This window comes from Halichoerus grypus, chromosome X (genome assembly GCF_964656455.1).
Source record: "Halichoerus grypus chromosome X, mHalGry1.hap1.1, whole genome shotgun sequence".
Classification (NCBI taxonomy): Eukaryota; Metazoa; Chordata; class Mammalia; order Carnivora; family Phocidae; genus Halichoerus; species Halichoerus grypus.
In genome coordinates, this window is record NC_135727.1 from 67049223 (window position 1) to 67325940 (window position 276718).

The 276718-nt window shown below is 37.7% G+C and overlaps 2 protein-coding genes and 1 pseudogene across 5 annotated transcripts; 2 read left to right on the forward strand and 1 right to left on the reverse strand.

Moving 5' to 3' along the window:
- The first annotated feature begins 5092 nt into the window (after nucleotides 1–5092).
- Nucleotides 5093–7411, forward strand: MAGEE2 (MAGE family member E2). The gene has a single exon (XM_036118043.2). The coding sequence runs from the start codon at nucleotides 5310–5312 to the stop codon at nucleotides 6879–6881; it is 1572 nt and encodes a 523-aa protein (XP_035973936.1). The 5' UTR covers nucleotides 5093–5309; the 3' UTR covers nucleotides 6882–7411.
- Nucleotides 7412–85822: 78411 nt separating this feature from the next.
- ZDHHC15 (zDHHC palmitoyltransferase 15) lies at nucleotides 85823–235220 on the forward strand. Of its 4 annotated transcripts, none has more exons than XR_013444836.1 (13): nucleotides 85823–86178; nucleotides 116792–116818; nucleotides 147403–147497; nucleotides 172160–172280; nucleotides 175126–175195; nucleotides 177708–177740; nucleotides 178487–178607; nucleotides 183221–183353; nucleotides 184958–185084; nucleotides 186791–186894; nucleotides 222343–222424; nucleotides 223926–224000; nucleotides 231023–231075. XR_013444836.1 is itself a non-coding variant. In XM_078065378.1 (12 exons), the coding sequence occupies exons 1-11, from the start codon at nucleotides 86043–86045 to the stop codon at nucleotides 223970–223972; spliced, it is 1014 nt and encodes a 337-aa protein (XP_077921504.1). In that variant the 5' UTR covers nucleotides 85829–86042; the 3' UTR covers nucleotides 223973–224000; nucleotides 230553–230849. The 4 variants fall into 4 exon arrangements, 2 of the variants coding, with proteins under 2 accessions (XP_077921504.1, XP_077921503.1); XR_013444835.1 differs by lacking the exon at nucleotides 231023–231075 and adding an exon at nucleotides 230553–230611; XM_078065378.1 differs by lacking the exons at nucleotides 222343–222424; nucleotides 231023–231075 and adding an exon at nucleotides 230553–230849 and having other exon boundaries at nucleotides 85829–86178.
- LOC144380616 (small nuclear ribonucleoprotein Sm D2 pseudogene) lies at nucleotides 104575–104922 on the reverse strand (annotated as a pseudogene).
- Nucleotides 235221–276718: the final 41498 nt, after the last annotated feature.

Below are 276718 nucleotides of genomic sequence, written 5' to 3' on the forward strand. Positions count from 1 at the left end.
GCCATATATGACAAATACACAGCAAACATCATACTCAATAGGGAAAAACAGAGCTTTTCTTCTAAGGTAAGGAACAAGACAAGGATGTCCACTCTTCACTATTTTTATTCAACATAGTACTGGAAGTCGTAGCCACAGCAATCAGACTAGTAGAAGGAATAAAAGGCATCTACATTGGTAAGGAAGAACTGAAACTTTTACTATTGGCACATGACATGATTCTCTATATAGAAAAACCCTGTAGGCCCCACCAAAAACTGTAAAAGTAATAAATGAATTCAGTAAGGTCATAGGATATAAAATCAATGCATAGAAATCCACTCAATCCACTCATTTCTATACACTAATAATGAAGCAACAGAAAGAGAAATTAAGAAAGCAATTCCATTTACAATTATGGCAAAAATAATAAAATACCTAGGAATAAACTTAATCAAGGTGCTGAAATACTTGTACTCTGAAAACTATAAAACATTGATGAAAGGAATTGAGGTGACACAAACAAATGGAAAGATATTTCATGGCCCCCCCCCAAAAGAAAGATATTCCATGTTCATGGATTGGAAGGAAAATATTGTTAAAATACCCATACTACCCAAATCAATCTATAGATTTAATTCAATCCCTACCAAAAAATACCAACATCATTTTTTAAATTATTATGTTATGTTAATCACCATACATTACATCATTAGTTTTTGATGTAGTGTTCCGTGATTCATTGTTTGCGTATACACATCATTTTTCACAAAGCTAAAATAAAGTATCCTAAAATTTGTATGGAACCACAGAAGATCAAGAACAGCCAAAACAAACTTGAAAAAGAAAAACAAATCTGGAGGTATCACAATTCCAGACTTCAAGTTATCCTACTAAGCTGTAGTAATACAGACAGTATGGTACTTGCACAAAATAGACACACAGAACAGTAGAACAGAATAGAAAACCCTGGGGCACCTGGGTGGCTCAGTTGTTAAGCATCTGCCTTCAGCTCAGGTCATGGTCCCAGGGTCCTGGGATCGAGCCCCGCGTCAGGCTCCCTGTTCTGTGGGAAGCCTGCTTCTCCCTCTCCCGCTCCCCCTGCTTGTGTTCCCTCTCTCTGTGTCTCTCTCTGTCAAATAAATAAATGAAATCTTTAAAAAAATTAAAAATAAAATAAAAAAATAATAATAAAAAAAGAATAGAAAACCCTGAAACAAACACACCTGAAACCATAAAAATCCTAGAAGAGAGCACAGGCAGTAATTTCTCTGACATTGGGCATAGCAACATTTTTCTCGATATGTCTCCTGAGGCAGCGGAAATAAAAGCAAAAATAAACTATTGGGACTGCAGCAAAATAAAAAGCTTCTGCACAGCAAAGGAAACAATCAACAAAACTAAAAGACAACCTACTGAATGGGAAGAAGATATTTGCAAATGACATATCTGATAAAGGGTTAGTATCCAAAATCTATAAAGAACTTATATAACTGAACACCCAAAAACCAAATAATCCAATTAAAAATGGACAGAAGACATGAACATACATTTCTCCAGACATCCAGATGGCCAAAAGACATGTGAAAAGATGTTCATCATCATTTATCATCAAGGAAATGCAAATCAAAACTACAGTGAGATATCATATCACACCTGTCAGAATGGCTAAAATCAAAATCTCAAGAAACAACAGGTGTTGGTGAAGATGTGGAGAAAAAGGAACACTCGTGAACTGTTGGTGGGAATGCAAACTGGTGCAGCCATTGTGGAAAACTGTATGGAGGTTCCCCAAAGAGTTAAAAGTAGAACTACCTCATGATGTAGCAATAGCACTACTGGGTTATTTATCTGAAGAATACAAGAACACTAATTCAAAGGGATACAGGCACCCCTATGTTTATAGCAGCATTATTTACAATTACCAAATTGCTATTTACAATAGCCAAATTACAATAGCTGAATATTATTCAGCTATAAAAAAGAATGAAATATTGTCATTTGCAAGGATGTGGATGGAGCTAGAGAGTATTATGCTAAGCAAAATAAGTCAGTCAGAGAAGGACAAATACCATATGATTTCACTCATATGTGGAACTTGAGAAACAAAACAAATGATGAAAGGGAAAAAACAAGAGACAGACAAATGAAGAAACAGACTCTTACTTATAGAGAACAAACTGATGCTTACCAGAGGGTGGGGGGTGGGGGAATGGATTAAATAGGTAATGGGGTTTAAGGAGTGCACTTGTAATGAGCACCAGGTGATGTATGGAATTGTGGAACCACTATATTGTATACCTGATAATAATATAACACTGTATGGTTAACTAACTGGAATTAAAATAAAAATAAACACAAGAAACAACAAATGTTGGCGAGAATGTGAAGAAAAAAGAACTTGTGCACTGTTGGTGGGAGTACAAACTGGTGCATCTGCTGTAGAAAACAGTATGGAGTTTCCTCAAAAAATTAAAAATAGAACTACCCTATGATCCAGTAATTGCACTACTGGGTATTTAACCCATGAATACAAAACACAAAACACAAAACATATATCAAAAGAATATATGCGCTTCTGTGTTTATTGCAGCATTAATTACAATAGCCAAATTATTGAAGCATTCCAGCAAATGGATAAAGAAGATGTGAGATCGTGTATATATATATATATATATATATATATATATATATACACGTGCACACACACACACACACACACACTGGATTATTATTCGGCCATAAAAAGAATGAAATCTTGCCATTTGCAACTATATGGATGAAGCTAGAAAGTATGATGCTAAACAAAATAAGTCAGAAAAAAAACAAATACCCTGTGATTTCACTCACATGTGGAATTTGAGATATTCACGTTTTTAAATTGCAAAAGGATGTCAGAATATATTGCTAGAAGTCCAGAATAGTGAGTATGGTCCCATCTTTTTCATTCACACTTAGAGTGTAAAATATACCATATGTCACATTCACAGTCACAACTCCTTTATTTTTCATTTAGCAAAAACTAGAACTACTTCAGAGACCAGTAGAATATAAATGGCTGAGACCAAGAGTGTAGCTCAGTGTGACTTGGGAGTAGATTTCATGAATGGAAGTGCTGGGAGATAAAAATGAAGATGGAAATCCAGGTAGGGACCAATTTGTGAAGGACTTGAAATCTGTGGAATTAGATTAGGATGTTATTTCAGAGGTAAAATGCTACCATTCAATGTTGGTTTTTTGTTACTAGATGGAGGGTTAGTAGAAGTTTCACATCATGACAAAATGTGAGTTGGGTTTCAGGAAAATATATATCTGTTTTCTTTTGTGACTGGAGAATAAAAATCCTCTCTGAATCTACACCTTGGCAGCACCTGCCTGGACAAAGAACATGGTGCTCTCCTGGGGGAATGGAAAGACCAGACTGGGGGATCCTATCAGATCCAGTCTCAGTTACACCTTTTTTGCAGCTCAAAGTTGGTGCTGCTTTCCACAAGATTCTCCTAAGATACAATCAGCACACAAACCACACACATCTATCTTGTAAAACATGCATATTCATTTGTATAAACATTGTTCTCTGTAGCCCAGTTTGGCAAAATCCATGGTCCTGAACTGCCTGGTTTGCTACTGTAAGAGAGCATCTGAAATGTAGAAAATGTCAGAGGTAAGTGGCCTCCACATGTGAAGGTAGTGTTCTCTGAAGAAATTCCTGGGCACAGGCTAACTAAATGTAACAGTATTTATTACCATCAAGAACTTAAGGAAGGATTTCAATTGTGACTGCAGATGGCAACTTTATGTAATTTTTTTCTCCTTTCCCAATATTTAACCACATAACTTGATGGCTGAGAGCTAGGATTTAGCCCAATTATTTTGGTAGCACTCCCTGAAAATAAAGCAGCTGACCCCTCTTCCTGGTCAAAGTGCTTTGATTATGCTTCCTCAAACACATGACCAACCTCTAAATAACCAGGCCCTATTCTGGTGTTGCCATTCCCACCTTGTGGGGCCCCAACCAATTCTGTTATACTGCTAAATTAGAAAACAGGAAATCCAATTATTCCTGGCTCACCATCTGCATCCTCATTTCCCACCCATCCTAGTACACTTTGGCTCTAGCCACTTTGGGTAACCAGCTGTAATGCAAACTTATTTTGTACTTTCACATCTCTGGGTCTTTTCTGATGCTGATCCTTCAGCCTAGAATTCCCTTATAGATCCTTTCCATCCTATCCATCACTTAGAGCTCAATTCCTCCTTGAGGCATGTGCCCCAAGTAAGTAATTAATTGCTTACTTCCTTTGTGTTAATATCATATGTTAATTGACCCTACATTAGAGAAACTATTTCTATCTACTTTATATGAGTCATTTTAAATGAATAGGGTTAAACAAACTCTTTGAATGGCAGATGGTGTCAGAGAAAGTACTTACGCTTGAGACTCTGACAGACCTGGGTTCAAGTCCTGTTCTCTTTCATTTGTTGCTGCCTGACTTTGAACAAGTAAATTCATTTCTCTGACCCAGTTTTTTCATCTGTAAAATGAAGAACATTAAGAGTAGCTACCTCATAGCTAGCATTAAGTGTTTTAATATGGGGCAAGTGGAAATACCAGAAACTGCCTGGTACATAGTAAATGCTTGCTTCATAAGGGTTAGTTCTCATTATTATCACCATTATTTGAACCTACCCCAGAATGTAAACTCCATACAGGAAAAGATAATCATATGTTTGTCCTCTGATGTTCCCCTAGTACCCAGCACTGTGCCTGGCGTTTAGTATGTACTCAAAAAATGTCTGCTGAGTGTGTGGATAAATTAATGAATTTGTAAAATAATTCTCATTGTTAGCATCCTCCTCTTCCTCTTTGACTCTTCTATTATCTATTAACGTGGTGCTTTATACCTCACACAAAAACTATCAAGTAGAGGGTCACTGAACATCTCCCATCCCTTGTGCATTTTGCTTTACCTCCGTTTTTTGCCCCCTTTTTTGAATTCTCTGCTCTAACAAGTTTGAATTCAGCAGTAACCACTTCAGCCTAGCCCTGCTGGCAGAGGTAGTGCGCAGGAGTGGGGGGCTGTAAGTGGGGCGTGGCCACCATGTCGCAGAACCAGACTGCGCCTGCGTAGGCTGCGGCAAAGCTAAGCACTGAGAGGCTAGCGGTCATTGCTCACTGGTGTTTGGGTAGAAAGATCACTCCTCTCACCAGCTCTCACTCCTGATCCCGGGTCTCTGGCTTAGGACTTACGCCGAGGCGCCGACATTCCTACCATCCTCTCTCTGACAGATTGCTGACCTCCCGGTTCCTGCTCCTGACTCCTGGAACCATGTCTCTGGTAAGCCAGAATGCGCGCCGCGGAAGCACAGAGACCACTGCAGATTACAGCGACGGCCAGGGTGAGATGCAGGCTAGTAACGCCTCCGGGTCCCTGATCTCCATGCTAGTTCCCCAGGCCCTCCAGGGCCCTCATGCGCCAATCAACCCCCAGGGTGCCAGCGTTTCCCAGGCTGCGCAGGACCCGAACGACCTCGAGGTCCTAATCGAAGAGCAGTCCCAACGTTTGGGGGCGCTCAGGGTCCACGACCCTCTGGAAGACAGGTCGATTGCTTTGGTGAATTTCATGCGAATGAAAAGCCAAACCGAGGGTTCTATCCAGCAGGCAGAGATGCTGGAGTTTCTCAGAGAATACTCAGATCAGTTCCCTGAGATCCTCAGACGAGCCTCAGCCCACCTGGATCAGGTCTTTGGGTTGAACCTGAGGGTTCTTGATCCCCAGGCTGACATTTACAACCTAATCAGCAAACGGGGTTTCCAGACCACTGATCGGATAGCAGAATCCCTGGATGTGCCAAAGGCAGGTCTCCTGGCCTTGGTCCTAGGCCACATCCTCCTGAATGGTAACCGGGCAAGAGAGGCATCCATTTGGGACCTGCTGTTAAAGGTTGATTTGTTGGGTGATCCCCAGAGGATCAACAACCTTTTTGGGAACACAAGGAACCTGCTCATTACTGACTTTGTGCGCATGCGGTTCTTGGAGTACTGGCCAGTGTATGGCACTAATCCCCTCGAATTTGAGTTCTTGTGGGGCTCTAGAGCCCATAGGGAAATCACAAAGATGGAAGCCCTGAAGTTTGTGGCAGAGGCCCATGATGAAGAACCCTGGAGCTGGCCAGAAGAATATAACAAGGCCCTGGAAGCTGACAAAGCCAAAGAAAGAAGACAGGCTGCTGGCTTGGAATTCTGGTCAGAGGACACTATGAATGATAAGGCCAATGATTTGGTCCAGTTGGCCATTAATGTCACTGAGGAGTTGCTGCCTATACATCAGGATGAGCTACTGGCTCACACTGGCAAAGAATTTGAGGAAGTGTTCCCAAATATCCTCAGTCGAGCTACTCTAATCCTTGATCTGTTCTATGGGTTCTCTCTGATTGAGGTTGATACCAGTGAGCACATCTACCTCCTTGTCCAGCAACCGGAATCAGAAGAAGAGCAAATGATGCTAGACAGCCTGGGGAGACCCACTCAAGAATATGTGATGCCGATTTTGGGTTTGATCTTCCTGATGGGCAACCGTGTCAAAGAGGCCAACATCTGGAACATGCTTCGAAGATTTGGTGTGGATGTAGGAAGAAAGCATGCCATCACCTGCAAGCTTATGAGACAGCGCTACTTGGAATGCAGGCCACTGTCCTACTCTAACCCAGTTGAGTATGAGCTTCTGTGGGGTCCTCGAGCTCACCTGGAAACCACCAAAATGAAAGCCTTGGAGTATATGGCCAGGCTCTATAGAAAGCGACCACAGGACTGGCCAGAGCAATATAGGGAGGCTGTTGAAGATGAGGAAGCCAGAGCCAGATCTGAGGCAACTGCCATGTTCTTCTTTGGCCCCATGTGAAATCTAGGGAAATGTATCACTTTAGTTGTATGGCATCAGTTAAAGGGGCCCTGGGGAAATGGGCACTGGGGCCCCAAATCAGAAGTCAGTCGGGGCTGGGGTGGAAAGTACACATTGTGCTTGCTATTTGTGTTCTATTCCTAATAGTATTTCCTCCCTTATAATGTATCCTTGAATTAGGTTTGTGATCAATGTTTATAAATGAAATTGCTCATTTGCCATCCCTGTCTTATTTTAATATAAAAGCTCAGAGTGTTGTGTAAAATGTATTGGTAATACTTACATCTTTCTATGATGTGGAGAATATAAAGTTGTTCTTTAACTGTTTGAAATAATTAGTAAAATGGTGTGGTGCAAAAGTTAAGTAAAAATAGTAACAACACACACAACAAAAACAAACACAAAATCACTTATCTGTGGATGCCTTCTTTGTGTCTATTCTTGTGTAAGGAAAAAAAAAAGCTGGCCTTTACCTGTATTTGCTTTGCTCTTCCAAAATGTAGTGAAAAATAAAAGTATAATGAATTAGACCCCATGCTTAAGCACTCTTTTATTCAATAAATATTTATTAAGCACCTGCCATGCTCTGTGCTGGGAATATAAAGGTGAAGAAGATCCAGTTGAACCCTGGGCTTAAGGGGGAGGGGCCATGGAAGTAAACCAGAAATTGTTTTATGGCTGCTGCAAGATGTATAATAAGGATAAGCTTATGAGTGCTAGGAGAGGCCACAGGGGTAACTTCCAGCTAAACTGTAGGTGCTGGGATGGGACGGTGGAGAAGGTAATGGGGCACAAGAAGGGCTAGGGGAGGGGCAGGGGGTGTCAAGCAAAGGATTAGTGGGGGAGTGGACGAGGTGGTGGTAGGGAATAATGAGGTGGTATGGAGGGCTGAGGACAAGTTGTCTTTTAGTGACTTCTAAGACCTGAGGTTGGGGTGGGCGAGGGAGGGATTGTTTATGAAGTCAGGAGCAATATGTAAAACACCTTTGGCGGGATTCACAGACACTGTTCAGTTCAAAGGGAAAGTGGGAGAGGGAAGCCTGTGGCAGAGATAAGGAAGACCCATATTTTCGAGAGCGGGTCTTGGTAATCAATAATGGTTCTCCTGAAGGTAGCTGGTCTTGGATCTTTGGTCAGACCGAACAATCTACCTGGAGCTCTGCCCACCAACCTTTGCCCAGTGCAGTTTATTTCTGCACCTAAGCTGTTAAGGTGAGTGAGTATTTTGGCTCTCTTCATCCTGATCCTTCACGCAGCTTCTAACCCTGCTCACGGCTCTCCCTAAGCTTTCCCTAGAAAGCCTGCAAATAACAATTTCTATAAGGGAGCCCTGGCTCAGTAGTGGATGCTATAGGGAAAGTCACCTATGACGCAGGGGTGGGGGAAGTCCTACCATTGGTGTTGGTTTTATGTTTCCTCACCCCCTGGCACCCGTAAGCGTTCTGTCCCTTCATCCATTTAATCACTAAGGGTTACCCACAAACTGCCACCTCCTAACAAATGAGAGAAGATTCTCCTCACATTTTGGTCAGCCTCAGGAAGAGAATGGCACAACCATTTTGCCGGGGGAGGGGATGAGAAGAAGGGAGATATACCGTTTTTGGTCCCAAATCCCGCTGCCTGCAGAAGTCAAATTAGAGCTGCCTGCTTGAGAAAGCCATTGCGCATGCGCACTCCGCGGTTGCCCGGGAGATACAACCCCCACCTTGTCTCAGTGATCTCCCCTACCATAGCATTCCGGGAAAAACCGAACACTAAGGGCAGGATTTCCAGTAATGAGAAAATGCGTAGCTAGAGAGCCTGAGCTAAAGGGGTTCTGGAAAATGGGATGGGGGGTGGAGTTGTGAGGCAAGAGAGTATCTAACTCAAAATCTGGGATCTTGAAGTAGGGTCCTGCCTACGTGCTGAGAGCCTCTCTTTCTTTAGCCTCCTTGAACCTTTAATCTGTACATGCTTGTGGGGCGGGGGAGAGGGGCAAGCAGATTAACATGCCAAGTTTTTCTTGCTCTGATTTTTTGGATGGTGCAGTTTTGGGATCCTCGAGAACATCAGCTTTTCTGGGGGTACCAGTAGAGAGAAACTGAGGGGAAGGTGTAGTATCCACACTGACAATAGTGTAAACCTGCCAACTTCTTTAGTACTAAATTTGTGCTAGGTACTGTGCTGGGTTCTTCACCTCCTTTAGCTCTAATCTTTCCAACAGTTCTCCAAGAAGCATTTTAATAGCCTCATTTGACACTGTAGGAAACTGAGGCTTAAATAATATGCCCAAGGTCACACAGCCAGTCAATGAATGTTGGGATTGGAGTCTAAGGCTGCCTTTGGCTATGGTTCACCCTCATTCCAGTACACTACATCATAGGCCCCCTCCAGCTTGTGCTATGTTTTCACTCGAATTTATTGATTCTCAAGAAATCTAAGGAAGGGCTGCATGATATGATAGGAGGGGCAAGACGATAGCCGTCTGGAGGAGGATGAAACTGAGGCTGAAATTTTCCAGGCTCTTAACTTGTTCCATCACTCAGGCTCCATGAGAGCTGTCTAGGTGTATAAAGTGCATTTTTGTCTAATCTCCCTACTCTGTCCTATGAGTCTTCCCCAATTTGCCCTCTTCCTGCAGGCTTCCAGCCTTATCTGCTGGCTTTCACCCAGAGAAACTCAAACATCACCATTTCTGGACCTCTAGAAATGTTTGGCATTGTGTTTTGTAATCCTGAAAGAACAATGACCTGACAGAGTTCATGCTTTGCCAGGGGGAGCTCAGGATGCAAAAACAGAAGTGGGAAATAGCCCGTGTCAAAGATGCCACATGTAGTTTCTCATAAGTGACAAAGCTGAGACTTGTATGGAGCACATGCCCATGGTGAGGGAAAGGTTGTAGTCTCTCTGTGGCTACAGCCATTCCTTTGAAGGCTATGAGAGGTCTGGGTACTCTCCTTTTTACACACACCAAATAAGAATTAGCACCCCCTAGGATAAATGGTGATGGAAGTGGGTGTCTGGTAAACAAGACTTACAAAGGATGCTGCATGAATTGATTCAATGTACAATCACTGTTAAGCTTTTAAACACTGAACCAAATATCCTTTTTATCTGTGTGAATTAATTTGGAAAATGGTACAGTCTGAGTTCATTTGCAGACTCTTTGGGCCATCAATACCACAAGTATTGAACTTTTGGCCAAGTTAGGACTTGCAGAATTGGTGTTGGTTAGATATGGGCTCATAATCCTATATATACAATACCATTCAGATTCCCCTTTGATCCTTCCTGGAAAGAAAACTTTGAGAATACATTCGCTTTCAGTTGCTGAGGCCCAGGAGTGTCCTCTTCTGGAGAAGATGGGTGGTTAGGGAAGACTTTTCCTGCCTTCTTTCTGTCAGTTTCTGTACACACATTTAAGCCATCACAAATGAGCATTACAATTCAAGGAAAAACTGAGCTGGACTGGCACATGTGGACTTCAAGGCAATTCTCCCAGCCCTAGGATTGCTGCCCATAGACCCTCTGATACCAGCAATCTAGACCAGCCTGTAAGTACCCTTTAGGTTCAGACAAGGACCTCACAGTCTCCTCCTACCTTTCTAGTGGGGATTTCCAGACAGTGAGATTTCTCACTCTACATAGTTTCTTTTCCCCCTCAATGAGTACTTGGCAATGTCTTAAGGAATTCTCTGCAGACATGGTTTGAGGCTAGTTGTAAAGAAAGCTGGAAAAGAATTATCAGAGTGGGCCCTAGCTCTCTCAGACATTTCTGTTCTAGGCCTCATATGAATACAATAAGCATATGATAAGGAGGGGGCAGTATATCAGAATGATTATGAACCCTGGATCTGGACAATGATGGCTCTCTCACTTCCTGGCTGTGTGTGACCTTGGGCAAGTTAATCAACATCCCTATCTAAACTACTTAAAGCTATTTTCAAGAAATTGACAGAAAAGCCCAGGGTCACACACTTACTTACTATTTGATGATGTCAGAACTATAACCCAGGTCAATTGTATCTTAGTCTAGTGATATTTCAATTCCTCACACTGCTTTTAAGACTACTTGTCAACACCTTGGTAGGTGAGTTCAAATGAATACAGATTTCTTAGAATTACTAGTATTTGGGTTTTTTTAAATAATTATTTCAGATGAATATTAGCCCCAGGTAGTTATGAATTATAAAGTTTAGCTGCATTAATAACATATTCTTTGCAAACACCCATCCACAAGACACTTTTCTAGGGGCTTCTGTGTGATCTCTTTAAACAGGTCTCAGTGACTATTAGGAATCACCTGCTTTACATGCCACTGAGGGAGTCCCAAACAGTGAGGATTACTTCTCAGATAAAAGGGCAGGGTTAGAGGTGCCTGGGTGGCTCAGTTGGTTAAGTGTCTGCCTTCAGCTCAGGTCATGATCCCAGGGTCCTGGAATGGAGCCCCATATCGGGCTCCCTGCTAAGCAAGGAGCCTGCTTCTCCCTCTCCCTCTGCTGCTCCCCCTGCTTGTGCTCTTTGTTTCTCTCTCTCTCTCAAATAAATAAAATCTTTTTTTTTTTTTTTTAAAAAGGCAGGGTTAGGAAGGGAGTTGGGAGCTCAATCCTAATGTCTGAGCAGCCTTATTTCTTATTTTATTTCTTATTTTTTATTTGAGTATTTGATATGCAATGTTACATTAGTTTCAGGTATAGAACTTAGTAATTTGACAAGTTTATACATTATACTATGTTCACCACAAGTGTAGCTACCATCTGTCTTGTTACATCCCTATTACAATATCATTGACCATATTCCTTAGGTTGTGCCTTTTACTCCCATGACTTACTCATTCCATAACTGGAGGCTTGTATCTTCTTCATCCAATTTGTCCAACCCCTCCCTCTTTCCACTCTAGCAACCATCAGTTTGTTCTCTGTATTTATAGGTGTGATTCTGCTTTTTGTTTGTTTATTCATTTTTTTGAGATTCCACTTGTGAGTAGTATCTGCCTTTCTCAGTATGACTTACTTCACTTAGCATGATACCCTTTAGGTCCATCCATGTTGTCTCAAATGGCACAATATCATCCTTTTAATGGCTATGTAATATTTCATTATATATATATATTCTTTATACCTTCCTCTACTGATGGGCACTTAGGTTACTTCCATATCTTGGCTGTTGTAAACAATGCTGCAATAAACATAGGAGTACATATGTCTTTTCGAATTAGTGTTTTTGTTTTCTTTGGGTAAATACCCAGTAGTGAAATTATTAGATCATACAGTATTTCTATTTTTATTAACCTATATGTATTATTTGTTTCAGAGGTACAGGTCTGTGATTCAATAGTCTGACACAATTCACAGCACTCACCATAGCACATACCCTCCCAGGGTCCATCACCCAGCCCCCCCATCCCTCCCACCCCCCTCCACTCCAACAACCCTCAGTTTGTTTCCTGAGATTAAGAGTCTCTTACGGTGGGGCACCTGGGTGGCTCAGTCGTTAAGTGGCTGCCTTCAGCTCAGGTCATGATCCCAGAGTCCTGGGATCGAGCCCCACATCGGGCTCCCTGCTCAGCGGGAAGCCTGCTTCTCCCTCTCCCACTCCCCCTGCTTGTGTTCCTGCTCTCGCTGTCTCTGTCTCTGTCAAATAAATAAATAAAATCTTTAAAAAAAAAAAAGAGTCTCTTACGGTTTGTCTTTTTAATTTTTTGACAAATCTCCATATTGTTTTCCACAGCGGCTATACTAATTTACATTTCTACCAATAGTGCACAAGGGTTCATTTTTCTCCACATCCTCACCAACACTTGTTATTTCTTGTCACTTTGATTTTAGCCATTCTTACTGTTGTAAGGTGATATGTAACTGTGGTTTTGATTTGCATCTCCCTGATGATGAGTGATGTTGAGCATCTTTTCAAGTGTCTGTTGGCCATTTGTCTTCTATGGAAAAATGTCTATTCAGTTTCTCTGCCCACTTTTTAATCGGCTTGTTTGTTTCTTTAGGTGTTGATAAGTTCTTTATGTATTTTGGATATTAACACCTTATTGGATAAATCATTTGCAAATATCTTCTCCCATTCAGTAGGTTGTCTTTTTGTTTAGTTGATGATTTCCTTCATTGTGAAAGTTTTTTTTAAATTTTGATGTAGTCCCAATAATTTATTTCTGCTTTTGTTTCCCTTGCCTTAGGAGACATATCTAGAAAAATGTTTCTATGGCCAATGTCAGAGAAATTACTGCCTGTGCTCTCTTCTAAGATTTTTATGGTTTCAGGTCTCATGCTTAGGTCTTTAGTTCATTTTGAGTTTATTTTTGTGGATGGTGTTAGAAAGTGGTCCAGTTTCATTCTTTTACATGTAGCTGTCCAGTTTTCCCAGCACCATTCATTGAAGAGACTATCTTTTCCCCATTGTATATTCTTGCCTCCTTTGTCATAGATTGATTGACCATATAATCATGGGTTTATTTCTGGGTTCCCTATTCTATTCTATTGACCTGTAGTCTATTTTTGTGCCAGTAGCATACTGTTTTGATTACTACAGCTTTGTATATCTTGAAATCTGGAATTGTGATACCTCCACTTTGTTCTTTCTCAGGATTACTTTGACTATTTAGGGTCTTCTGTGGTTCCATACAAATTTTAGGATTATTTGTTATAATTTTGTGAAAATGCTGTTGGTATTTTGATAGGGATTGCATTGAATCTGTAGATTGCTTTGGGTAATGTGGACATTTTAACAATATTAATTCTTCCAACCCATGAGCATGGAATATCTTTCCATTTGTTTGTGTCATCTTTAATTTATTTCATCAGTGTTTTATAGTGTTCAGAGTACAGGTCTTGCACCTCTTAGGTATCTTATATTCTTTTGTGGTGAAATTGTAAATGGTGTTGTTTTTAAAATTTTTTTTCTTTCTGAGCAGCCTTATTTCAAACTGCCTTTCTCCTTAGAGCATTTGGTTTGGCATGGGCTGGCCAGGGTAGGGTCTCTGTCCTCTGAACGTCCACTTGCCTCAAAATACATAAGAGAAGTAGCATGGAGAAAAGGAAAACACAAGAATGGTCATTGCTTCTGAAGCTGCCCTCTGTTCTCAAGCCTTTAACCTGCTTGGACCACAGCTCAGACAAACTTCCCCACCAGTGAGAGTGGTGGCAACAGGGTGCCTTGGGATGGCCCCAGTGTGGTTTGGTTTTGTTCTGCAAGACAAAAAGGATTGTTGTTCTAGAAGATGTTCATTATTCCAGACAGTGAGGGAGACCCCCTGAGATCCAGCTGTAGAGAACTACTTGCACACAGGACTGCTCTCCTTTCTCTGGATTGGGGGATGGGAGGAGTGCAAGACCTAGGATGGAAGAAATAAGGAGAGGGAGTTTTGGCACAACTGCTAAACTTTTATATCATGTCTCCTCACACAACTATGGGCATGGACATGTTCATAGTTCCTAACAGGATAGGCCAGTAGACAGACATGCTGAGTGAACAGAAGTAAAAGACCAGCTATGACAGGGAACAAACTGGCCCTTGAGATCAATGGCAGCACCCAAGCCTCTTGTTTGCATGGCCTTCACTGCCAAACCTACCCACAAGGAGTCAGACCCAGTTCAGCCCAAACCAAAAGCTGTCCTGGCCTCTGAGATTCATCTACACTGAAGGAGTCCTTGGAAGTCAGGCTTGTTAAAAGGCCACTTGCCCAGTTCAGTTTATTATTTTTATTTTTAAATATTTTATTTATTTATTAAAGAGAGAGAGAGCACAAGCGGGGGGAGAGGGGGCAGAGGGAAAGGGAGGACCAGACTCCCCACCAAGCAGGGAGCCTGATGCGTGGCTTGATCCCAGGACCCTGAGATCATGATCTGAGCCAAAGGCAGAGGCTTAACTGACTGAGCCACCCAGGTGCCCCTGCCCAGTTCAGTTTAACAAGCAATTGCTGAACTCCTGTTATATGCTGGCCTAGTTATAGTAGACACTGGGGCACAGAGATGAATCAAATGTGGCCCACACCTTATCTATATTCTAATTCTCTATTCAGCTTTGAGTCTGTACAACTATATAACTAATCTATTAAGGTTTTATTCCAATGCATAACTTTTTCATTTCTAGAATTTCTAATTGTTTCTTTTTCAAATAAACCTTACTTTTTTCAAAATAAGGATGCTGTTCTTTTCTTATGGATTCCAGTCCCTTTTTCATCTCCTTAAACATTTTAATCAGTTTTATTTTAAAATCTTCTAATATTTGACTACTATTTTTTTTTTCATTAATTCTGCCATTTGTTGGGTTTGCTCAGTATCTAATGGTGGTGAGTTTTCTTTTTTTAAGTTTTTTTTTTTTAGGATTTTATTTATTTATTTGACAGGGAGAGAGAGAGCGAGCACAAGCAGGGGGAGCGGCAGGCAGAGGGAGAAGCAGGCTGCTTGCTGAGCAGGGAGCCCGATGTGGGACTCGATCTGGCCCTGGGATCATGACCTGAGCCGAAGGCAGACACTTAATGACTGAGCCACCCAGGCGTCCTGGTGGTGAGTTTTCATATGTGCTTTATAACTCATGTCTGTGTGCTAATCTTTAGTAGGCATTACCTTCTAAGAGACTCTCAGGCTGTCTCTGCTGCCAATCTCTCCCACTTGGGGAGAAAGGACGAAGTTACACGCAGTCTGGTACAGCTGTTCCACTGCAGTCCTTCAAGCACAGACACAATATCTTTCTGAGCTTGGAGGCTCTTTGAGTATCCTCTGAAGAGAATACCTCCTGCTCCATGGAAGTCTTCTCCTATACATGTCTTTAAGATATTTATCCAAATCTTTGCTGCCTTTTATGATTCAGTGCTCTTATAATTTACTCCTTTTATAAATCTTTAGTGTCATTCCAATGGGATTTGGGAAAGAAAGGGAAAAGAGAGATGTAATTCTTGACCATCTTGACCAGAACACAGCATTTATTTTAATAGGTAAAAGTTGAAGTCAACTTAAATTCTCACAGCATATACTTTAGTTTTACTTTTTTTTTTTTAATTTTATTATGTTAGTCACCATACAATACATCATTAGTTTTTGATGTGGTGATCCACGATCCATTGTTTTTGTATAACACCCAGTGCTCCATGCAGTATGTGCCCTCCTTAATACCCACCACCGGGCTAACCCATCCCCCCACTCCCCCCCTTAAACCCCCAGTTTGTTTCTCAGAGTCCATAGTCTCTCATGGTTCATCTCTAGCTCTGATGCCCCCCCCTTCATTTTTCCCTTCCTTCTCCCAATGTCCTCCATGCTATTCCTTATGTTCCACAAATAAGTGAAACCATATAATTGACTTTCTCTGCTTGACTTATTTCACTTAGCATAATCTCCTCCAGTCCCATCCATGTTGATGTAAAAGTTGAGTATTCATCCTTTCTGATGGCTGAGTAATATTCCATTGTATATATGGACCACATCTTCTTTATCCATTCATCTGTTGAAGGGTATCTCGGCTCTTTCCACAGTTTGGCTATTGCGGACATTACTGCTATGAACATTGGGGTGCATATAGCCCTTCTTTTCACTAGTTAATAGAATTAGGGTCCCTCCTTTCAATGGAACAGTATAAAATATTTGGGAATGATGGAGTAGAAGACTATTAAAGAATGACAAATGATATTCCATACATATTGTTAACTACAAAATGAAAGCTATGAAATAATATAGAGTCAATATTGTCTTTATGTGCAAATATTGGAAACATATTTTTTAAAATTATGAATAGTGATGTGGTAGACAAAATAACAGTCCCTCAAAGATGTCCATGTCATGATCCCTGAAACTAGTGAATTAGTTACTTTACATGGCAAAAGGGACTTTTCAGATATGATTGGATTAAGGATGTTGAGATAGGGAGATTAGAGATTATCCTGGATTATCCAGATGGACCCAATGTAATCACAATAGTCTTTATAAAAGGGTGGCAGGAAGATCAGAATTAGTGGTAGGGGGTGTGACAAAGGAAGCAAGAGATTGAAGTGACGTGAGGAAAAGGTCATGAACCAAGATATGCAGACAGCCTCTAGAAGCTGAAAAATGCAAGGAAATGGATTCTCCCCTCAGAGCCTTGAGAAAGAATTAACCTTGTTGAGACCTTGACTTCAGTCCAGTGAGACTAATTTTGGGCTTCTAACCTCCAGAATTATAAAATAATACTACTACCAAGTTTGTAGTAATTTGTTACAGAAGCAATAGGAAATTAATACAAGTGTTTACCATAAGGTAGAGAAATTTAGAGTAATTTAAATTTCTACTTTGCTTGAAAAAAATTAACATTTGAATAAATAAGATACAATGTTTAAAGCAGCTGAATCTGTCAATAACAATAAGACTCTGGTTGTCAGCTTATGACCGTAGAAAATAAAAGTATTGTAATATCCATGGTAGGAGAATGCAGAAGGAAAAAAAATGCATGTACTTACATGTCTCTAGAAATATAAATTAGTAGTGGGTTATATAATTTTCTTAAAAATTTTTAAGAAATGATTATGTCATAGTATATTGTAGTTCCATTTTTAAGAATGAATTTCGAGAAACTATTTTTGGATGTGAATTTATATTTGGCTTGGAGGATTATTTCAGACTTATCTAAATGAGGAAAAATGCCAACTAAAACCAACTAAAAACACCAACTAAATCTTCAATAAAATTGATTGGTAAGGGAAATAAAAGTCTGTTTATGTAATAGAATGGCATACAGACATTAGAAATGATGATATACAGTAATGGTTAATGGCAAGCAAATTACTTTAGGAGACAATATTAACAGTATAACTTAATTTCTATGGAATGAAAAAGGACTATTTCTCCAGCCACATTTTAATTTTATTCATCTTTGGTTAGTAGTTTTGCAGGTACTATTTTTGCATATATTATAATACACATTTCTTAATTTTCCACAGTGAAATTACATTTGTTCTAATGAATTGAAGAAAACACCAAAGGCATACTGTGATGACCTCTTTCTTTTTTAAAGTGAAAAAAATAATTTTAATGCTTGAATGTGGGTTGAGTTGAGTTGAGAAAATCTCTTATGCTGTGTGTAGGAGCACAGATAAAAAAAAGCTCCTTTATGGAGAGTCTTTTGGCAGCAAAATAACACTTTTGAAGGTTTTCTCAGGAAATAATCCAGCAGATAAATATAGATTTGGCTATATGGAGTCCATAAAAATATTGATTGAACAGGCTAAAACTTGATTTAAAACCAAAAATTAGTTACAGAAAATGGGATTTTTTTCATTAAATTGAATGGAATCCTGTCACTGAACAGGAAGAAACAGAAAAAATATTTCAAGGCACATAAATGTTGAAGATGTGTCATTTTATCATAAAAAGCAAATATTTGGTAAGGTTGTACTTTTGTAAACATAGGCATATAAACATAAAATTTATACAATGAAATAGAATATTCTCAAATTAAGCTTTTTTCGCATCTATGTTACATGGAATTCTGGTTATTTTTATATCTTCTTATATCATTGTTTATTATTTATGTACAACAAAATACTGGTTCATGTATAACAATATTTTTTAAAGCCTGAACAAAACAATAAGAACCAAATAGTTTTAGTCAATTTTGTGAGCACAGGCCCAATGTAATTAAAGACACACATTGGAGGCATTCATTTGGGCACTGTATCATGGGACCCTATATTAGAGCAACTTCAATGAAAGCCATTTGGCAACATTTCATTCAAAGCTCTGAAATACACAAGCACTTAAGTGTCACTTAATCTCATGAAATCTTTGTCTCATAATTAATTTTGGCTATCAGCACAGATTTAAATACAAGGATGTTCTATTCACCACCACTTATTTAAAATGACAATCTGAATCATACCGAATACTCAACAATAATAGAAAGGGTTGAGAAAGTAGGATTTGTTCATGAGAATTTAAGGTATTACAAACATTGCAAATGATGTCCTAGAAGAATATTTGAAAATGTGGGAAATTGCAAAATGTAGTTTTTAAACATTTTGTTTTGAAATAATTACCAATTCACAAGAAGTTGCAAAGGTAGTTCAGAGAGATTCTGTGTACACTGTACCCAATACTTTCCCATGATTACTGCTATATAGTACAATATCAAAACCAGGAAACTGACAATGATATAATGTATGTGTATAGTTCTATGTCATTTTACACATGTAACCACCACCACACACAAGATATATAACTATCCCATCCCCCAAAATGTTTTCTTGCCTTTATAATCACACCCACACTTGACTCCACACACACTCCTGCCATCCCTTACCCCTAACAGCCACTGATTTGTTTTCCATCTCTATAATTTTTCATATCAAGAATGTTATATAAATGGAATCATATAGCATGCAACTTTTTCAGATTGGCTTTTTAACTTAGAATAATACCCATGAGATCTACCCAAGTTGGTGCATGTATCAATAGTCTGTCCCTTTTTACTGCTGTGTAGTATTCCATGCTGTGAATGTGCCACAGTTTGTTTAATCATTCACCTATTAGGGTTGTTTCCAGGATTTCACTATTACAAATAAAACTGATATGAAAAAACTGAATAAAATTCCCTCGATTCTTAATTTTCTGGGAGTTTTTATCATGAATGGCTTTTGAATTTTGTCAAATGCTTTTTTCTGCATTTGATCATACGATTTTTTTCTCTTTATCCTGTTAACATGGTGGATTACAGGGGCGCCTGGGTGGCTCAGTCAGTTCAGTGTCTGCCTTCAGCTCAGGTCATGATCTCAGGGTCCTGGGATGGAGCCTCGTGTTAGTCTCCCTGCTCAGCAAGGAGTCTGCTTCTCCCTCTCCCTCTGCCCTTCCCTCGCCCAAATCGTGCTCTCTCAAATAAATAAAATCTTTTAAAAATATAGATTAAATTGATTGATTTTCAAATATTGAACCAGCCTTACATCTATGGGATAAACTCCACTTAGTCATGGTGTATAATTTTTGTGTGTGTATATATATATATAGCTTAATTCTATTTGCTGATATATTGTTAACAATTTTTCATCTACATTCATAAGTGATATTGGTGTGCTATATCCTCTTTTTACAGTTTGTATGTTTGGGATTTGGTGTCATGGCAATACTGAATTTGTTAGAAAGAACTGGGAAGTGGTCCCTCATTTTTTCTGGAAGAGACTGTGTAAAATTGGTATTAATTCCTATTCAAATATTTGGAAAAATTCTCCAGTGGTGCATTTTAGGCCTGGAGTTTTTTTTTTTTTTGAGGAGGGAGGATTTTTTAACAACAAATTCAACTACTTTAATACTGATAGGGCTATTCAGAGTACCTACCTTTTACTGGGTGAGTTGTAGTAGTTTCTGCTTTTTGTTTTTTCCTAAGTTGTAAAATTTGTGTATGTAGATTTGTTCATAGTGTTCCCTTGTTACCTTTTGACATCTGCAGGGTGTGTAGTGATACTCATTATTCCATTCCTGATATAAGTAATTTGTGTTTCCTAACTTTTTTTTAATTCATTAGTCTTGCTAGAGTTTTATTAAATTCATTCATTTTCTCAAAGAACCAACTTTTTATGTTTTTTTCTATACTGATTTTCTCTTTTCAACCTTGGATTCTTTTGAAGCATGTTTTTAACCTCTAGATGTTTAGATTTCCTCTTTTCTTTCTGTTGTTGATATCTACTTTGCTTTTCTGTGTTTAGAAACACACTCTGGGGACGCCTGGGTGGCTCAGTTGGTTGGGCGTCTGCCTTCGGCTCAGGTCATGATCCCAGGGTCCTGGGATCAAGTCCCGCATCGGGCTCCTTGCTCAGCAGGGAGCCTGCTTCTCCCTCTGCTTGCGCTCTCTCTCTCTGACAAATGAATAAATAAAAAAATCTTTAAAAAAAAAAAAAGAAACACACTCTGTATTATTTCAATATTGAAAATTTGTTGAGGTTTGTTATATGGCCCAGGACATGGTCTATTTCATTATATGTTCTGCGGGCATTTGAAAAGTGTATTCTGTTCTTGTTGGGTAGAGTGTTGTATAAATGTCAACTAGATCCTATTGACTCATAGTGTTGTTGAGTTTTTCTATATCCTTGGTGAATTTCTAATTGTTTTATGAATTATTTAGAGGAGTCTTGCAGCTATCAACTGTAATTGGAGCTCTGTCTATTTCTCCTTTTAGTTCTATCAGTTTTTGCTTCATACATTTTGCAGTTATTGTTTGATACATACATACTAGGACTTATATGTCTTCCAGGTTAATTTATTCTTTTATTTTGTAATTCTCTTCTCTGTCCTTGAAAATTTTCCTTGCTCTGAATCTGCTTTATCTGATATTGATATAGCCACTCCTGCTTTTTCTTGATCATGTTGCATACCTTTTCCCATCCTATTTCTTTCAGCATACCTGTATCATTATATTTGAAATGAGACTTTATAAATAGCATATAGTTGGGCAATGAGTTTATTTTTATTTTTTTTAAAGATTTTATTTATGTGAGAGAGAGCATGAGAGAGAGAGAGAGTGCTCGCGCATGTGCAGGGAGGAGGGGCAGAGGGAGAGGGAGAAGCAGACTCCCCAGTGAGCAGGGAGCCTGATGTGGGACTCGATTCCAGGACCCTGGGATCATGACCTGGGCCAAAGGTAGACACTGAACCAACTGAGCCACCCAGGCGCCCTGGGCAATGATTTTTAATCCACTCTACCAATCTCTTTTAGATGGTATACATAAAACATTTACATTTAATATAATTTTTGATATATAAAATTTTTTTTATTTTTTGTTTTCTGTTTGTTCTTGTTTTTTATCTCTCCATTTTCTTTATCCTACCTTCCTATGGGTTACTTGAATATTTTTTCAAATTCCATTTTGATTTCTCTATAATGTTTTTCAGTTTACCTCATTGTACAGTTTTCTTAGTGGTCTCTAGGTATTATAGTACGTATACATACATAATGTATCAAAGTCTACTAGTATCAAATTTTTTTTACCAGTTTAAATGAAGTGTAGAGGGGCGCCTGGGTGGCTCAGTCATTAGGCGTCTGCCTTCGGCTCGGGTCATGATCCCAGGGTCCTGGGATCGAGCCCCGCATCGGACTCCCTGCTCAGCAGGAAGCCTGCTTCTCCCTCTCCCACTCCCCCTGCTTGTGTTCCCTCTCTCGCTGTGTCTCTCTCTGTCAAATAAATAAATCTTTTAAAAAAAAATAAATGAAGTGTAGAAAACTTACTTCCCTCTACATCCTTTTACTCCCCATTTGTATATGTTTTTTTATAAATATTTCCATTATATACATTGAAAACTACATCAGACAATGTTATAATTCTTGCTTTTACCTCAAACATAATTTAGAAAACTCAAGAGGAGAGGACAGTCTATTATATTTACCCATATATATTTTTCAATCCATTGTACACAGTCTGCTTTGGTGGGGAGGGAGATGAGACTGCAGGTTTTTTTTTTTTCTTTTTCTGTGTTGGGCTAGAGTGACTCCTGTCTAAAAGTTGTCTGTCTTGCTAAGTTGCCATTTTCCTCATACTTTGACTAGAGAGAGTAGGCTTTATTTGGACTTTTTATGTTTCTGCTCACTGGAATTTCTAGGTTTCTGACATGAAAAATAGGGATGTGTATTGCAAAAAACAAACACAGGGACCTCACCATTATGTTGTTCCTCAGGTACTAGGGTCTCTCCCATGTCTGCCTTATTTTCTGACTTCACAGGATCTTTTTATGATAGTTTAATATGTAATGCCCAGGGTTTTAAGCTAAACTTAGGACCAGAAATAGGGAAACATAAGTATATTCCATCTTCCCAGGAGCAGAAATCTCTGTACAATATAATTGTTAAGAAGTGTGAGTGAATAAATGACTAAAGAAAAAGACAATGATGGTAAATCTAAAAAGCTTGTGGAGGATGACTCTACTTCTTTGAATGTTATATATATCATAAATTACTTATGCACATGTGGATGTATACATACATACATACACATAAATACACACAGAGAAAGACTTAGATACACATTTCAATAGTTTTTTCTTAGGGTTCTATGGTTGCAGCTGCTTTTATTTTTCTTCAGTTTAATCATATTTTCTTCTTTTTTGCTTATCTTTACTCACTGATTTTAATCCATGAACCGTAGTATTTGTGAAATGAAAATGTAAACAAGAAAAAAATTTTATGTATTGCATACGTCACTGCATTGAATAAATGTAATAAGTGGTATAATAATGTAGGAATTACTGTGAAGAAATAGGTATTTTCCTCCCTGCCAACATGAATAAAAATCTGTCCCATATTATAGAAGACTACTTACAGTAATGTTTAAAATAGTTGTGACATTAACATTCCATGAGCATCAAATTCCACCTGTAGAAACATTTGTATTGTAATATGATTTCTTAGCACACTGTCTCACAGTAATTATTAGAATTATAATTAATGCTGAGTTACCATGTGTAAGTATTACATTTGAGGTATAACAAGATATCCAAGTGGAAATATTCAGTAGCCACGTGGATATGTGAGCTTGGGACCTCAGAGTCCTACAGTGGATATCCATCAAATGTTGCTCCCATGCCTTGGCCTGTAGGGATACAATGGATTTATGCTGTCATGTTCACATTTTTAGTTGATGATTGAGAAGAATTTGAAATTAGTCAGGTTTATAAATCCTCTGATGTTTGCCTACTTAGGTTTTTCTTCATGTTTGTATCACACATTCTTTATGATCCAGGAACTAACCTCTCTGTGGCATGGCAAGAGCCTTTGAAGTTTCCATAGTCCTCCTCCATTACAAATCCAACCCAACCCAAAACACCCAAGTTATAACGTTGAGTGGTATGCCCAAGTTTTTTGAACATAAATTGGCACAGAATGTTCCAAGAAGTGATATTGCAATGTTTTGTTAACAACTCACTGACTCTGTTTACTTCCTCCTTAATTCAATGAGACTATTTGGTATAAGTTAACAAGAAGATACCAATAAGGGATGGGACTATTACAGAGTAAGTTCATCAGTCTAGAGGAGTAGGTGCTTTTGAAGAACTGTTATCCAATGACACACAAATGCAATCATTTACAGACAACTGCTGTCAATACTTGGGTAAAACTTTTCTTTTTGCAAATATACAAGTTAATTCCCCTCTACTTTCTCTTTCTCTTCCTCCTCCTTCTTTTACATTTCAACCATGAGAGGAGTGCCTGAGTGGCTCAGTCGGTTCAGCATCTGCCTTCAGTTCAGGTCCTGATCTCAGCATCCTGGGATGGAGCCCCAGGTCCAGCTCCCTGCTCAGTGGGGAGTCTGCTTCTCCCTCTCCCTAATGCTCCCTAGTGCCCCTCCCCCCACTCATGCTCGCACACTCTCTCTCTCAAATAAATAAAATCTTCAGAAAAACATTTCAATGATGAGATTACATAAACTGAGTCTGGTATATCCATACAATGTAATAGTAGTCATAAATAAAACAAAAAAATACGAATATACACAACATATGTGAAACTCAAAAACTTTTTGCTAAGTGAAAAAAGACAAACACAAAAGAGGAGATACTGTAGGATACCATTTATATAATGATCTAGAAATAGCAAAAGTAATCTATAGAAACTAATATGTAGAAACAGAAAGACTAGAGTTTGACTGTGAGGGATGGGGGAAGGAGATGGATTGGGAAGAGACATGGGGGTGAGGATAATGTTCTGTGTACTGATAGAGGTTTGGGTTATACAGGTGTATGCAAATGTCAAAACACAGTGAACGGTACAGTTAGGATTTGTGCATTTTGCTTTATGTAAAGAACTTCAACAGGAAAAAAAAAAGAAACCATAAACAAATGTTGAACTCCAGTTAATCATTTGGGTGCTGAATTATCTATGGTTGGAAAGTACAGTTGCTTACAGCTTACTTTAACAGGCATCCAAAAAAATAACAAGAATTGCTAGATAGATAATGGATGGACACAGAGATACAGATGCAATTAAGGAAGGATAGAAAACTGTTTATATTGTAGTTTCTAGGTGGTGGTTACATGGATTTTCACTGTACAACTTGGTTGACTTTTCTGGATGTTTGATGGGCTTTATAACAAAATATTAGGAAAAACTGAATCATACTGAGCATTTGTACCCTACTTTAATCCTCTTCAGTATAACTTGAACATAACTCCATATCATTTATATATCCATATCATTTTATGTATCTTTTCAATGGAGCCATATACTCATTTTATAGGTGTTCTATCAATAAAGTTGCTTTTAGATTATGAATGAACTGGGCTCTGAACCAAGGGCTTTATGACAGTTGTTTGAAGACAGACTGGGACAGACTGCAATGCCAGGTAGGTAAACATAAGGCAGAGTAGGGAATGGACTTTGAATATCAATGTAGTTTATAAAATGGAACTCTGGATCTGTGCTGTCAACGGCTTGTGGGATCCTCATAAAACTCTGCTCACCAGGAGTGAGCCTAGAATTCTTCCAGGCTTCTGATTCCCAACAGGGTCACATGCCAGGTATGGCAGCTAAACTCAGCACTGGGTTACAAATTTCAAAACACTTTGGAACTTTGGAAACTCAAAGTATTTGACTATTAAGGAGTAAAGATTAAGAGGACTATTCTTGGGAATTGTAAAGCACTTCACTGATTAGTGGTTGCCGGTGAACTCCTCCCAATCTGATCTCTTTTTGAAATACCACATTTTCATTGGAAGGTACTGGCAGGAAAATGTGAGAGGGGGGTAGCAAACCCTGGTGGAGAGAAACAGGAGAACAACTTCCTGATGAAATCTCCCTTTGGGTGAACAGTGGCTATATCAAATAGGCCCTGATCATACTCCTGAGTGCCCAAAGACAAAATTTAAAATTTTATGAAATGTGGTAAAAAGCAAATACTTTGTAGTTCCACCTTGACAATTGTTTAGAGGCAGCTATAATGCAATGGGAATCTGGAGGTCCTTTTGTTTGATGTGGACATTCAAACTCAATTATCTGAAATGGAAAGCCACAAGGGAAAGTCTTTATACAGATATGGGGCCTCCAGGACCATTCAGCCTTGAGGACCCACAAATAATAAGAAGGTAAGAGAGGAGGAAGGGACAAAGAATGCTTTTTGGTCCCTCCTGAGTGTTTTGCTCCTTCTATTTTACTGTCAGAGTTCAGCATGACCATCAACATTATACATCATCAGACCACCGGGAGGACAAGGACACACCTGGATTTGTTCACCAGTTCATCCCTGGTCTCTTGCTCAGTGTTGGCCATGTAGAAAGTGCTCCATCAGTTATGCATTGAGTGCATAAACAAATGAACAGATCTCAAGGGCCCATCTAGTGTTAGATGATACAGATTCTTCCCTGGTATTTGACTTAGAAAGCAGTTTACTCTTCAAGGACAGGATTAGTCATTAGTTTAAGTTCAGGAATCATTTTAAGAGTTCTCTATGGAAAAAAAAGAGTTCTCTATGAGTCAGTGAGGCTAAGATGTCTAGGGCTTTGGGAGTGGTAGTGGGCTTTGTTGATAATTGGTTGTGACTAGAATAGGCCCCGGTCACAGGGAGAAGAGCTTTCCCTGCCCAAGTATTTTGCAATTCAGAACATTTTTCTAATGAGGCCTTGCGGTAACAGGATCAGAGGCCTTGAGATATTTTATGCATCTTGAATAATGGTTACTTTGGAATCTAAACTTGGGGATCCAAAGGCCACTCCAGTCTAGAGGACTGAGGCAAATGGATTACTCTCACTTGGATCTCAATTCAAAATTTTAATTTCTAATTCCTTGACAATGTGCCTTATACGCTCATCCATACTGTTTTTTTAATTGGGACATCCAGTTACTTTTTGTCTTTTGTTTGTTTTTAATGCAGCAGTAGGGAAGAAATTAAGACTAAAAAGAGAGTATTATGCAAATGAAGTTGAAAATTTAGATTAAAAAAATAATTATCTAGGAAAATTTAAATCACCAAATTGAATTTGTGAGAGTTAAAAATTCTTAGTATATAAATAGCCAGGGAAGATTTTGAGGGAGTTGTCATGGAGCTACCCATTCTCCTTTTCCACTCTCTCCAGTGATTTAACATTTTCCACAATGGACTCTTTCTCTGTCTTTCACCTCTGCTAGACACTTGCTTCCCCAGAGAAAAGAGAAGGGTATGAGTAGTGATGGAGTGGCTGGCTGCAAATCTGACTCATTACCTTTCTCCTCTACGCTGCTATAGGTGAGTAATGTAAAGGCCTCACTGACCAGAAGCAGCTCTTGGGGCCTACCCTAGTGTGAAGCCTGTTTAAACTGAATGATAAGCACCAGAAGAATCTTGCAAAAGTAGTTTTAAGAGTTGAAATTCAAAGAAATTTGAAGAAACTTTTGTAATCTGATACTCCCTGCCTGGTCCCTTCCCTTTGATTACTAAGTAAGGCTGATTACCACCAGTCTCACACCATAATAAATGCAGCTTTTTCTGCCCATGATCTTGTCCCCGTGCTTTTTAAATAAACTAAGTTACACCATAAATGTCTCAAGAATTCTCTCTTGACCATTGCTCTTGAGGACCCAGCATAACACCCTTCTAAGCTATTTGGCTTCTGGTTGCTATGGCAATGCAGGCAAAAGCTCTGCTCTCTCAGTGAAAATGCGTGGGAGCCTGTGAATGTAGAGGGGGTATTGAAAGAGGAAGAATTTCTTGCAGGTGAGAATAACCTGATACTCTATGGTCTTTGGTGATTAATAGCCTAATGCCACCTTCACTGCCCCCACCTTCACCAAGAAGCAGCAGCAGCACCACCACAAGGCAGAAGAGCCAGACTGTGAACAGGGGGCCGTAAACCAGATTACAAAGGTTTTTTGTTACTGTCATTTCCTAGAAAAATCCACTGGATTAGGAAGTCTTCACTTGCCCACATTCCAAGGTGTTGTCATTGTGCTCTATCTTGTAGTCCTCTGTCTAGTGGGACTGATGGACACAAGCACTACTAGTACATACTATGTGCCAGGTAACTTATTAGGAAGTGAGGATACCCACTGGGGAGGGCATGCTACAGGGGTGGGTTTGGGGACATGGCAGGAGTTAGTCTAACAGCATGAGGTCCGATGTCCAAACCCAGAATTTCATCCTTAATCAGGTATAACCCCTCTTACTCCTGCCTCTCTCCTTCCCCTTCTCTAAAGAATACAGGGAGTAAAGATGATGTTAGGGGTGCAGTATTGGCTGAAGCCCTAAGGAGCTTAGCTGCCCCTTCTCTCCAGGTGAGACACTCTTTGTTTTCATTCCAGCAGTCTTGCTCCGCCTTCAAGTTTTAAGACCTATAAACGGCTTTGAGTGTCAGTGTCCAGATCCTCAATGGCCTAATTGGTCTGGTGGTTCGGCTTCTATGGCAATCCTGACAAGAGTTTTCCTCACCAAATAAAATTAAAAGGGAGCTAGAAAGGTGGGCAGCCAGCCTCAAGGGGGAAGGAAGAATTGTAATTTGAATACTCTAATTACACAAATTGATAGCCTTTTGTCATTAAAAGCCCATAAAAAGAAGCCAGGTCAGCAAGGTCCTTGATTGGGAAAAGGGAGCCTCAAACAGGAAGAAAGAGGATTTTTTCATTAGAGAAACTTCTACAGAGTATTTGGAGGATAAGGAAAGCACCACAAGATTAGGACTCAGGGTGCTCAGTAATTGCTTCTGCCTGTTACTCTGAATTTTACTTAAAAATCCAGAGCCAAATCTCTGTGTTTGCGGCATGTTGTCAGGGAGGTATCAAAAATTACTTTCCTGAGGGGGGAAGAGGCCTGGTTGCCCTTCCCTCTGGCCTGGTAGTTGAGGGGACATGCCATGTTGTCCATACCAGGCCCATGTCTCCCATGGTCTTGAGGTGGGAAATGGTTTTCAGCCCTCACCTACTCAGCTGCTGACTTCTCTGCAGTGAAGACGTACCTTATTTTCCTTCCTGTTGGCCTCTCTCCTCCATCTAATATTCTGGACTCTATAATTAGCTTAGGTGTCTAATGACTCAGTCATGGCTTAACTGGCCTTAGCTTCTGGTTGTTACAGTGTGGCAGCCAGAAGTTCTGCTCACTAGGTTAAAATAAGAGGAAACTGATATGGAAGGAGGACAGCATAAGGAGAGGGCCAGGATTGAAGAATACTGTAATTGCACTAATTTATAACATTTTGTCATTAAAGCCCATAGGTACAGGCCCCCAGGGCCCAAGGCAGAGGGGGCCGAAGGCTTATCAGGGATGATAAAGCATCAAACACAAGAGAAAGAGCTCTTTACTAGACACATTTCCAAGAAGCAATCCAAAGGCTAAGAAAACACTCCATATGCTCAGGGTATGGGTTTTGGAAAGACACAGGCAGATCAGAGGCCTAGGTTCTTATTTGCTGAAGTCTAAGAGTCTTCAATTATCAGAAATGGATGTTCAGGTGGGAAACTGAGGCTCAAAAGTGGAAAGGGATTGGAGCTAAATCACATGCTAGGTAGTGATGAAACTGTGACTGGAGTTCAGGGCTCTTGACAATCATTTCAGAGCCCTCTCTATAACCCTAATCAACTTCCACTTGGAGACCAAGATGGTCAAACCCCTCACTTTACAAACAAAGAGATGAAGTCTAGAGAGGGGAAGCAACCAGGGCCACAGAGTCCCTTTTTTTTTTTTTTCTTATAATATATATTATTTTTATTTTTTTTATTATTAACATATAATGTATTATTTGTTTCCTGGGTACAGGTCTGTGATTCATCAGTCTTACACAATTCACAGCGCTCACCATAGCACATACCCTCCCCAATGTCCATCACCCTGCCACCCTCCTCTACTCCCTTCTGACGTGAGAACACAGATCTCCTGGCTTTTAATGTAGACCAGGTAAATGGTGAGTACTTTAGGAATTAGGACAGGGACAGTAAGAAGAGGTAAGATAACACTTTACAGAAAATTCTACAAGATTTGTGAGTCAGAAGGTGAAAGATTGTTACCTAAGTGATGTGAAGAGATTAGTGCTATTAACAGAGGGAGGGGAAAAAAGGAACAAAGGAAGAAAGGAGAGAAACAAACATCTCCCTAAGATTTTCTTTGGAAATAGTCCCTTTCTTGAGCAGTAGTTGGAAATGATATGCAGAGATAACCTACGGGAGCATGATACTAATTTGCAGGTGTACAAGAGATCCCCATTAGTATACAGATGAGGAAACTAGGGTACCCACAATGAGGAAGTAACATCCTCAAAATCAGACTCTGGGTTGCTGGCAAAGCTGTGAGTAGATCCCAAGATTCACGATACAAAAAATAGGGACTAAGAGAGAAGTGAGTGACACCCTGGCTGTTACTTCCCTCCTTAAGAAAGCCCCCTTCCCTCCCTCTCTTAACACTCCTCTCGGGGCGCCTGGGTGGCTCAGTCATTAAGCATCTGCCTTCTGGCTCAGGTCGTGATCCTAGGGTCCTGGGATTGAGCCCCATATCGGGCTCCCTGCTTGGCGGGAAGCCTGCTTCTCCCTCTCCCACTCCCCCAGCTTGTGTTCCCTCTCTCGCTGTGTCTTTCTCTGTCAAATAAATAAATAAAATCTTTACAAAAAAAAAAAAAAACAAAACACTCCTCTCCTGCTCCAGTGACAGCCTTTTTTAAAAAAATCTTTCAGGTTCCAGGCCTATCCCCCTGGCAGGCAGCCCTGCTCCTTTTGAACACAGAGCAGAGCCAAAATTAAAAATGCAGTTCTGTATACCTCATGAGGCATGCAAACGAGGACCAGACAGATCTAGAAACAACAGACAGACAGGAGTGGGCACAGGGTTGGGCAGGAAGGATCCACTGGACCATAGACAGGAGCTGCCTTCCCCTTGTTCTCTTTAGCACAGTTGAATAATTTACTTTTCTCAACCACAAAATAATCGCCCAGTTTGGTCCTTCCTTTGGAGAGGTCAGTATGTACTGTTTCTGTATCCAGAGGACTTACAAGTCTTGGAGTTTCAGGGATCCAGCTCCATTCCTAGACTTATTGTGGACATGGAAAGGAGAATATACCTGTCAGATTCAATATCTGCATGGCTGCTTAACCAGTACACATTTCAACTGATCGAATTCAAGTGGGATAGGAAGGAAAAGAGAAGTATTTCTGAAGATGAGTTATTATCAATAATTACAATGTGATGTCAATACTGTAAACATCATATTTATCTTGTTTGTGTATTAGTGTGAGCCTGTGTAAGTGTTGGTGTAACTTTTACTGAGGAGTCTCAACAGAATGGAGTATTAATGGGGGAAAACTTCACCAATAGTATACCATACCTCCACCTTACTGTCCCTTTAAAATGCTCGCACAAACTTCATAAATTTCCCGTCTCTTTGGGGCCTTATTTTTATTTTTTTAAAAGATTTTATTTATTTATTTGACAGAGAGAGAGTGTGAGAGAGCACAAGCAGGGGGAGCTGCAGAGGGAGAGGGAAAAGCAGGCTCCCCACTTGGGCAGAGAGACCGACGCGGGGCTCGATCCCAGGACCTGGGATCATGACCTTAGCCAAAGGCAGACGCTTAACCAGCTGAGCCACCCAAACACCCCTGGGGTTTTAAAATATAGTCCAGAACCATAGAATGAAATGGATGAAAAAGTCATGTGAACTGTCCCACAGATAACAATTATGAAACTGGTAAAGAGTATAAGAAAACAAATATTTAAAGGTATGGAAAGCATCAAAAAGCAGGCAGAAGCCAAAGGAAATGGGAAAATATAAGATGGAAAAAGAGTAAGAGTTGAGAATTTATGGCTTTCTTATTGTAGAGTGCTCCCCAACCCCCACAAATACTATGGAGGGAAATGACAGACAGCCTTATCACCCAAGCTGAAGATAAGACAGAATAGAATTTAGGTCTGGATGAGCAGCTGGAAATTTAAGAAGAGGGGAGACCTAAAAGCTAGAGAACCACAAAAGGCATAAGACCTGAAATATGAGTATAAACTCTACTTAAATCCCTGGGTGACCAATAAATATGGGGACTGGTTTACTACAGATGGTCAAACAGATGCATCCTCCATTTCTGGACCTAGGTTCCAGGATCCAAAGGCATAGGCTGTAAGTAAAATGCGTCGTCACATCCATGGGGCTATATATTTCCCAGGTGCCTGTGGATGGGTCTTCTGGCCCCTGGGTTTATTCCTTTCCCTCTTCCATCTAGGGATGCAAGTAGTAGAAGTCTTCACTACACATACTATCAGCTTCCCTAACTGTTAGAGAATGCCAACTAATCCATTCCCCCAAATCCTTGTCTTTGGGACATACATCTCCCAGGTATCCAGGGACAAGAGACCACAGCTCAAACTATGGACTAGAAACAATGTTTTAAGGACAATGAGGAAATCCTCATTATTTCCCAATATACCCTAACTCTCTCTCAGCACCACAGCCTTCCTACAACACCATCCCCACTGGCTATTTATTCACTGCTCTCTTCATATGGATATCATTTTGGTGTCTCTTCAGTCTCAGTTATTCAGCAGGCAAGAGAACCAGCAGAAAAAGGGGTCACCATCACTTGGGATACAGCCTTAGTCTGAGGAGCCTAGCCCATCTAAGTGAAACCTGTGCTCAGATTTCCCCAAGAAGAGTATTTTCATTGAGTGAAATTGCCACTATCAAAGATAAAGGAATCATAGTGTGGCAGTTATGGGTAAACGTCCTTCAGAGGCTGCTTCCCTTCCCCATATCCAGCCTATACATAATTGCCTTTAATACAGTATCCCATCCCTGCTCCAGTCCCTTGATGAAGTAAAGACACATCCAAGTAAAGAGGAAGAAAGACGCGTGGGGAGTGAGTCCTACTCAACACACAACATTCAATGGTTTTGTGTAAGCTGGTCCTGCCCTCAGATCTACACAGACATTTATTTTTTTTTCTGTGTTGATATTTGTTTATTAATTGTAACAAATAGAACAACAGAAGATGACAGTCATAGAGGAAACAGGGTGCAAAGCATAGGAGAACGGTTCATCTAATTTGTTCAATTTTTATGTAAAGTCTAGAGCTATTCTAAAAAAGTTTATTAAAAAAAAATAGAACTTTCTCCCGACTGTCTATTTGAGGTATATGGTTCCTAGGTGAGAGACAGAGTCTTGAATGTTCTCCAACTTTGTTCTTCTTCCTTTGTTTTGCTCATTTTTTATATTTTAATATAAATTTTAGGATGAACTTGCTAACTTACACAAAAATATTACTAGAATTTACACAGGCATTGTCTTGAATAAATAGATCTGTTTGGGGAGAATTAATATCTTAATAATACTGAGTCATCCCATACATAAATATTTTATATCCCCCTATTTATTTAGGGCTTTTCTAAAGACACATTTTCTAAATATATGCTAAAGTTTCTATCAGTAATGTTTTATATTTTTCTTTTTTTTCTCTTTTTTTTTATTATGTTATGACATTTAAAAATTTAGAAGTGAGGGCGCCTGGGTGGCTCAGATGGTTAAGCGTCTGCCTTCGGCTCGGGTCATGATCCCAGGGTCCTGGGATCGAGTCCCGCATCGGGTTCCCTGCTCAGTGCAGAGCCTGCTTCTCCCTCTCCCTCTGCCACTCTCTCTACTTGTGCTCTTCTGTCTATCTCTCTGTCAAATAAATAAATAAAATCTTAAAAAAAAAATTTAGAAGTGAGGGGTCACAGGGATTTACACATTCTCTTTCCTTCACAGTATTTTTTTTTCTTTTTGAAATGATTTAAAATTTTTTTTTCTTTTTTTCTTCAAGTTTTTATTTATATTCCAGTTAACATACAGTGTAATATTAGTTTCAGGTGTAGAATTTAGTGATTCATCACTTACATACAACACCCAGTGCTCATCACTACAAGTGTCCTCCTTAACCCCTCACCCACTTAACTCACAGTATTGTCTTAACTCTTTCCTCCTAACCCTTCCTAAACATTTCCAATCATTCCACAATCCTCTGCATTGAGAAATTAAGCCTGGTGAACTAGGAGCCAGGACACCAAAATTCTACTCCCAATATACTTCTAACCAGTTGCTCAAAGCAATAAACATTTATTATCTCACAGTTTCTGTGGGCCAGGAATTCAGGAGCAGCTTAGTTGCTGGGTGGTTCTAATGCAAAGTCTTTCATGAGATTGCATTCAGGATGTTGGCCAGGGTTGCAGTCATCTGAAGGCTTGACTGGAGTGAACAATGCACCTCTAAGATGATTTATCCACATGGCTATTAGCAGGAGCTCTCAGCATTGTGCCATGTGACCTCACCTTAGGCTACTTGAGTGTCCTCTTGATATGGCATATTGTTTTGCCCAAAGTAAGTCATCTAATTGAGAGACCAATGAAAACAGATTCCTCCATGCCTTTTATGACCTACTCTTGGAAGTGACACAATAGAACTTCTGCTTCTTTCTATCCATTGTAGGCTAGTCACTCACCCTAGCTACACTCAGAATGGAGAATTAGACTGTACCTTTTGAAGAGACTGTCAAACAATCAATGGACATACGTACAGTAACGACTGTATTTCCTTTTGGCTTGTATGGGCCATGGTATTTTCAAAGGAACATGTTAAGGAAACATTTTATCTCCTTGTGTTAATTTTTTTGTCTTTCAGATTATATCTTATCCTTCCTACTCTCCACAGTGACAGCAGGAATACCTTACTGGGTTTATTCGACTTTATTATGCTGGTAGAAGGGGATCAAGTTGGCTTCCTCCTGGTCCCTGGATCATGAATAGACAGCTTTACCCAGTTAAGGTTGATGCAGTTGCATTCCCATGCATCCTGCCTCCACTGTAATGTATGTGACTGATAACCCCATGGACATAACTTTCCGGGCTCTATCTGAAACTGGTGAATCTTCCTATTGATCAAGCCCCACCATGGCTTCACTGCAATGAGCAACTTCTGACACGATCACTGACTCTAGCCCTTTGGACTGTGATAGTTTGACTGTTAACTCAGGCTATCCTTGAGTCTACCCATAGCCCACTCATCTTCCTTCTCTTCCTCTAGCTTTGCATGAATATTTTACAGATGTTTCCCACTCTTTATAAATAAACCCCTCTACATGCCAAAGTATACATCCAGGTATACAGTGTCTATGGAAAATCTGACCTGTCTTCCTGAGACCCCTCCTTATCTACCTATTATCTTGGGTATATACCACATGAAAGAACTGCCATAATCAAGATGCAAGCCAGTTCCACCTTAACTAAAAGATTTGTTGTGCGCTTTGCAGCCTGTCCCTCCTTATGTCCCTAGTCCCAGATAAATGCTGATCTGTTGTTACTATAGGTTGGATAGAAATCTCTAGAATTTTATATAAATGGAAGCACACAGTATCATTCTTGTGCTCTTGCTTCATTCACTCAGTATAATAATTTTGAATATCAACTATGTTATTGAATGCATTAGTACTTCATTCTATTTTGTTGCTGAGCTTTATTCTATTGTATGATAGTCTATGTTTTGTTTTTCTCATTATTGATGGCCCCTTGGATTGTTTCCCATTTTGGGGTCATTGAATCAGGCCATTATGAATATTTGTGTATGTGTCTTTGCATGGACTTATGTTTTCATTTCTCTTGGGAAATACCCAGGGGCAGAATGAATGGGTCATATGGTGTTAAGTATAAGTTCCACTATTCAGAAATCTTACAAACAGCTATCAAAAGTGGTTTTATGGTTTTATGCTCCAACTAGCAGTCTATGAGCATTTTAAAAGCTTCATATCCTCACCAAGAATTGGTATGGTAAACATTTGTTAATTTTAGTTTATGTATGTTAATAATGATGCTAGAGGGATACTTCACATTTTAAACAGTTCAATTCTTAGAGTTTTCCTTCAGTAGTTAACATTTGTTGTCCTAAGACATCCTGGCCTAGGCAAAAGTCACAGAGATACTCTCCTGTTTTCTTTTAGAAGAATTATTATGTTTCTAGTTTTAACATTTAGTTTCATTTTGAATTATTTTTGCATATGAAATGACATAAGGTTTCTTTCTTTTTTATTTTCTTCAGTTGGTTCTAACACTTTTTGTAGAAAGAAACTTAATTCCTCATTGAATTCCCTGGCATCTTGGTCTAAAATGAACTGACCATAATGTGTGGTTCTATTTCTGCAGTCTCTTTTTTGTCCCACTGAGAATTACTCTAACCTTATACCAATATCACTGTCTGGATTACTACACTTTGATTACCCTAGGAAAGAAGGGAGGCAAGGAGAGAGCCAATATATCATTGTAGTGGCCCATACCTCTTATAAGAAAAATGCAGGCAATGGAATGTGAGCATATATAATCCAGTGCAGTAGAATTAGAGATGCATTTGAAATCCATTCCTCTGTGTTTCTGTGTATCCCATAAAACTATTTGTAACCCGCACAGTCCCGCAGCCTGTCAGATGACTAGTTTGCACTCCAAATCCAAAAATATTTGATTGTGAAATCAAAGGGTAGTGAAATCCAGAGCTCATTTTCTCTTTGGTTGTATCCCAGTCAACCTTATCTGTGTACACCAAGATTTGAATTTCATGTAACTGTCATGTGTCATGGAATATTATTCTTTTGGTTTCTTTCAAGCATTTAAAAATGAAAAAATAATCTTAGCTCCCAGGGTGTACAAAAACAGGTGGTGTGCAAGTTTTGGCCCATGGTTGTGGGTTGGTAACCCTTGATCAGAGTTGTCTATACATAGTCCAATAGCACATTCTTTAGATTTCTATAGAAACACTAATAGGGCTCCACTGTAAAATGACAGTGGACCACAGCTGAAAGAGTTGGAAGACACAGACTTTGACAAGGAGTCCTTAAAGTAGTCTAAACACAGCAGGGGAAACAAAAAACAAGGACACAAGAGGAAATTGAAGCCTCTGGTGCCTACAGTTATGGCAAACATTGAATGCAGACTAACTCCTAGCCAGATTAATATAAAACCTCATACTAATGGCCTATTTACCTCAGATCCTATTACTTAATACATCATGTCTGGCTTTCAGGAAAAGGTTACAAAGCATGCCAAAATGCACTCAAAATCAGTCTGAAGAGATAAAGCAAGCTTCAAAACTCAAGACACTGATATAACACAGATTTCAGAATTATCAGACAGGGAATTTAAAATAACTATGATTACAAACATAACACTACAGAAACTCATTGTTCACAAAGAAAGAGAGCAAGAGAAGAAGAAAGCAACAGAAAACTACAAAAACAACCAGAAAACAAATAAAATGGCAATAAGTACATATCTATCAATAATTCCTCTAAATATACATGGCCTAAATGCTCCAACCAAAAGTAATTGGGTGATGGAATGGATAAAAGAACAAGACCCATCTACATACTGCTTACAAGTGACTCATCTCAGACCTAAAGACACATACAGACTGAAAGTGAAGGGATGGAAAAACATTTACCATGAAAATGGAAAGAAACAAAAAGCTAAAATGGCAACACTTATATCAGACAAAATTGACTTTAAAACAAACACTGTAACATGAAACAAAAAAAGGGCATTACATAATGATAAAGGGATCAATCCAACAAGAGGATATAACAGCTGTAAATATCTACACACCCACTGGGGCACCTAAATACATAAAGCAGATATTAATGGTCAAAAAGAGAAATTGATGATAATACAATGGTAGTAGGGGACTTTAACAACCCCCTTACAACAATGAATGTATCATCCAGGCAGAAAATCAATAAGGAAACAATGGCTTTGAATGACACCATAGACCAGATGGACATAACAGATATAGAACCATCTATCCCAAAACAATAGAATACACATTCTTTTCAAGTGCACATGGAACATTCTCCAGAATAGATCCCATGTAAGGCTACAAAACAAGCTTCAATAAATTTAAGAAGACTGAAATCATACCATGCATCTTTTGCAACCACAGTGGTATGAAACTAGAAATCAATCACAAGGAAAAAATGTAAAAAACCCACAAACCACATGATACTGAACAACCAATGGGTCAATGAAGAAATCAAAGAAGAAGTAAAAGAAATACATGGAGACAAATGGAAATAAAAAGCCAATGGTCAAGTCTTTAGGACACAATGAAAGCAATTCTAAGAGGGATATATATAGCAATGCAGGCCTACCTGCAGAAATAAAGTAACTTATTAATGTCTTAAGGGCGCTCATGCAAAAAATAGAGGACATAAAAGAACTTATGGGTAATGTAAGCAGAGAGACAGAACTCTAATACAAATCAAAAGCAATTCTAGAAACTTTAAAAATAGACACTTTAAGGGGCGCCTGGATGGCTCAGTCAGTTAGGTGTCCAACTCTTGATTTCAGCTCAAGTGACGATCTCAGGGTCGTGGATCAAGCCACACATCAGGCTTCATGCTGGGCGTGGAGCCTGCTTAAGATTCTCTCTCCCTCTGCCCCCCCACTCATACAAGTATGCTCTCTCTTTCTCTAAAAAAATAAAATTAACAGGGTGCCTGGGTGGCTCAGTCAGTTAAGCGTCCACCTTTGGCTCAGGTCATGATCCCAGGGTCCTGGGATTGAGTCCCGCATCGGGCTCCCTGCTCAGCGGGGAGTCTACTTCTCCCTCTCCCTCTGTGCGCTCTCTCTCTTTCTCTCAAATAAATAAGTAAAATCTTAAAAAAATAAAATTAAAATAAAAAAATAGATACTTTAGGAGAAATTAAGAGTACTTTTGATGGGATCATCTGTAGATTAGACACAGCCAAGAAAAGAATCAGTGAGCTTGAAGTCAATAGAAACTTCCCAAACTAAAAGGCAAAGAGAAAAAAAAAGCAATGAAAGAAAAAAACAAACAAGAGAGCAGAATGTATTGCAGGATAATATCAAAAGTCATAATATATGCATAATTTGAATACCATAAGAAGAAAGAACAGAGCAGAAGAAATATTTGAATAATGGCAGTATATTATCCAAAATCAATGACAAAAAGCAAACCAGAGACTCAGACGAGTAAGTGGGAAAAATAAACACCTATGCATATCATATTTTAATTACGGAAAACTCAAGGCAAAGAGAAAAATCTTAAAAGAAGCTAGAGGGAAAAAAAATCACCTTCCATGTAAGATAAAAAGGATGAGAATTACGATGGAAAAACTGTCAGTAAACACACAAACAAGAGGAGAGCAGAGTAAAAAATTTAACATTTTAAAAGGAAAAAAACCCCTAGATTCTAGGTCTAGGAAAATTAACCTTCAGAAGTGGGTAAAAATGAAAGCTTTTCAGACAAACAAAAATGAGGAAATCCATTATCAGCAGACATGTTCTGGAATAAGCATGAAAAGAAAATCTTCAGAAGAAAAATGGTACTGGTCAGAAACTTGAATCCATATAAAGACAGGAAGAGTGCCTGAAAAGGAATTAAAAAGTCATGAATAGATTTTATTTTTCTTTTTCATACTTGATAGAAAAAATAACCATGTGTTTGAAGCAATAATAGTAGCACTGTATTAGTGGTTATAACAGAGAGATAAGTAAAATGCATGACAACAATGTTACAAGTAACTGGAGGGAGGGATTCTGCCATCATATTCCTGCACTACACATGAAGTATATATTATTATTTAATGGTGATTTTCATTATTTTAATATGTACATCATAAACTCTAGGATGAGGACTAATTTTTAAAAAAATGCATTAGTGGTATGCCAAGAGGTAATAAAATGGAATTAAATAAAATGCCTTGTTAAAACTAGAGAAGTCAGAAAAAGAGTAGATGTAATGTACAAAGTTACGAATATATTACTCCAACTATATCAATAACACATAACTATGAATAGTTTAAATACACTACTTGAAAGAGATTAAAAGAGATTGTCAAAGTGGATAAAAAAAGTCCAAACTATATGTAGTCTACAAAGTCCAATTTAATTAAAAAGACCTAGAAAGTTTAAAAGTAAAAAATGGAGATGAGACAGAGCAGGGACTGGACTCAGGTCCCCTCAACCTTGACCATAAAATCCAGCATTCTTTGGTTACATCTGAAAGAAAGAAAGAAAGAAAGAAAGAAAGAAAGAAAGAAAGAAAGAAAGAAAGAAAGAAAGAAAGAGAAAGGAAGGAAGGAAGGAAGGAAGGAGGGAAGGAAGGAAGACTAAAATTCTATGCCTCCCAAGTGACAATATTTTGCAGGAATGTGGAAGAAGGATGCTTACTGAAAGGAGCATGCTTCCTACAAAGACTGGCAAAGACTGGACAAAATGGGTCAGCCTCAAGAAGGACCCCAGTGCTTAACTTTCACCAACTTTCCCCCTCATTACAATACTAAAAATCACACTCAGGGGTGGAGATTTAACAGGCAAACGAAATATATGATTATGAAGAAGCATGTTCCCTCAACTGTGCCTGTGCCACCAACTTCCTATATTTCCCCTCCCCTATGTACTTAAATATCACTCATTTCCCACCTCAGCCCCTTTAAAACTTTCCCTGGCCATTGTTCGGAGAGCCAGTCCCACTTTCCAGCTGTGCCTGTGTCTCCCTTCAGCTCGAGCTGTTGCCCCAATAAAGCCTTGCCTGTGTTTGTACATTTTGGGTCCAGCTTTGTTTCTACTTTTGCTGGGTCCAAGGACCTGAGTCTACTAACAGAAAGACATATTATGCTAACACTAATCAAAACAAAGCTGGAATGGCCATATTAATTTCAGACTAAACATATTTCAGACAAGAAAAACTATCAGGGATATTTCTCCAAGAAGATAAAACAATCTTTTTTGTGTATGCACTTAGAATATTAAATTACCTGAGTCTGAAACTGATAGAACTGCAAGTTCTATTGTAGTTAGAGACTTCCATACCCCTCTGTCAGTAATAGATAAATCAAGCAGACAGAAAGTCAATAAGGCAGTTGACCTGAACAGCATGATCACCCAACTTCATCTAATTACATTTGTAGAATGCTCTTTCCCAAAGAACAAGATGCATTTCTTCTTAAGTTCATATGGAACATTTACTAAAATAGACCACATTTTGGGCCAAACCCCCCCCCCCCATCTCTTAACAAATATAAAGAATAGAAACCATATAATGTTCTCAGGCCGTAACGGAATTAAACTGTACATCAGTAACAGAAAGATAGCTAGAAAATCCTCCCCAGTGGTACTTGTTGTGATGAGTACTGGGTGTTATATTTAAGTGATGAATCACTAAATTCTACTCCTGAAAAAAAGTCCTCCCCAGTATTTGGAAATAACACCATACTTCTAAATAATACATGGATCAATGAAGAAGTCTCAAGAAAAATTTAAATCAAAATAGTTTTTCAAAATTTGTGGGATGCAGCAAAACCAGCACTTAGAGAGATATTTATAGCATAAATGCATATATATATTAGAAGACAAGAAATATCTAAAATCAATCACCTAAATTTCCCCCTTAGAAAAAAGGAGAAAAAAAGCAATGTAATCCTAAAGCAAGCAGGAAAAAAAGTAATAAAAATTAAGACAGAAATCAATGAAAGTGAAAACATAAAACAAAGAAAATTAACAAAGCCAAAAGCTAGGTCTTTGAAAAAGCCAGTATGTCTAGCCCTACTAACTATGAATAAAAAAAAGAGAGAAGACACAAAATATTACCAATATGAGATGTGAAAGAGAGGTGAGTACTACTGATTCTCATGGAAATTCAAAGGATCATACAAGAAGAGCATGAACAAATTCATGCCCATGCATTTTATAACTTCAATGAAATGAATTAACTCCTTTAAAAATACAAACTACAAAATATCACACAAGGAGAAACAGATCATCTGAATAAGTTAATCAATAATTAATCACCTTCCCAAAACAAAGCACTGGGCCCAGATGATTTCCCTGGTAACATTTCTCAGTAATTTAAGGAATAATAATAATACTAAAAATTCATAATAACTTCCAGACAGTAGAAGCAGATGAAACACTTCCTAATTCATTCTATGATACCAGTATTAACTCCTCAGATATGAAAATTAAAGACATTACAATAAAGGGAAACTGTAAAACAACTTCTCTCCAAAACATATATGCAAAAATCCTCAATAAAATGTAGGAAGTCAAATAAAACAATCTATTAAAATAATTATACACCATGATCAAGTGACATTTATTCTATGTGTGCAAGACTGGTTCAACATTCAAAAATCAGTAAATGTAATTCAGCATATTAACAGGCTAAAGAAGATCATATAATCATGTCAAACTGAAGCAAAAAACACAGGTGTTTTTGTGTATGGTGTAAGAAAATGGTCCAGTTTCATTCTTTTGCATGTCGCTGTCCAGTTTTGCCAACACCATTTGTTGAAGAGACTGTCTTTTATCCAATGGATATTCTTTCCTGCTTTGTCAAAGATTAATTGACCATATAGTTGTGGGCTTGCTTCTGGATTTTTTATTCTGTTCCATTGATTTGAGTGTCTATTTTTGTGTCAGTACCATACTGTTTTGATTAGTACAGCTCTGTAATATAACTTGAGGTCTGGAATTGTGATGCCTCCAGCTTTGCTTTTCTTTTTCAGAATTGCTCTGGCCATTCAGGGTCTTTTGTGGTTCCATGTAAATCTGAGGATTGTTTGTTCTAGTTCTGTGAAAAATGCCATTGGTATTTTGATAGGGATTGCATTAAATCTGTGGATTGCTTTGGGTAGTATGGACCTTTTAACAATATTTGTGTTATCTTCAATTTATTTCATCAATGTTTTATACTTTTTGGAATACAAGTCTTTCACTTCCTTGGTTAAGTTTATTTCTGGGTATTTTATTATTTTTGATGCAATTATAAATGGGATTGCTTTCTTAATTTCTCTTTCTGTTGCTTCATTATTGGTGTACAGAAATGCATCAGATTTTTGTGTGTTGATTTTATACACTGTAAATTTACTGAATTTGTGTATCAGTTCTTGCAGTTTTTTGGTGCTCTTGAGCCTCAGCCCCCAGGGCAATCCTACAGCAGAAGGGGTCGCAAGCTACAACTCCAAAAGTGCAGGGAGAAATGCCTTTTTCTGAAGCAGGGCTCGATCTCACAACCCTGAGATCATTACCTGAGCTGAAATCAAGAGTTGGATGTTCAACGGATTGAGCTACCCAGGTGACCCTCTTTTTTGTTTTAACTCTCTCTCTGTTCTATGTCACTTCTGGGGTGAAGTGACATAGTCACAGAAGTGGGTAATTTCTATCTGGAGGACAGAAAAGGAGAGCCCAGGAAACCAGAAAGTACTAGAAAGATGGCAAAGAACTTATTCTTGGGAAAGTGCCTCCATAAAGCTGTTTATGAACTTTTCAGATCACCTCCAACTTTCAAATGCTTAGATTTGATCATAATTAGCCTACCAAAGACTTTGAGAATTTTGCTACCTGATAGACCACTGTCCAGGTCCCAGAATAACCACTAGGTAGTACATGTGTGAAACAAATCCAAATAGCACTGCAAAGGTTTAGAAAACTGAACTGACAGTGGAACTACAGCCCACAGAGGGCAGGTTGAAACTTGCAGCTTGACCTAACCAAACTGAGTGCCTGCTAAAACAAACATATTAATATTGTTTATAAGATTTAACCAGATCCAAAGTCTCATGACATAACACTCAAACTGTTCAGAGTAAAACCCCAATTACTTTGACATACACAGAACCACAGATACCTTAACTTTCATGGGAAAAGACAAACAGCTAACAACACAGGGATGACACAGACGCTGGAAATATATGATAAAGACTTAAAGAACTGTCATAAAAAGCATTTGATTGAGCAATTATGAACATACTTGAAACAAAGTTTAATGTAGAAAGTATCAGTAAATAGATAGAAGTGGTAATGAAAACCCAAATAGAAATGCTAGAATGGAAAAATTACAATAATCTAATTAAAAACTCCCTGGAAGGACTGAATAGCATAATTGAGATAAAAGAGAAACAAAGTCAGCAAACTTTGATAAGTTTGATAAGATAAATCAATAGAAATGATCCAATTTGAAAAACAGCATAAACAGTCCCTGAATGCCTCAGGGACCTGTGTGACAATGGCAAAAGATCTAACATACCTATCATTGGAGTCTTAAAAAGAGAGGAGAGAGCATGGCTGAAAAATTAAAAAATAAAGGCTCTAAAGTTTTAAAGTTTGTCAAAAGGCATAAGCCTGCAGATTCAAGATCAGTGAACCCTAAAGAGGTAAACCCAAAGAAACACATTTCCAGACATGTCATAATCAAACTGTTAAAAACTAAAGACAAAAAAGAAATCTTGGAACGGTTAGAAAAAAATGTTTTACCTTAGGTGAATAATGATTCAAATGACTGTGCATTTCTAATCATAAACCATAGAGGCCAGACGGAAGTGGCTTACATTTTTCAACTGCTGAAAGAAAAGAACTTTGAATCCAGAATCCTATATACAGTGAAAATATCCTTTAAGAATGAAGGGGAAGTAAAGACATTTTCAGAAGAAGGACACCAAGAAAATTCATACACAGTAGAAATGCATTTAAAAATTGGTAAACAGTGGAGAAACTAAGATGGCAGCATAGTAGGAGAACCCTAGGCTCATATCATCTCTTAAACACAACAAGATAACTTTCAAATCATTCTGAATACCCAAGAAATCAACCTGAGGACTGACAGAACAAACTCCACAACAAGAGAGTGAGAAGAGGCCACATCAAGGAAGTGTAGAGATGTGGACTCAGTGGGTTTGAAGATACCTAGTTCCGTGCATGACAGCCAACTGATAATCAGGAATTTTATGAGCAGGTTGTTAAATTATTAGTAGCTTGAAATTGGTCATAGTGAGAGTATTCACACCATAAAAATCAGCAAACACTACATGTTAAGAACCTTTTTTTCCCTGGAGTGCCAGTTTGCTAACACACCACTGCCTCGATGTGATCTTGAGGAAAGACAAGGACTAGGCATTTCCATGGAAACTTCAGGAGGCTTAAATTTGTAATCCCATTTCATAGGCTTTGCTTCTGTTGCCTTGGGAGAGATTTGATTCAAGCCTGTTTGGATTACAGCTGACAGATATTCATAGACTAAAACACAATATCCAGGGGGTGCCTGGGTGGCTCAGTTGTTAAGCATCTGCCTTCGGCTCAGGTTATGATCCTAGGGTCCTGGGATAGAGCCCTGCATCAGGCTCCCTGCTCGGCGAGAAGCCTGCTTCTCCCTCTCCCACTCCCCCTGTTTGTGTTCCTGCTCTCGCTATCTCTCTCTCTGTCAAATAAATAAATAAAATCTTTTAAAAAAACAAAAATAAAACACAATATCCAACAAAGGAAATCAATGTCTCACATCTTTTGCACACTTGTCAGATATTTTCCTTCCACACACATTATTAATCCCTATAATGTAGTGATTTCATCTTTGCTTTAAAATGTCTTTAGTATTTAAAATATTTTAAAATAGATATAGATTTATACCTGAAATAAAGATACTTCAAGTCTTCTTATATATTTACTCATATATTTACTATTTGTGGTGTTCTTTTAAGTTCCTGCAGATAAAGACTTGCATCTAGTAATATTTCCCTTTATCTTACAGGATTTCTTTGAGCATTTATTTTAGCCAGGCTTGCTGGAGACACAAATATCTCTCAATTTTTATATCTGAAAATATTTTTACTTTGCCTATTTTTGAAGTTTTTTTTTTTTTTGGTTCACATGGAATTCTAAGTTGACAAGATTTTGCTGTCAACAATTTAAATATATAAGTCCATTGTGTTCCATGCTCCATGGATTCTGCTGCAAAATCAGTGTAAACTTATCATTGTTCCCCTATATATAAGGTATTTTTCCCTCTGGCTGCTATTTAGACTTTATTTTTCAGGAATTTGACGATAATGTGTCTCTGTGTTGTTTTCTAAATACCTTTTTCACTGGATCCTATAACATATTTATTAAAACAGTATTTTCAAATTGGTCTTATAATTCCCTAATTGGGGCCATCTCTTATATAGGTATAATGACTGTTTACTTTTTTGATCATAAGCCACATTTGTTTGATTCTTCATATATCCAGTATTTTAAAAAGGTATGTTAGGTATTTATGTAAAATATAAGTAGAGATAGAAATAAAAAAAAAAAACTTTCACAAAAAGGCATGGCTCTTCTTCTGTCAAGACACAGTATGAGGGGCTGGATTAATCTAATCTGTATTTTAGCTGAACCTGTACTTTTGAGAGCAAGATATGGATACAGAATATTTAAGAAACATTATCAAGCAAGTTGACCTAACTAACATTTATAGAGTACTCCACTACACAAGGCAGATTATACTTATTTTCAAGTGCATATTGACCATTCACCAATACTGACCATATGCCAGGCATAGGATATACTTAATATATATTTAAAAGGATTTAAGGCATATAATGTTTGTTTTTAGATAATAATGGAATTAAATAAGAAATCGATAGCAATGAGATAATTCCCAAATATTTAGAAATTTAGTAAAATACACTGAAATAACAAAGGGTCAAGGAAGAAATGCCAAGGGAAATAAGAAAATATTTCACACTGAATGATAATGAAAACACAACATATCAGAATTTGATGCCACTGTAATTGTTCTTAGAGGAAAAATTATAGCTATCATGCCTATACTAGAAAGGGAAAAATGTTTAAAATCAAAGAACTAGGCTACCACCATAAGAAGGTGGAAAAAAGAACAAATTAGTAGAATGAAAATTTAAGAGTGGAAATCACTTAAATTGAAAATAAACATTACAAAAAAAATCAACAAACTCACAGAAGTAGAGAAAGTTGTCCTCATCAGGCTGTTTCTTACCTATCACAGAAGCCACCAAGAGGACCTGAAATTTTATCATTTTTAGTTATTTCATCCCAGAAGATTCCATATCGGGCCATGGGCCTATCAGTCAGCTTCTGAAACTTAAACACATATTTCAGAGGATAGCTTAGCCACACAGAATTGTCTAATAAGTAAGACTCAAAAAATTTTCTGGAATTGGGCTCTAGCTGCCGTAGAAGAGGGAGTAGTTCCTGCAAAGAAACATTAGAGTAACATACATTGAATTTTTCTCTATGTTTTCTCTTTCTGAATTCTTTCTATTGATGGCTCCAGCATCCATCCAGGCACCTCCTTTTATGCCGATTAAAACCCACCTCCTCAAAACCCAAACATCAGTCAAGTTCTATAAATCTCCTATCAAACAAGTAACCCTCTACTTGGCTAACCACTGTCTGATTTTACTGATTTAATCAGATCATCCCCTTGTCACTTCCTGATGAAGAATGTCCCTATGCTTTCTGCATAAAATCCCAAACCCTCAAAAAATAATTCCAAGCTTTCAGGCCACCAACAGCTTCCTGCCAAACACTGATCTATCCAAACTGCCAACATTCAGGCTGCTTATTTTTCAGTTCTCTCTGAAGAACACATGATCATCACTCTAACTTAAACACTCTCACCTCCATTTGCTTGGTATTTCCTCTTTATTCACCCTTTAGATTCCACTTTAGATTTAATTTCCTCCAAAAAGCCTTCTTTGAACACGTAAATCCATCAGATAAGTTGCCCTCTTTATGTGCTCTCACTACACCTTGTTCCACTAAAACAATATGTGAATTTAGGTAGGCTACCTAACTTCTTAATGTCTCATTTTTTTTGTAGATTCCATGGGAATCTCTATATAGATAATAATGTCATCTGTTACATGATTTATATTTGTCTTTCTAATATTTATGCATTTTACTTCCTTTTATTGCTCATTATATTGGTAGGACCTAGAATACAAAAGAGAATAGAAAGGATATTTCTGCCTTATCCTAATTTTAGTGGAAAGATCTTCAAGTTTTCACCATATTAGGTTTGATATTAGTTGAAGGTTTTTCATGATAACCTTTATTGGGTTGAGAACATTTTCTTATATTTCCAATTTGCTGAGAGTTTTTGTTATGAATGGGTATTGGATATTGTCAAATATTTAATACGCATCAATTGAGATAATCATATGGTTTTCACTTTTAGTTTCTTAATATGGTGAATTATATTATTTATCTAATGTTAAACCAACCTTGGAATTCTGGGATAAACCCCATCTAGTCATGAAGCAATTTCCTTTTTATATATTTCTGGATAGGACTTACTAATATTTGTTAATGATTTTGGTATCTACAATCTTGGGGTATATTGATAAGTACTTTTATTGGTAATATTTTTGGTATTAGGTTAGTGCTGATTTCATAAAACAAGTTAGGGAGGATTATTCTTGGAAAAAATTCATGTAGAATTTTATCTCTTCCTTAAATGTTTGATAGAAATCAGCAGCAAAGGCATCCAGGTTTGTTTTCTTTCTGGGAAACTTACTGTTCATTAATTTCATTTTCTTTAGCTATAGGGCTTTTCAGATTATTTATTGAGTAAGCTTTGATGGTATATGTCTTTCAAAAATTTTTTCTATTTCATCTAAGTTGTATTGAGATAAAGTTAATAATAATCCCTTATTATCTTTCTAATATCATGATTCTATATAGTGATGTCCCATTCTTCATTTCCATTATTAGTGATTTGTGTCTTCATCTTTTTCTTTTTCAGTCTGTTTAGATGTTTATCAATTTTAGTGACCATTACAATAATCTCTGTTTAGCATTAAAGGGTTTCTCTCAATGTCTCAGTTTTTAACCTGTGAAATGGGAATGACAACAACATTACATCATAGTTTTGTGAGGAGTATAAATGAGAAAATCCATGTAAGGCACTTAGAACAGTTCTTGGCACCATATGTAGCATTTAGTAAGTATTTTATTTAATATTATTAGAATGTATAGGTTACTGTGTGTTAAAAATGCTTTTGACTCTCCCTCTCCACAAGTTAATGTCCTTGAAATGAGAAACTGTCTTATATTTAATGACAGTATCTAACACAAAGCTTTTGAATGAGACATATAAATAAGTAATTAATACAATGCTCTTTTGTAGACCACCCTACATTCCCACACTCTATGCATCAGTCTTCCCAAACCACTGAATATGTAATGACAGTCCCTGCCCATGGTCTCTACTCCAGCTTTCCTCCTCACGGTATCTGCAACATATGGGATGATTTTCCCCAGCTTTCCCTACAGTTTATTGTCTGGACCACCTCTCACTCTCCCTGTAGGCACAACAGGTCCTTCTAGTTCATAATAGACAGGACCCAGAGCACATACAATCTAGGGGCCTGGAAGCCTGACAGAGGAATAGGTGATGGGTGCAGGTGGTGAGCCAATAAATAACTGTGAACCACCAAGTCTAGCATGAAGGAGGAAGCCTCAAGAAGAAAAGAAGTTTACCTAATTTACACTCCTTAGGAACCTTGCCACATAAGGTTCCTTATGGAACTTTATGTTCCATATAACATAGAACTAGCCCACACAAAAGTTCTAGCCCACACAAAAGGAATTGTGCTGTGGACACAGAATAGGAAGTTTATAGACAATGGGGAAATCTGAAAGAAGTTTTCAGGGAAAAGGGTGAGAGAAGTAATCAGAAAAAAACAGAGAACACTGAACTCCTTTAAAGTCCTTTAGTTCCCTCATAAACACTTAAAGCTAGAGGAGCTAAGATGGCGGTATAGGAGGAGAACCCTAAGCTCTTCTTGTCCCTCAAACACAACTAAATACCTATTAAATCATTCTGAATACCCCAGAAATCAACCTGAAAACTGACAGAACAAACTCTACCACTAAAGGGAGAGAAGGAGCCACATCAAAGAAGTAGGAGGACAGAGACAGTTTGGGGGAGAAACAGATCACAGGTCCTGCAGAGGGAAGGGAGCCCTGGTGGCAGAGAAAGGCACTAGAGAGAGCAGCACACAGGGGAATACACAAGGAGAAAACTTCCCCAAGGCCATTGGCTGGTAAAATGAGAGGGGCTGATTTTCCTGAGTTCTTGCAACCAGTGGGGCTTAATACTGGAGTTTTAAAGGTTGGCAGGCTGGCTGGGATAGAGCCTAGAGGGCACTGCCCTGCTCCTGGAGAGAAAGCAAGCAGTTCCAGGGGCAGAAAGCATGGAAACAGCTATCTGAAGAACCCCTGGGGCACACAGGGACAAGATTGCTCACTCTTCTGGGAGCGCATCCCTGAGAGGTAGCTTTCACAGAGACACCTCTCCAGGGACAAAGGACTTGGCTGGCAACATTTCCCTCCCCCACCCCTCAGCATAAAAGCAGAGCCAGTCACAGAAAGCAGCTCAGCCCCCCAAACTGGCTGCCTAATTTAATTACACCAAGTCCCACACTCCTGTGCTCTGGCAGACTGCACTTCTTGGTGAGACCTGCCTAAGTCTCAGCATGGCGAGACCCTCCCCCAGAAGACTAGCACAGGCCCCTGGCATGCCACCTCCCTAAAACCTGGAGTTCTAAAAAGTCACCAGCCATGGCTGGGATAGGACCTGGAGGGCACTGTGCTGCTCCTGGAAAGGAAGCAGGCAAACAATGCAGAGGGAGACAGTGTGGAAACAGCAATCTGCAAAATGCCTGGGACACACGGGGGGAGATTATTCGATCTTCTCAGAGTGCTTCACTGAGAGCAGCAGGCAAGGAGACCACTCTCTGGGAACAAAGGAGGTGGCTGGTGCCATTTCACTCCCCTGCCCCTCACCATAAACACAGAACCACCTGCAGTAAACAGCACGTGCCAACACTACCTGCCTAACCAGCTTCCATCACGTCCAACACCCCTGCACTCTGGCAGTACTGCCTTTCTTGGTCAAGTCTGCCTCAGTCCCAGCTTTGGGATCCCCTTCCCTAGAAGACCAGCAGAAACCCATGCCCACACCACATCACCTGACCAGAGAGTTCTGCAGGGCTTCGGTTCTAGTGGAAATAGTATTGAGTCTCATTTAACAAGCAAACTGGAGAACACCTAGTTAAAAACTCACCACATTCTGGCCAAAGACCAAACACTGAGTGGGTTAACCAGGAAATTATAGAAGAAATAAAAAATACATGGAAGCAAATGAAAATGAAAACACAATAGTCCAAAACCTTTGGAACCAGTAAAGGCAATCCTAAGAGGGAAGTATATAGCAATACAGGCCTTCCTCAAGAAGCAAGAAAAGTATCAAACACACAACCTAACCTACACCTAAAGGAGCTGGAAAAGAGGAGCAAATTAAGCCTAAACCAGTAGAAGAAGGGAAATAAGTAAGATTAGAGCAGAAATAAATGATATAGAAATAAAAAAAAAAAAATAGAACAGACCAATGAAACTAGGAGCTGGTTCTTTGAATGAATTAATAAAATTGATAAGCCCCTAACCAGACTTATCAAAAAGAGAAGAGAAAGGACCCAAATAAATAAAATCACCACGTAAGAGGACAGATCACAACCAACACTGTAGAAATACAAACAATTATAAGAGAATATCATGAGCAATTATATGCCAATAAATTAGGCAATCTGGAGGAAATGGAAGCATTCCTAGAAACATATAAACTAGCAAAACTGGAACAGGAAGAAATAGAAAATTTGAACAAACCCATAACCAGCAAAGAAACTGAATCAGTAATCAAAAATCTCCCAGCAGGGGCATCTGAGTGGCAGTCAGTTAAGCGTCTGACTTCGGCTCAGGTCATGATCTCAGTCCTGGGATTGAGCCCCATATTGGGCTCAATCTCTCTAATAAATAAAATCCTTTTAAAAAAATCTCCCAAAAAACAAGAGTGCAGGGCCAGATGGCTTCCCAGGGGAATTCTACCCTGTGAACATTCAGAGAAGAATTCATACCTACTCTTTTCAAGCTGTTACAAAAAATATAAATGCAAGGAAATCTCCCAAGCTCATTCTATGAGGCCAGCATCACCTTGATTCTAAACCAGTAAGACCCCACTAAATATCAGAATTATAAACCAATATCCCTGATGAACATGGATGCAAATATTCTCACCAAGATACTAGCTAATCGACTCCAACAGTAAATTAAAAGGATTAGTCACCATGATCAAGTGGGATTTATTCCTGGGCTGCAGGTGTGGTTCAATATCCACAAATCAATCAGTGTGATACACCACATTAAGAAAGGAAGGATAAAAACCATATGATCCTCTCAATAGATGCAGCAAAAGCATTTGACAAAATACAACATCCTTTCTTGTTAGAAACCCGCAAGAAAGTAGGGAAACAAGGAACATATTTCCATCATAACAGCCATATATGAAAGACCCACAGCTAATATCACCCTCAATGGGGAAAAACTGAGAGCTTTTCCCCTAAGTTCAGGAACATGACAGGGATGTCCACTCTCACCACTGTTGTTCAACATAGTACTGGAAGTCCTAGCCTCAGCAATCAGACAACAAAAAGAAATAAAAGGCATCCAAATTGGCAAGGAAGAAGTCAAACTCACTCTTTGCAGACAAAATGATAGTCTATGTAGAAAACCTGAAAGACTCCACCAAAAAATTGCTGGAACTGATCCATGAATTCAGCAAAGTCATAGAATATAAAATCAATGTACAGAAATCTGTTGCATTTCTATACACCAATAATGAAGGAGCAGAAAGAGACATCAAGGAATTGATCCCATTTACAATTGTACCAAAACCTGTAAGATACCTAGGAATAAACCTATCCAAAGAGGTAAAAGATCTGCACTCTGAAAACTATAGAACACTTATGAAGGAATTTGAAGAGGACACAAAGAAATGGAAAAACATTCCATGCTCATGGGTTAGAAGAGCAAACATTGTTAAAATGTCCATACTACCCAAAGCAATCTACACATTAATGCAATCCCCATCAAAATGCCATCAGGATTTTTCACAGAGCTAGAACAAACAATCCTTAAGTTCGTATGGACCACAAAAGACCCCAAATAGCCAAAGCAATCCTGAAAAAGAAAAACAAAGCTGAAGGCATCATGATTCTGGACTTCAAGTTATATTACAAAGCTGTAGTGATCAAGACAGTACAGTATTGGCACAAAAACAGACACATAGACCAGTGGAACAGAATAGAAAACCCAGAAATGGACCCACAGCTATGTGGTCAACTAATCTTTGACAAAACAGGAAAGAACATCCAATGGAAAAAAGACAGTCTCTTCAACAAACGGTGCTGGGAAAACTGGACAGCAACATGCAGAAGAATGAAACTGGACCAGTTTCTTCCATCATACACAAAAATAAATTCAAAATGGATGAAAGACCAAAATGTAAGACAGGAAACCATCAAAATCCTAGAGGAGAACACAGGCAGGAACCTCTTTGACCTTGGCTGTAGCAACTTCTTACTAGACACATCTCTGGAGGCAAGGGAAACAAAAGCAAAAATAAACTATTGGGACCTCATCAAGACAAAAAGCTCTTGCACAGCGAAGGAAACAACCAACAAAACTAAAAGGCAACTGATGGAATAGGAAAAGATATTCACAAATGACATATTGGATAAAGGGCTAGTATCTAGAATCTATAAAGAACTCATGAAAATCAACACCCCCAAAATAAATAATCCTGTTAAGAAATGGGCAGAAGAACGGAACAGACATTTCTCCAAAGAAGACATACAAATGGCTAACAGACACATGAAAAATTGCTCCATATCACTTGCCATCAGGGAAATACAAATCAAAACCACATTGAGATACAAACTTACATCAGTCAGAATGGCTAAAATTAACAAGACAGGGAACAACAGATATTGGCAAGATGTGGAGAAAGGGCAACACTTTTGCACTGTTGGTGGGAATGCAAACTGGTGCAGCCACACTGGAAAACAGTATGGAGGTTCCTCAAGAAGTTATAAATAGAAGTACCCTACAACCTAACAATTGCACTACTGGGTATTTATCCACAGGATACAAAAATGCTGATTAGAAGGGCCACGTGTACCCCAGTGTTTATAGCAGCACTATCAACAATAGCGAAATTATGGAAAGAGCCCAAATGTCCATCAACTGATGAATGGATAAAGAAGATCTGGTATACACACACACACACACACACACACACACACACACACACACACGAATATTATTCAGCCATGAAAAAAGAATGAAATCTTGCCATTTGCAACAACATGGATGGAGCTAGAGTGTATTACGCTAAGTGAAATAAGTCAGAGAAAGACAAATAGTATATGACTGTACTCATGGGAAATTTAAGAAACCACACAAATGAACATAGGGGAGGGGAAGGAAAAATAAAATAAGATAAAAACAGAGAGGGAGGGGCGCCTGGGTGGCTCAGTCGTTAAGCGTCTGCCTTCAGCTCAGGTCGTGATCCCAGGGTCCTGGGATCGAGCCCCACATCGGGCTCCCTGCTCCACGGGAGGCCTGCTTCTCCCTCTCCCACTCCCCCTGCTTGTGTTCCCTCTCTCGCTGTGTCTCTCTCTGTCAAATAAATAAATAAAATCTTTAAAAAAAAAAAAAAAACAGAGAGGGAGGCAAACCATAACTGACTCTTAACTATAGAGAACAAAGTGAGGGTTCCTGAAGTGGAGGTGGGTGGGGGATGGGCTAAATGGGTGATGGGCATTAGGGAGGGCACTTATCGGGATGAGCATTGGGTATTATATGTAAGTGATGAATCACTAAATTCTACTCATGAAACCAGTACTACACTATATGTTAACTAACTTGAATTTTTAAAAAAATCTGTCGTTTTACTATCAAGTAGCTCTTTAAAAACTTTAGTAAGCATAAAAAAAAAACTTCAGTAAGCATAAAGTAACACAGAGGGCTTATTATTTAATGCAGATTTTTATGCCTAAATCATGCCACCTCAAAACTCTTCTAGCCTCTATCCATTACCCAGTTCCAAAACCGCTTCCACATTTTTAGGTACTTGTTACAGCAGCACCCCACTTCTCAGTACCAGTTTTTGTCTTAATCAGTTCAGGCTGCAATAACAAAAATACCATAGAATAGGTGACTTAAACAACAAAACTTTATTTCTCACAGTTCTGTAGATGGCAAAATACAAGATCAAGGCACTATTTTAACAAAAATACCATAGAATAGGTGACTTAAACAACAAAACTTTATTTCTCACAGTTCTGTAGACGGCAAAATACAAGATCAAGGCACTATTAGATCTGCTTTTTGGTGAGGGTGAGGGTGTGCTTTTTCCTGGTGTGCTAATGGCTATCTTCTCATATTCTCCCATGGCAGAGAGAGCAGAGGGAGACAGCAAGCTCTCTAGTATCCATTATTATAAGGGCATTAATTCATTCATGAGGGTTCCATCCTTATGACATAATTACCTTCCAAAGGCCCTCCCTCTTAATACCATCACATTATGGATTAGGATTTAAACCTATGAACTGTGGGGCGGGAGCTGGGTGGGGTGGGGGGACACACAAAATTCAGTCATTAAATTCCCAATTCCAGAACAAACACATGATAAAGTGACCTTTGTTTAAAATATTGGTATCTTGATCATGATGCCAATAGACTCCTTAAGCAGTATCAAGTCCATTTCTGATTGTGTATGGTAGGCACTTCCTTTGCTCACATGGTCTTTGGCTTTCTCAGTTTCCAGACACCTTCCCTCATTGTGAAGAGCAGAGGGAGTATGGTCTAACAATATGTAAACCCTCACTAGAAGTCCTGGAGGAGGTTTCTGGAATAGGCCTAAGGGTGTAGTAGGGGAGAAAGTGGCCCATGGAAATAAATCTTAGAACAATGGAAGGGTGGCTTTTACCACTTTCTCCCCCTTCTACTGCCCCTCATTCTCTTTCTCCTTCTCCTCCACAACAGTTTCTACTTCTCTAAGACAAACTTCCTTTTCATCAGTCACTGATGCTGGATGCCATCTATCACACTCACTCCACCCCTATCCAATGTTGTCACGCACTGAAACAAAGTTCTCAGACACCAATCTGAGTGGCTGTGCAGGGCTGCCTCTGCAAGGGAGAGCTGAATCCTGCACATAGCTTTTATTTTGTGTTTTGTTTTGTTTTGTTTTGTTATCAGAAAAGCAAGGACAGATGCCTCCAAGCATGGGAAAGGAGTACAAAGGGATGGCAATATCTTGAAGCAGGCTTGCATTTTTCCCTACACATGGGCACGCAGGGAGTCAGTCATGGGATAAGGAGGAGCGGGATGTTTGGGCTAGCAATCACCAGGTGCAGAAAGCGGAGACTGAGGGTCACATTCTTTCATAGCTCCTAACTTATGCCCTGCCCCTGGGGATTGTGGGATCCTGCTCCTACCGGGCCTCTGCATTCAACAGCCTGAGAACAGGAATGCTGCTGATGTTTCAGGTGCTTCCACACTCCTTGGGGCTTATAATATATTTTCTAAGAATAACTCCACATCCAATCCTATACTTTTAACCTCTGGAAGGCAACCCCACTCTGTCCATCCTTTTTCACATGGCTCCTCTCCTGGTGTAAGCCCTTATTAGTGTCAATTAGATTGCTAGGAGAGACTCAAATGACCCGCACATCAGCAGTCTCTCTTCTAATTCATCAGCAAGGTTTTATCATTCCTGGAGTAATCTGTCTAGTGTACAAATATGAACTCTATCTTATTCCACTGTTCCAAATCTCATTCATTCATTTAAGAATTATTTATTAATGTCTATTATGAGCTAGACATTCTTCTGGGCATTTGAGAAAACTGTCTTATTCAACTTCTCCAACATAAACTTAAAGTCCTTTGATTAAACAGATTGGAACCACCAAGGTCTGTCTTTTGCTTGCTTTCTAACCCAAAGACATCCTTACCACATATGTTCCAGCTACAACTGATTCTTGAATCTAACCCACAAAAGGACCTTACAAATTCTTAGATTACTTACTAATCTCCTCCCATTATTACATCATTCAAGATAATGCTCATCATTCAACATCACCTTGAAGCAATCATAGTTTACCAAGTTTGAAATTTTTATCTCCCTCCATCCCATCCCACTATTCTATCACTGAAGTTAATACTTTCATTATAGCACATATCACTCACTGGCTCTATATATATTAAGATCATCTGCACATGTATGGGCTTTACTTTTTAATAGATATCCCCTGGAGGGCAGCAACAGTGCCCCCCCTTTTTTAAAGATTTACTGATTTATTTTAGAGAGAGAGAAAGAGAGAGAGACAGCACAAGTGGGGGAGAGGGGCGGAAGGAAAGGGAGAGAGAGAGAGAGAGAAGCAGACTCCCACTCAGTGTGGAGCCCAACATAGGGCTCGATCTCAACGACCCTGAGATCATGACCTGAGCTGAAATCAAGAGTTGGATGCTTAACCGACTGAGCCACCCAGGCATCCCACAACAGTGCCTTTTTTACCCATGCACTCCCTACAGTACCAAGGATATTGCCTTGCCCAAAATAAGGACTCAAAACATGTTCAGGGACAAGTGGTTAGAAATGGGAAAACAAGATCTGAGAGTCCAGTAGTCCTTCTATGTTGCACATGTTATACATTATACTAGGTATTGGGGTTTAAAGTAGTGTTGTACCAGAGGCAGGGAAAAAGAAGAAAACAATCTTTCTTTCACCAGTGTCCTGAAATCCTCAGCCTCTTTTCCAGATCTGGTTATGGAGCTGAAAGTCCACAGGCTGCTTGCTTGAGCAGATCCAAACTACTCCTGGTTTATCCAGCCCCAAATAAATAAAGGTGCCATGATGATTCCTCATTCTTTAAATTCTGAATGAAGAAGAGGAAAATGAACAAAAAGACAAAAGGGATGAGGGCATTGTGTTTGTTTCACTGATTACATACATACTCACAATTCAGTCCCCTTATCTAGCTAACCTCAAGGTTTACTTTAGGTTAAGAACAAGATTTCTTCTAGCCCCAGGAATAGAGTTAAAATGTGTACCTGGGAAATACAGTCCTATGATAACTATTGCATGATGAACTGTGGTCATCTCCTAGTTGTTGGTGGTGGTGGGATATTAAAAGCCACTGAAGACCAGGATGTCTAGCATCTAGAATGATGGGGCGGGGGGAAGTCAGGGCAGAATGGTCCCTCAGCATCTTTCTTGTCTCCATCCCCATATAGGGCACAGCCATGTTGCCATGGGATTTCAAGAGGAACATACCAGTGCCTACTTCCCTTCATGCTCCTGTTATAAATTACCCAAGAGATTACAAGGTGCATTGACTTCTGTTAATGAAGACTTTTCCTTTGGTGGAAGGATGGCAAAGAACAAATAGGATAAACTGGGGGGGAGGCAAATCAAGAAGAAAGACAGATTACCTCAACAGCTTCTGACCCAAATCTATTCAAAATCTGAAGTTCAAGAAAGACTCAATACATTTGTGTAGTAATAGGCCAAGTCCATGTGAACGAGTTTCTCAAGCATGAAAAAAACACCACTTCTCACTGATCTATTCTTCACTCTGACTGTTTTGTGTTAAATACAGACCACGTGGAAAGAGATAGGGTAGTTAAAACACACCATCTTAAATAAAAGCACCCAGATTCCCTAGGCTTTCCAGTATTACCTATCAGGGAATGAAAAGTCCTAGGCAAACTTTCTGGAAATACTAAAGTAAGAGAATTCACCTTGTCTCAAATAGAAATTTGTAGTTACAGAAAGGGTTTTGTTCCACTCTCTTTCCTCCACCATCTTTATTGTGCACATATCTTATTTCATCCATTATAACATGTACATTTCCCCCCACATTTTAACATCTATTAAATCAGGATGAGTCTTGGGGCACCTGGGTGGCTCAGTTGGTTAATTGTCTAACTCTTGATTTTGGCTCAGGTCATGATCTTGGGGTTGTTAAACCAAATTCTACGTTGGGCTCCTCACTCAGCAGGGAGTCTGCTTGAGATTCTCTCTCTCCCTCTCCTCCTGCCCCTCCCCCATTCTCTTTCTCTCTCTCTCTCTCTCTCTCTCTCTCTCAAATAAATAAATAAGTCTTTAAATCAGGATGAGTCTTATGTTCAATGGCAAGACACAGTTTAATTGGCAGAGTTTTTAATTTCCTGTTACTTCATGAAATAAGGGTGCAATTGATAGCATCTTAGACTGGGTGATAAATGTTATATTGAGTAACTCCTATAGATTCTAAAGACTATATATTAGATATTTCATCTCTAAATACTGACCTATCCTTTTGGTTCCTGGCAGCATTATCTAGATCACACTTTGTCCTCTCCCATATGTAGTCTTGAAATAACTTTCTGTCTGGTTCCTAGCTCTAACTTCTATCTTCAATACCTACAAGAAACTCTATGTATAGAAAGATTTTCCTAGTCTCCTAGCATTTCTCTGTACAGAAACATTACTACCACACACTGTTCTAAGAACTTTATATATGTGAACTCACTTACTCTTAATAAATTACCATTTATTCTCCATTTCAAAGATGATAAAACTAAGGCTCTGAGAGGTTAAGTAGCGTTCCCAAAATGTTATAGCTGCTAAGTGGTGGAGCTTAGATTAAAACCCAGGGAGTCTGGCTCCAAAGCTTGTTTCTCTAATGATTCAAGACTCAAACTCAAACATCTAAAACTGAAATCATTTTCCCCTACATTCAAATCATGCTCGGTTCTCACCTTGTCCTAGAGGCCTCCCCAGATGTCATAGGTTAGAATTAACTCCTCTCTCCCCTCCTCTCTCAGTGAACAATGTCTGCTCATCAGAGACTCCATTCTCAATCCTCCTCTCTCCCTTTCTCCCTTCTCCTTTATTGTAAACCCTGAAGGATATCTCTGTATCTTCTCATAGAAACACTGGGAGCTGCAAACAATTGTGTTCATGGATTTGAATGCATCTCAAATGGATTTTGAGTATCTTAGAGCTCATCTGGTTCTACCTCTTAATAAAGATGAGAAAATTAGAGATCAGACATAGTAAGCAATGTTTCCCAAGCCATTCAGATACTTAATTATAAAGCCACAACTCCTGGTCTAGAAGAATCTTTTCACAACTCTTGTAGAATTATTTCTAACCTACATGTCATTCCAGATTATACCAATGATGGTGTAACAAGATTGACAGGACTCCAGTTCAGGAAAGAAGGAGAAAAGGAAATAGTGAAAACAGAAAAAAAGGAAGTGGGAAGAGCAATCTCACTTGCTACTCCCCTGTACCTTAGAATTTGTGACCTCTTTAGGAACTGTCGAGGCAGGGCCAGAAGCCAGCAGCCTTCTGAGTAACAAGGCCATAAAATCTGTGCTTGAGCATGTGCAACCTGCAACAAACATAATGACATTATTACAACTGGTCATTTACTCTAAGTGTACCATGCTAAAATAATTGGTGACTGAGAGTGAAACAAAGGTCATAGCAGACTTGCCCCATTATACCCTTTTCATGTACACTTTCAGTTTGGTCCCCTGATGCACATGCCATGGCTGTCTGCCATTCCTGGCTCCTTGAGGCTGGTTGCAAAAGATAGTCCAGTCTCCCCCAACAAGGTGTAATGGAGGACTATGTACTTCACGGATACACTCAGTTCATGGAGGGGAGTAAAACCCTGTGGTTGAGAATTATGGTCATCCTCTGGAGGAGAAAGTGTAGTTCTGGGGACTAAGACACACAGCCTTTTATGTAACAGGGGTGGTGCTCTGCATAGCCAGAGCTGGATCCTGACTTGGTATATTTTTTTCTGATTTTACATCTTCATGGGTCTTCAGCAGGAAGGAAGCAAGCCTCTGGGAGATGGCAAGTTGGGGCAGTGCATGAATTCAGTAGTTTCTGCCTATGATTACCCAAAACAAGTGACCCGTGAAATTTCTTAAGGTGTTATTCTTAGTCCATGGTCTTGTATGGTAGAACTTGAGGAAGTTTCTTAAGAGTAGATAATAGTATTTTTATATTTCAGATTTACATGAATTGTTCTCACAAGGAAAAAAAAGACACCATGTCCACATCCTTCACAGCTTCTCTCAATAATCAGACTTCAGCAATGTATTTCTGGTGAGAGTACATCTGGTCACTATATCAATTTTGATAAAAAAGGAAAAACTGAACAATGTGATCTTTGCAATCAGTCCATATCATTTTTTAAATTTTATTATGTTATATCACCATACATTACATCATTATTTTTTGATGTAGTGTTCCATGATTCATTGTTTGCGTATAACACCCAGTGCTCCATTCAGTACGTGCCCCCTTTAATACCCATCACCAGGCTAACCCAACCCCGCAGCCCCCTCCCCTCTAGAACCCTCAGTTTGTTTCTCAGAGTCCATATCATTTTTATCCCTGATCAAGTAAGCTTCACAAATTTCTCTCAGAGTGCAATGCTGCCATGTAAAACAGTAGGGCCAAATGTTGCCTAATACATACAGGCTTGGAAAATCAGCCCTATAGAAATTTTCTAGAAATCTTTCTGCAGCAAGGAATATAGCAGTCATTTCAAATACAAATTAAAGAAATAGGAGGGTATTTTTCTCTCTACCTGTTTTTGTACTGTCTTCCTCTCCCTGTCCTCTTTTTTGCTCAGAATGGAGATTCTCCCTCCCCAACAGACACATGTACACACAGACACACACACACACTTCAACTAAATTCTGGAGAACCTATCTCGACTGGCATCTCTAAAAGCTGATCCCTTTTATCTATTTGCACTAAGCCTTCCCTAGTTCTTTTCTACCCTGTTTTGATAACTTCTTTTCTGGTTCCTGCATCTAGTTTCTTCCTCTCAATGTTCCCAAATGTCTTTATTTAAAATACAGATTTAATCTTGGGGTGCCTGGGTGGCTCAGTCAGTTAAGCATCTGCCTTCGGCTCGGGTCATGATCCCAGGGTCCTGGGATCGAGCCCCATGTCAGGGCTGCTCAGTGGGGAGCCTGCTTCTCTCTCTCCCACTCCCCCTGCTTGTGCTCTCTCTCTCTCTGCCAAATAAATAAATAAAATCTTTAAAAAAAAATACAGATTTAATCTCTTAGTATTTTCCTACGCAAAAATCTCCCATCACTCAGGATGTTCCATCCTACATACCAGGAGTTGGCAAATTTTTTTTTAAGATTTTATTTATTTGACAGAGAGAGACACAGCAAGAGAGGGAACACAAGCAGGGAGAGTGGGAGAGGGAGAAGCAGGCTTCCCGCTGAGCGGCGAGCCTGATGCGGGGCCTGATCCCAGGACCCTGGGACCATGACCTGAGCCGAAGGCAGACACTTAATGACTGAGCCACCCAGGCGCCCCAGCAAATGTTTTTATAAAGGGCCAGATAGCAGGTATTTTAGGTTTTGCCAGCCATATGATCTTTATTGTAATGACTCAATTCTGGCAGTACAAAAGCAGTGATAGACAAAACATGAATGGGCATAGCTGTGTTCCAGTAAAATTTTACCTACAAAAGCAGGTAATAGCTGGATTTGACCTGCTGGCTGTAGTTTGCTTGACCCACTGTTAACATGCACAGCCTCCCTTCAGCAAAATTTGTTCCTTCCTGGGGCTCCCTGATATCTGCCTGTGGTTAAGATAAAACTTCCCTACTCTACGTGCTTGTGAACTGACTCAGAAGGCAGGCCGACTCAATTTATCCCAGTAGTCCCTCAGCCCCACCTACTTTCTGACTCTGAAATATATAAACACAGAGTTGCCTATCAGGATAAACTAGGAGGAAGACTCACCAAGAGTCACCAAATATCTACAATATTTACACCAAAATATCTACAATAGAGGCAGGGAAATGAAGGCTACTAAGAAGAGTTTTTCTACCAAGTGACTGAGGGAACTGATTATAGGACAGTAATATTTTATGATGGGCAAAGGGAAGAAAAATAACAACAATAATAGTTTACACGGAAAGCAGAAATGATTGGAAGGAAGCTGTCAAGGCAGAAAAAGCTGCCAAAGAGGTTTTCTCTTTCTATTCACCTGCTTTTAAGGACCTCTGGCATACTATAACATTCAAGAGCTGGGCCTTAGACTCAGGCTGCCTAAGTTTTGAATATTGGCTCAATCACTTACTTTCTGTGTGAATTACAAGCAGGTCTGTGTCATAATTTTTGCATGTTGAAACAGGGAATGATAATCATACAGTCTCCGAGAGTTTTTGACATGATCAAACTGTATACAAACCACTTAAAACAGGGCCTAGCACATGGTAAGCAGTCAGTAAGAGTTAGCTATTATTATTATGGGAATCTGGGGACAGAGCCAGCATTCACAGATCTGTCAGACTGTAATGAGTCTGCAGACTTTGGAGTGGCTAGTTCTGCCTCAGTGACTGTGACCCAGAACTTCTGTTCGGACACAAGACAGTTTTGTCCACCAAATAGACCCAAAGCCCTGCTGCTCTAAAATTTTATGGAATTAAGCTTTTAGCCACAACACAGGAATAAAAGGGTTCTTTCAAATAAAGAACTCAGTAACAAAACATTTTCTTCTGCCAATCAAATTAGCAGCCAATTCCTACTGATTTTATCACGTCCCAAACCAAGCTTTTTTGTTCTTACTCTCCTTGTCCCACATTTAGGCATTTATCTTTCAGCTAGAATATCTCCTGCTTTCTGTCTCACTCTCTTCAATCTATCCTCCACTCTTTTCAGGGTGATCTTTGTACAAATACAGATTCCAATAATTTTTCACTGCCAAAATTAAAAACTTTCATTCCTCTTCACTACTTGATGAATAAATCCCAAATTCCTCTGTTGGGCATTCAAGGTCTTTTACATTTTGGCTCCATGCTACTGTATTTTAAGTGAATTAGGTCCATACTTCATTAACTCTGCAGTGCAGGGTTAGTATTTTTATATTGAATTTATTTTAAACTTATTTTTAAAATTAAAATAAGGCAAAAAAAATTTTTTTTGATGTACAGGCCAATGAATTTTAACACAGGTATAGACTCATATAACCATTACCATAATCATAATGAAGAAGAGTTAGCCAAAAAAAAATTCCCTCATGCTAATATTTTCTATTCACACACTACTACCACTCTTTATCCCTGGGAACCACTGATCTCTTTTCTTGACACTTTAATTTTGTCTTTTCAAGAACAGCACATAAATAGAATCATACTCTAGGTGACATTTGGAGATTAGATCTTTTTTAACTTAGCATAATGTCTTTGAAAATCATCAAACTTGTATATATTAATAATCTATTCCTGTTTGTTGCTGAGTTGTATTCTGTGGTATAAATATACCACAGTTTGTTTAATCATTCACCTATTGAAGGGCATCTGGGTTCTTTTTAGCCATTATGAATAAAGCCACATGAACATTGCTGTACAATTTGTGTGTGTGTGTGGACAGGAGTTTACATTTCTCTGGGACAAATGCTCAATAATGCAATTGCTGTGTCATATGGTAATTATGTGTTTGATTTTTTAAGAAACTTCCAACTTGTCAAAGAGAAGGTAACTGAAGGCAGTCAAGGGCCAGCTCCCCACACCCTCCAAAAATGAGCCAAGTTCACTCCACAGGAGAAATAGTGAGGATGCTATATGAGGTGCTGGCCGTGGTATAGATAAGACTGTAACAAAAAAAAAGTTTATAGCTTTTTTTCTCAAGCTCATCTACAGTATAAGAAACAGAATAGTGGACCTCCCTCATTGCCCTCCTCCATAAGCTGACTGCCATGGCAAGAAATCTTGCTACCCCAGAAAGTGTGATTTCACCTTGATTATTAGTATTGGGGGGTGTGGCCTGAAAATTGCAAAAAAAAGAGATATTAAGTTCTTCACCTTGTAGGGCTAGGACTGTAGAAAATATAGAGCCTTAGAAGCAAATATTTCCCTCCCGACCCCCATCCCCCTCCATAGGCTATCAAGCTACTTTAGCTGCCTCCATTCCTCCAGGACTAGTGGAGCTTCAGGGGAACACAACTGTGAAAAATGGTCCTAGATAGTGGGTTTTAAGGGCCTATGCTACATATAAATCATTCTGTGACAAGAATTTGAGCCACTTCCAATTATAAATGTTGGACGAATGGGGTTTATGTGGATAAAGTGCCAGAGCAGGGCAGCAGTAGAGTATAGTGATTAAGAGTGTGCGTGATGACAGAAAATGGCTCATATTTATGTAAGAAGAAATCTTAAGAATTGAGTAAAAAAAAATAATAATAGAAAAAGAGATCTGATGTGGTTATCAGAGGTGGAGGGAGAGGGGGAATCGGAGGAAGGTGGACAGAAGGGACAAATTTCCAGTTAAAAGATAAGTACTAGGAATATACTGTACAAATCGATGACTATAGTTAACACTGTATGCTGTATCATATATAGGAAAGTTGTTAAAATTAGAGTAAATCCCAAGAGTTCTCATCACAAGAATTATGTTGTATCTGTATGAGATTATGGATGTTAGCTGAACCTATTGTGATAAACATTTCACAATATATGTAAATCAAACCTTCATATTGAAGGCCTTAAACTTATAGAGTGAATTATGCCAACTATTTCTCAATAAAACTGGAAAAAATATTGAGTGAACAAGACCATCCTCCCCAAAAGACCAAAACCCAAGAGAAAAAATGGGGAAAATACATGAATAGATAATTCACATAAGGGATATAAAAATGGTCCTTAAGCATATGAAAAATGTTCAAACACACTCAAAATTAGAGAAATACAAAGTAAAAATACAGAGACAACATTTCTCACATATCAGACTGGCAAGAATATGATAATGCATTCTGCTGGATGAGACTATGAGGGAATAGGCACTCTTATACATTGATGGTAGGAAGGCAAACTGCTACAACTCTTCTGGTGGTAAATCTGACAATTCTAACAATTCTACATATGTCTTGATTTTTTAAAAAATCACAGCGTGGGGCACCTGGGTGGCTCAGGTCGTGATCTTGGGGTCCTAGGACTGAGCCCTGCATCGGCTCTCTGCTCAGTGGGGAGTCTGCTTCTCTTTCTCAAATAAATAAATAAAATCTTTAAAAATATATAAATAAGTAAAAAATCACAGCTTTATTGAGATATAATTCATACTCCATACAATTCACCTATTTAAAATGTACAATTCAGTTTTTTGGGTTTTTTTTTAGTAAAGTTGTATGACCATACTACAATCAATTTTGGATCATTTTCATCACCCCAAATAGAAACTCCATACACATTAGCAGTCACTCCTCAACTCCCCTCATACCACTCTCCACCTCTAGCCCTACATAATCATTAATATCTAATTTTTGTTTGTAAATAGCAAAGAGGTATATATGAGGATTTAAGATTGAACATTTATAGAAATCATGGGAAGAATGCTGAACTTGCCTAGTTGTGAAATTGAGGATTCAAGATCCATTTACCTAAATTCCCAAGGAAAAGGTAACTCTGACTGATATCTGTATTAAAAGTGAACAACACCATTGATTTAGACCAAGTATAGCCCTACCACCACTAGGCCAAACCTACTTTGAAAATCCTGAAGGAGGAGTTTTTGAACTATGTTGAGTCAAGGTATTCACATGATTCCAGGGAAAATTTCATAAGTTCTATACTGAGAAGCCCTCTAGATAATCAAGGAAATGCAGCAGTTCCTAGGGTTTCTGGATATTATTGATAGTTTCTCCATCATCCTTGCATAATGACTACTTCACTAAATGATTTGTCCAGAAATGGAAAAAGTTATACAGAACAGCCACATTTCAGGAGATGAAAACTCTTTCTTCCATAATATTAGCCTAAATAGATCCATCCATTTACCCTGGCAAACTCCTCCTTTCCCTCTAATTCTCAAAAAAGGCTGGTCATGGATAAAGGCAGCTACCCAATGTGAGAAAAAAGACATGGATACACTACCTTGAAGGATCCCAAAATTTCGTGGAAGTCTTAATCTTATCATCACAATTCAGAACAGTAGGTACCAGAAAAATTGTCTATGCCAAGGAAGGTAGACTCTCTTTTACAAATACTTTAACTTTTCCTTTTCCTAAGACCCTAGAGTCAAAACAGCCACAAATATCAGAGAGGTGGCAGAGGACTCCTGTCCTGCAAGATTATCTGGTCTAGGAATATTCTGGTATCAATGTCAGTTGTAGCACAGCAGATGGGTACTGTGCAGAAAAGAGTTAATGTAGCAGACCTGAGATTGCTATTCTTAGAAAAAGCCTACTTATCAGGTTGGTCCTTGGCTGGCATCTGGTAACTTGGTTTTTGGAGTATTTCCAGTCTACAATTAACTGATTTAGGGTGGCTCACAGTGCCTAGACTATTTGTGCAAGCAATGTGGTTTAAGCCTAAACACCTGCTTTCCTTCTTGGAGTCTGGAATTTTTGTATGTGCTAAAAAGAGAGTGTTTATGTGATTAGACTCCAATAAAAATCTTGGGCACTGAGTCTCTAATGGGTGTTTATAGTAGACAACATTTCACATATGTTGTTGGAGTTTTGTTGATGGGAGAAGAGTGCACTCTGTGTGACCCCTCATAGGCAGAAAAGAGCATAAGGAAGCCCACACAGGGATTCATCCAGATTCCACCTGTGTCTTTTTCCTTTATGGTCTAGCTGTGTATTCTTACTGCATCACTATAATAAATCTTTTTTTAAAGATTTTATTTATTTATTTGACAGAGAGATAGAGAGAGCACAAGCAGGGGGAGAAGCAGAGGGAGAGGGAGAAGCAGGTTCTCCGCTGAGCAGGGAGCCTGACGTGGGGCTCGATCCCAGGACCCTGGGATCATGACCTGAGCCGAAGGCGGTCGCTTAACCAACTGAGTCACCCAGGTGCCCCTCACTATAATAAATCTTAACTACAAATAAAAATATATATTGAGTCCTGTGAGCCTTTCTACCAAACTGCCAAACCTGGAGATAGTTTTGAGGATCTCTGACATACGATGCTTATTCACCTAGCCACTCACAGATAACGCCAATGGTCAAAGAATGGTCTAAGTCTTGGGGAAGTAGCCTCTACTTCAGGTATGTGGTTCTTCCACACTACCCTAAAGGGCCACTGCAACCTATTCAAAACTCTATGTCTAGTAAGTGAATAATTCCTTCATACAACAAATATTTATTGAGTACCTACTGTATGCCAGGTACTATAGTCTCAGACTGAGGACAGGCCTGGAAGGCCCAAATTATTACTATAGCCTATGCTGACCATCAAATTCTTCATGCAATACCATTTTATTGGACTTCAACATGGATTTTTCTCCTACCTAAAGTTTTTTTTTAAAAGATTTTATTTATTTATTTGAGAGAGAGAGAGAGAGAAAGTGAGCACAGGGTGGGGAGTGTCAGAGGGAGAGGGAGAAAGAGTCCTACACAAACTCCACACTGAGCATGAGCCCGATGCAGGACTGGATCTCACAACCCTGAGATTACAACCTGAGCGAAATCAAGAACTGGATGCTTAACCGACTACGCTACCCAGGCACCCCGTTCCTTCCTAAAGTTTTAATACTATATTGGAAGTGACATTCTCATTAAGATGCTACATTTTATCCACTTTGCTGGACTCCCACTCACAACTACTACTGTCATATTATTTATCAAAGAAGTATTCCATCTCCATGAGCTTCATAATAATCTGAAATTTGACCAAGACCCTCATTTAATATCCTGATCTGAAAAGTACTATTCAGAGCCCTCCACATGTAAATCCACCTCCATATCATCTAATACCTGCAGAACAACAAGTAAATCAACAGGTATGCTTTATACCAGTTCTGGAAATGCATCCACACTGTTATACCTCCTCAAACAATATGACTAATTCTACTCTACTACACTCATTTTGTTTATAATAATTCACTACATTATATTTACCCAAACACTGATCCACAACTGTGGTTTTCACCCCCACAGCTTCCTCATGCCATTAAGCAAATACCACACCCCTGGCGGTCCACTTAGTACCAGAAAAGGTAAAGGCCACTCAAGAAGATCTATGAGATAGTATGCTGAATAGCTCCAGGAGAGATATAAAAGTGTGACATGTTGTCTTGCTGTCTTTCAGACACATCAGCATCACCCCAACCCTATAAATAATATCTGTAGCTACTGAATACCATGCTAGCCTTTTAACTTCCAATTGCTTTCCACCCAAACAGTTTTAATATCTCTTTCTTCACTCCCTGCTAGGCCCAGCACATCAAAGCCGTCCCATGCCTCTCCACCTGCTTGGGAAACTCCATACTGGAACCAAAATACATGGTAAAACAAGTATTAGACTCCCACTGACACTAATCAGCCGCAATACTTGGTACAACTGGATGGGTATCAGCTAGAAGAGCAGTTGTAGGAGCTTTCTTGTCACCATAAAACACCCCACAGGGGAGCCTGGATGGCTCAGTCAGTTAAGTGTCTGAGTCTTGATTTCAGCTCAGGTCATGATCTCAGCGTCATGAGATCAAGCCCCACATCAGGCTCTGCACCCAGCATGGAGTCTGCTTGAGATCCTCTCCCCCTGCCCCCTCCCAACTGCTCATGCTCTAAATACATACATACATACACTCTAGAATATGTCATAATTTTCCTTCAGGCAAACCTGGGAACAGTGCCCCAACCCAGGAAAAAGTAGTATCTATTCTACCACTGTTCCTTTAATCTGACTGATGCACCAAAATATCACACCTCAGCCAACTCATAAAACCAAGCTACAAACACTAACAGGCATTCTATCAATCACCTCAGACCTCCCTCACTACTTCTCAAAACACACTGTCATTCTGACATTCTTTTTTTCTACCCCACTCACCCATCCACCCCACTCACTGCTGCCATTGATCCCAACTCATTTGCATCTGTTCTTGCTCTCAATGTTTAATGTCTTTGGCTCTGGGTGTCTGGCTCTGTGTCTTGGCTTCAAATTGCTGCCTTTAGCACTCTTTGATTTGAAATAACCTCCAGTCAATTTGCCCTACTTCTTAGTCCTCATCCTTCATACATTGTTTTTAACTTAGTTTGTTTTTTGGTTTGGGCATGCCAAGATGGTAGTGGGCATCCCTGCTACCACTGGGCCCCATGAAACCCCCACCTCTATCCTGGCCAATCTCCATTTATTTCCATATAGAGGCTGGATGAGATTTTGGATCCTCTGGATCTTATGTCTGTGGTTGGACTCTGGTATTTGAACTTTGTCTTTCTCCTAGACCAGTAGATGGCACACATCTTCCACAAAGAGTAAAAATTTCAGGCCAATAAATTTTAGACCATATAATCTCTGTCACAACCAGTCAACTGTGCGTATTATAGTGCAAAAGTAGCCAGAAACTATAGATTAAAAAATGGACATGAATGTGTTCCAATAACACTTTATTTTTAAAAAGTCAATAGATTGTCTCTCTGGCTCTTGACCTCCCATGTTACTCTGGATATGATCTATCCCTATCAGAAGCCATCTGCCCCAGGCTATTTGACTGGTGCCTAGGCTACCATATGAGAGGAAGATTTATACAAAATTTATCATGTCTAAAAATTAAAGTTATCTTCCCCCACCAAAGCTGTTCTCACCTCAGCCCCTAGCATGGTTACTAATAAACACTGTTCATTCAGGCATTAAAGTTAGAAGTGTGGTTGTTAGCTTTGATTTATCCCCTTTCTCACCTGCCAATTGGTCAACAAGTTCTGTTGAGCTTCTTCCCCAAAACACTCTTACATTTGCCCACTCTACTTCCTCCCCACTTCCTCCGTCACCCCTCTTGATTTACTCCACTGTAATATATTCCAGCAAGACCAGATTACTTGCAGTGATGTTTCACAAATCCACTACATACTTCCTTTTTCCTGGAATCCCCTCCCCCTTAACTCCTACTCCCACCTTTTATATTCTTGGTGAACTTTTTATTCACTATTCAAAATGCAGCTCAGACTTTCCCTAATACATGTAACCACTGCCTCTTTAAGGCAACTTTGTTTAAATAGTATACCTTTGATATCTCTAAGAGATATGTTCCAAAAGCCAAAATTCATGAATAATGGAAAACTTAGATTAAGATGGTAGAATAGGAGGTCCTCCACACATATTCCTTTAAAGCAACAATAATTTGATAGCAATCCACAGACAGGAGTGTCTTCGAGACAGCTTTGAAATCCAGGTAAAAGATGCAAAATCCCAGTAGAGTCTAACACCAAGGAGGGTCATTTTGAGAAGGCAGTCATACGCCCAGATGGCAGGCTTACCAATTGTGGTCCTGGATACAGAAACAGAAACAAACCTGTCCTCCTGTGGACTCAGCTACAGCCCCATTTGGCCTTGGTCCTACCATCAGCACCACCTGCCATGGGAACCAGGAAGAGATATGCCTACCCATGCCTTAGGTAACAGGCTCACCAACATTGGTCCAACTCCCAATGCTGAAGAAGCCTTGTGGTTCAGCGCCACCCTCTCTCAGCCAGTCTGAGAGCAATCCTGCCCACTGAGGGATCTGGCAAGAGGCACACCCATCCATACTCCCATAGGCAAGCCTGAAGACTTTGGACCTGGCTGTGGACATAGAAGCAGCACTGTGACTTGGTTCCAGCCCTTCTCAGGTACAGTCCAGAGCCATTCCTGCCCACCCAGGGAACTTTCCAGTAAGCTGGTGGGAATCCTCTAAAAGACACAGCAGGAGTTACATCTATCCATGCACCTGGTAACAGGCCTACCATCTGCAGACCCCGAAAAAGAATGTTATCCTAGCACCAGTCCTACTGAACAAGGTCCTGGAGGTAGCCCTACCAGCCCAGATACTAGGCTGGATCCCCAGCTGCCTAAGCCACTGGTAGAAGAACCACCAACCAGTCCCCACTATGAACCCAGCAACAGTCACATGACCTACATCAAACCTACTCACCTGAAGTCCTGGATGCAATACTGTCAGCGCTGCGACCCAACAGGAGAAGGTCTTTACCTGCCAAAATCAGTCTGTAAAGACCGTAAAAGGTGTTTGCTTCTTTAAATGCACAGATACCAACACAAGGCTACAAGGATCATGAAGAATCAAGCAAATATGACACCACCAGAGGAAACTAATAAATCTCCAGAAACCAATCCCAAAGAAATGCAACTCTATAAATTGACTGACAAGGAATTCAAAATAATCATCTTTAAAAAGTCAAATGAGATGCAGGAGAAACAGATAGATAACTAAACAAAATCAGAAATAACTGCATGAAAATGAGAATTTTAATAAAGAAATAGAAACCATTAAAAATGAACCTGAAGCTCATGAATACAAGACAAAAACTGAAAAATTCAGTATAGAGCTTCAACAGAAGACTCAATCATGCAGAAGTAAGAACCAGCAAACTTGAAGACAAGTCATTTGAAATTAGTGAGCTAATGGAACAACAACAAAAAAAGAATGCAAAAGAGTAAAGAAAGCCCACGGGGCCTATATGACAATACAAGTATATAAATGTTATACGCATTATAAGAATCAAAGAAGGAGAAAAGAAAGAAAAAGGGGGCAGAAAAGCATATTTAAAGAAATAATGGCTGAATGCTTCCCAAATTTTGGGATGGATATGGATATCCACATTCATGAAGCTCAAATATCCCCAATCAAGATCAAACCAAAGATTATCCCAAGACACATTATAAACAAATTGCAAAAAGTCTAAGACAAACACAGCATTTTGAAGCAGCAGAGAAAAGCAACTTGTCACATAAAAGGGAACCCCCATAAGGCTACCAGCAGATCTCTCAGCAGAAACCTTGCAGGATGGGGATGCCTGGGTGGTTCAGTTGGTTCAGTGTCTGCCTTTGGCTCAGATCATGATCCCAGGGTCCTGGGATCGAGTCCAGCATCAGGCTCCTTGCTCATAGGGGAGCCTGCTTCTCCTTCTGCCTGCCCCTTTCCCTGCTTGTGCACGGGCTCTCTCTCTCTCTGACAAATAAATAAATAAATAAAATCTTAAAAAAAAAAAAAAAGAAACCTTGCAGGACAGGAAGGAGTGGGATGATATGTTCAAAGTACTCAAGGAAAAAAGTGCCAACCAGAAATACTATATCCAGAAAAGCTGTTGCTCAGAAATAGAGAGATAAAGACATTCCCAGAGAATTTGGAGCTGAGGAATATCATCAGTACTAGACCAGCCTTACAAGAAATGCTAAAGGGAGTTCTTCAAGTTGAAATGAAAGAAAGCTAAGAAACAACATGAAAACATACGAAAGCATAAAGTAAAAGTAAATATATAGTCAAATTCAGAACACTCTAATACTGTAATAGTGGTATGTAGATCATTGAACTCTAGAAAAATGTTAAAAGACAAAAGTATTAAAAATTTACTATAGGGGCACCTGGGTGGCTCAGTTGGTTAAGCACCTGACTCTTGATTTCGGCACAGGTCAAGATCTCAGGGTCGCGGGATTGAGCCCCGTGTGGGACTCCACACTCGGCAGGGAGTCTGCTGGAGATTCTCTCTCTCTCTCTCTCTCTCTCTCTCCCCCCCTCTGTCCTACCCCCACTCATGTTCTCTTCTCTCTCTAAAATAAATAAATAAATGTTTAAAAATAACTATAGCTACAATAATTTGTTAATGGATACACAATATAAAAAGATGTGAAGGGTGATATCAATAGTATAAAATGTGGTAGAGGAATAGAAATATTAAGTTTCTTCAAGTGGCTGAAGTTCTTACTGGCTTCAAACAGGAATGTTATAATTATGTTTTATGTAAGCCTCATGGTAATCACAAAATAACCTCTAGTACATACACAAATGATAAAGACAAAAAAATCAAAGCATATTAGAAAAAATAACAAAAGACAGCAAGAGAAGAAAAAAGGAGCAAAGAAACATCAAAATACAGTCAGAAAACAATGAACAAATTGGCAATAGTAAGTCCTTATCTATCAATAATTACTTTAAATACAAATGGGCTAAGTTCCCCAATCCAAGGACATAGAGTGGCTAAATGCATTCTTAAAAGTTCTAATAACATGCTGCCTCCAAGAGATTTACATTAGCTTTAAGGGCATGAGACAAAGCAGGGAAGGGGCTCGAAATCCCTAACCCAGAAACTCACAGGAAAAAAAAAATCACAACAACCCAGTTCTCTAGCCCAGCTTGCAGGAAGCCAGAAGCCACAAGCTCCGAGCAAGCCCCATGGCCCAGCTTACAACCAGTTCTGCTCCTGCAAAAACTAGACCAGACCAGCCTGAGCAACACTGGACCCCAGCACTGACCTTTCATCGACTTCTTCCCTGATTATATGCTAAAAATCATGCCCAGAGGTAGAGATTTAACATGCTAATTAGTCATGCAATGTATAATAAAACATGATCTTTAAGTGCGCAAGGGCTGATAAGTCCCTGCCTGTGGAGCTATTCTTAGAAAATATATTGTAAGCCCTAAGGAGTGAGTGTGGAAGCAGCTGAAACGTCGGCAGCATTCCTGTTTTCAGGCTGTTGAATGCAGCGGCCCTGCGGGAGCAGGATCCCACGATCCCCAGGGGCAGGGCATAAGTTAGGAGCTACGAAAGAATGTGACCCTCAGTCTCCGCTTTCTGCACCTGGTGATTGCTAGCCCAAACATCCCGCTCCTCCCTTATCCCATGATTGACTCCCTGCATGCCCATGTGTAGGGAAAAATGCAAGCCTGCTTCAAGATATCTGCCATCCCTTTGTACTCCTTTCCCACGCTCGGAGGCATCTGTCCTTGCTTTTCTGATAAAAAACAAAATGAAAGCTATGTGCAGGATTCAGCTGCTGCTTTCCCTTGCACAGGCAGCCCTGCACGGCCGCTCAGATTGGTGTCTGAGAACTTTATTTCAGTGTGCAACGACACCTGCCTCTACGTGCTTAAACGTCACCCTTTTCCCCACCTAAGCCTCTTTAGAACTCTCCCTTCCTCTCCTCAGACAGCCAGCCTAAGAACACTTTCCTTTGTGTTGTCTCCCTTGTGCTCAAACATAAGCCCCAACAGCTTTGCCTGGAACTCCCGTTAGGCTTCTTGTCAATTTCCATTGCTTGGAGAGCCCAAGGGCCCAGTTCAGTAACAGGCACATGTTGGCTGAAAGTGAAGGGATGGAAAAGTTATTCCATGCAAATAGTAACCAAAAGAGAGTAGAAGTGACTATACTTAAAATAGGCAAAACGGGCTTTCACTCAAAATCTGTGACAATAACCAAAGAAGGTCACTATCCAGTCATAAAGGAGTCAATTCATCAAAGGATATAACAATTGTAAATATAAATGCAGTCCATATTGGAGCACTTAAATATATAAAAGAAATATTAACATAACTGAAGGGAGAATTAGACAGCAGTTCAATGACAGTAGGGGACTTCAATACTTTACCTCACAGAACTAAAACAAACTAAGACCAAAGTCAGCAGAAGGAAGGAAATAATGAAGATTAGAACAGATGTAAGTTACTAGAAACTGAATAAACAATAGAAACAGAATAAATAAAAGAAAAGATCAACAAAACTAAGAATTGAGTTTTTGAAAAGATAAACAAAATTGACAAACACCTCCAACTCATTTTACAAGGCCCTGATGAACATGGACGCAAAAATCCTCAGCAAAATACTAGCAAACCAAATTCAACAGCATATAAAAAGGATCATATACTATAATCAAGTGAGATTTATTCCTGGGATGCAAGGATGGTTCAATGTATGCAACTAATAAATGTAATACACCACATTAACAGAATAGTGAATAATAATTATATGACCATCTCAATAGATATGGAATATACATTTGACAAAATTCAACATCTTTCCATGATAAAAATTTCCAACAAATAAGGTATAGCAAAATGTCCTTCAACATAATAAAGGTTGTATATGATAAGCCCACGCCTAACATCATACTTAATGGTGAAAATCTAAAAGCTTCTCCTTTAAGAAACAAGACAAAGTTGCCCACTTTCACTACTTCTATGCAAAACAGTGCTTAAAGTCCTAGACAGAGCAACTAGGCAAGAAAAGGAAATAAAAGGCATCCAAATCATAAAGGAAGAAGTAAAATTGCTGTTGTTTGCAGATTACATGCTCTTACATAGAGAAAACTCTAGAGTCGCCACCAAAAACCTGTTAGAACAAATAAATGAATTTAGTGAAGTTGCAGGATACAAAATCAACATACAAAAATCAGTTGCATCTCTATATGCTAATAATAAACTATCTGAAAGGGAAGTTAAGAAAACAATCTCATTTATAATTGCGTCAAAAAGAAAAATACTTAGAAATAAATTTAACAGCAGAAATGAAAAATCTATACACTGAAACTATAGGACATTGGTGAAAGAAATTGGACAAGACACAAATAAATGGTAAGATATCCAGTGGTCATGAATTGGGAGACTTACTATTGTTAAAATGTCCATACTACTTAAAGTGATCTATAGATTAAATGCAATCTCTACCAAAATTCAAGCGGTATTTTTCATAAAAATAGAAAAAATTATAAAATTCATATGAAACCACAGAAGACTGAATAGCCAAAGGAATCTTCAGCAAGAAGAACAAAGTGGAAGCATCACACTGCCTGTTTTCAAAGTCTATTAAAAAGCTCTTGTAATCAAAACAGTATGGTACTGGCATAAAAACAGATACATAGTCCAATGGAACAGAATAGAGAGTCCAGAAATAAATCCACACATATGCAGTCTACTAATATTTGACAAGGGTGCTAAGAATACACAATGGGGGAAGGATAGTCTCTTTAATAAATGGCACTGGGATATCTGGATATCCACATGCAAAAGAATAAATTTGGAACCTATCTTACATCATACACAAAAATCAACTCAAAATGGATTAAAGACTTAAATGTATAATCTTAAACTATAAAACTTAGAGAAGAAAACATAGGGAAAATGTTCCCAGACCTTGGTCTTGGCAATGATTTTCTGGATATGACACCAAAAGCAAATGTAACAAAAGCAAAAATAACCTTGTGGAATTTTATCAAACTAAAAACTCCTGCACAGCAAAGGAAACAATCAACAAAATGAAGCAGCAACCCACAGAATGGAAGGAAAAATACTTACAAATCATATACTTGATAAGGGATTAGGCTCCCTTGAAAAGGAACTTATACAAGTAATTCAATAGCAAAAGAATAGCTAAAAAATGGACAAAGGATCTGAATAGTCATTTTTCCAAGGAAGACATACAAATGGCCAATGGGTATATGAAAAGGTGCTCAACATCAAGGAAATCATTCATCAAGGAAATATAAATTAAAACCACAGTGACATATCACCTTGCATATGTTACAATAGCTAATCTCAAAAAGAAAAGATAAAAAGTGTTTCATTTATCTATCCACCCAGCAACAAAGAGAATCAGTGTGTTCTCTATATTTATGAGACTATTACTCTTTTTGTTATTGTTTGTTCTTTTATTTTTTAGATTCCACATGTAAGTGAAATCACGTTATTTGTCCTTCTGTCTGACATTCCAATATTGTAATAATTTTATATGGTGACAGATGGTAACTGCACTTACCATGATGAGCACTTCATAATTTAAATAATTATCAAATCAGTATGTTGTACATGCAAAACTAATATAATATGTCAACTATACTTCAATTTCAAATAACGTTTTTTTTTAATTTAAAAAAGATAAATGTTGGCAAGGGTGTGGAGAAAAGGGAACACTTGTGCACTGTGGTGGGAATGTAAATTGGTAGAGCCATTATGGAAAACAGTATGGAGGTTCCTCAAAAAATTAACAATAGAACTACCATGTGATCCAGCAATCACACTTTTGAGTATATATCAAAAGGAAATGAAACTTGTATCTCAAAGAGATATCTAAGCTAGTACATTCATTGCTGCCTTACTGACAGTATTCAATATATGGAAACTACCTAGTGTTCATTGATGGATGAATGGATACAAAAATATAATGGAATATTTTTCAACCATGGAAACAAAGAAATACTGCCATTTGCAACAACATGGATGTTGCTAAGTGAAATAAGCCAGGCACAGAAAACATACTATATGATCTCACTTATATGTGGAATAAAAAAGGTGAATTCATACAAGCAGAGAGTAGAAAGGTGGTTGCCATGGCCTGGGGTCAGGGGGAAGGAATAAGGAAATGCTGGTGAAAGGGTACAAACTTAGTGTCATAAGATGAATAAGATATGGGGATGTAATGTACAACATGACTATAAATTAATAATACTGTATACTTGAAATTTACTAAGAGTGTAGATCTTAAGTGTTTTTACTACACACACACACACACACACACACACAATGGTAAATACAATGACATATTACCTCACACCTGTAAGAATGGCAATCATCAAGAAGACAAGAGATAAGTGCTGGGAAGGACGTCAAGAAGGGGAATATTTATGCACTGTTGATAGGACTATAAATTGGTTCAGCCACTAAGGAGAATAGTATGGAGGTTCTTCAAAAAATAAAAAACTACCATACATTCCAGAAATCCCCGTTTTGGGTATACATACAAAGGAAATCAAAAGAGGTTACCAAAAAGACATATGCATTCCCAAGTTTATTGCAGCATTATTCACAATAGTTTACAATAGTCAAGATATGAAAACAACATGAGTGCCTGTGAATAGATGCATAGATAAATAAGTAAATAAGACTGGATTTTATAAATGTATATATATATATATATATATTTATGTATGTGTGTATATAGTGTGTATATATATATACACACACACATATATATGAAATACTGTTCAACCATGACGAAAAAGTTTTGCCATTTGTAACAACATGGATGGACCTTGAGGACATTATGCTAAGTGAGATAAATCACACAGATAGACAAATACTGTGTAATATCTCTTATATGTGGACTCTAAAAGAACTGAAATCATAATAGCAGAGAGTAAAATGGTAGTTACCAGAGACTAAGAGTGGGGGATGAGAGAGATGTGTAAGGGTACATACTTGCAACTAATAGATAAATAACTCTTAGAAACCTAATACATAATACAGTGATTATAGATGATAAAACTGTATTATAAATATTAAACTTGCTAAGAGACAATCATAAGGATACTCACTGGCCTTCAGAAAAAAAATAGAGGACATCAGTGAGACCCTTACCACATAAATAAAAGAGTTAAAAAAGAATTAGTCAGAGATGAAGAATGCAATGAATGAGATTGGAAATAGGCTTGATGCAATGAACAGCAGGCTGGAAGAAGCTGAGGAATGAATTAGTGACCTAGAAGACAAAAGAAAGGAAAATAATGAAGCTGAACAAAAGAGACAAAGAAGAATTATGCAACATGAGAAGAGACTTAGGGAGGTGAGTGACCCTATCAAATGTATTAACAATTGTATTATAGGAGTCCCAGAAGAAGGAGAAGAGAGAGAAGAGGGGGCAGAAAATTTATTTGAAGGAATAATAGTTGAAAACTTCCCTAATTTGGGGAAGGAAACAGACATCCACATCCAGGAGGCACAGAGAACTCCCATCAAAATCTAATAAAAGCAACCCTGAGTGGTGGGGGTGGGAGGTATGGGGTGGCTGGGTGATAGACATTGGGGAGGGTATGTGCTATGGTGAGCGCTGTGATTTGTGTAAGACTGTTGAATCACAGACCTGTACCTCTGAAACAAATAATTCATTATATGTTAAAAAAAAAAGAAAAAGAAGAAGAAGATAGCAGGAAGGGAAAAATGAAGGGGGGGAAATCGGAGGGGGAGACAAACCATGAGAGACTATGGACTCTGAGAAACAAACTGAGGGTTCTAGAGGGGAGGGGGGTGGGGGATGGGTTAGCCTGGTGATGGGTATTAAAGAGGGCACGTACTGAATGGAGCACTGGGTGAATCATGGAACACTACATCAAAAACTAATGATGTAATGTATGGTGATTAACATAACATAATAAAATAAAAAAAATTTAAAAAGAATAAAAAAATTAAAAAAAAGGAAGTTAGGTCAAACATCTGGACCACTAAAAAAAAAAAATCTAACAAAAGCAGGCCAACACCGAGACATATTATAATTAAATTTGCAAAATATAGTGATAAAGAAAATATCTTAAAAGCAGCAAGACACAAGAAGTCCTTAACTCACAAGGTAAGACCTCTAAGGCTAGCTGGAGATTTCTCAACAGAAACTTGGCAAACCAGAAGGGAGTGGGATGATAAATTCAAAGTGCCAAACAGAAAAAATCTGCAGCCAAGAATACTCAATCCACCAAGGCTGTCATTCAGAATAGAAGGAGAAATAAAGAGTTTCTCAGACAAACAAAAACTAAAGGAGTTTGTGATGACTAAACCAGCCCTGCAAGAGAGATTAAAGGGGACTTAGTGCAAAGGAGAGACCAAAAGTGACAAAGACAAGAAAGGATCAGAGAAAATCTCCAGAAGCAGTTACAAAACAAGTAATGAAATGGAAATAAATACATATCTATCAATACTTACTTTGAATGTAAGTGGACCAAACACTCCAATCAAAAGACATAGGGTGTCAGAATGGATAAAATACAAGACCCACCTATATGCTGACTACAGAAGACTTATCGTAGGCCTAAAGACACCTGCAGATTGAAAGTAAGGGGATGGAGAAACATTTATCACCCAGAAGAATGTCAAAAGAAAGCTGGAAACAGTATTATATTGGACAAACTAGACTGTAAAACAAAGATTGTAAAAAGAGACAAAAAGGGCTCTATATTCTCATAATGGAAAATCCAAGAAGAAGATATAACAATTGTAAATATGCACCCCCCATGGGATTGCCCAAATATATAAAATAATTAATAACAAACATAAAGGAACTCATTGATAATAATACAATAAGAGTAGGGGAAAATAACACCCCACGTACGTTAATGGACAGATCATCTACATAGAAAATCGAGAAGAAAAATAATGGCTTTCTTTTTTTTTCTTTTAAGATTTTATTTATTTATTTGACTGAGAGAGACATAGCTAGAGTGGGAACACAAGCAGGGGGACTGGTAGAGGGAGAAGCAGGCTTCCCGCTGAGCAGGGAGCCTGATGTGGGGCTCGATCCCAGGACCCTGGGATCATGACCTGAGCCGAAGGCAGACACTTAACGACTGAGCCACCCAGGCACCTGAATAATGGCTTTCAATGACACCCTGGACCCGATGGACTTAACATATATATTCAGAACACTCCAGACTAAAATGGGAGAATACACATTCTTTCAAGTGCACATGGAACAAAATAGATTACATATTAGGTCACAAATCAGGCCTCAACAAATACAAGAAGATTGAAGTCATACATGCACCTTATCTGACCACAACACTATGAAACTAGAAGTCAAACACAAGAAAAAATGTGGAAAGAACCACAAATACATGGAGGTTAAACGACATGCTACTAAAGAATGAATGGGTCAACCAGGAAATAAAGAAGAAACAACAACAACAAAAAAATACATGGAAACAAATGAAAATAAAAGCACAGCAGTCCAAACCTTTGGGATGCAGCAAAAGCAATCCCCAGAGGGGAGTATATAGCAATACAGGCCTAATTCAAGAAGCAAGGAAAATCTCAAATAAACAATCTAACCTTTTACCTAATGGAGCTAGAAAAAGTACAAAAAACAAAGCTTAAAGCCAGTGGAAGGAAATAATAAAGCTTAGAGCAGAAATAAATGATATAGAAACTAAACAAAAACAAAAGCAATAGAACAGATCAATGAAGCCAGGAGCTGATTCTTTGAAAAGATTAATAAAACTGATAAACCTCTAGCCAGATTTATCAAAAAGAAAAGAGACAGGGCCCAAACGAATAAAATCACAAGTGAGAGGAGAAAGAACAACCAACACCACAGAAATACAAACTATTATAAGAGAATATTATCAAAATCCATATGCCAACAAATTGGAAAAGTTGGAAGAAACTGGTAAATTCCTAGAAACATAAACTACAAAACTAAAACAGGAAGATATAGAAAACTTGAACAGACTGATAACCAGCAAAGAAATTGAATCAGTAATCACAAAAATCCCTACAAACAAAAGGCCAAGACCAGATGGCTTCACAGGCAAATTCTACCAAACATTTAAAGAAGAGTTAATAACTATTCTTCTCAAACTGTTTCAAAAAAATAGAAAAGGAAAACTTCTGATTTCATTCTATGAGGCCAGCAAAGCCCTGATAACAAAACCAGTGGAGACACCACTAAAAAAGAGAACTACCGGCCAATATCCCTTATGAACATGGATGCAAAAATTGTCAGTAAAATACTAGCAAACCAAATCCAACAATACATTTAAAAAAAATCATTCACCACGATCAAGTGAGATTTATTCCTGGGATACAAGGGTGGTTCAATATTTGCAAATCAATCAACGTGATATACCACATTAATAAAAGAAAGGACAGTAACCATATGATTATTTCAATGGATGCATCAAAAACATTTGACAAAGTACAACATCCATTCATGATAAAAACAACAAAGTAGGTTTACTAAAGGCCATCTACGGAAAACCCACAGCTAATATCATACTCGATGGAGAAAAACTGAGAGCTTTTCCTCTACAGTCAGGAGGAAGACAGGGATGTCCACTCTCACCACTGTTATTTAACAATACTGAAAGTCCTAGCCATAGCAATTAGACAACAAAAAGCAATAAAAGGCATCCAAATCAGCAAGGAAGAAGTCAATCTTTCACTATTTGCAGATGATATGATATTCTATATTGAAAAACCAAAACACTCCAACAATAAACTGGTAGAACTGATACACGACTTCAGTAAAGTCACAGGGTACAAAATCAATGTACAGAAATCTGTTGCATTTCTCTATAGCAATAATGAAGATTATTGAGAGTATTTCTATATGTATCTCTCTACAGAGAGAGAAAATAAGGAATCAATCCCATTTACAATTGCACCAAAAACAGTAAGATACCTAGGATTAAACCTAACCAAAGAGGTGAAATCACAAGTGAGAGGAGAAAGAACAACCAACAACACAGAAATACAAACTATTATAAGAGTTCTGTACTCTGAAAACTAGAAAACACTGATGAAAGAAATCGAAGATGCCACAAAGAAATGGAAAGACATTCCATGCTCATGGATCAGAAGAACAAATATGTTAAAATGTCTATACTACCCAAAGCAATCTACATTTTAATGCAATCCCTATCAAAATACCACTAGCATTTTTCACAGAGCTAGAACAAACCATCCTAAAATTTGTATGGAACCAGAAAAGACCCCGAATAGCCAGAGCAACCAAAGCAACCTTGAAAAAGAAAAGCAAAGCTGGAGGCATCACAATTCCAAACTTCAAGTTACAGTACAAAGCTGTACTAATCAAAACAGTATTGTACCGGCACAAAAGCATACACATAAAACAATAGAACAGAATAGAAAACCTAGAAATGAACCCACAACTATATAGTCAGCTAATTTTCGACAAAGCAGGAAAGAATATCCATTGGATAAAATACAGTCTCTTTAACAAAGGGTGTTGGGAAAACTGGACAGCAACACGCTGAAGAATGAAACGGGACCGCACTTTCTTACACCATACAGAAAAATAAATTCAAAATGTATTAAAGATCTAAATGTAAGACCTTAGACCATAAAAACCCTACAGGAGAACACAGGCAGTAACTTCTTTAACATTGGCTGTGACAACTTCTTTCTAGATATATCTCCTGAGGGAAAGGAAAAAAAGCAAAAATAAACTATTGGGACTTTATCAAAATAAAAAGTTTCTGCTCAGCAAAGGAAACAATCAACAAAACTAAAAGGCAACCTATGGAATGGGAGAAGATATTTGTGATGGCATATGTGATAAAGGGTTAGTATGCCAAATATATAAAGAACTTATGTAAAACCCCAAAAATGAATAATCCAATTAAAAATGGGCACAAGACATAAATAGACATTTTTCCAAAGAAGACATCCAGATGGCCAACAAACACATGAAAAGATTTCAGTATCACTGATTATAAGGGAAATGCAAATCAAAAATACAATGAGCTATCACCTCACACCTGTCAGAATGGCTAAAATCAACAGCACAAGAACAGGTCAACACCAAAAGGGGTGGTTTTGTGCTATTGGTGGGAATGCAAACTGGTGCAGTCACTCTGGAAAACAGTAGGGAGGTTTCTCAAAAAGTTAAAAATAGAACTACCCTCAGATCCAGCAGTTGCACTACTAGGTGTTTACCCAAAGAATACAACAATACTAAGTGAAAGGAAGACATGCACCCCAATGTTTTTAGCAGCATCATTAATAATAGCTAAATTATGGAAACAGCCCAAGTGTCCATCGACTGATGAATGGGCAAAGAAGATGTGGAGGATAAATATATATGATGGAGTATTATTCAGCTATAAAAAAGAATGAAATCTTGCCATTTGCAACGACATGAATGGAGCTAGAATATCATGCAAAGGGAAATAAGTCCATCAGAAAATGTCAAATACCCTATGGTTTCACTCATAAGTGGAATTTAAGAAACAAAACAGATGAGCAAAGGAAAAAAAAGAGAGAGAGAGAGACAGGGAGGCAAACTACAAAATAGACTCTTAACTATAGAGAACAAACTGATGGTTACCAAAATGGAGTTGGGTGGGTAGACTGGTTAAAGAGGTGATGGGGATTAAGGAGTGTACTTGTTGTGATGAGCACCTACTGTTGTATGGAGGTGTTGAATCACTATATTGTACACCTGAAACTAAGATTACACTATATGTTAAGTAACTGGAATGTAAATAAAAACTTTGAAAAATATACACCTTAAATTTACACAATGTTGTATGTAAAATATATCTCAATAAAAAATATTTATCAAAAAATGGTAACTGTGAGATAACAAATGCATTAATTAGCTTGATTGTCATAATCATTTCACAATGTATATACCTACCAAATGATCACATTATACACCTTAAATATATACAATTTTTATCTGTCAACTATACCTCAATAACGCTGGAAAAATATTTAAATATCTATGTCTGAACCTTAGGACTCAAATAATTAATTGGGCTATTAAAATAAAAATTGCAACTGAAATGAGACTGTATTTCACTACACCATTAATTTAGTAATATCAACCATGAACTTAATCTGAAAAGAAACAAGAAAGCTCTTATCACTTCAGGAAATTACTGCCTATATAACCATGAAGAATAGAGCACAACCCTGTTGAAATCCTTGTTTCAATTCACTCAATACAGAATGTGAGTAAGACATGGGTCTCAGCAAAATCACAGATTTCTCCATGTCATAGACCTTTAAAAATCATTAAACAGTGAGTTTCAAACCCATAAATGTCAAAATCTTACTATACTTCCATTATTGTACTTGTGTCATTGAACACCTATCCCCCTGACGAGAAGATGAGCTTCATGGGGACAGGCCTCCTGTTTCTTCATTCTTTTTATGCCAAAGCTGACCTACACAAAGCAACCATCCCAGAAACATTTGTTGAATTAAATTGCTTCCTAACTGGTCTGCTTCCAAGCCATCCTCCTCTCCGAAATCCTGCCAGTCACAAAAATACATCTCTGCTAATGTCATTCCATTGTCCCAAACCTTTAATGGCTGTTCATAGTAATCTGCTTTAGAGGATTATGTCCACACACCCTGGCAAGGCGTATAAGGACCGTCACACTGCTCCCTCAGCCTATATTCCCCGTCTCAGTCCCAGCCTCTCCTCTTCACACACCCGCTCAAGCCATATTAGGTGTTCCTTGAACACTTTTGGATTTTTATGACTATGTCTTTGCAAACGCTGTTTCCTCTGTCTGAAAGATCCTTCCCCTCTCGTCTGCCCAGCAAACATTTATTATTAAAGCTTAGTTTAAATATTACTACCTTTGCATCTTTCCCTGACCCCTCACAGATTTAACGTCCCCTTCGTTTGTTTTTCTGTACCAATAGGTTTATTTATTCTGAAAACGGACGAAGCTAAACTCAGGGGTAAGGGAAGAAGAGAAGGAAGCGGGGAGCGTCCTGTGAATGGACTTACCTATGCAGTGATTGCGGCACTACGCGTTAAGCACATTGTTCAAGCAGCAGTGGGAGGATGGGGTTGGATAACCTTTCAGTCTTAAGAGGCTATGGCTGGCGTCTTTCGCACAGCGTGTACGTGTGCTCCCGCGTTTGTGTTGAGGGGGAAAACAAAGAGAGACAAAAAACCGAAAGAGAGATCAGAAAGCAGATGAGGGGGGACGCAGTGCAGTAAAGACAGATGGGCGGACCCAAATTGCTTCCGCTTCACCGTTTTGCTGAGGTCCAGCTCTGCATCTAGCGCTGTAGCAAGGGGGTGGAAGAGGAGAAAAGGGGAGGGACCGCATTCCCTCTGAGCGTGCCCAGCCTCGACTGCCGGGCGGATCACCTTCCGCTCCAACAAGGCCAGTTCCTCCTCGCCATGACTCATGCCTATTGTGCCAGGCAGGGCGCACTCTGCCCCGCAGCCTTACAGGTGGTGTCGGTTTGGTGAGACGTTCCCGCCAGGCTAGGCAGTGGAGCGCCGCACAGCGCGTCTTCCAGCCTCCCAACTGCCTGCCGGGCAGTTCCGACCCAGCGCCGACAGGCCTGCTCGGTCGATCTTCGATCCAAAGATGCGGCGGGGCTGGAAGATGGCTCTGTCCGGGGGGCTGCGGTGCTGTCGCCGAGTACTTTCCTGGGTGCCAGTGCTCGTTATCGTCCTCGTTGTGCTTTGGTCCTACTATGCCTACGTCTTTGAACTCTGCCTGGGTAAGTGGAGCTGGGCACCTACGGTGGGGAAATTATGTTCCAGGATAATTGTCTGTCGTACCCTTCACCCTGGTGTCCCCCTCCCGCGTGTTCTTAGCCCTCACACTGCAGGGTTTTTTGTTTTTGTTTTTGTTTTTGTTTTGAGGGGAGGGGGTTGTTTGTTTGTTCTTAGCTCTCTGGAGACCTCCTCATCTCCAACCTCTGGCTTCTCACAGTATTTCTTCACAGTCTTCCCACGAGGGTCCCACCGTGTCGCCATCGCTTTCCACTGAGGGCTTTTTACATTATTCCCTGGCCTTACTCACAAGAATCTCCTGACACTTTCCACTAGAGCCCTCTTTTCTCATACAGGACAACCACTTGTGCCTGGTGTTCTCGTTCTGGGGGCTCCCACCCTACGCAATTGAGAAAACAACACACCCTGTATCGTTAAACTGCTTACACTCTGAATCCCACCAATGCATCCAGCTAGGAGCCCCACATTTTCGCATTCCCTCCCACTAAGGAATCCCAAAATATTTCCTGTACTCTCTTACTAGCTCTCTTTTTTCCAACACTGGAATTCATCCTTTTTCCATGATCCTCTCACACTGGCATAAGTGCTTCACAGCTTCTCCCACATAGGACCCCACAGTATGCCTTGTTTTATCCCACTGGGTCTCCCCTTTTCACAAAGTGAAAATGGGCCCTTTATTCTCTTTCCCTGTGGGCTTTACCATTTTGTCATCTTCAACAGTGGAATGAGGGTCCTACAATACATCTTGTCCTGTCCCCTCACATTAGAGCCCCTGATTTTATCACACTGGGATTCCCTTTCTTCTTCTGCTCCCCACATTATTTTCTCACACCTCATAGTAGGCACCCTGCTTTTATCACAATATGGTCATGCCTTGTCCGCTCTCTTCTCACATTAGTGTCCTCTTTACCCTCCCACAAGAGTTTCCACAATATCTCACACCCCTCCCGAGGGCCACTACTTTTCTTTTCAGTTACCGTTACTACTTTTCTAATGATACTCCCCCCTTGTTATCTGTTTTGAAAACTAATCCCCGCCTCCTGCAGCTCTCTTTTATTGTTAGCCCCACATTTTGCCATCCTCTTTCTCTAAGTTTTTTTTTTATTATTATTATTATTTTATCTCAATTCCCTTTAGGGTTGTCCTTTTCCCCTGTCTTCTCAAACTAGGAAAACACTATACTTTTCCACTGGGATTTCTAATACTTCCTTCCCAGTCCCATGGGAGCCTCATTTCTTGTCCCATTTCATTAGATCATCCCTTTTATAAATCTAGAGTCTCCTCTTGTACCCTGTCCTGTCACATTATGGAGCATTCCATCCCCTTCTTATGTATAAAATGGTTCCCACAGCCTATCTTATGCTTTCAAACTCAGAATTCCACAGTATTTCCTGAAACAAACCCCAACATCCTATCCTGTATGTTCCCCAATTGTATTACCCCAGTCACCTATCCTTATCACTAATGGTTTTATAGTGTTCTTACAAATTCACAATGGAGTTTTTATATTGTATCCTGTCTCTTCACAACAGACCTTCTGTTTTTCTCACAGTGAGATCTCCCCTTGCCTCTATCCTCTCTCATTGAAGAATTTCCATCTCTTCTCAAATGAGATTCACTAATAGTTATTGTCATTCAGTATGAGAAATCCCACTTCTAGCACCTTTAAACTTGTGTCCTGCAATGATCCCCATTCATTCAGTATGAGGTTCCAGCATATTCCAGTCCCCTCACACTAGGACTCTTATTTGGCCCTTTGGTCACCCATGCACTGTCAGGTCCTTCCACAATAACTTTATGTCTTTATACTGGGTTCTTAACATCTTAAAAATTATGGTTAGGGTGCTGTTTTGTCCAACCCAGGACCTGACCCTTCTTACAACTTCCTTCTCTTACATATTTGACAAAGCAATAGTTTACTCCAGGTAGATGGAGATTAAGTAGGGAGCCAGGAGATAACTCTGTTTCCCAATATAGAAATTTCTTCTAATAAACTGTGCATGAGAGTTTGAATTTTCTACCTCTCCTTCTTAGATTTATTATGGAAAATGTACTGAGATTTTAAAAATAAATTCAATTAGTTGCCTTTATAGATGCAAATACAAGCTGCTTTTCTTTTTATCTCAAACTTTATTTCAACCTTTACCTCAACAATAAACCTCAGCTTTATTGATGAGTATTAAGTGGGCTATGCAATGATTGGGAAATTTTACTATTTTCAGACTTCACCATTTTGCTTTTTTGAATGATTGACTGAAGGGTTAAAAGTTCAGCTCCATTATTATACTATGGGCTTTGCTTCTTAGGATCAATACCATCTTGTAAACACTGCTAAGCCTATGTTAAAGTTTTGCAGTACTGACTTACATGAGCTTAGCCAAGCATTCATTTTAAAAATTAATAATAATAATGGCTGACACTTACATAGTGCTTAATCTGTTCTAGGCAATGTTCTAAGTACTGTAGATATCTTAATTCTCTCTATATTAAATCACTTTATCCTGAAAATAACTATACAAAGTAGGTACCCTTAGTGTCCCCATTTTACAGATGTGCAAACTGAGGCAAAGTTCAAGTTAGAATTAGTGAAAATAGTTAAAGGAAGCTTAGAGCTTTTTTATTTTGTTTTATTTAACATATTTTCAGGGCACTTGTTATATGCCAGGCACTGTTTTAAATAGCGCTCATGCACGCACACACACACACACACACACACACACACACACACACACTCACACTCAATTCTCATAACAACCTTATAAGGTACATTCCCATTTTAAAGACAGGAAAACTGAGGCACAGACAGATGAAGACGTTTGCCTAGGGTCATACAGCTAGTAAATGGCCGAGCTTGGATGGCAACCCAGGCAGTATGGTTCCACAGTCCATGCTTTAACCGCCATAGTGTCGTAACTCTCTGCCTTCTCTCAACAAATACAGAAGGCAAAGCTTGTGACTAACAGGCCAAATGTCACCTGCAGATGTATTTTATTTGGCCTGCACAGTGTTTTAATATTTTGTATCAGTTATCATTATTTAAAAACCAGGAGAGTAACGTAGCCTTGACTTCCAATTCTGGCTCCACCTTCATTCTGTCATCTTCATTTTACAGTCTTCTAAAACCTTGGTTTCAGAGAGGTTAAATCAAATCTTCCTACGTCACTTGTTTAGGAAATAATGGAAAATTGGGTGTCAAGGCTGCTTGAAACCAAAACAACACAACCAAATTAACAGATTCAAATTTCAATATGACTCAAAAAGTAGTATTAAGAATCTAACTTCTTTCTCGAAATAGAACCTGATGTCTTTATCTGTAATTTCAGGTTAGAACTGAAGCCAAAAGTGGTATTTTTGTCTTATAAAGTTTGAATTCTGCCACTTACTAACTAGGAGATCTGCGGCAATTTACCTAATCTTTCTCAACCAAGGTTGCCTCACATGGCACCTTGCTTATATGGTTGTTCATTCATACCACAGATACTTCCTTAGCACCTATTATATGCCATTTAGAGCATTGTTGTTGTGAGATTTAAATAATATCATGCATCTGTATATCTTCTTTGGAAAATGTCTATTCGTGTCTTTTGCCCATTTTTAAAAGATTTTTTATTTAAATTCAATTACTTAACATATAATATATTATTATTATTATTATTTTTAAAGATTTTATTTATTTGACAGAGAGAGACACAGTGAGAGAGGGAACACAAGCAAGGGGGAGTGGGAGAAGGAGAAGCAGGCTTCCTGCGGAGCAGAGAGCCCGATATGGGACTCGATCCCAGGACCCTGGGACCATGACCTGAGCCGAAGGCAGTTGCTTAACAACTGAGCCACCCAGGCGCCCAACGTATAATATATTATTGGTTTCAGAGGTACAGGCCTGTGACTCATCAGTCTTATATAATACCCAGTGCTCATTACATCACATGCCCTCCTTAATGTCCATTACCCAGTTGCTCCATCTCTGTACCCCCTGCCCTCCAGCAACCCTCAGTTTGTTTCCTATACTTAAGAGTCTCCTATGATTTATCTCCCTCTCTGGTTTCGTCTTTAATTTTTTCGTGTCTTCCCCTATGATCCTGTTTTGTTTCTTAAAGTCCACATACCAGTGAGATCATATGATAATTGTCTTTCCCTGACTGACATATTTTGCCTAGCATAATACCCTATGGTTCCATCCATGTCATTGCAAATGGCAAGAGTCCATTCTTTTTGATGGCTGCATAATATTCCATTTTGGATCACTACATTTGTATCTTTGGGGCAAATACCCAGTAGTGCAATTGCTGGGTCATAGGGTAGCTCTATTTTCAACTTTTTGAGGAACCTCCATTCTGTTTTCCAGAGTGGCTGCACCAGCTAGCATTCCCACCAACAGTGTAGGAAGGTTCCCCTTTCTCCACATCCTCGCCAACATCTGTCGTTTCCTGACTTGTTAATTTTAGCCATTCTGACTGGTGTGAGGTGGTATCTCATTGTGGTCTTGATTTGTATTTCCCTGATGCTGAGTGATATGGGGCATTTTTTTCATGTGTCTGTTAGCCATTTGTATGTCTTCTTTGGAGAAATGTCTGTGTCTTCTGCCCATTTCTTGATTGGATTATTTGTTCTTTGAGTGTTGAGTTTGATATATTCTTTATGGATTTTGGATACTAGCCCTTCACCTGATATGTCATTTGCAAATATTTTCTCCCATTCTATCGGGTGTCTTTTGGTTTTGTCAACTGTTTCCTTTCCTGTGCAAAAGCTTTTTATCTTGATGAAGTCCCAATAGTTCATTTTTACCTTTTCTTTCCCTTGACTTTGGAGACGTGTCTAGCAAGAAGTTGCTGGAGCCGAGGTCGAAGAGGATGCTGCCTGTGTTCTCCTCAAGGATTTTAATGGATTCCTGTCTCATATTTAAGTCTTTCATCCATTTTGAATCTATTTTTGTGTATGGTGTAAGGAAATCATGACCTGAGCCCAAGGCAGACGCTTAATGACTGAGCCACTCAGGCGCCCCTGACTGTGGTTTTTTCATATGTAGTTTTTATGATATTGAGGTATGTACACTGCAGAGGGTTTTTATCAAGAAAGGATTCTGTATTTCGTCAAATGCTTTTTCTGCATCTATTGAGAGGATTGTAATGTTCTGTCCTTTCTTTTGTTGGTGTGGTGTATCACATTGATTGATTTGTGGATGGTGAACCACTCCTGCAGCCCAAGAATAAATCCTATTTGGTGGTGGTGAGTAATCCTTTTAATGTACTGTTGGATCCTATTAGCTAGTATCTTGGTAAAAATTTTTACATCCATGATCATCAGGGATATTGGTCTGTAATTCTTTTTGGTGGGGTCTTTGGTTTTGGGATCGAGGTAATGCTGGCCTCATAGAATGAGTTTGGAAATTTTCCTTCAATTTTTTTTTTAAACAGCTTCAGAAGAAAAGGTATTAATTCTTCTTTAAATGTTTGGTAGAATTCCCCTGGGAGGCCATCTGGCCCTGGACTTTTGTTTATTGGGTGATTTTTGATTATTGCTTCAATTTCATTGCTGATTATGTGTCTGCTCAGGTTTTCTATTTGTTCCTGATTCAGTTTTGGTAGTATATATGTTTCTAAGAATGCATCCATTTCTTCCAGATTGCCTAATTTGTTGCCGTGTAATTGCTCATAATATTCTCTTACAATGTGTTTCTTCAGTGTTGGTTGTGATTTCTCCTCTTTCATTCCTGATTTTATTCATTTGGGTCCTTTCACTTTTCTTTCTGATAAGTTTGGCTAGGGGTTTATCTATCTTATTAATTTGAAAGAACCAGCTCCTAGTTTTGATCTGTTCTATTTTTTTTTTCTGTATCATTGATTTCTGTTCTAATCTTTATTATTTCTCTTCTCCAGCTGGATTTTGGCTTTATTTGCTATTCTTTTTCCAGCTCCTTTAGGTGTAAGTTTATGTTGTGTATTTGAGACTTTTCTTGTTTCTTGAGAAAGGCCTGTATCACTATATACTTCCTGCTTAGGACTGCCTTTGCTTCATCCCAAAGGTTCTGAACTATCTTGTTTTCACTTTCATTTGTTTCCATGTGTTTTTTAATTGTTCTTATATCCCTGTTGACCCATTCATTCTTTACTAGGATACTCTTTAACCTCCATGTAGTTTTGTTCTTTCCAAATTTTCTTATGTGATTGAGTTCAAGTTTTAAAGCATTGTGGTCTGGGGTGCCTGGGTGGCTCAGTTGGTTAAGTATCTGCCTTTGGCTCAGGTCATGATCCCAGGGTCCTGGGATCGAGCCCTGCCTTGGGCTCCCTGCTCAGCAGGGAGTCTGCCCCTCCCTCTGCCCCTCCACCCACTTGTGCTTGCTCTCTCTCTCTGTCTCTCTGAAATAAATAAATAAAATTAAAATTAAAAAAAAGTAAAGCATTGTAGTCTGAAAATATGCATGGTATAATCTCAATCTTTTTGTACCAGTTGACACCTGATTTGTGATCTATTCTGCAGTATGTTTCATGTGCCCTGGAGAAGAATATGTATTCTGTTGTTTTAGGATGGAAGGCTCTGAATATATCTGTAAAGTCTATCTGGTAGTGTGTCATTTAAAGCCTTTGTTTCCTTGTTGATCTTCTGCTTAGATGATCTGTCCATTGCTATGAGTGGAGTGTTAAAGTCCACTACTAAGATTGTACTATTATCACTGTGTTTCTTTAATTTTGTTATTAATTGGTTTTTATAGTTGGCTGCTCCCTAATTAGGAGCATAAATATTTACAATTGTTCTATCTTCTTGTTGGATAGATCCTTTTATTATGATATAGTATCTTTCTTCATTTCTTATTTCAGTCTTTGATTTAAAATCTAGTTTGTCTGATATAAGTATGGCTACTCCAGCTTTCTTTTGATGTCCATTTGCATGATAAATGGTTCTCCATCCCTTTACTTTCAATCTGGAAAAGTCTTTGGGTCTAAAATGAGTCTCTTATAGATAGCATTTCGATGGGTCTTGTTTTTCAATCCAATCTGATACCCTGTGTTTTTTTATTGGAGTTTTTTGTCCATTTACATTCAGAGTAATTATTGAAAGATATGAACTTAGTGTCATTTTATGACCTGTAAAGTCTCTGTTTCTGAAGATTGTCTCTGTTCCTTTCTGATCTTTGTTACTTTTGGGCTCTCTCTCCGCTCAAAGGATCTCCTCTAATATTTCTTGCAGGGCTGGTTTAGTGTTCACAAATTCCTTTAGTTTTTGTTTCCTGGAAACTATCTATCCTTCTATTCTGAATGACAGCCTTGCTGGATAAAGTATTCTTGGCTGCATATTTTTCCCACTTAGCCAGTCCTTTCTGGCCTGGCAGGTCTCTGTGGACAGGTCTGCTGCCAGCTTTATCTTTTTACCCTTGTAGGTTAAGGATCTTTTTCCAGAGCTGCTTTCAGGATTTTCTCTTTATTTCTGAAATTTTCAGGTTTCACTATTATATGTCAAGGTGTTGACCTGTTTTTATTGATTTTGAAGGGAGGGTTCTGTATGCCTCCTCGACTTGAATGCCTGTTTCCTTCCCCAGATTAGGGATGTTCTCAGTTATAATTTGTTTAAATAACCCTTCTGCCCCCCCCTCACTTTCTGGGACCCTTATTATTTGAATATTATTTTGCTTTATGGTATCACTGATTTCTCTAATTCTCCTTTCATGATCCAGTAGCTGTGTTTCTCTCTTTTTCTCAGCTTCCTTGTTTTCCATCATTTTGTCTTCTGTATCCCTGACTCTGTCTTCTGTCTCATTTATACTAGCTGTTAGAGCCTCCATTTTTTTATTGCATCTCAGGAACTGCATTTTTAATTTTGACCTGATTAGATTTTAGTTCTTTTATTTGTACAGTAAGGGATTTTCTACTGTCTTCTATGCTTTTTTCCACCCCAGCTAGTGTCTTTATAATTGTTTTGAATTCTAGTTCTGATGTCTTACTTATATCCTTATTGATTAAATCCCCAGCAGTGAGTACTTCTTCCTGTTCTTTCTCTTGGGTTGAGTTTCTCCATCTCATCATTATGCCCAGAAATGAATAAAAGAAAGAGAGAGAAAAGACAAAATTAACAACACCAGAAAAATACAAACAAAACTAACCAGAAGAAAATGGAAATGAATCAAAATAAGAAAAAAGCCAGATAAGAAGTAAACCAGAACAAAACAATAAACTAAATCCTGGGGGTATTTTGGTTTGTTTGATTAAGAAAACTAGACCTCAAAATGGAAAAGAAAGAAAAACCTATATATAAAAAAATACAATAAAATACAATGAAGGAAACCAAAAATAATATATATATGTATATATAAAACATATAAAGATAAACATGAAAAAAGAATTGAAAAAATAAGAAAATAGCTGGAAAAAAATAAAACTAAAAGACTAAAGAATAATAATAATAATAATAATAATAATAATAATAATATAAACATGAATGCTATATTCTGTTTCCCCCAAGTGCTGAAGTTTTGCAGTTCTCTATGATCAGTAAACTTCATGCTAGTGAATTGTTCCTACTGGTCTTCTGGGGGAGGGGCCGGTTGCACTGATTCTCAGGTATCCTTCCCCAGGTAGAATTGAGTCCCCTTTCCAGGGGGTGGGCTCAGTGTAAAGGGATGCAGGTTGCACTATGTGGCAATGTTTTGCTCCCTGAAGGCTTTCAGCACCAATGGGGGGGATTGAAATGGCAGCACCCAGATCTCTAGCCCCGGAGTTTAAATATTGCCTACCTGACTCTTCAGTGAGCCCTCACAGAAAAGCAGTCAATCACTCTTGTCTCCCTGGTTTCCACTTGAACTCTGTGTTCACCCAGCCTGTGACTGAGCATTTTTATCTCAGGCACATGTCCCAGTTTCTAGTCTCCAAACTTTATGGACTCCTGTGATGTGAACCCCTGCCATTCCTCCTGGGGGAAGGAGTGGGGGGTGGGTCTCACTGCACTTCTGCCTTTTGCTGGGCCCCTGCCTGGAGAACAGTTGCTTGACCGTGCAGCAGTTTGCAACACTGAGCAGAAAGCCGGTGCCTAGACCCTCTGTTTTCAGCCAGTTTCCCCACTCCGAAGCCTGGAAACTGCCACATTCAGTCATCCCTGTTCTTGTGACCCTGGGGATCATGACATCACACTGTCCCACCTGGGATTCTGCCCTGCTTCACCACCTGAGCACCTTTAAGCCAGGGAAGTCCCACACTGTTAGCAGACTTCTAAAAGTTCTGATTTTGCACTCCACTGCTCATAATACTTTGTGGTGGTTTCCTTAAGCTAGCTCCTGCCCCTCCACTCTATCTTCAGATATATCACCCAGATTCACATCTCCAGACATCCTACCTTCCAAAGAGTGGTCACTTTTCTATTTGTAGAATTGCAGCAATTCTTTTCTTAGATATCCGATTTATTTTGCATTTGTTCAGAATGATTTGATAACTATGTAGCTGAATTACAGGGACCAGATAAAATTAAGGTCCCCTACTCCTCCACCATCTTAACTCCTGGGATCTCAACTCAGAATCTTTTTTTAAATTTCCTTTTCTGATTGTTCATTGCTAGTTCATAGAAATAAAACTGGTATGTGTTGTTGATCTTATATTCTGTAATTTTGCTGAATTTGCTTATTAGCTTTAAGAGATTTTTCAGTGGATTCCTTAGAATTAGTTATACAGTAGGATCACATCATCTGCCAATAAAAATAATTTCATTCCTTCTTTCCAATTTGGATTTTTTTTTTTCCTTTTCTTGGCCTTATTGCACTGCCTACAACTTTCAGTACAACATTGAATCAAAGTGATAAAAACAGGCATCCTTTCCTTGTTTTTTATCTGAAGTAAAAAGTTTTTAACCTTTTGTCATTGAGTATACTGTTAGCTGTGTGTTTTCCATAAATGCCCTTCATCAAGTTGAGAAACTTCACTTCTATTTCTGGTTTCTTTTTTCAAAAACAAATTTATTTCTAGTACAGTTAACATACAATGTTTTATTAGTTTCTGGTGTATAATATAGTGATTCAACAGTTCTATACATAATATAGTGATTCAACAATTCTATACATTACTCAGTGCTCATCACCACATGTGCACTCCTTAATCCCTGTCACCTATTTCACCCATCCCCCCACCAGCCTCCCCTCTGCTAACCATCAGTTTGTTCTGTATAGTTAAGAGTCTGTTTCTTGGTTTCTCTCTCTCTCTTTTTTCTTTTGTTTTTTTACTTTGTTTCTTACATTCTACATATGAATGAAATCATATGGTATTTGTTGTCTATCTCTTACATGTTTTGCTTAGCATTATACTTTCTACCTCTGTCCATTTTGTTGCAAATGGCAAGATTTAATTCTTATTTATGGCTGAATAATATTCCATTGAATGAATATATACCACATCTTTAGCTATTCAACTATTGATGAACACTTAGGCTGCTTCCATAGTTTGACTATTGTAAATAATGCTGCAAAAAACATAGGGGTGCATGTATCTTTTTGAATTAGCATTTTTGCATTTTTGCAGTAAATACCCAATAGTGTGATTATTGGATCATAGGGCAGTTCTATTTTTAACTTTTTGAAGAACCTCCATATTAGATTAAAGGCCTAAATGTGAGACCTGAAACCATAAAAATCCTAGAAGAGAGCACAAGCAATAATTTCTCTGACATCCACCATAGCAACATTTTTTTTTTAGATCTGTCTCCTGAGGTAAGGGAAATAAAAGCAAAAATAAACTATGGGACTACATCAAAATAAAAAGCTTCTGCACATCAAAGAAAACAGCCAACAAAACTAAAAGGCAACCTACTAAATGGGAGAAGATATTTGCAAATGACATATCTGATAAAGGATTAGTATCTAAAAATATATAAAGAACTGATACAACTCAACACCCACAAAACAATCCAATTAAAAAATGGGCAGAAGACATGAAGAGACATTTCTCCAAATAAGACATCCAGATGGCCAACAGACACCTGAAAAATGCTCAACATCACTCATCATCAGGGAAATGCAAATCAAAACCACAATGAGATATCACCCCACACCTGTCAGAATAGCTAAAATCAAAAACAGGAAACAACAAGTATTGACAAGGATGTGGAGAAAAAGGAAACCTTGCGCAGTATTCCTAGTTTCTTGACTATTTTTTATTCATGAAAGTTTGTGGTATCTTGTCAAATACTTTTCTGGCATCAGTGGAGATGACTGTATATTTTTTCCTTTATTCTCTTATTGATTTTCATATGTTGAAGTAGACTTATATTTCTTGGATACATCTCACTTGACCATGATGTATAATCCCTAATATGCTGCTGAATTTGGTTTGCTGGTAATTTTTCAGTAGTGTTACATCTATATTCATGAGATGTTTGTATGTCATTTTCTTTTCTTGTGATGTCTTTATCCGCCACAGGCATAAGGGTAATGCTGGCATCATAGAGTAAGTTCGGAAGTGTTCTCTCTTTGATTTTTTTGTAAGAGTTTGAAAAGGATGGGTGTTTATTCTTCTTTAAATATTTGGTACAATTCACCACTGAAGCTATCTGGTCTTGGATTTTTGTTGTTGGGAGGTTTTTGATTATTGATTCAATCTTTTTATTTTTTAAGTCTGCTCAGATTTTCTTTCTTCTTGACTCAATTTTGGTGGTTTCTCTGTTTTCAGGAATTTGTCCATTTCATCCAGGTTATCCAATTTGTTTGCATATAATTGTTCCTACTATTCTATTATAATCCTTTCTATTTATGTAAGTTCTCTATTACTATCTCCACTATATTTCTGATATTAGTAATTTGAGTCCTCTCTCCTGTTCTGGCTAGTTAAAGGTTTGTCAATTCTGTTGATTTTTTTCAAGGTCCCAACTTTCAGTTTCATTGATTCTATTGTTTTTGAGTTCTCTATTTTGTTTTTCTCAAGTCTGTTCTTTATTATATCCTTACTTCTGCTAGCTTTGAATTTAGTTTTCTCTTCTGTTTTAGTTCTTTAAGGTGTAAAGTAAGGTCATTGATTTGATATTTTTGCTCTTTAATAATGTAGGCATTTAAAACCATAAATTTGGGGTGGCTGCGTGGCTCAGGTCATGATCCCAGGCTCCTGAGATTGAGCCTCACATCAGGCTCCTGCTCATCGGGGGTCTGCTTCTCCCTCTCCCTCTGTGCTCTCTCTCTCTCAAGTAAATAAATAAAATCTTTAGAAAAAAAAGCCATAAATTTACCTCTTGAGTACTGCTTTTACTGTATCCTATAAGATTTGGTATGTTGCCTTTATATATTAATTCATTTCAAAGTATTTTCTATTGTCACTTGTAATTTATTCCTTGATCCATTGCTTAAAAGTGTATTTTTTAGCAAAACATATGCTTGTTGAATCACAATGTACACCTGAGACCAATAAAACATTCTGTCAACCGTACTCAAATAAAAATTTTTTTAAGAATACATGAAGTAAATATAGCAAAATATTAAGACCTTCATAAGCTGATTAGTTATAAATTGAAAAATGGGTGTGTTGTTTAATTCCCCATATTTTAAATTTTATAGTTTTTATTGTTATTTATTTCCAGTTTAATTCCATTGTGTCAGAAAAGAAACTTTGTATGATTTCAATCTTTTAAATTTATTGAGATTTGTTTTGTAGCCTATTATATGGTTTATAATGGAAAATGTTCCATGTACATTTGAGAAGAACGTGTTTTTTTCTGTTGTTGGGTTCAGTGTTCTACATATCTCTGTTAGACTAATTGGTTTATAGTGTTGTTCAAGTCCTCTATTTTCTTATTGATCTTCACTCTAGTTTTTTTATAGTCTCAAGCTAAAATTTTAATACTATCTACTGTTCCTTTCAATTCTGTTAATGTTAGCTTCTTATATTTGGGTGCTCTGTTGTTCATTTTGTGCATGTTTACAATTGTTACATCATCTTGATGGGTTAGCCCCTTTATCAATATATATCATTTATTGCCTCATATCAATTTCTAAGTTTTTATTTAAATTCCAGTTATTTAACATACACTGTAGTATTAGTTTCAGGTGTACAATGTAGTGATTCAACACTTCCATACAACACCAGTGCTCATTACAAGTGCACTCCTCATCCCAATCACCTATTTAACCCATCCCCTCCTACTTTACCTCTGATAACCGTTAGTTTCTTCTCCATAGTTAAGAGACTGTTTCTTGGTTTGCCTCTCTCTTTTATTCCCCTTTGCTTTCTTGTTTTGTTTCTTAAATTCCACATATGAGTGAAATCATATGGTATTTTTCTTTCTCTGACAAACTTATTTCGCTTACTATGATACTCTCTAGCTCCATCCATGTCGTTGCAAACAGCAAGATTTCATTCTTTTTTATGGCTGAATGATATTCCATTGTGTATATATACCACATCTTCTTTATCCATTCATAGGTTGCTGGACAACTGGGCTGTTACTATAATTTTCCTATTCTAGATAATGCTGCTGTAAACATCAGTGTGTATATATCCCTTTGAATTAGTATTTTTGTATTTTTTGGGTAAACACCTAATAGTGCAATTGTTGGATCTTTGGGTAGTACGATTTTTAACTTTTTGAGGAACCTCCCTACTGTTTTCCAGAGTGGGTGCACCAGTTTGCATTTCTACCAGCAGTGCAAGAGGGTTCCCCTTTCTCTACATCCTTGCTAACACCTGTTGTTCCTTGTGTTGTTGATTCTAGCCATTCTGACAGGTGTGAGATGATATCTCATTGTCGTTTTGATTTGCATTTTCCTGATGCTCAGTGATGTAGAACATCTTTTCATCTGTTTGTTGGCCATCTGGATGTCTTCTTTGGAAAAATGTCTATTATGTCCTCTGCCCATTTTCTAATTGGATTATTCATTTTTCAGTGTTGAGTTTTATACATTTTTTATATATTTTGGATACTAACTCTTTATTATATATGTCATTTGCAAATATCTTCTCCCATTCCATAGGTTGCCTTTTAGTTTTTGTGGATTGTTACCTTTGCTATGCAGAAGCTTTTTATTTTGATGAAGTCCCAATAGTTTATTTTTGCTTTTGTTTCCCTTACCTTAGGAGACATATCTAGAAAGAAGTTACCATGGCTGATGTCAAAGAGGTTATTGCCTGTGTTCCTCTCTAGGATTTTGATGATTTCAGTTTTCTGATTTAGATCTTTAATGCATTTTTAAAAGATTTATTTATTTATTTTAGAGAGGAAAAGAGAGGAGGGGGAGGGGCAGAGGGAGAGAGAGAGAGTCTTAAGCAGACTCCACACTGATTATGGAACCCAACACAGGGCTCAATCTCACGACCCTGAGATCAATCCAAGAGTTGGATGCTTAACCAACTGAACCACCCAGGTGCCCTAATCTTTAATGCATTTTGAATTTCTTTTTGTATATGGTGTGAGAAAGTGGTCCAGTTTCATTCTTTCGTATGTTGCTTTCCAGTTTTCCCAACACCATTTGTTGAAGAGACTATCTTTTTCCTATTGGTTATCTTTTGCAGCTTTGTCAAAGGTTAACTGACCATGGATATGTGGGTTCATTTCTGGTATTTTTATTCTGTTCCATTGATCTATGTGTCTGTTTTTGTGCCAGTACCATATTGTTTTGATCACTACAGCCTTATAATATAACTTGAAGTCCAGAATTGTTATGCCTCCAGCTTTGATTTCCTTTTTCAAGGTTGCTTTGGTTATTCGGGGTCTTTTGGTTTTATACACATTTTGAGATTGTTTTCTCTATGTCTGTGATAAATGTCTTTGGTATTTTAATAGGGATTGCATTGAATGTGTTGATTGCTTTGGGTAGTATAGACTTTTTTTTAAATTTTTTTTATTATGTTATGTTAATCACCATACATTACATCATTAGTTTTTGATGTGGTGTTCCATGATTCATTGTTTGCGTATAACACCCAGTGCTCCATGCAGAACGTGCCCTCTTTAATACCTATCACCAGGCTAACCCATTCCCCCACCCCCCTCCCCTCTAGAACCCTCAGTTTGTTTTTCAGAGTCCATAGTCTCTCATGGTTCGTCTCCCTCTCCAATTTCCCCCCCTTCATTCTTCCCCTCCTGCTATCTTCTTCTTCTTTTTTTTTTTTTTTTAACATATAATGTATTATTTGTTTCAGAGGTACAGGTCTGCGATTCAACAGTCTTACACAATTCACAGTGCTCACCATAGCACATACCCTCCCCAGTGTCTACCACCCATCCCTCCCACCCCCCACCACTCCAGCAACCCTCAGTTTGTTTCCTGAGATTAAGAATTCCTCATATCAGTGAGGTCATATGATACATGTCTTTCTCTGATTGACTTATTTCGCTCAGCATAATACCCTCCAGTTCCATCCATGTCGTTGCAAATGGCAAGATTTCATTCCTTTTGATGGCTGCATAATATTCCATTGTGTATATATACCACATCTTCTTTATCCATTCATCTGTCGATGGATATCTTGGCTCTTTCCACAGTTTGGCTATTGTGGACATTGCTGCTATAAACATCGGGGTGCACATACCCCTTCAGTTCCCTACATTTGTATCTTTGGGGCAAATGACATATCAGATAAAGGGCTAGTATCCAAAATCTATAAAGAACTTCTTAAACTCAACACCCAAAGAACAAATGATCCAATCAAGAAATGGGCAGAAGACATGAACAGACGTTTTTCCAAAGAAGACATCCAAATGGCCAACAGACACATGAAAAAGTGCTCAACATCACTCGGCATCAGGGAAGTCCAAATCAAAACCTCAATGAGATATCACCTCATACCAGTCAGAATGGCTAAAAGTCAGGAAAAGACAGATGTTGGCGGGGATGCAGAGAAAGGGGAACCTTCCTACACTGTTGGTGGGAATGCAAGCTGGTGCAGCCACTCTGGAAAACGGTATGGAGGTTCCTCAAAAAGTTGAAAATAGAGCCACCATATGATCCAGTATAGACATTTTAACAATATTTGTTCTTCCAATCCATGAGCATGGAATGTCTTTCCATTTCTTTGTGATATTTTCAATTTCTTTCATCAGTGTTTTCTACTTTTCAGAGTACAGGTCTTTTACCTCTTTGGATAGGTTTATTCCTAGGTATTTTATGGTTTTGGGTGTAATTGTAAATGGGATCAATTCTTCGATTTCTCTTTCTGCTGCTTCATTATTACAGTATGGAAATAAAACAGATTTCTGTATGTTGATTTTGTATCCTACAACTTTACTGAATTCATGTAGCAGTTCTAACAATTTTCTGGTGGACTGTTTTTGGTTTTCTATATAGAGTATCATGTCATCTGAAAATAGTGAAAGTTTGACTGTTTCCTTTCTGATTTGGATGCCTTTTATTTATTTTTGTTGTCTGGTTGCTGTGGCTATGACTTCCACTACTCTGTTAAACAACAGGGGTGAGAATGGACATCCCTGTCTTCTTCCTGACGGTAGAGGAAATGCTCTCAGGCGTTCCCCATTGAGGATGATATTAGCTATGGGTTTTTCATATATGGCCTTTATTATGTTGAGGTATGTTCCAGCTAAACCTACTTTGTTGAGCATTTTTATCATGAATGGATGTTGTACTTTGTCAAATGCTCCTTCTGCATCTATTGAAATGATCTTGTGGTTCTTATCTTTTCTTTCATTAATGTGCTGTATCATGTTGATTGATTTGTGGAATATTGAACCACCCTTGCAGCCCAGGAATAAATCCCACTTGATCATGTTGAATGACTGTTTAATGTACTCCTGGATTTGATTTGCTAGTATTTTGCTCAGAATTTTTGCATACATGTTCATCAGGGATATTGGCCTGTCATTTTTTTAGTGGAGTCTTTATCTGGTTTTGGTATCAGGGTAATGCTGGCCTCATGGAATGAGTTTGGAAGTATTCCTTCCTTTTCTACTTTTTGGAATCGTTTGTGAAGAATAGATATTACCTCTTCTTTAAATGTTTGTTAGAATTCCCCTTGGAAGCCATCTGGCCCTGGCGTTTTGTTTGTTGGGAATTTTTTGATTTCTGTTTCTTTGCTAGTTATCAGTCGTTCAAGTTTTCTGTTTCCTCCTGTTTCAGTTTTGGTAGTTTATATGTTTCTAGGAATTTATCCATTTCTTCCAGGTTGTCTAATTTGTTGGCATATGGTTTTTCATAATATTTTCTTTTTTTTTAAGATTTTATTTATTTATTTGACAGAGAGAGACAGCGAGAGAGGGAACACAAGCAGGGGGAGTGGGAGAGGGAGAAGCAGGCTTCCTGCTGAGCAGAGAGCCTGACGTGGGGCTCCATCCCAGGACCCTGGGATCATGACCTGAGGCAAACGCAGATGCTTAACCAACTGAGCCACCCAGGTGCCCCTTTTCATGATATTTTCTTATAATAGTTTGTATTTCTGTGATGTTTTGTTCTTTCTCTTCTCTCGTTTGTAATTTTATTCATTTGGGCTCTTTCTCTTTTCTTTTGATAAATCTGGCTACAGGTTTATCAACTTTATTAATTATTTCAAAGAACCAGCTCTTGATTTCATTGATCTCTTTTTGTTGTTTTGTTTTGTTTTAGTTTCTGTATCATTTATTTCTGCTCTAATCTTTACTATATCCTTCCTTCTGCTAGATTTAGGCTTCATTTGTTGTTCTCTTTCTGCCTCCTTTAGGTGAAATGTTAAGTTGCTGATTTCAGGTTTTTCTTGCTTCTTGATTTAGGCCTGTATTGCCTTATACTTCCCTCTTAGAACTGCTTTTTTGCTTCCCAAGTGTTTTGACTGTTGTGTTCTCATTTTCGTTTGTTTCCCTGAACTCTTTAATTCCTTCTTTGATTTCCTGGTTGACCCATTCATTGTTTAGTAGCATGTTGTTTTACCTCCATGTATTTGTAGTCTTTCCACAGTTTTTCTTGTGATTGACTTCTAGTTTCATAGTGTTGTGGTCAGAAAAATTTCATGGTATGATTTCAATCTTTGTATTAGTTGATGCCTTATTTGTGACCCAATATGTGATTAATACTGGAGAATATCCCATAATCTTTAAAAGAATGTATATTTTACTGTTTTAGGATGGAATGTTGTGAATATATCTGTTAAGTCCATCTGGTCCAGTGTGCCATTCAAAGCCATTGTTTCCTTGTTGATGTTCTGTTTAAATGATCTTTCCATTGATGTACATGGGTTGTTAAAGTCCCCTACTATTATTGTGTTACTGTCAATGAGTTTCTTTATGTTTGTTATTAATTGTTTTATATATTCAGGTGCTTCCATGTTGGGTGCATAAATATTCATCATGGTTAGATATTCTTGTTGGATCGTCCCCTTTATTATGACATAGTGCCCTTTTTTTTTTTTGCCACTGATGAAACACAGGACATTCTTATTCCCAATACAAAGGCAGGTCTTTGTAGGATGTGCTAGGATATTCTGCCAGTGGGGAGGAGGCCCCTACTTGCCTGCAATGATAGTTCTGCAGGGCCATGATGTCCCCAGTCAGGAACATTTTGGAGATGTAGCGGTCTTTGTTGACTGGCTTGTATTTCTTCTTGCCCTTGCCATTCTTGGGGACGTTGGTCCACATCTCTTTGACATTCTCCACCACCATGTTGCAGTGCCTGTCACTGGCTTTCACATGGCCCAGGAGCTTCTTATTGTTATGCCAATTCATGAGCACATGGGCGTTGTTCTTCACTACTGCACGAGCACAGAGTGTGGACCCATGTTTAATTCTTCCTCCTGCCATTCCTGCAGTGCCTCCATGGTCATCTCAGTCTTAGGTTTTTTTAAGAGGCTCATGGTGGTAGAGGCTGTGCCCCCAAACCAGTGCTGTCTCTTCCATGTTGCTTCTGCCTCTGCCTTCTGTATCTGTTCTTATGGTCTTTGTTTAAAGTCTAGTTTTTCCAATATAAATATTGCTACTCCTGCTTTCTTTTGATGTCCATTTGCATAATAAATATTTTTCCATCCCCTCATTTTCAATCTTCAGGTGAGTAAATGTGTCTATTGTAGACAGCATATAGATGGGTCTTGTATTTTATCCATTCTGACACCCTATATATTTTTTTAAAGATTTATTTATTTAGTTGAGAGAGAGAGAGAGAGAGACCAGCAGGGAGGAGCAGAGGGAGAGGGGAGAGAGAATCCCAAGCAGAGTCTGCACTGAGCATGGAGCCCGATGCAGGGCTCGATCTCATGACCCCAAGATCATGACATGAGCTGAAACCAAGAGTTGAACACTCAACCGACCTCACCACCTAGGTACCGGCCCTATGTCTTTTGATTGGAGTGTTTGGTCCACTTACATTCAAAGTAAGTATTGATAGATATATATTTATTTCCATTTCATTACTTGTTTTGTAACTGTTTCTGGAGATTTTCTCTGATCCTTTCTTGTCTTTGTCACTTTTGGTCTCTCCTTTGCACTCAAAGTCCCCTTTAATCTCTCTTGCAGGGCTGGTTTAGTCGTCACAAACTCCTTTAGTTTTTGTTTGTCTGAGAAACTCTTTATTTCTCCTTCTATTCTGAATGACAGCCTTGGTGGATTGAGTATTCTTGGCTGCAGATTTTTTCTGTTTGGCACTTTGAATTTATCATCCCACTCCCTTCTGGTTTGCCAAGTTTCTGTTGAGAAATCTCCAGCTAGCCTTAGGAGGTCTTAACTTGTAAGTTAAGGACTTCTTGTGTCTTGCTGCTTTTAAGATGTTTTCTTTATCACTATATTTTGCAAATTTAATTATAATATGTCTCGGTGTTGGCCTGCTTTTATTAGATTTTGATGGGAGTTCTCTGTGCCTCCTGGATGTGGATGACTGTTTCTTTCCCCAGATTAGGGAAGTTTTCAACTATTATTTCTTCAAATAAATTTTCTGCCCCCTCTTCTCTCTTCTTCTTCTTCTTCTGGGACTCCTATAATATAATTGTTATTACATTTCATGGAGTCACTCAGTTCCCTAAGTCTATTCTCATGTCGCACAATTCTTCTTTGTCTCTTTTGTTCCGCTTCATTATTTTCCTTTCTTTTGTCTTCTAGGTCACTAATTCATTCCTCAGCTTCTTCCAGCCTGCTGTTCATTACATCAAGCCTATTTCCAATCTCGTTCATTGCATTCTTCATCTCTGACTGATTCTTTTTTAACTCTTTTATTTATGTGGTAAGGGTCTCACTTGTGTCTTCTATTTGTTTTCTGAAGGCCAGTGAGTATCCTTATGATTGTTGCTCTAAATTCTCCATCAGGCATGTTACTTATATCTGTTTTGGTTACATCTCTGGCCATGGCCTTCTCTTGTTCTTTCATTTGAGATAAATTCCTCTGTCTTGGCATTTTGTTTAAGTCTCTGCCTTCTCTGTGTTAGAAAAGCCAGTTATGTCTCCTGCTCCTGAAAGTAATGGCCTTATGAAGAAGAGGTCGTGTAGTGTCCAGGACCTGATGTTTCAGGGAGTGTCTCTGGTGTGTGCTGTTTGCACTCTGCTGTTGTGTTTTGTCTGCTCTATCCTTCAGGTCAGTCGTCTTTAGAGGTTCTCCTTGCCTGCTTGTGTGCAGTGTTTGGTTCCTGGCCTGACTGTGGTGAGTTTTAACTCGGTGTGCTCTGGTCTGCTTGTGAAATGAGACCTGACACCACTTCCATGAGAACTGAGGTCCTGCAGAACTCTCTGGTTGGAATATGTGGTGGGGTCAGAGGTTTGTGCTGTCTTCTGGGGGAGATGTCTGTCTCACTGGGACTGAGGCAAGCATGACTGAGAAGGGCAGTCCAGCCAGAGTGCAGCAGGGTGGGTCTTGGTGTTAGTAAATTAGGCAGCCAGTGTTGGCACTGGGTTGCTTCCTGCATGTGGATCTGTGTTTATGCTGAGGGGTGGGGGAGGGAAATGGCACTAGTCGGGTCCTTTCTTCCCAGAGAGCCATCTCTATGAAAGCTGCCTCCCAATGAAGCACTCAAAGAGGAGCGAATAACCTCCCCCCCTTCCCTGGTTTGTACCAGGTGTTCTTCAAATTAGTTTCTGTGCTGTCTGGCTCTGGTGTTTGCTTTCCTTATCTCCAGGAGCAGTGCAGTGCCTTCTTGCCGAGCCTGCTGACCTTGAAAACTCCAGGCTTTAAGCCCTGCTGGTTGCAAGAACTCATGAAATTCAGCTGCTCTCCTTTTCCAAGACAATGGCTTTTATGGAAATGTTCTCCTTGTGCATTCTCCTGTGTGCTCCTCGATCTCTCTACCTTCTCCACAACTACATCTCTGTTCCCTCTGCAATATCTGCAATTCCTTTCTCTTCTACATCACATATCCATACTTCCTACCTTCTTCGATGTGACCTCTTCTCTCCCTTTAGTTGTGTAGTTTGTTCTTTCATTCTTCAGGTTGATTTCTGGGGTGTTTAGATGATTTGATAGTTACCTAGTTTTGTTCATGGGATGAGATGAGCCTAGGGTCCTCTTATCCACTGCCATCTTCCCTCTCTCCTCCACCTTTTGTATCAATTTTTAATTTAAAGTCTTTTTGTCTAATATTAGTACAGCTACCCTAGATCTTTTTTGGTTGTTATTTACATCAATGTCTTTGAAAAATCTGTCTTCCAAATTGTCTGTACCATTTTGCATTCCCACCAGCAATGGATGAGATTTCCTGTTTTTCCACATCCTTATCTGCATATGGTATTGTTAGTATTTTAGAGTTTTGTCTTTCTAATATATGTGTAGTGATGGGTTATCATTTTACTTCATTGTTATTTTTTATTTTTATTTTTTATCCTTATTTTTAATTGACTTTTTCAATGCACCCATTTCAATTCTCTGTAATTTCATTATATATATATATATATATATATATATATTTATATATATATATATATATATATATATATATATATATATATATATAAAATGAAGCACTATGAAATTAGTTTTTTTATGGCTTACCCTTGGTAATACAATTAACATATTAACTTTATAATAATTAAGTTCAAGTAATTAATTTGAATCAATACCAGCTTAGCATAACAGTATACAAAACTCTACTCCTTTTCAGCTCCAGTCCCCACTTTATGTTGGTAACTGTCCCATATTACATCTTCATACATTGTGTGCCTGTTAACATAGATTTATTATTATTGTCTTATGGATTTATCTTTTAAATCACATACTAAATAAAAGAAGTATAATCCAAAAATGCAATACTAATAGCTTTTATATTTACCTATGTAGTTACTTTTACCAGTGTTCTTGATTTCTTTTAATGGCTTCAGTTATAGTTAGTGCCCTTTCATTTCTTCCTGCAGAACTCTGTCATTTCTTTTTTTTTTTTTTTGACAAAACATCTATTTTTAAGAATTTATTGTTGAAGTGTAAATGACATACAATGTTACATTAGTGTCAGGTGTACAACATAGTGATTCGACAGTTCTGTACATTATTTAGTGCTCACCAAGGTAAGTGTAGTCACCCATCTGTCACCATAAAACAGTGTTACAGTATTATTGATTATATTCCTTATGCTGTGCTTTTCATCCACTTGACATATTTATTTTATAATGAAGTGTGTACCTTTTTATCCCCTTTACCTATTTCACCCTTTCCCCCACAGCCATCTCTGGCAACCACCACTTTGTTCTCTTACTTAAGAGTCTGTTGGTTTGTTTGTTTTGGCAAAACATTTATTTTTAAAAGGCCTTTATAGAGAGTGTGACCTAACCTGATATAAAGTCCTGAGAACATGAGATATGTCAGCATCACATGATCGTCAAATACCTGGTTGTGAAATCATCTTCTGAAGACAAGTTTCTAAGCTCTTCCTCAGAAATCCAAAGCTTTGTACAGAGATAGGTCTGTTGGTCTCTGGCACTGCAGTGGCTCTCCCTTCTCCTCCTTCGAGACCACCAGAAGGGGATCCATCATTAGTGAGAGCTTTTGAAATAAGTTCTGCTCAGACATCTCACAGTTGCTCCAAAAGCTCCCCCATTTGTTATTGCAGAGATGTTTAAGGGCATTTGTAACCTAGACTAGGGAGTTGGCGGTGGGCTAGCTTTTAGTGTCCAGAGATCTGTTCACAGGTCCCATTGAACTCTGTCATTTCTTGAAGGACACTTCTACCAGTTATGAACTCTATCATTTTTTGTTTACCTGTGAATGTCTTATTTTATCCTTCATTTTTTGAAGGATAGTTTTGTAAGTTATCAAATTCTTGGTTGATAGATATTTTCCTTTCGACACTTTAAATATGACATCTCACTGCCTTCTGGCCTCCATGGTTTCCAAGGAGAAATCACATGTTAATCTTATTATTTTTATATGTGAAGTTGCTTATCTTTTCCTGCTTTCAAGATGATTCCTTTGTCTTTGGTTTTGTCACTTTGATTATAATGTGTCTGATTGTGAATATTCTTTAGTTTATACTATGTGTAGTTTATTGAGCTTCCTGGATGTTTAGTTTCATGTCTTTTAACAAATTTGTGGAGTTTTTAGTCATCATTTCTTCAAATATTCTTTGCTCCCCCTTTTTCTTCTCTCTTTCTAAACTCCCATTATGAATACGATAGTATTTTTGAGAGTGTGCTACAAGTCTCATAGACTTTGTTCATTTTTCTTTCACTTTCTCATTTTGCTCTTCAGACTGGATAATTTAAGCCAATCACCGATTCTTCTGCCTGCTTAAATCTGCTGTTGGATCCCGTTAGTAAATTTTCATTTCTTGATTGTCCTTTTCATCTCTAGGATCTCTATTTGGTTCCTTTTTCTATTTTGTATCTCTTCATTTATATATTCTATTTTTATTCTTCTGATCTTTTTAGTTCTTTATACAGTTTCTTTTAGCTCTTTGAGCATATTTAAGACAGTGCATTTAAAGTCTTTGTCTAGTAAGTTATTGGCTAGGCTTCCTGGACAATTTCTATTAATTTACTTTTTCCTATTAATAAGCTATACTGTTTTGTTTCTTTGTATGTCCTGTAACTTTTTGTTGTTGAAAAATATACATTTAGAATATTATAAAGTATAACTCTAGAAATTAGATTCTCTACCTCTCTAGGGTTTGTTTTTGCTGCCTGTTGTAAATTGGTTTTGTTTGCTTCTTTAGTGATTTTTCTATATTGAAGAATGTATTCTTTGTTATATGTGGTCTCTAAAGTCTTTGTTTCTTAACCCTATCATCAGTTAATTGTTTAATAAAGGCTTTTTGAGTGCCTGGAGTCAGAAATAGAAAAGAAGAAAAATATACTTTCCCAGCCTTTGCAGATTAGCTCTGTGTTGGGGCAGTCCTTTACTCTTTTAACTCCTTCCATGCAGTTTACAAGTCTGCTTTAGCCTTTCCCTACTTTTTAAATGCCTGAGGGCCAGTTAAGAGTGAAAGCTTAGGGTCTTCTCTGACCTTTTCTGAGCATGCATTCCACCCTGCATGTGTGTACCCTTCTTAATTCCATGGTGCACAGGGTAGATTTTAAACACTCATTCTCCCACCTATCTGTTTTGTTGATCTCTTCATTCCCATGCTTTTTATTCTGTTAATTGCCTGTCTCAAGTGTTGTCTTTTGCCCCAGGCTGCTGCATTCAATACCTGTGCCTATAAATATTTTCAGCAAAGGCCACCCAAGAAGGTGCCTCAGGCCTGGGAATGCTCTGAGTCAGATATACAGGAAAACCTTTGTGTTGGTCTTTGAAGGAGCTGTCAGACCATCAAGACTCAAAACCACAATTCTTTGATAATAAGGTCTGCATTGCTACCTCTGGCATTTGTAAACCTTCACCAGGCTATTCTCACAGCCCCTTCTGATCTTGGATGTGAAGAATGGTAAGAGGAAATTTAAAATGTCACAGCATTCTCTTACCAAAAAGCAACAGCTCCTTTCTTCACTAACTGTACCCTCTTGATTGTTGTACATTTTTTATTAAATTACAGAATTCTGCAAAAGTTGATTCTAACAGTTTTTGCCACTTCATTTATAACTTCTTAGGGAAAGACAAAACCCTGGAATTCCCTACTCTGCCATTTTTGGTGATCAACAGTGTCCATTTTGAGATTTAAAAAGGTCCAGGAAATAATTCTACTCAGAAGCTAGAAATCCTTCAAAAAGAGTCAAAAGAAATGAACACTAATAAGGCAAAAACCCAGAAGGGATATTTTCTGGAAACCAAGTTTCTGAATAAGTAAAAGTTACCCATTTAAGCCTATGTGAATTATGGTATTCTCATATCTAAAATAGTTTTGTAAGTCTCCCATATGCAAAACAGTTAAATGTATCACACCTGACTACTAAGATATCAAACCAAACATCTAAAATAACTCCAGTAGTTCTTATACCTAGCTGATAATCAGAATCATGTACTGACTTTTTTAAGTACAAATTCCTGTACCTTCACCCAGAGATTTGTTATATGAAGAGGGCCCTATAATCTATATTGTTATTAGTTCCCAAGTGGGTATTGAAATCACCCGATTTGAGAATGGCTGCCTAAAAAGTAAAAGAATGGCTAGTATGAGTAACTTTTTCAGAGGAGTAAATGAAACCTGGTGTGGTTAGTTTGCTCTCAACAAGCAGAACATAATGAGAAATGTATCTAGGTTCTCCATTTTAAATTCTATTCTCTCTCCTAACCTAAAGTCTAAGAAACATCTAATGGAAAAAGTAGGTATCAAATATATTCGTTTTGACATTGAATACATTATTTTTAAAACCATCATATGAAACTTTGGGATTGCTATGATAAACAACATTTTTAAATAAGACTTATTTTATCCTGAACTATTCTAAAACCTAATCTTAGTGAAAGACTTACCTTTCTCAGAAGAATAATAAATAGCTGACAATAATTAAGTACTTATTATATACCAGACACTAAAAGCACTTTACACATATTTTATCATTTAATTTCTATAACAACATTTTATCCTTTTACAGGTGAAGAAACTGAGGCCCAGAGAGATTAAATAATTTGCCTAGGGCCACAGAACAAGTAAGTGGCAGAGCCACAATATGAGTACATGCCAAAGTAAATGTAATACATCACTACAATAAACTCCCTTCCCAAATGAGTCATTAATTAAAAGAGAACTTCATATTGTGAGTGAACATTCATCTCAATAGACTCATATTTTCAACCATCCCACTTTCCTTTTACAAGTCCTTTTGAGCTTTACTATCTAATTTGGTAGCCACTAGCCACATGTGGCTATTAAACACTTGAAAAATGGCATCTGAATTGAGATGTGCTGAAGCTTAATGTACACACCAGCTTTCAAAAATTTCATACAAAAAGAAGAATGTAAAATATTAATAATTTTATGTGCATAACATGTTGAAATTATGTTTTTGATATATTGGACTAAAAGTATTTATTAGTTATTATTAGTTAACTTCACTTGGTATTTTTTTAAATTTTTGAAATGTTCTTACTAGAACAATAAATTACATGGCTTGTATTATATTTTTATTGGTCAGCACTGTTGTAGAATTTCTTCCATGTCCTTTCTACTACATTTGTTGACCATCTCCATCTAGCCTCAAATTAAGATTATTCTAACATTCCCCTTTTGGGAACCCTACAATGTGCATTTACTTAAAGGAACTTATGAAATATGCTTTGTTTTTAACACTAATTATCTGTGATGAAATGTCCTTGCATGTACTCCACATTTCCATACCTTTTCTCCATACCTAGTTGCAAAGGATCAGTAATTAGGTGAAAGATAAAAGGAGAAACAGTGCAAAAATCTATTTGATGATAACTCCAAGTACTTAACTTCCCAGTAGTGAGCTAAAATTTGAAGGAGCAAAGCAGGTGTATAATTACACATATCACCACTTCACTATACATTCATGCATGGCAAGTTACCCATAGAATGACTAAGTGTACACTTATCCAAGAGATTCATGATAAAAGATTAATTTTGTAAGAGTTTATAATGACTCTTTGTAACATTTTCATTTTATTTATTTATTATTTTTAAACAGCTTTATTAAAGTATAAATTACATACCATAAAACCCACCCATTGTAGGTATGTAGTTCAGTGATTTTCATAAATGTATAGAGTTGTACAAGCATCACCTGGTATAGTTACAAAACATTTCTGTCACCCCCAGAAATTTCTTCATGTCCATTTGCAGCACTTCACTTTCACCTCTAGCCCTAGGCAACCACTGATCTGCTTTCTCTTTCTAAAACTTACCTTTTCTAGACATGCATACAAATGGAATTGTACAATATATACAGTCTTCTGTATGTGGCTTCTTCACTGTGCATGTTTTTGAGCTTCATCCATGTTGTAGCAGTCTATTAGAGTTCCTTAAAGAAACAAGACCAATAAAATATACATAAATATTTTAAAAGGGATTTATTACAAGGGCTTAGCTTATGTGATTACTGAGGTTAAGTCCCATGATCTGTCTTCTGCAAGCTGGAGGCCCAGGAAAGCCAGTGGTGTAATTTCAGTACAAATCTGAAGGCCTGAGAACCAGGGGAACCAATGGTGTACGTTTTAGTCCAAGTTCAAAGGCCTGAGAACCAGGAGTACCAATGTCTGATTGCAAAAGAAGATAGATGTTTGAGGTCAATCAGACAACAAATTTGCCTTTCCTCTACATTTTTGTTCTTTTCAGGCCCTCAAAGGATTGAATGATGCTCATGCTAAATTGGTGAGGGTGATCTTTACTTTCTACTGCTTTAAATGCTAGTCTCTTCCAGAAATACTCTCACTGACACACCCAGAAATAATGTTTTATCAGCTATCTGGGCATCCCTTAGCCTAGTCAAGTTGACACATAAAATTAAACATCACAAGCAATAACATTTTCATTTTAAATATGACTGACATATTCTTAGTCTCTTCCTTTAATAGTGAAAAAGGCAGTATTACAAAGATCACTAAGGGAAAAGCAGAACTACCAAGATAAATGCCCCAATGTTTTATAATAAAGGCCCTTCTTTTTTTCTTCAGAAGTATGTAACTTCCAACAGGGAATTTTGCAAGAAAATATTTTTTCCCTTAGGCTTATTGAAATCCTTACAGATTTCAGGAATATAAGGAACTTTAAAAGTCAAGTCCACTGTCCAACTAATGTGTAAATGTCCTCTACAACATTTCCAAGTGTGTGTAATGGGAGACTCAGTCCTTTCCAATGCTGCCAGTCCATCATTGTCATAGTCGTCACTGTCATCTTCACCATCATCAAAATCTTTTTTTTTCTTATATTGAGCTAAAATGTGTTGACGTGTAGCTTTTACCCATGGATTCTACTTCTGGCCACTGTTCTTGATCATATAAACCAATCCCACTTGCACCATGATAGACATAAAATTATGTAAAGATAGCTGTTCTCCACCTGGAAACTTTACTGGTTTCCACTCATTTTTCTGTATACACGTTGTCTCGTTCCAACATCTTCAAAGCACTGAATTATTGCATTCCCTCACCCACAAGTACTATAGCAAGTGGTCAAGCAAATGGTAGTTATGACCTCCGCTTTTTGCTTACCAGTGATTGTTCAGCCATAGAGATAGAAAGAGATATACCAAATAGCAATTTGTTAGCCACTCTTTATTAAGATTAGTCTCCAAGCAACTCTGCTCTCCCCCACTCCATTTTAAGGAGATGTTATTAACCCAGTTCAGAGCCTAGTTCAACTGATTCAGTCATGCAACATGTATATGCAAAATCATGAATCCTAGGTTGATCCACCAAGGCTTCTTGTTTCCATTTCCATTTGTACTGTCAAAGTAGAGTGTGTGCTTCTTTCATTCATTCTTAACCAGGATTTTTTTAACTGGAAAGGAAAAAAGAAAGTTAGTATCCATCTCCAGGCAGGTGTATTATAAAAAAGAGGGCATTACCTGATTAGATTTTTGCACAAACAAAATAGAATAGTTTTAACAAATTTCACCCAAATGATTATTAAAAGAATAAATTTTTTTAAAGATTCATTTATTTATTTGACAGAGACAGACGTAGTGAGAGAGGGAACACAAGCAGGGGGAATGGGAGATGGAGAAGCAGGCTTCCTGCTGAGCAGGGAGCCCGATGTGGGGCTCAATCCCAGGACCCTGGGATCATGACCTGAGCCGAAGGCAGACGCTTAATGACTGAGCCACCCAGGCGCCCCTAAAAGGATAGATTTTTAAGACTCAACAAAAATAGACCTGGAAATGAAGAGAAAGAGAAAGTATAACTGAGGAAATAGCCCCTAGAGTATAGTATCATTCTCTGTTTGGATTTTTTCCCCTTTTTTCTGACCTTAAGTGTTTATCATTGTGTATGAAAACTATGTGTTTTTTTAATTAAAAACAAAATTTTATCTTCTAGAGAGAGAGGGAGAGAGCTCGCACATGCAAGTGGGGGGGAGGGGCAGAGGAAGAGAAACAGAGAGAGAATCTCAAGCAGGCTCCACACCCAGTGCAGAACTCAATGCAGGGCTGGATCCCAGGATGCTGAGATCATGACCTGAGCCAAAATCAAGAGTCAGATGCTTAACCAACTGATCCAAGCGCCCCTGAAAACCATCTTAATTCAATAGTTTCTCAAGATTGAAAGACATGCCTTATAGTTTCACTTTGCCTTAACACCTAGTATAAATGCTCACAGATGGTGGTGACTAACAGGCCTCACTTTGTTAAAATGACATTCTGAGCAAAAATTATGTATACATCACATAAGGCAGCAAAGAATGGTTGGGGAAGGTATAGTTACAGTACATGCAAAAAGCCTTGGAGGCTGGAATCTATTCCTAGCTCTACCATTAACTTTCTGTGTGACCTTGGACAAATCATTTAATACTACTCTAGTCCTTTTTTCCCAGCTGTAAAATGAGACAGATAAACCTGATAATCGCTAAAGTTTCTTCCAGTTCTGATATTCTACAAATTCATAGTTCAAATATAATAAGAAGTGTTAATATTTATTTAATCCTTGCCTTGTGCTAGATACTATGTTAAACAGCAGTTACATGCATTAACTCGTTTGAATCTCAAGTAACCTTGTAAGGTAGGTAATGTTAGGGAAGTTAAGGAACCTGCCTAAGGTCACAAAATAGTGCAACTGGGTTTTTAACCCAGGCAGTTTGACTTCAGAGCTGGCATGCAACCTCCACACTAAATTAATTCTAAATATATAAGAGAAGCTTGGTATTTAAAGATGTTCTACAGTGAATACTTTGAGAAAATGAATGGTCATCTCCTAATTGATTGGCTTTTAAGTCCTTATATAGCTCAAGAGTTTCCATTTGGTGGAGTTTTTAAAAATCTGGTTACATCTGTATTCGTTGAATGAGTACAAATTCTTATTAAGTCAGGTTTAAGATGAAGAAAGATAGCAAAGGATGGAATTTAATCATCCTTGCCTTCCCTCATCTTAGCAGGCTGGTTGTTTCCTAAAGTGTTATTCCACTGAATACATGGCTCAAAAATGATATTATGGAAAGAAGGATTAGAAAAATGACGTTTTGGGGCACCTGGGTGGTGCAGTGATTAAGCATCTGACTCTTGGTTTCGGCTCAGGTCGTGATCTTAGGGTTGTGAGATCAAGCCCTGCATCAGGCTCCGTGCTCAGCACAGAGTCTACTTGAGACTCTCTCTCCCTCTGCCCCCCACCCCGCCTCCCACTCTCTCTCTCAAATAAATAAATAAATCTTAAAAAAGGAAAATACAAATGTTTTTAAATATCACTAATTTTGACCTTTCTCTTTTTTTTTACAGTGACTGTTTTGAGCCCAGCAGAAAAAGGTAAGATAGTATTGTAAATTGTATTGGTCAGAATTGTATCCTTTCTATCTAAAAGTGAACTACATAAAAGCCTATAAATTGAGCAACTTTCCCAGGAATACTGAATTGAGTGGAAAGTTTAGGATGGCATTTTTCAGGAGGCATACCAGGAGCTTACCCAGAGATAAAGCAGAACATATTTTCGATGGCCCCTTTGGCTATAGGACAGGAATTGGAAGTTACCAGTATTTATGATAGAGAAAGACATAGGTAATCATGCTGTTGGCCATAGTGACCCTAGGCTCTTGCTTCATCACTGTTGTCCTAGGTACCTTGCCTTCCTGCACAATTCATTCCTTCTTAAAGGTATGGAATAAGGGTCCCACAAGGAAATATAAAAGGATAAGTCCTTCACCATCACAGTTGCAATATATTTACATATTCTTCCCCACTCTTCACCCCCATCTGGCTTAATCTGCAATTTATACTACCACTGTAAAGAGATTGAGGAATTTTCCATTAGAAAATGTATAAACTAAGCATGAGTCTTAACACTTAACCTTGTGTTATTTTTTCAGGCATAACCGTAAGTATTTATGTAGCCACTTTATATAGCCACTTTTAATTCTCACTTCATGGGATTAACTGTTATAATTAATTAGTTACATGATGTTTATATTATGCATTTTTATTTTTTACTCTTTTTATTTTAACGCGAGTATATTTAACATAACATAGAGTATTTTATTAGTTTCAGGTGTACAATATAGTGATTCACAATTTATACATTACTCAGTGCTCATCATGATAAGTGTACTCATTAATCGCCATCACCTATTTCACCCATCCCCCAAACTAGCTGCCCTCTGGTAACCACCAGTTTGTTCTCTATAGTTAAAAGAGTGTTTTTTGGTTTGTCTCTCTTCATCTTTTTTCCTGTACTTGTTTTGTTTCCTGTTTCTTTCTTGTTTTGTTTCCTAAATTCCACCTATGAATGAAATCATATGGTATTTGTCCTTCTCTGACCAACTTACTTCACTTAGCATTATACTCTCTACCTCCATCCATTTATTTGCACATATCAAGATTTCATTTTTTCTGGAGCTGAGTAATATTTGATTGTATATATTTACCACATCTTTTACATCCATCAATGCACACTTGGGCTGCTTCCAATTTTGGCTGTTATAAATAATGCTGCAATAAACATATGGGTGCATGTATCCCTTTCAATAGATGTTTTTGTATTTTTGAGGTAACACCCAGTAGTGCAATTACTGTATCATAGAGTAGTTCTATTTTTAATTTTTTGAGGAACCCCCATAATATTTTCCACAGTGGCTGCATAAGTTTGCATTCCCACCAACAATGCAAGAGGGTTCCCCTTTCTCCATACCCTCACCAACACTTGTTTTTTCTTGTGATTTTGGTTTTAGCCATTTGGCAGGTGTGAGGTGATACCTCGTTGTAGTTTTGATTTGCATTTCCCTCATGATAAGTGATGATGAGCATCTTTTCATGTGTCTTTTGACCATCTGGATGTCTTCTTTGGAGAAATGTCTGTGTATGACTTCTGCCCATTTCTTAATTGGATCATTTGTTTTAGGGGTGTTGAGTTGTATAAGTTCTTTATATGTTTTGGATACCAGCCCTTTATCTGATATGTCATTTGCAAATATCTTCTCCCATTTTGTCAGTTGTCTTTTGGTTTTGTTGACTGGTTCCTTTGCTGTGCAAAAGTTTTTTATCTTGATGAAGTCCCAATAGTTCATTTTTGCCCTTGCTTCTCTTGCTTTTGGCGATGTGTCTAGGAAGAAGTTGCTGTGACCGAAATCGAAGAGGTTGCTGCCTGTGTTGTCCTCAAGGATTTTGATGGATTCCTGTCTCACATTTAAGTCTTTCATCCATTTTGAGTATATTTTTGTGTATGGTGTAAGGAAATGGTCCAATTTCATTCTTCTGCATGTGGCTGTCCAGTTTTCCCAACACCATTTGTTGAACAGACTGTCTTTTTTCCATTGGATATTCTTTCTTGCTTTGTTGAAGATTAGTTGACCATGGAGTTGAGGGTCCATTTCTGGGTTCTGTATTCTGTTCCATTGATCCATGTGTCTGTTTTTGTGCCAGTGCCATACTGTCTTGATGATGACAGCTTTGTAATAGAGCTTGAAGTCCGGAATTACGATGCCACCAGCTTTGGTTTTCTTTTTCAACATTGCTTTGGTTTTCTTTTTCAACATTCCTTTGGCTATTTGGGGTCTTTTGTGGTTCCATACAAATTTTAGGATTGTTTCTTATAACTCTGTGAAAAATGCTGGTGGTATTTTGATAGGCATTGCATTAATGTGTAGATGGCTTTGGGTACTATAGACATTTTAATAATATTTGTTCTTCCAACCCATGAGCATGGAATATCTTTCCATTTCTTTGTGTCATCTTCAATTTCTTTCATTGGTGTTTTCTAGTTTTCAGAGTACAGGTCTTTTACCTCTCTGGTTAGATTTATTCCTAGTTATCTTCTTATTTTGGTTGCAATTGTAAATGGAATTGTTTTCTGAATTTCTCTTTCTGCTGCTTCATTATTGCTATATAGAAATGCAACAGATTTCTCTATGTTGATTTTGTATCCTGAAACTTTACTGAATTCACATATCAGTTCTAGCAGTTTTTTGGTGGAGTCTTTTGGGTTTTCTATATAACATTTCATGTCATCTGCAAATAGTGAAAGTTTTACTTCTTCCTTGCCAATTTGGGTGCATTTCAATTCTTTTTGTTGTCTGATTGCTGTGGCTAGCCCTTCCATTACTATGTTAAATAACAGTGGTGAGAGTGGACATCCTTGTCTTCTTCCTGACTGTAGAGAAAAAGGTCTCAGTTTTTCCCCATTGAGGATGATATTAGTTGTGGGTTTTTCACATATGGCCTTTATAATGTTGAGGGATGTTTTCTCTTAACCTACTTTGTTGAGTGTTTTTATCATGAATGGATGTTGTACTTTTTCAAATGCATTACCCTGATACCAAAGACAGCTAAGGACTCCACTAAAAAAGAGAACTAGAGGCTAATATTCCTGATGAACATGGATGCAGAATTCCTCAGTAAAATACTATCGAACCAAATCCAACAATATATTTAAAAATCATTCCTCATGGTCGAGTGGGATTTATTCCTTGGTTACAAGTGTGGTTCATCATGTGCAAATCAATCAGTATGATATACCACATTAATAAAAGAATAAGAACCATATGATCATTTCAATAGATGCAGATAAAGCATTTGACAAATAAGCATTCATGCTGTTAATCATTTAACAGAGGGATTGGCTATAGAGGCCACAGAGTAGAGTGATGGGAAGATAGTAGAAAATAGTAATTAAAAGTATGGGTTCTGGAGCTATCCTTACTAAATTCTAGTCCTGGCACCACTACTTCCTAGCAAATTATTCAACCTTCTTGTGTCTACTTTATCATTTGTGGAATAGAAATACTAATACTACCTATTTCATAGAGTTACTATGAAAATTTAATGAGTTAATGCATGCAAAGTACTTAGAACAGTGGTAAGTAAAGCCATACTATGGCTCAACAAATATTTGCTACTATTATTATAGACTTAAAACAAGTCTTGAGTTGTCTGTTATTCTCAGTATGGTTCCTTAAGTCAGAGATCGCCTTATGTATGTGTATATATATATATATATATATATACACACACACACACACACACACATATATATATATATATATATATATATATATATATATATAATAAACATAATTTTCCACAATACACTTTCAAAACAAGTTGGGCTGGGGCTTTACTTATGCTCTATCATAATAAGAATAATGACAATTATGTTATTATTGGAAACTATTATTTATTGTGCTGGGTACCCTGCTAAGTATTATATGTACATTAAGTCCTTCAGTATTTACATAAAGACAGTGATATAGACACTCTTGTGTCCATTTTATTGTGAAAGAAACTGAAATTTAGAAAGGTTAACTAAATTATCCCAGGTCATCTAGCTAGTAAGTGGGAGAATTCAAACCTATAACTGACTTCAAAGTTCGTACTCTTAAGTAAACCTGCACTTGTCTTTTACTTTTCAATCTATAGCTCCCTTATTTGCTTAGTTGAGCTCCTTAATGAGAAACTTGATGCTCAATTGCTGTTTTATCTAGTGTCCGAAGTTCTGTATCTTCATTTTTTGTATATTATCAGTGAATTCAATCACACCAGTGTGGAGTGTCATTTGTAAGCTCAACTCGGTTCAGAGCCTTCCTAGTAGCATCAATCCAGTTACCGGGATTTGAATTCTTTAGATTATGTTACCACAATGTATGATTTCTTTTTCTTTTATCAACTATTTGACCAATCCCCACTCATACCTCCTCTCTGGTAACCATCAATTTGTTCTCTATAGTTAAGACACTGTTTCTTGGTTTATCTCTCTTCTTTTTGAATATTCTTTCCTGCTTTGTTAAAGATTAATTGACCACATAATTGCAGGTTTAATTCTGGGCTTTCTATTCTGTTCTATTGATCTGTGTGTCTATTTTTGTGCCAGTACCATACTGATTACTACAGCTTTATAATATAACTTGAAGTCTGGAATTGTGATACCTCCAGTTTTGTTTTTCAAGATTATTTTGTCTATTTGGGGTCTTTTGTGGTGATAATGTATGATTGTTTCTTTCAAGTTTTTATTTAAATTCCAGTTAGTTAACATACAGTGTAATATTAGTTTCAGATGTAGAATTTAGTGATTCATCACTTACATACAACAACTAGGGCTCATCTCAACAGGTGCCCTCCTTAATACCCATCACCTGTTTAAACCATCCCCCTGCCCACCTCCCTTCCAGCAACCTTCAGTTTGTTCTCTATAGTTGAGTCTGTTTTATGCTTTGCCTCTCTCTTTTTTCCCCTATGTTCATCAGTTTTGTTTCTTAAATTCCACATATGAGTGAAATCATATGGTATTTGTCTTTCTCTGAATGACTTATTTTGCTTAGCATAATGCACTCTTAGCTCCATCCACATCATTGCAAATGGCAAGATTTCATTCTTTTTTATGGCTGAGTAATAGTCCATTGTAGATAAATACCACAAGTTCTTTATCCATTTGGACCACTTTCTTACACCACACACAAAAATAAATTCAAAATAGGTGAAAGACCTAAATGTGAGACAGGAAACCATCAAAATCCTAGAGAACACAGGCAACAACCTTTTTGACATCGGCCATAGCATCTTCTTCCTAGATACATCTCCAGAGGCAAAGGAAACAAAAGCAAAAATGAACTATTGGAACTTCATCAAAATAAAAACCTTTTGCACAGTGAAGGAAATAATCAACAAAACTAAAAGGCAACCTTTGGAATGGGAGAAGATATTTGCAAATGACATACCTGATAAACGGTTAGTATCCAAAATCTATAAAGAACTTACCAAACTCTCCACCCAAAGAACAAATTTAAGAAATGGGCAGAAGACATGAATAGACATTTTTCCAAAGAAGACATACAGATGGCCAACAGACACATGAAAAGTTGCTCAACATCACTCATCATCAGGGAAATACAATATATGATTTTTAAGCTCCTTCCTGACACTAGAATGCTGATTCCAAGCACTTTTCTCCTGATCGCTCTCAAATTTATCAATATAATAAAGAATAAGATTAGATTTTGCTTCTTTATTCTGCAGTGGGGCATAATGGGACAAAGCACAGGATTTGGGGACAGAAGATCTGAGTTGGACTTACAGCTCTATCATTTACTAGCTCTATGATTTTTATTAAGTAACTCAACTTCTCTGAACCTCAATTTCTATAAAAGGAGGTGAGTTTAGTAACATGTTACAGATTTATTGTAAGCTAGCAAGCATGAAATTATATGGGAGTAAAAGTATACAACAGTAAATTGCTCTATAAATGTTAAGTATGAACAGTCTCAGTTATAACATTTTTATGTCAGGGTTCTCAAAGACAGTGGGATAAATAAGCTGAAATTAGATTTGATTGTAACCAGAAGATTGAAAGCTAGACTTGTAAAGAACTTCTAAAGACTGGAGTTGGTTACTAGGAGATGCCATGAAATTTATTTTTCAGAAAGTATTAGACACCCAAGTATCTGGCATGAATTGGTAAGCCTTGCCTAGAACCTGACCAATAGGCCTAATGAATATCTGTGGTCCCTTCTAACCCAATGAATTTGTGTCTTGTTTGAATTTACACTGCACTATTAAAGTAGAATACAGGGGTGCCTGGGTGGCTCAGTCGTTAAGCATCTGCCTTCGGCTCAGGTCGTGATCCCAGGGTCCTGGGATCAAGCCCCGCATTGGGCTCCCTGCTCGGCGGGAAGCCTGTTTCCCCCTCTCCCACTCCCCCTGCTTGTGTTCCCTCTCTAGCTGTCTCTCTCTCTCTCTGTCAAATAAATAAATAAAATCTTTAAAAAATAAATAAATAAGGTAGAATACAGTATAGCATATGACTGCCAATAGGAACATTATTTGGCATTGGCAAATAAATGAAGACCTCAAATCACATAACCTTTTATTCAGTCTCCACAGCTTAAGAAAACCATAATAAACATACTGCAAAAGTTTTTCCATTTCTTGTCTGCTTAATGGTTCTTTTACTGGGTTGAAGAGCTCCCTCCAAATTTATAACCACCCAAAACCAATAGTTACTTTATTTAAAAATATGGTCCTTTGCAATAAAGAAGATGTGAGATACACACACACACACACACACACACACACACACACACAGTGGAATATTACTCAGCCATCAAAAAGAATGAAATCTTACCATTTGCAATGATGTGGATGGAACTAGAAGGTTTTATGCTAAGTGAAATAAGTCAGTCACAGAAAGACAATACCATATGATATCACTCATATGTGGAATTTAAGACACAAAACAGATGAACATAGGGGAAAGGAAAGAAAAATAAAATAAGATGAAAACTGAGAGGGAGGCAAACCAAAAGAGATGCTGAACTCTAGGAAACAAACAAGGTTGCTGCAGGGGAGGTGGGTGGGGGAAGGGATAATTGGGTGATGGGCATTAAGGAGGGCACTTGATGGAATGAGCACTGTGTGTTATATGCAACTGATGAATCACTAAATTCTACCTATGAAACTAATAAAAATTAAAAAAAAATATGGTCCTTACGATGTAATCAAGTCAAGATGAGGTCATACTGCATTAGGGTAGGCCCTATGACAGGTGTCCTTATAAGAAAAGGGAAATTTAGATACACAGATACACACAGAGAGAAGATGGTCATGCAAAGACAAAGCAAGCAAAGAGTTATGTTGCCACAAACCAAAAAATACCAAGTATTGCCAAGGATCACCAGAAGCTAGGATGAGGCAAGGAAGGATTCTCTCCTGGAAACTTCAGAGAGAATATGACCTTGCCTAAACCTTAATTTCAGACTTCTCGTCTCCAGAACTATGAGAGAATAAATTTCTGTTCTTAAAGACACCCAGTTTGTGGTAACTTGTCATGACAAACTTGGAGAATTAATACAGTTCCTGATAAATTCCAATCTCTAATGCACTAAGAGCATTGTATCAGTAGCAAATAAGCACAGACTTTGGTGTGAAATGTACCCAGGTTCAAATCTTGACTTTGCCACTTAATATATATATTACCTTTGGGAACTTAATGTCACTAGGTTTCACTTTCTTCATCTGTAAAATTGTTATAAAAGTAACTGTTCTACATGGTGTGTAGAGCACTAAATAAGATGATGTATGTAAGTCTCTTGGCATAGTGCCTGGCATATGATAAGTACAAAATAAATAGTACTAGATATTATTATTGTTATTGTTATTAACATTGGAAAGGACCTAAAAGATCTTTCTTCTAGGAAGCATAATATATTTTAGGACTATAATTCCTACTACTACCTTTATAAATATATTGTCAAAAGCCATGCATTCATATTTTGTAAGTAGAACAACTGAGATCAAAAGAAGTAGCATATGTTGACCTAGTCATGCTGATTCTAGTGAACAGAAAGAACTAAAGCCTAGATCATCTGAACCACAGTCCAGAATATTATATATTATATAATCCTTGATTATACAGGATTCACAAATTCTTTTTTTAAGACATGAGTACATATCTTTTTCCACAGATCATTAGAAACAAAGTCCATAATAATAATTTTGCTTTCATAAGACTTTTTGCATAGATGATCTTATTCAGCATCATAGTATCTGTATTTTGAAGATCTTGATATGAGGATCTGGGATGCACTGAATGTTAGAAATTTAATAGTGTTCAAGGATAGGTGAGGATAGGGGATGAATTTAAGAATGACATCAGGCACAATATGTCATAAAAATCCACATATAATCAAGAGTAACATATTGAGGGGCGCCTGGGTGGCTCAGATGGTTAAGCGTCTACCTTCGGCTCGGGGGTCATGATCCCAGGGTCCTGGGATCAAGCCCCACATCGGGCTCCCTGCTTGGTGGGAGGCCTGCTTCTCCCTCTCCCTCTACTGTTCCCCCTGCTTGTGCTCTCTCGCTCTCTCTGTCAAATAAATAAATAAAATCTTTAAAAAAAAAAAAGAGTAACATATTGACCACTTGCTTATCTTCAAAAATGGCCATTAATCATTTTAAGTAAAAGTCTCACTCATCCTTTGAGAATTCATTTGCATACTAGTTTCATACTAAATTCTCTGGTTTCCTTTTTAAAGTTAAAAATAGTTGTAGCTATTTACCTTTTTAGAAATAGATGTCATTCCTAAATACTTGAACTTCTGTGGGCTGAATTTGTGTTCCCCCGACATTTATATGTTGAACTCCTAACCCCCAGTACCTCAGACTGTGACTGTATTTGGAGATAGGGTTTTTTAAAGAGGTAATTAATTTAAAATGAGGTCCCTAGGGTGAGCCCTAATCATTATGACTGGTGTCGTTATAAAAAGAGGATATTAGGACACAAACACAGAGTGAAGACCATATGAGGACACAGGAAGATGGCCATCTACAAACCAAGAAGAAAAGCCTCAGAAGAAACCAACCCTGCTAATACCTTAATGTTGGACTCAAAAACTGTGAGAAAGTAAATTTCTGTTGTTTAAGTCATTCAGTCTGTGGTACTTTGTTATTGCAGCCCTAGCAAATTAATATAAGAACTTATTTAGGTTTCCATTTGAAAACCCAGAGCATGAAAGTATTTGCTCTGTGTCCACTTCTTGATATATTAATCTTGACTTATTGGTCATATATGAGACATCAGGAAGTTGAAAGGGCACTGGGAGGAAAAAGTTTGGGCCACAGTATGATCTATTATACTCCCATTCATACTGCATAGGAAATCTTCAGCTAGGTTTTGAGCACTTATCTCAGTGTTCTGATCTTATACTTATTATTGTAAAACTACTTATAATGTGGATTTGGGGAACCAAATGAAGCTCTCTTTAGAGGCTAACGTATTTCTAAAAGATTATTATATTGCAGCACCTGGGTGGCTCAGTCAGTTAAGCATCTGACTTCAGCTCAGGTCATGATCTCAGGTTCCTGGGATCAAGTCCAGTCCTGGGATCGAGCCTGGCATTGGGCTCCCTGCTCAGTGGGAAGCCTGCTTCTCCCTCTCCTTCTTGCTCTGCCCCTCCCCGCCCCACATAAATTAATTATTAGTTTCAGAGGTAGAATTTATTGATTTGTCATTGAATAAAACACCCAGTGCTCATTGCATCAAGTACTCTCATTAAAGCCTATCACCCAATTATCCCTTCTCCCCCCACCCACCACCCTGAAGCAACCCTGTTTGTTTCCTAGAGTTCAGCATCTCTTTTGGTTTGCCTCCCTCTCAGTTTTCATCTTATTTTATTTTTCTTTCCCTTCCCCTATGTTCATCTGTTTTGTGTCTTAAATTCCACATGAGTGAAATCATATGGTATTTGTCTTTCTGTGACTGACTTATTTCACTTAGCATAATACCTTCTAGTTCCATCCATGTCATTGCAAATGGCAAGATTTCATTCTTTTTGATGACTGAGTAATATTCCACTGCTTTTATATCTATCTCTCTCTCTCTATATATAAACTATATTATATATATAATATATAACATATAATAAACCTTTAGCCAGACTAATGAAGAAAAAGAGAAAGGACCCAAATAAATAAAATCAGAAATGAAAGAGGAAAAGTAACAACTGATACCACATAAATACAATGGATTATAAGAGAATACTATGAAAAATTATATGCCAACAAATTGGACAATCTAGAAGAAATGAATAAACTCCTAAAACATACAGTCTTTCAAATCTGAATTAGAAAGAAACAGAAAATCTCAACAGATCAATTACTAGTAACAAAATTTAATTGGTAATCAAAAAACTACCAAAAATTAAAAGTACAGGATCAGATGGATACACAGGTGAATTCTACCAAACATTTAAAGAAGAATTAATATTTATACTCCTCAAACTTTTCCAAAAAATAAGAGGAAGGAAAGCTTTCATATACATTCTATGAGATCAGCATTACCCTGATACCAAAACCAGACAAAGATACCACAAAAATAGAAAACTGCAGGCCAACATCCCTAATAAACATAGATGCAAAAATCCTCAACAAAATATTATCAAACTGCACTCAACAATACATTGACCAAAAAAAAAATACATTAACACATCATTCACCATAGTCAAGTGGGATTTATTCTGGGGATGTAAGGATGGTTCAGTATTTGCAAATCAATCAATGTGATGCATTACATCAACAAAGCGGGGAAACAAATCATATGATATTCTCAATAGTGCAGAAAATGCATTTGACAAAAATCAACATCTGTTCATGATAAAAAGTCTCACTAAAGTGGATTTAGAGGGAACATACCTTAACATAGTAAAGGTATATATATGAAATATATATGAAGTACCTACAGCTAACATCATACTCAGTGGTGAAAAATTGAGGGCTTTTTCTCTAAAATCAGGAACAAGACAAGGATGTCTACTCTTGCCACTTGTATTCAACATAGTACTGGAAGTCCTAGCCACAGAAATCTGACAAGAAATAGAGATAAGATGCATCCATATTGGTAAGGGAGAAGTTAAATTGGCACTATTTGCAGATGACATAATACAATATATAGAAAAACCTAAAGACTCCACCAAAAACTACCAGAAATTGGGGTGCCTGGGTGGCTCAGACGGTTAAGTGTCTGCCTTCAGCTCAGGTCATGATCCCAGGGTCCTGGGATCAAGTCCCGAGTTGGGCTCCCTGCTCAGCAGGGACTCTGCTTCTCCCTCTCCCTCTGCTGCTCCCCCTGCTTGTGCTCTCTTTCTGTCAAATAAATGGATAAAATCTTTAAAAAAAAGCTACCAGAAATAATAAATGAGTTCAGTAAAGTTGCAGGACACAAAATTAATACCAAGAAATTGATAGCATTTCTATGCACTAATAATTAAGTAGCAGAGAAATAAAGAAAATAATTCCATTTACAATTGCACCAAGAAAAAATACCAAAAAAAAAATTAACCAATGAGGTGAAAGACCTGCACTCTGAAAACTATAAAACACTGATGAAAGAAATTGAAGATGATACAAACAACTTGAAAAATATTTCATGCTCATGGATTGGAAGAATTAATATTGCTAAAATGTCTGTATTACCCAAAGGAATTTACAGATTCAATGCTATTTTTATCAAAATACCAACAGCATTTTTCACAGAACTAGAATAAATAATCCTAAAATTTGTGTGGAACCACGAAAGACCCCCAAATACCAAAAACCATCTTGAGAAAGAAGAACAAAGCTGAAAGTATCACAATTCCAGATTTCAAATACTCCAGTATTTAAGATATACTACACAGCTATAGTAATCCAAACAGTATGGTCCTGGCACAAAAATAGACACATAGATCAATGAAACTGAAGAGACCCCAGAAACAAACCCACAATTATATGGTCAATTAATCTATGATGAAGAAGGCAAGAACATACAATGAAGAAAAGACAGTCTTTATTAAATGGTGCTAGGAAAACTGGACAGCTATGTGCAAAAGAATGAAACTGGACTACTTTTTTACACCATAAACAAAAATAAAATATTGGATTAAAGACCTAACTGTGACACCTGAAACCATAAAATTCCTAGAAGAGAACACAGGCAGTAATTTCTCTGGCATCAATCATAGCAACATGTTTCTAGGTATGTCTCCTGAGGCAAGGGAAACAAAAGTAAAAATACACTATCGGGACTACATCAAAATAAAGCTTTTGCACAGTGAAGGAAACCATCAACAAAACAAAAAAGCAACCTGCTAAATGGGAGAAGGTATTTTCAAATGATATATCTGGTAAGGGGTTAATATCTAAAATATGTAAAGAACTCATCACATTTCAACACCAGAAAATTTTTTGAAAAGACAATCCAATTTAAAAAATGGGCAGAAAACCTGAATAGACATTTTTCCAAAGAAAACATTTAGATGACTCACAGACATATGAAAAGATGTTCAACATCACTCATCATCAGGGAAATGCAAATCAAAACTTCAAGATATCACCTTACATCTGTCAGAATGGCTAAAATCAAACCCACAAGAAATAACAAGTGTTGGTAAGGATATGGAGGAAAAAGAACACTCATGAACTGTTGGTGGGAATGTGAATTGTTATAGCCACTATGGAAAACAATATGGAGGTTTTTTTAAAAAAATAAAAATATAAATACCATGTGATCCAGTAATTTCACTAATTGGTATTCAGCCAAAGAAAATGAAAACACTAATTTGAAAAGATATATGCACCCCTATGTTTATTGCAGATTTATTTACAGTAAACAAGATATGGAAGCAATCTAAGTGTCTGTCAATTTACAAATGGATAAAAAATAGTGTGTATATATACAATGGAAAATTATGCAGCCATGAAGGAAAGAATGAGATCTTGCTATTTGCAACCACAGAGTATTTTGCTAAGTGAATAAGTCAGACTGTGAAAGACAAATACCATATGATTTCACTCATATGTGGAATCTAAGTAAATCAAACGAATAAACAAAAAAAGGAGAATCAGACATATAAATACAGAGAACAAAATGATGTTTGCCAGAGGGAAGGGGGTTCAAGGATAGGCAAAATGGGTGAAGGGGAATGGGAAATACAGGCTTTCAGTTATGGAATGAATAAGTCACAGGGATAAAAGGTACAGCATAGGGAATATAGTAAATGATATTGTAATAGCATTGTATGGGGACAGATGGTAGCTACACTTTTGGTGAGCATAGCATGATGTATAGAGAAGTTGAATCACTATGTTGTATACCTGAAACTAATCTAACGTGTGTCAACTATACTCAAATGAAAAAAAAATTAATTAAAAAATAAAAATCCAGTGGTGTCTATTGTATACTTGGTAAAGATTTTAAAAAGTAATTTTGCTCCTTCACATTTTGACAAGTCTCTTTTGATATAGCTACATCTAAAAGTACATTTCAAAGCTATTACTCCCCTGCTATTATCCCTCCCCAGTGGCCTGAGCTAGAACTTATATGCTCCTATGTACTTCCCAATATGACTCCTGCAACCCCCTCTTGCATCAGTTTACTCCTTGATGGTGGCATGTATGGAGCCAAAATGATGAGATCTATATGTGTGAGGAAAGATCAGCCAGAGTGAAGCCAATGCTATGTTTCAGAGTCATGATTTTGCTTCCTACCCTAGATGCATACCACTTGGCACTTCTTCCTATCATACAGACTAGAATTCCCAACACATTTAAATATGGCTATGAGAAAAATGAAAATGTTAGGCTGGGAAGTCAGAATAAATAGCTACCTATTATGCTAAATGTTAGAAAATCTAAAATGAAAAGACTGCAAAGAAAAAGGCCCAGTTTTGTTTTTTGTTTGTTTGTTTAGAGGTTGTTAGAGTCAATATTTTTATTATTACCAGTTAACAGATGAAGGGAATGGAGACTAAAAGATAACTAAGGTTAGAGAATTATAACACATTCTATTTCAGAGGTGCCTGGGTGGCTCAGTTGGTTGAGCATCTGACTCTTGATTTCAGCTCAGGTCATGATCTCAGGGTTGTGGGACTGAACCCAGTGTTGGGCTTCACGCTCAATGTGGAGTCTGCTTGAAATTCTCCCTTTCCTTCTGCCCTCCCCACTCCCCTCCCCACAACCACACACTCTCTCTCTCTAAAATAAATAAAATCTTTTTAAAAATACTATTTCAGGGGCACCTAGGTGGCTCAGTCGTTAAGCGTCTGCCTTCGGCTCAGGTCATGGTCCCAGGGTCCTGGGATCGAGCCCCACATCGGGCTCCCTGCTCAGCGGGGAGCCTGCTTCTCCCTCTCCCACTCCCCCTGCTTGTGTTCCTGCTCTCGCTATCTCTCTGTCGGATAAACAAACAAAATCTTAAAAAAAAAAAAATTAAAAAAAAATACTATTTCAAATCCATTTATTATGTGCCAACTACTGCTCTAATGTACCTTAGGAGTATTGATTCATTTAATTCTCATTACAGCCCTCTGAAGTATTATTATATGCTCATTTATGGATGAAAAAAACTGAGTATAGACTGTATTAGTTTTCTAGGGCTGTCATAACAAATTATGACAAACATGGTGAAATAAAACAACCAAAATTTATTCTCAAATGGTTCTAGTGGGCAGAAGTGTGAAATGATGATATCTATGGGCCATGCTCCCTCCAGAGGCTTAAGGGAAGATGCCAAATCTTATCTCTTCCAGCTTCCAATGACTGCCTTTGTCTCTTGGCTTGTTAGCCGCATCACATCACCCCAGAAAAGACTCATTTTTAGATCTCTTTGGGATTTTTTTTTTGTCACGTTAAGATTTAATTTACATACAATAAGAATCACTCTTTATAAATATACAGGTTGATGAGTTTTGACAAATGTATACAGTGATGTAAACACCATCAAGATAAAGAATATTTACATTATCCTCAAAATATCCCTCTTCCCCCTTTACAAGCTATCTTCTCACTTTTCACCTTGGCAACCAATTATCTGTTTTCTCTTCATATAGTTTTACCTTTCTCAGAATGTCCTATAAATTGGATCGTAACCCTTTGTATCTGGCTTCTTTCACTTAGTAATATGCATTTAAGATTCATCCATGTCAGTGCATGTATGAGTAGTTTGTTTATTTTTACTGGTGAGTAGTATTCTATATTATAGATGTACCCCAATTTGCTTATTTATTCACAAATACATGAGCATTTGGGTTGTTTCCAGTTTGGGGCTATTATGAATCAAGCTGATAAGAATATCCATGTACAGGCCTTCGCGGAAATGTATGTTTTTATTTCTCTTGGGTAAATACCTGGGAGTGGATTGCTAGGCTGTATGGTAATTGTATGTTTAACTATAAGAAACTGCTAAACTGTTTTGCAAAGGGGTTCTACCATTTTGCATCCCCATCAGTGATGTATGAGTGTTTCAGTCACTCTACATCCTCACTGTCACTTGGTGTTGTTAGGAATTTTAAACCATTTTATTGTGTATGATGTGATATCTCCTTGTGGTTTTACTTTGCACTTATGTAACGATTAATAATAAGCATCTTTTCGTGTCCTTGTTTGCCATCTCTCTATCTTCTTTTATGAAGCATCTCAATCTTCTACCTATTTTTTATTGAGTCTTTTGTCTTATTATTGAGTTGTAAGAGATCATTAAATGTCTAGATACAAGTCTATCTGTTTTTAAGCAAATATGATTCCTTTCAGGGAGCAAAATTAGAATCAATGGGAGAGAACTACCAGGAGGCATATTTCTGCTTAATATGAGGAAGATGTGTCTAACAGTTATCTAACAATAGAATGGGCTGCCCCAAGAGTTAAGTTTCCCATTACTTCAGGTATTCAAACAAAAGCTGGCTGAACAATTATTAGCAATAGTGCAAAGAAGATTTATACATTTATACATCATGGAGACTGTTGATCCAAATGGCATCTAATGACTTTTCCAAATCTAAAATTTTATATTAAAATAAATCAAGCCAACATCATATTAATGAGGTACAGAATTTATTGGTTGCATCAAAAAAAGGAAATTCATTCTGAGGGAACCAAGCTGGAATTGGGATAACCCCAGCCACTTTCCCAGCCAGTGAAAAATTGGCTTGCAAATCCCTAGCTACTGTGTAGAAAGTAGGGATTCTCTGTTCTGCTTTGGTGTCCACTGTGAGTATCCCTGACAACATGAAGGCATTGGGCTATATTTAATCCAAATGATACATACAGAATGGTGGCATCTCGACTATCCATTTTAAACCAGGAAAGTAGCCAAAGGTGATTCCATAAGTGATACTGCCCTGTGTACTTATTTATTCCAACAATCAATGAATCAATGAAATGTTAAGTAAACATTATCAAAAAGAACACTGAAAACAAACCACTTTCCTCTTTCGAACAAAGCCATAGTGTGTCTGCCCCTGAAGTCTGTATAGTTTTTACCACCATATCTCAGAAAACAAATCACTAAGACTTAAGAGGAAGGAAAGGAGAGGAAGAAAGCTGATGTCAATTAAGTCCTAGGAGTATGTGACATACTTTTACACTTAAGTCAATTAGTTCTCACAACTTTGTCAGACAAACTGATAAGGTTGTTTTTGTGTGTGTGTATACATATATCATGAGATCAGCAAAGTTAACCAGCTTCTCAAGGACACATAGTTATTAAGTGGCGGATCTAGAGTTCAAGCCCAAATCATCTGAATCCAAATACATTGTATTTTGCATGGCATTTCAATGCTCAAAACAGACCAAGAAGAGAGGCCTCTTCGGCATGGAAAAAGAAAGGGGCGATAATCCAAGTTTATAAACACATGTAGGCTATATATTTTGTTAGCTTTGTGTTGTTTACCAAATTCCAATATGCTCGGACTAGAAAGCTCTTTGAAACTGAAAAAATACTGAGTTTTTACGACAATTAAAATGAAGCCCTGCTTTGCACATGGGCTGGCAAACTTATGAGACTCATTACCTCCCAGAATTGGTATAGACTGAAGATATAACCAGCTTCATAAAAGGTTTATATAAATTGATAGATGGTAGATGCCTAATGGATAATTAAGGGGAAATAGGGTATTTGAGAGACAACCTTAACTTTTGAAATTGATATCAATAAGGAAAATCATGCTCTTTTAAAATGTGATGCCATATGTTGACACTAGAATTTGATACTACCATCAGAGAGACTCCTAAGGAGTAGCTGGCTAAACCTTGAAAACAACTCTTGGGGCACCTGGGTGGCTCAGTCAGTTGTGTCTGGCTCTTGGTTTTGGCTTGGATCATGATCTCAGGGTTGTGGGATCGAACCCTGAGGCTGCACTCAGCACTGAATCTGCTTGGGATTCTCTTCCCCCCCCCAAATAAAGAAAATCTTAAAAAAAAAAAAGAAAACAACTCGAGAAAATCTTATATTCTCCTGGGGTAGGGGGTAGCTGAATAATGGAAACAACTCTGGGACAATTCTTGTGTTCTCATGAATTATCCTTAACTCTTTGGCTACAATCTATGGGCATCTAACCCCATTCTCTCCAAATACTCCTTCAAATAGCTGAGAGAGAAGGTTCAGCTCTTTGTTCAAGTTTTTAAGACAGTGAAAGTAAATTAAGGCAATGAACTCACATATTAGAATCAAAACCTCATTGATAGGTGTCTCCTACTCAGAGAGGTGACTGTCTCACTGACAAATTTCCCCTTGATAATAATCTGGGAATTTCTATCTTGGGCCAAAATGGGGATTTTAGTGAGGATTCTTTCAATTGCTAAAGCTACAGCTGCTGTCCCTATTTGAATGATGGTATGTAGTTGAAAGGTACACCCTTCTCCCCATTACCCAACTCTACCAACTCAAATGCTTTTAGTCATCAATTGATATAAAAGATACTATAGAAAATGTATCTTTTTAAATGAAACATGGTTTTCAATAATAGCCTTTAAAGAAAAGAGGTATGTTGGATAATTGCCACAATAACAGCCTTAGCATTTACTTGTCTAAATATATATAGTAAAATTTCATTATTTTCCTCTTTTCCCCAATTTGGTGCTCATCTTGCTGCATTTAGAACAGCTTATCTGCTGCATTCATTCTTTTTTTTTAATTTTATTATGTTATGTTAATCATCATACATTACATCATTAGTTTTTGATGTAGTGTTCCATGATTCATTGTTTGCGTATAACACCCAGTGCTCCATTCAATACGTGCCCTCCTTTGCTGCATTCATTCTTATTCACACAAGAAAGTGTATGCATGTGCATACACATACACACAAAATCACTCATTTTCCATTAGTCCCTGGGAACAACAGATAGAAAGGCATCCTGCTGGCAAAAGATGTTGCTAATAACAAATTTATGCTACTTCCACCATGTGGTTTCAGATTCCATAATTTTTATCAAGGTGTTTATGAATTATTATTTCAGGAAAAAAGTTCAAGTAGCTTTCTCATTTCAGAAGCTACTTCCATAATGGGATATTTACAGTGCAACACAGTGACTAAATTCAGAAAAACTGCATGCCTAAGGATTTTTCTTTGGCAGTTGGTCATGTTCCTTATGGCTGATTTCTTCTTCTCCTGAAAACCTTTGCACATGTGGAAGGAAAAAAAAAACTTGAAAGGTTTTTGGCTTTCCATGTGGTAATCACAGCTCCAGCAGCTTCCAATGCCCCATGACTGTGGTCACTACCAGATAAACAAAAGACTACTGTGCCTGTTTGCTTTAAAAAGATGTTTTCCTGGTTCATTCCAATGTCAATGAGTAGTGGCCGGTCAGGAATACTGTTCAAAAGCTCTTTGGTTTTTCTGGTGATCTGTAATCTCACTAGAGGATCACACTTAAAAAACTCATTGTCCCTACGGTTTATAAGAATAACTATAGTTACAAAATATAAAGAAATATGTTTCTCATTTTTAAAAAAGATTTTATTGATTTATTTGAGAGAGAGAGAGCAAGCACAAGCAGGGGGAGAGGCAGAGGGAGAGAGAAAGGGAGAAGCAGACTCTCTGCTAAGCAGGGAGCCCGATGCGGGACTCGATCCCAGGACCCTAGGATCATGACCTGAGCTGAAGGCAGACGATTAACCGACTGAGCCACCCAGGTGCCCCTATGTTTCTCATGTTTTAAGGCAGAAAAAAAATGAATTTCCACACATTTGGAATCATACCTTAGGAACATCAAATATATAGGGAGAAACAAAATTGAGAATCATGGGTCCCACCCATAATATAATAATACTCACTGCAGGATGAAATGTGACAGAGATGTGGAAATTGCCTGCCAGGGATGTTGGAGAGGAGCTTCCCCTTGGGATGGTGGGCTGAAAACCAAATGACCCCTAAAGCCCTGTTTTCTATGGCTCATCTGCCTGAGAATCACTTGGAGGAGTTGTTAGATTCTTGGACTCCCATCTCAGACCACTGATTCAGAATCTTTGGTATAGAGCTTGAGGATCTGCATTCTAATAACCTCCCAAGGTGATTTTGATGCACACTGAAACTTGGGACCCACTGCTCCAAGGAAAAGAGCTTTGGACTGAGAATGAAGCAGCCTGGATTCTGGTTCCTTTGCTTCCATAACTTTTCTAGGTAACTCTAATCAAGTCACATACCCTACCTGTGCCTCAATTATTTCTCTATAAAATGAGGAGGTTAAACTAGAGGATCTCTATGTTCTCTAAGATTTTTTTCTTTTAAAATTGAATTACAATTAACATACAATGTTATGTTTGTTTCAGGTGTATGTTCTCTAAGATTCTTATAAAATCTATAGTATATTCCATATTCTACCAATCCAGTAATTGACTTTGACTTAGTCATTTAACCTCATGATCCCTAATTTTCTACCCATCTATTAAAAAAAAGTACTCATAACTTCTGTGAAACATTGGAATACAGGAACGAGGGTCAGCTGTTTTAAATTTTACGATTAAACCAGTCGTTAATTTGTAGTATTAGCTGGAACAATTTACAATCCCACACTTCCCATCTCAATCATTGGAAGAAAAATAAATACCCTTAAAACACTATCAAGTATAAGAGTTTAGTTTGCAACATTCAGGGGAACGAAATTGCAGAGATTTATTACCTTTGAAGTGCATAATAAGGTTATTTTCTCCTAATTTCTTTGCAACCAGAAGTTCCATAATCCCATTCCATACTGAAGGACAGGAGTTAGTTTATGTCCCTTCTAACTTAGATAGACATGGAATCTTTCCTGTATAAACTTCATAAAATCAAAGGAACAAAACCATAGCAAAAGATAACACAAAATAATAATTTTTTTATTTTTATTTTTATTAAAAATCAATTACATGTAGTTTTTGAGGAATAAATGAGATAATACATGTAACATCTTAATAAATTCATAATAAATTCTCTGCAAAAAAAGATAACACAAAGAAACAATTTTATTTTTTATTTTTTTATTTTTATTTAAAATAGATGAACATGTAGTGTATTATTGATTTCAGAGGTAGAGTTTAGTGACTTATCAGTTGCATATAACACCCAGTGCTCATTACATGAAGTGCCCTCCTTAATGCCCATCACCCAGTTACCCTATCCCCTCACCCACCTCCCCTCCAGCAACCCTCAGTTTGTTTCCTATAGTTAAGAGACTCTTAACAGAACAATTTTAAAGTATTGTCTAAGATCAAAAATTCCACTAACACTTCACAAGGGCTAGGCTGTGGAGGAAGAATGACTATTATTCATTGGTGATAAGAATGTAAACTAAGAAAAAAATTTTAAGCTTTTATTTAAATTCCAGTTAGTTAACATACAGTGTAATATTAGTTACAGGTATACAATATAGTGATTCAACACTTCCACACAACACCTGGTGCTCATCACAACATAGGCACACCTTAATCCCCATCACCTATTGAACCCATCCCCCCACCCACTACCCCCCTGGTAGCTATCAGGTTGTTCTCTGTAGTTAACAGTCTGTTTCTTGATTTGCCTCTCTCTTTTTTGCTTAATTTGTTTTTTTTTTAATTTTTAATTTAAATTCAAAATTTAGTTAACATATACTGTATTATTAGTTTCAGGGGGTAGAATTTAGTGATTCATCAGTTACATATAACACCCAGTGCTCATTTCATCAAGTGCCTCCTTAATACCCATAACCCAATTACCCCATCGCCCACCCACCTCCCCTCCTGCAACCCTGTTTGTTTTCTATAGTTAAGAGTGTTTTATAGTTTGCCTCCCTCTTTGATTTTATCTTGTTTTATTTTTTCTTCTCTTCCCCTATGTTTATCTGTTCTGTTTCTTAAATTCCACATATGAGTGAAATCATGTGGTATTTGTCTTTCTCTGACTTATTTAGCACAACATAATACCCTCTAGTTCCATCCACATTGTTGCAAATGGCAAGATTTCATTCATTTTGATGGCTGAATAATACTCCATTAAATATACATACCACTTCTTTATCCATTCATCAATTGATGAACACCTGAGTTGCTTACATAATTTGGGTCTTATTAATGATGCTATAAACATAAGGATGTATGTGTCCCTTTAAATTAGTGTTTTTGTATTCTGTGGGTAAATACCCAGTAATGTGATTACTGGATCATAGAACAGTTCTGTTTTTAAATTTGAAGAACCTCCATACTATTTTCCACAGTGGCTGCAACTGTTTACATTCACACCAACAATGCAAGAGGATTCCCCTTTCTCCACATCCTCACCAACACCTGTTGTTTCTTGTGTTGTTAATTTTAGCCATTCTGACAGGTGTGAGGTGATAGCTCATAGTTTTGATTTGCGTTTACTGATGATAAGTGATATTGACCATCTTTTCATGTGTCTGTTGGCCATCTGGATGTCTTCTTTGGAAAATGTCTATTCATGTTTTCTGCCCATTTTCTAATTGGACTAATCATTCTTTTGGTGTTGAGTTTTGTAAGTTCTTTATATATTTTGGATACTAACCCTTTATTACATATGTCATTTGCAAATATCTTCTCCCAGTCTCTAGGTTGTCTTTTAGTTTTGTTGTTTCCTTCACTGTGCAGAAGCTTTTATTTTGATGAAGTCCCAGTAGTTTATTTTTGCTTTTGTTTCCCTTGCCTTAGGAGACATATCTAGAAAGAAGTTGCTATGGCCAATGACAAAGAGGTTATTGCCTGTGTTCTTTTCTAGGATTTTGATGGACTCCTATCTCACAATTAGGTCTTTCATCCATTCTGAGTTTATTTTTATGTATGGTGTAAGAACATGGTCCATTTTCATTCTTTTGCATGATGCTCTCCAGTATTCCCAGCACCATTTGTTGAAGAGACTGTCTTTTTCCCATTAGATATTCTTTCCTGCTTTGTTAGAGATTAATTGACCATATATTTATGGGTTCATTTATGGGTTTTCTATTCTGTTCCACTGATCTATGTGTCTATTTTTGTGCCAGTATCATATTGTTTTGATTACTATAGCTTTCTAATATAACTTCAAGTCTGGAATTGTGATGCCTCCAGCTTTGCTTTTCTTTTTCAAGGTTGCTTTGGCTAGTCGGGGTCTTTTGTGCTTCCATACAAATTTTATGATGGTTTTTTCTAGCTCTGTGAAAAATGCTGTTGGTATTTTGATAGGGATTGCATTAAATGTGTAGATTGCTTTGGGTAGTATATGCATTTTAACAATATTTTTTCTTCCAATCTATGGGCATGGAATGTTTTTACATTTCTTTGTGTCCTCGTCAATTTCTTTCAGTAGCATTTTATAGTTTTCCCAGTACAGGTCTTTCACCTCTTTGGTTAGGTTTATTCCTAGGTATCTTATGGTTTTGGTATACTGTAAATGGGAATGATTCCTTAATTTCTCTCTCTGGTGCTTCATTATTGGTGTATGGAAATGTAACAGATTTGTGTAGGTTGATTTTGTATCCTGTGACTTTACTGAAATCATATATCAGTATAGTTTATTGGTGGAGTCTTTGAGGTTTTCTGTATAGAGTATCATGTCATGTGCAAATAGTGAAAGTTTTACTTCTTTCTTGCCAACTTGGATGCCTTTTATTTCTTTTTGTTGTGAGATTGCTGTGGCTAGGACTTCAGATACTATGTTAAATAACAGTGGTGAGAGTGGACATCCTTGTGTTGTTCCTGAACGTAGAGGAATGTACAGGAAAGCTCTTAGTCTTTCCCCATTGATTATGTTAGCTATGGGTTTTTCATAAGATGGCTTTTATTGTGTTGAGGCATGTTCCATGTAAACCTACTTTGTTGAGGGTTTTTATCATGAATGGATATTGTACTTTGTCAAATTCTTTTTCTGCATCTTTTAAAATGATCACATGGTTCTTATCCTTTCTTTTATTATTTTTTAAAGATTTATTTATTTACTTTTAGAGAGAGAGAGAGAGAACAAGCAGGAGGAGGGGCAGAGGGAGAGGGAGAGGAGAATCCCAAGCAGACTCTCTGCTGAGTGCATAGCCCAGCGTGGGGCTCAATCTCACGACCCTGAGATCATGACCTGAGCAGAAATCAGGAGTCCAACGCTTAACCAACTGAGCCACCTAGGTGCCCCTTATCCTTTCTTTCATTAATGTGGTGTATAATGTTGATTGATTTGTGAATATTGTACCACCCTTGCATCATGTGAATAAATCCCACTTGATTCTGGTGAATGATTTTTTTTAACGTATTGTTGGAATCAGTTTACTAGTATTTTGTTGAGGAATTTTGCATGTATGTTCATCACAGAGATACTGGCCTGTAGTTCTCTTCTTTTGTACTGTCTTTTTCTGGTTTGGGTATCAGGATAATGCTGTCCTCATAGAATGAATTTGAAAGATTTCCTTCCTCTTCTATTTTTTTTTTTTTTTTTGAAGTAGTTTGAGAAGAATAGGTATTAACTCTTCTTTAAATGTTTGGGAGAGGGCACTTGGGTGGCTCAGTCATTAGGCATCTGCCTTTGGCTCAGGTCAGGATCCCCGGGTCCTGGGACTGAGCCCCGCATTGGGCTCCCTGCTCGGTGGGCCTGCTTCTCCCTCTCCCTCTGCCTGCTGCTCCCCCTGCTGTTCTCTCTCTCTCTCTCTCTCTGTCAAATAAATAAATAAAATCTTTTAAAAAAATAAAGTAAATAAATGTTTGGTAGAATTTGCCTGTGAAGCCATCTGGTCCTGGACTTTTGTTTGTTGGGAGTTTTTGATTACTGATTCAGTTTGTCTGCTGGTTATTGGTATGTTCATGTTTTCTATTTCTTCCTGTTTCAGTTATGGTAGCTTATATGTTTTTAGGAATTTATTTCTTCCATGTTGTCCAGTTTGTTCACATAATGTTTGTATTTCTCTGGTCTTAGTTATCCTTTCTTCTCTCTCATTTGTGATTTTATTTATTTGAGTCCTTTCCCTTTTCTTTTTGATAAGTCTAGCTAGAGGGTTATCAGTTTTATTAACTTTCTCAGTGAAGCAGATCCTGTTTTCATCAATCTGTTCTATGGGGTTTTTTTGTGGGGTTTTTTTGTTTGTTTTCTTTTTTAGTTTCTATATCATTTATTTCTGCTCTACTCTTTACCTTCTTTCTGCTGGCTTTAGGCTTTGTTGTTCTTTTTCTACTTTCTTTAGGTGAAAGGTTAGGTTCATTTGAGGTTTTTCTTGCTTCTTGAATTAGGCCTGTTTGGGCATGCATGTCCCTCTTGCGATCATTTTCCTGCATCCCAAAGGTTTTGAACCATCGTGCTTTCATTTTCCTATGATTTTTTTTATTTCTTCTTTGATTTCCTGGTTGACCCATTCATTGTTTAGTAGCATGTTGTTTAACCTCCATGTATTTGTGGTCTTTCCACATTTTTTCTTGTGGTTGAATTCTAGTTTCATACTGTTGTGGTCAGAAAAGGTACATGATATGACTTCAGTCTTTTTGTATTTATTGAGGCCTGATTTGTGACCTAATACGTGATTTATTCTGTAAAATGACCCATGTGCATTTGAAAAGAATGTGTATTCTGCTGTTTTAGGATGGAATGTTCTGCATATATCCATTAATTCCATCTGATCCAGTGTGCCATTCAAAGCCATTGTTCCCTTCTTTATTTTCTGTTTAGATGATCTGTCCATTGATGTAACTGGAAGGTTAAGTCCACCACTATTTTTATATTATAATCAATTAGTTTCTTTATGTTTGTTACTGTTTTATTTATTTGGGTGCTCCCATATGGGTGCATAAATATTTATAATTGTTAGATCTTCTTGTTGGATTGTCCCCTTTATTATGATATAGTGCCCTTTTTTGTCTCTTCTTCCAGTCTGTTTTAAAATCTGGTTTGTCTGATATATCTGTTTCTACTCTGGCTTTCTTTTGACATCCATTTGCATGATAAATGTTTCTCTATCCCTCACTTTCAATCTGCAGGTGTCTTCAGGTCTACAATGAGTCTCTTGTAGACAACATATAGATGGGTCTTGTTTTTTTTTTTTCATCCATCCTGACACCCTGTCTTTTTATTCAGCATTTAGTCCATTTACAAAGTAATTACTGGTAGATATGTATTTAGTGCCATTTTATTACTTGTTTTGTCATTGATTCTGATGATTTCTCTGATCCTTTCTTGTCTTTGTCACTTTTGGTTTCTCCTTTGCCCTCAAAGAGTCCCTTTTAATATTTCTTGCAGGGCAGATTTAGTGTAACAAATTCCTTTAGTTTTTCTTTGTGTAACTCTTTATCTCTCCTTCTATTCTGAATGATAGCCTTGCTGGATAGAGTATTCTTGGTTGCAGATTTTTCCCATTTGGCACTTTGAACATATCATGCCACTCCTTTCTGGCTTTCCAAGGTTCTGTTGAGAAGTCTCCAGCTAGCCTTATGGGTCTTCCCTTGTCAGTTAAGGGCTTCTTTTGTCTTGTTGCTTTTAAGATTTTTTTCTTTATTGCTATAGTTTGCAAATTTAATTACAATATGTCTTGGTGTTGGCCTGCTTTTATTGATTTTGATGGGAGTTCTTTGTGCCTCCTAAATCTGGTATCTGTTTCTTCTCCAGATTTGGGAAGTTTTCAGCTATTATTTCCTCAAATGAATTTTCTGCCCCCTTTTCTCTCTCTTCTTCTTCTGGGACTCCTATAATATGAATGTTATTATGTTTGATGGAGTCTCTGAAATCCCTAAGTCTATTCTCATGTTGCATAAGTGTTCCTATCTTGTGTTCAGCTTCGTTATTTCCCTTATATTATTCTATGCTGCATCATTCCTCTACTTCTTCCAGTCTACTGTTCATTGCTTAGAGCCTGTTTCCCATCTTGTTTAGTGCATTCTTCATCTCTGATTCATTCTTTTTTAACTCTTTGATCTCTGTGGTAAAGGTCTCACTGATGTCTTCTATTCTTTTCTCAAGCCCAGTGAGTATCCTTATGATTGTTGCTTTAAATTCTCCATCAGGCATGTTACTTATATCTGTTTCACTTACATCTCTGGCCATGGCCTTATATTGTTCTTTCATTTAGGATACCTTCCTCTGTCTTGGCATTCTGTCTAAGTCTCTGCCTTCTTCTGTGTGTTAGAAAAGCCAGTTATATCTCCTGCTCCTGAAAGTAATGGCATTATGAAGAAGAGGTCATGTCGTGCAAAGGGCCTGGCACTTCAGGGAGTGTCTCTGGTGTGTGTTGCTTGTACTCTGCTCTTGTGTTTTGTCTGCACTTCCTTCAAGCCAGTCTGCAGAGGCTCTCCTTGCCTGCTGTGTGCAGTGTTTGGTCCCTAGTCTGAATGTGGTGAGTTTTAACTAGATGTGCTCTGGTCTGCTTATGAAATGAAACCTGACACCCCTTCTACCACAACTGAAGTCCTGGAGAACTCTCTGGTTGGGACACATGGTGCGGGCAGGAATTTGTTCTGGTCTTCTGGGGAGGGGCCCATTCTGCTGGGACTGAGGCAAGCGTGACTGAGAAAGGCAGTCCCATCAGAGTGCAAGGGTGAAGGGCTTGGTGTAAGCATGTTAGGCAGTCAGTGTCAGTTCTGCACTGCTTCCTGTACATGGCTTTGTGTTTATGCTGAGGAGAGGAGAAGGGAAATGCCACCATCCAGCTCCTTTGTTCCTGGGGAGGGGTCTTACAAACACTTTCTCCCAGAGATGTGTTCCAAGTAGAGCAAATAATCTCCCCCTTGTGTGTCCCAGGTGTTCTTCAAATCATTGTTTCCATGCTGTCTACTCCCAGTTTGTGTGCTTGCCTTCTCTCCAAGAGCAGCACTTGTTCTTCAAGCTCTATCCCAGTCAAGCCCGTGGACCTTTAAAGCTCTAGGCTTTATATATGTATTTGTTTGTCAGAGAGAGAAAGAGAGAGAACAAGCAGGAGAAGCAGCAGGCAGAAGGAGAAGCAGGCTCCCTGCTGAGCAAGGAGCCCGATTCGGGACTCGGGACTTGATCCCAGGACCTTGGGATCATGACCTGAGCTGAAGGCAGACGCTTAAACGACTGAGCCACCCAGGTGTCCCTAAAGCTCTAGGCTTTAAGCCCTGCTGGTTGCATGAACTCACTAAAATCAGCCCCTCTCATTTTCTAAGCCAATGGCTTTGGGGAAACCTTCTCCTTTTGCATCCCCCTGTCTGCTCCTCTCTCTCTCTCTCTTTCTCTCTCCCTCTCCCTTCTCCATGACCACATCTCCCTCCCCTCCACAGCACCCACAATCCTTCTCCCCCTAAACCACATCTCCACAGTTACTACCTTCTTTGATGTGGCCTCTTCTCTCCCTATAGTTGTGTAGTTTTTTCTGTCAGGCTTCTGGTCTATTTCTGGGCGATTTATGATGATTTGATAGTTATTTAGTTGTGTTCATGAGTTGAAATGAGTTTAGGGTCTTCCTACTCCACCACTATCTTCCCTCTTCCCCAAGTGAATTTTTACTATAAAGATGAAAAGATTTCTAGTTTGTGGGGTGATACATATGGAACTTCTATATCCTCACTCTGCTGTGACCTGAAACCACCAGGGAGATGACAGAGTGTAACAGACCCTTGTAAGTACCTTAATTGAACCTGTGAAATGAGGTTTGGAGCAGGTGATGTCTGAGGTCCCTTCCAACCACAGTCTTGCTCACTATACCACCCCAACACTGATCACAGGACTTGGGGATCCACAACCCAGTGAGTGGCCACGTGGAACCTTCTGGTGCCCAGCCACAGAACAGGTATGGGAGGGTGCATGGGTGGGGCAGCAGCAGGAAGGTGTCAGTGGGTAGGTGGGTGGGAGTTCTGTGGGTTCAGTGTGAGCATGATCCCCATGCTTCCCTCATATGAGTGCTCCCCTCGTGGTTCTTCCCTGCAATGCCTGCAATGCCTGTCCTGAATATCACCTGAGTGGTTCTGTGGAACCTTATGGTTCCCCTACACCAGAAAAAACATTTTTTTTAATGGCAGTTTGACATTATCTGCCAAAAGGCCTATGTTTGCGCCTAGCAATCCCACTTTAAGAAACTGACCCTATAGATTTAGTATATGTGCCAATGACATATATACAAAGTTTTTTTATTACAGCATTATTTGTAGTAGCAAGAGAAGAGGAAAAAACTAAATTTTCATCAGAAACACTTCGGTTAAATTATGGCATGTTGATGCAATGAAAATCCATGCAACATTTTTAAAGAAAGTGAGAAGCTTACTCTTTGCAAGTTATATTAAATAGAATGATTTCCAACTTATAGATGATGAAAAAGTAATTGGTATGAAACCATGTATAGAATACTACTATTTGTGTGGAAAAAACACACTGTTTCAGTGCTTTTATATGTATAAAATCTAAAAGGGTACAGAATGAAGTCATGAAACTGTAACATTTGTTGCTTCTAGGAAGGAAACCTGGTGGCTGAGGGACAGGTATGGAAGGGAAACTTTTCACTGTGTACTATTTTATGCCTTCAAATTTTGAATTTTGTGAATGTATTACCTTTCAAAAGAAATACAATGAAAAAATTTTTAAATATTACAAAATTTCCATATTTATATTGTGTTCATATATTCATATGAACACATAAAAATCAGAAGATCTGTACTGGTATACACCAAATAGCAGACAGGTATTAATGCCCTAAGAGGGGGAGGTGGGAGGCTAGATGTATGTGTGGTAGATTTTACTTTTTACTTTAAATTGCTTGAATTTGAAAATGAGATTTCATAATTACACAAATGAAGCACATAAAAAAGGAATTGTATCATAAGACTAGGAGCACTGGGCTAAGAGAGTACAGCTTTTTCAATTCAGCCATATATGTATAAGGCACCCAGCCCTATTAACTTGGTCTTGAGTCATCATTCCCTTGAGTCTTTCTGATTGACTGAGGTAATAACACCTTGCCACAGGAGAACTCAAAATGAAACAGTAAAGTGACCATCAGTCTTATAATGGCCTCTGTGGAGAATGGTGAAATTTCTGATATCAGAAGAGCTATCCAAGGGGCGCCTGGGTGGCTCAGTCAGTGAAGGGGCTGCCTTCGGCTCAGGTCATGATCCCAGGGTCCTGGGATTGAGCCCCACGTCGGGCTCCCTGCTCAGTGGAGAGTCTGCTTCCCCCTCTCCCTCTGCCTGCCTCTCTGCCTACTTGTGCTCTCTCTCTATCTCTCTGTCAAATAAATAAATAAAATCTTTAAAAAAAAAAAAGAAGAGCTATACAAGAGACAACAAAAAGTATAAAAAGATAAGCAGTAGAAGCAACTTTTACAACTATCGCAGATACAACTCACATTTCAAAAAAGTATATAATCTGAAGACGTTGTCATGTTTTATTAGTTTAACAGTTAAAAGTGACTGCTCTGTACATAATGACCTTAACAATGTTGATGCTGTAAATGAAAGTTCACTGTTATATTTATGTTAAGTTTAATAGTGTTTTTAATGTAAAATTAGGACTGAAGATTATTCCCCTACCAGCCTTCGTCCCGGGTTGTGGCTCTAACCAGATTCAGTTATGCAGTCACGTAGAACCTTGCTTTCTAGTGCTGGAAAAGATGTCTCTAATTACCTGCTTCAATAAATATGAATCCAGATTCCTTGCAAAAAGAAAATGAACATATAGTCTTTGAGGCTACTGAAAAGAACTTGTGATTTATAGTCAGTAATCCTGTGTTTAAGACCTGGACACATTATAATGTAGCTGTATCACTTTGGATAATCAGCTATTCCTGATAGTTAACCAACTGTCCCTATCCTATTACCTATCTCACAAAGTTATTGAAACAATAAAATAAGAAAATATTATAAAATCATGTTGTAAACTCTATAGTGTTGTGCAAATACTATCATTATCATCTTTTAGCACCTACAATGGCAGAGATAATGATAAGTGGCTATGGTAGCTTCCCTCACATTGTCATAAAGAACATTTCCCCTTTAGTTTTAGAATCACATGGCAACTTTTAAAACATACAACTTCCAGAAGGTCTCACTGAAAATTTGGCACTGTAACTTATTTCTGTCACTTCATGGGGAAAAGGTAAGAATTAACATTTTATAGTAACAATAGAAAATACTTGGTAATAGGAAAACAAAACAAATTTGTTGTCTAGTTTTATGTCTTTCTGAACTGCTTGAAATGGACAAAAAAGATAATATGAACACTTATTTTTTCTCTCTTAAATTTCAGTTATCTACCTCATATTCTACCATGCCATCTTTGTGTTCTTTACCTGGACCTACTGGAAGTCTATATTTACACTCCCACAACAGCCAAATCAAAAGGTAAGAATCATGGTTACTTCCTAAAGGCTAAAGAGACAGGAAAGCAGAAATGCAAAACAAAACGAAAACAAGAAGTTGAAAAAAGAAGCAAATAACCTTCATTTACAGAAGAGAGATTCAGGATAATCTTTAAAAAGGCCTCTTAGTGATAAAGGTAAATTAAGGGTAAGATAGTCTATAGAAGGATAATCTATTGCAAAATCACTGGCCATAGATACTTTGAAGACTAAGAAACCACTGTTTGAATTAGTGATATAATTATTTTTTTAATTTTTATTTCAATTCAATTTAGTTAACATGTAATGTATTATTAGCTTCAGGAGTAAAATTTAGTGATTCATCAATAGCATATATCACCCAGTGCTCATTACATCAACTGTCCTCCTTAAGGCCCTTCACCCAATTACCCCATCTCCTACCCACCTCCCCCCAGCAACCCTCAGTTTCTTTCCTATAGTTAAGAGTCTCTTATGGTTTGTCTCCCTCTCTGGTTTCATCTTATTTTATTTTCCCTTCCCTTCCCCTATTTTCATCAGTTTTGTTTCTTAAATTCCACATACGAGTGAAATCATATGGTATTTGTCTTTTTCTGATGACTTATTTTGCTTGGCATAATACCCTCTAGTTCCATCCACATCATTGCAAATGGTAAGATTTCATTCTTTATGATAGCTAATAATATTCCTTTGTGTATATATATATATATATATATATATATATATATATATATATACCACATCTTCTTTATCCATTCATCTGTCAATGGACATCTGGGTTCTTTCCATATTTTGGCTATCGAGGACACTACTGCTATAAACATTGGGGTGCACGTGCCCCTTCAAATCAATATTTTTGTATCCTCTGGATAAATACCTAGCAGTACAATTGCTGGGTAGTAGGGTAGTTCTATTTTTAACTTTTTGAGGAACCTCCATACTGTTTTCCAGAGTAGCTGCACCAGTGTGCATTCCTCCAACAGTGTAAGAAAGTTCCCCTTTCTCTGCATCCTCACCAACATCTGTTGTTTCTTGTGTTGTTAATTTTAGCCATTCTGACAGGTGTGAGGTGATATCTCATTGTGGTTTTGATTTGTATTTCCCTGATGCTGAATGATGTTCAAAATTTTTTCACAATAGTCATTTGTATGTGTTCTTTGGAGAAATGTCTGTTCATGTCTTCTGCCCATTTCTTGACTGAATTATTTGTTTTTGGGGTGTTGAGTTTGATAATTTCTTTATAGATTTTGGATACTAGCCCTTTATCTGAGATGTCATTTGTGAATATCTTCTCGTCTGTTCATTGTCTTTTGGTTTTGTTGATTGTTTCCTTTGCTGTGCAGAAGCATTTTATCTTGATGAAGTCCCAATAGTTCACTTTTGCTTTTGTTTCCTTTGTCTTTGGAGACCTGTCTAGTAAGAAGTTATTGCAGCCAAGGTCAAATAAGTTGCTGTCTGTGTTCTCCTCTAGGATTTTGATGGATTCCTGTCCCACATTTAGGCCTTTCATCCATTTTGAGTTTATTTTTGTGTATGCTGTAAGAAAGTGGTCCAGTTTCATTCTTCTGCATGTGGCTGTCCAATTTTCCCAAGATCAATTGTTGAAGAGACCGTCTTTTTTCAAACGGATATTCTTTCCTGCTTTATCAAACATTAATTAACCATAGAGTTGAGAATCCATTTCTGGGTTCTTTATTCTATTCCATTGATATATGTGTTTGTTGTTATACAAGTACCATACTGTCTCAATGATTGCAACTTTGTAATACAACCTGCAGTCTGGAATTGTGATGCCTCCAGCTTTGGTTTTCTTTTTCAACATTCCTTTGGCTATTTCGCAGTTTTTTCTGATTCCATACAAATTTTAAGATTGTTTGTTCCAGCTGTGTGAGAAATGCTGGCAGTATTTTGGTAGGGATTGCACTGGATGTGCAGATTGCTTTCTGTAGCATACACATTTAAACAATATTTATTCTTCCAGTCCATGAGCATGGAATGTTTTTCCATTTTTTGTGTCTTCCTCAATTTCTTTCATAAGTGTTCTATAGTTTTCAGAGTACAGATCTTTTATCTCTTTGGTTAGGTTAATTCCTAGGTATGTAATAGTTTTTGGTGCAATTGTAAATGGAATCGATTCCTTGAATCCTCTGCTGCCTCATTGTTAGTGTATAGAAATGCAACAGACTTCTGTGGGTTGATTTTATATCCTGCAACTTTGCTGAATTCCTGTATCAGTCCTAGCAATTTTTGGGTAGTCTTTAGGGTTCTCTAGGTAGACTATCATGTTGTCTGTGAAGAGTGAAAGTTTGACTTCTTTGCCAATTTGGATGCATTCTATTTCTTTTTATTGTCTGATTGTTGAGGCTAGGGCTTCCTGTACTATGTTGAACAACAGTGGTGAGAGTGGACATCCCTGTCATATTCCTGACCTTAAGACAAAAAAGCTGTGGGTCTTTTGTATATGCTTTTATGATGTTGAGGTATGTTCCCTCTATCCCTACATTTTGGAGGGTTTTTATCAAGAGAGGATGCTGTATTTTGTCAAATGATTTTTCTGCATCTATTAAGAGGATCATATGGGGTTCTTGTCCTTTCTTTTATTGATATGATGTATCACAATGATTGATTTGTGGATGTTGAAACACCCCTGCAGCCCAAGAATAAATTCCACTGGGTCATGGTGAATAATCCTTTTAATGTATTGTTGGATCCTATTAACTAGTATCTTGGTGAGAATTTTTGCATCTATGTTCATCAGGGATATTGGTCTGTAATTCTTCTTTTTGGTGGAGTCTTTGTCTAATTTTGGGATCAAGGTAATGCTGGCCTCATAGAATGAGTTTGGAAGTTTTCTTTCTATTTCTATTTTTTGGAAAAGTTTCAGATGAATAGGTATTAATTCTTCTTTCAATGTTTGGTAGAATTCCCCTGGGAGGCCATCCGGTCCTGGACTCCTGTTTCTTGGAAGATTTTTGATGACTGATTCAATTTCTTTCCTGGTTATAGGTCTGTTTAGGTTTTCTATTTCTTCCTGTTTCAGTTTTGGTAGTTTATATGTTTCTAAGAATGCATCCATATTTTCCAGATTGCCTAATTGTTTGGCATATAATTGCTCATAATATTCTCTTATACGTGTTTGTATTTCTTATAACATTCCCTTATATTTGTTTGTATTTCTTCAGTGTCGGTTGTGATCTCTCCTCTTTCATTCGTGATTTCATTTATTTGGGTCCTTTCTCTTTCCATTTTGAAAAGTCTGGCTAGAGGTTTATCAATGTTATTAATTCTTTCAAAGAACCAGATCCTAGTTTCATTGATCTGTTCTACTCTTTTTTTATTTCTATATCTTTGATTTCTGCTCTAATCTTTAGTATTTTTTTTCTCCTGCTAGATTAGGGCTTTATTTGCTGTTCTTTTTCCAGCTCCTTTAGGTGTAAGGTTAGGTTGTATGTGTGAGACTTTTCTTGTTTCTTGAGAAAGGCCTGTATTGCTATATACTTCCCTCTTAGGACCACCTTTGCTGCATACCAAAGGTTCTGAACTGTCGTGTTTTCATTTTCATTTGCGTCCATGTATTTTTTTAATTGTTCTTTAATTTCCTGGTTGACCCATTCATTCGTTAGTAGGATGTTCTTTAACATCCACGTATTTGTGGTCTTTCAAAATTTCTTCATGTGGTTGACTTCAAGTTTCATAGCATTGTGGTCTGAAAATATGCAGGGTATAATCTCAGTTTTTTTGTACCAGTTGAGACTTGATTTGTGACTCAGTATGTCATCTGTTCTGGAGAATGTTCCATGTGCACTCGAGAAAAATTTCTGTTCTGCTTTTTTAGGATGAAATGCTCTGAATATATTGTTGAAGTCTATTTGGTTCAGTGTGTCATTCAAAGCCCTTGTTTCCTTGTTGATCTTCTGCTTAGATGATCTGTCCGTTGCTGTGAGTGGGGTGTTAATGTCCCCTACTATTATTGTATTATTGTTGATGTGTTTCTTTAATTTTGTTATTAATTGGTTTATATACTTGTCTGCTCCCAACTTGGGGGCATAAATATTTGCAATTGTTAGATCTTCTTGTTGGATAGAACCTTTATTATGATATAGTGTCTTTCTTCATCTCTTACTACAGTCTTTTGTTTAAATTCTAGTTTGTCTGATATAAGGATGGCTACTCAAGCTTTCTTTTGATGTCCATTAGCATGATAAATGGTTTTCCACACCCTCACTTTCAATCTGGAGGTGTCTTTGGATCTAAAATGAGTCTCTTATTGGTGGGTCTTCTTTATTTTATCCATTCTGATACTTTATTTCTTTTGATTGGAACATTGGGGCCATTTACATTTAAAGTAATTATTGAAAGATATGAATTTAGTTCCATTGTATTACCTGTAAAGTTACTGTTCCTGTAGAATGTCTCTGTTCCTTTCTGGTCTCTGTTACTTCTGGGCTCTCTCTCTGCTCAAAGTATCCCCTTTAATATTTCTTGTAGCACTGATTTGATGTTTACAAATTCCTTTAGTTTTGGGGGTGCCTGGGTGACTCAGTTGGTTAAGTGTCTATCTTTGGCTCTGGTTATGGTCCCATGATCCTGCAATTGAGCCCCGTGTCAGGTTTACTGCTCAGCGGGGAGTCTGCTTTTCCCTCTCCCTCTGCCCCTTCCCCCCCCAACTTGTGCGCTCTCTCTCACTCTAGTAAATAAATAAAATCTTTAAAAATATATAAATTCCTTTAGTTTTTGTTTTTCCGGGAAACTCTTTATCTCCCCTTCTATTCTGAATGACATTTAGCTGCATATTTTTTCCCACTTAGCACATTGAATATGTCATGCCAGTCCTTTCTGGTCTGCCAGGTCTCTGTGGACAGGTCTGCTGCCAGCCTTATGTGTCTACCCTTGTATGTTAAGGAACTCTTTTCCCCAGAGCTGCTTTCAGAATTTTCTCTTTATCTTTGCAGTATATAAGCTTCACTATAATATGTTGAGGTGTTGACTTATTTTGTTGATTTTGAGGGGGTTCTCTGTGCTTCCTGGACTTGAATGCCTGTTTCCTTTCACAGATCAGGGAAGTTCTCAGCTATAATTTGTTCCAATAAACCTTCTGCACCTTTCTCCCACTCCTCATCTTCTAACACTCTTATAATGTGGATATTATTTCACTTTGTTGATTCACTGAGTTCCCTTAGTCTACCTTCATGATCTAATAGGTTTCTTTCCCTCTTCTTTGCAACTTCCTTATTTTCTATCATTTAATCTTCTATATCACTGATTCTCTCTTCTGCTTTGTTCATTCTCATTTTTATGCCCTCCACTTCGGACTGTATCTCAGTTATAACATTTTTAATTTCACCCTGACTAGATTTTAGTTCTTTTATCTCTATAATAAAGGATTCTCTAGTATCTTCTATGCTTTTTTCAAGCCCAGCTAGTATCTTTGTAATCGTTGTTTTTAATTCTAGTCAGACATCTTACTTATATCAGTATTGGTCCCTGGCAGTGAGTACTACCTCCTGTTCTTTCTTTTGGTGTGAATTTCTCCATCTTGTCATTTTGTCCGGGAAAGAAAAGAAGAAAGAAAGAAAACAACAACAAAAACTTAGATTAGATCCTGGATGTGTTTTGGTCCACTTGTTGAAAGAAACTAGATCCCAAAATCAGAAAGAAAAAGAAAACATATATAATACAATGAAAGCAAACCAAAAATAATATATATAAGCTATATATAAAAATTTTAATTATAAAAGATTAAAAATGAATTGAAAAAATAAATAAGAAAATAACTGAAAAAATAATACTCAAAGACTAAAGAATGAAAATACAAAGAATGCTGTATACTGTTTTTCCCAAGAGCTGAAGCTATCCAGCCCTCTATAAACTATAATTTTGGTGAGAGTGAGTTGTTTGTGCTGGTCCTCTGGGGCCTGTTGCACTGATTCTCAGGTGGACTTACCCTAGTGGAAAAGCGCCTCCCATCTGCAGAGAGGCAGGGTTTGGTGTAAGCAGCTCCAGACTCCATTAGGTGGCACTGTTTTGCTCCCTGAAGGCTTTCAGCACTCATGGGTGCACTGAATATGGCTGCGCCCTACCTTCTAGCCCTGAAGCTGAAAATTCTTGCCCTCCACTCTTCAGTGAGCCCTCACAGAATAGCAATTAATCACTCTTATCTCCCCGGTTTCCATCAGAACTGTGTTCACCTGGCCTGTGACCAAGCACTTTTATCTCAGTCACGTAACTGAGTTTCAAAACTCCAAATTTATGGCCTCTTGCAGCTCGGGCCACTGCTTTTCTTCCTGGGGGAGGGGGTGTATCCCAGCACGCTTCTGCCTTTTGCTGGGCCCTTCCCAGGAAAGGGGTGGCATGACCGTTCAGGGGTTCGCAGTTTATGGCAACACAGAGCACAAAGGTGGAACCTGCATGCCCTGTTTGCAAACGGCTTCCCTGCTCCTATGCCTGGGAACTCTGCCACAGTCAGGCATCACCCATTCTTCTTGTGACCCCAGGGATCCTTCGACCATGCTGTCACACCTGGGATTCTGCCCCACTTCACCACCTGAGCACCTTTAAGCCAGTCACATCCCCCTCTGTAACAGACTTACAAAAGTTATGATTTTGCATTCCACTGCTTTTTTTATTATGTTCAATTAGCCAACATATAATACATCATTAGTTTTTGATGTAGTGTTCAACGATTGATTACCTGCATATAACACCCAGTGTTCATCACCACATGTGCCCTCCTTAATACCCATCACCTGATTACCCCATCCCCCCACACCCCTCCACTCTGTAACCCTCAGGTTCTTTCTTGGAGTCCAGAGTCTCTCATGGTTTGTCTCTCTCTCTGATTTCTTCCCATTCAGTTTTCCCTCCCTTTCCCTATGGTCCTCCGTGCTATTGCTTATGTTCCATATATGAGGGAAACCATATAATTGTCTTTTTCTGCTTGACTTAGTTCACATAGCATAATCTCCAGTCCCATCCATGTTGATGTAAAAGTTCGGTATTCATCCTTTCTGATGGCTGAGTAATATTCCATTGTATATATGGACCACATCTTCTTTATCCATTCATCTTTTGAAGGGCATCTCGGCTCTTTCCACAGTTTGGCTATTGTGGACATTGCTGCTATGAACATTGGGGTGTATGTGCCCCTTCTTTTCACTGTCTGTATCTTTGGGGTAAATAACTTGTAGTGCAATTGCTGGGTCATAGGGTAGCTCTATTTTTAACTTCTTGAGGAACCTCCATACTGTTTTCCAGAGTGACTGCACCAGCTTGCATTCCCACCAACAGTGTAAGAGGGTTCCCCTTTCTCCACATCCTCACCAACACTTGTTGTTTCCTGTCTTGTTAATTTTTGCCTTTCTAACTGGTGTGAGGTGGTATCTCATTGTGGTTTTGATTTGTATTTCCCTGATGGCTATTGATGTTGAACATTTTTTCATGTGTCTGTTAGCCATTTGTATGTCTTCTTTGGAGAAGTGTCTGTTCCTGTCTTCTGCCCATTTCTTGACTAGGTTATTTGTTTTTTGGGGTGTTGAGTTTGAGAAGTTCTTTATAGATCTTGGATACCAGCCCTTTATCTGTAATGTCATTTGCAAATACCTTCTCCCATTCCGTGGGTGGCCTCTTAGTTTTGTTGACTGTTTCCTTTGCTTGCACTCCACCTTTTATAATACTTTGTGGTAGCCTCCTTTAGCAGGCTCCCTCCCCTCCGCTTTATCCTCAGCTATATCACATGGGATTCAAGTCTCCCCACCTCCTCTACTTTCCAAAGGGTGGTTGCTTTTTTACTGGTAGACTTGCAGCATTTGTTTTCTCAGATATCTGATTAATTTCTTGGATGTTCAGAATGATTTGATCACTATCTAGTTGTATTCCAGGGACCAGACAAACTTAGGGTTCCCATACTCCTCTGCCATCTTAACTCCTCTCTCACTGTAGTTTTGATTTGCATTTTCCTGATGGTAAGTGATGATGAACATCTTTTCATGTGTCTGTTGGCCATCTAGATGTCTTCTTTGGAGAAATGTCTCTTCATGCCTTCTGCCCACTTTTAATTGGATTATTTATTTTTTGGGTGTTCAGTTATATAAGTTCTTTATACATTTTGAATACTAACCCTTTATCAGATACATCATTTGCACATATCTTCTCCCATTCAGTAGGTTGTCTTTTAGTATTATTGATTGTTTCCTTTGCTGTGCAGAAACTTTTTATTTTGCTGTAGTCCCAATAGTTTATTTTTGCTTTTATTTCCCTTGCCTTGAGAGACATATCGAGAAAAATGCTGCTACGCCCAAAGTCAGAGAAATTACTGCCTGTGCTCTCTTGTAGGATTTTTATGGCTTCAGGTTTCATATTTAGGTCTTTAATCCACTTTGAATTTGTTTTGTGTATGGTGTAGGAAAGTGGTCCAGCTTCATTCTTCTGCATTTTGCTGCCCAGTTTTCTCAATACCATTTGTTGAGGAGACTGTCTTTTCCCCATTGCATATTTTTGCCTCTCTTCTCAAAGCTTAATTGACCATACAATCATGTGTTTGTTTCTGTTCATTGATCCTTGTATCTATTTTTGTCCTGTTTTGATTACTACAGCTGTGTAAGATAACTTGAAATCTAGAATTGTGATACCTCCAGATTTGTTTTCCTTTATCAAGATTGCTTTGTCTATTCTTGGTCTTTTGTGGTTACACACAAATTTTAGAATTATTTATTGTAGTTCTGTGAAAAATGCTATTGGTATTTTGGTAATGATTGCATTAAATCTCTAGATTGCTTTGGGTAGTATAGACATTTTAACAATATTTGTTCTTCCAGTCCATGAGCGTGGAATATCTCTCCATTTGTTTGTGTCATCTGCAATTTTTTTCATCAATGTTTTATAGTTTTCAGAGTACAGGTCTTTCAATTTCTTCATTAAGTTTATTCCTAGGCATTTTATTATTTTTGGTGCAATTTTAAATGGGATTGCATTCTTAATTTCTCTTTCTGCTGCTTCATTATGGGTGTATAGAAACAGACAACAAAAAGATGGCTAATGATGATGAACATTTTTTCGTGTGTCTGTTAGCCATTTTTATGTCATCTTTGGAGAAGTGTCTGTTCATGTCTTCTGCTCATTTTTTGACGTGATTATTTGTTTTTTGGGTGTTGAATTTGAGAAGTTCTTTATAGAACTTGGATACCAGCCCTTTATCTGTAGTGTCATTTGCAAATATCTTCTCCCATTCTGTGGGTGGCCTCTTTGTTTTGTTGACTGTTTCCTTTGCTGTGCAGAAGCTTTTTATCTTGATGAAGTCTCAAAAGTTTGATTTTGCTTTTGTTTCACTAGCCTTTGGAGATGTATCTTGAAAGAAGTTGCTGTGGCCGATGTCAAAAAGGTTACTGCCTATGTTCTCTTCTAGGATTTTGATGGATTCCTATCTCACATTGAGGTCTTTCATCCATTTTGAGTTTATCTTTGTGTATGGTGTTAGAGAATGGTCGAGTTTCATTCTTCTACATGTGGTGGTCCAATTTTCCCAGCACCATTTATTGAAGAGACTGTCTGTTTTCCATTGCATATTTTTCCTGCTCTGTCGAAGATTATTTGACCATAGAGTTGAGGGTCCATATCTGGGCTCTCTATTCTGTTCCATTGGTCTATATATCTGTTTTTGTGCCAGTACCATGCTTTCTTGGTGATCACTGCTTTGTAATATAGCTTGAAATCGGGCAACGTGATGCCCCCAGCTTTGTTTTTCTTTTTGAACATTTCCTTGGTGACTCGGGGTCTTTTCTGATTCCATACAAATTTTACAATTGACTTTGAAAAATGTCATTGGAATTTTGATCAGGATGGCATTGAAGGTATAGATTGGTCTGGGTAGCATAGACATTTTAACAATGTTTCTTCTTCCAATCCATGAACATGGAATGTTTTTCCATCTTTTTGTGTCTTCTTCAATTTCTTTCATGAGTGTTCTGTAGTTCCTAGAATATAGATCCTTTACCTCTTTGGTTAGATTTATACTGAGGTATTTTATTGTTTTTGGTGTTATTGTAAATGGAATTGTTTCTCTAATTTCTCTTTCTACAGTTGCATTGTTAGGGTATAAGAAAGCAGCTGATTTCTGTGCATTGATTTTGTATCCTGCCACATTATTGAATTGCTGTATGAGTTCTAGTCATTTGGGGTTGGAGTCTTTTGGGTTTTCCACATAAAGTATCATGTCATCTGTGAAGAGAGAGAGTTTGACTTCTTTGCTGATTTGAATAGCTTTTATTTCTTTTTGTTATCTGATTGCTGTTGCTAGGACTTCTAGTACTATGTTGAACAATAATGGCGAGAGTGGGCATCCTTGACATATTCCTGATCTTAAAGGAAAGGCTCTCAGCTTTTCCCCATTTAAGATGATATTCACTGTGGGATTTTCCTAGATGGATTTTATGAACTTGAGGAATATTCCCTCTATCCCTATACTCTGAAGAGTTTTAATCAGGAAAGGATGCTTTATTTGGTCAAATGCTCTTTCTGCATCAATTGAGAAGACCATATGGTTCTTCTCACTCCTCTTATTAATGTATCTGTCACATTTATTGATTTGTGAATGTTGAACCACCCTTGCATCCTGGGGATAAATCCCACTTGGTCGTGGTGGATGATCCTTTTAATGTATTGTTGGATCCTATTAGCTAGGATTTTGTTGAGGATTTTGGAATCCATATTCATCGGGGATATCGGTCTGAAATTCTCCTTTTTGGTGGGGTCTTTGCCTGGCTTGGGGATGAAGGTAATGCTGGTCTCATAAAATGAGTCTGGAAGCTTTCCTTCTGTTTCTGTTTTTTGAAGCAGCTTCAGGAGAATGGGTATTATTTCTTATTTGAAAGTTTGGTAGAATTCCCTAGGGAATCCATCAGGCCCTGGACTCTTGTTTTCTGGGAGGTTTTAGATCACTGCTTCTATCTCGTTACTGGTTATGGGCCTATTCAGATTGTCATTTTCTTCCTGTTTCATTCTTGGGAGTTTATAGGTTTCCAGGAAGGCATTCATTTCATCCAGGTTGCTCAGTTTATTGGCATAGAGTTGTTGATAATAATTTCTAATAATTGTTTCTATTTCCTTGGTATTAGTCATGATCTCTCCCCTTTCATTCATAATTTTATTAATTTGGGTCCTTTCTCTTTTCTTTTGGATAAGTCTGGCCAGTGTCTTGGAAGCTCTGCATCTCTCCATCCATTGTAAATGACAGCCTTGCCAGATAAAGTATTCTTGGCTGCGTGTTCTTCTCATTTAGTACCCTGAATATGTCTTTGCAGGCCTTTCTGGCTTGCCAGGTCTCTGTGGATAGGTCTGACGTTATTCTGATGTTCCTCCCTCTGTACATAAGGAATCTCTTCCCCCTAACTGCCCTTAAGATGGTTTCCTTGGTTCTAAGATTTGCGAGTTTTACTATTACATGCCAGGGTGTTGGCCTGTTTTCCTTGATCTTGGGAGGGGTCCTCTCTGCCTCTAGGACACGAATGTTTGTTTCATCCCCCAGATTAGGGAAGTTCTCAGCTACGATTTGCTCAAATATATCTTCTAGTCCTCTCTCTCTCTCCACCCGCTCAGGGATTCCAATAATTCTGACATTGGAACGTTTCATGGTGTCACTTATTTCTCTGATTCTATTTTCATGTATTCTGAGTTGTTTTTCCCTGGCCTCCTCTTTTCCCTTTTTCTCTATTATTTGGTCTTCTAGGTCACTAATTCGTTCTTCTGCCTCACTTAGCCTAGCTGTTAGATTATTTAGATTAGATTGGATCTCATTGATAGCATTTTTAAATTCTGCCAATTCAGCTTTCATTTCTGCCCTTAGAGACTCTGTGTTGCCATTAATCGATTTCTCCATTCTAGCTATTGTCTTCACAGTTGCTAACCTGAATTCCATCTCCGACATCTTGGTTATATCTGAATCCATTTGTAAATCTGTGGCATTAAGTCATAATCTCTGAGCCTTTCCTATTTTGGGGGTTCCTCCTCCTAGTCATTCTGTTGAGGGGTGGTTGAGGCAGTGTATAGAGTCCAAATTATTGACCACAACCCAAGAAAGATACACCTGTTTTCTAGGGATCTTAGGGTTGCTGGCCTCTTGTTTTCCCAGCCTGTCTTCTGGGGGAGGGTCCTGCCACACTGTTACTCAGGCAATCCTGTTTGGGCAGGGTTGCCCTGCCCCCTGTGGTGGGGGATGGGCTCAGTGAAAACTGGTTTTTTGGGGCTTTTGTTCTCTGGCGGCCTTCCCTGGTGGCTTCCGAGAGTCAGAGCAGAAGAGACCTTTTCCAGCCTTCTGCCTTAGAGCAGAGAGATCACAGTCTGGTCTTCAGTGATCTCTCCAGGCCACACTATCTCCATTTCTGTCTGTGCTGCTATAAACTGCAGCATTCTGGGTTGTGCGCCCCTCAGCAGGGCTCCCAATCCTTCCCTCCAGGTCGGGGCATGTCTCTGCCCTTTGTGCTTCTAAAACCGCCTGCCGCCCCCAGTTCGCACACGCGGCCCCGCTCCTCTGTTTTCCGTCCGGGGGGCTGCCCTAAAGTCCTTTCCCCACTGCTACTGGTCTGCATGTCTGTGCCCCGTCCCCAGCGCGGTAGGGTATGCTCACCGTTGGTCTAGGATCCCGATGGCCAGGTTCCCTCCCCCTTCCATTTATCCTCCGATATCTGCCGGTGGTATCATAGCTCCCCGCTTCATACCTCGAAACCAACTGCCTGCGATATTCTGTTTGTAGAGATCCAGATCTATCTTCTTACATCTCAGGCTGATTTCATGGGTGTTCAGAGTGGTCTGGTAGATGTCCAGCTCAATTCTGGGGACCAGTTGGAATAGGGTCCCCTACTCCTCCACCATCTTTTTCCTGTTCTGTTGACAGTTTTAGTCATGAAGGGATGTTGTTCTCTGTCAGATGCTTTTTCTGCATTGAAATGATCATATGTTTTTTATATTTTCTTTTATTGATGCAATGTATCATATTGATTGATTTGCAAATATTAAACTACCTTTGTATTATGGGAATAAATCCCACTTGATCATGGTGAGTGATTTTACTAAAATATTATTATATTTGATTGTGTAATTGTTGAGAATTTTTGCATCTCTTTTCATCAGAGACAGTCGTCTGTGGTTCTCCTTTTTTGTAGTGTCTCTATCTGGTTTTGGTATCAGGGTAATGCAGGCCTCATAAAATGAATTTGCAAGTTTTCCTTCCTCTTCTTTTTTTGGAATAATTTGAGAAGAATAGATATTAACCCTTTAAATATTTGGTGAAATTCACCTCTGAAGCTATCTGGTCCTGGACTTTTATTTGTCGGGAGTGTTTTAATTACTGATTTAATTTCATTGCTGCTAAATGGTCTGTTCAAATTTTCTTTCCTGGTTCAGTTTTTGGAGGTTTATATTTGTAGAAATTTATCTATTTCTTCTAGGTTATCCATTTGATGGCATATTATAATTCATTTTATTTCTGTGGTGTCAGTTATTTCTCCTTTTTCATACATGATCTTGTTTTTTTTTTTACTTCTCTTTCTCTCTCGATGCATCTGGTAAAGTTTTATCAATTTTGTGGATCTTTTCAAAGAACCAGCTCCTACTTTTATTGATCTGTTCAATTTTTTTTTTTAGTACCTACTTCATTTAATTCTCTAATCTTTATTATTTCCTTCCTTCTACAGGTTTTGGGTTTTGTTTATTTCTCTTTTTCTAGTTCCTTAGATGTAACGTTTGGCTTGAGATTTTTCTTGCTTCTTGAGGTAGGAGTGTATTGCTATAAACTTCCCTCTTAGAACCACTTTTACTGTGTCCCAAAGGTTTTGGATGATTGTGTTTTCATTTTGATTTGTCTCCCTGTATTTTTTTAAATTTTCTCTTTGATGTCTTGCTTGTCCCATTCATTATTTAGTAGCATATTATTTAACCTCCATGTATTTCTGGTCTTTCCAAATTTTTTTTTTTCTTGTCATTGATTTTTAGTTTCATAGCATTTTGGTCAGAAAAGATGAGTGATATTACTTCGATCTTTTTGAATTTGTTGAGACTTGTTTTGTAGCCTAATATGTGATCTGTTCTGGAGAATGTTCCATATGCACTTGAAAAGAATGTGTATTCTGCTGTTTTAGGATGGATTATTCTGAACATATCTTTTCAATCTATCTAGTCCACTGTGTCATTCAAAACCACTGTTTTCTTGTTGATTATCTGTTTGGATGATCTATCCATCAATGTCAGTTGGGTGTTAAAGTCCCCTACTATTAGTATCTATTAGTTCCTTTATTTTTACTTTAAGTATTGAATGCTCCCATGTTGGTGTATAAACAATTGTTATATCTTCTTGTTGGTTTCTCCCCTTCATGATTAGTGTTCTTCTTTGTCTCTTATTACGGTCTTTATTTTAAAGTCTATTTTTTCTGATATAAGTATTGCTACCTTGGCTTTCTTTTCATATCCATTTGCATGTTCAGTGCTTCTCCATCCCCTCAATTTCTATCTGCATGTGTCTTTAGGTCTGAGATCAGTCTCTTATAGGCAGCATATAGATGAGTCTTCTTTTTTATCCATTTTGTCACTCTGTGTCTTTTGACACAGAGTCGCTGATTCATCCTTCTGCCTCATCTAGTCTACTATTTATTCCATCTAATGTATTTTTAATTTCATGTTCTTCATCTCTGATTGGTTCTTTTATGTGTTTTCTATATATTTCATAAGGGTCTCACTGATGTCTTCTACTCTTCTCAAGTCCAGTGAGTATCTTTATAATCATTTCTTTATATTCTCTATCAAACATATGACTTATCTGTGTTTCACTTTGGTCTCTTTCTGTAATTTTATTCTGTTATTTCATTTGGGACATATTCCTCTGTCTCCTCATTTTGTCTTACTCTCTGTGTCTGTTTCTGTGTGTTAGGAAAGATAGCTATGTCTCCTGCACTTGAAAGTAATGGCCTTATGAAGAAGAGGTCCTATAGTGCCCTACTATGCAGTATCCCCTGTTCAGAACCTGGCACTTCAGGAATGTCTCCTATGTGTAATGTATACACCCTGCTGTTGTGGCTGAGCCATTTTTTCCTTCAGTCCAGTCATCCCCAATGGCTCTCTTTGCCTGTTGTCAGCAGTATTTTCTCCCTGTGGTGTTAGTGGGGCAGTGTGGGGACATCTTGGGCTTAGTTAAGTCAGACCAGGCATTTGCCAGAGGTGCAGTAGCATGTAACTGCAGGGTGCTTTCCCCATGTTGTTCCCTGAGAAGCTTTCATTGGTGGGCAAAGCCTGGAGTCAAACCAGTTGTCTGCCTCCAGCCCTCTGCTGCAGCCTCAGTCCGAGTGGTTTGTGTGGTTATCTTTCCCTCTCTCCAAGGCAGGAGTCACTTTGGTGTAGTGCTGGTCACTGTAGGGCCTGCTTGCATACTGCCAGGCCTGTGGCACCACCGTGTATGGGCTCTGGCCGAGAGCATATTGGAGAGTGTGCATCCACTGAATCATAGTGTGGGGGGTTGGTTGGTGGGGCGGTGGTGTTAGCAAGCTTTGTGTGCCCCTGGTCCTCTGTGGGAGGGGCCCTGCAGTGACAGACTGAGATGGGCTGTCTGGAGCAGTGAATTGGTAGAAGCACCGCATGGAGGGTCAAGGTGGCATTGCTAGCAATTTACAGTCCAACTCTAGGGCTGGGGAGGGAAATGGCATCTGCCAGTTCCTTTGTTCCTGGAGTTGTTTCCCTCTTAGTTCTCTCCCTCCATGACATGCTCTGAGATTAGTAAATAACTCCCTCCCATATGCCCCAGGCGACTTTCAGACTGCTGCTTCTATGCTGTATCTCCACAGGCTGTTTATTTTGCTGTCTTTTTAAGGGTAGGAACTCAGTTTCTTCTTGCCCACCAGCTCTCCCAGAGCTGAGCCTGCTGATTTTTTTAAATTTCAGGTTTTAAGTCCTGCTGGTTTTAAGAGCTCATGAAATTCGGCCCCTCTCGTTTTTAAATGCAAATGTTATGGGGGTTTATATTCCCTGTGCAGACTTCCTAGTGTGGGGGTTTGTTTCTCTCCCCTTTTCATGCTCATGCCATCCTTCTCTCCTGCAGACAGTCCCAGGAGTCCCTTTAGTTCCTGACCACGTCTCCACCCCTCCTACCCTCTTTGACATGGCCTTTTCTCTGCATTTTGTTGTGGAGTTTATTCTGCCAGTCTTCAGGTCATTTTCCAGGTTATTTACACTGATATGAGTGTTATCTAGTTGTATCTGCGGGAAGAGCTGAGCCTAGGGTCCTCCTACCCTGCCATTTTCTGGAAGTCTCCTTATCATCTATTTTTATGCTATCTACAAACAACTCACTTTAGAACCAAAGGTAAATGGTCTGAAAGTGAAAGGTTGGAAAAAGTTATTCTAAGCAGATAGTAATCAAGAGACCAAGGGTAGGTATACTAATATCACATTTAAAGAGGCTTTAAGCCAAAAAGGATACAAAGAAGAAAACGACCATATTAGTGATGGTGATGCAGAGTAGAAAAGACCAGCCTTTGTCCCCCAACAAGCCAGATGGCTTCCCTGGTGAATTCTACCAGACATTTGAAGAATTAACATCAATCGTTCTCAAATTCTTCCAAAATATTGGAGAAGACAGTACACTTCAAAACTCATTTTACAAGGATGGCATTATCATGATACCAAAGCCAGACAAGGCCATTACAAGAAAAGAAAATTATAGGCCAATATCCTTGGTGAACAAAGATGCAAAATTCTTAACAAAATACTAGCAAACTAAATTCAACAGCATATTAAAAAGATCATTCATCATGGCTAAGTGGGATTTATACTCAGGATATCAGTAGATGTGATATACTATATTTACAAAATGAAGGATAAAAATCATATGGTTATCTCAATAGATGCAGAAAAAGCATTTGACAAATTTCAACATCATTTCATGATTTAAAAAAAAGCTCTCAACAAATTAGGTGTAGAACAAATGTACCTCAACATTATAAGGCCATATATGACAAACCCACAGCTAACGTCATACTCAATCAAAATCTGAAAGCTTGCCTCTAAGATCAGGAACAGGACAAGGATGCCCATTCTCACCACTTCTGTTTAACAGTACTGGAAGTGCTAAGCTAGAGCACTTAGGAAAGGGAAAGAAATAAAAGGCATACAAATCAGAAAGGAAGAATGAAGGGGGAGAAATCGGAGGGGGAGACGAACCATGAGAGACAATGGACTCTGAAAAACAAACTGAGGGTTCTAGAGGGGAGGGGGGTGGGAGGATGGGTTAGCCTGGTGATGGGTATTAAAGAGGGCACATATTGCATGGAGCACTGGGTGTTATACACAAACAATGAATCATGGAACACTACATCAAAAACTAATGATGTAATGTATGGTGATTAACATAACAATAAAAAATTTTTAAAAATTTGAAGGAAAAAGAAAGGAAGAAGTTAAGTTTTCTGTTTGTAGATGACATGATCTTACATATGGAAAATCTTAAAAAGCCCACAAAAAAAAACTTTCAGAACTAATAAATTCAGTAATGTTGCAGGGTAAAAAAATTTAAAAAAACGTAAATCAGTTGCATTTCTATACATAAAAACAAACTATCCAAAAAAAGAAGTTAAGAAAACAATTGCATTATAGTAGCATCAAAAAGAATGAAATACGTAGGAATAAATTTAACCAAAAGTTGAAGGAACTGTACAAGAAAAACTATAAAACAGTGATGAAAGAAATTGAAGAAGACACAAATAAATGGAAAGATTCCCTATGTTCATGAATTGGAAGAATTAATATTGTTAAAATGTCCATACACCCACAGTTATCTACAGATTCAGTGCAATACCTCTCTGGATTCCAATGCCATATTTTTTACAGAAATATAAAAAACAATCCTAAAATTCATTTGGAACCACAAGAGATCCTAAATAATTAAAGCAATTTTGAGCAAGAAAAACAAAGCTGGAGGCATTACACTTCCTGATTTCAAATTATATTATAAATTTATAGCAATCAAAACTACTCTACTGGCATAAAAAGGGACACATAAATGACTAGAACAGATTCAAGAGCTCAAAATAAACCCATGTATAGGCAGTCAATTAATCTTTAACAAAGTTGCCAAGGATACACAATGGGAAAATGATAATCTCTTTAATAAATGTGCTGGGGAAATTGGATATTCACATAGAAAAGAAGGAAATTGGATCTTTATCTCACAGAAATTCACTTTAAATGAATTAATGACTTAAACAAAAGACCTGAAACCATAATAATCTAAAAGAAAGACAAATAGAGGAAACCTCTTTGACATTGGTCTTGGCACAATATTTTGGATTTGACACCAAAGACACATATTACAAAGGCAAAAATAAACAAGTGGGACCACATCAAACTAAAAAGTTTCTGCATAGTAAAGGAAACAATCAATACAATAATAAGACAATCTATGGAATGGGAGAAATATTTGCAAACTACCTGATAAGCAGTTATTATGTAAAATATATATGTAACTCATATAACTCAATAGCAATAATAATAATAACCTTATTAAGAATGGTCAAAAGACCTGTATAGATGTTTTTCAAAAGAACATACAAATGGCACACAAGTATATGAAAAGGTGCTCAACCTCTCTAATTGTAAGAAAAATGTAAATCAAAACCACAATGAGATAATACCCCACAACTGTCAGGATGGCTATTATCAAAAAGTCAAGGCATAAACAAGTGTTAGTGAGGATGTGGAGGAAAGGGAATCCTTGTTCACTGTTGGTGGGAATGTAAATTGCTACCACCATTATAGAAAACAGTATTGAGATTCCTCAGAAATTAGCAATAGAGGGGCATCTGGGTGGCTCAGTTGGTTGAGTGTCTGCCTTCAGCTCGGGTCACGGTCCCAAGGTCTGGGATGGAGCCCCGCATCAGGCTTCCTGCTCAGCAGGGAAGTCTGCTTCTCCCTCTGTCCCTCACTCCTCTCTCACTCTCTCTCTCTCAAATAAATAAATAAAAATCTTAAAAAAAAATTAACAATAGAACTACCATATGATCAAGAAATCCCACTTCTGGTGTATATCCAAAGGAAATGAAAACAGGTTACTGAAGAAGAGACATATGCACTCCCATGTTTATTGCAGCATTATTTATAGTCATAAAGATATAGAAACAACCTATGTGTTCATCAGTGGATGAATAGATAGAGAAAATATGGAATATATGTATAATTGAATATTATTCAGTCTTTTAAAAATAAAGAAATCCCGCCATTTGCAACAACATGGATGTACCTAGAGGACATTATGCTAAGTGAAATAAGCCAGACACAGACATGTACTGCTTGATGATCTCTCTTATATGTGGAATCTTTTTTAAAAAAGGCAAACTCATAGTAATAGAGCAGAGTGGTGATTATCAGGAACTGGGAAGTGGGAGTTAGGGGAAATGTTGGCAAAAATGTACAAAATTTCAGCTATAAAATGAATAAGTTGTGGAGACCTAATGTACAGCATGGTGTCTATAATTAATAATAATGTATTAATAATGTATTGTATAATTAAAATACTAAGAGAATAATCTCAAGTGTTGTACCACAACAAAAATAATAACTATGTGAGGTGGCAGATATGTTAATTAGCTTTAAGTGGTAAGCATTTCACAATTTATATGTATATCAAAACATCACATTGCATATCTTAAATATATCCAATTTTTATCTGCCAGTCATACCTCAGTAAAGCCACAAAAAATAAAATGAATAAAATAAAATATTTAACCCACAAAAGAAGAGAGATGGACATTACATATTGATAAGATAGTCAATTCATCAAGAACATGCAGCAGTTATAAACAGAGTGTCCCAAAATATAGGAAGTAAAAACTAACAGAACTGAAGGAAAAAATACACAGTCCTACAGTAATTGGAGATTTCAGTAACCCATTTTCAATTATGGATAGCACACCTACACAGATGATCAATACAGAAATGGAGGATTTCATAACACTGTAAACCAACTAGATGTAATACACATGTACAGAACACTCTACCCAAAAATAGAAGAGTAACAGGTTCTTCTCATGAGCACACAGGACATCCTCCAGTATAGACCATATGTTAGGATGCAAAACAAGTCTCAATAAGCTTAGAAGATTGTAATCATATAAAGGATCTTCTCTGACTTCAGTGGAATGAAACTAGAAATCAATAACTGAAGGAAAACTATAAATTCACAAATTTGTGAAATTGAACAACACTCTTAAACAACTAATGAATTAAATAAAAAATCACAAGGGAAATTTAAAAATTACTTTGAGATAAAATGAAAAACACCATACCAAAACTTTTAGGATGCAATAGAGCAGTATTCAGCGGAAAATTTATAGCTATAAATACTTATATTATAAAAGGAGTAATATGTCAATTCAATATTCTTTACACCTTAAAGAATCAGAAAATGAAGAGCAATCTAACCCCAAAGTTAGCAGCAGTAAATAGTGATGATTGGAGCAGAGATAAAACCAAATAAGGAATAGAAAACAACAGAAATAATCAATAAGACCAAAATTGGGACTTTGAAAAGATCGACAAAATTAAGAAACTTTTAGCTAGACTGAACAAAGAGAGGACACAAATTACTGATACCAGAAATGAAAGTGGGACATTACTACAGACCTTATAGAAACAGAAAGAATTATAATAGTATGAGGGATTGTGTGCCAATAAATCAGAAACCTAGATAAAAAGGAAGAATTCCTAGAAATACACAAACTACCAAAAATGACTCAAGAAGAAATAAAAAAAATTTTGAATATACCTAAAATAAGTAAAGAGATTTATTAATCAAAAACCAATCAACAAAGAAAAGTTCAGGACCAGATGGTTTCACAGGTAAATTCAATCCGAAGAATAATTAACATGAGTCCTTCTCAAAATCTTCCAAAAAACAAAGAGAGAGAGAGAAGTGAGGAACACATTCTCTAACCAGTGAAAGTAGGCAAGGAAAAAAAAGGCATCCAAATTGGATAGAAAAAAGTAAAATTACCTCTGTTCACAAATAGTATGATCTTATATGTCAAAAAACCCTAAAGATCCTCCCAAAAAACCTGTTAGAAGTAATAAATTAATTCAGCAAAATTGCAGGATACAAAATCAACACACAGCAATCAGTTGCATTTCTATATACGAACAATGAATAATCAGAAAAATTAAAACAATTACATTTACTATCATGAAAAAAATAAAATACTTAGGAATAAATTTCATCAAGGAGGTGAAAATCTCAGTACACTGAAAACTAAAAACTGTTGCTAAAAGCAATTAGATACAAATAAATGGAAAGACAGCTCATGTTCATGGATTGGAAAAATTAATATTGTTAAGAATGTCATCACTACCCAAAGTAGTCTACAGATTTGATGCAGTCTCTATCAAAATCCCAATGATATTTTTGCATAAATAGAAAATTCCATCTTAAAATTCATATGAAATCTCAAGGGACCCCAAATAGCTAAAATAATCTTGAAAAAGAACAAAGTTGCAGGTCTCACTTATTCATTTCTAAACTTACTACAAAGCTACAGTAATCAAAACAGTGTGGTACAGATACAAAGACTAATGGAATAGAAGTAAGAGCCTACTAATAAACCCTCACATATATGGTCAGGTGATTTTTGAAAAGGGTATCAAGACCATTCAATGGGGAAAAGATGGTCTTTTCAACAAATGGTACTGGGAAAACTGGACATGCACATGCAAAATAATGAAGTTGGACCCTTACACCATATACAAAAATTAGCTCAAATGGAAAGCTACAGAACCTTTAGAAAAAAATATGGGGGGGGGTGCCTGGGTGGCTCAGTTGGTTAAGCATCTGTCTTTGGCTCAGGTCATGATCTCAGGGTCTTGGGATTGAGCCCCCATTGGACTCCCTGCTCAGCGGGTAGTCCGCTTCTCACTCTCTCTCAATCTCAAGTAAATAAATAAATAAATAATCTTTAGGAAAAAAACATAGGGAATAAGTTTCATGACATTGGATCTGGCAATGATTTCTTGGACATGACATCAAAAGCAAAGGAAACAAAAGTAAAGGTAAACTGGACTACATTAAAATTTAAACTTCTGGACATCAAGCCACAACCAACAGAGTAAAAAGGTAACCTAAGGAATGGGAGAAAATGTTCACAAATTATATACTCAATAAATGTCAAGTATCCAGAATATATAAAGATTCTTACAACTCAACAACAAAAAGACAAACAACCCAACTAATAAATGGGCAAATGATTTGACTAGACATTTCTCTAAAGAATATATGTGAATGGCCAACAAGCACATGAAAAGATGATTGACATCATTAGTCAATAGAGAAATGTAAATCAAGACTACAGTGAGATACCACTTCACACCCACTAAGAAGTCCAAAATATAAATACATACATACGTACATATATATGTACATACATACAGAAAAGAGAGAGAGAGAGAGAAAGAAGGAAGGGAGGGAGGGAGAGAACAAGTGTTAATGTGGATGTGGGAAATTCTGAATCCTCATATATTGCTACTGGGAATGTAAAATGGTACAGCTGGTGTGGAAGACAGTTTTTCAGTTTCTCATAAAGTTAAATATAAAATTATCTTGTGATCCAGCAATTCTATTGCTAGGTATATACTCAAATTGAAAACAGGTGTTCAAAAGTTATACACAATTGTTCATAGAGCACTAGTCACTATGGCCAGAAGATGGAAATGGAATATCCATCAACAGATGAATGGATAAACCAAGGGTGGTATGTCCATAAATGGAATATTATCCAGGTATAACAAGGCGTGCATTACTGATACATGCCACAGCCTGGATGAACCTTGAAAAACGCTAATTGAAAGACACCAGACACCAAAGACCACATATTGTTTGATACCATTTGTATGCAATATCCAGAAAGGAAGGAAATCTAATGAGACAGGAAGTAGATTAATGGTTGCTAGGATCTGGGGATGGGGGAAATAAGGAATTATAGCTCAATGCATATGGGGTTTCCTTTTGAGGTGATGAAAATATTCTGGAAGTAGATAGTGGTGATGGCTGCCCAACACTGTGAATGTACTAAATGCCACTGTGTACACTATGAAATGTGCACTTTAAAATGGAATTTTATGTTATGTGAATTTTAGCTCAATAGAAATAATTGTCCCCTCCACCCTATTTAGGAAGCTTATAGGCCAATAGAAAGGCCGAATGGTTGGGAATTTTGTAGGCCTAAATTTACTGGGTGGGATGATGGTAAGATTTAGATAAGAACTGCAAATGTCTAACACTTAAGACCACATCTTCATCATTTTTAATTGGTAAAAAGAAAAGGTGAGTCTTTGGGGACTATTTGATAGCCATGATATTCATTTCACTAATACCAAATACATCCCAATCTATCACCCATTGCCCACCCAAAATGTGTTTACTGGTTCATTGCATTCTAATCCTCAGAAAGGCTTGGTTAGTGCCAGAAATAGGGCATCCAAACATGACATCTTATTCCAATCCAAAACTTACTTGTTGAATAGCCACAAGGTTTTCATCACATACTAGCAGTAACAACCCTGCCTCTGCCTTTCAAGCAGGTACAGTATGACACACAAAAGTTATATTCCCCAGGACAGCCCCCAAATTAGAGGGCTGTTCCAAGTGCTACTTTTAATTATCAAAATTAAAAGGAATTGGTTAAAACTTTATACTACAAACTAGAATAGTTAAAATTTAAAATGATAGTATAAAATATTTTTAAATGATTTAAGAAATTAGACTTGTAAAAGAAACTTTTAATTATTATACAGTACTTATACCAATCTTATGAAGTAGGTATTATTTCCTCTATTTTCCAGATGAAGAAACTTGGGTTGAGAGTGTCCGATTTTCCAAAGTGATTTTTTAACTATTAAGTGGAAGAGATGAGGTTTAAACCCCCAAAATCTGATCACAGATCCTTTTCTTTTTCACCTCTGCCTACCTTTTGGCCCAGACAGAAGAAAGCTTTCAAGTCTGTGTTACTTTGGAAAATTGTTGACATATCTTTTGCAAGATTAGCAAAGTGTGGTGCCAACATTGGCGATAAGCTTCATACCAGACTAAAAATTTCTGCAATAGTAAGAATACCCAAATTTCTACTCATTTGCGAGCTTAGAATATAGTGTCACAAGCAGTCTCATCCAGCTTCTCTAAGAGTGTAACCTATGAAAAATACCTACAACTTAATAACAATCATAGTTAATCATCAACAGGGTCCTGGCAGCAAGGTATCATACATATGTATATAACATCGTATTATGGTATAATGGAGTGGAAAGGGCACAAGTCTTGGAATCAGGTGAACTGGGTTTGGAGGAATCAGGCGAACTGGGTTTGGAGCTTAGTTTTGCCACATACTAGTTAGTGAGTATAACCATGGACAAAGTACTTAATCTTGCTAAGTTTTCTTTATTTATAAAACAACACTACCTATCACGTGGACTTATGAAGATTGAGATAAAAGCCAGATAAAATAATTAAGATAATTATGCTGAGAAAGTTATAAGCCAAATTGGTACCTAGACTTCAAGGGTAGATAACAAATATTTTCACCTAAATAGTTATTGTTGTTTTTAACATTTTCTGTGAACCTTGGAAAATAAAGTCTCGCCTCTTACTTCTGCTTCTAGTTCCACTTGTCCTATTCAGACAAGGAACGCTACGAAAATGAAGAGAGACCTGAGGTCCAGAAGCAGATGCTCATCGATATGGCCAAAAAGCTACCGGTTTACACAAGAACTGGGAGTGGAGGTCAGTTCATCCAAAGTCACCTAGAGAAATGGCAAGTCACCTTTTGAGATCGGCAAGGACCTCAAAAAGGCTAAGTCATATATATCCACAGGCTCATCTGTATAGCTAGCACTGGAGTCTACCACTAACATTTTGCTATGTTACATTATCATATATCTGTCCACAAATCCATCCCTCATCCATCATCCATCAAGCCATCTTATTTTTTCATACATTTCAAACTAAGTAGCAAATATCAGTACACATCTACCTAAATATTTTATCATTCTTTTTTGAGTGAAATTTGCATACAAAGACACATACAAATCTTAAGTGTGCTGTTCAGTGTTTTGACAGATGTACACATCTGTGTAACTAAAACCTCTATAAACATTACCACATGCCGAGAAAGTTCTCTCATGCTCCTTCCCAGTCACTCCCACCAACCACCACCAAGGCAACCACTATTCTGATAGTTTTCCATCATAGATTAGTTTTACCACTCTAGAATTTTATATAAATGTAATCATACAGTATTACTGTTGTGTCTGGCTTCTTTTATTTAGCATAATATTTTGAGATTCCTTCACATTTCTGTGTATTTTATTCCTCTTATTGCTGAGTAGTATTTCATTGTATGAATATATCATAGTTTGTTTATCCATTCACCAGTAGATGCACATTTGGTGTTTCCAGTGCTTAGCTATCATGAGTAAATCTGCTATGAATATTCTTGTATAAGTATTTGTGCAGAGATATGTCATCTTTCTTGGGTAAATGTCCACTATGGAGTTTTACTCTTAGTTTTCATCTGTATGACTAAAATAGTACTAGCTGAACAAGTTCTCCACCTTTCAAAATTTGAAACTCAAACCTCTTTTGACAAGTCATCCTAATGTTCCTAATAAGGAAGACTGTGTTTCAAGGCTTTGGGAATTATACTGTTAGACATTTATGTTCATCTGTTTATCATTTATTTATTCAGTTATCATTTATTAAGATCCTGTGTGGCAATTGGGGGAATTTTAGTATGATCTGGGTATTAGATATTAAGGCCTTACTATTAATTTTGTTAGAGCATTGATGTCATGGTAGTCATGATTTTTTAAAAGTCTTCATGCATACTGAAATATGGTGAAAAGTAGACAGGAAATTGTTTGTAGTAAACAGAATGATGGCTAGAAGAGATTGGTTACAAACTAAAGGTGTATGGGATGAATTAGACCCAAGATAAATTTTGTTTGATCTCTAATGTATCATTCAAAACTTTGTATTTGTTACTGATTTTTAACAACTAGAATATTTCCACATGAAAGTCCTTATTTTTGGCTTCTCCTGAAAACTCGGACACTCTGGCAATATTCAGTCTGCATTTTCACATGGCAAAAACTAGCTAAAGCTGAGTAGTAGCCACACTCTTTAAATAAGGCATGCATTCTCACGTTCCCTCACAGTCTCCAACTGGCTGCTTCACTCACTACTCACTAGTCTCTGGACCCTTGAATCATTTGTTTGCAGCCCTATGATATAGAGAAGGCTTCTCTGAGGAAATATCTTTTGGTTTGAGACCTGAATAATAAAAACCAGCAGGAAGTAAAGAGCAGAGGAACTGGCATCCCAGGCAGAAGGTACTGCAGGTACAAAAGGCCCTTAGACAGGAGCAAGCTTGCAGTATTAGAAGAACAGCCAGCCAGCCATGTGACTGGAGTATAGCAGGTGGAGAGTGATACCAGTTAAAACTGAAGAGGCAAGCAGAGGCCAGATGATACAGGCCATGGTAAGGAGTTTGGATTTTATTCTAATGGTGTTGGAAGTCCACTGAAGGTTTTAAGTAAAAAGTGATATAATCTGATTTACATTTTAACAGATCATCTGGCTATTCTATAGAGAACATATTATGGGGAACAAGAATGAAAGAGTAAATAATTAGGCATCTGTTGCTGTCATCTAAATGAGAGATAATGGTGGCTTAAACTGGGCAATGATATTACTGTATCTTTAAAAACATGCTGAATGAATTAAACATGCATGTTCCTCTCCCTTTTTCTTTGCCTCGATTATAACCATACTTTTGTCATCCCCCCCATTGCTAGACATAAACACAAACTGCTGAATTAGCAGTCCATTATGCTAAATCAATTATATATGCTTAATGTACACTTCAGATGGAATATTATATTAGTTCAAATTATTCATGATTTTAGTTGTTTCACTTAATAATAATTACATTAAACACAGTCATACTGTATTGATGAACAGAGAGAAAATGAGAAGAAAAGGAAAATGCCTTTCATTAAGGGAAATAAAGAAAGGAAGGAGAGAAGGAAGGAAGAGGGAGGGAGAATTTTTTTTATATCAGACTTATAGAGTGAAGAGAACCCTGAGTGAAATAAGGGGTCAGAAAAACTATAGTGGTCACAGTCCTGCCACTCACTTGCTGTGTGATCTTGTGTAAGTCACTTGGTATGGCTCAAGTCTTTACTTCCTTCATCTGTGAAATGGTCAACTGAATTAATTGTTTTCATATCGGAAAGTTGGAGTAAACAGAATCTGAATGGTTTTCCCAAGATCACTCAAGCAGTTGACAGCATAGTTTGTTTTATAATACCAAATCTTATTATCAGATATCCAGATATGAAAACTTTTCCCTTTACCTTCATCCCCCAAAAGGTGCCTTCAAGATTGATCTAACAAGGAAAAAAAATACATACCACAATTCTCTTCTGTGATCTGCCTTTTTCTTGGTAACTTGAGATGAGCTTGACTACCTGTAATCAGTGTATAACAAGACATCCAGATAGGCTAGTAAGATATATGGTGTCATATTGAGCCCTAACCAATGCTAACCACCTTATTTTTCCTATAGCTGTTAGATTCTGTGACCGGTGCCATTTGATCAAGCCTGATCGCTGCCACCACTGCTCTGTCTGTGCCATGTAAGTGACATCCATATTTCCCCTGGGCTGAGCTTGGACAACAACCTGACTGATCCTAACATGTGACCATGCCTAGATAAGAGCATTTCCTTTCAATCATAATGAACACATGCCACATATCCTCTTAGAATGACGATTATTCAAACTATTCTAAAGATAGGAAAGAGATATAAAACTCCATTTTAAAAATAAATGTTCGGGGTGCCTGGGTGGCTCAGTCGGTTGAGCGTCCGACTCTTGATTTTGGCTCAGGTCATGATCTCAGGGTCCTGGGATGGAGCCCCAGGTCAGGTTCCACGCTCAGTGGGGAGTCTGCTTCTCCCCCTCTCCCTCTGCTCCTCCCCCTGCTCACACTCTCTCTGTCAAATAAAACTTTTTTAAAAAATTAAAAAATGGGGCGCCTGGGTGGCTCAGTCGGTTAAGCATCTGCCTTCAACTCAGGCCATAATCATGGGGTCCTGGGATTGAGCCCGCATTGGGCTCCCTGCTCAGCGGGGAGCCTGCTTCTCTCTCTACCTCTGCTGCCCCCCCTGCTTCTGCTCCCTCTCTCTTATGTTCTCTCTCTCAAATAAATTTAAAAAAATCTTTAAAAATAAATAAATAAATAAAAATTTTAAAAATTAAAAAATAAAAATAAATGTTCTGTCTCAGAACAGTTTAGATTTATAGAATTATTGTGATGATAGTTCTCATATGTCCTACATCCAGTTTCCCCTATTATCAACATCTTACATTAATATGATGCGTTTGTTACAACTAATGAACCAACATCAATACATTATTTTTAATTGAAGTCCATACTCTGTTTAGAATTCCTCAGTTTTTCTTTAATGTTCTTTTTCTTTTCTAAGATCCCATCCAGGATACCACATTACATTTAGTTGGTATGTCTTCCCAGGTTCTTTTAGCTCTTACAGTTTCTCAGACTTTACTTGTTTTTGATAACCATGACAGTTTTTAGGATTTTAGGATTAATGATCAAGTATTTTGTAGAATATTCCTCAGTTGGGATTTGTCTGATATTTTTCTCATGATTAGACTTGGGTACTGTGTTTTGGGTAGGAAGAGCATAGAGGTAAAATACCATTATCATTGTATTGTATCAAGGACACATATTATGAACATGACTTATCACGGTAATATTAATCTTGATCATCTGGCTGAGGTAGTGTTTGTCAGATTTCTCTAATGTAAATTTACTCTTCCTCTGCTGCTTCCTTTACCCTTTGGAAGGAAGTCACTATGTATAGCCCAAACTAAAGGAATGGAAAATTATGCTCCCCCTCCTTGAAGGCAGAATATCTACATAAATTGTTTGGAATTCTTCTGCTTGAGAGATTTGACTCTTCTCCCTTATTTGTTTATTTGTTTCTTTATTTGTTTATTATTCATATAACTATATAGGCATGGATAATCACTTTATATTTTGGGTTATACCTCAGTACCACTTTATTTTGTTACTCGAATTATTCCAGCTTTGTAAAGTCACATCTGTATGTTAATAAATATAATCTTCATGTCCTTCTTCTTGGGTGTTATGTTCCACCCGTATTTCTCTTACTATTGATTCAGAGAGATCTGTCAAAAGATCAGAAATAGCCAAAGTAAAATAAATAAATCACGAGAGTAGTAATTAGTAATTTTTTTATTTTTTTAAAGATTTTATTTATTTATTTGAGAGAGAGAGCACAAGCAGGGGAGGGGCAGAGGGAAAGAGAGAAGCAGGCTCCTGGCTGAGCAGGGAGCCCAACGCGGGGCTCGATCCCAGGATCCCAGGATCATGAACTGAGCTGAAGGCAGACAATCGACTGAGCCACCCAGGGGCCCCTAATTAGTAAAATTTTATTGTGTACACACCAGAAAGACAGTTTGCAAACCAGGAGCACTCAAACCAAAACATAAAATGAGGCTTGAGATATATTGTTATAAAACAGCTTATATAGTGAGAAAACAAGGCCTTTTTATTCTTCACAGTGGTTAGAATATTCAGAATTTTCTTAAATGTTAGAGAATTGGTCAGTGGTTACTTTATATCAACCTTAGAAAACAGTTTAAATTTTACTAATGATTTCCAGAGGCATAAGCAAGAAATGACCCAGGTCAAGTCAGTCTTATAAAATAAGCTAAATTAAGCTTTGCTTGTATGACTAAACTGGTTTTGTCAGCTTGAGAAATTTTCAAGGATGGTCTCCATTTGTCTTTTATTTTAACAGACTGTAGCCATATGTTTTCTTCTGTATTTTTATTAATCTGTATATTGAGCAAAATGAGGGGAGATATCTTAGACTTCTAGGCATGTAACTTGCTGCCGATATAATCCTATAAAGTGTTGTGATTGGCTCATCCAAGAAATAACTGAGAACAAAATAATTTTGCAGTAGCTTATAGTGGAAATCTAGGAATGAGTGTACTGGTACCATGTAAAAATACTGGTGAGACTTGAGTTCAATTATGAGGTATTACTTCATTTCCGTAGCTCCACTTATCACACTGTATTTTGTTTCTTTTGTAGGTGTGTATTAAAAATGGACCATCACTGTCCTTGGTATGTCCCTTTGATTCATGTCTTTATTCTGAAAGGGTCAAAGTTGCTCAAAATGCCTATTTTCCTAAGCATAGTTGTAACATGTTTGTTTCTCTAACCATAAATCACTGGGTCTTGTATATACATGGGGGACAGGGCAGGCATAACATTTTAAAGCAAAAATAAATATACCACCAAAGGTATGGTAGTGAATTCCTGAGCTCACAAAACTAATGGTCTTTTGTCCATTAGCTTTAGTAATTGGGTGTAGTAATGAAATCAAGCACAAATAGTTCTCTTCTTTGACATTATACAATTAAGTTCTGTTTTTAGTTGTCTTGATGTTTGAAATATTCTAGATCGTTAACTTCAGCAATTCTCCAAATTTTGTATGTCTGACCTAGAGAACCAGTCTGAAACCATCTAACTACAAAGAGAACATGCCACACTGTACTAAGTGTAGCTGTTGAGATTATAATAGGTTTTTAGCATCCAAGATTCAGGTTTTCTTGGGTGGGTCAGGAACCAGTCCAGAACTATTAAGTAGGCCAGGTGTCTCTATGCCTGTAAATGAAAAGAGAAACAAGTGAGACATGAACTTGTTTTTCTAGTCTGTTTCTATTAAGGGACTTCTATTCTGTTGAGTTTCTACACAACACATAATGAAGCAGCAAGAATAACGTCCTTTCATTGCTTTGTTCATTTATGTATCAGTGTGTTCTCAATCAATGGATCCTGATTTCAAATTATTTTCTTTTTTTTTTTAGGGTTAATAATTGCATTGGATTTTCCAACTACAAATTCTTTCTTCAGTTCTTAGCTTATTCTGTTCTCTACTGCCTGTACATTGCTACAACAGTCTTCAACTATTTCATCAAATACTGGAGAGTAAGTTAAATAACCCTGAAAGGTCACCCCCAAAACACACATCTGTGACATTTTTCAACTTTCCTTTTTACATTTTGAAATAGCTAATACTAAGGTAACCAGAAAGGAAGCCACCAAAAACAAGTTTCCCATGTGGAATATTCTGAGATTTAGGAGTTTGTTATTTAAGGATTCCACTTAAATTTCTGTCATACATGAGAATCTTGTTAAGACCTTTGGGAACCTAACCTCTTGACTCTTAGTGATTCTTTACAATGTATTTACCTAGTCAAGTTTAAAATATCCACTTCTTACCAATTATAGATTTTTAAAATGTTGAAACTAATTTTGAATCTCTAGTTTCCTAAGAAAAATGCTAACAAAATATTCCCTCATTGTCAGAAAATACTTTCTCATTTCCTGTTCAAAGGAGAGTTGCAAAATTCCTACTGGACAAAAAGATTCATTGACTCATCTTTGCACATGAGCAAAATGAAATGGGGAGTCTTATTTGAGCTTTGTATGACAAACACTGGGTTGGGAATTAGAAAAACTGAGTTCTAATACTGGCTCTGTTACCTGCTTCCCTGGCTCATTGCCAAGGTCAAATGAAACATATGTTGAAAGGTAAAGTACTTTTACCTTCTTAATGATTTTGATGATTATAGTGAAATCTAAAAGAGAATTTCACATTTCTTCTACTTGAAGATTTCAACCATATCCCATCTATTTCCAAACGAATTGAAGGCAGATTTTTACTTTACATATGTGTGTGGGGTCTGGCAGCAGTATAGTGAATTTTTTTTTATTTCATGTCAGTGGACTCCAGAAGATATCCCTTCCCCACAATTCCAGTACAGTAGTTAAAATATCATAACCTTCCATGATGAGGGTTGTCCAAACTGAACCTAAATAGCAAAAGACAGATGTGGGCAGAGCTATTAGTAATTACTGAAGGAATTGTACAGGAGCCCATATAATAGGAATATCTCACGTCAAGTGAAGAGGTAAAACAACAGGGAAAGAATGTGAATCCTGTGACCAGACTAAAGATTATAATAAAGTGGAGAACAAAGAAAGACAGGCAGTGAGAACCTAAATACCTGAGAGTAGTTAAATTATTAATTAGTGCTTTGATCCCTACTAGTGTAGAAAATATAGTATAAAAAATTATAGTGATATGTGCTTTCCATTTTCCCAACTTTCTTAATCAATTCAGATGTTTAATAACTTTAAGAATCAGGAATTATGGGGTGCCTGGGTGGCTCAGTCAGTTAAGTGTCTGCCTTCGGCTCAGGTCATGATCCCAGGGCCCTGGGATCAAGTCCCGCATTGGGCTCCCTGCTCAGCAGAGAGTCTGCTTCTCCCCCTGCCACTACCCACCCTCCGGCTTGTGCACTCTCTCATGTGCACTCTCTCTCTCTCTCAAATAAATAAATAAGAATCAGGAATTATATAATGTACATCAAAATCTTCAACTCAGGGACACCTGGGTGGCTCAGTTGGTTAAGCCTCTGCCTTTGGCTCAGATCATGATCCCAGGGTCCTGGGATCTAGCCCTTCATCAGGTTCCTTGCTCAGCGGGGAGCCTGCTTCTCCCTCTGCCCCTTCCCCGGCTCATGCTCGCTCTCTCTCTCTCTGACGAATAAATAAAATCTTTAAAAAAAATCTTCAACTCAGAGATACAAAAATATAAGCAGAAATGAAGTTTTCTCATAAATTTTCCCCAAATACAAAATGATTCATTATCTTGGCATCTCTTCTTTGGCTCCTTTCCACATCTCAGGATCTCTTATCTATTGCTCAGGTTTTCATGACCTGTTTGGCATCCCATTCACACACTGAGCTACTACCCTGAATGTAAAGAAAATCTACTGTATCCAATTCAGCAGAGAAAGTGTCAGCCTCCTCTTCACTACAGACCTTACTTGGTCTTCAACAGAGTAGCTACTGTTTAAGAACTCATAACGGAGTAAACAATGTTGCATTTTACACATTTTGCCTTGGCCCTCCAACTCAGTCACTCATCAAATACCACAATGCCATCCAGGTGCTGTACACTTTTTTTTTCATTCTTGAAAGATAATATTTGGATGTGAATTAATTACCAAAAATATGCCAGTATTCACGAGCACAAGATGAGCATAGCCTTGTCTTTTTCCTATTCCCTCATTTTTTCTCTAAAATAGATTAGCTCATGCCTGACAGATGGGATGTAAGAAAACCTGTCTTGGCTTGCTCTCATAATGAAAAGGGCATTGATGATTCAGAAAAATGCTTCTATGCAGTCTCTCCAGCCAGAAAGCACTTTGGGGTGGTTTAGAGATGGCTTTCTCAATTTAAATTGAGTCTCACCTTAAAATAAAAAGTAAACACTGCCATATATTTTAAAAACCATGTATCAAGGTGACTAGCGGTTCTCCTAAGAACAGCAACCTCCGTTTGTATGATACTTTACCATTTTCAAAGCACTTTCATATCTATTATTTCATCTTCTCCTCACCACAACCTTATAAAGTACACAAAACAGGAATTGTAGTCTCATTTAAAAATGATAAAACTGGGGCTCATAGTAGTTAAGTGACTTGCTCAGGATTACCTAGCTTGTAAGTTTCAGTCAGGACTGGAGGCTATCTGACCCTAAGCCCAGAGATCTTAAACACTATACCATATCCTACTGCCCATTATGGTCCTGCAATAGAGAAGCTATAGCTCCTTTGGAATAAAGAATTCAGAAGACAATGATCAGGTCATGTTTTTCCTCCATATATTAAGTTGAAGAGTAGCTACTTTGATAGGAAATTGATCTTTTACCCTATGAAAAAAGTAGTAATATACACCTTCCACACTGGGCCATGAATCTCTTCACAGAGACTATGAATTATTTTAGAACCAAGATAGTAGTATTATTCTACCAGTATTCCCCTGAACTGTTTCTGGTGGTTATTGCTTTGAGTAATTTAGCTTGGTTATCTCCCGGGAAGGTAATTTCAAACACAGGGCCATCAACCTCTTCTAACAAAAAAAAAAAAGGGGGGGGTACTTTATCAAGGGATATCCTTTGGCAGACAAAAGACAGTTCTACAAGAGTAATTAGGGGAGGAAAAGACTTCCAGCTTAGCTACCCAGGGTGTGAACTGACTTTCTGTCTGTCCCTCTTGCCTAGACATTTCCTATTGCCCATTTAAATATGAAAGATAAGAAGTAAAATAAATGTAAGCTTTAAAAGCTTTAACAAACATACTCAAAAAGTAGAGATTATGAAAGCAAAAACCTAGCTAGGCAAAACCCACTACAAAACAATATATAATTTTTTTCCTATAAACTCAAAACAAAACAAACACAAGCCAATCAAATTTAGTTTGGGAGCTTAGGCCAAGATTTTGTGGAAGGATCATTTCAGAAAGGAGCTTCAGATGAAGTTTTCTGAAGGTTGAAGTCCTTGAGGTAACTATGTCCTGGGGTGCTCTACCCCCATGTAAATTTTACCCAGACTACTCGTCTGACTGACTGACTTCCCCTTATCTTCGTCCTTCAAACATATATACTCCGAAAGATCCCCAATATTTCCTTACATCAAAATGAATAAAAATCTTCTCTAAGAAAAAAATCCATGCTATCTGAATTTTCCAAGTGTTTCCAAGTCTTAATTTTTTCCTTCCAAATTGAAGTAGAACCAGTTCCTAATGTTAAAGTCCACTTCAATCAAGAATCACCTTTAACTTTACTACTCAAGAGCATTTGGAAATACTTTAATGCAATTCATCATGCCAAAAAAATGATCAGCACAGGAAAGGGGGAAATAAAAAACTTCTCTCAACTGCTCACTCCAAAACTGAAAATGTTTTCTAAAGTTCTCTTCAGAAGATAAAATGTGCATGCTGGTTTAGGGCTGCATGTAAAAAAAGAAAGTTGGCACCACATGGAAAATAAGATGTCCCAGATAACTATAAAAGTCTTTAGCTACCTACTTTTACAATTGCCTGTCAAATCCTGCTTGATTTTACTGTCTAAAGAGCTATTTCACAGAATTTGATATACCAACACCTTCTACTTCAACTATAAAAAACATCCACACAAAATTTTCACTAGCTTTAAAGTCGGGTTATAACTTATGGGTAGAGCATTTTGAAATTCTACCTGTGTGTTTTAACTTCCTACAGGTATCACTGTGATGTTTTCAACTTACATATGTCCAAGGAAACATGATATATAAAGTATTTCAGAATAACCCATCTTGAGACAAGAGGATGAACCATATGACCTCAAGATCACCTCTGGCCAGTGATTCATAATTTGCAAACTAAATGGAGTACTAGCCTTAAGAGGTTGCATACCAATTATGGCCTGAATATATCCTTCTTACACTACTATTTTCTAATTGCTGCAGTATATACTCTGTTTTGCACTGAACTTAATCAAGGATCCATTTTAGGCTTTGTAGGCTGAAAGCATATCCATAATGAGGTATGGTCATCAACAGAAAGAACTTTTATAAAAATTTTATAAAATCTGTTTTTTTAATTATAGCTAGACATTTTATACATATGAGAAAAGTGCTAACATACAGAAAAACTAGCCAAGCCTTATCACTTTAATCCTTTGTTTCTATTTGTTTATTATTTCTGTTCTAGGGGGAATTGCCCAGTGTTCGCTCAAAGTTCCATGTTCTTTTCCTCCTCTTTGTGGCCTGCATGTTTTTTGTCAGCCTTGTGATTCTCTTTGGTTACCATTGTTGGCTCGTCAGCAGAAACAAAACCACCTTAGGTAAGACTGGATATTAAGATGAGGGAAGAAACACATTAATGTATATCATAGTGGCATATGGATTATTCCCAAGGAAGAGAAAAAGTTCCAGTGAAGCATTTTATTTGTAGTGACATTCTTTTGCTTACAAACTGAGACAGATGTAAACACGTTTAACCAAACTGGAGAGCCATAGTGAATGAATAAAGCGTTATTGAATGAAACCTCACACAAAACCAAAATGGATCATTGCTCTTTATAATTCACATTGGGTAATAACTTCCCAAATTTATAGCTTGAAAAATTTCTAAAAGGTGTTCACATGAGGAAATGGAGGAAAAATCAGTACAGAAGGGAACATCAGAAGGGAGAGGTGAAGGTTAATAAAGATAGAAGACTCTAAATTATTGAGGGCATCCAAAGACAGAGTGCTGAGAAAGAATCCAAACCAACAAATCACTGGATATCTACAATCATCAAGGAGCTGTGGAGGACTGGGAATATGATAAATACACTGAATAAGTGAGTTTCTAGAAAATAAGTACAAGAAATGAACAATTTTTTTTGTTATTCTATACTCCAGGCTGTTATTTGGAGAATTATGTTTCTGCTGGATTCCACTGTAACAACTTTATTTCATCTATCGTGAAACAAATATTTACATTGTATACAAATAAATGCATGAGGAGTGAGGAGAAAGTGTCCAAATATTGAATGTTTAGCTAAGATAGATTGAGCAAAGTTTAGTACAAAAGCCACTATACATTTGGAACTCATTTACTAATAATGCTAATAGCTAAGAAAATATTTACACTCCTTTTCTAAACCAGATATCTGTAGCACTTAGTTGCTAGGGTTGTAGATCAGCACATTTGGCTTAGACATAACTACAAAGTAGAGAAGTACTAAAAACTTCACGATAACAGAATTTGAAAACAAAGAACAAACGGGAAATGGCTAGATGCAGCCAGTCCAACAGTGAAAGTATTTTTTGCTTAATGGGATAAATGTGTGTCTAAAAATAATGTGCACTCACATGGTCCAACTCCTCAGTCTTTGCAGTGATTATAGTTCATCTGTTGACATTTTTACTGGAGTAAAACTCAGTTTCTTACATTCGCAGGTTTCAGTGTAAACATCTTTATTTCTGAAATGTCATTTCTGAAATGTCAAAACCAAATCAATGTCATTACCAACTCTTTATGCATCATTACTTTAGTCCCAGCTCTAAAGATGGAGACCACTGGGCTGCTGTTGCCACTTAGATTCAAATAAAGTACTGTTAAATTTTGTTCTTTCATGCCTTACAATGCAGCAGCACAAAATATATAGTTCCCCGATGGCTGCTTAATTATTTCTACCATTATGTGATTCTTATGCCTTTAAAAAAAATAGAGTACCAATTCTTTGCATTTAATAACAAAATTACTTTGTATTAAGTAATGAAACTTGTTTTTACTAAGTAGTTTAACAATAACTAAGGATGAGAGGCCAATGCTACCACAGCAAAAAGATATTGTAGCATCAAGTCACATTCATGGAGAACTGTAAGATCATGATAGTCCTGAACTTTGTTCCTTTATTGCTTTCTTCCTCTTTTCTTCAACTCCCCTATCCTGCCCTAGAGGCCTTCTGTACTCCAGTGTTTACAAGTGGCCCAGAGAAAAATGGGTTCAACCTTGGCTTCATCAAAAATATCCAGCAGGTGTTTGGAGATAACAAGAAGTTCTGGTTAATACCTATTGGGTCCAGGTAGGTAATTATTACCACTGAAAGAAGTTGATGCTGGACCATGCCTTGAAATAGGAAATTCTGTTTTAATTGTAGTTTGCAACAAATAACAGTCCAGTAAAAAACTCTATTCCCCAAGCTTTTTTATTTCTAGGTTAATAAAGAGAAATTAGGAGGTGAGGGTATGATAAATAGACATTCTCATGCTTTGTGACAGTGTAAACTGGTACCACTCTTTTATAAATGAATTTGGTAATATGTATAAAAAATCATAAGAATCCACATGTCCATTGTCCTGTAATTCCACTTCTAAAAATCTATCCTAAAAACAAACAAACTAGGCATAAAAATGTTCATCACAACAATATTTCCAGCCAATAATTAGGAAACATCCAACCTAAACATTCAACAATATGCTATATATATATATCCCCACTGACTGGAATATTATGTAGTCATAAGTAATAGTTATTAAAACTATGTCATAGTAAAGGGAAATGCTCCCTCTATTTTAAGTGAAAAATGTAGAATTGAAATGCTATGTACTCTGTGATCAAAAATATATGCAAAAATATGTACAAATAAATCAGAAGAAAACAACAGAGGGGACACCTACCCTAAAAATGCTGTAAGTGGATAAGAGGTACCAGTTGGTGTTTCACAGGCTCATTTATTTAAGCTCTATGGTATATCCTACTATCCTGGCTATAAAGTACAAGACAAAACTGTGTTGGTGGGTAATGTTGATTAATAACTGTTACCAGCAATTATTTGCACCCCACTAACACACATATACAAATACACACACACTATCACTACATCAAAGAGAGGTCTAAAATGAGTCTTCTCTGAAATAAAAAAACAAAAACAAAAATCAAAGCCCATTCACTTATAATCAGTATACTTACATCCTCTGTAGAGAACTATCAATAAAATCTGTCAACTTTCAGTTAACCACAATTATGAACAGGAGAAAAGGCATAGGTAATATAAAATGAGTAATTCAAAAGTCACTCAGATATAAATTTGCAATGCATTCAGATATATATACTCAAATGTTCAAACTGTAGCCCACTCTAGCCAGAACTTAGTTCCCTCCAATGCATCCCATCTGTTGGTGGACAGAGATTCACCAAGGAGGTAGCCCTAGATTACCAAAGATATCCACAAAGTGGATCCCACGTGAGGGTAATTGCCCCCAAAATCTGCACTCCTAGAGATGCCTCACTCTGGCTGTTTCCCATAGTTCCTAATAACCTTTCTGCCGTACAAGCCAAATAACGGGACATTCAGACATTAATATCTATCACCAGTTCACAGCAACTTATCTCCAATATATCAATGATTCTGAATCTGCTAATTTTTGTTGAAAATTTAGAACCAAAGCGATAAGATAGTTGGATATAAATTCGGATGATCATTAAATGATATTTATGAAGCCTGCAATATGTGCATATTGCCATAACTGGGCATTGTGGGAAACAAGTTTAACAGTTGCTTACAAACCAAAACAGTTGACAGTGATGCAGACAAACAAGACATAGAAATTGAAAGCAATACAGCAACTAAATGATGCTGTTGTAAAACCCTATTCCACCATGGCTTTAGTGAATAAGCTAAATGGTTTAAATCTTTCTAAGAAACCAGTCCTATTTCTAAGAGGGTTATTAGATTCACAAAAAGTCTATGTCAGCTGCAAGAGTTCACTGCCTTCCTTTCCCCAACAGCCCTGGTGATGGACACTCCTTCCCTATGAGGTCTATGAATGAGTCACAAAACCCACTGCTAGCAAATGAAGAGCCCTGGGAAGACAACGAGGATGAAAACCGAGGTGAGGGGGCTCAGAAGGAAGTCTTTTCTCCACCCATCAGAGCAAGCACTACTAAAGACCATGTTAATACAACCAAAGTAGTGTAGTGAGAAAATAGTGTCCAGAAAGATTACATAAGCATGTCAACCTCATAAGTGCCCTTTGGATAGAGAAGGGCAAGTATGGCCAGATTTGTGTAGCAAGTACAGGTGGCTTAGGTTGGATTAGATGGCAGCTTGGAAGGTTTCTTAACAGTTTTGTGATACCATGATTTATAACCAAAGAGATAAGTCAGGAAACATAATAAACAGTGCTGTGTATATTTGTAAACAGTTCTGCCAGTTGGTCACTCATGGTGCTTTGCTTGAGTTAATTTAATCAGTGGACTGCAGCTCACCTTTCTCTACCCTAATTTATTCACATTGGTTAAATTTTCTTTTTTTTTTTAAGATTTTGTTTATTTGAGAGAGAGAGTGAGTGAGAGAGAGAACACGAGCAGGGGCAGAGGGAGAGGGAGAAGCAGACTCCCCGGCTAAGCAGGGAGCCTGATGAGGGGCTTCATCCCAGGACCCTGGGATCATGACCTGAGCCGAAGGCAGACACTTAACCAACTGAGCCACCCAGGTGCCCCTAATTTCCTTTAAAATATCATTCCCATTCTGTCTTAGAATGGTTTAAATACACAAAGAAATATAGGATATGTAGGCAAGCCTACACGGCATGTAGTCTACTTTCCTAAAAGGCAGAGCAGCAAAGGAAAAATGAGGAAGCAAAACTTTGTCCTTCCACCTTTCTCCCACCAGATTTTTGGATCATAATGAGATTGGTGTGTGCGTGTGTGAAAAGCTTTAAGTTAAGTTCTCATGTCACATACCCCTACCATCACCTGTTCTTTGTCTCCGCATGATGTTATGCTTGCAACTGTGCCTCCAGCATGTGTTTATGTTGCGAATACCAGGCATCAAAGTGTAATTTTTACCAGCTGATCCCAATAATACAGTAGCTGACAAAAATTTTGAGTGAGAAATAGTAGTACTTGTCGGAAACTGTACCTGGGGTGAATAAGGCTGATGAGGACATGGAAAAGCATTGAGGTGAGGAACAGAGATGGGAAGCATGCTTTTATAAATGTTTGCCCAGTTAAATTTTCTAGGTCCAAGGTTTCTATCTCAAAGTCCCTTTTTAGAGTAAGGCAGATTGCTAGGACTAAGGAAGATAAAACATTCCAAAATTCACAGTTACAAAGGGAAAGAGTTCTTGCCCAGCCGACGGGGCACTTCCCGTATCGACTCCTGCTGAACCTTTATTGAAAAACTGATTTACCTTCCTTCAGCTATCACTCTTTCCATTTTGCTCCTTCAAGTTTTTATTTAAATTCAATTAGTTAATATACAGTGTAATATTAATTTCAGGTATAAAATTTAGTAATTCAACACTAAAAAAAGCACAGGGTGCTACCACAACATGTGCCCTCCTTAATCCCTATCACCTATTTAACCCATCCCCCAAACAATTCCTCTCTGATAACCATCAGTTTGTTCTCTATAGTGAAGAGTCAGCTTCTTGGTTTTCCTTTCATTTTTTCCCCCATGTTTGTTTTGTTTCTTAAATTCCACATGAGTCGGGGGGAGGAGTAGGATGGCAGAGGAGTAGGAGACCTAAATTTCGTCTGGTCCCAGGAATTCAGCTAGATAGGGATCAAACCATTCTGAACACCTACGAACTCAACAGGAAATTGAAGAAAAGAATAGCAGCAACTCTCTGAACAGAAAAGCGACCACTTTCTGGAAGGTCTCTTCTGATTTGTTTAGTGTATATTTTTCTGGGGTCGTTGTTACCCTGTTAGCATTTTGTTCTCTCATTCATCTATTCTCCTCTGGACAAAATGACAAGATGGAAAAAAATCACCTCAAAAAAAAGAACAAGAGGCAGTACCGACTGCCAGGGACCTAATCAATACGGACATTAGTAAGATGTCAGAACTAGAGTTCAGAATGATGATTTTAAAGATACTAGCTGGGCTTGAAAAAAGCATGGAAGATATTAGAGAAACCCTTTCTGGAGAAATAAAGAACTAAAATCTAACCAAGTCGAAATCAACAAGGCTATTAATGAGGTGCAATAAAAAATGGAGGCTCTAATGGTTAGGATAAATGAGGCAGAAGAGAAAATTAGTGATATAGAAGACCAAATGATGGAAAATAAAGAAGCTGAGAAAAAGAGAGATAAACAACTACTGGATCACGAGGGCAGAATTCGAGAGATAAGTGATACCATAAGATGAAACATATTAGAATAATTAGGATCCCAGAAGAAGAAAGAGAGAGAGGGGCAGAAGGTATATTGGAGCAAATTATAGCAGAGAACTTCCCTAATTTGGGGAAGGAAACAGGCATCAAAATCCAGGAGGCACAGAGAACCCCCCTCAAAATCAATAAAAATAGGTCAACACCCCGACATCTAATAGTAAAACTTATGAGTCTCAGAGACAAAGAAAAAATCCTGAAACAGCTTGGAAGAAGAGATCTGTAACCTACAATGATAGAAACATTAGATTGGAAGCAGACCTATCCACAGAGACCTGGCAGGCCAGAAAGGACTGGCAGGATATATTCAGAGCACTAAATGAGAAAAATATGCAGCCAAGAAGACTATATCCAGCTAGGCTGTCACTGAAAATAGAAGGAGAGATAAAAAGCTTGCAGGACAAACAAAAACTAAAGGAATTTGCAAACATGAAACCAGCCCTACAAGAAATATTGAAAGGGGTCCTCTAAGCAAAGAGAGAGCCTAAAAGTAACATAGACCAGAAAGGAACACAGACAATATACAGTAACAGTCACCTTACAGGCAATACAGTGGCACTCAATTCATATCTTTCAATAGTTGCCCTGAATGTAAATGGGCTAAATGTCCCAATCAAAAGACACAGGGTATCAGATTGGATAAAAAAAACAAGACCCATCAATATGCGGTCTGCAAGAGACTCATTTTAGACCCAAAGACACCCCCAGATTGAAAGTGAGGGGGTGGAAAACCATTTACCATGCTAATGGACACCAAAAGAAAGCTGGGATGGCAATCCTTATATCAGACAAATTAGATTTTAAAACAAAGACTATAATAAGATTTGAGGAAGGACACTATATCCTACTTAAAGGGTCTATCCAACAAGAAGACCTAACAATTTAAATATCTATGCCCCTAACATGGGAGCAGCCAATTATATAAGCCAATTAATAACAAAAGCAAAGAAACACATCGACAACAATACAATAATAGTGGGGGACTTTAACACCCCCCACACTGAAATGGACAGATCATCTAAGCAAAAGATCAACAAGGAAATAAAGACTTTAAATGACACACTGGACCAAATGGACTTCACAGATATATTCAGAACATTCCATCCCAAAGCAACGGAATACACATTCTTCTCTAGTGCCCATGGAACATTCTCCAGAATTGATCACATCCTAGGTCACAAATCAGGTCTCAACCAGTACCAAAAGACTGGGATCATTCCCTGCATATTTTCAGACCACAATGCTTTGAAACTAGAACTCAATCACAAGAGGAAAGTCAGAAAGAACTCAAATACATGGAGGCTAAAGAGCATCCTACTGAAGAATGAATGGGTCAACCAGGAAATTAAAGAACAATTTAAAAAAACTCATGGAAACCAATGAAAATGAAAACACAACTGTTCAAAATCTTTGGGATGCAGCAAAGGCGTTCCTAAGAGGAAAGTATATAGCAATACAAGCCTTTCTCAAGAAACAAGAAAGGTCTCAAATAAACAACCTAACCCTACACCTAAAGGAGCTGGAGAAAGAACAACAAATAAAGCCTAAACCCAGCAGAAGAAGAGAAATAATAAAGATCAGAGCAGAAATCAATGAAATAGAAACCAAAAGAACAGTAGAACACATCAACGAATCTAGGAGCTGGTCCTTTGAAATTATTAACAAGATTGATAAACCCCTGGCCACACTTATCAAAAAGAAAAGAGAAAGGACCAAAAAAAAAAAGAAAAGAAAAGAAAAGAGAAAGGACCCAAATAAATAAAATCATGAATGAAAGAGGAGAGATCACAACCAAAACCAATGAAATACAAACAATTATAAGAACATATTATGAGCAACTATATGCCAGCAAATTAGATAATCTGGAAGAAATGGATGCATTCCTAGAGATGTATAAACTACCAAAACTGAACCAGGAAGAAATAGAAAATAGAAATAGAAAACCTATAACCACTAAGGAAATTGAAGCAGTCATCAAAAATCTCCCAACAAAGAAAAGCTCAGGGCCAGATGGCTTCCCAGGGGAATTCTACCAAACATTTAAAGAAGAATTAATACCTATTCTTCTGAAACTGTTCCAAAAAATAAAAGTGGAAGGAAAACTTCCAAACTCATTTTATGAGACCACCATTACCTTGATCCCCAAACCAGACAAAGACCCCATCAAAAAGGAGAATTACAGACCAATATCCTTGATGAACATGGATGCCAAAATTCTCACCAAGATACTAGCCAATAGGATCCAACAGTACATTAAAAGGATTATTCACCACGACCAAGTGGGATTTATCCTTGGGCTGCAAGGTTGGTTCAACATCTGCAAATCAATCAATGTGATACAATACATTAATAAAAGAAAGAACACGAACCATATGATCCTCTCAATAGATGCAGAAAAAGCATTTGACAAAGTACAGCATCCTTTCTTGATCAAAACTCTTCAGAGTATAGGGATAGAGGGCACATACCTCAATATCATAAAAGCCATCTATGAAAAACCCACAGCAAATATCATTCTCAATGGGGAAAAACTGAGAGCTTTCCCCCTAAGATCAGGAACACGGCAGGGATGTCCACTATCACCACTGCTCTTCAACATAGTACTAGAAGTCCTAGCCACAGCAATCAGACAACAAAAAGAAATAAAAAGCATCTGAATTGGCAAAGAAGAAGTCAAACTCTCACTCTTTGCAGATGATATGATACTTTACGTGGAAAACCCAAAAGACTCCGCCCCAAAACTGCTAGAACTCGTACAGGAATTCAGTAAAGTGGCAGGATATAAAATCAATGCACAGAAATCAGTGGCATTCCTATACACCAACAACAAGACAGAAGAAAGAGAAATTAAGGAGTCGATCCCATTTACAATTGCACCCAAAACCATAAGATACCTAGGAATAAATCTAACCAAAGAGGCAAAGAATCTGTACTCAGAAAACTATAAAATACTCATGAAAGAAATTGAGGAAGACATAAAGAAATGGAAAAATGTTCCATGCTCATGGATTGGAAGAACAAATATTGTGAAGATGTCAATGCTACCTAGAGCAATCTAAACATTTAATGCAATCCCTATCAAAGTACCATCAACTTTTTTCACAGAAATGGAACAAATCCTAAAATTTGTATGGAACCAGAAAAGATCCCGAATATCCAGAGGAATGTTGAAAAAGAAAAGAAAAGCTGGTGGCATCACAATTCCGGACTTCCAGCTCTACTACAAAGCTGTCATCATCAAGACAGTATGGTACTGGCACAAAAACAGACACATAGATCAATGGAACAGAATAGAGAGCCCAGAAATGGACCCTCAACTCTATGGTCAACTAATCTTCGACAAAGCAGGAAAGAATGTCCAATGGAAAAAAGACAGTCTCTTCAACAAATGGTGTTGGGAAAATTGGACAGCCACATGCAGAAGAATGAAACTGGACCATTTCCTTACACCACACACAAAAATAGACTCCAAATGGTTGAAAGACCTCAATGTGAGACAGGAGTCCATCAAAATCCTAAAGGAGAACACAGGCAGCAACCTCTTCGACCTCAGCCGCAGCAACTTCTTCCTAGAAACATCGCCAAAGGCAAGGGAAGCAAGGGCAAAAATGAACTATTGGGACTTCACCAAGATAAAAAGCTTTTGCACAGCAAAAGAAACAGTCAACAAAACCAAAAGACAACTGACAGAATGGGAGAAGATATTTGCAAATGACATATCAGATAAAGGGCTAGTATCCAAAATCTATAAAGAACTTCTTAAGCCCAACACCCAAAGAACAAATGATCCAATCAAGAAATGGGCGGAAGACATGAACAGATATTTTTCCAAAGAAGACATCCAAATGGCCAACAGACACATGAAAAAGTGCTCAACATCGTCAGCAGCAGGGAAATCCAAATCAAAACTTCAATGAGATACCACCTCACACCAGTCAGAATGGCTAAAATTAACAAGTCAGGAAACGACAGATGTTGGTGGGGATGCAGAGAAAGGGGAACCCTCCTACACTGTTGGTGGGAATGCAAGCTGGTGCAGCCACTCTGGAAAACAGTATGGAGGTTCCTCAAAAAGTTGAAAATAGAGCTACCATATGACCCAGCAATTGCACGACCTGGTATTTACCCCAAAGATACAAATGTAGGGATCCGAAGGGGTATGTGCACTCTGATGTTTATAGCAGCAATGTCCACAATAGCCAAACTGTGGAAGGAGCCAAGATGTCCATCGACAGATGAGTGGATAAAGAAGAAGTGGTATATATATACAATGGAATATTATGCAGCCATCAAAAGGAATGAAATCTTGCCATTTGCAACGACGTGGATGGAACTGGAGGGTATTATGCTGAGCGAAATAAGTCAATCAGAGAAAGACATGTATCATATGATCTCACTGATATGAGGAATTCTTAATCTCAGGAAACAAACTGAGGGTTGCTGGAGTGGTGGGGGGTGGGAGGGATGGGGTGGCTGGGTGATAGACATTGGGGACGGTATGTGCTATGGTGAGTGCTGTGAATTGTGTAAGACTGTTGAATCACAGACCTGTACCTCTAAAACAAATAATACATTGTATGTTTAAAAAAAAAAAAAAGAAGATAGCAGGAAGGGAAAAATGAAGGGGGGGAAATCGGAGGGGGAGATGAACCATGAGAGACTATGGACTCTGAGAAACAAACTGAGGGTTCTAGAGGGGAGGGGCGTGGGGGGATGGGTTAGCCTGGTGATGGGTATTAAAGAGGGCACGTACTGAATGGAGCACTGGTTGTTATACGCAAACAATGAATCATGGAACACTACATCAAAAACTAATGATGTAATGTATGGTGATTAACATAACAAAATAAAAAAAATCATATTAAAAAAATTCCACATGAGTCAAATCATATGGTATTTGTCTTTCTCTGACTGACTTATTTCACTTAGCGTAGTACTATCTAGCTCCATCCGTGTCCTTGTAAATGACAAGATTTCATTCCTTTATATGGCTGAGCAATATTCCATTGTATATACATGCCACATCTTTATCCAATCATCAGTCACTGGGCACTGGGGCTCTTTCCATAATTTGGCTCTTGTAGATAATGCTGCTATAAATATCAGGGTGCATTTATCCCTTCAAATTAGTATTTTTATATCCTTTGGGTAAATACCTAATAGTGCAATTACTGGACCATAGGTAGTTCTATTTTTAACTTTTTGAGGAACCTCCATACTGTTTTCCAGAGTGGCTGCACCAGTTTGTATTCCCACCAGCAGTGTAAGAGGGTTCCATTTTCTGCATTCGGGCCAACACCTGATGTTTCTGATGTTGTTCATTTTTGCCATTCTGACAGGTGTGAGGTAATATCTCTCTAGTTTTGATCTGTATTTCCTTGATGATAAGTGATATTAAGCATCTTTTCCTGTGTCTGTTAGCCATCTGGATGTCTTCTTTGGAAAAAATGTCTATTCCTGTCTTCTGCCATTTCTTAAATGGATAATTTGTTTTTTGGGTGTTGAGTTTGATAAGTTCATTACACGTTTTAGATACTAACCCTTTTAAGATACGTCATTTGCAAATATCTTCTCCATTCCATATGGTGCCTTTTAGTTTTGTGGATTGTTCCTTTCGATGTGCAGATGTTTTGTTTTGTTTTGTTTTGTTTTGTTTTGTTTTGTTTTGTTTTGATGAAGACCCAATAGCTTTTGTTTCCCTTCCCTCAGGAGACATATCTAGAAAGAAGTTGCTTCAGCTGATGTCAAAGAGGTTACTGCCTGTGTTCTCCTCTAGGGTTTTAATAGTTTCCTGTCTCACATTTAGATCTTTCATCCATTCTGAATTTGCTTTTGTGTATGGTGTAAGAAAGTGGTCCAGTTTCATTCTTTGCATGTGGCTGTCCCATTTTCCCAGCAACCTTTGTTGAAGAGACTTTTTCCATTGGATATTCTTTCCTGCTTCGTCAAAGATGAGTTGACCATATAGTTGTAGGTTCATTTCTGGGTTTTCTATTCTGTTCCATTGCTCTATGTGTCTATTTTTTTGTGCCAGTAATACACTATTTTGATCACTACACCTTTGTGATATAACTTGAAGTCGGGAATTGTGATGCCGCCAGCTTTGCTTTGCTTTTTCAAGATTGCATTGGCTATTCAGGGTCTTTTGTAATTCTGTATAAATTGTAGGATTGTTTGTTCTAGCTCTGTGAAAAATGCTGGTGTTATTTTCAAAGGGATTGCATTAAATGTGTAGATTGCTTTGGTTAGGATAGATATTTTGACAATAGTTCTTCCAATCCATGATCATGGAATGTCTTTCCATTTCTTTGTGTCATCTTCAATTTCTTTCATCAGTGTTTTCTAGTTTTCAGAGTATAGGTCTTTACGTCTTTGGATAGATTTATTCCTAGTTATTCTATGGCTTTTGGTGCATTTATAAATGAGATGGATTCCTTGATTTCTCTTTCTGCTGCTCCATTATTGGTGTATGGAAATGCAACAGATTTCTGTGCATTGATTTTGTATCCTGTGACTTTATGGAATTCGTGTATCAGTCCTAGCAATTTTTTGGTTTGAGTCTTTTGGTTTCCTATACAGAGTATCGTGTCATCTACAAAGAGTGAAAGTTTTGCTTCTTCCTTGCTTATTTTGATGCATTTTAATTCTTTTTGTTTTCTGATTGCTGTAGCCAGGACTTCCAGAAATATGTTGAATAACAGTGGTAAGAGTGGACATCCCTTTGTTGTTTGTGAACCTGTAGGAAAAGCTCTCAGTTTTCCCCACTGGGGATCATATTAGCTGTGGTTTTTTTTTATATATGGCATTTATTATCTTGAGGTATATTCCCTCTATACCTACTTTGTTGAGGGTTTTTATCATGAATGGATATTGTGCTTTGTGAAATGCTTTTTCTGTATCTATTGAAATGATCATATGGTTCTTATCCTTTCTTTTATTAATGTGGTGTATCATGTTGATTGGTTTTCTAGTATGAACCAGCCTTGCAGCCCAGGAATAAATCCCACTTGATCGTGGTGAATGATTCTTTTAATGTACTGTTGGATCCGATTTCCTAGTATTTTATTGAGAATTTTTGCATCAGTGTTCATCAGGAATATTGGTCTGTAGTTCTCTCTCTTTTTTAATTGCATTTTTTATTTTATTATGTTATGTTAATCACCATACATTACATCATTAGTTTTTGATGTAGTGTTCCATGATTCATTGTTTGAGTATAACACCCAGTGCTCCATTCAGTACGTGCCCTCTTTAATACCCATCACCAGGCTAACCCATCCCCCCACCCTCCTCCCCTCTAGAACCCTCAGTTTGTTTCTCAGAGTCCATAGTCTCTCATGGTTCATCTCCCCCACTGATATCCCCCCCTTCATTTCTCCCTTCCTACTATCTTTTTTTTTTTTAACATGTAATGTATTATTTGTTTCAGAGGTACAGGTCTGTGATTCAACAGTCTTACACAATTCACAGCGCTCACCATAACACATACCCTCCCCAATGCCTATCACCCAGCCACCCCATCCCTCCCACCCCCCACCACTCCAGCAACCCTCAGTTTGTAGTTCTCTTTTTTAATGGAGTCTTTTCTGGTTTTGGTATCAGGGTAATGCTGGCCTCCTAGAATGAGTTTGAAACTTTCCTTCCAATTTTATTTTTTTGAGTAGTTGGAAAAGAATAGGTATTAACTCTTCTTTAAATGTTTGGTAGAATTCTCCTGGGAAGCCATCTGGTTCTGGAGTTTTGTTTGTTGGGAATTTTTTGATTTCTGAATCAATTTCTTTGCTGGTTATCAGTCTGTCAAGTTTTCTATTCCTTCCTGTTTCACTTTTGGTAGTTTATATGTTCCTAGGAATTTATCCATTTCTTCCAGGTTGCCCAATTTGTTGGCATATAGTTTTTCATAATTCTCTTATAATTGTATTTCTGTGGTATTGGTTGTTATTTCTCCTCTCTCATTTGTGATTTTATTTACTTGGGTCCTTCCTCTTCTTTTTGTTAAGTCTGGCTAGGGGTTAATCAATTTTATTAATTGTTTCAAAGAACCAGCTCCTGGTTTCATTGATCTATTCTATTGGTTTTTTGGTTTTTTTTAGTTTCTATATCATTTATTCTGCTCTAATCTTTATTATTTCCCTTCTGCTAGCTTTAGGCTTCATTTGTTGTTGTTTTTCTGGTTTCTTCATGTGTAAGGTTAGTTTGTTGCTTTGAGATTTTTCTTGCTTCTTGAGGTAGGCCTGTATTGCTATATAATTCCCTCTTAGGACCCCTTTTGCAGCATCTCAAAGGTTTTGGGCTGTCTTGTTCATGGGTTTCCATGTAATTTTTTTTTAAAAATTCAATTAGCCAACCTCTTACATCTAACATCATTAGTTTTTTATTTAATGTTTAATGATTCATTAGTTGCATATAACACCCAGTGCTCATCACATCATGTGCCCTTTCTTATTGCCCATCACCGAATTACCCCATCCCCCCACCCACCTCCCTTTCTACAACCCTCAGTTTGTTTCCCAGAGTCAAGAGTAGACTCTTTTTCCATGTAATTTTTTATTTCCTCTTTGATTTCCTAGTTGATCCATTCATTGTTTGGTAGCATATTGTTTAACCTCCATGTATTTGTGGTCTTTCCAAATTTTTTCTTGTGGTTGACTTCGAGTTTCATAGTGTTGTAGTCAGAAAAGATGCATGGTATGATCTCAGTCCTTTTTTTATTTGTTGAGGCCTAATTGTGACCTAATATATGATCTATTCTGGAGAATTTCCCATGTGCACTTTAAAGATTTATTTATTTATTTGAGAGAGAGAGAGTGAGTGCAGGGGGGAGGGGCAGAGGGACAGTAGAGAATCTCAAGCAAACTCCCCGTTGTGTACAGAGCCTGATTCGGGTCTTGATCTCACGACCCTGAGATAATGACCTGAGCCAAAATCAAGAGTTGGACACTCAACCGACTGAGCTACCCAGGTGCCCCTGTCCCATGTGCACTTTAAAAGAATGTGTGTTCTGCTGCTTTAGGATAGAATGTTGTGAATATATCTGTTAAGTCCATCTGGTCCAGTGTGTCATTCAAAGCCATTGTTTCCATATTGATTTTCTGCTTAGATGATCTGTCCATTGCTGTAAGTCCATTGCTGTAAACTTTCCACTGCTGTAAGTTGCTGAAACATCAATTAGTTCCTTTATGTTTGTTATTAACATTTCTGTACATTTGAGTGCTCCCATGTTGGATGCATAAATATATACAATTGTTATATGTTCTTGTTGAACTGTCCCCTTTATTATGATGTAGTGCCCTTCATCTCTTCAGTCTTTGTTTTAAAGTCTAGTTTGTTTGATATAAGTATTGTTACTCTGGCTTTCTTTGATATCCATTTCAAGATAAATGTTTCTCCATCCCCTCACTTTCAATCTGCATGTGTCTTTAGGTCTAAAATGAGTCTCTGATAGGCAACATATAGATGGGTCTTATTTTTTAATCCATTCTGACACCCTAGCTTTTGATTGGAGCATTTAGTTCATTTACATTCAGCGTAAGTATTGATAGATATGTATTTAGTGTCATTTATCACTTGTTTTGACATTGTTTCTGGAGATTTTCTCTGTTCCTTTCTTGTCTCTGTCACTTTTGGTCTTTTCTTTCCACTCAAGGAGTCCCCTTTAATATTTCTTGCAGGGCTGGTTTAGTGATCACAAGCTCCTTTAATTTTTCTTGTCTGGTATACTATTTCCCCTTCTCTTCTGAATGATAGGCTTGCTGGATAGAGTATTCTTGTCTGCAGGTTTTTCCCATTCAGCACGCTGAATATATCATGCCACTTTCTTCTGGCTTGTCAAGTTTCTGTTGAGAAATCTCCAGCTTGCTAGTCTTCTTTTGTAAGTTAGGGACTTTTGTTGCTTTTAAGATTTTTTTCTTTATCACTATATTTTGCAATTTTAATTACAGTATGTGTTGGTGATGGCCTGCTTTTGTTGATTTTGATGGAAGTTCTCTGTACTTCCTGAATCTCAATATCTGTTTCTCCAAATCAGGGAAGATTTCAGCTCTTATTTGCTCAAATAAATTTTCTGCCCCCTTTTCTCTCTCTTCTTCTGGAACTCCTGTAATATTAATGTTATTACATTTGGTGGAGTCACTGAGTTCCCTAAGTCTATTCTCATGTTGCATAAGTCTTCTCTCTCTCTTTTGTTCAGCTTCATTATTTTTCATTATTTTATCTTCTATATCACTTATTCGTTCCTCTGCTTCTTCACTCTTTGTGTTCATTGCATTAAGTCTGTTTCTAATCTTAGTTATTTCATTCTTCCTTTCTGACTGTTTTTTAACTCTTTTATCTCTGTATAAGGGCCTCCCTGAAGTCTTCCATTCTTATCTCAAGCCCAGTGTGTATCCTTATGATTGTTGCTTTAAATTTTCCATCAGGCATGTTACACTTACCTGTGTTCCTTAGATCTCTGTTCACGACCTTATCTTGTTCTTTACTTTAGGATGAATTCCTCCATCTTTGCATTTTGTCTAAGCCTCTGCCTTCTTCTCTGTGTTAGAAAAGTTATTGTTCTTGCTCCTGAGCAATGGCTTTATGAAGAATAGGCCATGTAGTGTCCAGGGCCTGACACCTCAGGAAGTGTCTGGTGTATGCTGGGTGTACTCTGCTGTTGTGTTTTGGCTGCTCTATCCTTCAATCCAGTAATGTGCTCTTCTTGCCTGCAGTGAGCAGTGTTTGGTCCTTGACCAGAATGTGGTGAGTTTTAACTAGGTGTCCTCTGGTCTGCTTGTGAAATGAGACCTGATATTACTTCCACTAGAACTGAAGCCCTACAGAACTCTCTTGTTGGGAGACATACTGCGGACAGGGACTTCCACTGGTGTTCTAGGGAAGGGGCCCACCGTGCTGGGACTAAGGCTGACTTAACCAAGTAAGGCAGTAGTGCCAGAGCACAGGGTGTGGGACTTGGAATAAGCTGGTTAGGCAGCTAAATGTTGGTGCCATGCTGTTTACCATAGGTGGCTCTGTGTTTATGTTGAGGGGCAGGGGAGGGAAATGGCATCCACAGGCTCCTTTGTCCCTGAAGAGGCATATCTGTGAATCTGCCCTCTCAGGGATGCACTCCAAGAAGAGCAAACACTGTCCCCCTGTGTGCTGGAGGCATTCTTCAAATCACTATTTCCATGCCATCTGCCCCACAGGTTGTTTGTCTGCCTTCTCTCCAGGAGCAGGGCAGTGCCCTCAAGGCTTTATCCATCCAAGCCTGCCAACCTTTATTTTTTTTTATTATGTTCAATTAGCCAGCATATAATACATCATTAGTTTTTGATGTAGTGTTCAATGATTTATTGGTTCCGTATAACACCCAGTGCTCATTACCACACATGCCCTCCTTAATACCCATCACCTGGTTACCCCATCCCCCCACCCCCCTCCCTTTCGTAACCTCATTTTCTTTCCTGGGATCCAGAGTCTCTCATGGTTTGTCTCCCTCTCTGATTTCTTCCCATTCAGTTTTCCCTCCCTTCCCCTGTGGTCCTCCACACTATTCCTTATGTTCCACATATGAGTGAAACCATATGAGAATTGTCTTTTTCTGCTTGACTTACTTCACTTAGCATAATCCCCTCCAGTTCCATCCATGTCTATGCAAATGGTGGGTATTCATCCTTTCTGATGGCTGAGTAATATTCCATTGTTAACATGAACCACATCTTCTTTACCCATTCATCTTTTGAAGGGCATCTCAGCTCCTTCCACAGTTGGCTATTGTGGACATTGCTGCTATGAACATTGGGGTGCATGTTGTCCTTCTTTTCACAACATCTGTATCTTTGGGGTAAATAACTTGTAGTGCAATTGCTGGGTTATAGGGTAGCTCTATTTTTAACTTCTTGAGGAACCTCCATACTGTTTTCCAGAGTAGCTGTACCAGCTTGCATTCCCACCAACAGTGTAAGAGGGTTCCCCTTTCTCCACATCCTCGCCAACACTTGTTGTTTCCTGTCTTGTTAATTTTTGCCATTCTAACTGGTGTGAGGTGGTATCTCATTGTGGTTTTGATTTGTATTTCCCTGATGGCTATTGATGTTGAACATTTTTTCATGTGTCTGTTAGCCATTTGTATGTCTTCTTTGGAGAAGTGTCTGTTCCTGTCTTCTGCCCATTTCTTGACTAGGTTATTTGTTTTTTGGGTGTTGAGTTTGAGAAGTTCTTTATAGATCTTGGATACCAGCCTTTTACCTGTAATGTCATTTGCAAATATCTCCCATTCTGTGGGTTGCCTCTTAGTTTTGTTAACTGTTTCCCTTGGTTTTGCAAAAGTTTTTATCTTGATGAAGTCCCAAAAGTTCATTTTTGTTTTCCTTTGCCTTTATAGACCTGTCTTGAAAGAGGTCACTGTGGCCAATGTCGAAGAGTTTACTGCCTATGTTCTCCTCTAGAATTTTGATGGATTCCTGTCTCACATTTGGGTCTTTCATCCATTTTGAGTTTATCTTTGTGTATGGTGTAAGAGAATGGTCTAGTTTCATTCTTCTACATGTGGCTGTCCAATTTTCCCAGCACCATTTATTGAAGAGGCTGTCTTTTTTCCATTGGATATTCTTTCCTGATTTGTTGAAGATTAGTTGACCATAGGGTTGAGGGTCCATTTCTGGGGTCTCTATTCTGTTCCACTGATCTATGTGTCTGCTTTTGTGCCAATACCATGCTGTCTTGATGATCAGAGCTTTGTAATAGAGCTTGAAGTCAGGCATTGTGATGCCCCCAGCTTTGGTTTTCTTTTTCAACAATCCCCTGGTGATTCGGGGTCTTTTCTGCTTCCATACAAATTTTAAGATTATTTGTTCCAGTTCTGTGAAAAATGTCAATGGTATTTTGATAAGGACTGCATTGAAAGTATAGATTGCTCTGGGCAGTGTAGACATTTTCACAATATTTATTCTTCCAATCCAAGAGCATGGAATGTTTTTCCATCTCTTTGTGTCTTCCTCAGTTTCTTTCGTAAGTGTTGTGTAGTTTCTAGAGTATAGATCCTTTACCTCTTTGATTAGGTTTATTCCTAGGTATCTTATGGTTTTTGGTGCTATTGTAAATGGGATTGATTCCTTAATTTCTCTTTCTTTAGTCACATTGTTAGTGTATAGAAATGCAACTGATTTCTGTGCATTGATTTTGTATCCTGCCATGTTGTTGAATTGCTGTATGAGTTCCAGTAATTTGGGGGTGGAGTCTTTTGGGTTTTCCACATAAAGTATCATGTCATCTGCAAAGAGAGAGAGTCTGACTTCTTTGCCAATTTGAGTCCAGGGCCAGAAGGCTCCCCAGGGGAAACCTTTATTTTTTTTTTAAAGATTTTATTTATTCATTTTTGTGTGAGAGAGCGTGCATGAGTGTGGGGGAGGGGCAGAGGGAGAAGCAGACTCCCCACCGAATGGGAGCTGATTTGGGATTCAATCCCAGGATGCTGGGATCATGACCTGAGCCAAAGGCAGACGCTCAACTGACTGAGCCACCCAGGCGCCCACCTGCCAACCTTTAAAACTCCAGTCTTAACAGCCTGCTGGTTGCAAGAACTCACAAAAATCAGCCCCTCTCATTTTCCCAGCCAATGGCTTTGGGGAAGTGTTCTCCTTGTGCATTTGCCTGTGTGCTCCTCTCTCTCGCCTTTCTCTGTGACCACTGCTCCCTCTCCTCCACGGCACCCACAATCTATTTTTTCCCCAAACCACATCTCTGCACTTCCTACCTTCTTCAATGTGGCTTCTTCTCTCCCTTTAGTTGTGCAGTTTGTTCTGTCAGTCTTCAGGTTCATTTGTAGGGTATTTAGAATGATTTCATAGCTATCCAGTTATGTTCCAGGGATGAGACAAGCCTAGGGTCCTCCTACTATGCCACTGTTTTAGCTCCAGCTATCACTCTTTCTGAACAGACTTTTAGTTACAGCAGTTACAAGTGATCAGAATTTTAGTTTTGTTTAAAAAAAAAAACAAGCTCTAATAAAAAATCAGAGACATGTAGGATGTTATTAATCTGTTTTGAAATATTTCCACAATGGAAAAAGCTATTCACATCTGAGTCTTATATTGGTAAGCAGAATACTCTAATTACAAATGTAGCACTACATTATAGAAAGGGTTTTATTTTAAGTCAAACACCTTTATTGACACCTCACTGCCTACTAAATAAAATCCAAGATACTTAGGGCGAATTATCTAAGCCACATTTTCCTCCTTGACACTATCTCCCATCTTTAAGGGCCTTGAGTTGCCCTCTTTCAGCACCTCCACCTCCTCTTGGGATTTTTCTCCATCAGTTCTCACAGTGATCATCACACCTGGCCACCAAGAATAGTCTTCCTCCATCAAAGGTATGGCAGTAGCAGATTCTATTCAAAAAGAACATTACTGAAACCTAAGGAAAATATAAAATGGAATGAAAATAGTCAAGTTTCTGAAATTGAAGTTTTTGCATTAACAGATCCAATAAGTAGAGATGAGCTTTCACTGACAACTAACTGTATTTTAGCACCAGGTAAGCTGGTAAACATTATAGATACATTACTTAGTTCTTTCCCCAGAACTTGCAGGTAGCATGTCTTGCTGTTTTCCTGGATAAACTAAATTCTCAGATCCAAACTTCCAGACATTCTAAAAACACCAATAATATTATTCTATATGACATTCAGAAAATCACCCATTTCTTGGATTTGAGCACATGTAATTAAGAAGTCTCCTATCTGTTGATATCTAAAAAAGAAAGAATTATATTTTATAAGGTAATTATTAGTTCCAATGAATAAATGCTCATAAACAAGGGATATCAACCATCTTTTATCTAAAATTTTCTGGTATCTGTAAATTTTCCATGGCCCCTCTTCATTTATAAATACCATTAGATAATACCAATTCATAATCATGTGTCTTCACTAGTAGTTCCTTTCTCTTCAATATGCAGTTTTTCTTAACTGATATGCCTGGTCTTCATTTTGCTTCCTTCCAAAAAGTCTACAACCTAGCAATATAGTTCTCCTGGTCTGCCTAGATAGGATAGAGGAGTAAAGGAATGACTACTTCCTAGTAGCTGGCCCAGGACCTCTCAAGAGTGGAATAATAATAATAATAATAATAATAATCATTATTATTATGGAATAATATTTATAATATAATAATTATAATTATTATGGAATAGTAAAAAATATAATTATTATTATCATTGAAGTATAATTGACATACAATGTTATATAGGTTTCAGGTGTACAAAATATTAATTTGACAATTCTATATATTACTCAATGCTTACCACAGTAAGTATAGTCACCATAGCACATTATTACAATATTATTGACTATATTCCTTATGATATACTTTTTTATCTTAATGAATTATTTATTTTATAATTGAAAGTCTGTACCTCTTAATCTCCTTTACCTATTTTGTTCCTTCCCCAACCCACCACCCTCTGGCAACCACCAGTTTACTCTCTGTATTTAAGAGTCTGAGTTTTTTGTTTTGTTCATTTTGTTTTTTAGATTCCATCATGTAAGGAAAATCATACGGTATTTGTCTTTCTCTGATTTATTTCACTTAGCATAATACCCTGTAGGTCTATCCACGTTGTCACAAATGGCAACATCTCATTTTTTTGTGTGCCTTATTTTTTGTGTGTGTGTATATATATATATATATAGTACATCTTCTGTATTCATTCATTTATCAACGGACACTTAGGTTGTTTCCATATCTTGACTATTGTAAATAATGTTGCAGTAAACATAGGGGTGTATATATCTTTTAAAATAATTGTCTTTTGTTTTCTTTGGATAAATACCCAGTAGTGGAATTACTAGATCATGTGATATTGCTATTTTAAAATTTTTGAGGAACCTCCATAATGTTTTCCACAGTGATTGTGCCAATTTATATTCTCAACAACTGCACAAGGGTTCCCTTTTCTCCACATCCTTGCCAGACTTGTTATTTTTTATCTTATTAATACTAGCCATTCTAACAGATTTAAAGTGATATCTCATTATGGTTTTTATTGAGCATTATTTCATGCATTTGTTGTCCATCTGTATATCTTCTTTGGAAAAATAGTTATTCAGGTCCTATGCCCATTTTTCAATCAGACTGTTTGTGGGATTTTTTTGCTGTTCAACTCTATACGTTTTTTTAACATATTTTTAATATTAAGCCCTTATTAGATATATCATTTGCAAATATTTACGCTCATTTAGTAGGTTGCCTTTTTTTTTGTTGATAGTTTCCTTTGCTATGCAAAAACGTTTTATTTTGGTGTAGTCCAAATACTTCACTTTTACTTTTGTTTACCTTGCCTGAGGAGAGATATTAAATATATTGCTAAGGCTAAAGTCCAAAAAAGCACTGTCTACATTTTCTTTTAGGAGTTTTGTAATTGCAGGTCTCACATTTAGGACTTTAACCCATTGTGTGTTTATTTTTGTGTATGGTGTAAGAAAGTGGTCCAGCTTCATTTGTATGTAACTGTCTAGTTTGCCCAACACCATTCATTGAAAAGACTGTCTTTTCCCCATTGCATATTCTTGTCTCCTTTGTCATAGATTAATTGATCATATGTGTGTGGATTTATTTCTGGGGTCTCTATCCTGTTCAACTGATCTATGTGTCTATTTTGTCTAGTACCATACTGTTTTGATTACTACAACTTTGTAGTATGTCTTGAAATCTGAGGTGGTAATACCACAAGCTTTGTTCTTTCTCAGGATTGCTTTCGCTATTCAGGGACCTTTGTGGTTCAATACAGATTTTAAGATTATTTGTTCTAGTTCTAGTTTTATTAGATGTTGATAGGCACTGCATTGAATCTATAGATTGCTTTGAATAGTATGGACATTTTAACAATATTAATTCTTCCAATCCATGAGCATTGTATATCTTTCCATTTGTTTTTTATGTTATCTTCAGTTTCTTTCACCAATGTCTTATAGTTTTCAGAGTATACAACTTTCACCTCCTTGGTTAAATTTATTCCTATGTATTGTATCCTTTTTGATGCCATTTTAAATGGGATTGTTTTATTTTTTTCCTGCCACTTTGTTATTAGTGTATAGAAATGCAACAGATTTCTGCATATTAATTTTATATCCTGCAACCTTACTAAATTCATTTATCAGCTCTAAAATTTTTTGGTGGAGTCTTTAGGGATTTCTATATGAAGTATAGTGACCATTTAACGTCTTCTTTACCAATTTGGATACCTTTTTTTTTTAAAGGATTTTATTTATTTATTTGTCAGAGAGAGAGGAAGAGCACAAGGAGGGGGAGCAGCAGGCAGTGGGAGAAGCAGGCTCCTCGCTGAGCAAGGACCCCAGTGTGAGACTCGGTCCCAGGACCCCAGGATCACAACTTGAGCCAAAGGCAGACTCTTAACCAACTGAGCCACCCAGGTGTCCCTGGATGCCTTTTAATTCTGTTGGCTGATTGCTGCAGCTAGGGATTCCCATACTATGTTGAATGTAAGTGGTAAGAGTGGATATCCTTGTCTTGTTCCTGAGGTTAGAGGAAACATTTTTAGTCTTTCACCATTGAGTATGATGTTAGTTGTGGGTTTTTCATATATGGCCTGTATGTTGAGGTATGTTTCCTCTAAACTCACTTTGTTGAGAGATTTTAATCATGAATGGATGTTGTATTTTGTCAAATGCTTTCTCTCCATCTATTGAGATGATCATATGCTTTTTAATCTTCCTCTTGCTAATGTGATATATCACATTAGTTGATTTGCAAATATTGAACCACCCTGACACTCTGTAATGAATCCCACTTGATCATAGTGAGTGATCCTTTAATGTATTGTTGAATTCAGTTTGCTAATATTTTGTTGAGGATTTTGCATCTATGTTCATCAGAACTATTGGCATGTAGTTTTCTTTCTATTCTTTCTTTTCTCTTCCTGTCTCTCTCTCTTTCATAGTGTCTTTGGTTTTGGTATCAAGGTTACATTGGCCTCATAAAATATATATGGAAGCTTTCCTTCCTTTTCCATTTTTTGGAATAATTTGAGGAGAATAGGTATTAACTCTTCCTTAAATGTTTGATAGAATTCACCTGTGAAGCCATCCAGTCCTGGACTTTCATTTGTTGGGAATTTTTTGACTACTGATTCAATTTCATTACTAGTAATTGGTGTTTTCAGATTTTCTATTTTTTTCTTTTTCAGTTTTAGAAGATTGTATGTTTCTAGTACTTTATCTAATTTCTTCCAGTTGTCTAACTTGTTGGTATATAATTTTTCATAATATTCTCATATAATTGTTTGTATCCTGTGATGGTTGTTATTTCTCCTCCTTCATTTCAGATTTTATTTATTTGAGTCCTCTTTTTTTCTTAATGACTGGCTAAGGGTTTATCAATTTTGTTTATCTTTTCAAAGAACCAGTTCTTGGTTTCATTGATCTTTTTTATTGTTTTATAGTCTCTATTTGTTCTTTTTTTCTGGTAATTATATACCTTTAGGTATATAATTAGGTTGTTTATTTGAGATTTTTCTTGTTTTTTGAGGTAGGAGTATATCACTGTCATCTTCCCTCATAGAACTGCTTTGTGTCCCAAGGATTTTGGAACATTGTGTTTTCATTTTCATTTGATTCCATGTATTCTTTGATTTTTTTGTTGTTGTTAATGATTCATTGGTTGTGTAGTAGCACATTTCTTAGCCCCCATGTGGTTTTGTTCTTTCTAGTTTTTTTCTTGTAATTGCTTTCTAGTTTCATTGTTTTGTTTGAAAAAGATGCTTTACATGATTTCAAACTTCTTAAATTTATTGAGAACTGTTTTGTGGCCTAACAAGTGATCTACCTTGGAGAATGTTTCATGTATACTTTAGAAGAATGTGTATTCTGCTGCACTGATGTAAGTGGGGCGTTTAAGTCCCCTACTATTATTGTATTATTATCAATGAGTTTCTTTATGTTTGCTATTAACTGTTTCATACAGTTGGGTGCATAATATGTACAATGTTTAGATCTTCTTGTTGGATTTTCCCCCTTTATAATGATATAGTGCCCTTCTTCATCTCTTGTTGCAGTCTTTGTTTTAAAATCTAGTTTGTCTATGCTAAGCAAAATAAGTCAGTCAGAGAAAGACAAATACCATATGATTTCACTCATATGTGGAACTTAAGAAACAAAACAGATGAACATAGGGGAAGGGAAGGAAAAATAAAATAGGATGAAATCAGGGAGGGGGACAAACTATAAGAGACTCTTAACTAAAGGAAACAAACTGAGGGTTGCTGGAGGGGAGGTAAGTGGGGGGATGGGGTAACTGGGTGTTGGGCATTAAGGAGAGCACTTGATGGAATGAGCCCTGGGTGTTATATGCACCTGATCTAATCACTAAATTCTACCTCTGAAACTAATAATACACTATATGTTAATTAAATTGAATTTAAATTTTTAAAAAAATTAAAAATCAGGTCTGTCTGATGTAAATATTGCTACTTCATCTTTCTTTTGAAATCCATTTGTGTGATAAATGTTTCTCCACCTCCTCACTTTCAACCTGCAGGTGTCTTTACGTCTAAAATGAGTCTTTTGTAGGCAGCATATAGATAGATCGTGGTTTTTTTTTTTTAATCCATTTTGACACCTTTTGATTGAAGCATTTAGTCCATTTACATTCAGAGTAAGTACTGATAGACATGTATTTAGTGCCATTTTATTACTTCTTTTGTCATTGGTTCTGGAGATTTTCTCTGATCCTCTCTTGTCTTTGTCACTTTTTGTCTTCCTTTCCACTCAGAGTCCCCTTTAATATTTCTTGCAAGGCTAATTTAGTGGTCATGAACTCCTTTAGTTTTTCTTTGTCTGGGACACTCTTTACCTCTCCTTCCATTCTGAATGATAGGCTTGCTGGATAGAGTATTCTTGGCTGCAGATTTTTCCCATTCAGCATGTTGAATATACCATGCCACTTTCTTATGGCTTGCCAAGTTTCTGTTCAGAAATCTCCAGCTAGCTTTATGGGTCTTCCCTTGTAAGTTAAGGACTTCTTTTAACTTGCTGCTTTTAAGATTTTTTTTTTTAATCGCTATATTTTCCAATTTTAATTATGAAATGTCTTGGGGTTGGCCTTTTTTTATTTTGATGAGAGCTTTCTTTTCCTCCTGGATCTGGATGTCTGTTTCCTTCCCCAGATTAGGGAAGTTTTCAACTATTATTTCCTCGAGTAAATTTTCTGCCCCCTTTTGTTTCTCTTCTTCTGAGACTCCTATAATACGAATGTTATGTTTAATGGAGTCACTGAGTTCCCTAAGCCTATTCTCATGTTGCATAAGTCTTCTTTCTCTCTTTTGTTCAGCTTCATCATTTTCCATTATTTTTTCTTCTGTATCACTAATTCATTCTGCTGCTTGCAACCTGCTGTTCATTGCGTCAAGCCTATTTCCAATCTTATTTATTGCATTCTTCATTTCTGATTGATTCTTTTTTAACTCTTTTATGTCTGTGGTAAGGGTCTTCCTGATGTCTTCCATTCTTTTCTCAAGCCCAGCAAGTATCCTTATGATCATTGCTTGAAATTCTCCATCAGGCATGTTACTTACATCTCTGGCCATGGCCTTATCTTGTTCTTTCATTTGGGAACAATTCCTCTGCTGTGGCATTTTGTATGTCTCTGCCTTCATTTGTTAGAAAAGCCAGTTGTGTCTCCTGCTCCTGAGAGTAATGACTTTATGAAGAAGAGACCATGTAGTGTACAGGGCCAGGTGCTTCAGGGAGCATCTCTGGTGTGTGCTGCATGTGCTCTGCTGTTGTGTTTTGGCTGCTCTTTCCTTCAGGCCAGTCATCTACAGAGGCTCTCCTTGGCTGCAGTGGGCAGTGTTTGGTCCTTGGCCAGAATGTAGTGAGTTTTAAGTAAATGTGCTCTGGTCTGCTTGCTGAATGAGACCTGATACTACTTCATTCAGAACTCTCTCTCGGGAGACATGGTTTGGGCAGGGGTTTCTGCTGGTTTTCTGGGGAAGGGGCCTGCCACACTGGAACTGAGGCAAGCTTGACTGAGAAGGGCAGTCCCACCTGAGCACAGGGGTATGGGACTTGGTGTAAGCAAGTTAGGCAGCCTGTGTCATTGCTGCACTGCTTCCTGCAGATGGTTCTGTGTTTATGCTGAGGGGCAGAGGAGGGAAATGGGGCCAAGTACCTCCCTTGTCCCTGGAGAGGCATCCTTGTGAACACTCCCTGTTAGGGAAGCACTCTGAGAACAACAATATTCTCCGCCTTTTGTGTCCCAGGTGTTTTTCAGATCACTGTTCCCATACTCTCTGCCTCTGGGTTTTTTGCCTGCCTTCTCTCCAGGAACAATGCAGTGCCCTCAGGGCTCTATCCCACCCAAACCCACTGACCTTCAAAACTCTAGGCTTTAAGCCCCACTAATTGCAAGAACTCACGAAAATCAGCCATTCTCATTTTCCCAGCCAAAAGCTTTGAGGAAATGTTCTCTTTGTGTGTTCCCCTGTGTGCTCTACTCTCTCTCTCACCCTTCTCTGCAACCACAGATCCCTCCCCTCTGCAGCACCCAAGATCCATTTCTCCACTAAACCATGTCTCCACACTTCCTCCCTTCCTCATTGTGGCTTCTACCTTGAGTTGTGGAGTTTGTTCTGTCAGTCTTTAGGGTGATTTCTGTGGTATTTAGAATGATTTGATTGTTATCTAGCTGTGTTTGAGGGATGATACGAGCCTAGGGTCCACCTACTCCACTGCCATCTTCCACCCAACTCCCTATTTTAGTAATTTTAATAGAGTATATCCCAGAAGGGATATTTTTGTCAAGAAAAAATTTCTATAATACAAAAACAAAAATTTGCTTTAATTTGCTAATTAAACCTTCTGGTGTTGATGATAACCAGGGCTTAGAAAAATTAGTCTTATCAAATACTGGACACTTATCCAGAAAAACATTGAATTAGACTCTAGCATATTATGTGTTTTATATAGAGCCCATTTACCTACTGTTTTGTTTGGATAAAACTTTTTTGTTTGAAACCATTAGTAACTGTTCAAGGTAGAAGAGGTTTCTGATTTATTTCCAATCTTGTAGTTTCTGCTGCCAAAATAAATAACCCATTAGGAAGAAGAACAGAATAAATAAGTTAGTATTTGTTGAGAACATATTAAGGTTATGACATTACAATCATAAGAGGCATTATGCATTATTGTCTGTGAACTCAAGGGTTTTGTATTTATTTGGGGAGATAAGACACATATATATGAAAATTTGCCTAACAAAGCACAAGCATAACAAAGTATGTTATTGACCAAATAAATAGAACCATGAAGTTTATGCTACAAGAATTCAAAGGAGAGAGTGATTCCTGTGGCTAGTCAGGAAATGCTTTACAGAACAGGTAGAATTTGGGCCTTAAAGATTAGATAGGATTTGAATTGGTGGCAAGGAATAAAAATACAGTAGGTACAAGGAAAGTCACAGGTTATAATGCATGGGACCCCAAGCTATGTGAGAGGGACTTAAAGAAAGTAGTTTACCTCCAGCAAAGAGTTTGAATGGTGGGGGATTGGATGGGAACTCCTTGAAGTCAGAGACCTAGTCACCTTGATTTCAGTATTCTCTGCAAACCTTGCAAAATAGTGTTGCATATAAAAGATGATGATGAGATTAAGTCAGCAAGTAAATTGGTGTCAGATTGGGTAGTCCTTCAATAGAGGACTAAGAAATTTATTATATGGGTGATGGGGAACTACTGATGGTTTTTGTGCAGGTTTTTTGTGCAGGTTTTTGTGCATGATGTGAGGAAAATGTTGTTTTAGGAAGATGATGAAGTGATACTCCTATCGAAGCACACTTCCATCCTATGTCAGAGATTGCTCTAATTTCTGGACCTTCTGAGAGAATTGGTAAGAGCCCTTCTCTTCATCAGAACTCAAACCCTCTGAGTACATCATGTATATAAGAGCTCTGATTCTGAGACAAGGGGCCTTTCACATCAAGAACTGTGTTGTTTAGAGACATCTATGGGTGACATTCTGTGCAATCACCTGCCAGTCAGAGACAGCCATTGAATCTTGCTTAAAGAAAAAAAAAATACCTTATCACATAGTTCTTTGGGCCTAACCAGACCTCTGTGATCATGCATGAGGAACTTTAAGATACTACCATAGTACTTAGGCAAAGCCCTAAGTTAAATTCATGTTTTCTACCTCAAAGAATATACTCCTGCAGGGTACCAATTGTCCTTATTTATTCCTGCAGAGTAGCAATAGGTAGGGCCAACTATGGAAGAGTCCATAATCTCAGTCACTTCTATACTGGCTTTCTATATAGGAATTCAAGATATATAGGCCTATACTAACATTTTACCAACCTGATCTTCCAATGTTATACTTATGAATACACACTTGGGATGATTAGTTGAATGGCTCTATTCCAAAAGGCTATTTTCTATCATTCAGAATATGTACAGGGGTTAGTATCATTCTAGGGGAGAATGTCTGGTTGGTTGGCCAAGAATATTTAGGTAAAGGACAGGGGAGAGGGAGAAACTAACATTTGTTAAATTTATTTGAGGAGATAAGACACATAAATGGAAAACTGCGTAAAAAACACAATAAAAGATATAATGTTGACCAAATGTGTAGAACCATAAAGTTCTATAGAAATTCAAAGAAGAGTGATTTCTGTAGGTTGGACTGGTCAGAAAAGGCTTTACAGAGGAGGTAGAATTTGGGCCTTAAAGATTAGATTAGAATTTGGATTGGTGGCAAGGAGTGAAGAGGCAGAAGGTACGCGTAAGTCACAAGTAATGCATGAGACCCCAAGCTAAGTGATGAAGATAGTAACCTGGCTCCAACAAAGAGTTTGGATGGTAAGGGACTGGATGGGAATTCCTTGATTTCAGAAACACTGTCACCTTTATTTTATTATTCTCTGAAGCCCTAGCAAAATAAGGTTGCATGTAGATAACTGCTTGATTCTAAGGGTACAACTAACTTTTGTTGAATGGCTATTTTATACAAAATGATTTATAGGCATTGTCACATTTAAGGGTCATAAACATTTTGTGAGTTGTAAATATTAAATAACCCCATTTTACAGATGAGGAAACTCAAGTGTAGAGAAGCCCAAAGTCACATAGCTAATAAGTGACAGAATCTGGAACCAAAGTCCAAACCCTTAACCACCATACCACCCAGTGTCTCTCCTTTGCTATTTACTTTTAATTTTATAGACTTTTTTAAGATCCATTAAAAAAATTATCTCAGTTCCTATGCTTCTTTCATCAGAAATAGAATGATGAAAAAACATGGATAAAGCTCTGGCGTGGGAATCATTTCCCAGCTTTGCCACTAGATTCAATGCATGAGTTTTGGAAAGTCCCTTCTCTTCTCTGGACTTCAGTTTCAATTGCATGATCTCCAAGCTATCCTCAGCTCTAAGGTGTGATGTTCTGTGATCCCATCTGATATTGAGGAGTTAGAAGTCAAACTCAATAACCATAACCAGATACCTTTCACCAAATGGCTTTTTCTTTTTTGGAAGAAATATTATATCTAAGCAGCCACTGTAAATTCACATTATAAATATGCCTCCCTTATTCTAGAACAAAATTTCTTTAATCGAGTATTCTCCTAAGTACACCCAGTTGCTACCTCTTATCACATCCACCTAGCATTTTGACCACCAGACTATAAACAAACTATTCTCACACTCATCATTTGCCTTTACTTGAGAGTAGAAATTCTAGGTCTCATCCCTGAAAGTATCAAACATAACACAATAGACTAGGGAAGGGCTACCCTTTAAGTAGTTAGGCATTTTCCAAGTGACTTGTTTCTCATGTTTCTAGTTAAGAAGGAAGTGACCACACCCACGGCTCCTGAAAAACTTAACTCATGAAATAATATCATGGATGTTCATTTTACTGATTTACTTGGCAGTATCCAACCCTCAGCTCTGAATTGGTACATTTCCCTGAAATATTGAAAGTCTCCAATCAGTCAGTTCAACTCAGAAAGCATTTCCTGAAGGTACACTCAGACAAGGTACTGTGGAAGGATACAAAGATAAATAATAGGTGACCTCTGCCCCCATGGAATTTGCAATTGTAAGGAAGGATAGGAAAAGCACACAAGTCTAACACAAGACTTAATGAGCACATTGCCATAAAAGTGATGAAAGCAATTGCATACCTAATGTAGGCTTAACCCCATGCTAAGTACTGTGTTGTACACATGGTAAGTGTGTGATTGTTGGTGATACTTAAACACTGAGTATATCAATAAAGGGAAAAGCATATGGGCCGTAGTGGTGAAAGTTTTGAGGAAGAAACAGGACTTAAGTTAGCTGTTATTTGGATGGGTAACATCTGGATAGATGCTAGAAATAAGGAAACAACATTCCAGGTAAGAAGTATGACATGAATGTGGCAAGATCACTGAGGAGAACATCCATTCCTAAATACAGGGTGGGCATTGTGGGTTTTGAGAAGTAATCTTAGAGAGGTAAGATATGGACAGATGGTAGAGGGCTTTGTAGACTTGAAACAATAAGAAATCACTATTAACTTTTGGTCTTGAGTGATATTGATATAATGAAAGATAAATTTTGTAAAGATTACTTAGTTACTAGTATGCAGGATGAATTGAAATTTGGAGAGACAAAAAACAGAAAGAGCAATAGATAGTTGGGCATATGTCACAATGGCTTCATGAGTGGTAGAAACACTAGAAACGAAGAGGAAGTATTAAAGCCAGGAGACATTTTAATTAATTGGAAATAATCCCAGTGACTAGAGAGATCTGGGAGTCATTCATATAGAGATGGCAGTTAAACCTATGAGAGGTGTAGGAGATCATCAAGGGAGAAAGTAAATCTAGGGAAAGGAGATAAATGTGAAATTTGGAATCACCTAAGCAATGTTGAGATGCATACATAAGGACAAGGAAATGAATGGAAAAAAAGAAATCGAGAGTGTAAAAGTCAGAGCCTTACAGGATACTCATAATTTGGGTGAGAGAATCATAAAAATACTGTGAAGGAGAGAGTATTGCCCTATTTTACGGATGAAAAAGCTGAGGCTGAAGAGATAAAGTGACTTATATAAGGCCATGAAGCAGTTGCAACTCAACTGAAGTTCTTCCAGATTCCACATTGTGTCCATTTCCCTACACTTCCCTATCTCTGAAAACCAATGACTAGAAAGAAGTGTACACATACTGTTATGGTCACTTCCCATGGTATCCAGGGTTTATATGGGAATATAGGATTTTAAAAGAAAGGAAGAGATCTAGAATGAGACAGGAAGAGAATGATTGCTGAGCATACACTAATACTAAAATTACATCATTCTTGGTTTAAGTAGACATCTATTGAATAAATGATGAAATCACTACAACACAGGCATCAAGAGCAGGTGGGAGTGGGGAAAGCAGTGTAGGTGCAGATAGTAGAAGGCAAATTGACTTCCTAAATTCTTCATTTGTCTTCTATTATACATAGCATGATTTTTTGAAGTATCTGCATTTTTTCAATTTAGTCCTCACCACATGATGACTACCTTTGCTGCCCTAGCTTGATCTCCCCCAGAAGTGGTACCTTGACGTTGATAATCCAGTTTTTCAGCTCAGGCTTCAATGTTTGCAAGCCTGATCAAATAATTGCTGGGAGGAAGCATTCTGTGCTAAATAAGAGTGTGGATTGCAGTGGTAAAAAGCTAAAGAAACCCATTTAGCAGAATACTAAGTTTCTGAAAAGGTGCATTGCCAAACCATACCTACCAAATTCTGAGACACCCAACCTTAGCAAGGAGCAGAAAGACAAATAGCACATTGCACTTCCAGAATTGCCTTTCACACTTTATCAATCACCTTCTTGGTAGAAATGTATAGGTGAGATGAGATGTATGCTTAAGCACTTACTGCCTCGTTTTCTCTTTGAGATTTTGACAAACATGAGTTATTTTCTATATATCCTTCACTGAAGAGCTGGGTCAATACAGCTGCTTTCTGTTCAGACTTAAGGGCAAGAACACCCTAAGCCTGAGATTCCAGATAAGACAGAATGTTGTGCCCACCATGGAACCATGATCTGGAATCTGTGTGGTTAACATAGTGGCATGAAAGTTTTCCAGCTTCCTGTGGCAAGGGTAGCCCATACTGACTGGCATCTATACTCTGGGATCTAGACCTCACAGTTATGGAAGTACTCTGAATGGCACAATGATTTCAATAAGAATATACTAACCAAAAACTATAAGGGACAACTGCTGCCAACTTTTTATTTATTTGTTTGTTTATTTATTTATTCATTCATTCATTCATTCATTCATTCATTTAAAGTTTTTGGTTAAATTCCAGTTAGTGAACATACAGTATAATATTAGTTTCAGTGATTCAACAGCAATAGTGATTCAACAATTCTGTACATCACCCTGTGCTCATAACAAGTGCACTCCTTAGTCCTCATCACCTATTTAACCCATTCTCCCACCCACCTGCATTCTGGTAACCATCAGTTTCTTCTCTCAAGTACCTATTTCTTGGTTTGCCTCTCTCTCTTTTTTTTTTTTCCCTTTGCTCGTTTGTTTTCTTTCTTAAATTCCACATATGAGTGAAATCATATGGTATTTCTCATTCTCTGGCAAACTTATTTCGCTTATCATAATACTCACTAGCTCCATCCATGTTGTTGCAAATGGCAAGATTTAATTTCTTTTTTATGGCTGAGTAATATTCCATTGTACACACACACACACACACACACACACACACACCATCTTCTTTCTCCATCTATTGATGGACCCTTGGGCTGTTTCCATAATTTAGCTATTGTAGATTATGCTGCTATAAACATCGGGGTGCATGTATCCCTTTGAATTTCTATTTTTTGTATTCTTTGAGTAAATACCTAGGAGTGCAATTGGATTGTAAGGTATTTCTATTTTTAACTTTTTGAAGAACCTGCATACTATTTTCCAGAGTGGCTGCAGCAGTTTGCATTCCCACCAGCAGTGCAAGAGGGTTCCCCTTTCTCCACCTCCACACCTTTGCCAACACTAGCTGTTTCTTGTGTTATGGATTTTAGCCATTCTGACAGGTGTGAGGTGATATCTCATTGTTGTTTTGATTTGCATTTCCCTGATGATCAGTGATATTGACCATCTTTTTATGTGTCAATTGGCCAACTGGATGTCTTCATGATTGAACAATACCTATCAATATCTTCAAGATAGAAAAATATCTGCTCATGCCTTCTGCCCATTTTAACTTGATTCTTTGTTTTTGGGTGTTGTATTTTATAAGTTCTTTGTATATTTTGGATACTAGTCCTTTATCAGATATGTCATTTTGCAAATATCTTCTCCCATTCCATAGGTTGCCTTTTAGTTTTGTTGACTGTTGCCTTCATTGTGCAGAAGCTTATTTTGATGAAGTCCCAATGTTTTCTTTCATTTCCCTTGCCTCAGGAGACATATCCAGAAAGTAGTTGCTACAGCCAATGTCAAAGAGGATACTGCCTGTATTCTCCTCTAGGATTTTTACAGTTTCAGATCTCATATTTAGGCCTTTAATGCATTTTTAATTTATTTTTATGTTTGGTGTAAAAAAGTGGTCCAATTTCATTCTTCTGTTTGTCACTGTCCAGCTTTCCCAACATCATTTGTTGAAACACTGTCTTTTTTCCATTGGATATTCTTTCATGCTGTGTCGAAGATTAATTGACCATATAGTTGTGGGCTCATTTCTGGGTTTGCTCTTCTGTTCCATTGATCTATGTGTCTATTTTGTGCCAGTACCATACTGTTTGGATCACTACAGCTTTGTAATATAACTTGAAGTGCAGAATTGTGATGCCTCCAGCTTTGCTTTTCTTTTTTAGATTTCTGTGGTTATTCAGGGTCTTTGTGGTCCCATACAAATTTTACAATTGTTTGTTCTAGCTCTATGAAAAATGCTGGTGGTATTGTGATAAGGATTGCATTAAATGCATAGATTGATTTGGGTAGTATAGACATTTTAAGAATATTTGTTCTTCCAATCCATGAGCATGGGATGTCTTTCTATTTCTTTGTGTCATCTTCAATTTCTTTCAAAGATATTTTCTAGTTTTCAGAGTGCAGGTCTTTCACCTCTTTGGTTAAGTTTATTCCTAGGTATCTTATGGGTTTGGCTGCAGCTGTAAATGGGATTGTGCCTTGATTTCTCTTTCTGCTGCTTCATTATTGGTGTATGGAAATGCAATATATTTCTGTATGTTGATTTTGTATTCTGTGACTTTACTAAATTTGTGTATCAGTTCTAGCAGGTTTTTTTTTTTTTTATAGAGTCAGGTTTTCTATACAAAGTATTATATCATCTGTAAATAGTGAACATTTTACTTCTTCCTTGCCGATTTGGATGCCTTTTATTTCTTTTTGTTGTCGATTGCTGTGGCTTGGACTTCCAGTGCTATGTTAAATTACAGTGGTGAGAGTGGACATCCCTGTCTTGTTCCCTTCCACAGAAGTAAAGCTCTGTTTTTCCCCCTTGAGTATGATGTTAACTGTGGGTTTTTCAATATATGGCCTGTATTATGTTGAGGTATGTTCCCTCTAAACCTACTTTGTTGAGGCTTGTTATCATGAATGGATGTTGAACTTTGTCAAATGCATTTTATGCATCTATTCAAATGATCATATGATTCTTATCCTTTCATTTATTGTGGTGTATCACATTGATTGATTTGCAAATATTGAACCATCCTTGTAACCCAGGAGTAAATCCAAATTGATCATTGTGAATTATTTTTTTAAAGTATTGTTAGGTTTGGTTTGCTAGTATTTTATTGACAATTTTTGCCTCCATGTTCATCAGGGATATTGGCCTGTAGTTCTTTTTTTCAGTGGTGTCTCCCTCTGGTTTTGGTATCGGGGTAATGCTGGCCTCATAGAATGAGTTTGGAAGTTTTCCTCCCATTTCTATTTTTTTTTAATAATTTGAGAATAGGTATTAACTCTTCTTTAAATGTTTGGTAGAATTCCCCTGGGAAGCCATCTGGCCCTGGACTTTTGTTTGTTGGGAGATTTTTTTTATTACTGATTCAATTTCTTTGCTCGTTATTGGTGTGTTCAAATTTTCTATTTCTTCCTGTTTCAGTTTTGGTAATTTATATGTTTCTAGGAATTTATCCATTTCTTCCAAATTGCCCAGTTTGTTGGCATAATTTTTTTCATAATATTCTCATAATTATTTGGATTTCTGTGGTGTTGGTTGTTTCTTATCCTCTCTCATTTGTGATTTTATTTATTTGGGTCCTTTCTCTTTTATTTGGTAAGTCTGAGAGGGTTGTCAATTTTATTAATGTTTTCAAAGAACTACCTCCTGGTTTCATTGATCTGTTCTATTATTTTCTTAGTTTCTATATCATTTATTAGTGCTCTAATCTTTGTTATTTCCTTCCTTCTGCTGGCTTTAGGCTTCATTTGTTGTTCTTTTTCTAGCTCCTTTAGGTGTAAGGTTAGGTTGTTGATTTGAGATTTTTCTTGCTTCTTGAATTAGGCCTTTATTGGTATACACATCCCTCTTGCAATTGCTTATGATCACCTCCCAAAGGTTTTGGACTGTCATGTTTTCATTTTCATTTGTTTCCATGTATTTTTTAATTTCCTCTTTAATTTCCTCATTGACCCATTCATTGTTTAGTAGCATGTTGTTTAACCTCCATGTATTAGTGGTCTTTCCAATTTTTTTCTTGTGGTTGACTTCTACTTTCATAGCATTGTGGTCAGTAAGATTGCATGCTTTCACTTCAATCTCTTTGTATTTTTTGAGGCCAGATTTGTGACCTAGTTATGTTGTCTATTCTGGTGTGCCCATATGCACTTGAAAAGAATGTGTATGCTGCTGTTTTAGGATGGAATGTTGTGAATATATATGTTAAGTCCATCTGGTCCAGTGTGTCATTCAAAACCATTGTTTCCTGGTTTATTTTCTGTATAGATGATCTGTCCATTGATAGTGGGATGTTAAAGTCCCCTAATATTATTGTATTATTATCAATGAGTTTCTTTATGTTTGTTATTGACTATTTTATACATTTGGGTGCTCCCATGTTGGGTGCAGAAATACATACAATTTTTGGATCTTCTTGTTGGATTGTCCTCTTTATGATTATAAAGGGCCCTTCTTCTTTTGTTACAGTCTTTGTTTTAAAGTCTAGTTTGTCTGGTGGCACCTGGGTGGCTCAGTCAGTTAAGCGTCTGACTCTTGATTTCAGCTCAGGTCATGATTCACAGTCCTGAGATCAAGCTCCACATCAGGTCTTCGCTCAGTGGGGAGTCTGCTTGGGATTCTCTCTCTCCTTCTCCCTCTGGCCCTTCCAACCCCCTCCTCACTCATGCTCTCTCTAAAATAAATATATACACCTTGAAAAAAATAAAGTCTAGTTTGTGTGACATCAGTACTTCTCTCGGGGCACCTGGGTGGCTTAGTTGGTTAAGCATCTGACTCTTGATTTTGGCTTGGGTCATGATCTCAGGGTCATAAGATCTAGCCTCGTGTCAGGCTCCATGCTCAGTGAGGAGTCTACTTGAGATTCTTTTCCTCTGTCCCTCCCCCACCTCTGTCTCTCTAAAATAAATAAATAAATCTTTTAAAAAAGTATTTCTCTCCAGCTTTCTTTTGACATCAATTTGTGACATAAATTTTTCTCCATCTCCTCACTTTCAATCTGCAGGTGTCTTTAGGTCTCAAGTGAGTCTCTTGTAGCCAGCAAATAGATAAGTCTTGTTTTTTATCCATCTGACACCCTATGTGTTTTGATTGTTTAGTGCATTTACATTCAGAGTAATTATTGATATGTATTTAATGCCAGTTTATCACTTGTTTTATCATTGTGTCCAGAAATTTTCTCTGATCCTTATTTTTTTTAAGATTTATTTATTTATTTGAGAGAGAGCATGGAGGGGAGGGACAGAGGGAGAGTCTTAAGCAGACTCCGCTGAGCATGGAGCCCAACACAGGGCTCCATCTCACAACCCTGAGATCATGACCTGAGCCAAAACCAAGAGTCAGATGCTCAACTTACTGCACTACCCAGGCACCCCTCCTTTTTTGTCTTTGTCACTTTTGGTTTTTTTCTCTCCACTCAAAGAGTCCCCCTTAATATTTCTTGCAGGGCTGGTTTTGTGGTCATGAGCCCCTTTAGTGTTTGTTCTTCTGGGAAACTCATTATCTCTCCTTCTATTCTGAATGATAGCCTTCCTGGATAGAGTATTCTTAGCTGCCAATTTCTCCCATTCAGCACTTTTAATATATCATGCCACTCCCTTGTCTCTTGCCAAGTTTCTGTTGAGCCATTCCCAGCTAGCCTTATGGTTTTTCCTTTATAAGTTAAGGACTTCTTTTATCTTGTAGCTTTTAAGATTTTTTTCTTTATCACTATATTTTGCAAATGTAATTATGAAATGTCTTGGTGTTAGCCTGCTTTTGTTGATTTTGATGGGAATTTTGTGTGCCTCCTGGATCTGGATATCTGGTTCCTTCCCCAGGTTAGATACATTATCAGCTATTATTTCTTCAAATAAATTTTCTGCCCCCTTTTCTCTCTCTTCTTCTTCTGGGACTCCTATAATATGAATGTTACTGTGTTTGATAAAGTCACTGAGTCCCCTGAGTCTATTCTTGTGTTGCATAATTCTTCTTTCTCTTTTGTTCACCTTCATTACTTTTCATTCTTTTGTCTTCCAGGTCACTGATTCATTCCTCTGCTTCTTGCGGCCTGCTGTTCATGCATCGAGCCTGTTTCCAATCTTATTTATTGCATTCTTCTTTTCTGATTGATTGTTTTTTAACACTTTTATCTCTGTGGTAAGGGATTCCCTGATATCTTCCATTCTTTTCTCAAGCCTAGTGAGTATTCATATGATTGTTGCTTCAAATTTTCCATCAGGCATGTTATTTATATCTGTTTTGCTTACATCTCTAGCCATGGCCTTATCTTGTTCTTTCATTTAAGATAAACTCCTCCATCTTTGTGTTTTGTCTAAGTCTCTACCTTCATCTTTGTGTTAGAAAAGCCAGTTATATCTCCTGCTCCTGAATGTAATGGCCTTAAGACAAAGGGGTCATATAGTGCCCAGGGCCCGGGCCTTCAGGGATTGTCTCTGATTTGTGCTTCGTGTACTCTGCTGTTGTGTTTAGGCTTCTCTGTCCTTCAGGCCAGTCATCTGCAGAGGCTCTCCTTACCTCCAGTGGGCAGTGTTTGGTTCCTGTCCTGAATGAGGTGAGTTTTAACTAGGTGTGCTCTGGTCTTCTTGAGAAATGAGGTCTGACACCACCTCTACCAGAACTGAGACCCTGCAGAACTCTCTGGTTGGGAGACATGGTCTGGGCAAGGGTTTGTGCTGGTCTTCTTGGGGAGGGGCTCACCGCACTGGGACTGAGGCAAGTATGACTGAGAAGGGCAGTCCTACCAGTGTGCAGGGGTGTGGTGCTTGGTGTAAGCAAGTTAGACAGCCAGTGTTGGCACTGCTGTGTTTCCCGCAGGTGGCTCTGTATTAATGCTGATGGGCAGGGGAGGAAAATGGTGCAGGCCAGCTCCTTTGTCCTGGAGAGGCATCTCTGTGGATGTTGGCTCTCAGGGAGGTGCTCTGAGAAGAGTGAATAATCTCCCTTCTATGTGCCCCAGGTGTTCTTCAGATCATTGTTTCCACACCCTCTGCCCCTGCATTGTTTGCCTGCCTTCTCTCCAGGAGCAGCAAAGTGCCCTCCAGGCTCTGTCCCAGCCAAGCTTGCTGACCTTTAAAACTCAAGGCTTTAAACTCTGCTGTTTGCAAGAACTCATGAAATTCATCCCCTCCCCTTTTCCAAGCCAATGGCTTTGGGGAAACATTCTTGTACATTCCCCTGTGTGCCTCTCTCTCTCTTGCCCTTCTCCATGACCATGGCTCCCTCCCCTCTGCAGCACCCGTGATCTGTTTCTCCCCCAAACCTTGTCTCCCCACTTCCTACCTTTTTCGATGTGACCTCTTCTCTTCCTTTAGTTATGGAGTTTGTTCTGTCAGTCTTCAGTTCTACTTCTGGGGTATTTAGAATGATTTGATAGTTATCTCATTGTGTTCATGGAACAAGACATGCCTAGGGTCCCCCTATTCCACCTCCACTTTCCTTTCCCCCTGGCAACTTTTTTTAAAATCTCAAACTGCCAAGTACATTACTATGCAAAGAGTATAAAGAAAGTGATTATCTGTACATTAAGCAAGCTGATTCAGAGTATACTTTACTTCCCCAAAATGCTCAGATTGGAAACAAAAACATTTGTGCCATAAATGATGTTGCTTGTTAATTCCAAAGCCTCTTACATTCTAGAGGCCTCATTCCTTTTTGAAACACAGCAACACCAAAGTACTTTAATAGCTATTTCGATTACGTCCAATCAAAAAACATGAGATAGGGTAATTTTGTGAGTAGCAAGACCCAAAGCATCCCATTAAAGCCAGATGATGTTGAGTTGTCATCACAGCTATCTAATACCTGCCAGTATTATAGATCAGATAATGCTTATAAATAAAATAATCTTATTTTATAGTACATCGACCTGATTACTCTTGGAATGTGAATATCTCAACTGATTACAAATGCTTTGGTATAGCACACCAGTCTTTAGAGATCTGCAGATATCTGCTGTCTACAGGGATTGAACAAAAAGGAAATATACCAGTGAATGAATACCCACCCATACAAGAGAAAGGGTCATTTGATCACTTTCACTTTTCAACCTACAGATTATCCAGAAGCTTCATCATCTCTCACTCTGGAAACAGAAACATAGCAGTTTACACATTTCCTGCATCTCTCAGGTCAGTATTCTGAGGGAGGCACCTAGAGTGCTAAGAGGCAGTCTTGGAAGCAGACTCGAAAAGAAGTAAGTTCTTGCTCTGGTGAACAAGATGTTAAATTCTTCACCCTCATATTATTCACACAAGCAGAAATTCTATATGTAATTTATAAACTTGACTAATAGCCCTTATAATGTGTTTCCCTTTCTGTAGACCTTACATAGAATTCATGTGCATAACACTCCATCTCCCAAAAATTTTTAAATTAAATTCCCATTTATTTACAACTTAAAATTAACAAATGCTAACATATTTTTAAATTTTGCTTCAAATTTTTATAGGTAAAAAAGAAATTATTGCCCTAATTTTTATACAAAAAGCACTGATTCTAAACATTTCCTTCAAAATGAAAAACCAAACTTGTAGAAATATTTGCAAAATACATAATAAACAAAATTTAACACCCTTAATTTACAAAAATCTTGCAAATCAGAAAGGAAAAAAATACAACCATTAGAAAATGGGCAATCAACAAATGAAAGTTAAAATGAAGAATAAACATGAAAACTGTTCAACTTCATTAGAAAGAAATGCAAATTAAAATAACCCAAAATATCAATTTTTTTGGCTTATTTTCTTTTTTTTTAAATTTTTTTATCATATGTTAATCACCATACATTACATCATTAGTTTTAGATGTAGTGTTCCATGATTCATTGTTTGTGCATAACACCCAGTGCTCCATGCAGAACGTGCCCTCTTTAATACCCATCACCAGGCTAACCCATCGTCCCACCCCCCTCCCCTCTAGAACCCTCAGTTTGTTTTTCAGAGTCCATCATCTCTCATGGTTCGTCTCCCCCTCTGATTTCCCCCCCTTCATTCTTCCCCTCCTGCTATCTTCTTCTTTTTTTTTTCTTGACATATATTGCATTACCAAAATATCAATTTTTGTCTACTAAAGCTACCAATTTTTATAAATTATAGTACTTAGTGTTGATAAGGACACGTTGAAACAGGTATCTTATATACTGCTGATGTAAGTTTAAATTCATACATCATTTTTATGGCAATTTAATAACATATATAAAAACCATAAAGTGTTCGTACAATTTTATTTGATAATCAGATTTTAGGAATGTGTTTTAATGAAATATTCAGAGATCTGCACAACTATTCATTATCAATTCATCATAATACCAGAAAAGTAGAAACAAAACTAAATATCTAACAATAGAGGAATGGTAAAATAAATTACTCCATTATTATGATGAAATAGTTTGTACCATTAAAAGTAACTTCTTTGAAGAATAATTAATAGTTATGTTAAAAAGCTGTATGAATGCAGTTTAATTTTAAAAGTACATTTTTATCAGCTTTATTGTGATATAATTCACAATACCATATAATTTGACCACTTAAAATGTACAATTCAGTGGTTTTTAGGATATTCACAGAGTTGCACAACCATCATCATAATTAATTTAGAATATTTAGAAACTCCATACTCTTAAGCAGTCACTCCTCATTCCTCCATTCCCACTTCTTGGTAACCACTAATCTACCTTTCTGTCTCTATAGATTTGTCTATTATGGACATTCCACATAATTCATGATCCCATGGAATTACATATGTGGCCTTTGATGAGAAAATATTTGCAAATCAAATATCCGATAAGAGACTTATATGCAGAATAATAAACTTTTACAATTCTATAATAAAAAGAAAAGCCAATTTTTAAAAAAATGACAAAGGATCTGAATAGATAATTCTCCATGTGTAAATGATCAATAAGCACGTGAAAAGATGCTTAACATTATTAGCCATTAGAAGAATGCAAATCAAAACCACAAGATACCACTTAGGTGGTATCTTTTGGATCCACTAGGATCCAAAAGACAGATGATAATAGGTGTTGACAATGATATGGAAAAATCAGAAACCTCGTACATTGCTGATTGGAGTGTAAAATGGTTCAGTGACTTTGGAAAACAGTTTGATAGTCTTTCAAAATGTTAAACATAGAAATACTATATGATCCAGAAATTCCAGTCCTTGTATATAATGAAGAGAAATGAAAACATATGTCAACACAAAAATTTCTACATGAATGTTCACAGCAGCATTATTCATAATGGCCAAAATGTGGAAACAACCCTAACATGTATCTGCTGATAAATAGATAAATAAAATGTGACATATCCATACAATGGAATACTATTTGGCAACCCAAAGAATACATATTCCAACATGGATGAACCTTGCATTATAAAATTACATTTTAAATTTTAATTTAAAACTTTTAAGTATTAAAATATATTTATATGTAGAAAAACACTGAAAAGAAATATAATAAAAATATAAGTAAAAATTAAATTTTTACATGGTTACTCCCTTTTCTATCTAGCTTTGACTGGAGAGAGCCTTCAACTTCTCTCTTGCCAATATATTTTTGGAAGTATAATTAAAGTACAGTGTTATATTACAATATGGTTCAATTGTATACATTACTCAATGCTCATCAAGATAAGTTGTACCCTTGTACTCTTTATGTATTTCATCTCTCCCCCACAACCTTCCCTCTGGCAACCTCTTGTTTGTTCTCTGTATTTAAGAGTAGGGGGTTTTTTTGTTCATCTTTTTCTTTGTTCATCTGTTTTGTTTCTTAAATTCCATATATGAGTGAAATCGTATGGTATTTGTCTTTCTCTGACTGACTTATTTCACTTAGCATCATACATTCTAGGTCTATCCATGTTGTTGCAAGTGGCATTTCTTGCCAATATTTATATTGCCCTAACTCCATTGCCTCAGCCAGAAAAAAAATTCCAGATTCAGTCCATCTGCCTTCTCCATTCCTATACTCAGGCTGCTGAGAACTACTACAAAAATAACACAACTGATTATAAATACTGATTGCAACTTTTTACAAAAAACACAACTGAGATTACACATTTGTGATCTCCAGCCTAAACTGGCTTGAAAAATCTTCACTACTTACCTCCTTACCAGTGTTCTTTCCTCTATTAACCACAACTTCATACAGTTTCTCATATCACTCCTATCCCTTATCATAATGAAAGTCCTAACACATGCAGTAGTGCTAGAAAAAGATATAAAGGCACTCTGGTAAAGAAAAAAAATATCCTGATTTGGAGATGACATGATTGTCTACATAGACAATTCAAAGAATCTACAAAAACTCTTAGAACTAATGAGTTTAGCTAGTTCACAACACATAAGATCAATACACACAAACATCTATTGTGTTTCTATACACCAGCAATGCACAATTGGGAAACCAAAATCAAAAAACACAGTACCACCTACAATAACTCCCGCAATTAAATAGCTAGATATAAACCTAACAAATCATATATAAGATCTGTATGCTGAAACCTACAGAACACTGATGAAAAAAACCAAAGAAGCCCTAAATAAATAAATAAATATACTATGTTCATGAGTCAGAAGACTCAATAGAGTTAGGATTTCAGCGTTCCCCAAATTGGTAGAAGTTTTAATGTAATCCCAATTAAAATTGTAGCAGGATTTTTGTAGATATAGACAAGCTGATTCTAAAATTTATATGGAAAAGCAAGGGAACTACAATAGCCAAAAAAAACTTAAAAAGAAAATCAAAGTCAGAACACAAAATCTGTCCAATTTTAAGACACTATAATTCCACAGTAGTCAAGACAGTGTGTTATTGGCAAAAGGATAGACGCATAAACCAATGGAACAGAATAAAAAGTAAAATACAGAAATAGACCCACATAAAGATGGTCTGTTGATTTTTACACAAAGATGTAATGGTAATTCACTGGAGAAAATACAGTCTTTTCAACAAAAGGTGCTAGAACAACTGGACATCACTACAACATGTGCACTTCACAACATAAAAAAGATGAATTCAAAATGGACCATATACCTAAATGTAAAATATAAGACTATAAAACTCTTAAAATGTAGGAGAAAACCTTTGTCACTTTGAGTTAGGCAAAGTTCTTAGATAGGACATCAAAAGTAAAATACATAAAAGAAAAAATTTACAATTTAGACTTGAACAAAATTTAAAATGTTTTCTCAAAAGAATGCTGTTAGGAAAACAAAAAGACAAGCCACTGACGGGGAGAAAATATTTACAAAATACGTATCTGATAAAGGACTTGTATCCAGACTATATGTAAAGTGCTCTAAAAGCTCAAAAATAAGACAACAAACACCACAATAAAAAATGGGCAAAAGGTTTGAATGGATACTTCACCAAAAAAAGTGGAAATAAGCACAAGAAAAGATGCGCAACATCACTAGCCATTAGGAAAATGCAAATTAAGACTGCAAGGAGAATCCTTTACACTCATACTGGAATGGGTAAATTTAAAAAAAAATAGTGATAATTCCAAGTGTTGACAAGGATGAAGAATAATTTGAATTCTACATTTCTGGTAGGAATGCACAATAGCTCAGCTACTCTGGAAAACTGTTTGGCAGTTTGTTATAAAGTTTCTTATAAAGTTAAATATACATTTACCATATGGCCCAGTAATCCCATTCTTGAATATTTCCCCTAGAATAATGAAAACCAGTGTTCATGCAAAATTAGTATATGAAAATAACAGCTGTATTCTATCTGAGATGGTGGTTACAAGATGATATGCATTTAAATTTAAAAATTAAACAATAAAGCAAAAATTTTTAAAAATTCTGTCATGCTTCTCTCAAACTTCCTACAATTTCTTTCCTTCCCCCCTATCATCAGGGAGGTCTTGTTGAAATAATATCTTCCCAAACTTTGCTAGGTTTTTTCCTGACCATCACATTAATCTAGTCATTCCTTAGGAAATCTATCCATTCCTTGGCTAAAGAATGTGTGTATATATAATATATATGAAATATATAATTATGTATATATAATATATAATTATGTGTATATATGTATACACACAATATACATATTATATATATACACATATATACATATATATATACACACACACTCACACATACACACACACACACTGACAACTTACTAAATATGTTTCTCCAACCCAGGACTCTTTCCTGAACTCCAGACCTGAATAACTAAGTGCCTTTCAATGTCACCCAACCAAAAACCTATTTCCTGTTTTGTTCCCACTCCTTCATCTTCCACCCACATCCAATTAATCACCAAGGTGTGTTGACTGTGTTTCCTAAATATCTCTGGAAGCTGTGTACTTTTTTTATACTGATGACCATGACCCCAGATCATGTGTCCCCTATATTGCTGTAGTAGCCTCTTAACTGGTTTCCCTGCCTCCAGTCTTGCCCCTCGTCCAATCCATTCTCCATATCGCAACTAGAATAATGTTAAAAACTCAAATCTGTGTAATGACTTTCATTGGCCTCAGCATAGTCTGAATTCCTTAACATGGTTTATAGGCCCTTTCATGATCTGGCCCCTGCTCATGTCTCCAGTTTCATCTCCCATGATTCTCAACTCCGAAGCTTCCTCTCCACTAGTTTTATCCCTACACCCTATGCTTGAACCACACTCTACTGCTTTCAATCCCTCAAACATACCCCTGCTGTTTTCCATGGTTGGGATGCTTTCTCAGCAGCATCCCACCTCCTCCATTCCAGTCTCCTTCATGTGGCTGTATAATATTTTTCAGGTTTCAGCTTCCACATCATTTACTCAGGGTACATCACTGACTGACCTACATAGCTGAGCTCTATGTCCCTTCTGGATGCTACCATAATAACATTATGAGAACACTTTTATTCTGTGTTATAATAATTTATTTTCTTGTCTGTCTCCTGCACTAGATTGTAAGCTCCTTGAGGGCAGGGACTATGTCCTGTTCACATTTTAGTGCCAGTCCCTAAGACAGTGCCTGGCACATGGTAAGTATTCAATAAATATTTGTTGAATGAATGATGAGAAGGAGGGAGAATGAAAAACAGTCTCTGAGATCATAGCTCATTATTTTTCTCTATTCCTTTCTATATTTTTCAATTATTCTATGATGAATATGAATTGCTTTTATAATAAACACACTAGAATTAATTTTAAAGGTATATTAAACATAACAAAAAAGAGAAGAAACCATGAAGAAAATTAAAATCACCTATAATTCCACCACCTAAAGATAATTCATGTTAACATTTTGTTGTATCCCTTCCAATATTTTCTATGAATATATTTTTTAAACATTGAGATCATATTGTGTTCAGTTTTGAATTCTGTATTTTTCCTGAATGCCAATAGTAATTTCCCATTATATTAAGGTATTGTTGTTTATTTAATCAATTTCCTACTTTCCAACATTAAGATTTTATCCAATTTTTCACTATTATGAATAAGGCCATCAATAATGTCATTGGATATTAATATTTTTTCTCATTTATAATTATTTTCTTAGGATAGAATCCTAGAAGCAAAATTACTGGTATGAACTTAATTTCAAAGAGTCTTAAAATATATGGCTGAATTGTTTTCCAAAAAGCTTATACTAATAACAGCTACTTCAGTGCCTACTATATGCCAGATGTTGTTTCAGGTAGATTTTATTGTGCTTATTTTACAGATGAAGAAACTAAGGTCCATTGATGTTATTTGTCCAGAGTCACAGAGATAACAAGTAGCAAAGCTTAGAATTCAAATTCAGAATTACCCACTTTTAAAGCTCATGTTATTTTCTTGTGAATTTCAAAAATAAATGTTTTGTGCTATCAATTATATATTTACTTGAGAAAATGTGGAAAATACAAGTAAAATGTAAAGAAAATAAAAATAAATTACCTGTGAACCCACCACTTTGAACAATTTAGTATATTTCCTCAGTTTTTTGTTCCAGATCAATTTCTGGGTTAAAAATAATTATAACATTGTATATATAATTTTTCATCCTGCTCTTTTCACTTAGCATTTTTCAGTGCTGATACATACTCTTCATAAACATAATTTTAATGGTTGCATATTATTGTCAATGGATGTTACTGTGTGGATATTTACAGTGGTTCAGCTCACCTGTTAATTTCTTTTTTTCATTCCCAGGACCCTCCATCTCCCATGAGGCTTACAGAGTTCAATGTTGGGAACCATTTTAATCTTCAAAATAAGTCACCATGGTGGATTGAAAGCTTCACAATTTAAAAGCATTCCATTGAATACTTGCTGTGCAGATAGATGTTTCAGCACTTTACAAGTTATTTAATTTACTAACTGAACTCATCAATCTGGTAGCAATTAATTCAAGCCAGTCTTCCTCTCTTTCTTCATTTTACCTCCTCAATCTGTAAAAACCTAAATGTAACATATATACCTTTCCAGGGACTCTTTTTATTCCTCTTCTCAGGAAAAGAGGAATTCAAAAAACTTCCATGGAGTCTCTAACTCCCCTAGAAAGATTGTTAATTATATGTATAGGGTGTTTGTGGTATTAAGGGAAATCAGACTGCTGCTTGTGTGCCTGTGCATTTATAAGCATGCATATGTGCAGCATATTTACACAAAATTCTGCTGTGGTGTTGTGAAAATCAAGGTTAAAAAAAAAATCCAAGGTTTTTATTCAATCCTGCTTTTTTCCCTAAATAGCAATTTAAATATTTGCTGGGCTGTCAACACCATCCCTATATAAGATATTTAAAAGTCAAGACGCATAATCAACACACCATAATCAAGGTCCTCAAATTGGAAATTGAACAATAATGCAAAGCCTGTTCTCTGTCATAAATGTGTGATGTTCCTGAAAGCACCTCAACTAATAGAGAAGATCAGATCAGATTTCCACTTTATTAAACATAAGTATTGGTGTTTTAAAGACTTTTAATGTCAGGCTGTAGTAAAATTCTCCACTTTTATTATTTTCTCTGCTACCTAGCTTTATTTTTGCCTATATTAATTGTTCTTATGATCATAGAAAAACTATAACCCTAAGTTATGCACCATAGATTTTGTTAAGGAGCTTAAGGTTAATTTTCAGGTTTAATTACAATACTGTTCATATGGTAAAGTTTCAAAGTTGAAATTGGCCTAAGGATTAGCACTCAAGCTATGTTTTCACAGCAGGGTTTAGTGTATAGATAATGATAACCTAATAGTAATATGCCAATACTTTCTTTTTCTTTTTTTTTTTAGCTTCAGTGGTAGTTGAGCCATTAAGACAGTTTACATTCATTTCCCCATTTATTTATAATCAGCCTTTCTTTTAGTCCTAGTGCCTGAATCAATGAGTATGAACACTAATGCTGAGTCTTTATAATAATAATACCTAAGAGCATTGATGGTTTTCATTTCTCAGCCAGTGTCCTAGTGCCCAGCTGCCAGCAATAGAAGCCCCAACTCTTACAGAAATTAGTGAGAGTTAGAGGCATCTTACAGATATCAAGGAGTTGAACTCCTAGAAGGACATTAGGTTTACTAAGTAATCCCCCCTAAAACCTTTTTGAGTAGAAGAAAATTTGCCTACCACAAACTATTTGGTGTTCAGGTTCCAGTGGAGCTGAGAAAGTGAGCAATTCAGCTACTTAAAGAAATAAAAAACTTGTTTATTTGGATCCTCTAGGTGATTTGGTGCCAGGTAAGACTTTTGGCATAAATTAAATGGATTGTGCCAGCATTTCATTTGAGAAAATAACTAGACATGACAAAATCTATTAGGGCCAGGGACTGTTTCTCAAATTAAGATGCTAAGAAGCAACATAGAAGACTATACACACCAGGTTTCACAAATGAAATCATGTATGTTCAGTTGGGAAGATTTTTCCCCTTCCTCCCTCTCTCTCCAAAACACTCTCTTGTTTAGGTTTTTCTTGAAAGCTTATTTAGGCATTCACATGGTCTTATGATGGACAAACCTTGCCTTTTATTCATATAGTAAAGTATCTTTCTCTAAAAAATAGGGCCATTACTTAACTCCACAGCCAGTGGGCCTCAAAGAAATCTTTCCCTTTCTCATCTATCATTTTCTGCCAAGGGTTTAGGCAGGTAGCTTCTAACTATGATTCAAAGTCAGGAAGGGATCAATAAATTCTTTGATGCATAGAGTGTATCAGCACTTGGCACTGATCTAAATCAGGTTATAGAAGACAGTGTCAGAAAACTACAGGAAAGCACTGGAAGGATAAAGCTCAGGAGAGCTATAATGCAAAGCTGATTGTTTAATGTCTTACAGACTTACACCATCTTCAAAAGGCCAAATAAATCAGAGTTTTAAGTGGGGGCTTGGAGAATAAACCCTATTCCTATCTCAGCACCTTTATTCCACTAGTTTATAGACTCTGATAATACCCCTACCCATACATAATTCAGTACTGACTACTGTACATAAGCATCCTGCCCCAGTTGATTGACTATTGATTGACAGAGAGGTTCATTTAATAATTAGTGTATCCTGATCTGGCTCCATTGCCTGTTTTCCTCGGAGCCCTGTCAAATAACCTCTGTGGGATCTCATTCCCCAATTTTTGGTACCCATATTCCCCTTTTGCAAAATAAAACACTCATTGTTAGGATCCTACAACTGAAAGGTGCTATGTAACTCCCTAGTGCTCTTATAAGTCTTTCATTGAAGGACTGGAATGAAAACTTGAACCATAACAGTATTTCTAAGCAAACCAGTGTGCTCCATTCTTTCTTCCATGCTCTCATTGCTGACTTGTTCTTGCAGAGTTTAGATTACTTTATTTAAGTTATTCAGTTCATTCCAACAATGTCCTTAGAATAGAAATCATTTTCCCCATGGTACATCTGGAAAAATTGAGGCAAAAAAAAAAAATGGGGTGGCTTCCAAAAGCACATAGCTGTCTGGAGCAGACCTCAGTTATCATGTCCAGTGCACTATTAGACTGACTTGGCTTCCCAGTACTGGAAATACTGGGGAACAACTTAGAACACTGAGATTAATTTCGGGCAGGATCACATTTCAGAAAAGCTCCACTTCGTCCAAAATCTAAAAGTATGCAATTAAACAACTCTTATTTTCTATGTGATATAAATGTAACATGTGTCTCTTTCCCACACTGGTCCCATGTAACACATATATTTCACACTGTGTGACATCAGCCAGTGCCATTATCTCCTCTAGTACCCATAGAGCCCAATCTCAGGGCTGTCTTTGCCAGGGAAAAGAATGTGCTTCCCCATGTTTATGCCAAATTGCACAAAATGTTGTCATTGAGGTTAATGGAGATTAAGCACAATCCCAAGCAGGTATGTTTTAAGAATATTGAATGTACATTATTGTGACATGCACCTGAAATTTAACATGGCCCCAATTCATAGGATGTAACAGTCATGCAAAGCCTATCCCTTTTACTTCTCATCACACGTATATATCTACATACATGTGTGCATACACATATGTACACTACACACTGCCCCCAAAGTAGGCTGCTTGGACATCAGGAGCAAATACTTTAAAGGAATAATTCTTTGTCCTCTTCTTTTAGAAAAAGTCCAACACTCACTGCAAGTGAAGAACACTCCATTTATTCATTCTAAAACCTCTACTCCCAGAGTAGCTGTGGTACTCAGTTGGTGCAAAAGACAAGATTGTTAAACCCTTTCACAAGTCCTGTGTTCTTAGAAAATTTATGCATTCCATCCAATCAGTAGGAAATGGCTTATGAGGTATGGTACATCTGCATTTCTTTAACTTTAGCTGTAAGGTACCATATTAAGTTGTAGTCTTTTGAATGCAGGGGTTATGTAATATAATAATGAACAGGTGGCTCCTAATAGCATGCAACCAACAGCTGTTTGTTTCCCCAGAAGGGCTAGGGCTGTGTCCTGCACAGTGTTTAAAACTATTAAATTTGTTCTTTGTAGCAGGCTGGTATGTGGTCATTAGCAGAATGAGTTAAAATGGACAATGAATGCAGTATATCAGGAAACAGGTTTTTAGTAGGGCATGGTATTGAAGGCAGAAAAAAGAACCCAATAAGGTAAGACACATTTAAGGAATAATTGCTGTCACCCTGCTGGCTAAATCAGCAAAGAGACACAGCAGGAAAGCTGGTACTTAGTCTTGGTAATATATGAAATGTATTGGAGAGCCAGAAAAAGAAAGGCACTGGGGCCCTCAGCAGTTAAGCTGAACTTGCCAATTTGCTATAAATCTTTTTTTTCCACCAATCTGCTCGAAGTTATTGTATATGGTATTCTTAAAATCATGTGTCTTGCTACAGAAACACCCACAAATATTAATAAGCTTTATCTTCCTATGTCCTTTATTAAAAGTATATGCATAAAATTGTTGTTTCTTTTGTATATTATAGTTTTGTTAAACAATGTTGGCAAAGCTTAAAATTTCAGACCACTTTAATGGAAGTTTCTATACATCTGATTTCACAGGGTTATAGTAGAGTTTATTCGCTCCCAGGTTGGTTGGCATGTGTGTTATGTGGACTCTTCTGTAACATACCTACTGAACAGCCCCCATCCCTATGCTCAGTATTTCTTATGTTCCTACATGGATATGAGTTGGGAAATTAGCAGCAATGGCTTTTAGGTAGAAAGCTGACTAGTCTAATGGCACTTGATCGTGTTTGGTCTCTGCTCAGCCTCACATCTTTTGCCTTTCCCTCTTTTGTTGTGGTAAGTAAAAAGAAAAAGAAAGAACTTATCTTGTATGACTAAGGGTGATATGAACTCTAGTTTATTTTTTTTCTTACACTGAAGACTATGTTTATTCTCCAGATGCATGTCACCTGAAAAAAGGATACAGTGATCCTGAGAAAAGAACACAGTGGTACACTTGCTCCTAAATTATACATTACCCTCAGAGAAATATTTGAAGAGACCCTCATTAAGTAAGTCCCAAGTAAAGTTTCCCTCAATAGGTGCACCATCTGCACAAAAAGACCTTTTCAGACAGAATGAAGAAAAGCCTCCCAGTTAGCCAAAAAGAAGGCATAAGTCATTGAAAATGCAAAGCATTGAAAGTTGAAGTTTGGAATAGTCGTTGCTGACCTCAACTAAATAATAATGGAGAACATGAATTACTTGGGAGAAGCCCAGCCCATAGAGGTCAGGACTAACAAAAAAACAGAAAAAAGTCTTTTATTCCAATTAAAATATGAAGTAAGTTATAAATATAATTATAAAATAGTACTTACTTTATCTTAGGTAAAGACCTCAAACATCTCAGCTGAAAATCCCATTTCATTTATTCCAAGGCATCAGCTACAAGCAGCTTAAATTTGCATCACAGTGTAAAAAAACTCAAATACTACAAACAAAAGACAACTAATTTCTTTCTAGATTAAAAAAAGGGGGTGTAAAGGAGGAGGCCTTTATACACGAATTTTTTTAAAGATTTTATTTATTTGTTCATAAGAGACAGAGAGAGAGAGAGGCAGAGGGCAAAGCAGGCTCCCCGCTGAGCAGGGAGCCTGATGCGGGACTCGATCCCAGGACTCTGGGATCATGACCTGAGCCAAAGGCAGATGCTTAACCATCTGAGCCACCCAGGCGCCCCCTTTATACAAGAATCTTATTTGAATAGAGGTTACTAAGAAAAAAACATAGATGAACAAAAGGAAATTTATTGATATAAAGAATTATGTAAACATATTGACAGAAATGTGTTTATACAGAAATGTGTAAACATATTGACATGCATTTTCTTAATGTTATAAACAAACTTCACATTTTCTCACCATATGCAGGAACATTAAAAACTAATCAATTTCACATTGAATATTAGAATATTCATTCTCACACAGTAGTTTAATGTTTCAATATTTGGACTTCCAGCTTTATGGGGTGGAGAATTTATGATTGTAAAAAGCATAATTTAAGCAAATTTTTAAAAAATATTTGAGTATGTTTATGGTTTGGAAAGAAATTTTCCTCTAACCTTAACTGAAGTATTCAAATCAATTTTGCAGATTAGGATATTATCAGACCCAGATCCTGACAGTGTTGGCAAATTCTAAAATAAACCTGGTTGGGGCGCCTGGGTGGCTCAGTCGCTTAAGCAACTGCCTTCGGCTCGGGTCGTGATCTCAGGGTCCTGGGATCGAGCCCCGCATTGGGCTCCCTGCTCGGCGGGAAGCCTGCTTCTCCATCTCCCACTCCTCCTGCTTGTGTTCCCTCTCTCTGTGTCAGATAAATAAACAAAATCTTTAAAAAAAAATAAAATAAAATAAACCTGGTTGTGGTATAAGAATGTCAATAAAAATAAAATGCAATTCACTGTACAGGGAAGCAAAAGTTTTGCCTTTGGAACATTAAAGAATATAGGTTACTAAGTAGTCAAAAATTGTCATTATCTTACCAATCCACTGTCATACCATACATAAATTACCCTAGACAATTAGAAAGCACTTATTAGAATAATATGGTTCAGAGGGATGCAACAGAAATGCAAATCTTAAATTGCTTCTGAAACACAAGTGTCTGTGTGTGGCAAAACTACTAGACACTGAGGATTGAGGGCTCTGTGAGATGTAAAAATTAAAGGGGGAATACTAGGAGAAATAAGTGAAGATGAGATAGGAAACATTAATATTTAACCCCTTTCCTCTTGATTCTCACTGCCCCTAAACTCTGAAGCCTTCTATTTTCTACCTACATGTTTTCAGTTTATTAAAATTGTAATTTAGTTGAGGGTAAAATTAATATACCTCTTCTATGTCTATCCTATTAGCTGACAGTTCCAGAGACAACTTCAGATTTGCATTTGTATCACTGCCTCTGTCTGAATATCTTAACCACCTGGAACATCTATTTCTAAACATTTTAAAAATATATTCATTTGTCATGAATTTATCGAGTCTTCTACTTTTTATTCACCTGAAAGTTTTGTATAATCTAACAGCCAAAGTCATCAGAAACAACTTTGCCTTCATATGACTGTTTTCAAAGAATGTGGACCATACAATCCTAGTTGAAAAATAAAACACTGCATTTTTATGAAGTATTTCTATTGTACCCAATCTAGCTTTTAAAACCACTTCTTCATGATAATAATTCTCACTGCTATGAGATATCATCTGTTTTTAAATTATCTTTGAGTATAGTTGACATATAATGTTACATTAATTTTAGGTGTTCAACATAGTAATTCAACCTCTCCATATGTTATGCTCTGCTCAGCACAAGTGTAGCTACCGACTGTTACCATACAACACTATTACAATATCATTGACTATATTTTCTATGGCTGTGTCTTTTATGCCCATGACTTATTCATTCCATAACTAGAAGCCTGTATCTCTCTCCCCTTCACCAACTTTGGATACCCCCATCCCGCTTCACTCTGGCAACCATCAGTTTGTTCTCTATATTTATAGGTCTGATTCTGCTTTTTGTTTGTTCCTCATTTGTTTTGTTTCTTAGATTCCGCATATGAGTGAAATCATATGATATTTGTCCTTCCCAGTCTGAATTATGTCACTTAGCATAAAAAGCTCTAGGTCCATCCATGTTGTCACAAATGGCAAACTCTCATGCCTTTTATGGCTAAGTAATATTCCATTACATATATCCATTCCTTCTTTATCCATTAATCTATCATTGGATATGTAGGTTGCTTCCATATCCTGGCTATTGTAAATGCTGCTGCAATGAACAAGGATGCATATGCATTTCCAAATCAGTGATTTAATTTTCTTTGGGTAAAAACCAATTAGGGAAATTATTGGATCAACATAGTATTTCTATTTTTAATTTTTTGAGGAACGTCCATACTGTTTTCAACAGTGGCTGCAGCAATTTACATTTCCACCAATAGTGCCTGAGGGTTCCTTTTCCTCCACATCCTTGCCAACACTCATTACTTCTTGTGTTTTTTATTTTAGCCATTCTGACAGGTGTGAGGTGATATTTCATTGTGGTTTTGATTTGCATTTCCCTGATGATTAGTAATGTTGAGCATATTTTCATGTGTCTGTTGGCCATCTGTATGTCTGCTTTGGAAGAATGTCTATTCAGGTCCTCAGCCCATTTTTCAGTTGGACTGTTTGTTTATTTGTGTGTTGACTTGTATACATTCTATATATATACTGGACATAAACCCCTTATCAGATGCATAAGGATTTGCAAATATCTTCTCCCATTCATTAGGTTGGCTTTTTGTTTTGTTGATGGTTTCCTTCACTGTGGAAAAGCTTTTTATTTTGATGTAGCTCCAAAAGTTTAGTTTTGCTTTTATATCCCTTGTCTTAGGAGACATACCTAGAAAAATGATGCTATAGCCAATGTCAGAGAAATTACTGCCTGTGTTCTCTTCTGGGACTTTTATGGTATCAAGTCTCACATTGAGGTCTTTAATCCATTTTGAGTTTATTTTTGTGTGTAATGTTAGATAGTAATCCAGTTTTATTCTTTCACATGTAGCTGTCCAGTTTTCCCAACACCATTTATTGAAGACTGTTTTTCCCTATTGTGTATTTTTGCCTCCTTTGTCATAGATTAATTGACCATATAATCATGGGTTTATTTCTGACTCTTCTATTCCATTGATCTATGTGTCTATTTTTGTGCCAGTACCATACTGTTTTGATTACTACAGCTTTATAGTATATCTTGAAATCTGAATTGTTATACCTACAGCTTTGTTCTTTTTTTCTCAAGATTGCTTTGACTATTCAGGGTCTTTGTGGTTCCATACAAATTTTGGGATTTTTTGTTCTAGTTATGTGAAAAATGTTGGTATTTTGATAAGGATTGCACTGAATCTATAGATTTCTTTGGGTAATATGGAAGTTTTAACAATATTTGTTTTCCCAATAGTTGAGCATGGAATATCTTTCCATTTGCTTGTGCCATCTTCAATTTTTTTCTTCCATGTTTTATAGTTTTCCGAGTATAGGTTGTTCACCTCCTTGGTTAAGTTTATTCCTAAATATTTTATTCTTTTTGGTGCAATTGTAAGTGAAATTGTTTTCTTCATTACTCTGCTGTTTATTTTTAATGCTAGAAACACTACTGATTTCTGGGTACTGATATATTCTGCAACTTTACTGAATTCATTTATTACTTCTAATGGTTTTCTGGTGGAGTATTTAGGGTTTTCAATGTATAGTATCAGATCATCTGCAAATAGTGACAGCTTAAAATCTTTCTTACCAGTATGGATGCCTCTTATTTCTTTTTCTTGTCTGATTGCTATGGCTAGGACTTCCAATATTATATTGAATAAAAGTGGCAAGAGTGGACAGCTTTGTTTTCTTGATTTTAGAGAAAAACTCTGTTTTTCATAATTGAGTATGTTAGCTGTGGGTTTTTCATATATGGCCTTTATTGTGTTGAGGTATGCTTCTTCTAAACCCACTTTGTTGAGTTTTTATCATGAACAGATATTGAATTTGCCAAATGCTTTGGGGGCATCAATTGAGATGATCCTATGATTTTATCCATTTCATTGCTGTGGTGTATCACATTGATTGATTTGCAAATACTGAACCATCCTTGCATCCCTGGAATTAATACCACTTGATTTTGGTAAATGATCCTTTAATGTATCATTGAATGCAATTTGATATTTTGTTGAGGATTTTTGCATTTGTGTTTGTCAGGGATACTTGCCTGTAGTCTTTTTTATTGTGTTGTCATTGTCTGGTTTGGGTATCAGGGTAATGCTGGCCTTGTAAAATGTAGTTGGAAGCTTTTCTTCCCTTTCTATTTTTTTAAAATCATTTGAGGAGGATAATTAGTAACTCTTCTTTAAGTGTTTAGTAGAATTTATTTGTGAACCCATCTGGTCCTGGACTTTTATTTTTTTGGTAGTTTTTTGACTAATGATTCAATTTTGTTACTAGTAATTGGTCTGTTAGATTTTCTATTTATTCCTGATTCACTTTTGGAAGATTGTATGTTTATAGGAATTTATTCTTTTTTTTTTTCTAGTTTTTCCAATTTGTTGCCATTTAATTTTTCATAGTATTCTCTGACAATCCTTTGTAGTTCTGTGATGTCACTTGTTACTTTTCCTTTTATTTCTGATTTTATTTATTTGGCTCCTTTCTCTTTTTTCTTGATGAGTCTGGCTATGGGTAATTTTGTTTATCTTTACAAAGAACCAGCTCTTGGTTTCAGTGATATGTTTCTTTTCTTTTAGTCTCTATGGCATTTATTTCTCCTCTAACCTTTATTATTTCCTTATTTCGACTCACCTTGGGCTTTGTTTGCTCTTCTTTTTCTAGTCCCTTTAAGTGTAAGGTTAGATTGTTTATTTGGGCTTTTTCTTGTTTCATGAGGTAAGCCTATATTGCTTTATATTTCCCTCTTAGAGCTCCTTTCACTGCATCCTAAAATATTAGTCCACTTTGTTTACATTTTTGTCTTTATGTGTTTTTTCATTTTTTTATTTAAATTCAATTTAGTTAACATATATTGTATTATTAGTTTCAGGGGGTAGAATTTAGTGATTAATCAGTTGCATATAACACCCAGTGCTCATTCCATCAAGTGCCCTCCTTTATGCCCATTACCCAGTTACCCCACCTCCCACCCATATCCTCTCCAGCAACCATCAGTTTCTTTCCTATAGTTAAGACTCTCTTATGGTTTGCCTCCCTCTTTGTTTTTATCTTATTTATTTTTCCTTCCCTTCCCCTATGTTAATCTGTTTTGTTTCCTAAATTCCACATTTTGATTTCTTCTTGATTTCTTCATTGATCCATTTGTTGTTCAGTACCATGTTCTTTAGCTTCCACATATTTGTGTTTTCTCCAGTTGTTTTTTTCTTGTGATTTATTTCTAGTTTCATACTGTTGTGTCCAGAAAAGATGCATGGTATAATTTTAACCTTACATTTTTTTAGTTTGTTTTGTGGCCAAACATGTGATCTCTGTTTTCTTATTGATTTTTTGCCTGGATAATTTATCTATCTATCATCTATCATCTATCTATCTATCTATCTATCTATCTATCTATCTATCTATCATCATCTATCTATTGATATAAGTGGAGTATTAATGTCCCCTATTATTATTGCATTACCATCAATTTCTCTCTTTATGTCCATTAATGTTTATGTATTTAGGTGCCCCTATGTTGGGTGCATAGATATAATTGTTATATCCTATTGTAGGATTGATCCCTTTATCACTACATAATACCTTTCTTTGTCTCTTATTACTGTCTTTGTTTTAAACTCTGTTTCCTCTGATGTAAGTACTGCTACCCCACCTTTTTTTTTCTCTTCCATTTCCTTGTTAAATGTTTTTTCAACCTTTCACTTTCAGTCTGTAAATGTCTTTAGGTCTGAGGTGTGTTTCTTCTCTCTATCTGTAACATTTGACATTTTAACTATTATGTGTCATGGTATGGCCCTCCTTGGTTCATCTTGTTTGGAACTCTAGTTCTTAAACCTGGATATATATTTCCTTCCCTGGATTAGAGACACTTTCTCCTATTATTTCTTCAAAGAAGTTTTCTTCCCCTTTCTCTCTTCTTGTCCTGAGACTCCTATAATGTGAATGTTTGTTTCCTTGATGTTATCCAAGATATCCCTTAACCCATCCTCATTTTAAAAAATTCTTTTATCTTTTTGTTGTTCACTACTCTTTCTTGCAGATCACTGATACATTCTTCTGCATCCAATCATCTGTTGATTCCCTCTAGTGTATTTCATTATTTCAGTTATTGTATTCAACTCTGATTGGCTCTTTTTCATATTTCTATATTTTTATCAAAGGTCTCACTGAGTTCTTCTGCTCTTCTTTACAACCAGGTGTGCCTCATTAAGATCATTACTTTAAATTCTTTATCAGACATATTACTTATCTCCATTTCAATTAGTTTTTTTTTTCCTGAGGTTTTGTCTTTTTCTTTCTTTTGGAGCATATTCCTCTAATTCCCCATTTTACTTCTCTTTGTTTCTATGGATTAGGTGAAACAGGCACTTCACCTAACTTGAAGGAATGGTCTTGTGTATGGTCATTTTCCATGTAGACTGCATGTGTTTGATGAATTTTGCTGGCTGGCTGAAACTGTGGCTGGCATGGGCTGGAGGTCTAGAGATCTCCATACAGTTGGCATCCTGGGCAAATAACTAAAGCTGATGTTGGTACAGGCCAGGGGGTCCCAGGGTTCTAAGTGCTGAAAGCACCCTAGCAGGAGAGATGAAGCTAAAATAGGTGCACTCCAGGGGATCGTGGGTCACTTTGTGCAATGGGCACCCAGTCAGGCCAACTAAGGCTGAAGTGGATGCCGGCCAGGTTGTCCCAGGTTTCTACACCTGGCATGAAAGCAAAAGGTGAAATGGGTACAATCTCAGGCGCCCCAGGGTTCTTTGCATAGGAAAGGGAGGTCCCTAGGATCTCTGCTCAGTGGGTGCCCTGGCAGGATAGCTGCAGCTAAAGTGGGTACGAGCAAGGTGGTTCCAAGGCCCTACACTAAGAGGGACGCTTGGCAGGGTAGCTGAAGCTGAATTGGGTGTAAACCGGGGTTTCCAAGACTTCCCACGTATAGGATGCTCTAAAGGGGCAACTGGACCTGAGGTGGGGCACAGGCCAGAAGGTCTTGGGGTGCTCTGTAGTGGGCACCCTTAAAGGACAGCCAAAGCTAAAATGGACATGGGCCACTGTGGTCTCTGGGCTCCCCATGTGAAATGTGTCCTGGCAGGACATATGAATCTGAATTGATTGCATACTGTGTTCTTCTGGGGCTCTCCACACTGTGGGCAACATGGCAGTATAGCTGAAGGTGAATTGGATGTATGCTGGGTGTCACAGGGTGCTCAGCACATGGGTTGCCTGGGCTGCATTACTGGAGCTAAGCCTGATATGGGCAAGTGTGTTCTGGGGTGCTCATGCAGGCTGGCTACATCCTTGTTTATTTTCTGTTTAGATGATCTCACCATTGATTTAATTAGGGTGTTAAATTCCCCTACTATTATTGTATTATTATCAATTAGTTCTTTTATGATTTTTAATTATTGTTTTATATATTTGGTGCTCCCAAGTTGGTGCATAAATACTTACAATTTTTAGATCTTCTAGTTTGATAGAATCCTTTATTATGATATAGTGTCCTTCTGCATCTCTTGTTACAGACTGTTATAAAGTCTAGTTTGTCCAATATAAGTATTGCTATTCCAGCTTTCTTTTGATGACGATTTGCATGATAATGTTTCTCCATCCCCTCACTTTCAATCTGCAGGTGTCTTTAGGTCTAAAGTGAGTCTCTTATAGGCAGCATATAGATGGGTCATTTTTGTATCCATTCTGACACTATATGTATTTTGATTGGAGTGTTTAGGGCATTTACATTCAGAGTAATTACTGATAGATAAGTATTTGATGACATTTATTACTTGTTTTGTTGTTGTTTCTCAAGATATTCTCTGATCCTTTCTTATTTTTATCACTTTTTATCTTTCTTTTCCACTCAAAGAGTCCCCCTTAATATTTTTTGCAAGGCTGGTCTAGTGGTCACAATGTCCTTTAGTTTTTGTTTGTCTGGGAAACTCTTTATCTCTCCTTCTATTCTGAATGATAGCCCTGCTGGATAGAATATTCTTGGCTGCAGACTTTTCCCCTTCAGCACTTTGAATATGCCATGCCACTCCCTTCTGGCTTGACACATTTCTGTTGAGAAATCTGCAGATAGCCTTAACGGTCTTCCCTTGGAAGCTGAGAACTTATTTTTTTTTTCTTGCTACTTTTAAGATTTTTTTCTTTATCAGTATATTTTGCAAATTTAATTATAGTATATGTCAGTATTGTCCTGCTTGTATTGATTTTGATGCAAGTTCTCTGTTCCTCCTGAATCTGGATGTCTGTTTCCTTCCCCAGATTAGGGAAGTTTTCAGCTTTAGTTCCCCAAAGATTTTCTATCCCATTTCCTCTCTCTTCTTCTGACTCTGTATTATGAATGTTATCACATTTGATGGAGTCAGTGAGTTCCCCAAGTGTATTCTCATGTTACATAAGTCTTCTTTCTCTCTTTTATTCAGCTTCATCATTTTCTATTATTTTGTCTTCTATATTGATATAGGAAAGCCGTTATTAGGGTTCGAGGCTGATGGCCGAGAAAGAATTCTTGAGACATCTTTGGAGCAAAAAGATGATTTTATTAAAGCATGGGGACAGAACCCGTGGGCAGAAAGAGCTGCAATGGGGTCATGAGGAGTGGCCCATTATATACTTTCAAGTTGGGAGGTGGTTAGGGATAGCATAAGTCTCTAAGGAATTTCGGAAGCAAGGTTTCCAGGATCTTGAGCAGGCTATCTGTTGTTGGGAAAAGGTCATTTATTACTGTATAATAAAACCTTAGTCATGAGACCCTTCAGATGTATTATCAGTGGGCCACATGCTTGGGGGATGATTTGTCAACACGTATCTTGAGGGGGGGTTTAGAGATAAAGGAAGTTTCCAAAGGAATTTTTATACATTAAAGTAGACTTACAGGATCCTGATGGGGGGGTGGGCGGTGAGACTAGGATTGCCTTTTGCCCTTAGCAAAGTATTAACATTGAGGCAGTTGAGTCCCTAGAGGAATGTCACTCTGCCTGTTTCAAGGACTTGTCAATGGGCTGTAGGTAGTAAGGAAATTTAATAATTTTTCTTCTGCCTTTGTTTCCCACATCATTCCCCCCTGAACTATTTTGACCCTTAAATCTTTAAGGTTGTTGAGGGTGGAAGGTCTCATCTTCTATAACTTCTTCCTTCTGAATAGGGGCGTAGAGATGTCCCTGCCTATGGTTCAACATTGGTCAGTTGAGGCTTACATAGATATAGGAGTTACAAAAGGCAGAGGCAGCTGAATCCAACGGAGACGGCTCGTGTGGATCTTCCCAAGTGGAAAGGATCATCTGTTGGCTTGAAGTTATGGCAGTGAAGGAATCTGGGCACCAGGTGGAGAGACATGGGAGAAAACAGCAAAACATGATTAGTGTAACAAAAAGAAAAAGAGTCCTCTGATAGTTGACAAAAAATCCTTTTCTAGTCCAGGAGTTTAATCAATCATTAAAGGAAAGAGAGGGATTGTTTAAAGTGCCAATTTGAGTATTTATGTCAGAAACCCAGAAATATTTTGTGGTAATCTGGAACATATACATAGCATTTTGTTTTTATGACAGCACACGTTCCACCTTGTGCAGCAGTTAATCTAATGGCATTCTATTTTGTAAAACTGCTTTAAGGATTTGTGTTACTTCAGTATTTAGTAGAGAAATGCTATTTTGAGTATCATGTAGGGCCTTGACTGTGTACTTATTAAAAGCTTCCATGTGCCAAACAACACCCTCCAATCCCAAAGAGGGAACAAAAATGGATGTTAGTTGACCATACCAATGAGACAGAGAACATGTCCACCATTGTTTTAAATTTGGAAGGTTGGCTGGGTTGGTAATGATTTTAATAATGCGTCCGTGCATCCAGGCAAAACCCAGAGTACAGTGGCCTATCTAGCCTGGGGGAAGCCATGAACACAACTTAGAGCCATATAGCCATTGGGTCCTGTTAGGAGAGTCGTCTAATTCTGGGCCTCCTTTAACTGCAGTCAAGATATCAAGGGCTATTCAGTTTTGGAGGGCCATCTTTTGAATATGTAATAAAAGACAGTCTATTGTTAGTTTGTAGGGACCAAGAGAATCCAAATCTAGGGATAATTTTTCTTAGAAAAGTTTTTGTCGGGGCGCCTGGGTGGCTCAGTCGTTAAGCATCTGCCTTCTGCTCAGGTCATGCTCCCAGGGTCCTGGGATCGAGCCCCGCATCAGGCTCCCTGCTCAGCGGGGAGCCTGCTTCTCCCTCTCCCACTCCCCCTGCTTATGTTCCCTCTCTCGCTGTCTCTCTCTCTCAAATAAATAAATAAACTCTTTTAAAAAAAAAGTTTTTGGGGCGCCTGGGTGGCTCAGATGGTTGGGCGTCTGCCTTCAGCTCAGGTCATGATCCCAGGGTCCTGGGATCGAGTCCCGCATCGGGCTCCCTGCTCCTTGGGAGCCTGCTTCTCCCTCTGCCTCTCTCTCTCGCTCTCTCTCTGTCTCTCATGAATAAATAAATAAAATCTTTAAAAAAAAAAAAAGTTTTTGTCACCTCTGTGGCCTTTTTACCCAAATCAGTAGCCTGGTGTAAACCCGGTATTACTTTCATTGGTTCTTAAGGTCATATCCTTTGATGTCCTTTGAGGTGAATTACAGCTACCTCCTTAGGTAGGTGTACAGCCTTAAGAAGAGTAATAATTTTAGGCCCATATTGATTGGGGAGTTATGGCTTGATAATAAGCCCCTTTTCTTCCGAATTGCTCCATGGACATGTAGGACTAGGGAAGCACATTTGGAGTCAGTATAAATATTAATTTTTTTAAAGATAGAGACAAAGTAAGAGAGGGAACACAAGCAGGGGGAGTGGGAGAGGGAGAAGCAAGCTTCCCGTGGAGCAGGGAACCCGATGCGGGGCTCGATCCCAGGGCCATGGGATCATGACCTGAGCCAAAGGCAGACGCTTAATGACAGAGCCACCGAGGCACCCCTAAATATTAATTTTTAAGGCTTTGGCAATTGCAAAGCACGAGTGAGCACTATAGCATACCCAGCTTTTCTTATTCTCTTTTCCATAAGACTATTGCCATCAGTAAACCAACTGTCATCTGTATTTTCAATAGGAGCATCTTTTAAATCTGGTTGACTAGCATAAACAAGATCAATAACCTCTGAACAGTTATGCTCTATAGAAATATGATGGTCAGGTCCAAGCATAAGGGTAGCTGGGTTTAAAGTCTGACAGGTTTCAAGTATTATGTCAGGCATATTTATAAAGTGTAGCCTGGTATTTAATAAGTCAGCCTCCCATCATCCTTTGGTGGCCTTTGGTTTCTAAGACACTCTGGACCTGATGTGAAATCATTACAGTCAAGGACTGTCCCATAGTGAGCTTTGAGGCTCTTTTCACCCGGAGGGTTGTTCTGTGCTTGGCTAAAGCCTTTGTTTGCAATTGTACCTCAGTAGGATAAATATGAGGGATGAAACCATCAAGAAGCCCTTTTTGTTTCAGGTCCAGCGTTAACAATATCCTAATTATAAGGAATCACTGGCAAGTGGGAGAAGACTTGTCAAGAGATAAGGGCATCCCCAAGTGCATCATCCAATCCAAGCATAAAGAAAGTGGGGTCATCCATTATCTCCATAAGCCCATAGTTAACCCTGTGGAGTGTGGTATGCTCTGGCTTTTAAGGAGCAATTTCATCATCCCAGCCACATAGAATTGGTCAAGGTGCTAGATGAGTTATACAATCGTTGGGGAATCAATCCCATTTCCCAGCTGTTTAAATAATCATGTGCCCATGGGGTCCTGTTATTATCCCCACAGAATAACAAGCAAGAAGATTGTCTATACATGAGTTATTATGCTAATTTCTCTGAAGTTTACCTCAAGTTGTCTAGCTTAGGTAAACAACACACATTTACTTTTTTTTTTTAAAGATTTTATTTATTTATTTGACAGAGAGAGACACAGTGAGAGAGGGAACACCAGCAGGGGGAGTGGGAGAGGGAGAAGCAGGCTTCCCGCTGAGCAGGGAGCCCAATGTGGGGCTCGATCCCAGGACCATGGGATCATGACCTGAGCCAAAGGCAGATGCTTAACGACTGAACCACCCAGGCGCCCTACAACACACATTTAAAGACAATCAGATCTAGAATTTAACATCCACAAAGGTGTGTTACTGAAACATAATTTTTTTCTCTAAAATAACCTCATTTTTAATCAGAGGTACCCAAATCAGGACTAATTTATTTGCAAAACAAGTTCAGTTTTAACAAACTTGGCCTAATCATTTACATAAGCTCAGCAAGAATAATGATTGATCATATAGATCTTTTAGAATCTGGTTTGCTAAAACTTTTATAAGGAATCTCTAGGCTGAACTTTTAGTAGCCTCTCCAGGCCAGAAGCCAAGCCAGGTACTTGCCATCAGACATGCCTGTGATAACTGTAGATTTGGGCAGATTCCTCTTCATGAGGTCCCCAATATATCCTGAGGTTCCTGCACCTGCCAGGAAGTGACATTCTTTACTCACCTGGTGAGGCTGCTGGGAACTCTGTAAGCAAGGTATCAGGCCAACATTTCCATGGGGCTTTATGGCTCCAGGTTTCCTAAAGTCAACCTTAGTTCCTTAAAGCTGTTTGGTCATATCTGAGTCTATGCATGTCTCTCTCAAATATGACATTCCAGTCAAAGCCTTGGTAAAATAACCAATGTTTCCAATGACATCCTATTACAAGGAGAACAGATTCTTCCTCAACTTATGCAAATGACTATGATTGCCATGGAAGAAAGACTACTTACTGAGACCTTTTGAATTTTGGAGGGTTCAGGTAGAGAGAAAAGTTAAATGCTTCAATTTATTCACAAATGAATACTTTTTCACCTTTCTGTAAGTCATAGATATCTTAAGAGAAAGTTTCCTTAATCTGGAAGAGTAAATATTAGAGAACCAGCAATGTTTCAAACAAGAGTCACAAAACTATAGTCGTCTATTTTTTTATTATAGTATAATGTATTATTGTTTCGGGGGTACAGGTCTGTGATTCATCAGTCTTACACAATTCACAGCGCTCACCATAGCATCATCCCCAATGTCCATCATCCAGCCACCCCATCCCTCCTCCATCACTCAGCCACCCCCCTCCACTCCAGGAACCCTCAGTTTGTTTCCTGAGATTAAGAATCTCTTATGGTTTGTCTCCCTCTCTGGTTTCATCTTGTTTCATTTTTGCCTCCCTTCCCATTTGATCCTCTGCCTTGTGTCTCAAATTCCACGTCAGTGAGATTATATGATAATTGTCTTTCTCTGAGTGACTTATTTCACTTTAGTTCATTGAGTCCCAGGTTACTAATTCTTGTTCAGTTTGAATGCAGCTTTTACTTAGTTCTGGAAAATCTTACCCATTTCAGTTTTATGATCTTAAAGATATTGAATACCTGTATTGTCCTAAAAGTCCATTATATGCATCTCCTTTAAGATGAAACTCATTTTGCAAGACAATAAGAATAATTATAAATGACAAAAACTCAGAAATGGACATTGTTAATGATCTGATATGAGAGTTCATTATGATGTGATTGACAAGGAAACTCAGTTATTCTGTGACACATAACACTTCAATAGCCAGAATATTGAGTGATGATGACCTTACACCAGAACATAACATACCAAACAAACAAGCCTAATGTCAGTGAGACTTTGTTCATGATTTAAATCTTGGGGAACTTTGTTAAAACCTTAGAAAGTTTTAAAGCACATGCCTAAATAGGATTAGGGATGTTAAAGACTTGATAAAGGCAAAACATAGAAACTGGTTTTTCTGGGCAGGCAAAGAGAAAACAGCTGTTTACATTTTAATAAAAGTTCTATTTGAGACATAATAAAAATTTTAAATATCAGTACATACAAAAAGAACTAGATTTTCTATGATAGAAGTAATGCATGCCCACGGTTTTTTTAAAAATCAGACAGAAATGAACAGCCCAATTTAAAAATGCATAAAATATCTGAACAGATATGTTACCAAAGTAGACATACAAATGGCAAACAGCATATGAAAAGATGCTCAGTACCGTACATCATTATGGAATTACAAATCAAATCAACAAGATACCACTACACCTATTAGAATGGCAGAAATTCAAAACACTGACAGTACCAATGCTGGTGAGGATGTGGAGCAACAGGAACTCTCATTCATAGCTGGCGGGATTGCAGAATGGTACAACCACTTTGGTAGACAGTTTTGTAGTTTATATAAAACTAAACACTCTTGGGTGCCTGGGTTTATTTGGAGGAGGCCTATTTAGATAATTATCATGCAGTGTGTCAGGAGAGAGTTTATTAGCCGACCCATTCAGGCAAACACATTCTGCAAGAGGCCCTTAGGTCATGGTCCTGGTGTAGAGCAATGAAGGCCTAGGTATAGCAATGAAAGTACCCTGGGTCCACTTGCCCAATATATTTCCTGCAGAGGAGATCTAACTGATAGATCCCACTGAGGCCATGCAGTGTTACAGGAGCTTAGTCCTTTCTTAAGTTTTGCAATCCGAATTGTTTCCAGTGGGTTAAAAGGCATCCCAAGGGAAAGTCCTTGGGAACTGAAGAAAAGAGAAGGCCCATTACCTAGAAAATCCCCCCCCAACTCCCAGGTGGCATCCCACACAGGATATGTCAGAGGTTCCTGGTGTCAAAGCGACCTGAGGCGTCCCCTGAACAAAACCGCTATGACCACTGCCGCCAAGGACCAAACACTGCCCACTGCAAGCAAGGAGAATCTCTGCAGATGACTGGCCTGAAGATAAAACAGCCAAGACACAACAGCAGAGTGCACTCTGCATACATTACAGACACTGAGACACTCCCTACAGCATCAGGCCCTGGACACTATATGGTCTCTTCTTCATAAAGTTACTACTTTCAGGAGAAGGAGACATAACTGCTTTTCTAACACAGAGAAGAAGGTAGAGACTTAGACAAAATGCCAAGATGGAGGAATTCATCCCAAATGAGAGAACAAGATAAGGCCACAGCCAGAGATGTAAGTGAAACAGATATAAGTAACATGCCTGATGGAGAATTTCAAGCAAAAATCATAAGGATACTCACTGGGCTTGAGAAAACAATGGGACACATCAGTGAGACTCTAACTGCAGAGATAAAAGAATTAAAAAAAGAATCAATCAGAAATGAAGAATGCAATAAATGAGATTGGAAACAGGCTTGATGCAATGAAGAGCAGGGTGAAGCAGAGGAATGAATTAGTGATATATGATGTGGGAAACAAAGGCAGAAAAAAATTATTAAATTTCCTTACTACTTACAGCCCATTGACAAGTCCTTGAAACAGGCAGAGTGACATTCCTCTAGGGACTCAACTGCCTCAATGTTAATACTTTGCTAAGGGCAAAAGGCAATCCTAGTCTCACCGCCCACCCCCCCATCAGGATCCTGTAAGTCTACTTTAATGTATAAAAATTCCTTTGGAAACTTCCTTTATCTCTAAACCCCCCCTCAAGATACGTGTTGACAAATCATCCCCCAAGCATGTGGCCCACTGATAATACATCTGAAGGGTCTCATGACTAAGGTTTTATTATACAGTAATAAATGACCTTTTCCCAACAACAGATAGCCTGCTCAAGATCCTGGAAACCTTGCTTCCGAAATTCCTTAGAGACTTATGCTATCCCTAACCACCTCCCAACTTGAAAGTATATAATGGGCCACTCCTCATGACCCCATTGCAGCTCTTTCTGCCCACGGGTTCTGTCCCCATGCTTTAATAAAATCATCTTTTTGCTCCAAAGATGTCTCAAGAATTCTTTCTCGGCCATCAGCCTCGAACCCTAATAACGGCTTTCCTATATCAATATAGAAGACAAAATAATAGAAAATGATGAAGCTGAATAAAAGAGAGAAAGAAGACTTATGTAACATGAGAATACACTTGGGGAACTCACTGACTCCATCAAATGTGATAACATTCATAATACAGAGTCAGAAGAAGAGAGAGGAAATGGGATAGAAAATCTTTGGGGAACTAAAGCTGAAAACTTCCCTAATCTGGGGAAGGAAACAGACATCCAGATTCAGGAGGAACAGAGAACTTGCATCAAAATCAATACAAGCAGGACAATACTGACATATACTATAATTAAATTTGCAAAATATACTGATAAAGAAAAAAATCTTAAAAGTAGCAAGAAAAAATAAGTCCTTAGCTTCCAAGGGAAGACCCATAAGGCTAGCTGCAGATTTCTCAACAGAACTGTGTCAAGCCAGAAGGGAGTGGCATGGCATATTCAAAGTGCTGAAGGGGAAAAGTCTGCAGCCAAGAATATTCTATCCAGCAAGGCTATCATTCAGAATAGTAGAGAAAGTTTCCCAGACAAAGAAAAATGAAAGGACATCATTACAACTATACCAGCCCTGCAAGAAATATTAAAGGGAACTCTTTGAGTGGAAGGTAAAGACCAAAAGTGACAAAGACAAAAAAGGATCAGAGAAAATCTCCAGAAACACTGACAAAAGAAGTAATAAAATGGCACCAAATATATATCTACCAATAATTACTCTGAATTTAAATAGAATAAATGCTCCAATCAAAGACTCCAATCAGAATGGATGATAAAACAAACCAATATATATGCTGCCTATAAGAGACTCATTTTAGAGCTGAAAACACCTTCAGACTGAAAGTGAGGGGATGGAAAACATTTATCACAGGAAAGGGTGTCAAAAGAAAGCTGGAGTAGCTTATATTGGGCAAATCAGACATTAAAGCAAAGACTGTATTGAACAACGTGGTGAGAGTGGACATCCCTGTCATGTTCTTGACCTTAGAGGAAAAGCTCTCAGTAGAAGGTGATATTCACTCTGGGTCTTTCGTATATGGCTTTTATGATGTTGAGGTATGTTCCCTCTATCCTTACATGGCAGAGGGCTTTTATCAAGAAAGGATCCTGTATTTTGTCAAGTGCTTTTTCTGCATCTATTGGATCATATGGTTCTTGTCCTTTCTTTTATTAATATGGTGTATCATATTGATTTGTGGATGTTGAACCACCCCTGAAGCCCAGAAACAAATCCCACTTGGTCAGGGTGAATAATCTTTTTAATGTACTATTGGATCCTATTAGCTAGTATCTTGGTGAGAATTTCTGCATCCATGTTCATCAGGGATGTTGGTCTGTAATTCTCCTTTTTAGTGGGGTCCTTGTCTGGTTTTTGGGATCAAGGTAATGCTGGCCTCATAGAATGAGTGTGGAAGTTTTCCTTCCATTTCTATTTTTTTGGAACAGTCAGAAGAATATGTATTAACTCTACTTTAAATGTTAGGTAGAATTCCCCTGGGAAGCCATCCAGCCCTGGACTCTTGTTTGTTGGGAGATTTTTGATGACTGACACAATTTCTTTGCCGGTTATGGGTCTGTTCACATTTTCTATTTCTTCCTGTTTCAGTTGTGGTAGTTCATATGTTTCTAGGAATTTATCCATTTCTTCCAGATTGCCTAATTTGATGGCATATAATTGCTCATAATATTCTCTTATAATTGCTTGTATCTCTGGGGTGTTGGTTGTGATCTCTCCTCTTTCATTCCTGATTTTTTATTTATTATTTATTATTTATTTATTTATTATTTGGGTTCTTTCTTTTTTGTTCTTTTTTTTTTTTTTTTTTGAGAAGTCTTGCCTAAGGGTTTATCAATCTTATTAATTCTCGCAAAGATCCAGGCCCTAGTTTCATTGCTCTGTTCTATTGGGTTTTTTAAATTTCTATAGCATTGATTTCTGCTCTAATCTTTATTATTTCTTGTCTTCTGCTGGATTTAGGCTTTATTTGCTGTTCTTTTTCAGCTCCTTTAGGTTGCATATTTGAGACTTGCTTCTTGAGGAAGCCCTGTAATTGCACTACCAGGTATTTATCCAAATGATACAAAAATAGTGATTCAAAGGGGCACATGGACTCCAATGTTTATAACAGCAATGTCCACAATAGCCAAAATATTGAAAAAGCCCAGATGTCCATTGGTAGATGAATGGATATAGAAGATGTGGTGTATATATATATACAATGGAATATTACTCAGGCATCATAAAGAATGAAATCTTGCCATTTGCAATGACGTGGATGGAACGAAAAGGTATTATGTTAAGGGAAATAATTAAGTTAGAGAAAGACAAATACCATATGATTTCAATCATATGTGGAATTTAAGAAACAAAACAGATGAACATAGGGGAAGGGAAGGAAAAATAAAACAAGATAAAAACAGAGAGGGAGGCAAACCATAAGAGACTCTTAACTATAGGAAAAAAAACTGAGGGTTGCTGGAGCAGAGGTGAGGGGGTGGGGTAACTAGGTGATGGGCATTAGGAGGGCACTTGATGGAGTGAGCACTGGGTGTTATATGCAACTGATGAATCACTAAATTCTACCCCTGAGGCTAATAGTACACTATATGTTAACAAAATTGAATTTAAATACAAAATTAAAATCAAAACAAAGAAAACAAAAACTGTAACAAAAGATGAAGAAGGTCAGGATATCATAATAAAGGGGTCTATCCAAAAAGAAGATGTAATAATTGTAAATATTTATGCACCCAAAAGGGAGCACCCAAATATGTAAAACATTTAGTAACAAACATAAAGGAAATAATGGATAATAACAAATTAATCGTAGGAGACTTTAATACTCACCTTACATCAATGGACAAATCACCTACACAGAAAATAAACAAGGCAACAATGGCTTTGAATGACATACTGGACCAGATAGACTTATAAGATATATTCAAAACATTCCATCCCAAAACAGCAGAATACACATTCTTTTCAAATGCACATGGGACATTCTCCAGAATAGATTACATACTAGCTCACAAATCAGGCCTCAACAAGTACAAAAAGATTGAGATCATACCCTGCATCTTTTCTGACCACAATGCTATGAAACTTGAAGTCAATGACAAGAAAAAAATTGGAACAACCACAAATACATGTAGGCTAAGCAACATGGTACTAAACAATGAATGGGTCAATATGGAAATCAAGGGGAAAAAAAAACAAAAAAAGTATGCAATCAATTGAAAATGAAAACACAAGGATCCAAAACCTTTGGAATGCAGCAAAAGCAGTCCCAAGAGGGATGTATATAGCAATACAGGCCTACCTTAAGAAGCAAGAAAAATTTCAATTAAAAATCTAACCTTACATGTAAAGGAGATACAAAAAGAGCAATATATGAAGCCTGAAGCCAGCAGAACAAGGGAAATAATAAAGATTAGTGCAGAAATAATTGATATAGAAACTGAAAAAATAACAAACAAACAAACAATAGAACAGACCAATGGAACCAGGAGGTTGTGCCTAGAAAAAATTACTAAAATTTATAAACCTCTAGCCAGGCTTATCAAAAAGAAAAGAGAAAGGACCCCAAAAAATAAGATTACAAATGAGAGAGGACAGATAACAACCAACACCACAGACATACAAACAATAATAAGAGAATATTAGGAAAAACTATATGCCAACAAATTGGATAATTTAAAAATGGATAAATTCCTAGAAATGTATAAGCTACCAAAACTGATACAGGAAGATAGAAAACTTGAAAACCAATAACCATCAAAGAAATAAAATCATTAATCAAAAATAATCTTACAAACAAAAGTCCCAGGCCAGATGGCTTCCCAGAGGAATTATACCAGACATTTAAAGAAGAGTTAATATCTATTATTTTTAAACTATTCCAAAACATAGAAAAGGAAGGGCAACTTCCAAATTCATTCTATGAGGCCAGCATTACCCTAACACCAAATCCAGATAAAGACTCCGTTAAGAAAGAGAACTACAAACCAATATCCCTGATGAACATGGATGCAAAATTTCTCAATAAAATACTAGCAAACCGAATCCACCAATACATTAAAAGATTCATTCACCATGACCAAGTGAGATTTATTCCTGAGTTGCAAGGGTGGTGCAGTATTTGCAAATCAATCAATGTGATACACCACATTAATAATAGAAAGGATAAGAAACATATGATCATCTGAATAGATGCATAAAATGCATTTGACAAAGTTCAACATCCATTCATTATAAAAACCCTCATCAAAGTAGGTTTAGAGGAAACATACCTGAACATAATAAAGGTCATCTATTTAAAGCCCACAGCTAACATCATAGTCAATGGGGAAAAACTGAGAGCTTTTCCTCTATGGTCAGGAACAAAACAGGGATGTCCACTCTCACCACTGTTATTTACCATGGTATGGGAAGTTCCATCCACAGCAATCTGACAACAAAAAGAAATAAAGGGCATCTCAATTGGCAATGAAGATGTAAAATTTTACTATTTGCAGATGAGGTAATACTCTATATAGAAAACCCAGAAGACTCCACCAAAAAACTGATAGAAATGAGGAGCTAAAATGGTGGCATTAGGAGGACCCTAGGCTTGCTTCATCTCTTGAAAACAGCTAGATAAATATCAAATCATTTTGAATACCCAAGAGATTGATGAGGACTGACAGAACAAACTGCACAACTAGCGGGAGGGTGGAGGCCACATCGTAGAGGGTAGGAGGTGCAGCAATGTGATTTGGGAGATAAAAGGATCCTATGTGCTGTGGAGGTGAGGGAGCCCTGCTCACAGAGAGAGGTAAGGGTTGGGGGAGCACACAGGGGATTGCACACGAAAAACACTTCCCCCAAAGCCATTGACTGGGAAAACCAGAGAAGCTGATTTTCATGAGTTTTTACAACCAGCAGGGCTCAAAGATGAGTTTTAGTGGTCCACAGCATAGCCAGTGGATGTTGCAGTGCTCCTGTGGAGAAGGAGGGCAGATAACCCAGTAGCAGAGGGCATGATCCGAAGATCCCCTGGGATGCACTGGGAGGGACAGTTCCCCTTTTCTGGACCACATCTGTAAGAGGTGGCATTGCATCTCTGGGGACAAAAGGGTCTGTGGGTGCCATTACCCTGTCCTGCCACTCGGCATAGGTGCAGAGACATCCGCTTAGGGCAGCTAACCTGGACACAGCTCTTTGTTGCACTTTATTCCAAAATCCATGCCCCTACACTTTGTTGTGACTGCCCTTCTGGGACAAACCTGCATCAGGCTGAGAGCAGCAAGACCATCACCCAGAGTAGGAGTGCCAGTCCCCACTATACTAGGTCACTAAAGTTTGTTGTTTTAAAACAGCCATTTTGCCTGGAATAGAACACAGGTACACTGTGCTGCCAGGTGGGCAGACAGCCCAGACACAGAAAGGGTGAATGCAGGGATATGAAGGATGCCTGGAACACACAAGAGGAGACTGTTTGCTCTTCTGAGAAGGCTAACCAGACAGCAATGGGTGCAAACTCCCATCTCCAGGACTAGGGAGGGCTGGAGCCATTTCTCTACCCTGCCCCTCAGGATAAACTAACTTTAGTAAGCAGAACAGCACCAACAGTGGTGACCTATAATGCTTACACCAAACCCTGCCCCCCTGTGCCTGTAGGCACTGCTTTTCTAGGGAAAGTGTATCTCAGAACCAGAGCAGCAGGCCCCTCCCCCAGAAGACCAGCACAACCCCAGTCCACCCCACAGACACCTTGTCTACTGACCATAGTTCTGCAAAGCTTCAGCTCTAATAGAAATAGCACTGGGCCTCTTATAACAAGCAGACCAGAGCACACCTAGTTAAAACTCACCATACTCTGGCCATGTCCAAACCCTCCCCACTGCAGGCAAGGAGAAACTATGCAGAGCACTGACCTGAGGGAAAGAGCAACCAAAACACAGCAGCAGAGTGCACACAGCATACAACAGAGATACTTCCTGAAGCACAAGGCCTTAGCAGTATATGACCTCTTCTTTCTAAAGCCATTAATCTCAGGAGCAGAAACCATGACAGGATTTTCTAACAAACAAAAGAATAGAGAGACCTAGACAAAATGCCACGATGGAGGCATTCATCCCAAAAGAAAGAACAAGAAAAGGTCACAGCAAGGATTCTACTCAAAACAGATATAAGTAATATGACTGATCCAGAATTTACAGCAATCATAAGGATACTAGCTGGGCTTAAGGAAAGCATAAAAGACATGAAGGAGTCCCTTACTGCAGAGATAAAAGACCTAAAAACTAGTCAGGCCAAAATAAAAATCCTATAACCAAGATATGAAACTGACTGGATGTAATGACCACAAGGATGGAAGAAGAAGAGGAAGAATAAGTGATATAGAAGACAAAATTATGGAAAATAACAAAGATGAAAAGAAGAGGGAAAAAATATTGGTTCACAAATGTAGAGTTAGGGAACTCAGTGACTCCATAAAGCAAAGTAACACTAGTACCATAGGAGTCCCAGAAGAAGAGAGGGAAAAAGTGGCAGAAGGTTTATTTAAGCAAATTATAGCTGAAAACTTCCCCTAATCTGGGGAAAAACAGACAACCAATCTAGGAAGTAGAGTGAACTTTCATCAAAATCAACAAAAGCTAGACATCACCAAAAATCATAATTAAATTTGCAAAATATAGAGATAAAAAAAATTTTAATGGCACCAAGACAAAGCAAATCTTCAACTTAAAGGGAAGACAAATTAAGCTTAGCAGCAGACCTCTCCATAAAAACTTGGGAGGTCAGAAGGGAGTAGAATGATATATTCAATGTGCTGAATGGGAAAAATATCCAGCCAAGAATACTCTATCCAGCAAGGCTGTCATTCAGGGGAGATAGAAGGAGAAAGAGTTTCCCAGAAAAACAAACACTAAAGGAGTTCATGACCACTAAACCAGACCTGCAAGAAATATTTTGAAGGGGACTCTTTGAGTGGGAAAGAAAGATCAACAGCTAAAAGGACTAGAGAGGAACAGAGAAAAACTTCAGAAACAATAACAAAACAAGTAATAAAATGAACTAAATTCATAACTGTCAATAATTTCTCTGAATGTGAATGGACTAAATGCTCCAGTCAAAAGACAGGGTGTGAAAAGGGATAAAAAAGAAAAAACAAGACCCATCTAATTCTGCCTACAACAGAAGAAAGAAAAATCTAGGAATCAATCCCATTTACAATTGCACCCAAAACCATAAATACCTAGGAATAAACATAACCAAAGACGTAAAGGATCTGTATTCTGAAAACTATAGAACACTCATGAAAGAAATGGAGGAAGAGGGCGCCTGGGTGGGTCAATTGGTTGAGCAGCTGCCTTCGGCTCAGGTCATGATCCTGGACTCCCTGGATCGAGTCCCGCATCGGGCTCCCTGCTCGGCAGGGAGTCTGCTTCTCCCTCTGACCCTAACCCCTCTCATGTGCTCTCTCTCATTCTCTCTCTCAAATAAATAAATAAAATCTTTAAAAAAAAAAAAAAGAAAGAAAGAAATGGAGGAAGACACAAAAAAAAAATGGAAAAACATTCCATGCTCATGGATTGGAAGAGCAAATATTGTTAAAATGTCTATGCTACCCAGAGCAATCTACACTTTCAATGCAATCCCTATCAAAATACCATCAACATTTTTCACAGAACTGGAACAAATAATCCTAAAATTTGTATGGAACCAGAAAAGGCCCCAAATAGCCAAAGGAAGGTTGAAAAAGAAAACCAAAGCTGGTTTACCACAATTCCAGCCTTCAAGCTCTATTACAAAGCTGTAATCATCAAGACAGTATGGTACTGGCACAAAAACAGACACATAGATCAACTGAACAGAATAGAGAACCCAGAAATGGACCCTCAACTCCATGGTCAACTAATCTTCAACAAAGCAGGAAAGAACATCCAGTGGAAAAAAGTCTCTTCAACAAATGGTGTTGGGAAAATTGGACAGCCACATGCAGAAGGATGAAACTGGACCATTTCCTTACACCATATACAAAAATAAACTCGAAATGGATGAAAGATCTAAATATAAGACAGGAATCCATCAAAATCCTGTAAGAGAACACAGGCAGCAACCTCTTTGCCCTCAGCCACAGCAACTTTTTGCTAGACACGTCTCCAGAGACAAGGGAAACAAAAGCAAAAATGAACTACTGGGACTTCATCAAGATAAAAAGCTTTTGCACAGCAAAGGAAATAATCGACAAAACTACAAGGCAACCTACAGAATGGGAGAAGATATTTGCAAATGTCTTATCAGATAAAGGGCTAGTATCCAAAATCTATAAAGAACTTACCAAAGTCAACACCCAAAGGAAAATAATCCAATCAAGAAATGGGCAGAAGGCATGAACAGACATTTCTCCAAAGAAGACACAAATGGCCAACAGACACATGAAAAAATGCTCCACATCACTTGGCATCAGGGAAATACAAATCAAAACCACAATGACATACCACCTCATACAGTCAGAATGGCTAAAATTAACAACTCAGGAAACGATAGATATTGGTGAGGTTGCGGAAAAAGGGGAACCCTCTTACACTGTTGGTGTGAATGCAAGCTGGTACACCCACTCTGGAAAACAGTATGGAGGTTTCACAAGAAGTCAAAATAGAGCTACCCTATGATCCAACAATTGCACTACTAGGTATTTATCCAAAGGATACAAACATAGTGATTTGAGGGGGCAAGTGCACCCCAATGTTTATAGCAGCAATGTCCACAATAGCCAAACTATGGAAAGAGCCCAGATGTCCATTGACAGTTGAATGGATAAAGAAGAGGTGGTATATATACCAATGGAATATTACTCAGCCATCAAAAAAGAATGAAATCTTGCCATTTGCAATGATGTGGATGGAACTAGAGGGTACTATGATAAGGGAAATAAGTCAATCAGAGAAAGACAAATACCATATGATTTCACTCATATGTGGAATTTAAGAAACAAAACAGATGAACATAGGGGAAGGGAAGGAAAAATAAAATAAGATGAAACCAGAGAGGGAGACAAGCCATAAAAAACTCTTAACTATAGGAAACAAATGGAGGATTGCTGGAGGAAAGGTGGGTGGAGGGATGGGGTAACTGAGTGATGGGCATCACGGAGGGCACTTGATATAATGAGCACTGGGTGTTATATGCAACTGATGAATCACTTAACTCTAACTCTGAAAGTAATAATACACTATGTGTTAATTAATTGATTTTAAATAAAATAAATAATAAAAAAAAGCTGCCTAAAAGAGACTCATTTTAGATCTAAAGACACCTGCAGACTGAAAGCGAGGGGATGGAGAAATATTTACCACACAAACAGCAGTCAAGAGAAAGCCAGGGTAGCAATACTTCTATCAGACAAACTATATTTTAAACCAAAGACTATAACAAAAGATGAGGAAGGGCACTATATCATAATGAAGGGGTCTATCCAACAAGAAGATCTAACAATTGTCAATATTTTTGTACCCAAAATTGGAGCACCCAAATATATAAAATACTTAATATCAAACATAAAGGAATGCATTGATAATAATACAATAACCATAGGGGAATTTAACACCCCACTTACATCAATGGACAGATCATCTAATCAGAAAATCAACAAGGAAACAATGGCTTTGAATGACACACTGGAGCAGAAGGACTTAACAGATATATTCACCACATTTCATCCTAAAGCAACAGAATATGCATAACTTGTTAAGTGTACATGGGACATTCTCCAGAAAAGATCACCTAGGTCTCAAATCAGGCCCCAACAAGTACAAAAAGACTGAGATCATACCATGCATATTTTCTAACCACAACATTATGAAAATCAAAGGCAACCTCAAGAAAAAATTTGGAAAGACTAAATACATGGAAATTAAAGAACATACAACTAAAGAATGAATGGGTCAACCAAGAAATCAAAGAGGAGTTTAAAAATATACATTGCAACAAATAAAAATGAAAACACGCCAGTCCAAAACCTTTGGGATGCAGCAAAAGCAGACCTAAAAGGGAAGTATATAGCAATACAGGCCTAACTCCCGAAGCAAGAAAAATCTGAAATAAGCAACCTAACCTTACACCCAAAGGAGATAGAAAAAGAACAACAAATGAAGCCTAAAGCCACCAGAAGAAGGGAACTAATAAAGATCAGAGCAGAAATAACTGATATAGAAACAAACAAAAAGAGCAGATCAATGAAACCAAGAGCTGATTCTTCAAAAGAATTAATGAAATTGATAAACCCCTAGCCAGAGTTATCAAAAAAGAAAAATGAAAGACCCAAATTAATAAACTCACAAATGAGACAGGAGAAATCACAACCAACACCACAGAAATACAAACAGTTATAAGAGAATATTATGAAAAACCATATGCCCGGGGCACCTGGGTGGCCCAGCTGGTTAAGCATCTGCCTTTGGCTCAGGTCATGATCCCAGGTTCCTGGGATCAAGCCCCGTAGGGAGCCTGCTTCTCTCTCTCCCTCTGCCACTCCCCCTACTTGTGTTCTCTCGCCCTCTCTCAGGTGAATAAATAAAAGTCTTTAAAAGAGCTAAGAGATCAGAGGGAGAGGGAGAAGCAGACTCATCGCTGAGAAGGGAGCCTGATTCGGGGCTTGATTGCAGGACCCTGAGACCATGACCTGAGCTGAAGGCAGATGTTTAACTGTCTGAGCCACCCAGGCACCCCCAAAAATAAAATCTTTAAAAAAAAACCATATGCCATTTACCCCAAAGATACAAAAGTAGGGATCCGAAAGGGTACGTGCACCCCGATGTTTATAGCAGCAATGTCCACAATAGCCAAATTGTGGAAAGAGCCAAGATGTCCATCAACAGATGAATGGATAAAGAAGATGTGGTATATATATACAATGGAATATTATGCAGCCATCAAAAGGAATGAGATCTTGCTATTTGCAATGATGTGGTTGGAACTGGAGGGTATTATGCTGAGCGAAATAAGTCAAACAGAGAAAGACATGTATCATATGACCTCACTGATATGAGGAATTCTTAATCTCAGGAAACAAATTGAGGGTTGCTGGAGTGGGGGGTGGGGTGAGAGGGATGGGGTGACTGGGTGATGGACACTGGGTAGGGTACGTGCTCTGGTAAGCGCTGTGAATTGTGCAAGACTGTTGAATCTCAGATCTGTACCTCTGAAAAAAATAATGCAATATATGTTAAGAAAGAAAAAAAAAAAGAAGAATGTAGCAGGAGGGGAAGAATGAAGGGGGGGAAATCGGAGGGGTAGACGAACCATGAGAGACGATGGACTCTGAAAAACAAACTGAGGGTTCTAGAGGGGAGGGGGGTGGGAGGATGGGTTAGCCTGGTGATGGATATTGAGGAGGGCACGTTCTGCATGGAGCACTGGGTGTTATGCACAAACAATGAATCATGGAACACTATATCTAAAACTAATGATGTAATGTATGGGGATTAACATAACAATAAAAAAAAATTTAAAAAAAAAAAGAAATAACATCTAAGCTGAGACATGAGGGAAGACTATTCTAGCACAAGAAAAAAAAACAAAAACATATGCCAACAAGTTGGACAACCTGGAAGAAATGGATAAATTCCTAGAAATAGATAAACTACCAAAACTGAAACAGGAACAAATAGAAAACTTGAAAAGTCCAATAACCAGCAAAGAAATTGAATCAGTAATCAAAAAATCTACCAACAGACAAAATTCCAGGGCCAGATGGCCTCACAGGGAAGTTCTACCAGACATTTAAAGAAGACTTTTATACCTATTCATCTTGCACTATTCCAAAAAATAGAAATGGAAGGAAAACTTCCAAACACATTCTATGAGGCCAGTATTACCGTGATTCAAAAACCAAAGACTCCACTGAAAAAAGAACTATAGGCCAATATCCCTGATGAACATGAACAAAAAGATTCTCAACAAAATACTAGCAACTAGAATCCAGGATTCGAGTTCTTCCAATCCATGAGCATGGAATGTCTTTCTATTTCTTTGTGTCAACTTCAATTTCTTTCATCAGTGTTTTATAGTTTCAGAGCACAGATCTTTTACCTCTGTGATAAGGTTTATTCCTAGGTATCTTATGGGATACCCAGGAACACATTACACGCAATCATTCCCCACAATCAGGTGGGATTTATTCCAGGGTTGCAAGGGTGGTTCAATATTTGCAAATCAATAAACATGGTACACCACATTAAAAAAAGAAAGTATAAGAAACATTTGATCCTCTCAACAGATGCAGAAAAAGCATTCGACCAAATACAACATCTATTCTTAATGGAAACCCTCACCAAAGTAGAAGGAACATAACTCTACATCATAAAGGCCATACATGAAAAACCCACAGCTAATATCCTCCTCAATAGGGAAAAGCTGAGAGATTTTCCTCTATAGTCAGAAATAAGACAGGGATATCCACTTTCACCACTATTACTTAACATAGTACTGAATGTCCTAGCCTTAACAATCAGATAACAAAAAGGAATAAAAGGAATCCAAATTGGCAAGGAAGGATTAAAACTTTCACTGTTTGCAGACATGATACACTATGTAGAAAACCTAAAAGACCCCACCAAGAAAGTTTTAGAACTGATACATGAATTCAGTCAAGTGGCAGGATACAAAATCCATGTGCAGAAATCTGTTGCAATTCTATACACCAATAATGAAGCAGCAGAAAGAGAAATCAAGGAATCGATCCCTTTTACAATTGCACCAAAACCCATAAGATACCTAGGAATAAACCTAATCAAAGAGGTAAAAGATCTGTACTCTGAAAACTAAAACACTGATGAAAGAAATTGAAGATGACACAGAGAAATAGACATTCCATGCTCATGGATTGGAAGAACAAATACTGTTAAAATCTCTATATTACCCAAAGAAATCTACACATTTAAAGCAATCCCTATCAAAATCACCAGCATTTTTCACAGAGCTAGAACAAACAATCCTAAAAGTTCTATGGAATCTCAAGAGGCCCCAAATAGCCAAAGGAATCTTGAAAAAGAAATGCAAATCTAGAGGCAACACAGTTCCAGACTTCAAGTTATATTACAAAGGTATAATGATCAAAACAGAATGGTACTGGCACAAAAATAGACACATAGATCAATAGAACAGAATAGAAAACCGAGAAATGAACCCACAACTATATGGTCAACTAATCTTTGACAAAGCAGGAAAGAATATCCAATGGGAAAAATAATATCTCTTCAGCAACTAGTGGTTTTTGATTTGTAGTTACTATTAGTTTTGTATATAACGTCTTCTGTATATAGCAGTCTATATTAAGTTGATGGTCACTTAAGTTTGAACCCATCTTTACTTCTTCCTCCCCATACACATTTTAGGTATATGGTGTCATATTTTACAACCCTTCATTTTGTGAATGCCCTGACTGAATTTTTATAGAAATATTTATTTTTACTGCTTGTTTCCTACTTTTCATACTGCCACTTTTGGTCTTTCCTTTCCACTCAAGTGTTCCCTTTAATATTTCTTTTAGGGCTGGTTTAGTGGGCATGAACTCTTTCAGCTTTTGTTTGTCTGGGAAACTCTATTTCTCATTTTGATCTGAATGATAGTCTTGCTGGATAGAGTATTCTTGACTGCAGATTTTTCCCTTTCAGAACTTTGTATCGTGTCACTCTCTTTTGGCTTGCAAAGTTTCTGCTGAAAAAGCTGCTTATAACCTTATTATGGGGTTTCCCTTGTATGTAGCTGTCTTCTTTTCTCTTGCTGCTTTTAAAATTTTTGCTTTTAAAATTTTTTCTTTATCACTACTTTTTGCCATTTTGATTACTATGTGTCTTGGTGTGGACCTCCTTTGGTTGACTTTGTTGGGGGATCTCTGTGTCTTCTGGATCTGGGTATCTGTTTCCTTCACTAGATTAGGGATGTTTTAAGCTACTATTTCTTCAAATAAATTTTCTTCCCCCTTTTTCTCTCTTCTCCCTCTGGGATCCCCATAATACAAATGTCATTATGCTTGATGCAGTCACCACATTCCCTAAGTCTATTCTCATTTTGCATAATTCATTTTTCTGTCATTTGTTCAGCTTTATTACTTTGCATTACTCTGGATTCTAGTTCATTAATTCATTTTGCTTCTTCCAGCCTGCTATTTATTCCATCAACTGTATTTTTAATTTCATTTATTCTGTTCTTCATCTCTCATTGGTTCTTCTTTATGTTTTCTACCTCTCTCTTAAGGTCTCACGGATTTCCTTCACTCTTTTCTCAAACGCAGTGAATATCTGTATGACCATCACTTTAAATTCTCTATCAGGCATTTTATTTATATCTTCTTCACTTAAGTCTTTTGCTGTGGTTTTGTCCTGTCCTTTCATTTGTGATATATTCTTCAGTCTCCTCATTTTACCTAACTCTCTATTTGTGTTAGAAAAGTCAACTATGTCTCTTGCTCTTGAAAGTAGTGGGCCAGACATACACTTTTAACTAGGGAACTCCAGCAGGAGGTGGAGCTCCACAAAGATTGCACAGCTGACGGGCACTTCACAAAGTGTGCACATTTGGACAGGGGCACATTTTCACAAGCTGCAGTAATTGTCCTCTCCCACAGGCGATGTGCAGCCACCCTGTAGGCCCAAGCCAGCCTGGGCTGCTTGGCAAAGCATGTGCAGGCAAGGGATGTACTTTTTTTATTGTCTTTTTTTTATTATTAGTTTCAGAGGTAGAATTTAGTGATTCATCAGTTGCATATAACACCCAGTGGTCATTACATCAAGTGCCTTCCACAATGCCCATCACCTAATTATCCCTTCCCCCCACCCGCCTCCCCTCCAGCAACCCTCAATTTTGTTTCCTAGAGTTTAGTGTCTCTTATGGTTTGCCTCCCTCTCTGTTTTCCTCTTGTCTTATTTTTCCTTCCCTTCAAGGGGTGCACTTTTAACAAGGTGTGCTCCTTCTCCACAGGAGTTCAGGAGAAGCAGTGTTTTTAAATTTTGCATGGGTCTTCTTGGGGAGGGTATCCAAAGCACTGGGACTGAGGCAGGTCTGGCTGAAGGGGACAGAGCATAGTGTAAGTGAGTTGGGTAATAAGTGCTGGTGCTGCACTGGTTCCTGCAGGTGGCTGTGTGTTTATAGTGTCGGGCGGGGGAGAGAAATGACATCTGCCAGCTCCTTTGTTCCTGGTGAAGTCCCTGAGCAAACTCTGAAATTAGTAACTAACTCTCCCTCCCATAAGCCCCAGGTACCTTTCAAACTGCTGCTTCCAAGCTGTATTTCCACATGCTGTTTGCTGTGCTATTTCTTTAGTGGCAAGGGCTCAGTTTCCTAGAGTCTTCTAGGCTCTCTCACAGGCAAGCCCACTGATTTTTTAAATTTCAGGCTTTAAGTCCCACTAGTTATAAGCACTCATGAAATCCGACCCCTCTGATTTTCAAAGTCAAATGCTATGGGGATTTCTCTTCCTTTTGTAGGCTCCTCACTGTACTAGTCTGTTTCTCACCCTTCTCTGTGCCCACAACTCCCTCCTTCTGGTGGTCAGACACACGGGGTTTAGGTTCCCACCAAGTCCTCATCCTTCCTACCCTCTTTGATGTGGCCTCTTCTCTACATTTAGTTGTGGAGTTTGTTGGACCAGCCTTTGGGGTAATTTTCTGGGTTGTTTGCTCTGATGCAGATGTCATCTAGTTGCATCCATGGGATGACATGAGTTTATGGTCCTCCTACTCTGCCATCTTCCCTGGAAGTCCAATCAAAATAGACTTTAAACAAAACATTTTAAGAGAGATGAACAGGTAAATATTTTATAATACTCAAAGATGAAATTCTAAAATTGTTGCCCATAAGATCAGGACCAAAACGAAGATGGCTGCTTTCAGCACTTTTTTCAGTATTATAATGGAACTTTTAGTCACAGCAATTAGGCAAAAAAGGAATAAAATTCATTCAAATTGGAAAAGAACTAAAACTATCTCTATATGCATATAACATGATCTTATATGTAGAAAATCCTGAAGACACACACACACACAAAAACATTTAGCGCTAATAAACAAGTTCTGCAAAGTTGCAAGATATAAGATCAACACAGAAAATCACTCTTATACCCATACTGTAGCAATGAACAATCTGAAAGGAAATTAATAAAACAATTTCATTTACAATAGCATCAAAATGAATAAAACACTTAGGGATAAATTTAATGAAGGAGGACGAGACTTGTATACAGAAATCTATGAAACATTGCTGGAAGAAATTAAACACAAATAAATGGAAGGATATCTCATACTAATGGGTTGGGAGATAATTTTGTTAAGATGTCAATATTACTCAAAGCGACCTGCGGATTCAATGCAATTCCTCTAAAAATCCCAATGGCCCATTTTACAGAAATGGAAGCTTATCCTAAAATCCATAAGGAATTGTAAGAGACCCCAAGTAGCCAAAACAATCCTGATAAAGCACAAAGTAGAAGAATTCCCACTTCCTGATATCAAAACTTACCGCAAAGCTACAGTAATCAAAACTAGCATAACGATAAACATATACAACAATAAAACAGAATTGAGAGTCCATAAATATACTCTTATATTTATGGTCAATGGATTCTTGACAAGGGTACCAAGACAATTCAATGGGGAATAAAGCCCTTTTTATAAATGGCACTGGGACAACTGGATAACCACATGCAAAGGAATAAATTTGAACTCTTGCCTTACATCAAACATGAAAATAAACTGAAAATGGATTACATATTGTATGATTACATTTATGTCAAATGTTCAGAATAGGTATATCCATTGAAACAGAAGATAAATTAGTGGTTGCCAGGGACTGGAGGGAGGCAGAATGAAGAGTGACTACTAATGAATACAGGTTTCTTATTGGGTTAATAAAAAATTCTTGAATTAGATAGTGGTGGTTGGTCAATTCTGTGAATGTATTAAAAATGACTCAAATATTTTAAAGGGTTACTTCTATTGTATGTGAATTATGACATAATAAAAAAGTGATGAGAGACAAAACATGAAACCTTTACATACTTCAGTGAACATGTGCTTACATTCAACATGAGGGCAACCAAAGAATGGTCCCCACTGAATAGTCTCCTCGACTTTTGTAGGGAAGTAAGGGTATGGAGGATACTGTAAAGCTATTCAATCCTTTCACACATCACCTCAACATTTTTTTCCTGCTTGATGAAGTGGTTTTAGGACCAGGACTACAACAGTGCCTGTCAGAACCAGGGATGATCCCTATGCAAGAAACTAATTATACCTTTAAATCTTTATGCCAGAATTTCTAAGGGCCTTTGGGGATGGATTATACTTTCACCCCATCTTGCAAAATTGGAATTGACAATGACTGCAGCTGTATTGCCTAGTGGCCTAGATAGCCTACTAGTTACCTGTGTAACCCTATTCCATACAGATGTGAATGGACTGAAAGGAAAGCACTTGCTAGACTCTTACTGCTGTTGCCAGAAATCTGAACCAGCACTGTCACTGAATCTGACACTCCTTCTAAAGATGGAAAGGTTTGGGTTAAAACCAGTGACAAGTACAAAGAAGGAAAAATAGTAGCTGAAGGTAAAAGAATAAATGGCTTATGCAACAAAGGACATCCCATATTACATTGTTTCCTCGAGGGGCTCAAAAGAAGAGAAAAATACTATCTCATCATAATTATACAAGATATCCAAGAGGGTGACACTGTTATGTTTGCCCAGACCACCCCCACTTTTGGATTTTGACAAGGTTGAATGGAAGCTTGCAAAGCTAAGTGGTTATTATTACTCTAGGAGACATTCAGGTCATATGCTATAATGAACAGGATCAACTGCTGATGACTGAATAAATCTTTAACAATGTGCCAGTACATTTTGCTTCTTAAATTTCAGGTTATATCTACTATAAAGGATATCAGTTAGGAAGATACTTCCAGGAATTACTCTGCTGAACCATCAAACCATACAACTCCTGGCAGACTGATCACTGTGTAAAACTATAAACTTTGATCACCAAATACTTAGAAAGGTTCTGGGCTATTATGGTCAGAATATAGCAGCTGCATGCCTATGATGCCAAAGTGCGCTGTGTATAAATACTTAATACCCTTGTTTTTGTGGGTATAAAGCTAGTAAATAAAAGCTAGTTTCTGATAGGAATCAGGTAGCCGGCATTATATGGTGGGCTTAAATCCCCATGGGAAATGGCCCCACTTTGAGACAAGGAAGGCTAGGGGAGGCCTTCATGGCATACTGAGAATAAATAACACCTAGGCGTGACTACCCATATAACCTCAGCATGTGGGACCCAACATTTTAGGGACAAAACATGTATTCTTTTTTTAAAAAAGATTTATTTATTTATTTATAAAAGAGGGGGAAGAGAGAGCACATGCCAGCACATGGGGGCGGGGGGGGGGCAGAGGGGAGGGAGAGAGAAACTCAAGCAGACTCTGCACTGAGCATGGATATACCAATGTATGTTAACACCACTCTCTCAATAACTGATAGAACAAACACACAGAAATATCTGTAAAGAAAGAGAAATCTTGAACAACACTATCAACTAACTTAACTTAATTGACATTTCTATAGAACACTCAATAACAATAGGAAACACATACTTTCCAAGCACACAGGGAAGATTTACCAAGAGACTATATTCTGGGCCATAAAACAAATCTCAATAAATTTAAAAGGATTCAAATTGTATGAAGCATAGTCTCTGAATTAAATTAGGAATCAATAATAAAAAAGAATCTAGAAAATATTATAAACTTGGAAATTAAATAACACACTTCTAAATAACCCTAGATCAAAGGAAAGATCAAAACAGAAATGAGAGTATTTTGCCCAAAATGAAAATGAAAATACAACATACCAAAATTTGTGGGTTACAGCTAAATCAGTATTTCTAAGGAAATTTATATCATGAAATTCTTGTATTATAAAAGAAGTACCTAATATCAAAGTGTGGCCACCAGACCAGCAACACCAGCATTACCTGGGAACTTAGAAACTCAAGTCCTCACAGTCCCTACTCCAGACCTACCAAATCAGAAATTCTAGTGGTGAGGTCCAGGTGACTCTGATGCACATTCAACTTTTGAGAAACACCGTTGTATACTATTTGAGTGTCGTTTTTATGGTGTTAGGGTTTCTTTCTTCAATAAGGAATCTGCACAGTTTAAATTGCTCTGAAATTCATGTCATTAAAAATAATCTTGTTTTGAATAGTCTGTTAATTTTGTATCATTTAGAAAATTTCCCAGGCCCTGAGTTGTACAAGTGATTAACCCTACAAATAATGCCTCACTTGGTAAAAAGGTCCAAATTTCAGAAGCCATAGTTACAATTTTTCTTGAAATCTGAAGGGGGTTAAAGGAAAAACATTTGTGGGGAATACGATCCCACTGAATAAATGCTATTGCTTATAGTCGGAATTCCCTCCATGTGGAAACCAAGAGTAGTCAAATCCCAATCATGTTCAGTGATGAAAAGAAACAAGACACATTATTTTTTTAAAGATTTTATTTATTTATTTGAGAGAGAGAAAGCCAGAGACAGAGCATGAGTGGAAGGGGAGGGGGAGAGGGTGGGCAGAGGGAGAGGGAGAAGCAGGCTCCCCATTGAGCAAGGAGTCCATTGTGGGGCTCAATCCCAGGACCCTGGGATCATGACCTGAGCCGAAGAAAGACACTTAACTGACTAAGCCACCCAGGCGCCCCGAAACAAGACACATTAAATCTAAATGGCTGATAATATAAAAATAATTTACTAGCAATATGGTTTTATACCTGCACTTGAAAATGAACTTGTCTGATGTTCTAGATAGTTACTTCCAGGTATTAAAACCCTAACATAAGTACCAACTCAGAAGCACTGACTGACTCCTATAGGGGTAGACATCACCTTTCCAACTAATTCAATACATCAATCTAAGCCAAATCTGGTCTCTATCTAAAGTTTCTGCTCACATTTTTCCTAGGACACTGAGTTAAAGATTTGGGCTTTACTGGGCTTCAGTTACAGCTTCTGCTAATCAAGAATAAACAAATTCCAAACTGTATCAAAATACTTAACTGATGGGTAATAAATGATCATTTCAATAAGAATATGAAAGCAACATTTGCCATGGAAGAATTGTAATATGGGTAATCTATCAATTAATCTCAGTTTTCGTAATTATGACAGTTTTCAAAAATAAAGGGAGATAGGTTGGAGCTAAGATGACGGCATACTAGAAGGACCCAAGGCTCATCTCGTCCCTCAAACAGAACTATATAACTAACAAATCATTCTAAATGCCCCAAAAATCAACCTGAAGACTGACAGAACAAATTCCACAACTAAAGGGAGAGAAGAAACCACATCGAAGAAGATAGGAAGTGCGGAGATGTGGCTGAGGGAAGAAACAGATCAAGGGTACAGGTTAGGAGCTGTGGTTGTGGAGAGAGATGAAAGAGAGGAACACACAGGGGAATGCACAAGGAGGACATTTCCCCAAAGCCACTGACTGGGAAAACAAGAAGGGCTGATTTTCATGAGTTCTTGCAACCAGGAAGGCTTAAAGAGTAGCGATTTGAAGGTCAGCAGGCAGGGCTGGCATAGAACCCTAAGGGCACTGCCTACACCTGGAGAGAAGGTAGGCTAAAAAACCCAGGGGCAGATGGCATGGAAATAATGACCTGAAGAACTCTTGGGGGCACATGGGGGAAGATTATTTGGCTCTTCTTGGAGTGAGTCCCTGAGAGGCAGAGTTCCAGGGAGATGATACTCTTAGTGACAAAAGAGTTGGCCAGAGCCATTTCCATCCCTACCCCTCAGCATAAACACAGAGCCACCTGCATAAAGCAACACTGGTAGCCTAACTTGCTTACACCAGGTCCCAAATCCCTGTGCTCTGGCAGTACTGCCCTTCTTGGTGAAGCCTGCCTCAGTGCCAGGGTGGTGGGCCCCTTCCCCAGAAGACCAGTACAGAACCCTGCAACACCACATCTCCTGACCAGAGAGGTCTTCAGTACTAGTGGAAGTAGTATCAGGTCTCATTTAACAAGCAGGCCAGAGTAAACCTAGTTAAAACTCACCACATTTATGCCAAGGACCAAACACTGTCCACTGCAGGCAAGGAGAGCCTCTGCAGACGACTGACCTGAAGGATAGAGCAGCCAAAACAAAAGAGCAGAGTATATGCAGCACACACCAGAGATACTCCCTGAAGCACCAGTCCCTGGACACTATATGACCTCTTTTTCATAAAGCCATTCCTCTCAGGAACATGAAACATAAATGGCTTTCTTAACACACAGAAGAAGTTAGAGACATGGACAAAACGCCAAGAAGGAGGAATTCATTCCAAATGAAAGAACAAGATAAGGTCACAGCCAGAGATCTAAGCAGAACAGATATAAGTAACATGCTTGATGGAAAATTTTGAACAACAATAAGGATACTTGCTGGGCTTGAGAAAAGAATGGGCTTAACCTTACACCTAAAGGAACTACAAAAAGAACAAAAAACGAAGCCTAAAGCCAGCAGAAGGAGGGAAATAATAGATTAAATGGAAAGAAATGATATAGACACATAGACCAATGGAACAGAGTAGAGACTCCAGAAATGGACCCTCAAATCTATGGTCAACTAATCTTTGACAAATCAGGAAAAAATATCCAATGGAAAAAAGACAGTCTCTTCAATATGTGGTGCTGGGAAAATTGGGACAGCTACATATAGAAGAATGAAACTGGACCATTCCCTTACACCATACACAAAGATAAACTCAAAATGGATGAAAGACCTCAATGTGAGACAGGAATCCATCAAAATCCTAGAGGAGAACATAGGCGGTAACCTCTTTGACATTGGCCACAGTAACTTCTTTCAAGACACGTCTCCAAAGGCAAGTGAAACAAAAGCAAAAATGAACTTTTGGGACTTCATCAAGATAAAAAGCTTCTGCACAGCAAAGGAAACAGTCAACAAAACAAAGAGGCAACCCACAGAATGGGAGAAGATATTTGCAAATGACATTACAGATAAAGGGCTGATATCCAAGACCGATAAAGAACTTCTCAAACTTAACACTCAAAAAACTAATAACCCAGTCAAAAAATGGGCAGAAGACATGAACAGATACTTCTCCAAAAAAGACATACAAATGGCTTACAGACACATGAAAAAAATGCTCAACATCACTAGCCATCAGGGAAATACAAATCAAAACCACAATGAGATACCACCTCCCACCAAATGAGATACCACCTCACACCAGTTAGAATGGCAAAAATTAACAAGACAGGAAACAAGAAGTGTTGGTGAGGATGTGGAGAAAGGGGAACCCTCTTACAATGTTGGTGGGAATGCAAGCTGGTACAGCCACTCTGGAAAACAGTATGGAGGTTCCTCAAGAAGTTAAAAATAGAGCTACCCTATGACCCAGCAATTGCACTACTGGGTATTTACCCCAAAGATACAGACGTAGTGAAAAGAAGGGGCACGTGAACCCCAATGTTCATAGCAGCAATGTCCACAATAGCCAAAACGTGGAAGGAGCTGAGATGCCCTTCAACAGATGAATGGATAAAGAAGATGTGGTACATATACACATTGGAATATTATTCAACATTCAGAAATGATTAATACTCACCATTTGCATCGACACGGATGGGACTGGAGGAGATTATGTTAAGTGAAGTAAGTCAAGCAGAGAAAGACAATTATCATATGGTCTCACTCATATGTGGAACATAAGCAATAGCACGGAGGACCATAGGGGAAGGGAGGGAAATCCAAAGGGGGAGAAATCGGAGAGGGAGATGAACCATGAGACACTATGGACCCTGAGAAACAATATGGGGGTTTGAGAGGGGAGGACAATGGGGGGGGTAACAGGGTGATGGTTATTGAGGGCACGTGCTGTGATGAGCACTGGGTGTTATACTTAACTGAGGAATCATTGAACACTACATCAAAAACTATGTACTATACAGTGGCTAACTGAACATAATAAATAAATAAATAGCAAGAGAAAAAAATTTTAAAAAATGATATAGAAACTAAAAAACAATAGAACAGATCAATGCAACCAGGAGCTGTTTCTTAAATAAATAAATAAATAAATAAATAAAACTGATAAACCCCTAGCAGACTTATCAAAAAGAAAAGTGAAAGGACCCAAACTAATAAAATCACAAATAAGAGAGGAGATAATCACAGAAGTACAAACAATTCTAACAGAATGTTATGAAAAAATATATGGCAAAAAAATTGGACAACCTGGAATAAATAAATTCCTAGAAACATAGAAACAACCAAAACTGAAACAGGAAGAAATAGAAAACTAGAAAAGACCGATAGCAAGCAAAGAAATTGAGTCAGCAATCAAAAAATTCCCAACAAACAAGAGTCCAGGGCCAGACGGCTTCCCAGGAGAATTCTACCAAACATTTAAAGAAAAGTTAATATCTATTCTACAATTTCAAAAAATAGAATTGGAAGGAAAACTTCCAAATTCATTCTATGAGGCCAGCATTACCCCAATACCAAAACCAGATAAAGACTCCACTAAAAAAGAGAATTACAGGCCAATGTCCCCAGTGAACATGGAGATGCAAAAATTCTCAATAAAATACTAGGAAATCGAGGAGCACCTGGATGGCTTAGTCATTAAGCGGTTGCCTTCAGCTCAGGTCATGATCTCAGGGTCCTGCAATTGAGCTCCATGTAGGGCTCCCTGCTCAGCGGGGAGTCTGCTTCTCCCTCTCCCTCTGCCCCTCCCTCCTGCTTGTGCACACACACTCTCTCTCTCAAATAAATAAATAAAATCTTTCAGGAAAAAAAAACTAGGAAATCAAACCCAACTGCACATTAAAAGAGTCATTCACCACAATCAAGTGGAGTTTATTCCTGGGTTGCAAGGTTGGTTCAATATTCCCAAATCAATCAAGATGACATACCATACTAATAAAAGAAAGGATAAGAACCATACGATCCTCTCAGTACATGCAGAAAAACCACTTGACAAAGTACAGTGTCCATTTTTGATAAAAAACCTCAACAAAGTAGGGACTGAGGGAACATAACTCAACATCATAAAGACCATATACAAAGAAACCCAGAGCTAATATCATCCTCAATGGGGAAAAACTGAGAGCTTTTCCTCTTTGGTCAGGAATGAGACAGGGATGTCCACTCTCGCCCCTGTTATTTAGGATAGTACTGGAAGTTCTAGCCTCAGCAAACAGACAAGAAAAGGAAATAAAAGGCATCCAAATCAGCAAAGAAGAAGTCAAACTTGCACTATTTGCACACGACATGATACTCTATGTAGAAAATCCAAAAGACTCCACAAAAAATTTGCTAGAATTAATACATGAATTCAGTCAAGTCTCAGGATCCAAAATCAACATATAGAAATCTGTTGCATTTCTTTTCTTTTTTTTTTAAA

What these genes read in the sequence shown, in the direction of transcription:
- MAGEE2 (XM_036118043.2), top strand. Translation starts at nt 5,310, where the DNA reads ATGTCTCTGGTAAGCCAGAATGCGCGCCGCGGAAGCACAGAGACCACT.
- ZDHHC15 (XM_078065378.1), top strand. Translation starts at nt 86,043, where the DNA reads ATGCGGCGGGGCTGGAAGATGGCTCTGTCCGGGGGGCTGCGGTGCTGT. An exon ending in ATTTCATCAAATACTGGAGA is followed by an intron (nt 178,608 to 183,220) that starts GTAAGTTAAATA and finishes TTTCTGTTCTAG; the next exon opens with GGGGAATTGCCCAGTGTTCG. An exon ending in TTAATACCTATTGGGTCCAG is followed by an intron (nt 185,085 to 186,790) that starts GTAGGTAATTAT and finishes TTTCCCCAACAG; the next exon opens with CCCTGGTGATGGACACTCCT.